Source organism: Pipra filicauda, unplaced genomic scaffold (genome assembly GCF_003945595.2).
Source record: "Pipra filicauda isolate LSUMZ 115617 unplaced genomic scaffold, ASM394559v2 scaffold395_size657635_pilon, whole genome shotgun sequence".
Lineage (NCBI taxonomy): Eukaryota > Metazoa > Chordata > Aves > Passeriformes > Pipridae > Pipra > Pipra filicauda.
Window position 1 is genome coordinate 76,154 of NW_024104526.1, and position 214,472 is coordinate 290,625.

Below are 214,472 nucleotides of genomic sequence, written 5' to 3' on the forward strand. Positions count from 1 at the left end.
TTGCATTGTTCTGTGGTTTGCAGAGGGCTAGACAGGAATATTAAAAATATACGACTTCATAATTTTTAGTCTGAGTTGAATACTGTCCTCTTGTGAGACATGTAAAAAATTGTGGGCTTTTTTTCTTTCTTTTGTTTCAGGGACACAGTGAAATTTGAGGCAACAGATCAAAGAGCTCATTCTCAATGTCTAGTCTGAAGGAAAAAAACCCCACTTATTTAGTGGGTTATTTGTTGGATTTAAAGGGATTTTAGCACAGAACACCTTCCTGACATGTTTTCAGGAATGTCCTGTCTGACAGAAGGATCCTGCTGGAGAATCATCACTTCTCAGTATTGAAATTAGTAGGAAAGCTTAAAATGTTGTTTCTTCCACCATGGAGGTTTAGGGCTGTGCAGACATGACATAGAAGGTTGTTTGTTTGTTTATTTATTTATTATGTATGAAGGTATTTGGTCATGTTACTAAAACATAAGCAAGTTTAGCTACTGTGGTTTTTAACTCTTCCTGGAGGAAGCCTGGAAGAGAAAAATGTTGATGTCTAATTTGGTGTGGGGTAAAACTGGGAATTACAGAATCATGGAATATCCTGAGTTGGAAGGGACCCACAAGGATCATTGAGTCCAACCCTTAGCCCTGCACAGGACCATCCCCAAGAGTCACACCCTGTGCCTGAGAGCATCATCCTTGAGCTCTGTCAGCCTTGGTGCTGTGCCCACTGCCCTGGGGAGCCTGTTCAGTGCCCAACCACCCTCTGGGGGAAGAACCTATTCCTAAAATCCAACCTAACCCTTTCCTGACGCAGCTCCAGCCGCTCCCTCAGGTCCTGTCACTGGTCACAGAGAGCAGAAATCAGTGCCTGCCCCTCCACTGCCCCTCATAAAGATTTTGAAGACTTGAATGAGGTCTCCCCTCAGTCTCCCCTTCTCCAGGCTGAACAAACCAAGTGCCCTCAGGTGCTCCTCATATGGCCCCTCCAAAACCTTCCCCACCTTCATGGCTCTCCTTTGGGCACTCTGACAGCTTTATATCCTGAGCCCCACATTCCCTGGGATATTGAGGCTGTGGGTCAGGGGGTCCTGGGGGCTGCAGGGGGTTCTCCAAGGTGGATTGGGTGTCCCCAGGAAGGCTCAGCTGTGGAGTGAGGGCACAGGAGACTCAGCTGTGAGTCGTGTGTGTGCTCAGGGAGAGCTGGGTTTTTGCATGTCCGAGGGTTTATGCTACAGGAAAAGAATGGAACTGGGGAGACCTTGTGAGGTTTGGGCTTTTGTGTTTTAACTGCTGATGAACTTAGGGGGTTGCTGTTGTTGTTGTTAAGGTCCTGTATCCTTGAAGTGGTGGGTTTCTTTGTTTGCTCATGCCTGAGCTCCTCTTGGCTTTTTCACCCTTGGCTCTGTTACAGCAGCCTGCAACGGGCTCTGTGTAGTTTCCCTGTAAAGGAGTATATAGAGCTTAATCAGCATTGAAGCAGAGCTTACTCCCCTGCTTTGCTACAGAAAAAGGGGCTGTTTTCCAAAATTATGTTGCCCGTGGAGCAGCAGGATGAACTGGGCAGAGAAAACAGGGGTAGTGGAACGTGATGAGCAAGTACCACTCCCCATCAGCCCTGCTGTCCTTCTTCCAGGTAGAAGTGGTGTTAGCAGAGAGTGTTCTTCTAATGGAAGGAACTTGCTCCCTCTCATTATGTTTTATCCCTGAGACAGACTAAAAATCCTGCATCTCATTTTTTAAATTTGTAAAGAAATTCAAGATGGCTTTGTTAATTTTACCTGTGCTTGAATTTAATGTTATAGCACTTTATCATTCAAACCAGGTAAGAATTGGTTTAGTTTTTTTTCTCTATTAAAAAAAAGTTATCTAGAAACATGTCAGTTTTGGGGTTGTGCAACCCATGATAAAATTAATTCAGTATTATATCCTGTCAATCAGTCATAGTAATTCAAGGTTCTCTACAAGTACAAAGGACCATGTTACTTGGAATAGCTCAAAAAAACCCCAATATCCTAAGTGTGCCTCTTGCATTTGTGCAACGAGGGAGAAACTTTAATAAATCATTGGTTCTCTAAGTCTGAGAATTGTAGAATGATAGAATGGTTTGGGATCTTTGTAAGAGACCTTAAAGCTCATCTCATTCCACCCCCTGCCACGGGCAGGGACACCTTCCACTAGCCCAGGTTGCTCCAAGCCCTGTCTAGCCTGGTCCTGAACATTTCCAGGGATGGGGCAGCCACAGAAATCTATCCCTGTCATTGAACTGAGCTCTGTTGAATCTCGTGGGGCACCAGCTGGGCACTGGGAGCCCCTTGACAAGGATGAGCAGATGGATCATGGTCAGTGGAGGGGAAACACAAGCTCTGACTGGAGCCTGGCCCTGCCTGCTTTGTCCTCTACTTGCAGTTCCCAACTGCACTGGCTGAGTCAAAGCTTTGGGATAGAAATTCCAGACGAATTCAATATTAAGGGACTTCTAGGACAAGAAGGAAAAATCATAACCAAAGCAGGGAGTTACAAGAGGAGTGGAGAGGAAGGGATGAATATATTTATTGGTAACAGAACACTGAGATTGCTGACCTTGCACTGCATCTCATGGGCTTAACAGCTTGGTCCAGACTCACTGTGATGCTCAGGACAGCACTCCAGCTCCTCAAGGAATGCTGGAGTGCACAGAGGGTGGAAACCTGCTCTCTTAGGCTTGGAAATCTATAGAATGCAACTTCTCTCAAGTATGTGCAGCAAGCAGAATTTCTAGGCAGTATTTCATTTCAGTGCACAGCCCTGATGGATGCTATTCTGGGGAGCTGCTATTTTGTGTGTGAATGCTGGGACAGAGGTCTGTAGCAGAGCTCTGTGGCTAAAGGTCAGGCTGTATGATGCTGCATCTATGCCTGGTAATTATAGAGGACTGTAATCTGCCACTGCAGTCACAAGTCAGCGGCATCTTGATTGTGCAGAGAGTTAATGAAGTGAGGGAGGACTGGAGACACAAAGTCTCAGCAGCTGGCTGGGGGACACACAGATTTCAAAGGGAAAAGCTTTTTTGTTTTGTTTTGTTTACTCTAAGAAGGAAAAACTTCAGCCTGGAGGCCCCCAAACTGTAGATCCCTGTAGCTAAGCCCAGACAAGTCTTCCTGCATTTTGGCACATAGGGGAATAAAAAAAAAAATTCTGGATAATAGTCAATGCTGTGATTACAGTGAGGTTTCCTGGATATCCAGAAGGAGATCACAGCTGATCTGGGAAGATGTGAGAGCAGTGTTACAGAGGTGCTTTCTGCCCATTAGCACCTCTTATCTTGAAATTGTTCAGCTCTCTGAGGTGGCTTAGCCTCCTCATTTAACTCAGACTGTAACACAGGGATGCAAATCCTGCTCTAGCAGAGAAGGGTAGCAGACGGTTTTCCTTTTCCTCCTTTTCCTTTCCCTTTTCTCATACTCCACCCCCCATAGCATACCATAACCCATCTCACAAATTCCATATTTATTTGTCACGTTGCTTTCCAGTTAATGTCACAAAAGCACATGAAATCAGAGTCTGGAGGTTTTACACTTAATATATTTTCTCTTGGCTCCTTATTTTTTTCCCTGTTATCTCCATCAGTCACTGATTCCTTCTCAAAACTCCTTCTTCTTTAGCCAAGGGGAAACTAATGGGAATTGATGTTTCCCTCAGTACATCCTCCTCCTCGCTGGTTTCTGTACTAACCCGTCTGCTAAGCTTGTTTCCAGGTAAGTTGTTCCACACTGCTCTCTTCCTTATTGCTCTCTTCTGGATTGACCTTTTCAGTGCCATGCGAGCTAAAGCTCCTGCATGAATTAGTAATTTGATAACCAGAGTCCAAGCCAACTGCCTGTGTTGTCCTACAGTCAAAGATTAACCCTTCAAAGTCGCGAGTGCCCTTTACATCAAATCGTTTTCACATGTAAATGCAAACTGAGTTGAGCTACTTCAATCTGACCTATTCCAGTGACACAGCGACAAGTCAGAGGCAGGGAGGAGAGCTGGAGAGAGGAGGATTCTGGCTGCAGCCCCGCCTCGGGAATGACAATGGGTAACGATTAATGCGGGACACATTCCTGAGCACCCTGTAAGCGCTACCAATTCTCGTATTCTCCAGCTGAAAAACGCTTGTTAAACGTTTCCAAACCACTCCCAAGGGGAAGTAGGGGCCAAGCAGCTGAGAGACACGCCTGAAGTGCGGTCCTGATAGGATCTCAGAGATCCTTGTCACTTCATTCCTGGGCATTCCCCCAGCCACAGGTGACCCAGAGCCGCAGGGGGAGATATTTCATCCACATATCTCAAAGCACAGAGGTGCCACAGCAATGGGATCTGTTCTCTTCAGCTTGTCACTTGTGCCTGGCTTGCTTTTCCTGCAGAGGCTTAAAGCTCGGTACAAACGGGGCAACCAGTATGTGCCAGCCCCTGTCTGTGGTAACAGAGGAGGAAGAGTGGTGTGCTCAGTTCCCCTTTCACAAGGAGACAAAAATTAAGATAAAAAAAGACTATTTAGGTGTTCATGTGCTGTTGCTATTGCAGGATGGCACAGAGTGCAGTTCATGACTTGGAAAGAAAAGCTACTTGGGGGTGAAGTGAAAAAAAACTAAATACATGAATTAAGGAGCTAAGGAAGAGAAAAATGGAGGAGAAAAAAAAAAGACCATAAAGAAGAAGTAGCAAAAGACGCAAAGGTGAAAATGACCCCAGAAGCACTGAGACACCTCCACACACCACCTTCCCCCCTCCCTCCATTCCTCTTCTCCTGACAGTGCTAAAGAACAAAGCTGGGAAGGATGGATGGAGAGCCATCGCCCGCGGGAATAACCTGGAAAATCGGGATTGTGGCCCCCTTTGAAGCAGTCACACAACCTGGATGCAATTTTCATTTCCTGCAGGGAAATGCAGCCTTGTTCTTCTGAAGTGGATAAACCAGGACTCGTAAAACTAATTGTGGGATGTGGTTTGACATGAAAAATTAAAAATCAAGGCTTGGCCTCTCTTGTGCACGTTGCAGTGAGTCAGGAGCACATCACATTACCTACCTTTTGCCTGGTTTTGGGTTTTTTTTCAAGAGAATTTTGAAACAGCTGTGAAATTGTTCTGTTGTTCTCCAGAGCCAGAGGTACCTGTGATTCAGTAGCACTCCTACACGGATATTGTTAATGAAATATTTGGGGCTCTTTTGTGATAAACTACTAATTTGTCAACTTCAAGCCCATAAAATTAGTGTGCTAAAATGCAATAATTCCTTTCTGGTTACATTTTTGGGGAGGAGAAGGAACTCTGATAATATCTACTTCATTCATGCTAATGAATGACCAAGATATAATTGGCTCCACATTCTCTGTTATCAAATATTGTTACTCAAATGAAAGTACTACCATTGAAGTGAAAAGCCTTGTGGGATTACTAAAACCCTACTTGGAAGTCTTTAGTTCCCTTTGACTGATTTTTTTTCTTTCTAATGGGGAAAATAGCTCTAAAAGATAAAGATGTCCACATGGCTTTTATGGTGGCCTTCCACAAAGGAGTTTTCTGTTTTAATTTTAATGTTTTTAACCAATGTTCTGTGAGGAGCACATATGTTCTTAATGAGATACTTGATAGAGTTCATTAGTTTATATTTAGGGGATGAAAAGTTACTGAGTGTAGCTGCTAAATTGTAATTGATAATGGGTGAGTAGGGAAAATTTAGCATTTGGGTATTTAGAGTTATATATAGGATAATTTCTGACTGCTCACCTGATGAGGGTTTCTGGGAAGGCACATGATGAGGAAAATGTGAGACTTGAGGGGTAAATGTAGGTATAATTCAAATTTCAGAGCACCTAGATGTTTAGTTTGGGGCAGAGGGGTAAGGGGTGGGAGATACTTTTTAACTGGGCAAAACAACAGTTGATAAGAGCCCTTCCTGCAAATGCTTCACCATCTCAGCTCTTTTCCAGGTTTACTTGCGCTATGACCTGGCATTACCATTTATCCTAGGATGTGACTGTCCCTAGGATGGCTCAGTGATGTTTCCAGGGGTAGGAAGATGGCACAGTGCAGGGCTCCAGTTTGGGAACCACAGCACTTTGTCCCCATGGAGTTTCTGCTGCCTCATTTATCTTTGGAACTGTCCAAAGGCATAGTCTGGATCACTGAGAATAATCACCAGCCTCTGCTCCAGGGCAAACCCAAATCTGTGGTTCCAAGCACCATTTTTTAAGTGGAATTCCATGACTATTTTGCATGGTGGCCTACAGACACATATTGGGCCAGCTTTGTCAACTGTTTCATGCGCAAGGAACATGGAACCAATCTGCAGAATTAAGTGTCAATATCCATCAATATCCAAATGTTGAGATTTAGGAAGAATCTTAATGAATTAAAACTAAAAACTGCACAATAAAAGTCTGTGAGGATCTTCAGGATAAGTTTCTTTTTTTTTTATTTTTTTTTGGTTTGTTTTTTTTTTTTTGGTTTTTTTGTGTTTTTTTTTTTGTTGTTGCTTTTTTTTTTTTATTGCTCTACAGCAACATGTGGGTATTACATGTGTTTTGGTGGTATGTTAAGGAATAGATAATCTGCATTTGGTTATTCTCCCAGACAGTCAGTAATAATAATTCGAATGAGGAAGATTTTAAAAAATGCATCTGGCAACTCTGTGGGTGTGTTTTGTTGTTTGGTTTGTTGTTGGTTGTTTTTGTTTTTTTTCTTTCTTTTTAAACCCCCACAATATAAAATAAGAAACAACACCAGAAACAACTCCAAAATAATTATGAAGCCAATAAATAACCGTGAGCTGTAACGTACACAGATGACTTTCCAGAGGAGGCAGCCAGGGTTGAGTGTGTGTAGAAAAAGTGGGGAAACCTTGGGAGCCGGAATGGGGGGGGGGACACGACCCGGAGCCCCCCAGCGCTGGCTGCAGGGCTCAGCTGTTCCAGGGTGAGGAGCCTTGGGCAACGGGGTTCTCCGTGCCAAAATAACAAAAAAAATCACAATAACCGCCCCAAACCTCTTCATAAATAAGGAGGGGGGGGGGGGGGGAGGGTAAAGAAATCAACTCCTCTTTTTTTTTTTTCCTTTTCTTTTTTTCCTTTTTTTTCCTCTCCCCCCTAAGAAGCCGAGCCCCGCTCATCAGCAGCTGAGGCAGGAGCAGGAGGGGTTTTGGAGTTAACTGCATGCAGGAAATCTCTCACATCCTGAGTCCCGGCTCGCTCCTCTCTGTAACTGTATATTATGGGGCTGCTCTCCAGCCCCAGCTGATGAAAGTTTGTCTCCCTCAGTCTGGGCTGAGATGTCAGAGCGCCTCCAGGCCGAGCAGTCGCGCTCCCCCCGTGCGCTGCCCCCGGCCCGGCTCCCCGCGCTGCTGCCGCTGCTGCTGCTCAGCCTGCCCTGCCTGCCCTGCCTGCCCTGCCTGCCCTCGGCATCGCCCCGCGCCCGCGGTAAGTCAGCCCGGCACACGCGAGGCTTCTTCTGACGGCATTCCCAGCCCTGCGCTCCATTTTAACGGGATAAGGAGAGCGGGGATGGCTTTGGCGCGGGGATCCCCCCGCCGCGCTGCGGGACGCGCTGCGGGACTGGAGGGAGGGAGGGAGGGAGGTCCCGGCCGGGGACACGCGGAATTCCCGCTCCTCTACTCGGCTTCCCAGCTCTTCCCGGGAAGAGTCCCCGGCACTCCCAGCCCCGCCGGGTCCCTGGCCCCTGCACCCGCAACCCCCGCGTGGTCACATCCCCCGGTACCCCCCACCCCACCGGCTCCCATCTCCTGCGCCCCCAGCCCCGCGGGGTCCCATCCCTGGCACCCCCATACCCCAGCTGTGTATCCCAAACCTCCCGTGGTCCCATCCCTGGCACCCCCATACCCCAGCTGCGTATCGCAAACCCCGCGGGGCCCCAGCCCTGCACCCCCAGCCCCACTGGTCTCTGTCCCTGGGATGGAGGGGTGGTCCCGGGGACCCCCCGGTGTGTTTTGAGGGTGCCCTGTGGGATCTCCCAGGTGGAAATTCTGCCCCCTCCATCTCCCGCCCGACCCCCCCCCCGCCCCCCGACGGGTCCTCCTTCAGCCCCCGGGACTGAATTCAGGGTCTGGAAGTATTGTCAGAGTTTGGACTCTGCTTCCAGCTGGGAAAAATTGCATGGAAAAGCCAAATAGTGATGGCAAAAGCGTCCTGGCTGGGGAAAAGTTTTCTCGCCGCTGTGTCCATTCAAAGGGAGCGCACGGCAGGGATCGGGGAGGATGTTTTGGGGCGTGGGCTCTGTGCTATCCGTGTTAGAGAAGCCTAGGAAAGCGACTTGTCTCTTCACTCTGCAAGTCTGGGGCTTATTCCGGAATCCCTGGAGGGCCCAGCCCTCTCCTGTTCCTTAAGCAGCAGCTGACAATGCATATTTTATGCGAGAGGAGGGGAGATTCTCCTGTGTAAATACATGTAACAGCGCTGAGGGGTGTGTGTGTCCCTGTGTGTTACTACAAACTCATCCTGGATCTTTTTTTTTTTTTTCATTGTAACTTTAAACTCTGTAAATGTTTGCTTGCCTCCAAATGTCTTGACAGTGACTTTCACTGGGATTTTGGCTCTGGACTTGCTAAGAGAAAGAACGGGAAGACATTTTAGCACATTGAAATCCCAGGGTGGGAAGGACAAGGTGTTGAGTTTTATCAGGCACCTGGGATTTATGTTAATGAGTTAACAGGAGTTGCAGCTTTGCTTTGCCTTTGTGAGGGGTCTTAATTTCTCCTTGTCAATGCTTCCATTTACACCAAATCAGTGTGTTTGGGATAAAGGCTGCAGAAAATCTTAGGTAGATGAGGAGAAATAGGTCCCTTATGGCTGTTCCTTTTTTGTGGATCGAGAGTGGGTTGGTTTGGGTGGAGGCAGCACATACCCCTTCTCTGAGTGTGGGAGCCACTGTGGCTGGACAGGCCCCTCCATGCTTTGGAGGTGCACTGGGACAGAGGATAAACAACTATACATGCAGGAAAATTTGAGATAAGATGCTTCAAAGCAGTTGTCCTACAATAATTAGAAGGCAAACTTCAGGGGACTTGGCTCTAGCACACAGATAAGTGAAAAGACTCAGATAAGTGAAAAGACTCGTAAGAGAGGGTGGAAATCCTGTTAAGTTGTGGCTTGGGACTCCTTGGGAATCAAGCTGGAGCTCTAAGATTACATTTTCACAGATGATTAAGCCCTGTATAACGTTTGTGCCAGCTGTTTACGTCTATGGTGCCCATCTTTGGATGTCCAAGCTTGGGCACAGTGGTGCTTGATGCCCCTTGCAGCTCAGCTGCACTTTGGGTTTGCTTTGCTACATCTTCCCTACTCCTCTTCTTCCTGTAACATATCTATAACTTGCCCTTTTCCATCTGCAGCCAGCGTGCTCAGCTAGCATCCCCTCCTTAATTCCACTTTTTCCTGTGGAAGTAGAGAACAGCTTTAGCTTTGCCAGAGCATGTGCTGCTTTCTTGGTCGGGGAGGTGCTGAAAGTTGCAGCCGCGTGTTTCCGCGCCGGCCAAGCTGCCCGGTGACGAAAAGTCCTCTTAGCTGTGCTGGCACGAGTCTCACCAGGCGTTCTACAGCTCTGCAACTTCTACCTCAGCTGGCTTCACTCCTCTGGGCATGGTGGGAGCGAGCTGAGGTGCTGCCAGGACATCCTAATTTTGACATAAACACGCGCTTAGTGATTAAGACAAATTTGAGTTACGATATGCCTTGAAAGCGGGGTTTGAAATGTGGCAAGAGATGTGCACAGTGTGGGTCTGCCCGAGTAACAGCTCTAATATTAAACAGAAATTGTCAGCTTATGAGCTAGACAGCTTAAAAGGAGCCTTGCTGCTCGCTTTTAGTATATTTTCTTTTCAGTTTTTATGGGTTTACAAGTGCCCTTCTAGTTTTCAGTGTTATTCTTGGTTGCTGGCTGAAGGACCTCATGGACAAAAAGGAAAACCAAGTGGAGTACTGGCCCCAAAAAGGCAAAATTAGCTTTGTCATCCTTCTGAAGGGGGATATATAGTAGGATAAGATCTAAGCTTTCATACTCAGTCAAATGACTTAAAATCTATACCTGTACAAGCTTTTTGTGGTCAAGGCCTTCCTGGATCTGCAGGGCAGACAAAGTGATGATGTGTAAATATAAATTCAAAATTTTCTTTGTGTGTGTCAACTTTTAGATCTCTTTTAAATATTGGGTGCTAGCTGGGAAAACAGCAGGAAAATGAATCATAGAATGACAGAATCACAGAATGGTTTGGGTTGGAAGGGACCATAAATTATGATCTTGTTCCACCCCTCTGCCATGGGCAGGGACACCTTCCACTAGCCCAGGTTGCTCTAAGGTCCATCCAGCCTGGCCTTGGACACTTCCAAGGATGGGGCAGCCACAGCTTCTCTGGGCATGAAAAAATGAAAATCCTAAAACTGAAGCCCAAAATTCTTTACCTTCAACTAAAATAAGTTTTGTGAAAGATTTTATTTTTGTTACTGATTGCCACTGCATTGGGTATCATGAAAATCAACTGCAGGGGAAGAAATCTTGCCTTGTCTCTCACTCTAAACCCGATTTCTACAGCTCACTGTGTGTTTTAGAGCTCACTTACAAACACTGTCTTCTTTCAAACTGTTCCAGTGCTCCTGGCAGGTATTTCTGGTCTGTGTATAATCACCTCCTTGTCTGATGATTACCCCTATCAGGTCCCCTGCAGACAGCCTGGCATGAGCTGTCACTGTCCATGGGGCTCCACAGCTCCATGCCAAAATCCACCAGCAGAGGATATTATGCCCACTCTTAAAATCACATTTGCATCATTAACCTCCTGCTCGTTGGGGAGCTTACAGGTTGTTCACTGGGGTTTTGTCAAGTGTCTCACCTCTTGCTTTTGTTGGAGTTTTCGGAAAACTCTCCATCTCATGATTGACAGGCTGTGTTTTGGGTGGCTTTTAATCCTGCTTGCAGCACAGAGGCTGCCCCAGTGGAACTTCTCTATCAGGGCTGTGTATCTGTTACTTCCACCAAGGTTGTCACTTGCTGCTGCTGATCATGGAATTCTGTTTTAAAAAGGCTTATTTGTTTCCCCACCAGCCTTGTTCAGACTTCACATATCCTCATCCTGACAGATTTACCCCTAGTGTTTCTAACAGATCTCACATTGCCTGTGCAAACTGTCCAAAGAGTCCAGCTGAGCTTTGTTTTATTTTGTTAGTGTTCATGTACATCCTTTTGGGCAGCAGATTTGTGCTCCAGGGCTGTGGTGTTGCATGTGAATGATGCTCCACGAGCTGCATTGTCTGAATAACTGGACCAGTTGGGTGGGTTTTCTCTTGACTTTTGCTGTGAGAGTTGTTATAAACCAGGAACTGACATTTTTAGGGTGTTTGGAAATAGGTCTGAAGCACTGTTAGGTTGTACAACCAGGCTCTGCCAAAGCAGGCTCTCCCCAGCTCTGTGTCTCACACAGCATCCCAACCTGCTTAGGATGCCAAACTCTTCATGCTGTTCATGTTGGAGATATTTTTTATGTAATCCCTTTTTCCCATGGCTTTTCTTCCTCTACAACTTCTTGTGTTTTACTCTACACAGCCTCAGATCTCGCTCTCCCTGTTGCATGCAGATTCTACTTGCATTTCAAGTAGCTTAGTAGCTTTTCAAATTTCTCCCAGGACAAAAGCACTTCACCTCCACAATTCTGTAGGACTAAAACCCTAAATCACACCTGCAGAGGCTTCTCTGAGGTTCTGCTGTCTTCCCAGGGCAAATCTACTACAAATTAAATTAAAAACAGGTTGAAGGGGGCTTGGAGCAACCTGGTCTAGTGGAAGGTGTCCCTGCCTGTTGCAGAGGGGGTGGAACTGGGTGGTCTTTGAGGTCCCTTTTAACTCATGAAGAGCCCATAGTTTGAGTAGATCTGTTAGAGGCTTGCAGTTGATTCTTGACAGGACAGTGCAGCCCAAAAGGTCAGTCCCTTTTGTTTCTGGCTAGCACAGAGCTAAGGGTTTAAATTGTCTTCATTTTGTATCTTTTTGATAAAAGGATCCCACTAACTGAGAAAAGGGATTGTTTCTTAGTAGACTCCTGCTCCAGAATGTCGACCCATCTCTTTTTAGTGCCCTGCAAGAGTTTGAGGCCACGTGGGTATTGAGTGTGATGTTGGCACTGGTGCTTCAGAGAGTGACTTGAACTGCATCATCTAATCAGAAATGTTGATCCTCTGTTAAATCACTTCAGGTTGTGTCACTGATGGTTTTTTTTACACCCCATATAAATGAGTTTGCTGCTTTCCATGACTTGGAGTCAGGATGAGAAATATTTGGTTAGTTTGGGGGCAGGAGATTGTCCATTCACGAGGTCAACATGCTAAAACCATTCATTAGGAGAACAAACTCCTTCTTGTCCAAAATATATGATGTAATAAGGCAAGAAGTGAAATGTTTCATGGTGTGTTAGCTATACTGGATAATACACATACAGGCATAAAAAGCTGGATGCAGAATTTGGCACAAAAGAATCTTTAATTAATTTTGAAATATTTGTTAAGAGGAACTGTGTTAGTCCCTGGAAGTTTAGTCTAATAGTATATGTCATATGCATTAAGTGAAAAACCTTCCTCTGACAATGATGGAAGTTTACTGTTTTCTTGCTTTTTTTTTTTAAATGTGTTCTAATTCTGAAAGTAGCTGGAAGATAAATAAACCTCATGTGTGACTGTTTACTTTTGTAAGAATATATTAGGATATGAACTTCATTGAATCCAAGTATTTATGGGATTGTTTTGATACAGTCATGTAAAAAACCCATTAAAAAATAAAAGATCTGGACTTTATCATAATGCTACATTTAAGAAAGTAAACATATGGGCCTGATCATGTGTGGGGCTGAGCATGACCAGGATTTCCATCCAGCAGCACTGTCTGTGTGCAGCAATGGTTCCTCACTGAAGGTCCTCTATTAATTCAACAATTAGAACACTTGAGGAGGACTATTCAGCCCTGATTATTTAAATTTGTATTGCATTCCTTTTCTACCATTGAGGGCACTGTGGTGACAGAGAGCTGAGAATAAAATGTGACCTCTGCAGTGCACAGGGACAGAAATAGCATCTCACTTCTGATCCATGTTCCTCTCTGAAGATCATACTCCTGTCTCCAGGTTCCAATCCACTCTTGCATTTTGACACAGGTTTCAAAGTGTGAGGTAAGCATTCCAAAAGAAGTAGGATTTATTTCTTCATCTATTGCGTCTTAAGTGAGGAACATGCATTCCATTGGAGAGAAATTTTGGGTAAATGCTTGTGGCTGAGGGGAAATGCAGGGTCATTGCAGAAGAAACCACAGAATCACAGAGTGGTTTAGGTTGAAAGGGACCTTGAAGATCATCTTGTTCCACTCCCTGCCATGGGCAGGGACACCTCCCATTATCCCAGGTTGCTCCAAGCTCTGTCCAACCTGGGATGGGGCAGCCACAGCTTCTCTGGGCAACCTGTGCCAGGGCCTCACTACCACTCTCATAGGGAAGAATTTCTTCCAAATATCTTGTCTAAATCTATTCTCTTTTAGTTTAAATCTTCAGTCATCAGAAAGAAGGAGCTTACCTTTTGTGGTCTACATTCCTTGTCTGTGTGTGTGATCCTCAGTTGGAATTAATTGTCTCAGCTCCATGGATCCTTTGTACAACCTGATGCTGATGTTCTGTGCTATCATTTAAGGTCTGTTTTGCACCGTCAGAGGATGTGTAGGCAAGATGAACAAAGCTGTGTTGGTGACCTGGGAAGACATCCTGCCCTGAGGAAACCGTAAAAGCAAATTTTCATTACTCCTGTAGCTCATCTCCTGAAGGAATGTGGGAAAATCAGGAGTTATGGACTGATCCAGTGCTTGTGCTGACACTTGCTGTAAGGGCACACACATAAACCTGAGCAGGATAGGTGGCTTCAAGAACATTAAGTAACTCTAAGTTTTCTTTTCATTCATGTTTTAAAGACCAGAAGAGAGACTTCAGTGACAGTTTATGTTAGTACAAGTGCAGTTAATTTTTCTCTTTCTGCTGCTGTGTAATGTGAGCAGCAGGTATTCCCATGCAAACAAAAACTCGTGATGGATGTAAACTCCCCAGCCCAGTAGCTCATTTTCTAGGCTTGGGAAAGAACTACAAATCACTTCCCATGCATTCTTACCTAAATTAATACAGAAATTCACTTCAGCTGGATTTGCTGTGTTTTCAGTGTGATTTCCCAGAGAAATCTGAATGAATGATTTGTGTGCCTGTGACGAGCACAACTCCAACTCCCACTCAGTGGTGCATTTCACTGATGATTGTATCCAGGAAGGAACATCCCTCAATTCAGCTATGCTGAGGGTTCCTTGTACTCGGTGAGGGAGGCCAGTAAATCACTGGAGAGAAGGATTGTACTGTACCTTTTGAAAGACCATGAGGAAATTGTGTTTTGGAGAGTGATTTGAACTTCATTCAGTGAAAGTAGCCTTTCATGAGGGTTTGGAGGGGAGGAGCTGGGGAGGAACACTGGATCTGGATTTTCACGTAATTATCTGGACTCACTGCTGAAAAGTGAATATATATTTAGTGCCTTTTTCTTTGCCATTGGAGCTCTAGGGATTAGTTGTGCCTGTGCTTGTAAAGCAGAGGTTATTATTTCTCCCCTTGAGTAAATGCTTTAGGTAGGTGCTGCCTCGTTGGAACTGAGGGCTGAGTCCATAATCAGAATAAGAATCTGTGGGACTGGGATCCTTTGGGGAAGGAGCAGCACTTTAGGAAAAAGCAGATGTGCCCCAGTAGCACCTATGTTGAGGTGATGCTAAGATGGGGCATCCTTCACTATGGCACGCTGGAAATAGCTGTGGGAAAGCATTGAACAACCTTTGATGATTTTTATCCATTGTTAGTCCTTTCCTACTTGTTTTTACAAGAAGGAATGGCTGGGAAAACGGGTATGGTGTGGATCAGGACTTGGAAAAGCAGCAGCTTAAAACAGGATTTTGCAGTAAGAGGACAGAAGTTGTCCTAAGCTGTTGTGTCACGTACTTTCCAAAGCTACTTTGGGTTTGAGTCTTGCATTTATAACTTGCTCTCTTTTGTGAACTCCAAGCACTGAGCTCTGCCTTGGAGGGAACCTGTCTATACCCCCCCATCACCCGGTGTGCTGAAATGCCCTTTGGTTCAGGGCTCTGCTGCTTTATTTCTCTCACATTTTGAAGTGTTCTCTTCTAGGAAAAAAAAGACAACTCCGTCTTTGGACTGGTTCTGAATAGTAATTCTTCAGTCAAACATAACAGCATCACAAATGAGGCTGGACAGCTGTTTCCCAAATATAGTCTCTGTATATATTCTATACACATAATAAAGCTGGGTTTGGGCTATTTGAAATGTTCTGCAGTCTCCCTGCCCCCTCCTGCAGTCAATGGCAAATGTTGTTCTCAAAACTCCACTTGTCACATTTTGTTCTTGAGAACAGGGAGGATATTGAGATATATACTGGCTTCTTTCCTTGAGTGCATTTCAATATGTATTTTGTATAATGAGAGCCCAAATCCTTCTCACATTACTTATGCTTTAATCACACTGTGCTCTCCCAAGATTGCTCTAATCGCATTTGCATCAGCAGGAGGAACTCTCTGTGATGAGCAATATTTCATCTGCAAACAGAGGAGACAGATCTCAGGCTCATGAGGAGGAAGGAACCGGCTGTCCTGGATTTGTAGCAGCACAGCTCTCCAGCAAGGGGTGGTGTAGCATCCTGATTTGAGAAATATTCAGGAATTAGAAGGAACAAAAACTGGTTTTCCTTTTTTTTTTCCTTTTTTTTTTCTTTTTTTTTTTCTTTTCTGGGGACCTGTCAAGTGTGATAGTTCCCTTTTAATTTTCTGGTAAATGGCTTTTTGGCATGTGTTAGCTGCTGAGAAGAGCTCTGGTGCCTGGTGCAGCAGACATCATTTTGTACTTCAGCCATGACATTACTCTATATGAGAACTGAAAAGTTATATAGATATTACACCAATATATAAACCATGTGTGTTAGAAAGACAAGTTCAGTTTTGAAATATTTGCCTTAGCTATGCTTTTCACTTTCAATCTGTGCCAAACATGTGCTTGAATGACTGATGGAGTCATATGGTTCCCTGAATAAAGCACTTTATTGTGCGCAGACTTAGAGCCTTCCAACAGTTGTATTACAGAAGCTTGAAGATTAAGATGATCCAACTGCTTAGGGGGTATGTTCCACAATGAGCATTTTAGTTTGTCTTTTTTTCCCCTCCCTCTCTATTTTTTGCCCTGATATGTGTCATTAGTTTGTTCAGCTGGGCGCACAGTGACACCGACCACGGAGTGTTTGGTGGAGAAGAACAGCAAGTTACCTTCAAACTGAAGCTTTCCCTCCCATGTCCCTGTTAAAATGTTGAACACATGACTTATTCCATGGAGTTTATGGGATTTCAAGGGGGAGGGGTGGGAGGGCTGTTCCCTGTCGCCGATTATTTCATCGGCAGAACTCGATTTAGGAAGGGAATAACTCAATGCAAGAACAAGTGATGACAGGAGATAGTTCTCAGAATTACGAACCTGAAATATTAAAAAGCGTGTTTTTAATGCTGTTCAGTTAATGGGGATCAGTGGGTCTCAAACTCCTGTTTCTCATCTGAGCAGTTGGTGCTCATGGAGCTGCTTGGAGCGGAAGATCCGTGGACGTGTCACGGAGCCGTACGTGGAGCACTTCAACATTGACAGACCTGTCAGGCTGGAGGGAGGATCTTTTTCCATTAGAAGCCAAAAGAACAGAAAATTAAATTCAGAAATGCATGGAATCATCCTGCTGCTGCCTCTCCTCAGGCTCAGCAGAGACCTTTTGCTGACTTCTCATGTTTTAAGAATTTTTGTACACGAGTAGTAATTTTGCCACGTGAAGGAAAAGAGGAGATTCAAGCTCAAGAAGGTCCATGGGATTAGTTGCTTTCCAAAAGTTACTTGTGCTTAAATGCTGGAGCTCTTAGGTTTGGGAATGTGGGGAGAAAGGAGAAAACAAGTAAAACTTTGTGTTTAGTTAGGTGGTTTGCCTTTATTCCGTTTTTTTTAAAAATAGTTATTTTGCAGGCAGGCCATGAAAGGACTAATTCTACCAGATTTTGTAAAGAGACTCAATGCACTGCTTAGGTGAGCAAAGTTCAGCTGGAAAAATAATTTAGGATTTTAAACTAATAAAAATTTTACTTCAAAAGATAAGATTTCTACTTTCTACATAAAAGCCCAGGCTTTTGTACCTATGTATGTAGAGGAGGGCAGAGCCTGGCATGTTATGTGCTGCCTTTTATAAAGCTACCTAAGTACTGTAAGTGGGATAATGGGAGCACCTTATCAATGTGGTGGAGTTTCTGATTTTGTCCTTTCTTTTGAGAGGGTGTCTGTTCTCAGCTGCTGATTAGTGTAAAATTCAAGCTATTGCTTAGTTGACCCTATGAAAGTTATTGGGCTTCCTTTCTTTAACCATTATGTACTAGAAATCTTGTAGAGTTTATTTTGCAGCATTTTCACATTTATTATCAGAGATAATTTTTTTTTTTTATATTTTTGTTATATTAATGCCTAGACAAGGTGTGGCTGCCCCATCCCTGGAAGTGTCCAAGGCCAGGTTGGACAGGGCTTGGAGCAACCTGGGCTAGTGGAAGGTGTCCCTGCCCATGGCAGGGGTTGGACTAGATGGTCTTTAAGGTCCCTTCCAACGCAAACCATTCTGTGATTCCATGATTTTATTAAGCACCAATTTATTTTTCCTGTCTCAGACAGAACGGGTACCATTCTAGGAGGTGGTTTCAGCAAGACCTGTGCCTGGATAATGTTTAACTTGGGTGATGTTTAGGCTTTTGCTGGAAGATGGAGTGAAATAGAGGACTGGAATCACACATCCCCACGCCTTGGCCACATAGTTGGATAGTTGACACTTTTTCTTTTTTTTTGGCATGATATAGTCCGAGCCTCAATGTTAACAATTTCCATTTAAAGCAAGTAGATTTTGAATTTTTTTTTTCTTTGATGCACAAGAGCTGGATGTGATCCTCTGTGCTCAGAAGTTCTATATTGGAATCCTATCTTGCTTTATGTGTAGCTACTTTATGCTCTTGTCACCTATAAATATATCAGTACTGGCAAGATAAATACCAAGCGGTATAGAAAGCTAAAGGACAATCATGGATCCTGTCATCTTTGGTTTTTTAGATTATATAAAGTAATTATTTTAGTTCCCTTCTTGTAATTCAGTCTTTCCACTTCCTTGCTTGCCCTGGCAGCCTTTCCAATCCACCAGCTCCAGGCTCAATTAATCTTCTGTGAATGCAGGTGAGGAGAAATGCCCACAACATTCCACATGTGCTGCTATTGCCAACTCCCAGGAGTAACTTGGATATCTGATATTCCCTGAAGTACCTCTTTTGATGCAGCGTTATCAATGTTTTGCTGAAGAGCATGTGTGGGTCATTCTGGTGTCACTTGCCTTTGAAGATTAATGGTAAGAGCAGAAAACTTTATGGTCCCTAAGGGTACAACCCTCCATCCTCTACTGCTTGGTTTCAACCCTTTGCTCCAGCCTGCAAGTTATTGGATTCTCTTGTAATATTCCTGTCCTTCTCTGTGCAGACATTATGTCCTAACTTGGAGCACTGGGTTTGAGGACACCTGTGCACACTGAATAAGGCTGCTGGTGAAAATACTGGAATTAATCCTAATATATTTTTTTACTGAACCTTGGTAGAAACTTTCCCTTGCCTGGTTGGTTAGTGATGTGCTGGTGGATAGACTGCTCTTCTTACCCTGTTTCACCTCCTTCTGAAATATCCTAAGTTCACCTCCATTTTGAAGAGCAATACTTGGTCCTCCTCTCTCAGGGTGTAAGCTTGATAATTTGAGATTAAAAAGCTCTATTTTGAGTCTGGAGGTGGTAGAAGAATCATCCCAAATGAGAGAAAAGTGACTGATGGGGGGATAAAGCTCTTTGCCAACTGATGGGCATCACTGTTGGCAGTGGTGGCTCTGTTGAGATTCCTGCATAGCTTTTTGGGGCTGGGGGCACAGAGCAGAGCCAAGATATCCCAAGTCCCAGGGGAAGCTGTCTGGGAGCAGAACCTGTGGGGATGGCTCAGTACCACAAAACCAATGGCCAATGGTTGAGGGAGCGCTGGGAGCAGCCATGTGTAAATCCCTTCCTCCATAGCCAGGAATGACCCATCCAGGTCATGGATCCCACTAACTAAACTGAGGAAGCTGAAGAAAATGAGGAAGGAAATGGATAAAGTACATCCTTCCTGACTTGCAGGGCATTGCCAAAGCCCTGCAGTACAGAGCACTGCCCTTGGCTGTTCTTGGTTTGCTGAAAACATTGCTCTGTGCTATTTTTGTTTTCTGTCCTGAGATCATTCTGATGCATTGGTGTTTTGTTGCACAGAAAAATGTTGATACACTGTGGCTTACAATTCTGAGCCCATTCATGATAGAAAAGTTAACACAAGGATAATTCAATTTTATTTAGCCTTTTTTATTCTCCCTCTTCTTTTACTTTCATAACTCAGCAGCAAGTGCAGTGGGTGACATGAGGGGTGTCTGGGCACAGTGTGGTGGGGAAAGGGTTCCAGGCTGGGATAGAGATGGGCACCTCCCAGCATCAATGGGGCCCTGGCTGGGCTTTCTTGGGGTTCTGGACTGTGAGAGTCCTTGAGTGCCTCATGACTGATGCTCCTACAAAGAAAGGCTGAGAGTAGGGATTGTTCAACCTGGAGAAGAGAGGCTCCAGGGAGACCAGAGAGCCCCTTCCAGTGCCTAAAGGAGCTCCAAGAGAGCTGGAGAAGGACTTTGGACAAGGAATGGAAGGACAGGACAAGGGGGAATGGCTTCCCACTGCCAGAGGGCAGGGTTAAGTGGGATATTGGGAAGAAATTGTTCCCTGTGAGGCCCTGGCACAGGTTGCCCAGAGAAGCTGTGGCTGCCCCATCCCTGGAAGTGTCCAAGGCCAGCTTGGATGGGACTTGGAGTGACCTGGGTTAGCGGAAGTTGTCCCTGCCCATGGCAGGGGGTGGGACTGGATGGGCTTTAATGTCCCTTCCATCTCAAACCATTCTGTGATTCTGTTAATCATGTTATTGTGTGTGGGCCAAGATGTGTGGATGGGACTCCCAGAACGTGCACATCCACAATAGGAAGGAAGAACAGCATCATAATTAACTTTACTGTAAATCTGTGTGGTAACAGATGGATGGTGTTTATAAACCACCCCAGGTCTGACTCTTCTCCTGCACTGTGCCAGGGGAGCACAGCCAGCACTGCCAGGATGGTTGGGACATGCATTTGGTGGGACACATTCTATTTTTTCTTCCGCTTAATCCCATTTTATCCAGAACCACTCAGCGTTGGCAGCATTCACCTCTCTGTTTATCATAAGGACAAATAAATTGCACTGCCTCACTAAAAGCTTATTAATTTTAAGTAAATGCAAATCTGGAGTGTGTCTGGGCTTCTTCAGGAGGCAGAGGCCGGTGAGCAGAGATGTCACGTCACGTGCTCAGAGTTTCTTTTGCACAGAGCTCAGAGGAACTGAAATACAAAGCAAAAAGATGAAAACTATTCTTTAACTTCTTTGCCAATAAGTCCTTGTATGATACTGTGCAAAGAAGAAAAGTTGTAGAAGTACATGGCAGATGAAAAATATTTAAGCCCCGCAAAAAGTCACTGACAGGTAACAACTTCTTATCTCACTATTTGTACAAAGTAGCTTTTATATTAGTGGGGAAAAAAAAAAGAATAAAGGACGCTGCATCAGCTTGTGGGCTGCTTGTGGATCAAAAGAGTTACCTTCAGTGCAGGCTGAAAATAGAAAACAGATAGACACAACTGTGAAGGTTTTCATGTGAAAAAGGGGGAGATGAGCCTGAGTCAGGGAGGACTGGACAGAATTTCACTGAAATGGAAAATAAGTAGGTGAGTAAGTAGGTGCATGTGACACAAAAGATAGGAAACCTGGGTCTAATAAAAGTTTCTGGTATTGCAGATGGCCTGATTTTCTTCTCCTCTCATGACACGTTACCGAAATTTCAATTCTCTGATTTCAATTATTGCACTATTTATGCTGCTGTAGTACCAAGAGTCCCTGTGGAGAAGAGGCCTCATTATTAATGTAACACAAACAACTCTAATGGTTCCAGCTTCAAAGAAATCCTAATGAAAATGGGGAAGGGAGATGGAAAGTGGCAGAGAGGAAATACCAGCATGTCTGTGTGCATGAGGAACTGCAGCCCTGGGAGTTCAGGGGATGTGATGGAGGTGATGGAAACCCTTCCTTAGCACAGGTGTCCTCTCCCATCCCATCGTGCTCCTCTCCTGATGCCCCTTGGATGCTCCTTTGGAGGGCTGGGCTTACATTCAGGGATGGGTGGCCCAAAATCAATAGGAGAGAACTGGGACTGAGTTTTGTTCAGCCATTGTGTGAGAGATTGGGTAAAACATCCCTCCCTGGGATAAATTCTTTGACGTTTCCGACCCTGTCTGAGGTGAGGGCTGTGCATGCTGAAGGTTCCCTGAGGTTGCCAGCAGCTATCCCATGTTTGTACCTACCCATTTTTGTCCCATTTTTTCGAAGTTTTCTGCACACCTCAGCTTCTATGTCTATTTTTTTTTTGGCCTGTCTTTCTTCTGTTTGTTTTTTTGTTTGTTTGTTTGTTTTGTTTTGTTTTGTTTTTATATTTTTTCCTCCTGATTTAGAATCTTCCTCTACCCATGTCTGTGCCCTGCTGTTTGGTCAGGCTCAGTGGCCTGTCAGACCTTTTCCACTCATGGATAAGTGTGGGTCGCTCTTTGTTGGCTGTGATCCCTTATTTTCTGGGCTGTGTTCATTGAAGCTTTGCAATCAGGCTGCAGAATCCTATTTAAAAATTTTACCTTTTTTACCTGCTCTGTACTTTTATATTTAAAGCCCGATCTAGAGTTTATTTATCAATTAAACAGTTCTCTTCATTTTGTGACCTTTCAGAAATACTCGTAGCCCATGAACGTAATCAACTTACCTTAGCAAAACACTGTTCTTTGATTGACAAAAGAAACCACCCTGTGCATATATCACACTGAGGGCAGCTGGGAGTTAAGCAAGTGCATAACTTTAAGCCTGTGCCCAACTGCTCTCCAGAATGAGGCCCAGGACTGGGCTGCAGTGCTTCCTCTGCCTTCCGCAGGAAGCTGTGATTTTTATCACACCCAATAATTTAAATAAAAACATTCAGATAAGCAGCCAAATATCTGGTTGAAGGAAAGCAACTAGACAGAAATTGATCTTGTGTTTTATAAACGCTGTGGCTTCAGAGGAGTTTGCGAGCCCTAAAGCTTGTCTGCTTTGTTTCCCCCAAATAAATTATCTTTTCCAATAAAGATATAACTGCTGCCCATAAACCTGTCTTGATGTCTGTCTCCAGACTATCAACACTTCTGCACAATGCATGTTTTCAGCATGCAGATAAATAACCATGTGTGTAAGATTAAATTTGCTCATTGTAACCTTCCTTTGTTATGCACCACAAGCATCCCTTTATCGGGATGGAAGGGAAGGAGGAGTGGCAAAATTGAACCACACTTTGTGTGGATTTTCTTCCCTTATCCCGTGATATTTTTATAGCTGTTGCACTTTTGGACTGTGCTGTCTATTTAGGGAATAACACATCTGTGCACAAATACTGACCCCTCCCCTTTTCTTCAGTTTTGGGTAATGCTGTGAAGTTAATGCTTTGCAGAATTAATAAAAGAGGCAACTTGCACATGTAGGAGTAGCAGAAAGACTTTGATGCTTCCTGGTATCTCACTGCAGCCTCATGGGCTCAGACTACGTGGAAGCCACGCAAACATGGGAGGGTAAGGACCTCTGTAGGGTTTCGTAAAATTTAGATCTCATGAAACTTTTAGAATGCAAATCCTACAAAATAATAGAAGGGCCTGAGTCATTTAATTCCTATAGTTGAGTCTGCTCTAGTGAGCCAAGAAAAAGGGAGATCGGGGCTAGAGCCAAACTTTTCTCATTTCACTGAGATATGCTTCATAAATTTCTGTTCTGTGCAGGGAACTTCGTGCCTGATAATGAGAATAAAGGGTTTGAGGTTCTGTCTAGACCCTCTTTGGCAGATGAGATGGTATCTCAAATGCCTCCACGGGGGTGAACCCAATCATGGGCCAGGTTTGGACCATCCCTTCCAAGGACCAGCACTGTGTCCTTCCTCCCAGACCCCTGTCAATTGGGCTTGGGCTGTTCTGAGGGGGTGTAAGAGCCATGTATGACAAGCAACTTTCCTCTCTCCAATATTCTTTATCTTTTTATCTTGGTAGTTGTTTTTTTTTTTTTTTTTTTTGGTTTTAGGCAAAGTGCCATATTTTTGAAAGCATATCAGGAAATACCCAACTTGCCTTCCTCTCACATTGGCTTCACTGTAAGGACTGCACAGATGTTTTTAAGCTAATTCTAGCAGTTATTTAGTTGAGGTAATTCTGCTCAAAATACAACTCTTGATCCTCAGAGTGTGTTAGGTGAGCACAGAGGGTGGGTCAGGTGGCTGGGATGGCAGCACTGAGCACTGGGCTGTGTGGGCAGGTCTGACCCTACAGCTCTTCTGTCTCTCCCATACCTGGTTCAGCCCTGGACATGATTTACCTGCCAAACCTCTGCCCTGTCACCTTCCCTCTGTACCTTGTAGCTCAAAGGGGGTGGGGGAAAGCAGGAGGAGAGGTAACACTGCCCTTTCTCCACCTTAGCGCAGGATGAACACATTTCTAGAGCAGCTGTGAAGACTCAGGTCTCATCCTCATCCAAGTGCACCAGAGGGACCAGTGTGATGGTCAGTCAAGAGTGTGGCAAACCCTGCCAGTGTTTGGACTGTCCCATGGCACCTGGAAGCCATCCCTATCTTCCCTTTAAGATTTATTCTCCATACCTTTTCCAGCTCTTGTACTGTGTTACTGGTTTTAAGGCTCTGCTTTGACAGGCACATTGACATTAGTGTGTTTAGGGAGGGGGAAAATCCTTGATAAATGTTGCATGTAAATAGCTTTTTGACCTGGTAGGATGAATTGAAGTCATCTGTCTGTGTACGAGTTTATATTCACTTCCAGGCTTTTTTTTTCCCCCACTAATGAGAATGTGCACCTTGATCTTTTTATCTTTGTGCCCTGGTATCTTTACTCCTTATGTACAGTCTTAGCCCTCTGCTACCACAGAAGGACATCATCTAATCAACCTCCAACTTCTCTCCCTGAAGCCCAGCTCTCTTCAAAATTTGTGTAGGTTTTGATGCTGACAGCATGACCCCACAGTGTTTTAATGTTTAATTCTTTCCTGAATTATTTCCTTTTCAAATGTGCTGCCAGGTCCCTTAAATAACAAGGTTCAGGTTGTCAGATGCTCTTTGTGACTAACCTGAAGTGCTTCTCTCTCTCCTTAGGTGAGAATGTGGACAGCAAGTTGGAGTCCTCGAGAGAGCAGATGTCAAAGGACCAGCCAAAAGATTATGAGATAACAATTCCCTTCCTTTTGAATGGAGAACAGTGGAGACCAGTAAATGACATTTATTCAAAGGTTAGTCTTCATTTTGCCTACTGTTTTATTCTAAGGTATGTAACAACTTAAAGGCTTTAGGGGGAATTAAAAGCACTTTCTTCATCATAGATTGATCTTATCATATAGGTTGATCATATAGGTTATAGAGTGGTTTTTATATTTTTGTTGTATATCTAAAATTGTTACTTATCTAATTTAAGAAATGGATAAGGTGTTTGGTTAAAATTAATAGCTTTTTCCTGCAGGGGACATTCTTTCTTATGTCAGAAGTGGAAGCTTAAAGTGAAATGATAATAATTTCATTGCTTGAGATTATATCATGGAAGAGCAAAACAGCCCCAAAATTGAGGGGCAAACACAACAAACACATTTGTTTGAGTAAATAGAGTCTGACAGCAAGAGCTTTAAGGAACAGTGTAAATAATATTGCTGTGCTGTCTGCAGCCTGAGGCATTACCTGGAGATAATTACCAGTTATGGGAGACAGCTCCCAAATTCCATCCCATGTGCTGGGTTGGGAATCAGGGGTGACTCTCCCTTCACACTCTGCTTTCCCCCTGCCTAACAAGGGATAATCTGCCTCTGGCTCTGACCAAACAGAGATTGTTTCCCCTTCTTGACAGGCCCTGATAAGCTTTCCCCCTTTTTTTCCCCTCAGACATTGGCAGATTGTATGTGTAGCTGCTTTTAGGAGAAAAGGGCTGGTTTTTGTCTCCTTGGTCTCCTCCTTGAATCATGAAGACAGTTTGTTGTTTATTATCACCAAAACTGTCATGGGAATCTCTTACCCAAACTTTTAACTCGGGTCCAGTTTGGGTACAGCTCACTTCTTATGTTCTTCTTTTAATTATCAGAATGAGGAGAAAAAAAAGTTAAATTTTTAAAGAGTTTAAAAAAAAAAAAAAAAAAAAAAAAAAAAAGGGAAAAAACCCAGGCAAAAACCATCACACAAAAAGAGTGCAAAGAGGCCAGAGAGCCCATTAGAAACAGCTTTCACTACTGGATTGGGAAAGTATTTCATGGAGAAATCCTGCTTTACTGCCACTGCTTGTAGGACAAGGCTTTGAGTCACATTGCTGATTGACAGAAGTAGGTGTGAAAAGATATTTCAGAACAGGGGCTCTGAGTTTCAAAAATCTTGTCTGGATTAAAATTTTGTTTTCTTTTTCCCTTCCTAAATAGGAAAGAAGGGCCAGTCCCAGCTTTGAATCTCCACAGTGGTGAAAGGGATATCATAGTGGGTGTAGAGGGGCTTATCTTGGAGAGATAACACAGATGGCTTGGTCCTGGATGTATGTGCAACTCTATTTTTAGATAATTTAATTAGAAACAGGCATTCTCCATAGATATAGAGGCCTTTTAGCTACTCACTGTAGCTTTCTGAGAGAGTTACAACAGAATATCTTTATGTGAGCAATGATAATGTGATTTATATTGTTAATTTGTTTCCCAGGATTACTTTCAGTTTAAGATGAACATTAGAAAAGATTTGTGGCTTGGTAGAAAGATCCACGTGCTGTCTCAGCACTTTTTATCCTCCTTTGAATGCTTCTTTTCCATGGAAACATAAATTAAATACACAAAAGTGCACATCAGGCTGTGGGAAGAACAACAGCTTTAAACTGGTAGAGAAGAGTAATGAATAGCTTGTCACATAAATATTGATCAAAAGCACAAAAGTTAAATACTGTTGTACTTGATGGTTAAATAGGATCTATTGTTCTCCAACTTGTTTCAAAGTGTTCCTCTGCTTTATATTAATTGTATATGAAGTTAAAAAAAGTATGTACTTGTAAGCAGGGGAATGGTATTGCAATAGAAGATATAGTAAAGTAAATAATGGAGTGGCTATAAAAATGCCAAAGTATTAAAGTTATTAGTGTATAGATAATTGCCTGGCAGTGATAGCCCCATTCTCCAATCCTCTATCCATAAATATTCCCGCTTAACAATTAGTCCCTGGGAAACCACGCTGTCATTTAGTGCAGTGTGCTCTTTCTCTCCCATCTTGGAGATAAAACTGTCCTTTTATTTACCCCAGGAGTCACTGCAGTATCTGTTGGAATCTCTCATTTGGAATCTGTCAGGAATGATTATTAAGCTAATGACTTTCTGGTTGAGGGCCGTACACTGTGCAGAGCAGGAGCAAAAAATCTGATACCAGTCACAGTTTCTCATGGCACAAACACACAAACCTGCTCAGCAGTAGCAACAAAATTCCATTTAATGAGGAAAAAAAAAGTTTCTTAGCTCTAACCTGGTTTTACTTTAGTACAGTTGGGATGTACTTTTTCAAGGACATCGAATGATTTAGGTGCTTCCTAAGAATGGCAGTTCAAATGAACGGTGGGCAAACCCCAATTTTAAATTTAGACATGTAACTAAATTATAATTAAAGAATTTGGGATTCCCCCAATATAAATATAGTGGTTGGTTTCGGGACAGACCTCATCATTTACTGGGCAGATCAATATTCTCTTTCCCCAGCTCGAGTCAGAGCTCTAAGAGACCAAGACCAGGATCTTGCGGTGGTGGAACCAGTTCAGAAATGCTGCTGCTTCTCTCTTGTTTAATAAGGTGGATATGCACATGTAAACACTTTATACAGAATCACAGAATCATTTGGGTTGGAAAGGACCTCCAAGATCACGCAGTCCAATCTGTGACCGATCCCCACCTTGTCCCCCAGCCCAGAGCACTGAGTGCCACGTCCAGTCATTCCTTGGACACCTCCAGGGATGGGGACTCCAACATTGCCCTGGGGGAACCTCATACAATGCTTAACCACTCTTTTAGTGAAGAAACTTTTCCTAATATCCAATGGGAACCTCCTCTTGGCCAACTTAGGGCCATTTCCCCTTGTCCTATCAGAGCCCTACAGAGTGAAGTTCATTTAAAAAATAAAATATGGATACTTAAGAGAAGTTACTACAGAAATGCCTGTATGTTTTTCCAACTATACAATGCTGTTCATCTAGTTAGGCGTTGTTAACATTTGTCCTGGCCTCTTTTGTTGAATTCATAAAATTTAGATCATTTTCAGTCAGAATATTTTAATAGTTCCCAGTTAAATTCTTTTATTAACTGGATATAATATTCGGTTGCTAATCCTGAACATGCTGCTAAAATTAGTGGCTACTATTTTGAGTATCCGGTTGTTGCCAGTCAGGGCTGCTGATGAGCAACTGCATTTGTGGGTGTGTGACAGTGGAATTGGGACCCTGAAGGGTTGTGCAACATCACCCTGTGCCTTTCTAACAATAGCTGCCCATATTCTGTGCAGATGTGATTTCCGTCCCCGCTGAAATCCTGTGCATTACAGAATGTGTTGATAGGTCTTCATACATTACAGCTCCAGTTGTCCTTCCACTTCTCTCTTTTTACATTTGCTCAGCACTTTGCATTCTGTGTTGATTTCCCCACTCTCTCAGTGCTTGGTTTAAACCCAAGAGGGTTGGGTTCTATTTTTCCTGAATTTTTCGAAATTGTTTCATTTTTCTATTATTCAAGTGCAGGGAAAAGACTCTTTCCCCCTGCATGTTTCCAGCTGAATTTTTTTCTTCAAACTTGGCTTGAGACTTGCAAATCAAGCCAAGTTTGATGAGAGTTGGGTAAGTGATGTTTTAGTACACAGAGCACTTTAGGGAAGATTTTTAGAAGACCATCTGTTTGGCTTCAGCTTGTATCCTCACACCCTGTAAGGGACACCCACTGGTTAATGTGTGCCAGATCCCTGCATCCCAGGAGCTGGAGGTCAGGTAATATCTGTGTTAGACCAGAGCCTGGAGCACATGGCTCCTCTTGGAGAGACAAGGAAGCATTTGACGTGGGCATTAAGGGATTTTTGGCTCCATTTCTACACTTAAAAGCTCGTAACTGTGGGGAAATGCTGCTGCCAAGAGCCCATCCAGGGCAGACATGGAATAGCTGCAGTGCTGGGGGGGATCCCAGTGTGGCATCGCCCTGAGCTGCCACTCATATTCCCAGAGTGGCACGCTGATTAATGGAGTTGGCTTTGCACCCAGGGTTTAGTCCAGATTTTAAAATACATGAAGTTCCTGGGAAATTGGAAGCATTTTGTGGGTATATGATGTGATCCCTTATGCAGGTAAACACAGAGAGCCCGGGTTGTGGCATCTGTCACTCAGGTGTGGGCTTTTTCTCTAATCTTGGCTGTGCAGGATCTGTAATTCCGTCACTGGCACCTGCAAGGGCTCAAATAGAATCATGAGGCTGACCAGGTGCTTTGAAAGATTCAGTCTTCTGAATTTTCTGAAAGCACATGAGCAGGTGAAGTGCAGCTTTCCTTACTGGGTGATACTTTGCACATTTTGATGCTTTTGGACCTACTTTTCTAATTCTGACCTCTGTATCCACCTCAGTACAATATTAAACTGCTCCATACGTAGGTGTGTGCTCCAGTCAGGATACAATTGCCACAAAGAAAGACAAATTTGAACACAGCTGAACCTGGGCAGGTATTGGAGGACCTGTAGCCAGGCAGCCTGGAGCTGAGTGTGGTTTCTGAAGAGCCATATGAGAAGCTGGAAAACTCTGAAATGCTTTAAATTGCTTTGAGTTTGGGGGTTGTCAGCCCAGGCAGCTTTCAAATGATGCAGCAAATTTGATTTTTCCCTTTAAATTTGGGTGATGTGTAGAGAATAACAAGCAAACTTTGCTGTGTAACTCCTGAAAAATAATTAACTATGAGAAAGTAGGAGCACACAATATACCTGTCAATGGGTTAGACCCTCAATCCACTTGGATCGCTGTGAGACTCACCGGCCTCTTTTAAAATACTGTCACTGACCTCAATATATAAAAAATAGATTGGAAAAGCAACCTCTCCTCCACCTTGCAGAGAGATAAACCTCTGGCTCAGTGGCTTTCCACACTCCAAGAGATTGGGGTTGCTACTGGGGTTAGAGACAAGCAAGGGAAAAGAAAGATGCCCATGGTGGGCAGAGAGGATGGCAAGAGCTGTAGAGTGTCCCCTGACAAAGAACAGCTATGATTCCAACACCAATGACTCTTAAATCCAAATAAATCAGAAATTCTTTCCCCCTTGAGGGAGGGGGCAATGGTTTCAGAGAACATTAGCACTGCTTTGCCAAGTCTAAGTTTTCAAGGCCAGATTCTGAGCTCGTGTGAATCCGTTTCCTTCCTTTGGCTGGGCTGGAATAAATCAGTGTTGCAAATTGAAATCTTAAAGAAGTGCTTTAAAAAAAGGGAAAAAGAAAGATGAGAAGGCAGAGTTCCTTTTCTTGTAGCAACACTCTTTTTTTTCTTTCTTGGTGTTATGTTATGCTTTGAATACAAACTCTAGCAATGAAATGTGAAGATAAAGATGAAAGCCAGCTATAAAATATATATTTAGACCATATTTCTTCTGGTTTTTAAGTGTACACTTGTCACAGCTCAAAAGATTCTGCATGTGAAGTGGCAGAGGATTACCATTTCTTACTGCTTAGCATGCATTGCATCTCCTTTTGCTCCTGAAGAAGCAGCTTTGGCACCCCTGCCTGCCTCATTCGTGAAGTATTGTGTTATGGATTGTGTTCAGAAGCAAACATCTGAATCTTGATTATTTGTATGGCATTCTAGACACTGATTACGTGAATCTCAGTGTGAAATTCTCCACTATCTATAAAAGTATCATGAGCTCTGGCAGTTGTTAGTTATCTCTACAGTTCTCCAGATTTATCGTATGTATTGGATATTACACTGATGCTTTTTACCTTTTGCCATTTTTTTCGTGCCTTCACCATAAGGCCCTGATTTAACACCTACTGAAACAAGTATTTTTGCCATTTAAACAAAAAGTCATTGGTGAGAACAGGAAATAACTTTAAATTTGTCAAAAAGTCAGGATAATAATGCTGGAGATTCAAGAATGTATTTGAAGCCAAGCAGGGATGGGCCTCACCTGTTTGATCCTCTCATTATGCTCTTGCATCAGTGCATTTCTCTTGCAAACTGGCAGGAGAGGCAAAGTCAACCATAATCCAGTCTCTCATCCAGAGTTTTGGGCTGCACAGTAGCTTCAGTGTGATTAGGAACTTATTGGTGCCCCTGGCAGAAAGACCCCAGTGAGATCATCACACAGTCACAGACTGGTTTGGGCGGAAAAGAACCTTAAAGATCATCTCGTTCATGGTTGGGGCACCTCCCACTATCCCAGGTTGCTCCAAGCCCTGTCCAACTTGGCCTTTGAACACTTCCAGGGATGAAGCAGCCACAGCTTCTCTGGGAAACCTGTCCTAGTGCCTCACCACCCTCACAGGGAAGATCTCTGTGCTGGTTCATTCCTCCTCTTTGCTGCACCTCTTGCGTGACTCTCCTATAGGGTTGGATGCACGGATACAGCTGAGAGGCTCCCTATGTCACATAATTAATTTAGTGCTCAGTGTTTTCAAGAGCAAACCCATTCAAGTTTATTTCATAACTGGCATAGCCTTCGTGCAAGTGATAATTGTTTATATTCCCTTCAACTGAGCCTCCTGCTGTTCCTTTTCATTTGAAATAATTACCAAAGTTTAGACTTGCAGACAATTGTATTAAGGGGAATCATACAGTGCTGCTTAAACAAGTTTTTGAAGACTGAGAGGACGGCTTTCAGAGCTCTCTTACATAGTAGTTTTACATATCTTAAGAGAGAGAGGCATAAACAGAATTTATAGTCCTCTCCATATTTTTTATGACTCACGAGCATCCAATATAAGAGGCAGAGCTGTGTCACCAGCTGGGAATGCAGCTTGGCACAGGCAGCCCCAGTGGTGTGAGGAACAGCACTAATCCTCGATAGCCTTCTCTGGGAGTTCCCCTCCTCGAGCCTTTAATTAATAACCTGGAACTCATTAATTTAATAGCCTGGTAAACAATCTGTTACTTCTTTTGCTTTTTTCTATACCTTTACTCCTGCCTCGTAGGGCCACTCTGAGGACTAATTAGTTCAAATACTCCCTATTATTTATTAACTCTTCTGTGTTTGTTTAATTTGGAAACAGCACAAGTTTTGCATGGACACTAGGAGGAAAGGGAGAGTGTCACCTCCTCTGGTAATCAGAGCAATTTCTGTGTCCATGCTGGGAGGGATGAATTGATCCACTGGGTGATCAAAAGCAGCTTAAAACCACCCCTCTCACCTTATCTTGTCCAAGGGGAGATTGTTGTGGAGAAAAACATGTTCTCTTCTTCTCATCCAGACCTGTACCAACCAATCAAACCCTGTTAAGCCAATTGATCAATCTGATAATTTAATTTATGACATCTTTTAGAAACGCTGGTGAACGTATCCTGGTTCCAGGGACTTGCTGGATCCTACACAACAGCCACAGGCTTGAGAAATTCCTGGAGCTGGGACCACCAATAAAAACTTTGTGTTGGTGATTGAGCAGGGAAAATTCTTTTCTCTGTCTGCACTGAATCAGTGCCCTGGTTTCAACTAGATATACTAGTATTAATTTCCTGCCTGAATCACTTGGGCATACTGGGAAGTGTTAAACAATTGGGATTCATCCCAGAAAAGAGTCCATTTCATTTTTAGCTTAAGTGATACAGTGTGTTAAGTTTGTAAAGCTTTGTGTGACAGTTTATGCCCAATATAAATCACAGGTATTATTGAAGGTGATGGCTCTTTTAATGAACAGAAAACGCAGAGTTTTATAGTAACAACCCACCAGACACCTCCTGCTCTCCTCAGTATTTTGTAGCCCTCCGTAGGGTGAAAGTCCCTTTCATGAGCTTGTATCACGCTGAGCTGCTGGAGGAATTTTGTCATACTTGGCCAGTGAGGATCAGCAGTGATATAATAGTGTTGGGAGAGCTCTGTCTCCCAGTACCACCCTGCTGTTCCCTGCCAGCACTTGGATTGATGGGGCTCTGCACAAGGGTTCGTTGGGACCCACCAGCTATGAGGTAGTGTCTCAGATCTGAGCTCGAGGAATCCACTCCTAAGGTGATGGTGCTGAAGCAATGCCCTTTAACACCATTTTTCAGACTGGTGTTTAAAAAAAAAACCACAAACAGATCGTGCTTTCTGTAATAAAATGGAAAAAAAATATTTTTATCTTAGTTAATGCTAGCAACCTTTTAAGGTGGGATTAAAATATAAACCTAACTTCTTGCCTTATGCTGGGTTTGTAAAGTCCTTGTACTAAGGCATTTTCATATTGAATTAATTTAGCTTATACTTGGCTATTTCGTGTCTCTTGCAACAGATCTTGCGAGCGTAAGGTATGAATTTCAGTGTTGGATTAAAATAATACTTTGGTTTCCAGCTCTGAACATGTGATCAGTTTTTATAGTCAAAAGGAGAATCTCCCTTGTTTTTAATTCCTATTGTGGCTGCCTTGAGTCAAACTGAGCACAGCTCAATTCCTAGAACAGACTCTTTCCCACCAAATGCTCCTGGTACCTGGAGTGTTCATCTCCTGCAAGGAATCCTTTGGGGACTTGCAGGTAACAGCAGGAGAACTTGGGGCCTTTCCAAGGACTGAGGCAGGGAAAACCATGGAAACTATTAGCTGCTGACATATTATGTGATGAAGACCCTTTTTTCAGAAAGCCATAGTAAATTGAATTGTACTCTGTGTATATTTTAGGGGTGAGGAAATAAATTTAGCTTGTCCAACCACTCAGTCCTATCGTTAACAAGTCCAATGCCTTCGTTCTTGAATTGTAATTCTATTTCAATATGATTCTCTCAAACCTCATTTGATTTTTCTCTTCTATAGGAATATTTCTCATTTTTCAGAGCTGTAATGAGAAGTCATAGAGGTTATATTCAATTTAAGCCTGATTAAAAAAAATAATTAGGATTGATAACAAGCCTCTTTTAAAATGCAGTAGGAATACCTCAACAATAAAAGGATTTCAAGGTGTTGCTATTTTTCTAGAAATAAAATGACTGCCCAAAAATCTGCCAGCTGTTTTTGAAAAGCTTGCATAGATGAGGTAAAAATTATCTGTATCATTTTGATATCATAGCAGAAAGTTTGTGTTTCATTTTCTGTGTTGTGGAAATCATGTGTCCCTTTTGTGCGCCGTCTTTCCTCAAGGACATAGTTCTAAAGTTGAGCTTTTGGAGCTTGGTTTAACAGGAAGATTGCAACTTAAAATTTAAATCTACAATTTACAGAATTGTAAGTGTGGTGGAGTGATGAAGTTTAGTGAGCCTGGGGATGAAATGCACTTGGGGATGATTTGTGTGATGCATTTCCATGTGCACAGTGAGTGTGTGCTGGGTGCTGCCAGAGTCTGTAGTGTTTTACTGGACTTGATCTCATCCCTGTCCTGATTGTGGTGTTTCTGGTCAGTGTAACCATAACTCTGCTGGTGATACTGGTTGCATTAAGTGTTTACCCATCCTGGCACAGCAGTTGGACACACGTGGTCCCTCTGACATGGCCACTGAAGCCAAGGAGGGGTCTTGTCCCTCTTGTCACACACCAGAACGTGCTAAGCTCCATTTAGATCTTGGCTCGGGCTCTGTCACTGCCCTTTCATCCTCTGCCCAGGTTCCAGGATGTGAATATGTTGTTTCCTCTGGAGTCTGAATCACGCTCAGGAAATGAAGTGCTCTTCAGTCCTGCCCTCATTCTTTTGCCTTTACTATGTCGTGCCTTAGGATCAACTTTATTTTGCTTCTGCTGCTTGACCTTGCTCCCCTTTCCTCTTCTGGCCTTCTCCTTCCACCAGGAGCTCCTGGGAGGTTTCTTGGCAGGGTTCACCTCCTGGTTCGTTCCTTCTCTCTCCACTGACCACATCCTTGGAGGAGCATTTCCTGCATAGAAACGGTCTTTTTGGGGTGAACCTGCCAAACCCTTTCCAGCCAATCCATCATTGTCTGGAGTGATTCATGGAATCACAAAACAGTTTGAGTTGGAAGGGACCTTCAAGACCATCTTGTTCCAACCCCCTGCCATGTGCAGGGACACCTTCCACTAGACCAGATTGCTCCTGGCTGGCCTTGGACACTTCCAGGGATGGGGCAGCCACAACTTTGCCTCCTTCTGAGGTGCCAGCATTTTACATTGTGTTTAAAGTGAAGCCTATAGACAACTTTAATATTCAGGCCACCTAAATGGGCACAAGAGCAAACATTTTTAACCAAAGCTGCTGCCTGGTGAGGGGAGGATCAGATCTTCACTGAGATCCCTGAATTTTGCCCGCTGGTGGATGCTATTTTCTGGCACATCTCATTTATGTGAGTGTTGGAGATGGCAGGCTCTCCTTTGGGCAGCAAGCTTGGATAGAATCCTGCACCGGTGTCTTTCAGATGACATTATTTACTTTAGTTTCACCCATTCCATCATCCTTGCCTAGATGTTTTCACATTAAGTACATCTTGTCCCTGAAAAAGTAACGCTGCTGCTGAAGGAGCTCTGCTTTGCCTCCTGGCAAGGGGTGATGAGACAAAAGCTCTCCGATGTGTGAACTGGGACAGCCAATAGTCTCCCTGCCCCAAAAAGGGCCGTTTCCTTGGCAGATCCTGAACCTGCCTTTTTCAAAGCAGAGGGGAGTTTCTGGAAATGAATCCGTTGCAGGAAAAGTCAATAAGAGGAACTATGTGTAATTTTGTCCTCAAAGCAACTCGTGGAGTATTCCTGTGTTAATATTGCCCACTCCCTTCAGAGGGAAAAGTGGGATCCCTGAATCGAGGATATCCAACAGAAACTGCCTTTCCCTTGGTTTCAACAGACAGAAACATTGTTTAAACCAGACTTTTTTTGGCATTTACTGGCATTACTAAGAAAGAGTTGGCAAGGAAAGCTGGCAGAAAGAGATGAGTTGGATAAGCTTTAAAGATTTTTTTTTTCTCTATAAAATGAATATCCAGAAGCTGTGTAAATGTATTTTTTTCAATTTGAAAAGTGTATAGAAGGACAACACACACACGTTTTTTTGACTGAAATAACATCTAAGCTGGTTGTGCCCTCCAAATTCTTTTCCTTCAATTAAAAAAATGGAGGGGGGGGGGGGAAGAAAGAAGAAAAGACAAAACAAAACAACACCTCAGGAAATCCCTAGAATGTTTATTCAGGAACAGAACAGCCTGTTACAATCATTAGCTTGCAAAGGTATTTCTGTTATAGGCAGAGGGCAAAGTGAATTTTAACCTTTTACTGCCAAGAGGTGTCATGTTTGTCAGTGAAGCAGCTATTGAGGGACACACATAAATCCCTGTGAATGAGTGAGTGGCAAATGTAAAAACCCAAATCAAACCCCCAGTACACCCTGCAGAGAGAAACTAAAATCAATTGAGAGGCCCATAATTAAATATAAAGTACTATATTTCATGCTTTATTGAGTTTCTAGGTATTACTTAAGCATTTCTGGTTGTAAAAGGCTTCAATTGGAACAGAAAGATTTCAAAATATTTGACTCTCTTTATTCCTTGCAAGCTTAGTGCAGAATTGCTTCTGTGGGATGTTGATTAGAAAGGGAAAAAGGGCTGGACTGGTTTAAACTGTGATCTGTGGGAGCCCTCCAGACCAAAGCGATTGTTTCCCAGGATCCCCAGAGGAGGGAGAGAGGAAAGGAAATTGCTACTCCTGGGAGACCAAGTGTCAGGAGCCTGGGAACACTGGAAGTTGCAAGGGGCAAATTTAAGATATGGATAGAAACAGTTGGTGTTTTTCTAAGATGGAAACCTAAATTTTTTACTTTGTGCAGTCAAACACCTCCCCTTTTGTTGTCCTGTCCCTTCTCATCTATACAGTGGGAATAAAGTTTAACCCAAACATCAATTTGATTCTGGTAATGACCATTTCAGGTTGAAAGCGTTTGTATAAAAAAAGAGTTATTTGCATTTGTATTCTTGCTGTACAACTTTTAGGGAGCCAGGATTTGGTGTTCCAGGGAAAAGAGGGATGTCTTGCGTGTGTGGAAAAATCACATGTGTTGTCTGAACAAGGGAACAAATATTTTCAAGATTTTAGGTCTCAAAGAATAAGAGAGGAGTATTTGCATTCTGTGAACGAGGATTTTCATCGTTGCAACCTTGGAGGAAATTTAAAAACAGCTTGTAAATATCATGAAGAACATTAATTGAGGTTTTTATAGTGTATGATGAACCATTTAACTCAGTCCAAGTTTAGCACAATCACCTTTCTTTGAGATAGATCAACATTGACGTGAAAACAATTTATTTTAAGGAGCAGTTTGAGAAATAATATTTTGGTCTATTTGGTATTTTTCTTTTACAGGTACATTTTTACTTCTTTCAAATACGCAATTTAATCATCAAGCATCAATTTATTTTTAAAATGCAATTTATTAATCTTAACACACTTCCATACTTCTTTTATTAAATAATTTAAAAAGAAACCTTGATGTGTAGAATCAAAATCAACTCTAATTTCAGCCTTCACAGAACTGGTATTTAGCAATTTCTCCAAATCTTTGTGTTTGAGATGGAGAGAATCACAGCTGGCTTTGAGTCATTTATTTTAAAGAGGTTCCTGGGGCCTCCCCACCTCATTGCTGAATTCCCTTATATCTATATCAATGTAGATGTAGATATCTGTATTTATATGTCTATATCTATACACATACAGCTTCTCTGTTTCCAACCTTGTCTCAGGATTCAGCACTTAAACCAGGTTTTGAATTTTTTGGGCAACAATAAGTGAGGAAAAAACAGCTTACCAAGGTTAAAGCAAGATTTTGCATTGGAATCAAATCATAAAATCAAGTAGTTGAGAGGGAAGATACCATTGAGTGAAACTCTTATCAGTGTTTCTGCTTTGCTGGGACATGTTATTAGGGAGGAATTTCATTTAGAGTCAGAGCTTATCAGTGTGTCCTTGTAATGTGCTCCCAATGTCATAAACTTCATATATGGACATAGAGTTGTTCTAATTTTAGGAAGAGGCACTGAAAAAAAAGAAAATTTTAATGTAAAAGAAATAAAAACACTATTGGAAGTGTGGATATTATCTGTGTCATCATTATAGAGCTTAAAATTGCAAGAGGATCAGCTGCTACAGACATTTTGGCTGATGTTTATGAAATAAATGTCTTTGTGGAGCTCCCCATTATTGCGTGTTAGAGCTGTACAGTGTTTCCTATAATTCTATTACATTGGGGCAGGTAAAAAAGGGAGACTTTGATATTTCAGTGCAGGAAAAGAAGCATTTGAAAAGCCTTCACTGCCTTTATCAGTAAATGATTTAGACCAAGAATCCAATCTCTGCTTGAAGTTTTCAAAGGCCACATTCGTTTGTTTTCCCAGTAAAATCTTTATCTTTCCCAGTGAAAGAAAAATCAATACATCACTGGTAAACACAGAGCTGTGTCTTACCAGGGTGTATTCCTTAAGCTGAATGAGAATTCTGATATTGGCCATCACACTCAAGCCATATTATTTGGAAATACCATGTTGTGCTTTGTTTTTTTCTGCAGCCACCCTGCCGTTTTATATTTTTGCCTTCTATATTTTTGTATTATACACATGTATTTTCTTGTCCTAGCAAGGGGAGTTTCAAAAGTTCCTCAAGAAGAATAGGGAAGTTATTTTCAAGATCCGTTGCTTTGTTGTGCTGGCTGGTACCTGACAGTCTACAATGAGATAGCAGAGAAATTTATTCAGCATAAAATACAGTTGTAGCAATTTATTGCTGTCTTTACCTCTCCCACAAAACCATTCCTCTGCATCTCTTGGAATGCTCAAATTTGCTTCTTCGTTTTTAGGGAGCTGTATCTTTTCTACTGGTGCAATGTCACCATCACAGCCTTGCTGTATGGGAAAGAAATAACTTGTCCCGCATATTTAGCCTCAGGCATAGTTTGTGTGTGCAAAGTATTCTTTTTACCTGGAAATTTTGATTTGTAACTAAAATTTGGTTGGGTTGTTTGGGAGGCTGCAGCTGGTATTCCTTCTTTTATCAAATGCATCATGAAATTTAGGTTTCTGTAAAAACAGACTCTATGTAAAAGCAAATATGTGTTGTCTGAGGGGAATAATGCAGCATCCCTCAGCTCAGGAATCCCTCAGGGAATGAGCACACACGTGGCATTTTTGCTCTTCCTAATCCTTTCTCTAAGTCTGACCAATTTATTCACCCTCAGATGTTATTTTCTTGTTCCCCTTGATGAGTTGTCCGTCTGAGCTCCTCTCTGAAACTCTTCTGATGAGCAAGACTTCTTTAAGCTTCGTGATATGACCCTAAAATTCTCCTTCCCTCATCACCTCAGGAAATCAGCACAGCGAGGGGAACCCCCACAGAGCCCTTCTCTATTTATATGTTGATGAGCCTGGATGAAAACTTCCAAAAATACTATATATGCTTTTAAACCTGCCAGAAGACTCCTGTGCTGCACAGTCCTGCCCTAAACACACAATGTTGACTGGTACTTTGTGATATAACACAGTGGTACCTATATCTGGGAACCACTTGCTATTTGTAGGGACATTAATGAACCATTCCAGAGCCCTTCCTCCCTGCATTCTACCAACATACGTGGCTCAGGAGTGCAAAACCCAGAAGTCTGGGGTAATATGTCAACTATATGTCATAAGAGGCAAAGTTTCATACCCTCATGTAGTTGAATTTCATTTAAATATGCAACACGGTGCAGCATTAAGGTTACTTTTTTTTTTTTGAAGGGTTGTAAAGGAGTGGTAATTCGGTAGTTTAGGTGCAAACCTCAGTGAAATGTTGGACTTCTTGCTTTCTGGAAAAACAAAAAGGAGTGTTGAATGGCTCAAGAGCAATAGTGTGGTGCTGCCTGTTCATTTGCAGGGCAGGGGTGGAGTCCCCGTCCCTGGAGGGATTTAAAAGCCATGTGGATGTGGCAGCTGGGGACATGGCTAAGTGGTGGATTTGGAGGTGCTGGGAGAATGGTTGGACTTGGGTGTCTGAGAGGTCTTTTCCAACCTAAATGATTCTATGAGTCTATGATTAATAATCTGGTGGTTGGAGGACTCATGAGTGTAGGTGTGAGGCCAAGGATGAGGCACTGAGGCATTGAATCCCACTGGAGACTGTATGTGTTTCACTGAATAATTACTGGGAAGGAGAACAGTCATGAAAATAAATGGGACAGATAGTTCACTCTGAAAGGACGCAGGAAGGAGTGCAGGAAAGCTTGGAAGTCTGAAACCATGGCTGTGCTGAGGAGCAAAGAACCAGGACTGTCAGTCCGGAGAGGAGGAGGCTGAGCAGTGACATGATGAATCTTCCAGGGTGTAAATGGCTGCAGGAGAGAAAGAGGGAGTAATTAGTTTCTGTGTCACTGTTAGATATGCTCCTGTCTAGCAGGAACAAGAAGAATGGCCTTACAAGGCAGCAAGGAAGAGCTCAGTAATAAAGCTAATGAGAAAAGGATGTATTTACATGCATGTCATGGGGAAGGGAAGATTAGAAGTCTCTGAGTGCACTTGATTTTCAGAAAAGACAGAGAAACAGCTGCTAATGAGAGTAGTGTAGTTGATCCTGACATGGGCACAAACCTCTGAGGTCTCACAGGCCACATTTTCTATGATTTGATGTGAAGTGGAGGCCATTCTTTCTCCTTCATAAAGACCTGCTTTGTGAACTTTACCATCTCTGCATTTCAAAGGATAAGATTTGGATTTTTCTGAAATTTTAAATACTTGAAGTTTCACAGGGAACCCTTTCATGTCTGGGATGAAAAATTGGCACCCCACAACTTTTCCTTCTCTTCTAATTATTAGTTTTGTACGACTTAGAACCAGACCCCAAATAATACATAGACAACTAAAACATTAAATGTAATCCTTTCTCAACTGTGTGCAGAGAAAATGCTTTAGCCAAAGTTGAGCCTTTTGTTTGTTCTTTTAAATTTTATTATTATTTCAAGGATGGACACTGAAATCATAGGAGTGGATCAGGATGCCATGGAGGTTGGGATATTTATAGCTTGAAGAGGTTTGGTTTGGGGAGGAAGTAGTTCTGGCTGTGGGAGGACTTGTTAAATGTTGTGTCTCCACCCTCCTGTCAGGTGGTTGCAGAGAGTGAGAAGATCCCCTTCAAGCCTCCTTTTCTCCAGTCTAAGCAACCCCAGTTTCACAAGCAATGCTGGGAGGCAGCAGCAGACACACATCTGTGTCATCTGTTGCCCTGAGAAGCACCAAAGCTTCAGAAGATTTTCAGGAAGGGGGAAGAGACAGGAGAATTTAAGTGCAGAGCATCAGGAATAGACCAAGTCCTGAGATGACAATTCCAACTGTTTACAATAAGCATGAAGTAATTCAAAACACATTCTGGGATGTTGGGGTTGTAAAGTCCTCGTAGATCCCATGGGCTGTGTTGCAGAGATATCTAATTTTTAATTAGCAGTGAACAACAACACGGTAATGGGCTTGGGGTTGTTTTTTGAAGGATCATTCAGATGAAAACATGGTCTATCCAGAGCTGCTTGTGAGTCTTTTTTTTCATTTCCTTTCAGTACCTTTTCAACAGTTTTGTGTCAGTAGGCAGGGAGGAAGTAGAGTGCATGCAGAGCGTGGAGTGTTTGGGGCAGATAATTCTGTGGTTGGCTTATTGCTTGAAATGTTCAAGTGTTCAACAGATTTTTTCACTCAGTGCTCCTCACTAAGAGATCTCTTCTGTTATTACCAACTTTTCCCAATGCTAAGCTGGAAAGTATGATTTTTTCTGTTTCATTTTTTCTTTCCTTATTTGTGATGAAGGATAATTGGTTTGTAGTTCTAGGTCTAGAAGGGAGGCTCCCCTGTGTCTAAACATGTGAGTTTTGCTCCAGAAGACAATAAAAGCCCAAAGCTGATGGAAATCAACAGGATATGGCACATAATGCATGTAGTGCAAATACCTAAATATTCTGTGTATCATAGCCCATCCATGGGGAAACTTGTATTTAAATTTCCATTGGGGTTTAATCCTGGGAAGGGAATAAAAAAATCTCTGAAACTGAAATTAGAAACAGAGACTTTGAGGCTCTGACCAACATCTGAATGAGTGTGTTTTCAGAGTGTTGCATTTGCTCAGGCAAAACCACATAAAAAAGTCTGTCTCAGGTGATCTTTATTATCATCTCTTACCTGTGCTAATTCTGCTTCTGATTTTGGGAGTGGAAGCAAAAGCAGAACAGGACTTGTACAAATAATGGAGTGACAAGAAGAGCAGGAAACCCTGTGAATAGATCCTTGAATGAGATGTCAGCAACTGAGAGCTGTCCAGGAAGGCAGGTGGACAGACTTCTCTCCTAATGGGGTGCTCTGGTAGCCTGGGTTTTGCACAGAAGGAGCTTGGAGAAAGGTCTGGTTCCATAAAGAACAATTAAAATCTAGTTTGCAGCTTATAACTCTACTTATCCTCATCTCTTGGCCTCAGGAACCACTGCTGCTTTCTCCTGTTGTTCCCAAGCTACTGTCAAGCCCATTTTCCCCCAGTCCCCATGGGAACCTGGCTCCAGCATCCACTGCTTGAACTGCAAAGTGTTCTTGCTCCTTCTGTGTTGCTGCACTGGTCCATGGGGCTGAGAGTGGGTAATTAAAATGTTTTACAAGAATTCTGTAGGATTTTTTTCAGTTTTCTCACCCTGTGCAGTCAGTTCAGGAATATTTTTGCCCATTCACACTGTGGTGGAGCAGCTGAAGGTGACAGCAGACTTTTCTTTATACTTTTATCACATGTTGCAAATGCCTTTAAGATGTTTCTTTCTTTGTTATCTCAAAATACTGTGCTCTATTGATTTTTGGGTTTTCTCTAAAGGGCTGAAAATTTCAACACTAACCCTGAAGCCAACTGAAATAATTGATTATCTGTTTTTACCTCCTCTTCAGTTATTTACCTTGTGCCCTTCCATGGAGAAAGGGTGTGCTATTTCTAGATGATTTAGTGTAAAGCAGATCTTTGCTGAGCTTTAATATCAATTTATATAACCTTGATCCACGGGTTTTTTTTTTAGATCCACAGGTCTATCTAATATGTCATGAGAGAACTTGTTCTAGAAGTATTTTTTTATAGCTTATTCTTCTTGAACATATGGGTAATATGAAAAGAAACAGATTCTCTATAAGCTCAGATGGCAATTGAAAATACTTAAATTATCTACAAGAGTAATTACATGCCTATTGGCCTCTATGACATAGTTAGGTATCTTAAAAATGTATTTTATCCTTAATAGCTAGATTTGTGTACAGGTTTTTTGTGCATGTATTAATGGTAATGGCATTTTCATCTGCGTTTTGTCTTTGCCTTTGTGGCAAGAAATATACTGGTCATTAATACTTTGAATCTCTAGGTATCATTCAGAATAAAACATATGTTTTTGTTCCAGGGAGTGCTTTCTTAGACAAATTTACTGTGCTTTCTACAGTATTTTGTGTCATTTGTTTTCTACAAGAATGTAAATGTTGAGTTGGGGTATCTGTGAGTAAAGTCTCTTTCTAATTAAGCAGAAAAATGTGAGATGCTGCCCACAGGTTTCAGTATAATTTGCTTTACTAGGAAATCCTTGGATCCTTCTTTCTCTTAGGGCACATTCCAGGATATAGAAATGATTCATGTGTTTTGGAAGTACAGCTTTGGGAAGTTTGTCAAGTTATCTTGAGTAGCCCAAGACCGGGGTGAAATCGCCCTTTCCATTAGTTTTAAAAAAATTAACGTGTTATCTGTCTTCGTATAACTCATTTGTCATCTCCAAAAGATCATCAGAGACAAATTGTGGTTTGAAGGAGTGGAAATCAGACCTTGACTCCTCACTCCTGCTTTGCATTCCCGTCTCTGTGGTGCAAAGGGAACTAGAATCCAGAAGCGTATCTGCGATTGCAATAACAAATTAGCGAAGGAGATTTAATCTGAGCCGCAGAATATGAAAAGATGTTTAGAGAGAGCGAAGCCTGATCTCAGAGATCTTGGCACAGGCCTGGTGCAGCAGAGCCCCGGGATTGGAGGGATCTGAAAGTGAAGAACAGCATGTGAATTAAGCCAAATAAATTAAGTGATTTAAGCATTAATCTGGCCAACCCTCCGAGTTCATTCAGAGAAGCAAAACATCTATCATTGCTTCTCTGGAGATTATTGCATTGTGGAGAATTCAGTTTAGCCAGGACATTTAGACCTACCCTTGCATTGAGAAAAGTTCTTAATTTTCTCATTGTCTGAAGCTGATTGTATCTTTTTGCCTTTCAGTAAGTTTCATTTAGTTGCAATTACTCTGGCTTCAAAATCTTGAAATCAAATGAATTAATGAAAATGGAAAATCAGAACTCTTTCCTAATTAAGAACTGAGCTTTTCAAGGAATATGAAAGGATCTAATTTAGAGAAAGATGTTTGGAGAGCATGAAATGTGGCTTGAAGGAGATACATGTGCATTCAATATAACTTACTGAGCCCAACCAGATTTGTATTGACGGGAAACAAAAAGCATCTGAAATCCTCTTTCAGTGATAGAATAATTTATGGGCTTTCTTGAAGCATTCTGAGTTGACTTTCAGTTCAGGGAAATGGGTGGCCACCTCTGTTTGCTTCTCAGTGGACACAGTTACTACTGTATTTAGCATTATTTCTTCCCATGTCAGTTAATTGAACCACGGAAATTTTGGGAGGAGGCTGACTGTGGTTTTGTTTTTGTTCTTTTTATAGTTCTGTAACCCTTTTTTATGGATGTGAGGAAACCTCCATCCTGGCAGTGCTGCAGGAGGCTCTGAGGTGGCACTGAAGGGGTGTAAGGAGTGGTCAGGTGGCTCAGATAATGACTCTCACAGTTCAGAATGGACTTAATTTTCTACTGTTCCTGAAACCCGGGTCTCTTGATGTGCTGCCTCTCCAGCAGACACAAACATCTCGTGCTATAGTCCCTGTGCACAGTACATGGAGCTCATCTGCTGGTGCCCCCCTCAGCATGAGAGAAGCTCCCACTGAGGAGAACATTATCAGATACAGTCTGGAGGACGTGTTGTTTCTTATCACTGAGAACTTAGCAGTAATTATCATCACAATTCTCACCCCCCACAGAGCACACCCCACAAATGAGTGCTGCAGTAATTGCATTTGTACAAGGAGAGATGTTTCTACAGAGGGGCAGGTTGGCTGCTCAGCTCCAGCTCTGTTATAAAACAGTGGATGTGTGGGTGGGAAAATGTGGAGTTATTAGCTGGGAATACCCACAGGAAGTGTGGTGGGATAGAGGGAGTAAGGTGCAGAAAATATAATTACACTGGGTAACGAGTTAACACAGTCATTGACATGGTCTCTGCTTGACCTTGATTTTTTGAGCACATTGGACGTACATGACATTGCAATCAAACTTCTAGTAAAGGAGGTCACAGTCCCCAGCGTCCTTGCAAAGAGGAGGAATTTTACTTTTCAGGTTAGGCAGAGTAGAACCCAAATGAGATCCTCCAAATTTACCCTGCACAGCCCTCTAAGAAGTTCACGTACATTTTAAATTGGCAAATATCAACAGCTGTTCATTCACATGATAATTACCCAAATTGCAAAGGACCGTCTGCAACAAGTTCTGTTCCATAACTAAGGCTACTCAGACCCTCTGCAATTGCTTCCTCCCTGCCAACTCTATTTTTGCTTTGTAACAATTTACTACAGAACAGGCCCGTTTGTTTTCCTTGCACAGCCTTCCACCAAGCATTGTTTAAGCAGCACATCATGTATTCCAACAAAGAGGTGCTTTTTCTCCCATCTGTTTGATAGCAGAGCGAGCAGTTGTGACTCAGACGTGCAGTATAAATACTGGATAATGACTCTGGGTTTGCTTTGAGCAAATTCCAGGTTGTTTCATTCCTGTGCCAGGTTCTGGTCTGTTTTTGAGGCAGGGAAGAATGTCTGATGTTGGGCCTGAAGTTTTCAGGTGTTAGACATGCTTTTGACAGAGTGACCTATCATTGTGCACAGGTGATTGTTAAAAGCTTCAATGAGCAGACCTGACTGTGCAGCAGGTACCAGGAGCAGGAGCTTCTCAGTTCTCTAAGGCTCTGTGGTATCTGGTTGGTTTTTCCAAATATAAGGCCATGCAGACACGCCCCCAGAGACATACAGGGTACTTCTATTTTAACCTTTTGGGGCAACATCCCTGGAAATGTTCAAAGCCATGTTGGATGGGGCTTGGAACAGCCTGACCTAGTGGAAGGTGTCCCTGCTCATGGCAGGGGGTGGAATGAGATGGTCTCTAAGGCCCTTTCCAACCCAAACCAGTCTATGGTTCTATGAACACAGGAAGGAAAACAGAGGGAGGACTCATTTTTTAAGCCAATCTTTTAGTCACTCTTCAACAAGTCTTTTTTTTCCCCCCCCAGTATAAAGATCTTTATATTTGCAGGTCTCTCAAAAAGCTCAAAAGTGCATCGATGCAATGAACCTCCTGCCCAACCCCTTTGGAAAGGTCACAGGATGTCAGAGCACAGGCAGGGCCTGGTCTTTCCAGCCAGTTCAGGGAGTGGGTTGTGATAGCAAACAACACACCCTTCCATCAGGCTGTGATTAAAAAGCACTGCTGCTCTTGACCCTCTTCCAAGCTGAGGTCCTGCCACTCACACCGATGGGCTGAGTAGGAAGTCCTTCACTCAATGAAGTCACATCAGTACCTGGGTGACAAAATTTGGTGGTTTTATGGGAATAGCCCTTCTCAGAGCTGGCAGGCAGCACACTGGGGGCTGCTCTGTTTGGGATACACCACAACAGATGAGAGCTGGCTGAAATAACACATTTTATTATTATTTTTATTGGTTGTTCTTAATACAAAATCGAGCTCACGGTTCGGTGCAGTCATTTCCATTAGCCCAAACCATATGCTGTTGCCTTTTCCTTTCTTCTTTCCTTTGTGATCCTGGAGTGTGACGGATCACCAGCTCCCAGATGCGGAGCAGACTCCTTGCAGGTCAGCAGGGAAGTGTGAGAAACACACACCGAATGCTGCTCTGGGTTGCTTTGCATCCACCCTGCTGCAAAGATACAGGAAGGGCTTCCATACCTCCCTTTGGCTGGTTTGTGTTCCAGCACTCATCCTTCTCCCAGACCACATCCTGGACCAAAGGATACGGAGCTCACTTCCCATCAGCTCCTTCAAAGTGTTGCCAACACCTGTCCCCTTTTTCATAATTCACTCATGTTTGTTCTCCCAGCGTGTTTTTGGGAATCTTTGAAAGATTTTCTTGTTGCAAAGTTTGTCCTGCAAAGAGAGTATTGATTTCGACCTATTTTTAACTGTTATAGTTCAGAGGATAATTGGAGAGCTGCTGTAAAAACCAAGGCTGCCCTATTTGCACTGCTTAGTTTTAATTAAAAAGACAGAAAGAATGTCTTTTTTTTTTTTTTTTTTAAAGCATAAAGCTGAGAATTTTCTGTTAATCCCTTTTTAACTGGTCAAATACACCTAAGTATGTTTCAGTGCAACCTCAGTGCCTGATAATCAAAATAAGGTGAAAAGGTCAAAGTCACTTTTAATGCCTGACTTTTACTGACACCGAATTAATTCACAACATAACAACTCAGCCTCAGAAGGCACAGATTGCTTTCAAACATCACACTGGTTATTTTGGATTTGCTCCTGAAATAGTTGATCCTTCATGTTATGACATTTTGAACATGTTTTAGCTAGGTTATTCTTTGATTTTTTAAAAAAAAATGTAAATCAGGAATATCTGACAGAAAGGATGGAGCTCTCCCTTTCCCAGAGTAGTCATTAACTTTGTATTTCTGCATGGAAACCAGGAAACTGGGAGCTAGAACTGTGTAATTTTGTTGATTTTGGTCTGGCACAATTAACTTCTCTGTTTCCACTTTCTTGAGTGTTATTTGCTTGAATTTTTAAGGAAAAAAAATCCCTATCCCTCTGGATAGGGATCCTGGGACACCAACAGTGCTCAAGGAGCTGTTAATTTAAATAGCCTTTTATAGAGATTCACAGGACTTCCAGCTTGTTGCCAAATAACCTGATGGCCAGAGGTTCATGCCAGTGCTATAGAGGCAGCACACAAACATTTATATTTTTCATTTTAATTGAAAATCTTTTTAGCTTATGAAAAGAACTCTCCTAAATTAGGGTCATCCTCAAAGTTGTCTTGTTGCTCTATTTTGTGCACATCCCATAAGCTCCATGGTGTGGTTTTCTGTCATCTAGTGGAGGGTGTCTATTGCTCGTGGGGTGGGGGTTGGCCTAGATGATTTTAAAGGTCCCTTCCAACCCAAACCTTTCTGTGATTCCTGGAAGGAAGCCAGGGAAAGGGCAGAAAATCTGCTGATCCATTTAGGATCTCATGTGTAATGGGTTTGGCTGTGTCACGTGGTGGGCAGCAGGTTATATAAATATTTATTGAGAGATATAGAAATATATGTAATGATATATATAGTGAGAGATGTAGATATGGATATATAACTTGCCCCACATATATACATATGGCAGTGTAGGGAGCAGGAGAAGGAGAGGGTGTAAAAGCCTGACTACCTCCAAGCAGCAGATTGATTTGCTCTAGGAGTTAAGAAGAGGGATGAAAAAAGAAAAAGAAATTTAGCTATTGTGCCTTCCAGATAGAGGAATCTTACATCTATTTGTACAGTCAGCAAGAAAGCAAAAAGTATAATCATTCTGTTTTCAAAGAGTCTCTTTAAAATAAAGTTGGGAACAAACTTGGAAGTTCTTTGCTTTCCTGCATTATTGGACTGGCTCAGCCAATTTGTTAAAGGGCTGTGAGTCTTTGCTAAGGCATTAAGGAAAAAAAAACAACTGCAAAATACTCTGTTCTGTTAGTTGCTGCTCATTAGATGCAACCACAGGGATACAGGCTTGTCATCTGACAGTAAGGAAAGCACAGCTGAATTCCCTGCCCTCAGGAACTTGCAAAACAATCTGAATTAGCTGTTTATACTTTTCATGTCCACATGAAATATCACTTGGTTTTGGAGGTGTCTGCAGGAAACATTGCCCTTTGTGTTTACTTCTAAACTAAAACCAAAAGAAAAATAAGTATTTATTGATTTAAAACCATTACATGCAATTTATAGTATTTGTTGCAGGTTGTGATTTTCTTAAATGTATATACTTTGCAGACAGCTTGCATTTGTTGGATTGAATTCCGTTTTCCATGGTAAGGTTCCCTAAGTGACGTTATTTCTTATAGATTTCCCAGCTTTTCCCTCTTTGTGTATTATAGATAGTAGAGGAATATAATCAGCCCAAAGATCTGATACCTATAAATACACCTTTTAGCTTGTGAAGGCACCAACACAGAATGTCAATGTGTGATAAATAAGGGGAATAAAAGGCATTTTCATATAGATAACAGAAAACAGCACAGAATTTATCCCTCCTGGAAATTATGTACTCTTTCTTCGGTTATGCAATTTCTAATTCCTGCTGTTAACTCTTGTGATACAAGAAAAACATCTGTATTTGTGTGGAATGTAGCTATCTGACATATCTCAGAAGCCCTTGATTTCCAGAGCTCTGCTTAAGAGATAACATGAACTTATGACCCTTACATTTTTTATGTGTAATTTCTGTTTACAGGAGCATAGAGGAGAAAGTAAATCGAATCATAGAATCCTGGAGTGGCTTGATTTGGAAGGGACCTTACAGCTCATCCCGTTCTACCCCCTGCCATGGGCAGGGACACCTTCCACTAGCCCAGGTTACTCCAAGCCCCGTCCAACCTGGCCTTGGACACTTCCAGGGATGGGGCAGCCACAGCTTCTCTGGGCAACCTGTGCCAGGGCCTCACCACCCTAACACCCAACAATTCTTTCCCACTATCCCATCTCCCCCTGCCCTCTGGCAGTGGGAAGCCATTCTCCCTTGTCCTGTCACTCCATGTCTAGTCCAAAGTCCCTCTCCAGCTCTCCTGGAGCCCCTTTAGGCACTGGAAGGGGCTCTCAGGTCTTCCCAGAGCCTTCTCTTCTCCAGGTCAACACCCCCAGCTCTCCCAACCTGGCTCCAGAGCAGAGGGGCTCCATCTTCCTCATCATCTTCATGGCTTCCTCTGGACTTGCTTCAACAGCTCCATGTCCATCCTCCGTTGGGGTCCCCAGAGCTGGACACAGCTCCAGGTGGGGTCTCTCCAAAGTGGGTCTTATTCTTACAGTAAATGTCAGTGATTTTTTCACACTTTAAGGTTTTGGATTTAAAAATACTCCCAGTTATCCCATGGTGGAGGACTTTGGCTGTCAAATCATTAAGTCTTGTTTGACACGACGTGATTTCTCTGTTTCTCTTCAAACTAAAGCCCAGGCAACTGTTTATGAAATGTGCCAGTCTGTGAGGTTTTACTGCCTTTTCATTTTTGCTCTATGTTGAATGTCAGGGGCCTTGTTGCAGATAACTACTTACAATCCATAATTGTCCTCATAATTATATTTTTCCTTACTATCTTGCCAGTTTGGACCCATTTCAGCCCAGAACTGTCCCCCCAGTGACCTGTCAGGACAGTTCATGCAAACTGTGCCCTGGCAACTGGCAGAACTACATGGGTGTAGTTCAGCTTGGCCACACGGGCAAAGTTGCCCCTGTTACAAGGTTGGCTTTAGCAAAGTTAATAACAGCTCTGGAGGGACTGGAAACCACTTTGTTGGGTTAAACAAACCTGCCTATTTCAGTTTCCCCTGTTAGGATATAATTTAAAACTTTGAAACCGGAGAAGCAAAATCATCCCTTTTGGTTCTATGTCTTGTGCTGATCTCTATTCTCTGGACTGGGACATCAGATACAGCTGAAAGTGCATTTCTGTTTCCAAATGAATTAATGCTGCTGATTTGAGTTCATTTTCTCTCTTTCTCTTGTCTGTAGATTTTCCATTTATTTCTGTTATGTAATTGCTAGAATTTTTTTTTTACTCAAAGGTGTGTGTGCTGGTCTAACTGACATATCTTAATCTAATAAAATCCTTTATTGTTTATAGAGAGGAATTTGCAAAGATGTATGCGTTAGGACTCTCCATTTCATCAGTTTTCTGCCTCTTCAAACGTAATAAATGACCTGCAGTATTTTCTCCCAGTCTCAGCACTGAGTATCAGGGGAAAAACTCAGAGCACTACAGCACGATCACAGTGGGTCCCAACTGCGCAGCCCAAAGGAAGGGATGATCCAGCAATAATTAAGACTATTTCCTAGATTACTGTGCAGAAAAATATGCTCAGTGATTCCTTTGTATTCAGCTTCCAGAATGGGCATCCCACCAAGGTGAACAAATCGAAATGGATGATTACTAGTATTTCAGGAATAAAAACTGATTATTTTGAGGTTATCATATCATAATTCACAAACCCTAAATCCACAAACCATCCTTCTTTTTCTCTTCCTGGATGAAGACCTGGAGATCAATGTGATTTAAAATGGAAAAAAAACATAGTACTTAAAAAACCTGTTAAACTAGTTTTACTAGAGAACTGTTCTGACTCAGAAATAGGCTGCTGTCTCATCATCTTCTAGTTATTCAAGTAGTGATTTATTAATTTTTTCAATCTGCTTTATCAGTGAGAGTTCTTGCTTGACCTTGACTTGCTGTTTCACTGATTTCCTTCAGAATATTAAGTGTCACACCAATTTAAACTAAAAACCTTCAGCTAGAAAGCAAGCAAGGAGAAAATTAAGGAGGAGAATGCTTTTCCTGTTCTGCTGATACGATTTGATGTAAATTTTGGAAGTAAATCTTCTAACTAAGACGGGAAGTGGAGTCAAGTCCTACTTTAATTATCCTGAAGTCAGTTCTGCCTCTTAGGATGTGAGGGAACAGCTTGTGTGCATTGATGAAATCTTCTCTTATGCCACAGAAAAGATATTGCCAAAAATAAAAAGCAAACCGTAGTTTAAGAGTAGAAAGAACTAGAAAACATAAGTCTGTAGAAAAAGGAAGGTGGAACTGCACAAAATTCTTCTTTCTGGTTTAAATAATGCCGCTCTCGTCAGGTTCACTTTGCTTTCTCCTTGGATAATTTTAAAGGGAACAACGTGGGAATGAATTGATGTATCAGCATGGAAATTATTTTTTGTGGTACTTAAGAAAGACTCATAAGAAGTGGCTCTTTCTGAGATATTCTGAGCAGGAGACACTGTGCCATCACAATGTGCTTTTTTGATTATTCTAAAAGGAAAATATGAAGCAACCATCTAATGTCTGTATTTATAGTCCTTCCCATTTCATCTTGCAACTCAGTTTGGAAAATATTGATTGTAAGGGGAGAGTATCACAGAGCTTCCTGGGTTTCAAAATGAGCTTTTAAGGTTTTGTAGTAGAACTGTGCAAATAATTCAGAAGGGACTCTACCACCACTGCAAAAAAATAAAGTAAAATATGAGTTCGTTTCACAGGTGGATATGTTTAAAGAGAAGGGAGGAAAAAACCAAACCACAAACCTAAAATGCTATTTCCGACTGATGTTTATTTTTCTTTAACATTAGAAATTTATGATTTTAAGTGTTTGTGTGTTTTTAGTCGCCATCACACCTGAGAAGTGGGTAATTTTTACTGTATTTATGCTCATGAATTTCAGTCAGAATAAGAAAAAGCATAGTCTCATCTCTTCCCAGATGGAAGAGAAGGAAATGAGCCATCTGTGTGAAAGAGAAATCAATGGTAAAGCAAGAATCTGAACCTGGGTCTTGTGCAAAGCAATGCAGCATCCTGACTGGGGCCATTATTGTGCTCCATAATAAGAAGTTTCAGCTTTAGGAATTCTCTGAGAGATGATTTTGTCTTGTAACAGTCTGTTCTATTCTGCAGCTGCTTTTTTAACTTTGCAACTTACTGACATCAATTGACTGTCAAATAAGTACCACTGTGAACTCATGAATAAACATACTTGTCATTTACATACTAACTGAGGGCCTTCAGCTGAAAAGAATCCATTTGTGCCACTGCAATATCTTAATTATTTACTGTGTTATATTGTAATTAATTGTGGTTTACTCTCTCAAAACTCTATAGTCTGTATATCTTACGGAGTTTGGAAGCAATGCACTAATATTAAAGTCATAATCAACACTGCTTCTAAATATTCATGCTAATAAATGACTCCCATGTGTTTGCAGAGTGCCAGGGATAGTCTGAAGCATTTATTTAGCATTCTAGTGGGATCTGGTTTCTGCAAAGTTCACATAGAAGCAGAATTTCAATCTTGTTGCTGGGAAAGCACGTTAGAATTTGCACGAGCAGTGGGGCAGGACACTCAGGAGAAAGCAGTGGTATCTCAGTCACAGTCTGTGCCTAAGAATGTCTGAGAGCACTGGGGAGTTGTCAGCTATTTTTTATTCTAACAATTCTGTTTAGTCTATGACAGCCTCCCAATAACTTCTCTTTTTAATAAACAGCTCTAATTTTTCAAATCTTTTCAAACCCGTTGCGTTCCACGGAAGGGATGCTCTGCCTGTCACAGCTGGGGCTCCACTGAGGCACTGCTGCAGCAATCACAGAGTCAGACACATTCCCCAATAAATCAATTAAATCCTAGAACCCTAAAATTATCCTGCTGCAATTGGCTGACATAAATCTCCAGAAAAGCATATTGAGTGTAGGGAGGAACAACTGATTTATTGAGCTACTGTTGGAATTTCAAACAAGGAAATACTGTCTCTCAATCCAGTAAGTTTGTTTAATGAAATGTAAGTTAAGTGTAAACAGTCTTAAAATATATGTGAGTTGAGTCTTTTGGATTAAGAGTAACCAGCATATTGTAAACTGTTCTTTCCCCTTTGAAGTGCAGTTTCCAGAGCTTGTGTAGGTGCACTGCCCCTTTCTGCAAGTATTTAAGCCTCCACTGGTTCAGATCCTCTCCCAGAGCTTCCAAAAGAAATTAATGGATTTACCTTTGGATACTTGAGATAAAAAAGAATTTGTTTTATAGTCAGAGGAAGGGCAATGTGAAGATTGCACACTGTCATGATGGTGTTGAAAATGCAATCCAGATGTCCTGATTCCTGCTCCATGCTGGAGTGCAACTTGGATTTCAGTGTGCTCTGTTGATGCCTTGTTTAGAAGATTCTCTTAAATACTTGTATGTGTTTAAATACTTTGTCTATTGCTCTCACAGAGATGCTTGATAATACTGTTGGCCATATTTATATTGATATTTTATATTTTTTGGACTTAATGATCCTTGTGGGTGCCTTCCAACTCAGGATCTTCTATGATTCTAATTGCTCCAACACCACTTCTTTTTTCTTTTAAGCTAAAACTTAATTATTCCTTATGAAGAGTTTGAAATACATTTTAAAAACTTTGAAATGTGTGTTAAAAAGTTTGAAATGCATTTTAAAATATTTAGCTCTTTATTAAAAAAATAAATCAGCATGACAGTACTTTATATTTAGTTTCCATGATGCTCTTAGATCTGTGTGCGGTTCTATGTGGGAATATTTGGGACACTCAGCCTTAAGGGAAAATCATTTCTGCCAGAGTCACTCTGCTGACTGTGGTCACAGCACTCCAGGTCTGCCCTTAGTGCAGGAGGCTCTGGCTTTGAACAATGATGTGTTAAACTGAAAATGGTCATGCAAAGCCCCAATCTGATTAACTGGACCTCGCTTTAAAAAGTAGTACAGGAAGACTGAGTATTAAAAAGTGATTTTATTAGTGTTTAATATAGTAATGCCTTTATATGGAGAGGAAAGGACAAGGGCAAGCAGAGAAAGGACAAGGGAAATGGCTTTAAGCTGAAAGAGGGTAGATTTAGCTTGGATCTTAGGGAGAAATTGTTGGCTGTGAGAGTGGTGAGGCCCTGGCACAGGTTGCCCAGAGAAGCTGTGGCTGCCTCATCCCTGGAAGTGTCCAAGGCCAGGCTGGGTGGGGCCTGGAGCAACCTGGGCTAGTGGAAGGTGTCCCTGCCCATGGCAGGGGGTTGGAACGAGATTGTCTTTAAGGCCTCTTCCAACCCAAACCATTCTGTGATTCCATGATATGTCCGGCTCTCCGTCAGAGCCGGGTGCAGGATGATGGACTTGGAGTTTGGACTCAACCAACTCTGTTTTCCTTTTTCAGGATCACCCAGCACTGCTGCAGTTTGTAATTCAAGCTGAAGGCAAACATCTGGCCATCGATTTGGAGAGGAATGAGTGAGTACTGTACCCTTGCTGCGTGTTCGCTCTGTACTCGGATCTCTCAAGGAGGGTTATAATTTCAAAATTGATGGTTTTAAAATTAACCCGGGGCCAATTTTTCTACTGGTCCATTATAAATGGTCCCCCAACAAGAGGGTTTTGTTCCAGTTTGGAGTATGTGTGTTTGCACATTGCTGATAAAGCAAGAATCTCTATGGTTGTCTGCATTTATGTGGGGCTGGAAATGGACATGTTGCCTCTCAGTGTTTTCCTGTGTATTTGGTTTGGATTCGTCCTCCTTTCCTGTGGTTAGTCCTTTTATTTATAGCAATGTGGAAAATCCTACAGCCTTTGGAATTTTTTTTGGAGGACTCATCACTCCTAAGGCTGCCTGCAACCATGTTTTGCTCCATGCAGTACCCGTGGGCATCTGCTCAGGGAAGATGAGTCAAGACTTTGGGCTTAACCCTTGCTGGAATTTTAAACAGGAGCTCTCTGGGTTTGCTGGCAAGGGGCTGATGATGGGATGTTTGTGCTGTTCATGAGGCCTGTGACCAAAGCTGAGCTCGAGCCCTCGTTTGTGTGCATCTTGTTCCATGTGCTCTTGACAACTCCCCTCATGAGCAGACATTTTCAGAGAGGGATATCAGGGATGCTGTAGACTCCCAGCAGAGTTTTTAAAGGGGTATAGAACCATCCAGAAGTGAAGTCACTTCTCTGGAAGTCCATGACAAATGGAAAAAGTCATCAAAGTCTTAGTCTACCCCCCAACTGTTCAACTGCTTCTCCTCTAAGAGAATCTCCAGAGTATATTGTGGGAATCCAGAGCAAGACAGTGACGTGCTGTTTGTCAAAGGAAAACCAAAGATCACTCCCAACCTAGGGAAAGCTTTTTATAAAAGTTCCCAAGACTCTGTGTGTTCTGTAGGTTTCCCTGCTGGGGAATAAGAGCAACAAAGGTATTTTTTTAGTGCAATACAGAGACCATAGATGTAAGTGATGCAGTTTATGTGTTAAAGGGAAGGAATGTGCCTGTGAAAGCAAATGTCCAGGAGAGGCCAAGCCTGTGCTGCCTTGGGCTGGTGATGGACAACTTCAATGGAAAGCAATAGGGCACCTCTTCAGTCCTCTGTGGTAAAAAAAAAGTTTTTTATTTCCAGTAATTTGGGTGAACTCTAACATCGCCCTGCTGTGATAAATTCCAGTTCACTTTATTATCCGACATCAAGCCCAAATCTTGAGCTTTCTTTCTATTATTTTTAATGCTCCCTAGTTGTTTGGAACCTGTCCTTGAAGGGTGTGTGGATCCCCCCTACACAGGTTGCTCTATTCCAGTAACTAGAGGAGGATTTAATTCCTTTAGTAAACAGAGGTTTAACTTTATATTCTCTTAATCTTTGTCAAAGGGTGTGCCTTCCTTCAGGAATGGGAAGTATGCAGCAATTGAGGAAACTATTTACATTCCATGTCAGCGATTAAAAGAACATAAAACTGCCAATACAGGCCTTGCTGAACATACCAAACTCCCTTGTACCTGTAATAAAGTCAGATTTAGAAGATTGTAAGATGCAATCTCCACCTCTTTAATGTAGGATGTGAAAGTGCAGTAAATCACCTCTGTGGGTTCTGTCTGACTAACTGGAGTTGCAGATGTTGAGATCTGCTGCTTAAGAGATACAGTGTTCATCAGGGAATGTTTTTTAGTTTACCTGGGGTAAACTGAGATTATTTTTTTCAGTTTAAAAGGGTGTCCACCAAAAGATTTGCATTCTGGAAGAGTTGTGTATGGTGTTGACAACATGAGGTTTCTCATGTTTCTCATGTAGGTAGTGTTGTAGGATGGCACAATTAGTCTTGCCTGTGGTTGGCATTTGTAACACACGAGACAGTTCGTAGATGCCAAACCACAGAAGAGGTTGGTTTTGGTTTTACAAAACCATTTCTCCCTTTTCTCCAGCATTCCTGGCTTTGATTTTCAGGAGGAGTAACACCCTGAGTGTTGCAAGTCCCTGCAGAAGTTTTTTCAGGTTGTGTATGTAGGTCATTTTTTACCTGTTTCTGTAAATAACACCATTCATTGGCCTGCAGGACTGGTCTGTGCTCCTAAGGAAAACAGTTCCAAGGCCTCTGTGCTTGTTTGTGGAAATTGGTGGTTGTGTTTCTTCTGCCTGTAACGCTGGTGTTGGGCACGTTGTCACTGGCACGGAATGACAAGTGGTGGCAGAGGAGGTGAGGCCCTGGGGGCATGAAACAACCAGCACCGGCACACTGCTTATTCCAGAGGGTCTGCAGGGTGATGGAGTGAGAAATAATGCCCAGGAGAGAAATGAGAATGTATTTCTGCAGAGCAAACGTGGGGAATAACAACTGGTGGCAGCAGGTCAGACCGGACCTCGTAGGTTATGGACTCCGGGGGTGTGAGAAGGTCATCACGTACCTGGAGAAGGGAGAGGTGTTTCAAATCCTGCTTCCTGGGAATGCCCAAGGCTGCAGGTGTGCACACAGACCCTGTCTTCTCCAGCCTGCTCCATCTTGCTGGTGTTGGTGTGGAATATGCAGCTCAAAGCATTGCTGCTGAGCAGTGGAGTGGCCATTAAATCAGCAGCAGGTAGGAGTAGAGGCATAAACACAAACACCTTTCCTTGAGTAATAAGTAGCAACACATATAAAGCTCTGATACTTCTGCTGTTACTTTATAAAGCTTTCATGTAAAACATGTTATTCCTTGGAGAATGAATGGTGGGAGTGGAGGTGGATGGGACCCCTAAATTACCTAATTTCTGCATTGGGTCATGCAAAAAAAAAAAAACCTGGATGTGACTTTCCATGGTTAGGAGGAACAGCTGCTTTGAGTAGTCTTGACATTAAACTCCATTTATTGAAAACCTTAGAGATTTTCCAAGCCTTGAGTTATATTTCAAAACATGATTCAGATGCATTAGGCAACCCCAACTGGGGAGCAATGTGTTAAACCATCTGTTATCTATGGAAAAATTTAATGTCAGTTTGGTGTTTTCTGATATTTAGGCTCAGCAAGATGTGTTCATATGTACTGGGCAGGATGTTCTTAGTTCTGGAAGAGTTACTGGTACCTGACTTCACAGCTTGGGGGTTGAAATCTTCTGGATGGCTTGCAGCTGTTAAAATTACTTTTGTGTATATTCATTAAATACTTTAGTGATTAATTTCCAGGCACTGCCCATCCATAATTGCAAAACTAAAATTATTTGCAGTGAATTCAATTTGTCAAGGGCAGAGAAGCTGCGAGTTCACGTTGGAAGTACATTTCTTACTATGATTTAGTTGCAAAAGATGATTGCACTCTTGAGAACCTTAAGCTCTGTAGTACCTTAAATGTTTTAGAAACACTTGTCATATGGAGAGATTTCCAGAATCAGCAAATCATCGATCAGCTGCAAAATAAACCACTTTTCAGAGCAGCTGACTGTGCTGGTGTGCATTACATCAGTAATACTGATGCTCTGCTGTTGTGCAAGGGGCAGTATTTTATGCACATATAAATTCCTTTGAAGCTGATTGCAGCGTTTGGGTCTTGGAGGAGAGCAGGCTCATGATTGTGTCAATGAAACAGAACCCATGTAAGATTAGATCTGAGCTGGAGAGTGGAACAGCATGTGGCTACTGGCTGTTTTTCTGGGACTGGAAACATTTTACACTCTGTCAGGAATAGGTCTGTATACAGCAAAGTACTTAAGTGTTCTTTTAACTTTAAACATATGAGTAATCCAGGTAAAGTCAGTGGAATTACTGATTTTCAAAATTAATTTCATGCTTAAATGATTTGCTGACAAAGGTCATAATTATGAATGTCAAAGAAATATAACTCTGAACAGATGTTAGAGAGCTTTTTCAGTGCTGACTCCTGTATGCACCTGAGTCTGCAGCAGATGAAGATAAAAAGCTGAGATAAGTGGAGGGCATGTCAGGGTGAGTGTGGAGGTAGGATGGCTTTGCCCTGAAGACATCCACAGCATTCCAGGTGTGTCCTGGACAGTTCCCTCCTGGTGGGACTTGTGCAACTCTGCAGAGGGAGCAGTGAGGGTGACATCAGTGTGGTTGTGGCTCATGAGCCCCCGGCAGTGACCATGGGAACATGGAAATGGAAAGAAAAAGCTTGAATATTTTAGAGAAGCTGACTTCACTATTCATTTCCCCATAACTTTATGCTCCTTTTTGTCAGGTTTATAGCACACCCTTAACAAAGCAATATGAAAAAGGCAATATAGAAAGTTAGATTGCTGCCTTTTAGTCCCTCAGTAAAAATTCTTCTGTTTTATCAGGAGGCAAAATCCACCTCAGGCCATTGTATAAGCCTCCATCTTATCGTATAAATCCCTTTGAATGTCAGACATCTCCAGAGGTTTAGATCATCTCTGACTGTCCCCCTTGCACATTTACAACTTCTTCATGGAGACACAGTGCCCAGGATGTATTGGGATGGAATGGCCCAGTATTGGAGGTCACTTTGGAACCTCAGTTCCAGGACTGAGGAGGCTCCAGCAGCATTTCCTGGGCTGAAAAGCAGGCAATAGCCATCTTAATGCATGGTGCTGGTGTGACCTGTTCCAGTGAGGCTTTAGCATTCAGAAATATTTTATACTCTTTTTGTGGTTAGAAGAAAAGAAGTCGTTCTCTCTTCTTTTCTGCCTGATCTTTGTGAATAGGAGCCCTGATTGGTGTTCAAGTGACATTGGAGCTGGATTAATTTAACAGGGAAACAACCCATTTCCAGTGCCAAAGAAAATAGCTGACGAGATTTGTTAATGAATTGACTTGCTTATGTAGAATCAATGGCTTTGAAATAGTGATAGAGGAAACAAATCTAAACAAACAAATCCCAAATAGAGAGCTGGGACCTGTCAGAATATACTTACTATTATAATTCTGTGCTGTAGCTTTGCCAAAAAACTGTGACCTCAGCCTGTTTTATCTGCAAGTGCTGGAGCTGGCAGCTGTACTGCAGCGTTTCAGAGTGAGCTGACAGTTGGGATTTCACTGTAATTGAAGTAAAAGTTTCACTTTAATGGAAGTAAGGGTTTTTCCTTTCTGCAATGGCAACAGTCAAATGGTCTAAATGACAGTGAAATGTGAAAGTTCAGCTATCACTGCTTACAGGAATGATCAATCTGTGGCTCTGAGGGTACAGGTATTTCCCACATTTTTGTGGTCTAAGGATGGCATATTTAGGGTGGGCATTGAGACACCAAGATTTGTTCTATGATTGAACATTAGCAAATGTGTGGTTGAGGCTACCTTTGGCTGTGCCATTTTGGAACTGTGTGTGGAAGTGAAAGGGTTCAGCTCCATCAGGAGATAAACTGCTGCTTTCTTGGTCTGTTTTTTTCTCTCCTTAGAATCACAGAATCATAGAAAGGCTTGGGTTGAAAGGGACCTTAAAGATCATCGAGTTCCAAACCCCATAAACATAAAGAGTTCCAACTCCTTACATAAATACATCAAAAGAAAGGAACAATGAGAAAAGATATTTATATCCTGATATAAGATGCTGGAAGTGGAGTGGATAAAAAGACTGGAATTTGTATTTCCAAGACCTTCTTGTGGTTGAATGTCATAATCTCTAACATGGTCAAGTTCTTCTCTTCCCATGCCCCATAAAACAGTGGGACACTGGGACTGTGCCAAGTCCCCTGGAGAGAAGAGAGGATTGTGTCCTACTCACAGCCCAAACCTGGCTCTGGGGGCATTTGTGGGGTCAGGAGAGCCAGTGCTGCTCTGTAGCCTGGGTGTGTGTAAAGGACTGAGGGAATTATGCTCTTTCTTGATGAAGAAACTGAAATGTGAGAAGTTTAGAAATTTCTGTGTGTTCCACAGAACTACAGACCTTGTTCCATAGCAAAAAAATTAGTCCAATGGATAGGACAGGTCCTGTTTTCTCTGCACGATTGTTTTCCTGAGTTTCCAGAGCTTCATCAGTTGACAGCTTTGAAGCAAGTTAACACAAGGTTTTGCTTGTTCACTGTCTGTCAGTAGGAGCAATCCTAGAGCTGACCCTTCCAATTAAAGATATAACAATAATAGTGAGGCAGATACTTGCTGGTGGAATCAATTTAATAAAAAATTAGCGTGCTTTAGGTTTTGCTCTCTGAATATATTGCAGCAGTAGAATATGATATTTTTCGGAACTGTGTTTTAATCTCCCTTTGCACTGCAGAATGTGAGGTTTTCAGCATTTCAGTTTGACATGGCTCAGCAGAGAGGATGGGAGGAGAGCTGGCTATCAGGAAACAGGAATGTGTGCTCCCTCTGTGAGCAGGCTGAGGTCAGCCCATCTTGAACATAATGAGCACACAGACAGAATGCAATCATCTAGGAGCTTAAATTAATAACTAGGGGAGAGACAAGAGATAAAAACAACTTTCTGGAAACCTTGTAATCTGCTGATTGTCCAAGTCCAGCCCACGTGGTGCAGGAGCATCGCATGTCCGAGGTTGTCCTGCAGGTTGGCAGGCGAAGGACGGGTGGGTCCAGCTGGACCCAGCTTTGCTGACAAACCTCCCGAGGGTTCCTCATGTGTTCCTGATATCTGCTCCTTGGGCAAGTTTCAGAAGCCTTCTTCTTGTTGGTTTGTTATTTGGTTGGTTTTTTGTTTGGTTGGTTTTTTTTTAATTTGTTCTGACAGTAACAAGCAGCGTTTCAGTAGCAGCGTAGGGGAAATACTCAATTCTGCTCTGCACTGTTGGTACCCCGGCACTGCCCGGGTTGTTTGATCTCCTTTTCACAACACATGTAAAGATATCAGGCCAAAACCAAGAGAATTCTCCTGCTTTTCAGAAACATTTGTGAATATTGCTTCTCTGCCTGGGAAGTTGAGCAGCATCTCCACGAGGCACAGGGCTGGGCACAGCACGTGCATCACCAAGGCACAAATTACACATCTAAGAGGGAAAGAACACCTTATTGTTTCCTTTAAACATCTCTGTGATGGACTTTCTATAGGTCAGATTGCTGCAGCTCTTGGCACCTGTTTGTGTTATAGTTCATTCAGTGCTGCATCCAGTTCTGGGGTACTGAGAACAAGGACATGGTTCTGTTGGAGCAAGTCCAGAGAAGGCCATGAAGATGATTGGAGGGATAGAACACCTCTCCTATGAGGAAAGGCTGAGACAGTAGGGACTGTTCAGCATGGAGAAGAGGAGGCTCCAGGGAAAACTTAGAGCCCCTTCCAGTGCCTAAAGGGACTCTAGCTCCAGGAGAGCTAGAGAGTGACTTTGGACAAGGGTCTGGATGGACAAGACAAGGGGGAATGACTTCCCACTGCCAGAGGGCAGGGTTAGATGGGATATTGGGAAGGAATTCTTGGCTGTGAGGGTGGGGAGGCCCTGGCACAGGTTGCCCAGAGAAGCTGTGGCTGCCCCATCCCTGGAAGTGCCCAAGGCCAGGTTGGACAGGGCTTGGAGCAACCTGGGTTAGTGGAAGGTGTCCCTGCCCATGGCAAGGAGTTGGAATTGGATGAGCTTTAAGGTCCCTTCCAACCCAAACCTTGCCATGATTCTATGGTTCAAGTAATTGAACTTCCTGAGTTTGCCCCCCTAGGATTTTCTCTGTGTGGTGGATGGCAGAAGGGACATAACAGCAGCAGGAGGAGGAGAATCACCTGTGTCCTGGCAATATGTGTCCATATCAGAACAAACTGGGAAAAAAAGTCACAACAGTAGAAAAAAAAGAAAAAAAAAAAAGCAAGATGCAGGTATTTGAGGTCCTTATGTCCTTCTTTTTCCGGATACTGAAAATTCATGTCCTCAAGTTTTTTTCATAAGCTTAAAAAAACCCAAGAAACCAACCAAAACCAAACCAAATCAAAAGCAAACCCCTGATAATATTGTCACAGTTATGCTTAAATCCTAAGGTTTGGCAGCTTTGCCATGCTGCGGTCATGGAGTTTAGATGAATGAAAGTCAAGATTTTTTTCTTCCCCACACACTCTGTCCCACGTGATTTGTATTTTGAGGTCCTGAGGAGATGCTTTTACATTCCCAAAACCTTAAAAGAACAAAGATTTATGAAGAACTGAGTGTAGGAATTTTTTTAAGGAGCTAAGGAGAAACAAGTCATCCTGTTCTCATGAAGAGTTCATACCTTAGTTTCCTTTAAAGATCTCAGTCAAGTGAGTGCAGGAACTTCCACAAAAATTTCGGTCTAATCTGTCCCTCTTTCCCCCTTTTTCTTTTCCTTTCTTCCATCTTTATTTCTTCTTCTTTATTTTCTCTCTTTTTTTTTTTAAATCTTTTTCAGAACTCCTTTGGGAGGGACTTCCAGGTGTACATGAATTCCCACAGGCACAGCAGGGCAGCCGACAGCATTTGAAGTTTCTTTTCTGCTGGGGGTGCAGTTGAGGTGGTCACTGTGCACAGACCACCCCCCCTCCAAAAATATCGGGGTCCTCCTCTCTCACTAAGTCCCTGGAAGGAGGAGGGAAAGCAGGAGAAAGAAGTGTCAGCAAGGAGTGTGATTCCTGGATGTTTCTTTGGGCACGACAGGATTCAACACCACTGATGTAACGGTTTCTTTTCCATTTTTTGAGCGCGGCATGTGTGACTCAGGCAGCAGGCATGTCTGCAGAGCTGCCTGCTGCAACAGCTGTGCCTCTGCAGCCACTCAGGCAAGCTCTGCCTCTTGAAAAAATTAAAAAAGGGAAAGAAAAGGAGAGAATCACACTGAAAAAAAAAAAAAAAATTGAGATGTAAAGAGAGAAAAAGCCAGATGACAGGTACGTAAGGACAAGAATCTCCTGTGTAGGGCTGAATTTGGAGGAGAAGCAGATACTTTCCTGGATGTTAAATTTGAGAGTCTTTCCAGAAAGTGTCAGTTCCTTTCCAAGTGACAGAGCAGTTTCTCAAGGCTGCAGAGGGTGGCAGAAAGCTCTGCTGGACAAACCCATCCCCTCCTGCAGGGCACAGTGGGCCAGGAGGTGCTGAGCCGTGTCCAGGCCAGGTCACCTCCCACCACCCGCAGGGGAAGGAGGGATCACAGTATTTCTTTATTTCGTTGCCCTCCAGCAGAGCCTCGAGGATGAATTTGTTCACATTTAGAAGATGAAAAGCAGGGTATGAGCTCTGAGATATCAGCCAAGAGGGCTGATGCAAAAAGCAGAGTCTATATGAAGGGCCTGAGTGGGGAGGAAATACATATATGGAAACATAAGCTTGGCAATAGGGTGCTTTTTTTCCCCTTCTTTGATGTCTGGCCTCAGTAATCCAGACAGATTCCTTCAAGAAATTGGTCCAATTTATTCCTGGGCTTTTATCTTACTACCTGCTACTTGTTCATTTGAAGGAGCTGTGAAAAAAGTCGAGTACCTGGCTGGTGTGGAAATGTACTTTTTGTATGAATAAGGTAATTTGAGTAAGCTGCAATGTTCCCCTGAAATGGGACTGTTCTTGGCAATCTTTGTTTCCCCAGTCCTCCTGGGATGGGAGCAGAGCCTGCCTGTTCCTTCATCTGACCCACATATCTGCACTTTCTGTGCTGCTCAGTCCAGGAAAAGCACACTGTCCTCTTCCTATCTGATGCTCTTGCTTTCCCCAAGGAAAAAAAGAGTTATGTTCAGTCAGGGCTCAGTTTCAATGCAGTCTTTATCATGTTACATATTTTATCTGCCTAGCATATCCTGCTAGCGCTTAGGTATGAAAAGGTCATGTTTTATAACAGTTTTTCTGTGCTCTGATCAAAATAAGTAAAGTTTGGGCTTCAGAAAAGTTGTATATGACATTTAGAAATAAAGTAAAGCAAGATCCCTCACAAAATTAATCAGAAATACAGATACACAGCCCGCTCTGACTTCAGGGGAATGGTTCCTCATTTACATGAGAAATGAATTTGTTACATATAATTGTTAGTTTTATTCCGGGTATTACATAAATTAAAAAACACAAAAGAAAAAACAAAAACCCAAACAAAACCCAAACCCAAACCAAACAAACACAAAAACCAAAACAAGAAAACCACTGAAGGGAATTAGGAAATGGAAGTAGAGATATTTTCACAACTTAGCATTTACTCCATCTCTGAAAACCGTGGAAATAACAGTTTTCTTTACATTACTTACAGCCCCACGTATACAGCTTAGAATTTTTGCCTGCTATGACTTGTGGTTTACAGGCAGATTCTGCCTTTTCTCCTCAACACTGGTCTCTGCTTGCCCTTTGTGCTCTCCATCTCCCTTCCCCTCCCAAGTGACAGGTAAACCAAATTCCACATTACCCCAACCATCCCCCAAAATTGTTTCTCCTTGCTCTAATTGAACTCTAAGGCAGTAAATGCCTTATCAGTTTTGAAAAAGCAGGCTGGATAATTCCAAGCAGATGTCTCCCTTTCTTAAATCACAACATCAGTTATTTCTTGGTCAGTCTTGATTAGCTGATTCTTACATAATGAGAAACTCTAGTTAATGGCCACTTCTCTGTGGGTTGAACATGCTGAAAAGAACAACTTTGCCCCCAGAGAACAAGAGGCTGATGAGCCAGTAAAATCAAGCTAAATGGAATGAGTCTTCATTGTGAGTCATTAGAAGAGATGACGCTCTGGCTCGGAGATGAAATATCTTTGATGAAGACCAGTTGTAAAAGCACAACTTAACGCTTAATAAATGTATTGGGGTGACTCATAAATCCAATGTACACATTTGTTTCTCTCCAATATGTGTCAAGTCCAGTGCAGCACCATTTCCTGTGGGAGATGTGTCCCCTGGCTGGAAATGGGCTTTAAAGAGACGCTCTTACAGTCACTGCGTGAAAGATGACTGTGCCATAAGTTGGCAGAGGACTCAAAATGAAAATGAGAGTGTTCAGCCCCCTTGCATGTGGCTGAAAAATGGGCAAGTATCACATGGTGCCTGTAGGTGTATCATAATTTGATTAGATTTGAAACTAATCTAGTTGGAAATGGGGTAGGTAGAAGCTACAACAGTTTAACAAGTTCCACAGACCCCTTTAATAGCTTGGGCAGTTGTAGCTGGACAAATAGAAATCTGACCTACGAAACAGCAGGGATTTTGAATGCTACACAGGGAGTGAAATGTGGGATATATCTCTTACCTCTACATAAGCAGCAAAATCCCCAAATACAAAATAAAAAAAAAATCACAATATTAGTTCGGTTATAGTGCTGAGGTAGCATAAATCCCAGCAGTGATTGTAACATAAATGCTTCTGAAACAAAATATTTGGGTAGGAGAGGATGAAATGCACTAGAAAGATCTAATTGTTTTGTTACAGAAGTGGGGAGTTATTAGTGCCTTCTGAAAACAAAGCAATCAAAAGCAAGTAGCTGCTATTTTAACTTTTATTCGCCTTTGGGTTGGATTTTGTTCTTTGTTCGCAGAGGAGTTGCGTCATCTTTAAAAGTCTTCATCACTTTATTTTGGGGATGTAAACTGTGGCAAGTTACTGTCTTTCCAAACTATCATGTGGATAATCTTCAAGCAGGGCATGCATTTGACTTTCTTTGAACTCAGAGGCCTAGTGATTTGGTATAATGGTCTTTTTAAAGATAAAACAAAGCCGGCTCTTGTTAGGATGTTTGTATTTAGTAGCACCTGTTTGATCTTTTTTAATAATAAGTACTGTTATTTTCAGAAAATAATTATGCATTTTTGTACAAATTTAGAGGAATGTCCATCAAAATTGCAAACGAGAGTTCCTTGAGAGGAATCACAGATGCCTGAATGTAAAGATGGGTTTATATTGATGAAGTTTGCCCAACATGTTCTGCAAGAAACCAACATTGTCCCTTAGCAATTCCTGGAAGGAAAATGTTCATCATTGTCTGAGCAGCATCAGAGAAACTGCTTAATTTTTTATTTTCCAAGGGGTGAATTCATTTGTTTTGTTTCCACACCTCCTAATAATTTAATTCAGATCAAAGGTGCAGTCAAGAAGACTTTCTGTCCTTCTTCTACAGCAAAACTGGCATTGCCATGCACCCAAATCCTCTGAATAACAGGGAGACAAAATACTTGCACCTTCATTTGCCCCCAGTGCTGGTGGCACCAGCCCAGTGCCCCAGGGCAGCATCACTGTCCCCCCAGAGAGCCCCAAGGGGTTGGGGTCCAGCAGTGAGTCACCATCAGCATAAGAGCCAGCAGCAAACATATATTTTTTATAAGTAATGAATCCACTTAGTAGGAAAGGGCAGGGTAGAGAATGAATTGTTTAACAGATTAATGTGAATGTCTTTTATATTTTATAAACCTCTTAAGTCCCTGGTGTGCTGAACCAGGTTTTGTTTATGTACATGGAAACATGAAATCTTTTCCAGTCCCTGTGCAAATAACACAGAATTGGACTTCATTACATTGGCTAATTTAACGAGTCCTGAGAGGCTTTTTGTTACTGGGGAATAGAGGAGGAGCCACAGAGCCCAGAACTGCTGCACCAGCACAATCTCTTTGAATGAAATAATCTGCCTTTGCTTTCTGAGCAATCCAGGAAGGTTTTGCTTGAGCTCACAAGAACAAAAATTTGGGGCAAGACCTAGTTTTCCACTGGGGCCACCTGAGCAGACAAGAGCCTTGGTGACAAGCTCCAGCCCAGGATGCTGCTGCAGTACACTGTAATATCAGTTCCTCAACAAACAGTTGGAAGCATCCAATTTTGGTGACGCTCTGAGCTTTAATGAAGGATTTGGAGACCTTTTCTTTATAATGAAAAGCATTAAAATTCTAAGACTGGGAATTTATTTATCCCTCGTAACTAGTGGATAATCATGTGGTGCTGAGAAGCAAGGCGTTTAAAACTGCTGCTATTATTGCTGCTATGCCAGTTAAATAGAACTAATGCAAGCATTGCATAAATATTTTAATAGCTTTTTACTGTATTTCTTTAGAAAATGTTTAAAGAGCCACCTAATGTCAGGCAGAGATACTTCCTAAGTAAACCCTTGTTAATTCTCTTTTAATGGCTTTATTAACACTGGGTAATTGAATATTGATACATTTAGCAGCCCTTTGAGCATCCTGTTTTATTGAGGTGTTACACTCACATATTGATAAGTAGCACAATGTTAGAGCACTGACTAATTGCATCTTTGCTTAGCTCTGTTTGAACTGGTTCAACGTGAAAGATGAAAAGGTAAAGGAGAGCTCTCATTTTTGTCAACTTAATGTATTTTATATGCGTAGTTTGTACCACTTAATTTGGGTTCATTTTGATTCCCAGTATGCCCAGTTAGTACGAGTTTGATCACACTGTCAGAGCTGGGGGAGTCTAAATATTTTAGCCTGAGAAATGTTCTGTCTTTTATCTCTTCTCTTATGAATAATTTACTTGTTGGTTCAGCTTCAGAAGTGAATCCTGTTCTGCAAAAACATATATATTTTCCTGGGAAAAGTAATATTACAGTGATATTAGCTTTCTCCTTGGAAACTCTCCTTATAATATCACAAGTCTGAAGAGAAGTGGATACCTTGTCTTGTGTTCCTGGTCTTAATAGCCAGCTGTTTTTTTCTGTACTTCCCTGAGAAGCACTGGCATTACCATACACATTTAATCATGGCATGGTTGCTTTTCTCGTCTCCAATGTTCTTCTTTGCTGCTTTATGCATATTTTTTACAAAGTTCTAGAAGAGTGAAAATTATTTCAGGAGCAGAGGGACCACAGAAGATCATGCAATGTCTGGAAACCACATCTCCAGGGCTTTTGCTTCTGCTGAAATTTCTGAGCTGGGGGGAACTTTGGAGGTCTTACTGGTGTTTCCTCACCTACTGTTAAGACAATTAGAGGTGTATCAGAGCAGGATGTGACTTACCTGTTTTCAGTTCAGAAGGAAAACATTTCCGTTTTCAGCAGTAGAACTGAAAGGAGAAAATCCCTCTTTTGTTGGTTTTCCCAGAATTCTCCCAATAGAACATGTAGCCAGGTGGGGATCTGGCCCTTCTCCCAGGGAACAAGGGACAGGATGAGAGGAAATGGTCACAAATTGTGCCAGGGTAGGGTCAGGTTGGACATCAGGAGGAATTTCTTCACAGAAAGGGTGATTAGGCAGCGGAAGGGGCTGCCCAGGGAGGTGGTGGAGTCACCATCCCTGGAGGTGTTTAAGAAACAACTGGACGTGGCACTCGCTGACCTCACAGGTCTTTTCCAACCTAATTGATTCTGTGATTCTGTAAAGGCAGGGTATGGATTTTTCCATGCGGGTAAACTTTTCAACATACAGCATGAGACTGAGCTCTGATCTCAGCTCTGTGGATCTTGCCTCCGTTTCCTGAAGACCGTGCAAGGGCAGGTGTGTCTGGAAAATTCAGCAGATGATAACTGACATCTCCAAGAGCTGCAGATCCCACGAGATTCAAAAATTTTGCATTACTGTATATTTTTTAAAGAAATCAGCATGCATTGGTGATTGCAGTCTGAAACCTGAGCTCTTCCTTACCTTAAAAATGGAATTAATCTTGAACATCAGCCAGATGCAATTTCCTCCTCCTTACTTTATCTGAAGGCATCACCTCAGAGGCTGCTACTGCTTGTGACAGTTGCCTTGGGCAGTGCTGTGGCACTGTTGTGGGATTGTAAAACATGTGTAGCTCTTGTGCATTATTAGAATTGTTGGAAGAGGGATGTAGGAAGGGAGTTGTGTGTAGGTTACACATGAGTTTTTAAGCAAATGTACAAGGTGGGAATGTGGGATATAGGCAGGATCTTTATCTGTGATTACGACTTCATATCAACACCAACATGGAACAACTGCCACGGGCTGAGGCTTCTGACCAATGGTCACTTCTCAGGAATGCCACCCTTGGCTCACGTGTGACATGTTGGATTCAGAGTGTGGTGGCAAAACTGGCCTGATGGTGAAAGAAACAATGTAAAATTTAGCTTTTGGCTATTAAAAAGTTTGGATTTTTCAACTTTTGGCAGTGTAAAGCACCTCATGAGTAACTGAACACAAATGTGTCTCCATTTGGATATTAATCCATAACTCACTTTAGACATGGGCTGGATCAGAACCCAGTTAAGTCCTCTGGAGCTCTGCATTGTTAGCAGAAATGTGTTTGACAAAAGTTAACTAATGGGAATATCAGACACAGAGCACAAACTCCTTAAATGAGACTGTCATGGTCTTTAACAGTTCTGTGAGCAAAGGTGGAGATGATGGATTCTGAGGGAGAAACTCTGGGTGAGTCTTCTGCTGGAGAGAAGTTAGACTCTGACCATCATTGCTTATTCAGGGGAAAGGGGCATTTAGGGGAAATGGAGATCCCTTTGGTAAAAGTTTAGCACTGACATGTAAAGAGATCAGTAGGAAAAGAACTATTGACATGATAACAGAGGAAAAAAGAGTGTGTGAAATAGAGATGAAGGTCGCAGAGAAGTTGTGATTGATAGTCTGGAAGATCCAAGAGGCAGTGCTGATACTATGAGGGTAAGGAATCAGCGGGAATAGGATGCTGATAGGTTTACTGGCATCATGAGGTCACAAAGTTAACTCACCTAATTTGCACTCAGGTGTGAAATCAGGTGTTCCCCAAAAAGCGTGAGAGGAGGCTGTGACAGCCCCCTGGTTTACACACACAGCCTGTATCCCATATAGTGCTCCATCCTGGACACCACTTGTTCACAGCAGGCTGAGGAGTGGGGAGGGGCTGATGTGTGCTTTCTGTAGGTGATGGCAGAGAAAAGAGGCTCAGGTAGGATATATCCATAGGAATCTTCTATGGAAAACCCTTCTTGTCCAGCAAGGCTGCACAGGAACTGTCATTAATAAAACCAGAGTCGTTGTGGTCAGCCCTAGAAGTCAGGAAATGCACCCAGCTGGACTGCTGAAACTTGTTTTGGTTTTCACTCCAGGAGGGATTCTGAGATCAGAATTTATTAGGAAGGGATTACTGCAATCCAGAGATAAGGAAAAATTAAGATAATGCCTCGGTCCAAGCAAAGGATGAATGCCAAGGATGTGATTGACAGTGCAACTATTGACAGGACTAAAATATGCTCATTCCTTTAACCTTGGAAGTTGCACACCAGGTACAAGGTAGAGTGCCCAACTGGGACTGAAAGGGGATGTTGGGAAACTGTCTTTTCCTTTAGGAAATTATGTCAGGACTGTATAAGGAAACTAGTATGACATGATAATTCCTGACTAAAAATTGCCCAGGAAGAACAGGTTAGATCAGGGGATACGTTACTCATTTAAGGTTCCTGTGGATTCTTCATATCATTATTTTTCTGTTCCCTAATTAAAAAGATGTTTTTGAGGAAGAGAAGAGGTAGAGAGGAAGACAACAGGTAGCAAAGAGAGAATAAGTTGGATAGATCCTTTGCTTACAAAACTTGTGGTAAAGAAAAAATCATTTCAAAACACAGAAGTAAAATGAAACCTAATAACTTAAGGGTCTGGAAAATATGCTGATTCTATAATAATGTGCAATTTTAAATTTTCTCTGGGATCTTGAAGAAACAATTTTATTGATACCAGAATTGGCTGACTGATGTTGATTCTTGAAGTTTATGTCAAACAGGAGGCAGCTCTGTGTTCTATGGGAAAATAGAAAACCTTATATTTAGGAAGGATGAAAACAGGATTCAGAAACATAGGATTTTCTGAAATAGAGCACCGAGAGAAGTCTTAGCACCCACTAGCAAATTATGGAATCATAGAATGGTTTGGGTTGGAAGGGACCTTAAAGCCCATCCAGTTCCACCCCCTGCCATGGGCAGGGACACCTTCCACTAGCCCAGGTTGCTCCAAACCTCATCCAACCTGGCCTTGGACACTTCCAAGGATGGGGCAGCCACAGCTTCTCTGGGCAGCCTGTGCCAGGGCCTCCCCACCCTCACAGGGAAGAATTCCTTCCTCATATCTAATTTAAATCTCTTTCATTTCAAATGAGCAAAGACTTGACAATGGGGCTGAGCTGAGATCCAGTCAAGGAAAAATTAGGAAGCTTGAGTCTTAGAAAAGGGTTTAGGATGTGACTTTAGTACTAAAATAGCCCATTTTAGAGCTTGGTTGCCTTCATGCTTTTTATGAACTTTGTGTGTTTGATTCAGAGAAGAATGGGGACTCCACTCAGACATGCTTAGAATAGCACCAATGTGCTATTCAGATACTGTAGCAAAAGTTAATTCTAATTTATTTCCATGTATTACTAATGTCATTGCATGAATCATTGCAAAAGATATGGAGATGAGAATTAAAAAAAAAAGAGTTAAATTGGAAAGGCCTAGTATTTTTCATACATTGCCAGTTATGATATTTAATCTTAATTGTGTCTGAATTTGACTGATTTTCCAATTGCCTGAGTTTAGCAAGAGTTATGTTGTTGCTAGGACACAGAGGCTTCTTATGATGCATCTATCATCAAAGTAAAAAAAAAAAAGATTTTAAAGACTGATTCTTATATTTACACTCAGAAGTATATTTTGAGCAGTGATGTCCTAGTGCAGAAGGACCATAACACACTTATTCTGAAATAAAGGCTTTGACAAGTGGTTCAGGAATCATTTTTTAATCTCTCTGTGCATAAACTGGAAAGAGCATGATGCTCTACGCTAGCTCTCGTTTCTTGTGGTTCTTTAGTCGTGGTTTGTTTATCATCTTCATGTTCTCAGCAGTGAATTTGGTTTTTTCTGTTTCTATTATTTTGTGTGTGAGAGGTGTCCTGGTACCACTCATTTCTGCCATTGACTTTTTTCCCCCTTTTGAAAATTAATAATTGATTTTTAAGAGCAGTCACAGATATTCTGCTGGTTCTGCATTCCCTCAAAGGGTATCTGTTGTTGTCGTGACACAGGGAAATTCACTGCTTGTGTTTATATGGACCCTGAACCATCTATGTAGTAAGTCTATTCTGTATTACAAGTATTAATTACATAGTGGTGACCTCCCAGGCCAACTTCTGTAATGTTTTTATGGAAAGATTTGAGACTGTGATTTTTCTGTGGGGCCTGAATGAACTAAAGGCAACAGTTACCTTCCCTTCTGACTCTCTCACCCCTGAAAGGCCAGAGGGAAATTTCTGTAATGATGCAGAACAAGAACTGTGAGGTCCTTGTCATGTGTGATTCATGTCCCTGAAGCCACAGAAGCTCTGCAGGAGGCTTAGATGTAGAACTTTTAGTAAATGAACCTCTCTACTACTAATTGGTTTGAACTATTTATACCTATGACCTAACACTCCCGGCTCTGGTTGCATTTCAAGAACCAATACTTTGCCCTTGGTGACCTGGCAGGTTCTTTTTTAATCCTGAGAGAGAACTAGCATGGAAATGGACTCATTAGACTCATCTATTAGTTAGTAGTCTTCCAAGTTATGGCCATGTTTGGGTCCCAGTAAGTTCACATCACAGCCTGGCCACGGATCAACTCACTCAACCACATTTATTACCACTACAGGGTCAGTAAATATGTAGGATGGCAGAGCTGGGAAATCCTTTGGCTTCCTGCTTTTCTGTCCTGGAGAGAAGTATTTCTGGATAAAGTCTTAGAAACCACTTTTTTTTTTTTTTTTTTTCTCCTGAAGAAAGACTTTGAAGGAAAACATTTAGTAATTTTTTCAGGAAGGGTTGTAGAAAGTGTCATTATTGTAACAGAAATGGGAAAGCTGGACAAAACCCTCAAGGTAACAAATTATTCAAAGTACAGCGTAAGGGGCTCCAAAATAATCATGAATTTTAACTGAATATCAAATAATAGAACCATTAAGGTTGGAAAATTCCTCTTAGATCATTGAGTCCTACCATTAACCCAGCATTAACCCACCACTAAACCCCAGGTGCCACATCTATGTGCCTAGGAGTAAGAGGTCCATTTAGAGCATGTTAAAACATTTAATTTCCCAACTTTATAGGACATTTTATTTCAGAACTGCTCAAACTTTTCCTCGATATCAACTTTTTTGGTTGGAACTTGAATATTTCAGCAGAGGAGTATGGTGCAAGGCCAAGGCCATTGCAGTGTGTGATGAGAACAGTTAGAGTGTCATTCATCTTCTGAGTTCGTGAAAAGCCGAAAGAAGTTTGAAATTTATGACAGTAGAAGACAATGACTATTTTACTAGGGCCATTTAGGACTGTCATTTGCATGAAATTAAAGATGGGCCCTTATAAATTTATGTATGAAGTTCTGACAATCCACATCATTTTCGAGACAAAGATTTAGAATGTGATACTGGAATAACATTTGGTAGATATATTGCTAGATCAAAGTCTGTTGGTATTAATATGAAATTTCAGTTTTCTTTATCTTTTACAAGGAACTTTTTTTAGCCCTGGAGGAGTCTCCAGTAATCAGTGGTTCAGCAGGATTTTAGCAGACCCTGTGTGGGGAAGGGTAGATTTTTAGCACACTTTACTGCTTGATGTGCTTAAATATTTTCTCCAAATGGACATTTTTGAGGGGAGAATTCATTGCAGGGGAAAATAAAGCTCCTTTATCCAACATGAAAGCTGGATATGTCCAAAGAACAGATGATAGACATTTCATAGTGTACAGAGAAGCTCTCGTGCTTTTAGGGTGGAGTAGCATGTAGGTCCATAATACAAATTCAAATGCCATAAAAGAATGTAAGCAATAATGTTGTGTGCCAGAAAAAAGCAAAATAGATGATGTTCTACTAACAAAATATGCTCATGTTATTACCCTTGGCTAACATTACTGACTTAGTTTGGGGTTTGTATTAATTACTGAAAATTGTGGGGGGTTGGTCTCCCCAGAAGGATGGTTTATTATTACAAATACAGCTGACATCTTGCAGCTGCCAACACCTCTTTTTTAAATAAATTCCATCTTATTATGTGTTTTAATGTATGCATCAGCTTGCCAGAATGACACTATATGAGAATATTTTCTTCAAGTGTCCGTGGCTACTAACCTGCTCGGATTTGAAGACCTTTGAATCCTGATGTGATCAGTAAAATGTGTTCCAGACATTTAGTTCCACTCCTTATCTCTATAGTTACAGAATGTATCTATAATGAATCATTTCCAGAACATCTGGATGGATGTGGATAATGAAATCCAACTGTAATTCATCTGGTTGCCACTGTACTTAATTTATGCTCAATATTTTATCTATATGGTCATAGAATCACAGAATGATACGGGTTGGAAGAGACCTTGAAGCTCATCTCATTCCACCCCTTGCCAAGGGCAGGGACACCTTCCATTAGACCAGATTGTTCATCTGTAGAAATTTGTTTCAATTAAATACTTTTTGTTTTTAAAATGCCTATTTATTTTGAGAGCAACATAGGATTTCTCCCACAAAATACAAATAGATGTGTGAGTACAAATATCTCCAGATAATTTGGCTGCCTGGGTGTTCTCTTGGAAATCTGTTGCTGATGGAGGGATCTGAGACAGTGACAATATCTTTGATCTCTGCTGCTGCCCATCTGTGGCACAGCAGATTTCCTGGGTTTTAGGCTTCTTTTCTGAATGCTTCTGGTTTATTATGAGATTCTGGGAATCTCTCAACCTCAAATGAACAGAGCTGATGTTATGTGCACCCTTTCAAAGTGAATGTTTATTACCAGGTGATTCCTTCTACTCCTACATTCCTGTGATTCCTTTGCAAACTGTTATGTCATGGAATTTTATAAAGCAACACCATTTGAGTGTGCAAATATAAAGATCAGGGACACGGAATATTGGGTGAACTTTTGTGGCCTGTTGAATTTGAATGATATCTAAGCATAAAAATATTAGGCTCCCTGAAAGCAAAGCTACAATCCATTCTTAATACGTAATAAGGTGGTTTTATCTGCTGAATAGAAAATACTCCTTTCTCAGGCACAAATTATCTATAGATGGAGGTCTATCTATAATATTAACATTTTGGGGTTTTTAACTTGGCTTGAACTTTTCAGATTATCTTTTAAGACCTCATCTAGTATTAGAAGAAAACGCATACAAGATCTGATTGATATTCCGGTATGGACAAGTCCTAATGATGTTAACACAGGAAGATAAGTCAGAATAAACATCAAATTATTTTTCTGTTTGTGTTTGTGTCTGTGAAAGTCTTGTGTAGTGCAGTGACTGATTTCTTTGGGGAAAAAATATCTTTGACTGTAGTGCTGGATCAGTTCCCTGCAATCTGTCTAAGTCAAGCTTTCAATATAATTTTCAAGCGTGTTTCTTTGAAGAAAGTATTTGACCTCGTCCATCATCATATTTCACTGTCACAATTACGATTCCCTGGAGAATTAGCCATGTTTGTCCAATATCAGATGTTCTGTCGTGATGCTTCTCACTGGTAGGGAGCTAATGGTTTGGAAATGCAGTTCTGGAGGGGAATTTTGTGACCTTGAAGGACAGACCTGAAGTTTATGTCTACCTGGTTTGGAAATGTAGTTCTGGAGGGGAATTATGTGACCTTGAGGGTCACAGTTTAGATCCACCTGCTCTTTCTCCAGAGGCCCTTTCTGAGGTTGACCAAGTGAACCGATGAATCTTCCTCAGTGCTGGACCGTCCCCTTCCTGGGGACAGAGTGGGGAATTCAACCCTTAGACCTGTGTTGTGCAGTAAATCAGAGCCCTGCAGGGAGTGCTGGTCCTTCTCTGTGCTGGTGAAGTCTGTAACTGGAGCAGGGCTGGAGTGTTCAGCACTGAGAGGACGTGGGGATATCAGCGACGTGACAAGCTGAGCCAGAATGGAAAACTTCCATGAAGGCTTTGGGAACAGGGGTCTGATCTCAATGACAGTTTTGTTATGGCTTAGGGAGATTCAGCAATTGCATGAGGTTGCCAATCTAAAGTGGTTTGGATTCCAGTGTTTTAATTTGTTCCTTTAGCTGAGGAGTTTGTCTAACAGAGCTGGAGCTGAACTCCTGAAATGGGAAAAGGCAAAGCGTGGAAAAGGCTTGGAAGGGAACCCAGCTGTTTAACAACCAGCCCAGATCATCAGCTGTGAATCCTTTCGTTTGCCTGCAGAGGAAATAATATGAGATTAATAAATGAAGCATTCAGGGGCTGGGCTGGGAGGTATGTGGGATCAAATAACATTCTAGGCAAAGACAAACTCAGGCTGTAAATGGAGCTAAGAAACCGTCTGAGTCTGAACAGGACGGGCTGTGTTAGAACCTCATTTGGGCAGGGAATTAAGAATTGATCCTGTTAGTGTCTGACAGGGAATTGTTGACACTCTTGTGTGTCCTCCAGCAGCTTCTACATCTACGTGCAACTTGTTACATTGACTCTAAAATATCTTAATCTGAACTCCTTTAACTTTGGGCTCGTTTTATTTTTAAAGGAAACTTGTTGCAGCGAGATGGTCTGAAATACTGGGGCAACAGCAAAGATGTATTTGCCATTTATTTGCAAGTGTCACAGTTAAGCTCTTATGCTGTAAAGGACTTTTCTACAGATTGTACGAACCCTCAGTTTGGGCAGTAAAACTGCCTTCCCTGCTTTGCTAGGGGAGATTCAGAATTATTCCTCTTTCTCTGGGGATCACAAGGAATCAGTGACAGAATATAAAGGCTGTGCATGAGATTTTCCAGTACTGACCTACTTCTTCTCTCATTAAAATCACTGTGAGTTTTACCATTGACTTTTCAGGCAGTCAGGCCAATATTGTGTGCTAATGAAATTGCTTTCCAAAAAGCTTCTCCAGTAGTTGTGTCCAACTGTTCCAAGCCATGGGTCACAATATGATTTCAAAAGCACCGAGGAGACCATCAGCATTGTGAAACGTATTTCCTGGCCCTGGGTGGCTCAAATTTGCATCTCATAGGCTGTGGCAGGAAGGAGAAACCACACAGAGGGCCCTTTTTGGAGGAATCTGTTTGTGCATTTGCCTCTGTGGTCTCCTTCTCCAGGGCTCCCTCATCCTGTGGAGGAACCTGACAGGAATATGGAGGGCTGCAATTACCCCTCTAGGCTACACAGGGGTTGCATAAGACAGGTAGTCTCAGGGAATTCACTGCTTTGTTATTTCTACCCTGTGAGCTTTAAACATTTAGGATTTTTTTTTTCTTTTAATTCTTTTGCAATTTGTTCCATAGTTCAGTGTTTCACACTGTCTGGATGCTCAACAGCCCAGAGAGCTCTGCCAGAGGAGCCCAGACACAGTGAAAAAGGATTTTTTTTGGGTTCAATGCATATCCATAGGAAGGAGATTTACCTGGGTCAGGTTTTTCCTCAAGTACCTACAGGAAATGCTGAATAAGCATAACAGCCTACGTGGATGGAAGCCCGATTTTCCTAATATTAAGCATAGAATCAGAGCCAGGGATTTGGTTTGGGGCTAAATGAACTCCAGGATGTAAAGCCGAGACCAAAAGAAAAACAGAATTTTAAACTGTATGCTTTAAAGTTAATGAATAGTTACACTGTCTGGAATACTGCAGGAAATAAAAACTCTGGGTTTTCTTGACTTCTTACTTTTGGAGATTTTTTTTTTTCCTTGCACAATTTAGCAGTCAGAAATCTAGTAAAGGAAGATCCGTACGTTCAGATAATTTGGAGAGGTTTTGTTTTTTTTTTTTAAGGGGAAAAAAAAGATTATCTATCCCAAACTGGCTGAGCTGAGGCTGTGAGAGGCTGTGAAAGCAGCAGCAGCGTGCCCTCCAGTGACAGGAGCTGCTACAGCAGCGAGAGTGACAAGCTCCCCAGGGACTTCTCCACACAGAGATACTCAGAAAGTTAATATGAATTAATCAAAAATATGACTAAGAGAAAATATCTCCATTCCACTCTCACCACCTTCCCTTTAGCAGATGCCTACCTTCTTAGTTTGCTCTTAATTTGCTGTGATCTTCCTACCCTTGGAAAATGATAGAATTGTTTTTGGCTTCTAGACTAAAATACACCAGAAGAGAATGCAGGTTCTACATCTGTAAGTAGCTGCCAGTTTTAATAATTTTATGTACTCTAGTCCAGGAACAAAATAGCTGCCAGTTTTAATAATTTTATGTACTTTGATGGACAGTCCAGGAACAAGGAGCTTTGTGGTACACAGGACCTTGATTTTGCAATGGGATTGCAGAGGGAAACCCACTGGCTTGGGGTAGGGACAGAGGGCACTCAGCATCCTGCCCTTCCTTGCACTGGAATGACTCCAAGGGCTGGTCCCTGAGGGGAAAATAGGTTGGATTATGAGAGAGGAGAGAGAACCTGGAGGTGTTCGAGGCTGGATGAAGCTTGGAGCAACCTGTTCTAGTGGAAGGTGTCCCTGGCCATGGCAGGGGGTTGGACTAGATGACTTTTAAATGTGCCTTTCAACCCAAACTATTCTGTAATTCTATTCTATAATTGTGTCTTCATTTAGGTTTCCAGCACTTCTATGCCCTAGGGGCATCCCAAAAAGGTGGGCAATCCAAAGGTCAACAGAGGTGTATTTCTGTAAAAATGTAATGATTTATAAACTGAACCTTGTTCTTCTGCATGGAGAGGATAAAACCACTGAGGTGATAGGTCAGAGCTGGTAATTTTTTCTGAATTCTCTTTTATTGTTTGAAGTGTGGGTATTGATGCAAGACTGTCCTGCCCTCCCTTGCTTTTTTCTTGTACACATACAACTGCATGAAGAGAGAGAGAGAGAAATCCTCTGAGCCGGAGGGGGTTCAGGTTGGACAACAGTAGGAATTTCTCCATGGAAAAGGTGGTCAGGCATCAGAAGGGGCTGCCCAGGGAGGTGCTGGATTCACTATCCCTGGAGATGTCCAAGGAATGACTGGACACGGCCCTCAGTGCTCTGGGCTGGGTGACAAGGTGGGGATCAGGCATGGGGTGGACTCGGTGGGCCGGGAGGGCTTTTCCAACCTCAGTGATTCTGGGATTCTGTAATCCCAAAACCTGAGACCAAGAAAGGAGAATGAAATCAAGAAAGCTTAACAAAAAGCAGCATTTTTTTAAGAGTTGTGTTTTGATCTGGGCGATGTCAGCAGAGATTTATGGGGTTGCTTGAGCAAGAGTTGAATTGCCTGTCATCTCCCACTGCTGAATAATCACATTGCACACAAAGTCTGCCTTAAACGTGTGAAGAGGGAAATCCTTCCTCTCCAGTGAAGGGAACTGATCATATGGAGAGCAGCTGTAATTGAATTAGATCCTGATTTAATAAAATACTATTAGGAGTGACACTGCCTTACACTGTAGTGGCAGCCCTTTGGAGTAGCACTCAAAGCAGTTGCCAGGTGGGAATCTCCAGCTTTTTAACTATAATTTCCTGGCTTTTTTTTTTTTTTTTTTTTTTTTCTGAACTACTTTTTCATAAGGGGAAAACTACAAAGAGACCACAGCTTACACAGACCTGAGCAGTTATCCTTAGCACAAAAAGGGTTTAGTTGATAAAATAGGTATTTTGATCAGATCACTGTATTACCTCAGATTTTCAACTATTATTTTCAGTTTGTACATTTTTTCCATACCTTCATGAAGTTTCGAAGAAAAATAGTTGGTTTACAGAGTGGAAGAAATTGCTGGCTTGCAATAACTGTGTCATTGAAGAGAAGAAGCAGGTACACAAAACCACCTTGAGATCCCAAGGTGTATTCTGTGGTGGGAATAACAGGGTTCCCATCACTTGAACACTTCATAAAGAATGAAATAATTTGATTTTTAAAATATATCAGACAGTATGCAAGTCCTCTTTGATGTCATAATTTGTCTCTTATTTAAAGGGAGTCTTTCATGATAAAGCAATAAAACTCAGAGATATTGACTGAAAGCTCTTTAGGATTCTTTGGTTTAGTTGTTTAACACCAAGGAGAAATCATTTTACATGTAGCCCTGATTTTTTGACTTAATTTTCATTGTAATAATTAGTAATAATAGTGTAACATAATCAAATTTCTGTAAAGCAGGAAAAGTCAATATTTTGCTGTTTTCTAGTACCTGGTACCATGTCCTGGTCCAATCTTGAAACTTGTGCACACCCAAAATATGTGAATAATGTTGATTTCAGTGGTACTTTTCCCACACTCATAGTGATGTGTACAATTATCCAGTAGGAAAAAGCAGGCCTAACGTATAAAAAAATATATGTTCACTCTTCCCCAGCCCCATTGGTCGATGTCATGGGCAGGTAGGACCTGCAAAGCTCAGACAAGGTCAGCTTGGGAATATCTGTGAGGTTAATACATCTTATACTGTTTAATTCCTAAAATAATTAATTCCCTAATTACTGCAGTCTGAATCACCCAGGCAGATCTTTCTTCTTTGTAATCCCACCATGTTGACCAAACTTTGAGTTGCTCTCAAGGTGTGTGGGTGAGGACGTGGAGTTGGAAGCATTGGGTGCACCCAGAATTGAGTTGGATCTAAAATCTTAAAACTTGGTGAACATGTGGAAAAGAAGAAGGAATTTCATTGCAGTGGCAATATTAATTTTTGTATTTGCTTTAAACTGATTTGAACCACAGTACAGTTTTCTCATTTTAGTTAAAAAAAAAACCAAAACAAACCAAAACAACTCTGTTTAAATAGATACTAAAAGAAAAACGGAAAACTATGAATAAAAAATGTAGCAGACATGATGGGGCTGGTAATTCCTGATTAGAAATCACTGCTGTGGCTGTTAGTGCTGTAGATCAAATTTACAGCTGTCTGAAGGTGTTACATTTAGAATAGTCTCATTTGGAAATCATTATAAAACTTTGAATACACTTTAGGGGGTTTGATTTTAGTTTTTAAATTATTTTTTAACCTTATTTACAATCAGCTTGTCGAAACAGTTCCTCTTTCTGTTCTTCATGTTTCCTTCCCATTCAGTTATTAGGGCTGCAGACTTTAAAAGGTAAATTTATTCATTACAGAGGAGGACCATGCATAATATAGAATTCATGCTGTTTATCAAAGCCTGAAAAAATAATTATGGAATTTGTGCATGAAGGAATAGAATTTACACATGTTAGTAGGATGATATTGTTGTTTATCCACCAGAAAAAAATTGTTTGCCTGAGGCCATGAAGGTGTAGTATTTCTCAGGACTTACTTATCAGAAGCCTCCTGACTTTATGTGAGTTAATACATGGATTTGACTGACAGTTATCCTCTTTCCTGAAGTAAAAGAAAATGAAAGTAAAACAGGAGTCTTCAGTCACTTTTATTTCAATTGTTTTGAGATATTTGGTCTCGTTCTGACCTTTCAAATAAATAGAGATCTGCTCAAATTAGTTCGTCCAAGTGAAGGTGCAGCTCAGGAAGTCTGGGATGTGCTGAGCAGTTATTTTTTGGGGCCTGTTGTCTGTCCTGAAGAGAAATTACTCTGTTTTAGGTACATAAAAAATTAAAATTCATATTAGACTTCACTTAGATTTCTTTGGAGGTTTCTGTTTATGAAGGCTTAAGTACAGCTTTAATTTCATTGTCTCCATGAATCTACCCACTGGAAGTTGTTGTTTGAAGGCAAGTTGTTTTCACTTGGTTGTTTTATTTATATTTGTAAATATTTCAGAAACCAAGAGCATTTCTAATTACTGAAATCACAAATTACACAGCAGAAGGCTTTAGACTGAATCCTCCTCTCCCTCCAAGAAGACTAAGCATAGAAAACAATAAAGACAACAAATAATAAAGACAATATTATAAAGAACAGTAAAGACAACAGCAGAACCTTAACCCATGGTTAGCCTTTAAATACGTGTTGTAGATATTGTTTTTCCTTTGTAAATCAGAATTTCAGTGGTGTTTATTCAGTAGGAAAAGTGGAAAGAGAGAAGAGAGTCAGGTATCCAAATGAAGCTCCTTCCACTGCAAAACCCTACCTGAATAATTTCCATTTGAATTAAATCTCAGTAGGCTTTGGTCAGGATAGACATCATCCCATATCTATCCCTAAAGGCATAAAAACCAATCACCAAAACCTTTCCCTACAAGTGCTGTCACCAGCAAGGGACCTCCAAACTTCAATCCACATTGTTTGCATTTGAGACAAAACAAACACACACAATGTTGTAGCTGCACAACAGCTAAATTAAAATGGATGCAAAAATGGTGGTTTAGGACTTGCATAACCTCCAACAGTTTCACTGAGAAATATATGCTATTTTATGCAACAGCAATTTGGAATGCTACAAAAATAATTACTTTTAAAATCCATGCTGCACATATGCAGATGGTTAACAAACTCTGGCTCACTCAGCAGATGAAAATGATATTGGGAAAATCCATGCTCTAGAGATAGTGCCATTCCATTATGAATGTTCAAAGTATGCAAAAACATTACAGCTATATTGTTTTCCAGAACGGACTGGATCTCAATGCCAGATGTTTTATTCTTTGCATATCTTGTTGTAGCTTAACAATTACTGCTCTTTGAGTTTGTCCAGGCTGGGAAAGGAAATGTGAGTTTTACATGTCTGTCTAATGCTTGTCTGGTACACACAGAAGGTTCTAGTGAGTTAATCTATCTCCCAGCTCTCTCCTGGTCATTCCTGTTGCCTAAATACCACAGAACTTCTTTTGGTTTAACTAGTTTGGCTTTAAACCCAACTCCACGCTTAGGTTTAAAGCATGGATTAGTAACACTGCAAAAACAGAGCTCTTGCACCACTCAGGACATGGGAGTCCACTGGAATAAATGGGATTTTGTGCCACCTGGAAGGAGCATTTCTGAGGCAGGAATGGGATAGGTGAGCACTGCTGCCCTCACTGCTCCCACTGACAAGGCTCCCAAAATCTTGTCACCTTTGTCTTTATGAAGGTTCAGTGGTGATAGGAAAGACCACTTGAAAATATCCATTATTTTATAGGTCTGACCTTAGATTTTACTGTACTGAAATTTATAAGATTTTTTATTAGATATTCAGTTGCATTTTTAGAGATTGGTATGTGCGTATCCCAAAAAACTACCCTTTATGTGCTTCCACAAAACCTTCCCTCTTTATGGGATCATTGCCAAGGGGAGCAACACCTTTGCCCTTAGGAGTAGCATCACCTGCATCAGACGTTTACAGTTATCCCCAAAATAACATTTTTCAGTGAAAGCAAGATTTAAAAGTAATTTCTTCAGTTAAGGCTGAATGATAAACTGTAAATTTTCCTTTTTTTTTCCTCAGAAGATGGCATTTCTCAAAATCTTTAAAGCACAAGTGCATTCTGTATCATACAGAGGGATTTTTATCATGAATTAAAACTGTTTCAGTTGTCATCCTTTATCCTTATTGCTGATTTACTTAATTAGTAATTTCTGAGAACAGCCATAATAACTGTCACAGATACTGTGGGAGAGTCATCAACACTCTGCATGTTAATATAATTGTAGAGTTTTGTTACTTTTCCAAGTGTTCTTGTTATCACCAAGTGCTACTTCCAGTGTTTGCCCACAGTATTCCATAATTGAAGGAAATCTTTCTTTAAATCAGTGTGGACTGCAATTGTAGGAGCCTTCTAAACCACAATCCATGTTCTGGAGGAGTTTGCATTAGGGGAAGAATCTAAAATATGGTTTAACAAGCATGTGACAATAAATTAAGGAAATACATTTTGATATGTGAGAAAAATTGGTTTCCACAAAAATACTCATCTCCTCCTAGTCACAGCTGTGACTTTTGAATATGTATTAAGCTCTGCAAGGATAGCTAAGCTAGGAATTTGGCAGTAATAGTCTATTCATAAATATACATGAAATGTGAAAAAATAGTTTACAGAGTTGAAAGTGAACATTGGTCAGAGTAAGCAGATATACCTTGGGATAAAAATTGCAATTCGTTGTCAGCATATGAAGCCTTTGCTTTTACCTTCTAAATGTTACAGTGTCATTAGATTTTCTCATCTATGCTGCATTACTTATAATTGAATAGTGTATTAACAAGTGAATGGTTGTTTAAGGGGAGAGAAGGAACCTTCTACCCGGGCAGTTTAATATCTACTCTCCAACAGAAACAACTCATTTAACATTCAAAGAGAGATCTTGGCTTTTTCTCTCAACTCACTTTACCTCAACAAACCAGATGGCAAATGTCTCACTGAGAGTGCCAGTGAAAACAGTGTCTGCATCTGCCCACCCTCATGTTTTCCTTGCCAGCACGGGGGAAACAATATTAAATTTAGGGTCTCGTATTAAGCACTTGCAGCTACATTTCTAGTTTTTCTCATTTCGCATTCTCACACTTCATTGAGCCAAACTACTGACAGTTTTTACTTATTCTGATGTATGGCAGGGGGTGAAATATATTTGTTGACATCGTATTTCATGTGGCATCTTCCAACAACGAACAAGTGTGCCTTTGAGTGGTGTTTAGTATTTTCTTTTGGCTGGTGTTTGCCAGTTTTTTCACACACGTGTGTAGTAATCTCTTAATTTACAAGGTGATCATATGTGATTTGAAGGCAGAATTATTGTGTAAATAGGTAGTTTTTACATATATATACCTCCAGAAGCCTTGGTGGTGAAGGGGAGATCTTTGGAAAGGAAGGATATTGGAACACCGAGAAAGCAAATTAAATATTGAATTGGATTGTGATTAATAAGAGCCAGTGGTTCCACCTTACTTATTTTGTATTGACCACATTCTAGTTTGATTTACCAACCTTACAACATTTAAACTTTCATATTAAGGGTAGCTAGAAAACAAATGAGATTATTTCTTAGCTTTTTTGTTGCTTGCAACACCACTGAGGACTTTCAAAAAGAGCATCACCATTGCCTTCAGATTTCTGGTTTTTTCTGTGCCCTGTCAGGTAGTGAGAGTCAAGAAACAGGAAGAATGGACCATATGGAAAACGTTTCCATATTTCTTCCTGTGAAATCCATTTGGTATTAAAATTATCACATTAAGGATTTGATTAGAGGCTGATGAAATGAAAAGCGAGGTAATAAATCATGTGTGCAATGAGTTCATGTAGGAAGAGCAGGTGTGCCTTAAAGGACACATTAAATTATGACAAAATTTACAGTGGTACAAGAGTTCTGGTAAAGAGGAGCCCTTTAGAAAAGAAGGATGTTGGGAGAGGGAGGGTAACATACCAAGAAAGTAAATTGATTATCGAGTTGGATTGTGTTTAGTAAGAGCCAGTGCTTTCACCTTCCTTATTTTGTATCACACGCAAAGATATTTTCTTTAAGTCTTTTCCATTTAACTTTTTCCTCTGTATTGTTAAAATAGGCACATTTGTAAATCACAAGTGAACTCTGAGCAACCTTCCTGGACCTTTCCCTGAAAGTACCACCATTATTTTCAGTGCACGGTGAAGAGAAGAGGGAAATCAGATGGTTTTGATGGTTTTAGATTACACTTAAGATAGAAAATAGATGTGATCAGTTCAAAGAATCAGGGCAGATTTTGTTTGCATAAATTGTGGCTGCTCTACATACTTAACCTTGAAAGCCTTCTGTCAAAGAAATGTTGTTTTGTTAAAGAAGTATCAAGTCTCTGCTCTGCAATATCTCATTATCCAGGAATACCTTGCATTCCCAGGCAGCCAGCAGGCACTCTATTATCTGCTACTTGTCCATTTGAAAAGCAACGTCCAATTTGTTTATCCGAAGGAAAATATGGTGTTTGTGGAGACTTCACATTAATTCTGAGCAAAAGCCCTCATTGGAAAATAATACATGAACTGACTAGACTCATGGTGTTTTCAGGCAACAGTGTAATTTAAAGAAATACATATGTATTTTTAAAAAAATCAACTTTGCCTGCTGCATTTTTTAGCTTGCATCACAATAACCTGATGGATGTGTAGTAATTACAGGCAACAAGTACAACAGCAGTTGAGGAGGATTTCATTAAATTCAGAGGGGAAGGAGGACTCTGAGTAGGAGCAATCACCAGATTTATTGGCAGCAATGCTCCTCAGCTTTGTATTCTCTGCATAAGAAATGCATAACCTTAAAAATATGCTAAAAATTGGTGTTCAGTAGCATCACAAGCACATTGGTGTTCTCCAAGCCACTTCACATCCTGCTGTCTGTGCCCTCCATGGGTACAATTAAACAGGCCAGAGCATCCTATGCCCACAATTCCTAATCATGCTGTGTTTCCCTGACAAATGCATTCCCAACAGTGTCTTTCTCCTTGAAATATTTTTGTATCTAATCTCTTTGTTCTCAATTTCAAGTTACACCAATAACATTCCCTTCTGCTCCATGGTGGGTATTTCCACCCAGTTATGTACAGAACACAAAGTCCAACTTCTGCATTCTCTACTCTGACTTTTTCTTTCTTCCAGGCCACTGGATTGGTTCAGTTGTGCCTGTACTGGAGTGTTTCCAGTTCCCCCATGGCAAGGGACTGGAACAAGATGGTCTTTAAGGTCCCTTCCAGTCCAAACCAGTCTATGATTCTATGAGTATTTTTCTCTATTTTTTCCCTTCACAAAGCCCTCAGAGGTGTTAAGTTCCCCTCTCTCTCTCTCTCTTTTCTTTGCTGTATTCTTAAACGATCTGTAATTATAGTTCGAACCACTCACCAGATTCTCTCGTTTTTTGCTGCTTGGGGGCACTTTTCCTAATTCTCTCAATTTTGGGTCATTTTTTCACTTGACCACTTTTTCTCCTGACCAGAGACTTGGGACAACAGATGTTATGTACAACCTTGTATTGTTCTACAGTCACTGTTTTCCAAGAGAAAACTCCCCTCTTCTTTCTCACTACTCCGTGGGTTTATTTTGCATTTGTACCCGTTTAAGAAAATCCAAAACCACCACCAGGGAAAAAAACATCCCTGTGGGATGGTGGCCCACCTGTGGGACAGTTCCACAAATCCATAACACCATAGTCCTTTCTCTCTCATCACATGAAATTCCTTCCAAGTTTGAGGATACTACATACCATTTGTTTACTTCAAAATTGTTGATTGCAGTGCAGAATAACACAATACCTGCCAAAAAAAGCCTGTGGAATCCCACCAGGAGCTGAATAAGAACATTCTTTGCTGACACTCATTTTTTTGGAATTTTCCTGCTTCACTAATCCCTGTTTCATTTAGGTTCTCCCATACATGGATCTGTATTCAGTACAATACTAGGTCAAATGCCTTACAACAGTTTAAACCATGTAATCATCTTTATAAATCAAACATGTAATCATATCAACGAAGGAAATCAGGTTTGCTCGACATGACCTATTTTCCTGCAGCAATGCTGACAAAGATTAAGTTCCAAAACTTCCTTTTGCTTATAATTGTTTTATAGATCTCAGCCTTTTTAAAATGCATGTACAGGGGCTTTTGTCCAGACTCCAGGTTAAGCTCTTACATTCTTGATAGGGAGAGCAGCTCATAGTGAAAACCCTGCAGGATAAATGTTATTATATTGCTCCATAGAGTGGGGTGGGTGAGCAGGGAGTAGCTTGGTTTGGTGTCTTCTGCAACCTTCTGATAATGGGGAAAGGAGAGAAAGGGGGATTAGAGGTATGAAATGTGCCCTGATATAAAAATAAAGCACATGGTAACCTCTGTGATGCTGATTTAAGAAATATTCTTAAGTTAATGAAGGCTGAGATATTAAACATCCTGGATTTAATACAACCCCATCTCAATTTCTCTTATTTTTTGGATTAGCCTCTTTAACATGTCTTGATTTGAAATGCAATTGTATTTTTATCATTATTCCTTACCTGTAACTTTTTGCTTGCTGGGCAGGGCATCACCAGCTCAGTTGATCAGCAGCTGGTCAAACTGAGCCTTTTGGTATCGGTGACAGAACTTCCATCACTTATTCCCTTTTAAAATCCCAGTTCCTATGTGAGGCAAATGGGTGCCATTCAGGTATAATGGTGAATATGGGAGTGAAAGAAAGGCTGGGGAGAGCAGAATGCTGGAGTTAGGAGACAGCAAGTACAATGGACAGCTGGAAAGGCCTCTTCAGTAAAATGCAGTCAAGACAGTGAGATCAGAGTTGGTAAGTGCAGGAACAGGCAGAGTCACTTTCTGTAGAATCATTGCAAAATCTAGAGCTGGAGAAATAGCCATTAAAAATGTCACAGGATCCAGGTGTGGTGGCTTTGTACTGCCTTTTTCTGCACCTTCCAAACCACGGGAAAGCCTTGTCCTCCTGAAGAATGGGGTAGGATTTTACATGTGTATTAAAAGTACATGAGATGGGAAAGCTGAGTTACATTTTTCAGGTATTTTAGCTGGTAATACTGAGTTCTCACTGGGTTCTCCCTCACCCAACTAACTGATGTTAAAACTAACAGTTTGGGGATTATTTAATTGAAAAATAAATGATTTTGCAAGACTTTTTTATTTTTTTTTGTAACATACCTTGTGTATGAACAGTTTTTTCACTAGACAGAAGTCAAAGTTGTTATTTATCCATAGCTCATCACATGACTTTGAGCTTTTCCTTTTGATGAAATGGAACAAGTCTGATGGGTAAGAGTGGAGATGTAATTACTACACTTTCAGATGAGTACTTGGAATCTCACTGTGACTGAGAACAAACCAGAGGCCTTTTGCTGCCAGCTCTTCACCTGTGCTTACACTGTTCCTTATTCATTATTACTGGTTAAATTGCTTTTTAAAAGGTAATTTAATACTCTTTAAATAGAATATCATAGCAGTTGGAAATAGTCTAAAACTGCTAAGACATGAATAGCTGACAGCAGAACACCATAAGTTACGCACATAACATACATGTCTGACAAGTTTACAGTAGACTTTTATTGAAAAAGTAAAAATGGAAATTCTGATTAAATTCTAAAATGAATTAACAATAGAATGTTATATATTTTTATACAGACAGCAGTAAATGTATTTTTAGTTCATTACTTCAATAATTCTTAATTCCATACATTAAGGTGGCTTATTATTTAGGGGTAGTTTTGGCTTTCCCATTTCCCTTCTTCTAGATCTGCTCTCTCACCTGACGATATAATTTTGTCCTCTCGCTGAATTCTTAGGAGCAGAACACATCACAATCATAAAGTCTCTCTCTCCTGATGATGTGGTGATGTGTTTTGTGTCGATAATAGTAATTAGGCTAACAACTTGGCTAGAATTTCCCATCATGAGAATATTATGGGATGTTGTGTAGTCAGCTTTAATTTGCCTATAGCTGTAGCCAGATAGAAGTATAAATACAAATAACTGGAGCTCTGCATCATCATATCCATGTGGCTACTGCCTGCACCTCCCACTGCCCCATGCTCCTCTTTGACCATCTTTGTGCCCTCAACTGAGCCTGAAAGTTCCTCACTCCCATGTTTGCCCCCCAGCACTGCTAAATTTGTAGTATATATTCATTATTCCTCCCTTGGTGTGCCTGAATTATGCTTCAGTTTCAATTAGGAGCTTTATTTAAGACCTTGTATTAGAAGTCTGATAAAACTAGATATTGAAGACTTCACACTGGGTATTCCTGGAACTATATACATCTTCTAGCACCAGTCTGCACAGGGCTGGGTGAGATAAATGATGATCTCCAGGTACCACTGTCTCCTCTGCAGTACTGGGGCGTGAGGCCATGACTGCATTTCACAGATGAGGAAACTGAGGAGTTGGACAAATGAAGAGAATTCCTGCAGGTGTTTCAGTATAGAGGAGTTAGGAGTAGATCCAAGGGGTACTTGTTGCTTATTTTTCTCTTTTGTCTCCCTTATCACTGCTTGCTCTCCAGTGTTATTTCACGTTTCTCTTTATTCAACCTTTAAGTATCAGATTTGCTTTTTTTGCCTTCTTCCTCATATTAAGGAAGCTGCAGTGTGTGTTTCAGGGGTGCTGGGTAGTTATTCTTGTTGGGGTTAAGTCTATTCTAGGCCTTCCCAGTGCAACCAAACCCCAGGAGAGACTGAGAGTTAGGCCAGAAGACAAACCTTCCACGTCCTTAGCAATCTTCCCCTAAAACAGCCAAACTCATTCACCTTCACACTGTGAGGTACAATCACAGTGCAAGTCCATAAATGAAAGTCTGTCAGTACCTCTTTATCCTCCAAGCCTTGGACTTACTGCATCTTATAATGATGGATCAATACCTTTACTGGAGCCTTTACCCAGCCTGAACTCCCTCCCCAGCCTGTAGCCCTCAGACTGATGCCCTTTCGTGCCACTTTCAGTCCTTTCCTTTCCTTTTTCATGTTTGCATTGAAAATCCCATTCTGTTATCAGATGATATTTTAAATCCATTTATAGTGACTCAGCACTTCACAAACCCACACAGTGTGTCACAGTGTTATTGAAGCCTGAGATATTAGCTTTAGAGTGCAAAGTGATAAGAAATAGTGAACTATTTAATCCACTGTGTTTAAGCCATAATGGTTGGCTTGAACTGTATATGAACACTTTGGAAACCACATGGAAAAGATGCTTTTACTCTGGCAATTGTGTAACCACTGACACCTCAGGGTGCAATTTGGACCACTTATGTAGGATAATGATCCTCCCTTGTACTCTACCACAGTTTTTGTTGCTATTCTGCACTGCTTGGCTTAAGATGCTGCAGAGTCTGAATATTATGAGGATCACTGTTGCTGGGTTGGGAGCAACTGGGGTTGACCTGGAGGAGACAGACAGGTGAGGAGTTATAAAAACATCCCCCCACTTTCCTGGTGCAATCTCCAGACAATTTTAAATTGCTATAAGTAAACTGAGGAGGTTGCAAGTTGTGCTTTACCTCTAAGGCTTCTGCAGTCTTCTGGTTTTTCAGAGCCATAGTCCTTGTCTTTTCCACTTTCTCTCCATATACGAAAATTTCTCCAATTAATTTTATTGTATTTCATTCTGCCCAGAGTGCAGAATTTGCTGATATTGAAACTGTAATTACCATGAATGTTTCAAAGGGACTCTTTCCTGTAGTTATCCCTTCTTTCATTTTAATGAAGATTTTTGTAGTGTTTTCCAAACTGATATGGGAGTTAATCAGATACAAGACAGAAAAATGTTGATGGTTATGGATGACCAGGAATACCTGAGGGAACCAGGAGCTGGCCCTGCTTGTGAGCTGCAGAGATTATTTTTTTAATGATTTTTTTTTTAATGAAAGCACTATTTTTTTCTTGCCTGTACCTGCTGAATGATTTTTCTCACTCGTCTGTCTTCCTTCATGATAGCACAGGATGGCAATTGCCATACCCTCTTTTCTTGATGTTTGATTTGCCTTCATGCTCAGAGAAGCCAGGATTTTCCTCTCTATTCCTGATATAAGAGCCACTGCAGTCCAAACTGTACATTTTATAGGTACTCTGAGCACTGTTGTTGCTCTTCGTGTCTTACAGCTGATTTCTTTGCTTGGTAAATGGGCCACAGTGAAGAGTCCTCCTTCTGTCTGGGCGTTTTCAACATTTCCTGTGCACAAGGGAGATGAAGGACAATTCAGTTTTTTCTTCCTGTTTGTTGCCTTCTGCCTTTCTAGATACAGAAACATCTTAGCAGAAAGTGCCCTGAGCAAACTTCATGTTACGCTCTGTACAAGTCCCAGTTCAGACCTGCACACTTGAGTGCTGCTTCTCTCCTCAAGCACTTGGTTAGTCAACATTTACTCTCATCAAACAATTAAAAAAAAAAAACACACAAACAAAAAAAAAATCAAAAAAACAACCCACAACAAAGCACTTAAAAAAGCTTCAGCTGTGAGCTTCCAGATTTTTCAGAAGAGAGCTGGAACTAAGCATGTGTTTTTACTTAAATGGGTGCTGAAATCTCGGCTGGATCCTGGCCCTGATTCTGCAGTTTCCTGTTTAGGTTTGGTAGGCTTTGCCCATTGGGAAGAGAAGGAGATGTTTGGCAAAATAGGAAAATGAAATTTTACCCCCCCCCCCCCATGCCATTGGCAGGGAAAAGAGAGAACATGCAAAGAGGCTTCAGTGTGATTTCAACTGACTGGACTTCATTTTCTTGTCTGCAGTTCTCTGTTGGGGTGCTCGATGCGTGTCTACCTCTGTACAGGCACAATTTACCTCTCCTGTGTATTATCTGATATGTTTCTGTCTTAGATTGAATGCTGTCTGCTGGATTACTCCTTTCTTCCCCTACCTACAGATAAACCATATTTACTGTAATGATTTGAGTGAAATACTGGCTCTGATGAAGACAGCTTGGGGTCTGACTCCAGCAGACAGGTTTTTATCTTGCATGGCAGAAAGCCACTGTGTGACCTGTAGCATCATCTCCACCAACCAAGTGTGAAATCAGCTGTGCTGAGCAGCCAGGACGTTATCATGAGGAATAATTTCTCTCTGGAAATAAAATATTCATGCTGTGGCACACCTGCTTTCTGAACATTAAGACATGCAGCGAGAAAGAGGATTTGTCAGCCTTTCTCCTTCGCTGCCAGTCACAGCTGACACCTTACAATAAATCCATGGTAGGTTCAAGGCTCTGCTACAGCAAGAGCTGTGTCTTCATGAAAGAACAGGATTTCAAAATACAGATGTTTCCAGAGGGATAAAAGGACTGAACAGCCCACTGAGTGCTGCAGCAGGGAATGCAGCTGACCTGGAACGTGTTTGGTACCTGTGGCAGCTCTTTCAGAGAATCACAGAATGGTTTGGGTTGGAAGGGACCTCAAATCTCATCTATTTCCAACCCTCTGCCATGGGCAGGGACATCTTCCACTAGACCAGCTTTTTCTGGATTTTCAGCCCTTGGAATGACAGTTTCCCTTCCTCCTCATCGTGGATGCTTTGGGGATTTTTTTTTACACCCATATTTAAATCTATACCACTCAAAAGGTGTTTTCTTGAGGATTCCTCTGTAAGCTGTTATGTCCTTCAAGCTGTGATTCCAGGAGCAGATAATTCTTAGGAAGCAACAAAGCTTAAAAGGAGTATTGCACACTCCTAATCTTCCTGGTGGATGAAAGGCTGTGGGCAGTGGGTCGGTCTGGGCTGCAGAACGTGCCTTTCCATGGCATTGGTGCCACAAGCAAAAGGGTTTCTCCCTCAAGCTGGGAAGTTTTCCATAGCAACTCAGAACATAAGTGCTGTGATTTAGCAATTTTACATGAATTTGCCTTTCGGATTAATCTTTGACATCTTGAATTTGGTATTTTATGGAAAAGACACACTGATATGGAGTGAATTAATTCTACTCTTGCACTGACTGCAATTGAGAAAATAGACTCGTGCCTTTGAGAGGCCAGGAGAGGAATATTCTGGGAATAACTAGAGCTGATATTGTTGGGAGGGTAATATTGCTTGACATATCTGTTGTGACAGCTGAAGAGATGCTGAGGCACAAAATAGAAAAGGAAAAGACGGTTGTTAGGCCAACGACAAGATGAAACCGTACTGCTTGTGACAGCTGTTGGCAGCATGATATCACTGTCCTCAAGCTTTCCGCAGATCTGGAGCATTAGAAACTTCAAGCTCATGTTCGTTGTGTGTTTCTAGAGATCTTGTTAGGGGTAATGCTCTCTGACAGCAGCCAACTGTAATTGGCAACGGGGATTCTTCGAATACAAACAAAGAAACAAGACGTCAACGTTTTCTTGCTGATCCTTTCTCAGGGTCACCGGTCATTTCTTTCCTACTGGAGCCGTTTGCAACTCAAAAAGTTGCAAGGTTTCCTGCTTCTAGACCATCCAAAAAAAAAAGAAAAAAAAGTGAAGAAATATAAATAAAAAAAAGCTCAGGGAGATGCAGAGAGAATTTTGGGAAGCGGGGAAAACTTTGCCTTCTGTTTGTTGAGGTGCAGAGTCACAAGCTAAGCTGATGTGTTTTGAAAAGCTGTCAAGTAAACAATACCTTTAAAGCTTTGTAGATACCAGGAAACTTTCCAGCAGTAAAAACTGATGTCCCTGTGTCTCCCTCCTCCAGACACGCTCCTGGCTCTTTTCTCCCCACCTAAGCTTTCCAGGTATTTCTGCTGAGGTTCTGCTACCTTTCCAGCTTTTAACCATCAGGAAGCTGAGACAAGCCAAATAGTCTCTGGTCAGGTCTTGTTAAAGTCTAAAATGCCTTTCTGGCACCACTCTCTGTATTTTGGCAGGTTTGGGGCTCTGTAGCTGCAGTTACTTTTCTGTTTCAGTGACACTGTACTTTGAGCCTCTCATCCATCAGAAAGGCTAAGAAGTATTTCCTCTTAGGAGAGCAGATTTCTGGAATTCCAGGGCTGTGATGGGTTTTTTCTTCTTTCACGATCTACAATTACTGTCTTGCATTGGGTTCAAAACTCAGCTTCATTTGTTTGCTGCCTGATTTTAATTCAAGGAACTCTTTTGCCTTCTATTTTTTATTGTCATATCTCTTTCAGCTCCTACAAATCACCATAGCCCAGTAGGAGATGATGAGACTCTGCTGATTTGCACTAATATTTATGAAATATTGCTTCTTGTGCACTGTCTAGGTGTGTCCAAAATATGCTCATGAAGCTTCGTACATTCATCACTTGGTGAAGTCTTTATAAAGTTTTCTATCAGATCAAGGTAAAGAAATTCACTGCTGCACTGAGGACCATCTTCCAAGGAAAACTCCCCCACAGCTCTTGATGCTGAAAAACCCCAGTATTTTGGGCTGCAGAGCAAAGCTCATCTCTCTTGGTGTGTTATGATCTGGAGAACAACATGTCTCAGAAGGTCATGCACATTGCAAGGCATTGCAATTCCCAAGGTACAGCTGGAATATTCATCCTGGTTGGAGTCTGACAAACTGGAGCAGACCAAGGGGACATCCAGGACCAAGCAGTTTGGCCTGAAAGGGCAGAATCAAGAGGTATTTCATTAATGGCATCTAAAAATGATAGAGCTGTGACAACAGTGGTTACCATAATAACTTCTACCCCCCCTAAAAACCATGGCAGGGGACATGTGGTTTATTGCTAAAAGGAAGCACCTATTTGGAAAACTAGGCCAAAATGTGAGCTCAATGAAGATGGGGGGTTTTTTTAAGAAAAACAATCACATCCCATAAAAACTAGTCAATAATTGGAGAAGAAAAGCATTGTCTTGGTTTTGGTTAGGATAGGGTTAACTTTCTTCTTAACATTCAAATCAGTGGAAGGATGTTCTATAGCAGTACTGACACCTGGAAAATGCCCATAAATATTGACCAAAAAATCCTCCATATTTCTCTGGTGGTCGATGATTTTCCTTATTCCTGGTTTTCTTTTGTTCTTTTTATTAGTTAGCTGTCTGAGATGCTGGAATCACATCTCTGGGATTGATGAGCTTTGCATGCAGAATATGTCAGCCAGTTTTACTGCACCCCTTTATACTCTACCCACTGCATGTACCTCAGCTGTGCTCTGCCTCCTGTCTCCAAATAGAGACAGAATAGTTGGGAATTTATAAGGCATCTCCTTCCTGCTCAGACTGATAACAAAACAGACAGTTGGCAGAATTGAGAGGGGAAAGGGGAATGTGGCTGGATTGAGTCTATTGTACTATGATATCACTGTCTAATCTCAGACCAGCTCATTTTTTGCAATCTACACATCAGCCATCAGTTGCTAAAAACCTTTCCATTATTTTGGACAAGGATCTAATTAAACCCAGAAGTCTGGAGGGGGAAAGCTCAGTATCCCATTACATGTTTCCCAAATTGTTGAATTCCCTGCTATTTTGTGAGTAGCTCTGATTGTATCTTCTGTCCCCTCACCTGCCTGAGCTGAGTAAGAGCTTTTTTGTTCAGTATTATCTGGATCTCCCTGACAACCTGGCATCTCTTCTGTAATGTGTGCTTTCTCTTTAACCTTTGTAGACAGTGCTGTTGTAGGATTGTCTGGCTTTGGGAGCAGACAGACAGGAGTGGTAGAAAGCCTGGTGCACACCTTCAGCGTGTGCTGCCTTGTCTGAGTGATGAAATTTTATCTCCTACTTTTTTAGCCAATTCCTACAGTGCAGCACAGTGTAACATCTCTCATCAAGTAAAACAGCCTTGTTTCCCTGGTCGTATTGGTTCAGCCTAAGTAAAATAAACACCCTTTATTTTAAGTATGACAATCATCAATAAAATATTGTATGGACAGAAATAAATCTGGACATAGATAAATTTAAAGAGTAAAAATTCAACATTGTGCAAGAAAGCAAAGAGAGGTTTTTTTATGCTTACCATGCACCGGAGAATTATATATTCATTACCTCGAGCCTAAAACAAGGGGAAATGATTTTAAACTAAAAGAGAAGAGATTTAGATTAGTTGTTAGGAAGAAATTCTTCCCTGTGAGAGTGGTGAGGCCCTGGCACAGGTTACCCAGAGAAGCTGTGGCTGCCTCATCCCTGGAAGTGTCCAAGGCCAGGTTGGACGGGGCTTGGAGCAACCTGGGCTAGTGGAAGGTGTCCCTGCCCATGGCAAGAGGTGTAGTGGGATGAACTTTAAGGTCCCCTCCAGCCCAAACCAGCCTGTGATTGGAGGATTCTCTTGTATATTCTCAACAGTTCTCTTTTGGAGACCTCTTTTGGAGGGACTTACATGAAGGGTTTTATCGTTTCAGTTTTCTGTTGTTAAAAGCAACCTCTTTCCTTACCCAATACTGTCAACACTAAAACATGGAGAAACTTGTCCTGGCTTGAGTGCACCTGAAATGAAAGAAAGGTAATTTTGAATGGTTTGGTAATGACCAGGAGATAAAGCCAAAAATTCCTACCCTTTCATTTAATTAACCTTTCTTCCGAGATTCCCCTTGTAAATGTTTTCCTCTTGGATATTATGGCATCAACATACACCTCCATGTTCTCCAGGTTTGGGTTTCTCCTGTTTGCAGTGTGCTGTTCTGGGCACAGCCCGATCCAAGGCACTGCCTTCTCCTCCTGTCATCAGGAGGAGACAAATTTGAGGGATAGCATAGCAGAGTTTCATCTTTTCCATGCTGCAGTCTAGTCCGAAGCCTGTTGGCAAAACTTTTCCCCTGATGAATTCCTTGGTGATGAGTGCTATTTCTTTGACTGATATGCATAGGCAGGGGAACATTTCTACATCACTGCCCAAACTCCCTAAAACATACTTAAATAATTTACATAAAATCCAAATCTGCATGAGAAATACTCTCCTGAGTCAAGGGTTTATTCACTGTGAATTCATTCCGGGAGTGGGAGGAAACCTAAACTGTCTTCGATAAAATGGCCTTTATAAAATATAGATCTATTTCCTAATATTTATGTCAGATTCTCCTCATTATGGGTTTTTTTTCTTCTTTCTCACTTCAGTCTGAAGCTGCCTCACCAGCCCCTTGCTAGCACTGCTTCGCAAGGATGTGAACACTAAATCATTGGAGTTTCTTCTGTGTCTGTGTCATTAAATATTATCTCTCTGATTTGCCAGAGTGTTGATTATAATAGAGGCATTAAAAAGGCATGTATCTGGAATTGCTTTTTAATGCCATTGCTATTTATAGGTAATTTCAGTTTCAAGGTAACATAGAAAGTCATGTAAAAACATAAAGCATTTGGTGATACAGGTGTGCCAAGGAAAATTGATCATGTATGAAGTCAATTAATTTAAGTACTGTTAACAATCCTAGAATAAAACAGTTTTCTAGGTGCAATGTATTATACTTAACCTGTCAAACTCACTGTTGTACTAACTGTTGCAAACTGATAAGCTTTAAAAAACATAATTTTTACAGTTTTATATGAGCAGTATTAAAAAATATCATAGCAGTTCTAGGTAAGACAGACGTAACCCGATCCTTGAATAGCAGAAAAAATATTGAAGCTGTTGTTAATTCAGTGCTGTGTGGAAACGTAGCCCTATATTTATCCAGCAATCCTGTTTTTCATTTGTGCAGTACACAGTTCCCAATGCACAGCAAGCTGACTTAGCTCACAACTCCCCTAACAGGTTTTACATCACTAAAAAGCTTTCAGTGTATCACTTGAACTTTAGCTGGGGAAGGAGCACTCTCCAGAATCCTGGGGAACAGCTTCTCCAAAGATTTGTTTCTTCACTCTGAGCATCTTCTAAGTTAGTAACAGCTCCAAAAAATAAAGCAATAGTCTGCCAGGGTTTCTCATGTCAGCATTAGTAGCACATACATGCTTTATTTCAGTGTGAATAAGTCTGTGTGATGTAAAATGATGGGGCACCAGATGAATACATTTCATATAGTAATAGATAAATATAACATTTTCTTGAGGGATTTTGTGTGTCCAGCTTGACCAAGTGTCTTAGGCAAGACTGATTTGTAGGGATTGGTTACCCAAGTGTCTGAAGCTGTCTCTGAAATAACAATTCATTTTTAAGACTATTTAATGTACATGAAAATGCATATAATACTCCAAAGTATATATATGTGTGTATGTTTGTGTTCTGCATGTTTCACATATTAATAGTTTGCCTATAATCCTGTGGAACTTCATTTTCTGGCAGATGGATCTACATTAATTGCTAAAACCCTAAGCAACAACAGAATTACTTTGCAGTGTTAGGGGGGGAAACATTACAATAAAAATGAAGCATATTTTTAATTATCTGTAGTCATTTGGATGAAATCTATAATGAGCTTGATAAATGCTGATGCTCTAGGCATCAATTTTTCAAATGACAGTAGAACCAAAAATATCTGGAAAGGCATTGTTAGCTCAGACTACACAATATTTTTGAGGTCTTGGTTAGTAGGAATAATTAAAATGACTTATGTAAGATAAGTGTCATATCTCTGTCAGCAACTAAATGTTAAATGTTATTATAAACTAATTACTTCCTTGAATTGAACAGAAAATTATGATTTTGTGTCTTAACTGCTAAAAGATGGTGTCTGATCCTTCTCTCACCCTAAGTCTTTACCAGCATGTCTTCAGTGACTTCAATGCCAAGGGGTGCCCTCAAAATGGGTGAGAGACAACTTTGGACCCCTGGGCCACCAAAAACCTTTTGTTGTGAGAAGTCAGAGTCTGTTTCTGACATTAATCAAGGCCTAAAAAAGTAAAAGAAGAAGCAGCTGATGCTGTGGGGAGTTTCTTAGTGTTTCTGGCTGCAGGCTCACTGCTGGGGTGAGGAGGAGGGATGCTGATCCCTCTGCCCTCCCTTCCCACATCCATCTGCTGCAGCTCTGCCCTGCTCACAGGCTCATAGCTCACCCGACTAAAACCACAGGTGTTGCTCTGATGTTCTCCTGCACTCATTTGCTGTTGAATTTTTGTGTTTAATTCATTCATAAAGGGTTCTGACATGTGGCAGAGTCAAGGAATTAAATTCAGGGGAAGTGCACAGCAGTGAGAAGGGTGAAAAAGGAAAGAAAGAAGTTAAAATTCTAGTTTACCCTCGTCCCAGTGTCCTGGTTTCGCTGGCTATTCTTCCTTTGCTGCCTGAAAAACATGAACATGGAGCCTGACCTGACAAATAGGGATGATGGCCTGTGCTATCTCCTTTGAGATGAAACCATTGGTCTCGGTGCCCTGAGAACTGCCAACCTCATACAGCATGTTGTGGCACCCACAGTTTTGAGGCTCATTTAAGAAAAGCACCAGTGTGGTTGTGTTGCTTTTTTGGTGTCTTCTGTTTAACAATGTAATAATAAACCTCGACATGTAAGAGGTGGTGAAAGAAGGACTATGGAGCAATAATGTAGGGAAAAGGAGAGGCAGTGGAAAGATGATGAATAGTTAAGGCAAAATGCAGGGAATGTAGGACAGTAATTAACGGATAAGAAAGAGGAAAGGAAGGAGAAATATTTCAACCCCCATCCTTTCTCTCAGATGCCTCCACCCCATAAACTCACTCGTTGCTTGGTACCTCAGACCTGTGGTTTTGTTCTGAATCACCTCATCCCAATTTTAAGTCCGTATCTTGAAGTAGAATTAGTTGGAAATGAGCCATCATATTATGAAAGTCTAATGTCACTTGAAAAATCACTCCAGGCTTTCCCAGGTCACCTGAAGTGCCACATGCCAGCAGTTTGGGATGCCCTTCCTGCTGAGAGGCTGAGACAGTTGGTGCAGGGTGGGAGCAACCCACTGTCTTTGATGATGTGCTTGTTTCAGAAGTGCTTCAGAAAACGTGCAGTTACACCTTCCTGCAGGAAATGGTGCTGCCAGCAATGCCAGAGAGGTTGTATTTTATTGGATTGGAATAATGCTAAGAGGTGTCTGTGAGCTCATGCAGTTTTGCTTGCTTAGGTAAGAATAATCCTTACAGGCTTGAAAACCACATGAGCATTCACAGTCAGCCTCCAAACACAACCATACAGGTTACTGAGACAGTGGGAATCTTCCTGGTTGTTTTTCTGTCCTGGTGAACTTGTGCTGGGCGCTGGAATCAAAGTCTTCTCTGCGGGAGGAGCCTTCAGAGCACAGCACGCTGTGATTGCTGCTGGGAGCCTCAGCACGGGGCCTGAGATCTGCAGCTGCACTCTGGCTGTGCTGCCAAATTAATTTGATCTTCTTGGAAGGCACTGCTTTAAATGGGAAGGAAGAGTGTCAGAAGAGAGTGGGAACACCCTTGTGAGCTCTTGTTTAATCTCAGTTTCCGCTCCGTATTGATCCCGGGCACATAAAGGATTTGGAGGCATTGGGAGCAGTATTTTGGGGAGATATAGCATGATTTTCCTCTCCATGAGTTTGTTCCCTAGTATTGGCCACTGTTGGACCCAGAATAGAGGACTAGGTGGACCTTTGGTCTGACAACCTTCAGTCCATCTTATGGCTTTTCCACCTACTCAGTTTTATACCAGCATGCAAAGCAGATTTGTGGGCTTGAGATTTAAATGCAAAAATATCCTTACACATCTCTGCCCTCTTCATCCAGAGGGTTTTAAAGGGTTAGTGAGAGGGACACTGAGGCACAGGGTAAAATGAAGGCATGTCTCTTAAAGTCCAGGGTGCTCTGCAAGTGAAATATGAGTACAGCCTGCTTAGAGCAAAAGCTTCATGCTTGTGGCAAGGAGAAAATTGTGGGATTGGTAAAAAGAAAATATTATTTTATGTTTTAACAAATGAGCAGAAATGGCAAGACAACTTCACTTGAATTAAAAATGCAAATGCAAGCCTACAGGCACACACTCAAAAGAAGGAAAAAGGTACAGAGAGGATGTAATTGTTGGTTGGAGTCTAAGAATAAACCTAGGCTCAGTGACTTTTCATTACTGTAAAAGCCTGGCTTCCTAAAAGTATTGCAGATGCTTGCAATAACCTTTTGTAGTACCACAGCACTATTTGCATTTTGTTTGTTATGTTTTAATAAGTTCTGATTTTTCCTTGGAATTACTTAAGTTTCTGTCTTTATAAATTTTCCATGTTAAGACTGGCTTTCTTGGATGTTTTGAATAGAACTCCGTACTAGTCTGAAAATGTTCAGATGAAAGTACAGTCAGACAATTTACCCAATGACATCTGTTCAGCAGCATAATTTTACACAGCCACAAATGACATAATTAATTGAATGGAACATTTCAAATAGAATTTGACAGCTTTCCAGCCCAGTATCTCCCAACTTACTATTTAGTGAAAATATGCCATCCTAGAAACGTTACAGGGCCTACAAAGAATTCGTTTTATGAAAGGCAGTGCTGTGATGTTGGAAAATAATGCATTAAAATATCATGTCTGCCACTCGTGATATATATGTGCTTCTCAGCTTCTGAAACATCTCAGTGTTTTCTAGTGAATCTTTTGAGCTGTGGTTCGATGGGGCTGTGTTGCCTACATCTGTAACTATATTAGGCACGTGAGATCAGAATGGTATGAAAAGCTCTTAGATTGTCTTGTACAAGTTTTAGTGGAAGCATAATAATGGGAAGTGTGCTTTTCATCAGAAACCACAGTATTGTCATCTGAGGAACAGATCCATGGATGGGGAGCCTTCCAGAGCCGTGTTAGTCTTTAGTCTAACCAAAGCCAAATCAGAATACTCAGTTTTTGTCTGGGTCCAGCCTGCAGAGCAGCAGTGCACATTATTTCTGATCTTTGCCGTAGATAGTTCAGAGGTGGAGTAGTTCAGTGGTTATTTCCAGCAGAATGCTTTAACTTTTAGCATGTTGCTTCAGGGTTTTACAGCCACTTCCACTACCCTAAGTTAGAACTACTTCATGTAGATCACACAGTAAAGTATCTCCAAAGCAGGCAGCCTACAGAGTTTGCCTAAATGTACAGAATTGTGTTTTCCCATCACTGATCTCTGCTCTGTGGGGACCAGGGACAGGACCCCAGGGAATGGCCTGAAGTTGTGTCAGGGCAGGTTTATGTTGGATCTCAGGAAAAGGTTCTTCCCCCAGAGGGTGGTTGGGCACTGAGCAGGCTCCCCAGGGCAGTGGGCACAGCACCAAGGCTGACAGAGCTCAAGGGGCTCATGATCTTCTGGGGCACATGGTGTGACTCTTGGGGATGGTCCTGTGCAGGGATAAGGGTTGGACTTGATGGTCCTTTTGGGTCCCTTCTAACACAGCACATTCTGTGACGCTGTGGTGCCATTTCCTCTATTGCTGTGTCTCTGGGCTCTCTTGTGAAGACAGAGTGAACCTTGCTGGTCTTCCTTTCATTCCCCCACATGTGCCAGATTGGTCTCTTCTTCCCTTAATGACCATCTGAGGTACAGGCTACCTAACACCATCCCATTATGACTAACCCGGGGATCTAGGCCAAGTTTAAGCCATTTTAGGGAGAAAACTCATTTTTACCCATCCACTTTGTTGGAAAACATGTTGTTTTTCTTCTTCCTGCTCTCACCGCAACACTGGTTAGCAGTAGTCTCTTCATTAACATTTTGGAGTCAGAATGATAAAATAAATGCTACAGTTTTGGCAAGTAAATGATGTGGTAAACACGACAAAGAGTGATGGAAGCAGGGTGTGCAGTGAGAGCCCAGAACAGCATGGGAGGCCGCCAACGTGCTTCATTTCATTTCAGTCTTTTCCTATTGAAGTTTGGGGAGGTGAAGCTTATGGATTATTTTCCCAGCAGTCAGGAAACAAGAAAGCTCTCAATCACTCAGTGATTGCCAGCCAGGGAGCTGGTTTTCTCCCTCAGCTGCTCGGATTTGTTTGCTTACACCATTCTTCGGTTTTCTGCGCGCTGCGACCGCACGTGGTGAGGAGTTATGAAGGCAGGACTTTTGTAGGCTTTAAAAGGTGTGTTTGTCCCTCTTCTTTCCCTGTTCCCAGCACATCAGAGAGCAGCTATGGATGAGAGTGTTTCAACACAGTGTCCAGAGATAAGTCAGAGCGTGGCTCTCACTTTGGATGTTGTAGGATGTGTTTCTCAACATTTTCTCCTGCTGTGACCAGCACTATTCCACCCATGCAAGGGGATAGGAGAGGGATTTTAACATGGACTCCAGTAGACACAGGTTTATATGACTTTCTACCTCCAAAGAACTGGGCAGAAGTACAGAGGAATATTTTGCAAATGTAATGTATGATCTCCTCAAATTGTCTATCCATAGACCATGTGAAATAGGCCAGAGGCTACAGCCACAGAGTTAGTATTGAAACTTTGGATGCTTGGCTGATTTCCCAGCTATTACAGTTTTATTTTGCTCCCATCTTTTCCTCCGAATTGTTGTGCTAATTAAGCTCTGCAAATTTCAATCTCTCAGGTTCTTCAATTATGACATTGCAGTCCCTCTATGGCAGCACACTGGAGTGTAGCAGATAGGATATTATGAAGTGGAGACATTCAATGGGAAAATGTCCAAAAGCATTTCAAATCACTTAAGATAATTAAACAAGGGGAAAGAATGTGGCGTGTTTAAAGAATATGAGGTGGTTTTGTGAATAGGATGATGTTGGTGCCTGTGCACGGGAAACTCATTACCCTGGCTGCTCTCATTCCTTATGTTGTAATGAGAAGGAAGAATTGAAAAACACCTCTGTGAATATCACCTTTGTGAGAGCAGGAGCCCTGAGACCACCACTGCAGAGGCAGCAGGTTTAACAGACTTGTTTATTCCTCTGTACCTGTGAAGAAACACGGTAATTGAAGAAATAACAACTAATTTCAGTGTAAAGGTCAAAATGACCTGAATTGAGATGCTTAAGAATTAATGGAGTAGGCTGGTGTCAGTAGGCAGCAGTTTCAATGACATTTTTTATAACTGCCTCTATGCCATCCTGTTTCACTCTCCTCTCCTCCCCCACACAGGCAGGGTTTAAAATGCATTGCCAGAGGGGTTTTAATAAGAATTTGTACAACTGAGTGAGGCAGCACTCGGATGGGGGAGAAAACAGGCATTTCATCATTTGGAAGGACAAAGAAGAGGAAGAAGTCCCAGTAAAGGTCAGATGTCTGTGTGAGTTGCAGGAGCACACCTGAGGAGAGGGGAGGCACCACACTCACATCTGAGTCAGCCAGGCACTACTGGTTCCTCATTGTGATCAGTGCTCCCACGGAGCAGACGGAGCAGTTGACTGTCATTGTTTAAAAAGTCATAAGAATATTCAGTGTTCTTCTGAAAACACCAGTTCTTAAAGTAGTGTCACCATGCTGAGCTGTTAATCAAAGCCAAAGGTAAGCAGAAAATCGAACTTCAGAGCATAGAAAGTATATGTTCCAAAGCACAAAAGGTTCAGAGCATCTTCTCTGTATCATTGAAAGCAACCCTGTGAAACCATGTACCCAAAGGGTGCATTGCTGTGATGTTGAACCCCAGAACAGGGATCAGGGAATCACAGACTGGTTTGGGTTGGAAGAGGCCTCAAAGATCATCTTGTTCCAACCCTTGCCATGGGCAGGGACAACTTCCACTTGACCAGGCTGCTCCAAGCCCCTTCCAACCTGGCCTTGGAGACTTCCAGGGACATGTCCACGTGTGACTGTATTTGAAACAAAATTTAAAATAGTGATTGGGGGCCGCATTTCCAAATCTTTCCATGGGATAAGGAGTTGCAAGAACAAAAATCAGGTCGTACACCTCCGTGCCCTAAGCCTTGCAGTATATATGCAGAGCCCTTCAGACTCATTCCAAGGCATGTCAGACCTCAGAATCAGAGTCAATAATGCTCCAGCTCAGACATGAGGCTGCTTTACACCTTGTAGATCCATTTTGATGGATAACAATGGTGGTACCTTCCCCTTATATCTGTATGGTAAGGGCATGGCCTGGAACAGGGAGGGCAACCAAAGGATTTTGATCCTGAAAGACAGACTGAAACCCAAGCCTGTGTGCTGTTAGAAACAGGTTTACTCCCTAAGTTTGTCTCACATTTTCTGCTGTATCACCAAGGGAAGCCCTGGTGTCTGCTCCTACTGGGATGATGCTTAGATTTTTCCTGAGTAGCTGACATGAAAAAGTGCACAGTTCTTGTCTTTTTTTTATAGCCTGATATTCTACACTTGGTACCTGGATGGTTAAAGGGGAATTTGATAACAATCTGCACCTCTCTGAATGATATATGTACCAAGAAGGAAAGCAATTGTTTCAACTAATGAAAGAAGCGGACTAGGAAAAACTAGAACAGGCTGAATATCGGAAAATGCATCCTGACAGGAACATCTGTTGGAATGCAAAGTAATCTCCTTTTCAAAGTGTGGGATCAGCATTACCCCTGACATTTGAAGCTCGATGAGACAGCACCTGATTTGATCTATAACATACTTGGCTTCCAGGGAGGCCCTCTGTATGATCCACTAGATTTTTTCCATCTCTAACTTCTGTGACTGTCTGTCTGACTCGCCCTGGGTGATGAAATATCATTATAACCTTTTGAAATAATAGATCGGTACCTGGAGAGCAGAGACTGATTTTCTCATTTGCAAGTGAGAAGCAGTGTGTTAAATTACCATTCCTGTCATTAAATGGATGGAGTAAAAAATCTGATGTGTTTAAATCAAGACATTTTCCCCCTCCCCAAAGAAACCACCTGAGATTTCACCTTGTTGGGGGCCAGGAAGGTGAGGATTAGAAGTTTAAATAACATTCATCATATTCCCTGAGGCTTAGGTTACTGGAAGCTTGTTTGACACTTGAAAATGTTTCAGCAAATGTGACATGTGAGCTTTCTACTGACTTACAGAGGATGAGGAAGCCTGTGCTGTGTCTGTCATAGATCAGGAGGAATAAAACTTATCCTTCTGGGCCATCAAAGCTTTTACTCATTAATTTGGCTCTGGAAAGTTTGGCCCTGAGCAACCTGGTCTAGTGGAAGGTGTCCCTGCCCATGGCAGGGGGTTGGAACAAGACGAGCTTTAAGGTCCCTCCCAACCCAAACCTTTCTCTGATTCTATGAAATGTGAAAAAATTCACAGTGCTGACAAGCATAGTGATTAAGTCCGTAAGTAGTTTTACTCAAGAATTGAACTTTTGCATTTTTGGAGCATAAACAAACAGTTTATTTATTTATTGTGGTGTTAATTCATCTAATTTTTATTTTCAGTCATATCCAGCAGCTGATGCAGTTCTCTGTGGCATTTGTTTCTGTCTCTTCAAGCAGGGCAAAATATTGATAATCATCTGGTACTGCTGAGCATTGTAGCTGGCAACATTTGAAACTCTAGACATGGTGATGAATTGCACTATGATATATTAATGTTATTTTGATCCCTCCTCTTTAGAATTACATTGATCCAATTAGGTTAAGTAGCTTGCCATCTAAATTAATTTACTTTCGTCTATTAATCTCCTTCACTCTGGGCCAGAACCAGAAATGTAAATCAATCTATTATATTGCATATCTTTGGGGGGTGGGAAGGTAATTAAATTACCTAATAGATACATATACTGGATTCATTGTTTAGTATGTTAAACATTATTGCCATAATTGGAAAGTGAAGTGGTGCACACTCAGTAGTGGAATTTGAGTGCTTGTTACACTTAATTTTCATAACCTTTCAAGACAAGCCTTGCTGTCCCTGGGTACTAACACTGCGTATGTGGCTGTAGAGCTTTTAGATATTGGACATTTTAAAAGTGGGGATAACAGCTCCTTTCTCTGCCAGAAACCATTGGGCTCCCTGGCAACATGTCTCACAGAGGTCTCCAGCCTCTGCAGCGTGGAGAAAACCTTCCCTCTGGCTTGCTGTCAGACTGGCACCAGCACGGCGTGTGGCAGGAAAACAGATGTCTCAGCAGTGATGTCTTAGTTACCGAACCGGAGCGGTGTCAGTGCAGACTCCTGAAGAGCTCTCTCATTTTCCCAGTGGTAGATGAAATTTCCATGATTTGAAATCATAAAATCACAGAACAGTTTGGATTGGAAGGGACCCTAAAACCCATCCAGTTCCACCCCCTGCCATGGGCAGGGACACCTTAAACTAGCCCAGGTTGCTCCAAGCCCCGTCCAACCTGGCCTTGGACACTTCCAGGGATGAGGCAGACACAACTTTCCCTTTGACACTGGGGGATATTTTTTCTTTTCTTAGGTGAGTCCAACAGTGGAACTCCATCATCTTGGTGCTCTTACCAGTCTTTTACTGATCCTACTGGGAATTCTTACATTCAGCCAGTATTTTCCGGGTCGATAGCAAACTTTCCTCCTGATGGGGAGATTGATGGCAGCTGCACTAGGAGTTTGTTTACCTGTTGTGTTTCCTCACTTTAGTAAATAGAATTGTCCATGAAAGACTCAAACCAGAATGAAGCACTGATGTGAGGGAATGAGATCCAGTGGCTGGAAACTGAACGTTGGCACAGTTAAAATAGATACAAAGTGCTGTGGTTTTAGGTTGGGTTTAGTTAAATATTAAAAACCTGCCAGGCTTATGACAGTTTCTTTACCACGAGAGATCTAGGCAAGGGCTCTTTACAGTAAGAAAATGTCTCTGGTTCCTTAACTGTCATTGTAGCAGAAGATAAATTCGAGTCTGGTGACCCCTGTAATGGGCCAGGTCGTGTTGTTGATCACAGCGCTCCCTTCTGGTGTTAAAACCTATGGATCTCTGAAGTATTTTCTAAATCTGTGCCTGAGGGTAGAATGAACAGCAGCAGAAAGGTCACCTTTATCATCATTGCTGTCAAACACTTTGGAAATAGCAGAGCACAAAGCAAGTATATTGCTCAATCACTTTGCCCTTATGCTACATCTGTTACCCTTGCCTGTGTTTTGTCCCATTAAATAAAAATCACTCCCCCATCTGTATGAAATCCCACTTCCAAAAAGTGCACAGCAAAACTCTTTTGGCTTTAACGATGGGATCTTGCCTTTACAAAGGTAATTAATGCCTGCTAAGTGCAGAACTTAGCAGTTTTGTTATATAAATATTAATGGTAATTAAGAAAGCAGCTGCTCTTTGTGATAATGAGACAGTAGGAAACATAGAGGGACTTTTTACAAGAGCATGAAAAATTTAAAATTTAAAGTGAGGATCTGTTCTTGAATACTCAGTGTATTATTGTGTTGGGGCTTCATCTTTTGCTTTACCACTTTCTTCTTATTTTCTTTTTAGTTTTTGGTCTTGTTACATTCATATTTTTTTTTTACTACCTTAACATAGAGGTTTTTAAAGACAGCTTTTCTCTCCAGTAAGTGTTTGTACAGTTCCTTGCACAACCAGATCCTGACCAAGCCATTGGATACTGATGTGTTGCAAATTAAGGAGGAATGAAAACTGAATGTTTGTTTGCATTCTAGTTTCATTGTTTATACAAAGCACAAGAAATGTGTACAGGGACTGTATAATGGTTTGCAACAGTATATTTTCAAGAGTGTAGCATTAAACAGCTTTAAATAAAAGAAAGGGCCTGGTTTGTTCAGATGAACAACCCAGGGGAGAAACACATCTTTGAAAGGGAACAGAGAGAACATGGTGAAATGCAATGCCAAAGATTTTCAGTACCCCCCACTCTCCACTTTTCAGAAGGTGATGGTGCCATTTATCTTTTGTTTCTTCTATATTGTGCTTCTGCATTTCACCAGCATGTTTGTCAAAACTCAGACACGTTTTTGTGGAAGAGCACAGCTCAAGACCTATGTTAGGAGTAAACGTGAATGAGGATTCTTCCTTCTGGCTTTGTTAGAAATGCTCTTTAGATAAGGAGTTGAAAAACAGATCAATAGCAAGCCTTTTTTTAAAAAAAAATAAAAGGTAGATGCAACTTTCCCTGTTCCATGAGTTTACTACAAAAAGAGAAATTTTCATAGTTGTCACAAACATGCCTCTCTCTGGAGATTTCTGGGAAATGACAATTGCAAGTAAAAATTTTTTATCTCATTGCCAAAGGCAGGAGGGGAAGTGTGGAAAGAATGGGAACAAAATACCTCATCACAGACATGGGCTCACCGTCTCCTGGTACATCACTTTGTGAGATTTCCATTCATGAATATCCTTTTCAGATGATCAGAATAAATCCAGTGCTCTGACTCCTGTGATGTTCATGAAGTGTTTTCCCTTGAGTGTCAATGGAAGAAGTTTTTTTGTTCACCAAGAGCTGAATTAGTCTTTGGGTGGTCACTTGCTGATGAATACAACAGATTATATTATAAAATAAGGAACACAGGCAAAACATTTTCCTTTTCAGCAAACCACCATCACTTAACAACAGTCCAAATGCCCACATTTCCCATTTACTGTAAAATGTGTTGAAAATTTCATGGAAGATTCAATACTGAAATGTACTGGCACACAGCCCTCATTTGGAAGAGAAAACTCTGGAAACTTGTAGCCCTTTCACAATTACCACGGGAAGTGCTCGTGTCCTGCAGCTTCAGTATTTGACGTTCTATTTTCCCTTATTCTGGCACTCATCGTGTCCTTGATGCCTGGCTTTGATCTCTGTCTCAAACAGAACCTCTAAAGGACAGAGTCGAGGGGATGTGGCCTTAATATTCCGTGTGCTCTGTTTTTTTTCCAGGGGCCTGTTGAGCAGCAGCTTCACAGAGACCCATTATTTGCAGGACGGCACTGACGTGGTTCTCGCGCGCAATCACACGGTAAGGTTGGTGTTCCACGGGCAGACGAGGCCTCATCATTAAATCCAAAGTGCTCCCTGTCAGGATCCGAGCCCTGGCATGAAACAGCTCCATTTGTCATCTCTTTTTTATTGTTGCCTTCAGTATCTTTTTACCTGCTGTGATCCTACAATGAATTTTTAGAGAGGCTTCGAAAGAAAGATGTGGGGTTTTCACCCGTTGACTTTTAAAATTTGTAAGATTTGTCCAGCTTCCTGGAAATATACCTATATTTGGTAGTTATTGCAGCCATTGTTGATAAGTTATGGATGAAAGACCTGGTTCTGTTGGGAAAATAACCCTGAATATCTGATTTCTGTAGTGTCTCAGGTCAGAGGTTTGAAGGCTTGAGTGTCTCTCCTCGCTGGGGAAGCCACGGCTGGGATTTGGGAAAGGGGTTGTTTGGTCGGGTTTATTTTCTTAAACCACACCATGATTTATACACACATATGTATGTATGTGTATAATTATGTACATATATGTGTGTGTGTATAAATAATATATAAGAATATAAATATATGTGTATATTTACGTACATACATAAAAAAGATATAATCATGGCCTTTTAAAATAAGTAGTTCAAACCTCCTTTACATAAATCATAAACCCTTTAAGGCAGTAATGTTTTTGTCCTCTGACAGCATGAACAACTTAATAAGAAATAATGCAACAAGCTATTTTAATTACAAAGCTAATCTTTTATCTGCCTAAGTCCTCTAAAATATTTTTTATGTTATAGTATTTATTTATTGACTCTGTCAGCAGAGCCACTGTGCTTTGTATTCCCATCCATAATGGGCTTTGCTGGTATCAGTGAAAGGAATTATTTCTATGCATAACATCTTACTTCTGAAAAAGCATCTTCATTATAGCTCCAGACCTCCCAAGTAAAGCAATCATTTTGAAAGCTTTCAGTACTTTCATTCTGCTGGATGCTCGTATCTTCTTCAAAATCAGCTTGGTAGAAAATAGTCATTTGTTTCAGAAACAGGAAGGCTGTAGAGACTCCTGAAGGAAGTAAAAGGAAATAAATGAAGCACACAAGTCTTTTAGAGATTTACCAGCATTAACAGGAATATGTGTACAGCTCATGACAGGTTTACCTTACTAAAAAAATATCTGTTTGCATAATGGCAGTTAGTCCTGATTAATAATGACAGAGCATTTTGCTGCCTGAAAGATATTTTTTTGAGAAAGATGACTGAATTCATTTTTCATTAAATGCTGCAATATGGTTTAGAAAAGATAAGTCTCTATGATTTTATTTTTATATCTTTTCTTCACTGAGGACATCAATACAGCCTGGAGTTGAAACCAAATCCAATTTTCCATTGAAAAGTTGCTTAGTCAAATTCTGCTTGGAGGTCAAAGCAGGTCAGGTCTGTGGGGCTGTCATTTGGGGAGGTTCTCTAGCACACAAGTCATTGTTTGGGTTGTTTTTATGATTTATAACCCTTGAAAATTCATCAAAAGTTGGTATTTATTAAATGATCTCAAGCAAGAGCAAGGCACTATTTCAAGTTTGACAAATCAGCCTTGGTAATTATTTTTAGAGGGTCATCCATTTCATATACTAGTTTACAGGAATAAAAAGATTTGATAGGAAGAAAAAAATAATCCTGCAATTCAGTGGAGTTACTGAGCTAGAAATCAATTTTCTACCAGTCCCACTGCAGGCCATGGTCTGATAAGTTTACATTTTCGATATTGAACTTTGGTATCACATAGCTTGTGGATCTCAGAGAGACTGTGAAATGGGCCACAACAAGGAGCTCAGAGTTAATAAAATGACAAGTTGTATGTGGAGGGGAAAAGAAATCAGGACCTTTGCCATAACTGACTCTTTGATAAAGATGCTGGGCTGCAGCAGCAGCTGTGAGGGGAGAGATATCAGCTCACCCTCCCCATCTCACTGGGGACTGTGCTCAGCCCTGGTGATGCTAAACCCGAAGATTGCTTCCTTAGGAGCTCTGAACTGCACCTCTGCCTTGTGCTTACTTTAAACAACAGAATAAACCTATTTATTTTGGGGTTTAGCCTGTTTCAGGGTGACCATAGGAGTCAGTGCTGAGACGAAGGGCGTTGATTTTTTTCTGTCTTACCAACTGGATGCCTGTAACTGATAATATTGAAAGAAAGTGAAATAGTGCACTCACACTGAAAACTTTAACCTTCATAGCAATTGTGACTGAAGTGATTCTCCCCAAAAAACTCAGTCTATGACTCCCTTCCCTTCCATTGTGGCTTTATCCTTGCTAATATGTTACTGACTCTTTATGAGGACTGATGATAAAAACACCCAAGAGTAAAACACTATTATCCTGTTTCTGCCGTTTCTTTCACTGAGAAAACTATTGAGATTTGTATTTAGCAAGTCCAATGTGGCTGTGCCGTGTTCAGTTGCTCATGCTGGAAATAAAGATGCTCTAAGCAAACATTTTTCCTGGTATAACCTTATTTGCAGAAAATTCGTATCCGAGTCATTACATCTTGCCCAGCATTTTTATGGCTTTTGCTTTCTTTACCAAAATCAAGGTGGTCTTTAGAAGGCTTTGTAAGTGAAAACCACGGCCCCAGACTGAAAAGGTTAATTAATGCAGCTGGATGGATGTGAATGGACCAAGTAATAAAAAGGCACAGTGAGATGGCTGTCAGGTTGAAGCAGGACTGATAACTTTCCTTTGCACTAATAAGAGAGGAACCTTTTAAACAGTGTTTTCGGTTTCCAGGTGGCATTCAAAGGAGCCATGAGAAAAGAAACGCTGGACGGGGCACAGTCATTGCTTTCCAGCCAGTCACATAATTGGGAATGTAATATAACCTTTAGTCAACAATAAAATTAGCCTTGATTCCAGACAGATATGTGTGTATGCTCAGAAACTATCTCTGTTGTGGGTGCCTTTTGCAAGCAGTGAATTATTAAAGAAATACAATAACCGAGCCACAAAATTAAATTGGACAGTTGCCTCTCAAAATAGAAGACCCTCTTATTCTTGGTTGTTCTTAATAACATGCAGCTATTTGGTTGGGTAATTCAATAAAAGATTTCCTTTCCAGCCTGTTTCCCTTCCCTTTCATTTGCTCTGTGATTTTTTTCAAATAATGGGGTTGGGATTGTCTTTTTATACTTTTCTTTATACATATTTATCCCTTATGTAGGTACAAGGGTAAATGCTTTTAAATAAAAATAAAGGTCTATAGAAAGAAGTGAAATGTGGCAGCTGATTTTTTCATCTGATTAATTTTGTAAAATATTCCAAATTGTAGCTTTAAATAAAATAACGCAGAAAAAGATGGTCAGTCACATAAATTAAACACCATTGACCCTCTTAAAAAAAACCCAAACTCAAGCAAAACAAAAAACCTCTAGGTTTTTAGGATTTACAAAGAACCCAAGGTTTCCATTTAGGAACCATTTGGCCTGTTAAGCACAGTGAATATTTTGTGAGACATGGAAGGCGCTGTCAGTGTGATCCTGAATGCTGTAACCTGAAACTGATAATCCCTTTGAAATAAAAGGGATGGAAACACATAAAAAAAATAGAGGGCAAAGAGCATTTATGACTATTGAAATGTTTTCTGTTTTTTGCCATCAGGGTCACTGCTATTACCATGGCACTGTGCAAGGGGACCCCGACTCCTCCGTCAGCCTCAGCACCTGCTCTGGACTCAGGTGAGCCAATATTTCACTAATTCTGCTTAAGAAACCACCCTATAACATGCTGAGGGGTTTTTTTGGTTTGTTTTTTTTTTTTCCCTTTAATTAATGTATCAGTATTGGTGAAGGGTCTGGAGCACCAGGAGTGGCTGAGGGAGCTGTGGGGGCTCAACCTGGAGGAAAAGAGACTCAGGAGGGACCTTCATGCTCTCTGCAACTCCCTGACAGGAGGGTGGGGGTCAATCAGTCTGTTTTCTCTGGTAACAAGTCAGAAGACAAGAGGAAATAGCCTCAAGTTGTGTTGAGAGGTTTAGATTGGACATCAGGGAAAATTTCTTTACTGAAAATGTTGTCAAGCACTGGAACAGGCTGCCCAGGGCAGGGATTTACTCATTCTGGAGGGATTTCAAGGACATGTGGATGTGGCACTTGGAGACATGGGTTAGTGGTGGCCTTGGCAGTGCTGGGGGAATGGTAGGACTTGGTGGTCTTAGGGGGCTTTTCCAACATAAATGATTCCATGATTCTACTCATTTTCAAATGTTAGCCCAATCTCTACAAATCATTTTCCCCATAGTTGCTCTGAAGAGGAAAAAAAAAAGAAATAGATGGGGGGTTTTCCAAGAGCCATCCCTACTCTCCTGCTGCACATGCCTCTCTGTGCCCTTTGTAGCAATGTGGTGCTTGGCACATTTTTGGGCTGGCAGTGCCTGGTGGCCTTCCAGTCCTCCTTGTCCCCAAAAACTGCCTCACCATTGATGTCAGGGCTGCTTTGCAGCTGTGCACTCATGCATGTCCAGCAGCCTCATCATTAGGAGAGGTGGCTCAATAAATTGGCCTCATGATGATGATGCTCAGCATTAGGATTTTAGCTGCTTGTTGTCAGAAGAGTAGCAGATCCCCATCTCCAAAAACCAAACCTCTTCCGAGTTTGAGAAAGGAATAGGCTGACAACGTTTTAAGTACACAATGGACACAGTTCAGGAAACAATTATCTTCCTTACTTGGACAATCAGAGACTGGTATTTACTCACAGAGCTGTTCCAAATCACAGTAATTAACTGTAAATTGGCTCTAGTGTTCTCCCTGGAAAACCCAGTTTTCCTGTCAGATTTCCAGCTGTCTCAGCCTTTTCTATGTTTAATTTATCTACAAACAGCATGAGTAGCTGGAATCTTTTTCCCTTGATTTTGCATTTTGTGCAATAGTGGTATTGTCAAGGCTTTTATAAGGGAGCTCTGGGACTGACAGCAGCAGAGAGAGCAAACAATTGGTTACCAGGACCCATCTCCCTGTGGGAATGACCCACTTGCTGTAGTGGATGGGATTCCTTTGACTCATTCCCACACAGAGAGGGGGTTTATGGGTGCTTCACTATATATCTGGCACCTTCCACAAGTTTATCTAATTAACCCCTTGCATGGATCGTGGCAGTCAACATTCACCTGTCATTCTCATTGTAAAAATATATGCAAAATTTAAAATTATATGTAAAAATATAATACAGTGCTCTCAGTATTTTAGTGAAAGGGATCAGAGTGCTGTAAGGTCCACAGGGAAAAACTTGTACCATGGGGGAGAGGGTCTGCAATGATGTCTTTGTTTCAGAGCTACCTGAAAAATTCATAAATCTCGAGAGAAAATACTCTCCTCCACATTAGAAGTATTTTCTTTCTTCTCTAATGTGCTCTTTTTACAATTGTCGAGCTCACAGAGTTGTTTCCCAGTTTTAGGCAGTCAGATATGTCAAGGCAGCATATGCTGGCAGTGACACTTTTCTCTCATCTGGCACTACTGCAGACAAATCCCCAGAGTGCAAGCTGACAGTATTAGGCTTCTTCTCCGCGGGAAAAAAATGGAACAGCATCTTTTTCAAGACAAAGTTTCAGAAGTTTCCTTTGCAATGCATGTTTTGTTCTAGCAGGAGATCAGCTGAGGATACACCTCAGTGTCTGTGCCCATTTAGCTGCTGCATTTGCTGCTGAGGTTGGTAAATGAGGTGTCCCTTCCACTATCCCAGGTTGCTCCAAGCCCTGTCCAACCTGGCCTTGAACACTTCCAGGGATGGGGCAGCCACAGCTTCTCTGGGCAACCTGTGCCAGGGCCTCACCTCCCTTAAAACAAAGAATTTCTTCCTAAAATCTCAGCTAAATCTTCCCTCCTTCAGCTTAAGGCCATTCTCCTTGTCCTCTCACTACATTTGTCCTTTGATCTATCACTACATGCCCTTGATGTCTGTTAAAAGGCTTCATAATGCACTGTCAGCTCCATGAACCATCCAGGCCTTCTCATTAAAACCAGTCAGGAATAAAAGCCCAAGTGATGTGAGATCCCGAAGTAGCTTCGTTGAGGTCCTGAGAGCACTAAGCACCTTCCAGAATCAGGCTCACGGTTCACCTGTGCCACCAAAAAACTGTTGTGGCAATGCATCCCTTGAGAATTTAGGTGGAAAAATGTAGTGGAAGATGTCCCTGTCCACAGCAGGGAGGTTGCAACTAAATGGTTTTTGTAGGTCCCTTCCAACCCAAACCATTCTTTGATTCTCTGATTTATTGCACGTGATCCAGTCTGAAATAATACAAGGAGAAATAGGACAGTTCAAAAGTACATTGTGGCTTACTTGGCTGGCAACTTTGCTAGCTTGAAAGAATAGTTATGGATGGGACGGGATGGGACAGGACAGGACAGGACAGGACAGGACAGGACAGGATGATGTACTGGAGCAGGGACTCTTGTTTTTGCATGGCATGCTAAAGACTGCAAGGTGCAGGAGTAGGGACATAAGACACTGTGTGGCCGTGGAGCCCCAAGTGAGGACCGTCCCTGGAGCAGCCGGTGGAAGAAAAGGCTGGTCTCACTTTCAGGCTCTGTTCCTGGCTTTGTGACAGTTTCTAAGTGAATCAGACAAATCTCTCCGTCTCAGTTTCTCCATCTGTGAAATTCATTTAATGATTTTACCCACAGCTGTCACGTGGAGCTGGAGTTTAGGTGCCTGAAAAACATCTATTGAAAGGAAGTGCAGGCTGTTATCTCCATGAAATCTCAGAGCACTAATATCCCCCCACTCCCTAGACAGGCACCTTGGGCACTGTTCCAGGTGTGAATAGGTAGGAACTGTGTCTTTTTCCTCTGGATTAGGAGAGTTCATTAAAAGACATGAAACAAGTCATAAAGAAAAGGTTCCCCACTTTAGTGTGCTCTGACGCCTCAGTGCTCAGCAGTAGGCAAAAAAGCAAAAAGGATCATAGGAATTACTGAGACAGAAATAGAAGATAAAACAAGACCCCTCATTACCACTTTATAAATCCATAGGGTACTCATGTCTTGAATTCTGCAGGCTGTTCTTGTTTTCCCCTCCCCATCCCCACCTCAGAAAATGAAGAGGCATTATATCCAGAAGAGGTACAGAGAAGGGCAAAAATTATGATCAAAGGTAGGGAACAGCTTTTATCCAAGGACAGAAAATAGACTAGGATTTGTCACTTCTGAAAAGAGATGACGGAGAAAAGGGGCAGGATGAATGTCATGCTGAAGAGGGGACAATTACTGAATATTTTTCATAACCTCAAAATTAGGAGACATCAAATGGAACTTTAGAGCAAAGGAAAGTACTTTTTTTTATTCTCCACGTAATGAAGCTCTGGATCTCACTGTCACAGGTGGGTGTCAATGAAAAAAGTATCAGTATATTTGAAAAAGATGAGGCAATTTGGGAAGGGGAGCTCTGCTATGTTCTTATATCTCACCTCTGAATATCTGCTGTTGGCCAAGGCCAGAGATGGGGTGCTGAGCTGTAGGAACTCAGCTCTGACCTACTGCAACCATCAAGGTCTCCCTTACAGTGCAACCACATGGTTGAGCATTTGAGATGTGTTATTAGGTTGTAAACATGGCATGATTATTCTGTGATGAGGAAGAATCAAGTGCAAAATCTGAAAACTAAGACAGTTTTGAGTAGTTTACATTTATCAGGCAGATAGAGGGGTGAGAGATAAAGATGAGTGAGGAGGCTTGGCTCTCTCACACACAGACACACAGGTATTCCAGCTGTTACATCCTCACAGACACAACATTCAAGCTCCTCGTTTCACACAGGAGTACAATGGCATAAATACTTGGATTGACACTGATAGCTGCCTAAAATGCAGGTTAGAAGAGAATATAATCATGCCATAATCTGTATCCTGCTGGCTCCTCGGGAGAAGGAAGGGCTGAATGGCAGAGAGGAGACAGCAAATGCTGAATGCAGGGAACGGGAACAATAGGTAATCAGGATTTCTGCTGCCTCCATCTGGATAAGAAAGCCAATTAGACTGTCAAGTCTTGTGGGAAGTTGAAGGTATCACAAAGTCAAGTCATTTCCTTCCTGTCCCCAGGAAATACCCTCCTGTTTATCTAGCCTGGAGGCCCTTCAAGTTTTTAGCAAATAATTCTGGCCTGTGGCCACCACTCACATCTTCTGCGATAAATTTGTTTAGACTTGAATGATTTTTCCCTTATTACTTTCTCTCTGAGTGCAGAATGCAGCAAACACACAGAAAACTGCAGCAGAAATCTCCGTGGTCCAGGGGCTGGCACAGGACCCTGGCACGGGAATGTGCAGCCACAAAGGCATCTGCAGTGACCTCTTGTGGGGGGGGGGAGAGCTTGAGGTATGCTCTCAGAAATGCCTCAGTAGTTTAAAACCATAAATCCTACAGGAAGCCTTTTCCTTCTGAAATATCAAAAACATGTTCAAATAGCCTAAGAATCCCTCACAGTTACCCAATTCCTAGATAATAAACCCATTCACACACTCAAAAAGTACTCAGTCGTTGTCCAGCCTCATCAGCAGCTGCAAGAGTCTGTGTGCACAGTGGCAGGGGTGGGATAAGGCCCCAGAAGGGAATAGATGCTCATTTTCACTGGGATTACACAGTGATGGTACATGAGGCTGCCAATACCAGAGCCATCCATTTTTCAAATGGTCTGGCTGAATTCACTGTATCCCAGACACAGTCAGCTGAACAAGGGATTTAAATGTGACACTCCAGACATCAACTATTCAAAAAAGGAATGGAAGTAGGAAACCAGTGAGGAAAGAAAAAAGTATAAATTCCTCATGACTTCTCAAGCATGATTTCCCCATGGAAGGGGAGATTTCATCCAAAAGTTAAGTTAGGAGGAAATCACAGTTGAGAAAAGCACTGGTTTGGATGTGTGCTTTTCCTCCATAATTTCTGAAGAGCTTTTAGCTCACATAAACATCCCATGTGGTTTGTAATTTATCTGACCATGAGACTACTGGAGGATTTTGAGCTTAGCATTAAAATCCATTCACTTTCTGGAGTTTCATAGCTTCTGAGTGCTGTCTGCTGGAGGGGTGAACAGCTCCTGGATCACAATCACCTCTGGGATCTGACATGAACAGTATGTCCATCCTGTGACCACTGTGTGCAGTCTGTCCCCATGTGCATAGGGATCACTGCTCCTGCCAGGACAGGCATGAGGGATGATATTACCTGGCTGTTTGAGCCTCTCCCTTCTCCACCCAGTCTGGTTCTGGCACTTAATGTGATGTGCAAGTTCGAATCAACCCTTTATTGCCACGCTGTTTCCTGCACAGTGCTATAAAACCTGCTCACTAAATTGACACTGATGCCAGCATTTCGTTCCTCCTCCATTTTTCTCTACTTCCCTTGGTCTGGTTTGTCACCCTCCCAGCTGAACCCACACGTGACACTTTCTGTGACAACAAAACTATTGTTTCTTGCAACACAAATGCTGGACATGAGATTGCATTTATTACCTTCCATTCAAGTAGCTCCTTGCTTAAATTCCAGGCATCAGAGTTGCAGACCAACCTGCATTCACTCTGCACAGATCTGTCTTGCACTGAGAAAGGATTAAGTGTCTGCTACAGTAGTCTCTGGCCATGACCATGTTTCAGACACTGTGCTAGAAAATATATTTTCAGGTTAATGAAAGACATTGGCTGGAAAAAAACCTCCCATGTGAGTAATGATGTGTCTGTGTGAGAACACCACCACCACTCCTGCAATATGTAAAAACAAGAATGCTACTGCTTTCACCTGCCTTTGAGATGTTGCCCTTTGTTGCTTTGGGTCAGGTTGGTTATTTTAATGGAATCTGGCTGTGTAGTATAGTAGGGTAACGGGGTTTTTTTGTCTGTTGTGTTGTGTTCTTCATCAATAGATAATTATTGTCTGTGGTTACTAAAATTTACCCCTTTTTAAAGGTGAGGAACTGATGCAGAAGAGGTGACTTGCCTGTCCAGGGCAGTGATGGAGACAGGAGTATTTCTGCCTCTAGACTCTGTATTTCCCAGTCCTTTAAAGTTAAAGAATAACCAAACCATTTGGAAAATATCTAAATATCAGCTATACTATTAGAAAAACAGTCAATAGATCATCTTGCTCATTTATCCCACTCGTATTCATCTGCAACTTATTAAAACAGCCTAAAAGTGAAGTTTTCGTTCGGCACTTCATTTTTCTTCCTCTTTTGTTTGTTTGCCTGCTTACTTGCCTGGGAATTTGTTAGACAAAGTCCTGAGAATGAAGAATGTAGAAGAAAAATAAACAAAAATGCCCTCTCACTGTGTGGATCCTCTCTTGATATGCTGCCTGCAGAGAAACCCTGCAGGGAGGGATTGCTGCACCATGAGCATCGTGAGAACAGCACTCCAGGGCCACAAGGCTTCAATTTTGGTACCTCTCCACCTAAAACTCATTGAAATCCGTGGCACAGCTGTGGGATCAGCCCTTTTCCTTTTGAAGCTGTGGCATTGATTGTGGAATGAAGATCCTGCAGGTTTTTAGGTGGCACATGAGCACCGCAAGGTTTCATTGTGTCTGTGAGTGTGTGGTGTGTGAGCATGAGAGCCCTCTAATTAATTCCTTGCAAACTGAGAACATTCCTCTTCCAGTCGTAATAGAGGGTTTTATTATTATTGTTTAGAAATGAGTATAACTGTGAGCTTCATTAAAACCAAATGTTTAATTGCATTTGTGGCTCTCAGGTTTATCGATTGACTTAACTTCTCCTGGATAGTGCAGCAGAATAATATATAATAGTCTCATATAATGCTGTTTTAGCCAAGTTTTACTTCAGCATCACAATTTCTCAGACAAGTATGTGTTGATGGTTTATGTTGGCAGGGCCTTTGCTTCTGCTGACAAGTTGGAAAAGAAAAATCCCATTTATATTTTTGAGATTTCCTAAAGCCTGTTGATTTATGAAATATGACTGGTCTTGCTGTAGCTTTTGTTTTGGTTTTCCTCTTTTAAGAGAAAAAAAAAGGTATCACATTTGACTTTATTGACAGTTTAATTAGTGGAATTATTCCATTAAAATTACATTCACCCTGATTGAGAGACTCCTGGCAAGTTAAATAGCAATTAATAGCAAATTAATTATATAAGTTATGTTTTAATTTCTTTTTCTTTGAGATGGAGAGAGTTCTCCCATCTCATAGACACGTTCCCCATGTGTCCATATAAGGGAGTACAGTAGGCAAAGACCAGTGAGTTGTCCACATCCAGAGCTGACCATCAGCAATGTGGGTGAGGTTGGTTTGGTGCTGACCCCCAGGCATGAGCAGGAATCAAAAAATTAGCTCAGGCTCAAGACTACGCTGGAGCTGCTTCCAGCTGGCTTGGAGCCTGTGAACCACTGTCTGGACATGCTGTATGGTATAGAGATTTTTTCCTCCCTCTCTGCTACCAGTGATGAAAAAGGCAGAGTGATAGGGTTAGATAGGGTTTGGATTGTCTCCTTTCTTTCCTGCTCAGCTCATTTGCAAGGTCTTTCTGACTTCCCAGCATTAGTTTGATTTGGGATTGGGGAAAACTCAGATGGCATGAATTAGACACCTGGAGACCAAAAATTGAACACTTTATGTTGCAATTTTTTTCCCCCAAATATTCATTAGCTTGAGAAATCTGGTAGGTTTTTTTGCCTGGTAGAAGTACCAGTAGAAATCCCACATATTTCAGTAGAAGTTGGTCTTATGGACCATCCACTTCTTGAGCCCTCACTGAGTGAGGTTGATGAAGTCTCTTTGGGCTTCCTTGTGTGATTTTCGGTTGGAGATCTGTAATTTAACATACTGACTATTTGTCACATTGGAAAACCTTATATTATTTAACAATAATACTTCCTGAAAAATAGAAAAGTTGTACCATCTTGTACTTTGGGGTCTATAGGATGACTCAGACGTGAGAGAACTCTGTTCAAGAGGGAGACACAGAACTGGAGAAGGAGTAACAGAGGCTTCTTTGAAACATCTGACAAGAGTGGAGGGAAACAGTAGTTATGGATTTATTTTATTTGCATCAAATTCTTAGTACTGAATGACCGGTAGATTTTTTTGGTTCAGACCAAAGAAAGAAAGAAACCATAGCTTTTGACTGGTTACATTCTTAAGGTGCTGTGCTTGGCACTGGTCAGTGGGGGGAAAATGCAACTGTAGGAAAAGAAAATTAGTCAAAACCAGAGAGCTGGCCAAGAAAATTCATATTTGATATTCATTATCTTATTACAGATGGTCACAAGCCAAGTGCTGATATCCTGTAGGCAGCACTCAAGGGATAAGTGTGCCTTAAATGAAAAGTATGTTTGCCTTTATGCCTAATCTGCAGATTTTCTTTACCATGGGAGTGCTCCACATGCAAAGGTGGAACTGTCCTTAAAGGCTCATGCTTGGGGTGGAAGTCAGACAGCCCTGAGTCTGATATGCTCAGTAAAAAACAAAATTAATCACTGGTATATGGTCAATTGTCCATATCTTCTTCAACTAAAGAAAATGAGGGGTAAATAAATAGTTATTTAGTTATTTTAGACAGTAGTTGGGTATTCAAGGGATACTTTGGAGACTTGGCACTGATGTGGCATGTTTTGGATATGAACTCCTGAAAACAAAATGCTGGCTTTAAAATAGGGAAAAAAAAGATGGAAAGATTTCTACCCAGTAAAAGAATACTTCTAAGTCTCTCCCTTCCTAGAGTGTTTATAACTAAAGAAAATTATTTAAGTCTCTAATTTTTAAAGGGAACGTTCTGAGAAGTATAAGTTTAATGTCAAAAATAAAACTCTTCGTGGTTTTATATTGGTTTTGAGTTGCCAGTACAGGGCTGGCCCATTTCAAACAGTGACTAATGGACTCCTGCCTCCAATGCTCATTCCAGCTGCCTCCAAAATTAAATGATTAATTGCACAAGGCAAAGACAGCAATCCTTATTTGATTGTGCTGATTACAGAGTTGCTGGTTATTGGAGTAAAGGGAATACGCTGTCCTAGTTTCCTAAATTCTCCAAGGAGCAAGGCAGGTCTGATAATAATTTAGAAGTGTGGGGTGTAAGGTTACTCAAATCGGGGGTGACCTGCTCAGAGGTCTCTCGTATGTCACGGACGCTCTTTGTATCCTGGCTGGAGCTGCAAAGGCCCTGTGATAAATCAGTCCTGCTTTTCCAGCTGTGATCCATCACCCACAGCCTGCTGTGTGATGGCTGAGGAATATATCTTACCTGATCTGCCACGGGTGCTAAGGAAGCTAGAAATGAATTATCGGCCCCTGAGCCTCGGTTCACATCAGTAAATGCTGTTGTACAGGCTTTAATATCATGGCTTTCCAGTCTTCTTTTTTCTCTTGGACTTTTAGCTGCTCTAGGAACAGTGGAATGCTTGTCTGTTGGCTTGGTTGAACCGGTGTCAATGATGTTCTGTAGCGAGACTGTGCAACTTGGAATGAATATTGCTGTTAGCTGGTTAGGAGACCAAAGACTTTGAGTTTCTTCATCATATCTTAGAATAGCTAAGGCAACTTTTTCCCAATAATATTGCTTTTTGTATTTAAATGAGTCTTTGCGGTGTCATTAGCCTGCTTTTGGGTCCTTCTTCTTTCTCTTTTTTTGCCTTTTTTTTTTTCAATTTTCTGCAGAAGAATTGTACAGTGACATGTATTGGTCTCAAAATGGTTGTAGTATCTTACCTTTGTTGCTACACAGACAGAAATAAAAAGGGCAGACACTGCTAAAAAGACACACTAATAAAATGCAACCAGTTTTGTGCTGAAAAAGGTTGCTGTTTAATAGCATATAGATGGTATAGAGCAGTTTAGAGCAGGAACTGAGGAAGAATGCCTTGGCCAATTGAAAGTTTCATGGAGTTCCAGATAGGTACATTGTAATTACTGGTTCAAATTAAGGGTTCAAAACCTTCATAATTTAAAGACAGGAAGAAATTAATAATGAAGTGTAGTGTCCAATGTAGTGTCTAATTGATGAATTTTTACACTACCTCACAAACAAATGTTTATCCATAGTTTAGTAAAGAGAAGTGGGTTTTAAAGAGTGTTTTTGCATAGTCACACAGGTGCCCAACAAAACCTGATGTCCAGCTCCATGTAGGAATTATGTAGGACCCTCCTGTGTGGTTGGTAGAATGTGGTCAGGCACAGAATGTTAAATTCCTTCCTTACTTAGTAATTTCTACCTGAGCCCTGTCTGCAAGCCTACTGCATGCCTTCTAATGTTGTGCCAGTCCTGATGTACAAGAGTTTTCTTACTTTGGGGTCTACAATTGCAGTTACAATTAGTTATTCCAGAGGTCTTGCTGGAGATAATCTTATTTTGTGTCATATGATACCAGAAATCCTATTCCAGCATGTGCAGACCATGGACTCCCACACCACACTGTCTGTGTTTGCTGTGCTGGGCTGAACGAGCAGCTTCCTTAGAATTGGAAAGATCATGGAATCACAGAATGGTTTGGGTTGGAAGAAACCTTAAATATCATCTGGTTTCACCTCCCCTGCCATGGGCAGGGACACCTTCCACTAGCCCAGGTTGCTCCAAACCCTGTCCAACCTGGCCTTGGACACTTCCAGGGATGGGGCAGCCACAGCTTCTCTGGGCAACCTGTGCCAGGGCCTCCCCACCCTCACAGCCAACAATTCCTTCCCAATATCCCATCTAACCCTGCCCTCTGGCAGTGGGAAACCATTCCCCCTTGTCCTGTCCTTCCAGGCCCTTGTCCCAAGTCCCTCTCCAGCTCTCCTGGAGACCCTTTAGGCACTCTAAGTTCTCCCTGGAACCTTCTCTTCTCCAGACTGAACAGCCCCACCTCTCTCAGACTGTCACATATCCAATCTTTTGTCAACTTTGTTTTGCTGTAGCATCTTAGAATAACAGGCGAGGATCCAGCACAAGAACCAAAGAAGTTTTTTTTAATTTGATGAGTTGTCTGGAGCATACAGGGGGAGAGGCTTTTGGTTAGGAGGCAGCACATGCAACCCAGAATTGCTACATGTCCTAAGTTCTTCCACATCTTTCTTGGATCACCGTGTTGTTTCTCTTCCTAACCCCTCTTTCCTCTTTTCTGCTGAAAGTAGTGCAGCAAGAGCTGTTTCATTGATGGAAAATCTGAGATCCTCAGAGAGCAGGTGCTATTGCTGTCAAAATTATTATTTTGGGCAGTAAAATGAATTAAACAGGGATCCACTGTTAATACATCTGAGCTTCCCTCTGCTGCCCCACTGTGCAATATTTAATAACCGTTCTGACACCGCAATGCCTCTTTCATCTGGCAGAGCCAATGCTCCCATCAGTGTTTGGTCTAAAGGTGTAATGCTCACTGTAGACCACAATGGATGGCTTCAGGCTGTACTTTTCCTTACAAAGGCATTTCTCCAGGCTTTTGTTCATTCCCATTTGCCACGGGGCCTCAGAAGCACGGGCTCCGTGGCTCCCTCAGTGATGGCAGTGCATCACCGGGAGAATGGAAAACAAATAAAACACAAACATAATTTTACTCTGCAGTGCAGCACTTCAGAAGAGACAAATTTTCTGTGAGCCATTGCTTTTTTTAAAGTATAGTGTGCTGCAATGACAAATACACAGCTTTGATGTTTCCTGCTCCACTCGACCATGACATTGTAAATCAGCGTTTTGCTTTCTCATACTCCATCATTATTAAATCTGTTGTAACTTTGTTGTAGTTCCAAACCGTGCATCTTACTCTGCTCTCCTCTGTCCCAGGGGAATTATTGTGTTTGGAAACAAAAGCTACATTCTGGAGCCATTAGAAGGTGCTACAAGTGAACACAGGATCTACCGAGCAGAGAATCTGAAAATAGCCCCAGGATCCTGTGGCCACCAGCTGGACATCTCTGCCACGAGAACTGATGGCAATGACACATCACACCATTCTCAAGCTGGCAGGGTAGGTGGATGATGCACTTTTATATGTCTGGTTGGTTGAGTACATCTCTGGCATCATTTCCATATTGCTGCCTGTCAAAACTCTGTTACAAAGAGTCTCTGCTGAGCAAATCATGAACCCACATCATCAAGTGTCATCTGCTTAAGTGCAGGCTTGAAATTACTTGTTAAAGCTTTATTACTTTTTCTCGTTCTACATGCATAACTTGCTTTTTACTTTCTTTTCAACGTGTTATTTTCACCATATTATGGTAATATATTTTGCTTCTTGCATGATTACAACCAGAATTTAAGACCCCCCAAGAATACTGAGCAATGTCTGGAAAAGCTCTTGCCCACCCAAGGTGGAGGAGAACCTGATAGCTGTGATGCTTTGCTAATATCAGGTTTTGAAACATTACATTCTGGTAGGAAAGTCTTTTATGCAGACAAAACAGATTCTCACCATATTATTTTACAGATGTATTACTGTAGTTGCTTTTATGTAGGCAGAAGTGCACTTCATGTGAAATGCTAATAGAAACTGTAGGAAATTAAATGAGCTAAAAATCAGGAAGAGGAAATACTGCAATGAGTTTGTCTATGTATTGGATGAGGATTGTAGAAAAGGTTGCTTTAGGTGCTCAGGAATTATGTAATAATATAAATCTGCCCTCAGCATTTATTAAATGTCACATATGGGGATTTGTACTTGCATGTAGGACTAAGTCTCTTCATCTGGTCAATTGTTAAGGAAAACAACCTAAATTACATCCCTAGATATTATTTGTGTGGTAGAATTATTTTATATTTTAGGAATATTAAATATTACATCTAAAGTATTAGCCTTTGCATATACCATTTTAAGAATTAAATGCATTTCTGAAAATACCTATAGGTTGAAAGCATTGGAAAAGTACTTTTCTAACTTTATTATAACTTTATTAAAGTTTCCACAAATTCTTCGTGGCTTCTGACTGAATTTTACTGAAGTAATCAAAGCAACACTGAAATAAAATGTGTGCACGTAACAAACTGATACAGTCAAAGCAATTTATTATTACCCTTATGGTTCTCACATTTTGTTGATGGCTTCAACCACATCCCAGAATTCACTTTAAATATCTGAAAACTATTTTTGCTGTGGTTCAGTGGACATAATTATAAAACCTGTCAACAGTCACATCATATGGATAGGTACAATATACATAATGAGTGTCTTGGATACGCTTCTAATGTAGGAATTTTGGAAGTTGTCAAATGTAATGTGTGGAGTGAGTTTTCATATTTCAGTGTTGTCATAAGCTAAGCAAGCTGTCAGGACACACTGAATAAAGGTTACCTGCAAAGTAGGGAGACACAAGGCTGCTCCAAATTCCACCGGGTGACAGACTTAAGCAGAAATCAAGTCTTAAGTTCAGGGGGAGATTTTTGTTCACTGCTTTCTCCCGACTCTTCACTTAACTACCTACACTGAATCCTTGTTGAGCAGAGCTGAAATGTGAGATCAGTGTATCACAGAGTTAGTCTAACCTTTGGGTTAGATGTAAGTACAGATAAATGATGGGACACGCAGCAGACTCAGCTTCCCAGATCCAAACATGAGCCTCAACAGAGTGATTCAGGTGATGCACAGATGTCTGCAGACACGTTTTGCCCCACTGGAGCCAGGGCACTATAAATACTGGGTCATTTCATGACTCAGTGGACCCTCAGATTACAGCAGGGAATGTGTTTTCCAGCTGAGCTCCATTGAGATCGGATCCTGCAGAAAGCAAGGCCAATGTGTAGGACAGCACATTGGACAGTATGGAATTTTCTCTGTAGCCACAAAAAGCCTTGTGGTGGTGGACACAGATCAGGCAGGTGAGTTGTTTGGGGCAAGTGGGTCACAGAGAAAGAGAGAGGCTCACCACTGCAGTGTGAATCCAAGCCATGCTAATTCCCAGGCAGGGAGGCATGAGGAATGGCTACAGCTGCATGGGATAGCAGTTTTGTGGTAGAATCGGGTGTGGTAGAAGCAGGGGAGAAAGATGACAGCCAGTGGAACAAAGCACATTGCCCCCCATCTGTACATCTGTCATGGCTTTATTATTGACTCTTCATTTTAGTCCTGAAGGATTAACTCAGGCAGTGGGCTGTGCATTGATGCAGCTGGCTGCAGAGAGCAAGCTGAAAAAGGTCATAATTGGGTATATTTTATAAATAAATATTGTATCCTAGGAATGCACATAGCCTTTGGGTAAATCTCAGGAACAGACTTGTTATGCAAGGCAGTTACCAGAGGCTTATGTGATGATACACTGCCAGCCAATTTCTCTGCAGCAAACTCTCTCCATTCCAAACAATTTTACTCTTGGTAAGAAGTAAAAGTTTTAAACTGACTCATGTAACAGAGCTCTTCCTATATCTTCGTACTTGGATTTTCCTGGGTCATCTTTTCTTCTGCATTTGGAAGAGGGTGGGAGGCACCTTGTGGGTACATTTCTTTTCAGGATCTTGTAATAAATTTCGGGACAATGTTAGACTTTAGTGTCTGAGAGATCAATTCCAGCACAAACCAAACCCACGTGGTCATTTGCCTTATGTGGCATCTCATGTCTGATGTATTTTGTAGGGAACAGGTTGCCCAGAGAAGCTGTGGCTGCCCCATCCCTGGAAGTGTCCAAGGCCAGGTTGGATGGGGCTTGGAGCAACCTGGGCTAGTGGAAGGTGTCCCTGCCCACGTCAGGGGGTGGAAACAATATGGTCTTTAGGGCCCCTTCCAACCCAAATAATTCTGTGATTCTATGAAATCAAGCTCTTCCAGAGCACTGTAGGTTCTGCTGGAGTCTTCTGAGACATCACAGGCCCTTTGTACTGCACCTGTTGCTGTTCCAGGAGCAACAGGAGGGGACAGACTGACTTCTTGGTGTCCTGGCTTCCAGCCAGCTCATCACCAGGCACTGCTGCTGCCCTTTGTGGCAGACAAGGCAGGGCCATGTGCACCAAGGCAGTGCACACACCATGGCCCCATGGAGGTGACAGTGGGCTCCAGCAGAACTCAAGAAAGGGACAGAGAACCCAAATACCAGAAGCTGTGAGAACATCTACCTCAGCTCATTTGACAGACCCCCTGATAAGTGTAATCCTATGAAGGGTTTGTATCCTTGATGTTTAGTTCGTTAACAATAGATTTTACTCCTCTCTCTGTTCATAAACACGGTCCAAATAGAATTTAACACTTTCTCAGTTATTGCAGTTAGAAGGCTGTGTAATGCTATTAAATATGAGTTTAAAAATCAGTTACCAGAGATTACATTGTTCACTTTCCTCTAAACACAAGGTTTCTTGCCAAACATCCAAAATGATTAATCTGCAGATAGCAAAGATAATGTGAAGAAAACTTTGTGAAATTTGGCTGGAAGGCAATGTCCAGCACTGGCTGAGCTTAGGAGATCACACAGTTTGCCTTGGAACAGTTTTCTTTGGAAAGCTTTAGTCATGTTTTAGGTTACAGAGCATTGGTTTAGTTCAAGACATCATGGTCAGTAGTAGGTCAGACATCTGCTTAAGCCCCTTAAGTTCTGGCACGAAGATCAGATATTCTGCTGAGACCTCTTTTCCCTAACTGTCTTATTCCAGACACATGACAGAATAGATGCTCAGCTGCTGTAAATCAAAACTTTTACAGGCATTAATAGGTCACTTAAACTCAGGGTAGCAGAGGATTTGTACTATGATTTGTACTATTGCAAAATCATTTCACTTTCTTCACTGCTTTTTTTTTTTAAGCTAAACATTGTGATTCTTTTAGACCTGCATTTAAAACTGCAAGTATCATGACCAGCTCTTTTATATGAATATGCAGATACAAAATTCAATGTATGCCTTCCATTTTTAGATTATTAATTTGCTTCCCCAGACACTGACAGTTGGTTCTGCTTTTTTTCTGCAGTTTTTATTCCTGGGTTTTTCTTCCTACATAATTTATCAGTTGACCTCTTGACCTCTTCTCTGCTTCACTCAATATCCCTTTATCTCTCATTTTTCTTAGTAGCCAGTTTGTCTATTGTATGAAATGTTTGTTAGAAGTTATCTCATCACTTCTTTAAATGTGCCTTGGAAACAGCAAAGGTCTTTCTGCTAGAGGTGATATTCTCCTGCGAGGAAAGATAACTCAAACATTTCAACTGCAGAAAGCTGAAAGACTGAGAGAGATTTTGCACCACTCTCCTGCTTTCTGTGATCAAATCCTGGGGGGTTTTTGTAAGTAAGGAAAACTTCCATGAGGAGGGGGAATACAACACAAATTCATATGTAGGGAAGTCTTTGGAAATCTGAGATGTTGTGTATCTCCTCTTGCAAGCACTTTGTTGTACTGAGGCTGAAAACAAAATACAATTTTCATGATTTTTTGACAGTACAAGAGGGAGACTCTGAAGACAACGAAGTATGTGGAGCTTGTTATTGTGGCAGATAATCGGGAGGTAAGGAACTTAAATAGTTATGGGAAGCATGGGTAGGAAATGGTTAACTCAGATCAGTTACCATCGTGCTGCACGTAATACGATGCCAATAATATGATGGTTTTCAGAAGTAAATAATTTTCCCTAATTAGGGCTAGGCAATGGAAGGAATTATTAAGACAGGACAACATCGAGTCAATTGTAAAATGTCTTGCAATACTTCATGGAATTTGACTCTCAAATAACAGGGATATCTGTCAGTATTGAACAAGAGCCAAATATTAATTCACTGCCCAGGGTCTCCTTGAGCAAGTTAAGTCCTCACTGCCATTCCTTCTGCCCTCGGTGGGGCTGTCAGTTCTTTTGAAGCAGCACTTTACAATCACAGTTCACGGAACACGACTGACTTCCTGATGGTTTGCACACAGAGCTTCAAAGCCAGGAAAAGGCATTGGCTGTAGAAATGTTCCCATGAGCTGAATGGCAGGCAAAGATCTAAATCTTGGTTTGAATTATTTTGCTCCTTAATTATTTTTTTTTGTGTGTCCTTGAACACTGCCAGTCAGGGAATTGCAACCACTCTACTGCGAGACCCACTAAGAGAAGAGTGTTTTTCCCAAAACCTCAGTCCCTAAAAGATCTCTGTGTAAGACTTAGAGGTTTTAAAATCTTTTCATGAGATCCAAAGTCCTATCTCATAGCTTGTGCTTTTTCTGAGGCAGACTGTGTTCCCATTAATCCAGCATGTCTGCTGACAGCTTTTGGCTGCACCCTGTAATTCCCAAACACCCCTGATGTACTGGCAGAGTAAGGTGGGTGTTGGGGGAAACTGTGGTATTTGTGCTGCTGGTACACTAATTCTTTACATTCCAAGTTTCAGAGACAAGGCAAAGATGTGGAAAAAATCAAGCAGAGGCTGATAGAAATTGCAAACTACGTTGATAAGGTAGGAATATGAGGATTGTCTCACTTTTTGCAACCTTACTACACTTTCTGAGGGATGTTGCTGTGAAATTTGTGTTTCTTCTAGTATTAAATTAAGAAAAACACTGTGCTCAGATCAGCACCTTTTACAACCTTGTCCACTCACCCTTTCAAGAAGCTAACCCTGCAGCTTTCCTAACACTCCAGTGTTTCAGAGCAATGTTTCTCTCCAACCAGTCAAATCAAAAGAGTAAATTCAAACCTTTTGTATGCCCTTGAATATACTAAGCCATGAGCTCTGCTCTGCTGTAGTGGAATGCATGGGTCTGTGGAAGCACTGTTCCTAAAGAGAGGCACAATTTAGAGCTAGGACTTTTTCACCTGGGAGGAGAGTGGAGATAATCGCCTCTGTAACAGCTTATAGAACATAAAAGGATTATTTTAAGGAGGAAATGGAGAAGAAAGTCCTTTGCAGCAACAAGGGAAGGTCCAACTGTAAGGCCAGCAAAGGACCTGTGAAGACACAGTTAATAAGATGTAGAATCCAAGGAAAATGGCAGAATTAGAAATATACAGTGTTTAAGGAAGCAGAAGTTGATGGCTCGTATTGAGAGCAATAAGAGAGACATACCCTAGATTCTTTTTTGTTCTGAAGTCATTTCTTAACAATAAAGGCTAAGAGTCCTGTATGGTGATTTTTGAGCAAATTGGAGTTTGTTTTTGTTGGGTCATACAGCCAGAAAACATTAGGAGTCCAATAGTGAAATTATAACTGAGAGAGTCTTAATTTATCTGAGAACTTATCAAGTGATACTTCAAGGGCAATAGCTCAAGGAAAAGCATTCCTGATTAAAAACAAGCTGCTGAAGACACCTCTACCTCATCCATAATTGTCTGTCTGACTTATTACTGGAGGGCAGGTGTTTATACGTTACCTGCTCAGAACTAATTTTGCATGTTGCAATATATTCTTTGTTTCATGCTTAATTTCTGCTCGACAAATGGCTCTGTTGTCCAAATGGCTGTAGTGCATAGAAACAAGACAAAGATCTACTGTGTGTTTTCCTCAGACTGTCAGCCAGATCTGGACTTGATCGATTCTGGAATCCTTCTCCACATTAGTCTCACATTAGGATTGTTATCTCAGCTCTGGTTCCCCTCTGCAAGATGGGGAAATACTTTGTTTAAGTCCTGTCAGGTGTTTGCTTTTGCCCTGGAGAAGGCATTGTTTTAACCTCTACGAGAAAGGTTCATTATGTTTCTGTTGAAATATTCTAGTCCAGTGTGGTTTAAAACGGTTTTTAGAAACATGTTTCTGTTTCTCTTTCCTCGTTAGTTCTACAGGCCACTGAATATCCGGGTAGCCCTGGTCGGAGTGGAAGTGTGGAATGACATGGATAAGTGCTCTATTTCTCAAGACCCTTTCACCAGCCTCCATGAGTTTCTGGACTGGAGAAAGCTAAAACTGCTACCTCGTAAACCCCACGACAACGCCCAGCTCATAAGGTAGACTTGGCACCATGCTTGATATCAGGATTTTGGGGATTAGGGAATAGATGTGATCAATCCTTCCCCGCTGGCTACACTGTTGGAAGGAACATCTGTGATCCTGAGGGTTTGTCTTTCCCCTCTGCAGACATAAAAACACAGTGCAGGGCCCTTCAGCAGATGAATTTCCTTGCCCAGCTCTGCAATACCCTGTCACTCAAAGCCTGTCCTGAACACAACTCCTGAACAGTAGATGTGTAATAAGCTGCTAAATACTTAGGAATTTACAAGGAGTTTAAACTGGGCTCAGTCTACATTTTTACTGAAAAAATTGCCCTCACCCAAATGTAGGGTTAAAAGGCCTTTGTGTGAAACCTGTTTCTCAGTGGAAAGACCTCAGTTAACATTAAAATGCAGCCTGAATTGGACATTTCATTTGAATTCGTGACTTAGAAATTAAATCATACGCATATTTTATCCTACGGCTAGTTCTTGAATTAAAGTAATGGAAAAAGATCCCTTCCAACCCAAACCAGTCTACAATTCTATGAAAGTAAAAGCACTCCTGAAAAAAAAAAAATAAGGGGAAACCCTCTTTCTTCAGTCAGGTATTATTTTGATCAATTAACTATTCTTTGTATTAAACAGATAAACATATCTGATGTCTTAGTAATTAAAAGGGATTCCTTACTTCTTACATTAGCTGTATAAGGATAAATTGAGCTCTTCCAAACTGTCTCTCCTGAGATATTTGATTGCTCTCTATGTATAAAAATACTTTGTTTGGAATTATTACACTCTAGGCTGTGTATCAAACCAAGTAGCATATAAACTTCCCACTGCATTACAATAACCCTTCTTTGAGCTGGAGACGTTATTTTTATGTTTGTATTTCTATTCCCAACTTCAGAAAGGGCAAAAAAAGAAAGGCAAGAAGGGTCCTGTTAGAGCAGTAAACCCAAAGGACAGTGATCAAATGGATGTTCCTCATAGCAGGGGTGCTGTTGTTGTCAGTTCAGGGAGCTTTTATTATTTTAAACCTGCAAATGTGAGGAGCTGACACATTGGAAATGGGATCTTTGTTTGAGATTGGCAGAAACACAAGACTGGAAATAATAGGGAGGTATCTTGGCATTGAGTAGTGATTCTGTGTTTCTTCCTCTTCTCTCCCACCCTCCTGCAGCGGGGTGTATTTCCAAGGGACCACCATTGGCATGGCACCCATCATGAGCATGTGCACTGCAGAGCAGTCTGGAGGAGTTGTCATGGTAAGTGGGAAAAGCACAGCACTCCAAACTGGCCCAACTGGTGTGACACCATATCAGGTTTTATGGTACTGCATCCTGAACCCAAATGTCAGCCCCCTCAGTGTGATTTCAGTCTCAGTATTGTTTATATCTCCATTCAGATTGCTTGTAAATGATAGTTTCCACAGTGAAAAAAATCAAAATATTGCATTAAAATACAGCATGCCCTCTTTGCAAGGAGTTTATACTCCCAATTGTCATTGAATCAGGTGCTGAGGTGCTGGGAAGGATGAGAATCAGAAGATGTATTTGATGTACACTTGGGTATACTTGTGTTACAGACAACAACAGTCTGTCCTGAATCTTTTATTATATTGATTTTACTCTATATTTATAGAGTTTCCTGTGTTAGGTCTTATTTTCCATTTCTGCAGCAGTGGTTTTATTGCATTGCCAGACAGCAAGAACAAACCATGGCAGTATTTATTCCACCTGAGTCTCTCACAGGCTATTACTGGTAATGCTGTTGTCAGGTGATTAGACATGATGAACATACTATTATACACCTTAGCCAATATTTGGAAATAGTTCTGGAGTATTTTCTTTCAGAATTTTAATTTTTTCTTTCATTTCAAACAGGTTTTTGTGCTAAGTCGGGCAGGAAGAAGTTTTAATTAACTAACCTTTAAAATAGAAGTACTTTAAATAAAATGGAATGGGGACTCCCTAAACCCCTCTTAGATACTGTCTGAGCTCAGCTTGCACCTGATGAAAACCTCTGTGTTTTCTACAGCTCTGTGGGGACTTCCAGCACCTCAGGTGATGTAGTGATGGGTCTTTCCAGCTCTGCTGGACACCTGAGCTGCAGATCCTCCATAAATTAGGTGGTAGCTCAGGAACATACAACATTTGGCATCTGCATAGTCCCAAAGCTCCCAGTTCTTCAAAGCTTCATGGGTTGACCTGGAGCCCAGGACACTGAGGCTTTTGCCTCAAGACAATCCACATGGCAGGGTAATCCCAGAGATACCATCCCTTGAAGCTCCTGCATTTCCTTCCTTCTTAACTAGCACCCAGGGAGATGATAGGGAGAATTTACAAGGTCAGCAGGGAGGCTGAGGTGTAGGAGAGTTGGAAACAAATCATGTAATTCAAAAAGTCATATCAAAATTGTAGAAGAGCCAAAGGTTTCAGGCTCTTGGTGGCTTTGAAAGCTGAGTCTCTGGTGTTTGTAGCAGTTATTCACTGAGTACCTGGGTGAAAGGTACAAAAGGAAAAAGAAGAAAAGAGGAATTAAAAAGAAAGGTCTCCCAGTGCACTTCCAAATCTTGGTAAAGTCATATAAGAGGCAGACAGCCCCATTTTATCCATTTCACTCTCATGGCTGCAGTCACTGCTTTGGCTTTGTCTGCATTCAGAGATGCCCTTAATGATGATTTTTTTTTCTCCTTTTAATTTTTAGCAAAACTTTAAAATACTCTACAGTTTAATTTATTGCCGGGTCAGTCCTCTTCACTCTGGAAACAGAAAAAAATTACAGATAGTTCAGTTACAAGAAAACAAGAATCAGCATTTCTTTAGAGTGCTCTCAAGTCTCTGACAGAAGGGGTTGATTTATATGTCTAGGAGAAACCCAGTGTCTGTGTGTGAATCTTGCAGATTTGGTCATGAAGGGGAGCATGATGTTACCTAGAGACTCCCACCTCAGTGAATTTAAGCTTTTGAGGTGCTAATTAACTTCATCTTTGTACAGAATAACTAGAAATGCTTCCCAGTTCTTCAAGCAAATCTTCAAAGCTCAGCCAAACCCAAACCAAGCAAACACTCACCCCCAAAACCCAAATGTGCAACTGTCCAACCTTCCCCCTGAGTTCACAAAGGCTGATGAAGCTGTATACAAGAAGTGTTTATATACACTGGTACCTACAGAAGGGAGCTTGGCATTTGGAAGATACACAAATGAAGAGGAAACAGCCTTAAGTTGCTCCAGGATGGATATTAGGGAAGAATTATTCACCAAAAGGGTTGTCCAGCCCTGGCACAGCTGCCCAGGGCAGAGGTGGAGTCCCCATCCCTGGAGGGATTTAAAAGCCATGTGGATGTGACACTTGGGGACATGGGTTAGTGGTGGCCTTGGCAGTGCTGGGGGAATGGTTGGACTCATTGGCCTTAAAGGTCTTTTCCAACCTAAAAGATTCTGTGATTCTATGAAAAAAATTAACAACTGTTAACCTGGGAAACTGAGGTGCTCAAATGTCTCAATACTGGACAACAGAACATTTGGCCAACCTTATAATTCAGCCAACCTCTTACCTATCCCACCCCAAACACTCAACACCAACAGCTCCCACACTCTAAAAACTGTGCTGAAACAAGAGACGAGAGATTGCATCAGAAATGATATTTGAATGCAAAATCTGGAGTCACTGTTGCCTGATCTGATTTTCCCAACTCTTTTTGCAGTCAGTCAGCTCCACTGTATGATCTGAATTCCTCTGTCGTGCCTCCCCGAGAGCCTGCCCATCTCTACTTTTCTGTGGGGCTGAATTCTCTCAGTAGGTGACACCTGGTCTCCCACTAATTTTAAGAGAAACTCAAAGTGGGGAGAGCAATCATCAAAGTGGGAGAAGCTTTAACAAGACCATTATAATTTTAATTTACTGTGATGGTTCTGTAGTGTCATAGAAAGACCAAAGAGAAGCTGATATTACAGCAAGTCTTTGACACGTGAGTCAGTTATCATTCTTCTGTTTCAAAAGATTGCCTACTGAATTCATGGATTTAAAAGTAAAATATTTCTGAGTTGCTGTATAAAACAAAGGTAGAGTGACTTTTCACGTGGGCAGTGAGTGATAGGACAAAGGGGGATGGTTTTAAATTAATAGAGGAGAGATTTAGATCAAATATTAGGAAGAAATTCTTCCCTGTGAGGGTGGTAAGGCCCTGGCACAGGTTGCCCAGAGAAGCTGTGACTGCCCCATCCCTGGAAGTGTCCAAGGCCAGGTTGGACGGGGCTTGGAGCAACCTGGGCTAGTGGAAGGTGTCCCTGCCCATGGCAGGGGGTGGAACAAGAGGATCTTTAAAAATTCCCTTCCAACACAAACCATTCTGTGATTCTTTGTCTCTATGATCTGAGTGAGCATGGAAAGTGCCAGGACCAAAGTATTTGCCTGTTGTAGCTGTAGGTGACAGTGTTTTATTATCAGGATTTGATGTGAATCTCAGTGGGATGAAGCAGAGTTCAGCTGAAAGCAGCTGCATGTTTTGTGCAACAGCTTATAATGTCTTAGCAGTAGATGGTTGCATATTCAGTGGTTGTGAAACTGTTTGGTAATGACTTTTACTGCTCAAGTTAACTTTAAAAGACCCTGGTGGAATAAATCAAAGTCACATTGCTATTCATTTCTTTAGTCCTCGTGATACTTAAACGGTCTCAGTATCAAATGGGACATGTCACTGTTTGTTTTGATAATCTTCATTTATGCTGTCTTCAAATAACCTCTTTTGCTGAGGCATCACATTCCTTCTTTTAAACACCCCCTCTAGAAGCTGATAAAATTGCATTCCAAGTGGATCTGAGCAAGTAATAAGAACCTCATGGCTGTAATCATTGTTTGCCTCTTCAAGCCCCAAATTACATTTCACATCATTTATTGCTCTACTTCTGGAGTGGACTGTGTGAATTCTTGTTTTTATTTTTAATTGCCAGCTTTATACTATTCAGATAAATATAATCACTGTTCAGTAAGTAGAGAAGATACTGGAAAAATAAAATCTGAGCTCAGTTTGCTGTCTCTCTGGGTAGCTCAATGTTTAGAGGAGTTTCTGTCTTGACCAGAGAGCCTTAATTTCAAGGCATCATCTAATGTAATTTACTGTCACCAGTAAATTATATGGAATTATTTCATTGTTTTCTTAATCTTTCTTCATGCACTTTTTTTCCAGTTGAATGAGAGGCTGTTCTCTTTTTATGACATCAGGTTCAATGACATTGAATTCTCTAGATATTCCACAAATTACTGTGTACAAAGATAAATCCATTTGTGTCTGAGCAGTACCTAGATAAGACATCTCCATATGTAGGTATGTGCAGGACAAACTGCCCGCAGCCTGACTGTCACAAGATTTTACATTAAGATTTTAAAACTCAGGAAGAAACTAAAAAGAGAAACTTTGAGTTTACTACAAATGCAGCAAAAAGAGTTTCTTGTATTCTCTTTTTTATTTTGTTTAGTGTTTGAGAAATGATTTACTAAAAAAAAATTTAACCCAGACAGATGAAAGAAGAAACTCTTAAATCTACCCCAACTCATGTATTAAGGCCTTCATTAATACATAGATAATGTTTCAGACAGTTTTACCTGTCTTTTTAGTCTGGAGTTTTGCTTAGATGATACTAAAAGAGTTATTTAAAGTGAGTATATTCAAACAAGCTTCTAGAGCAAGCAGCTGCACATAGCAATTCCATTTACAGACTGATAAATAGTGGATCACGCATTTGTATTACATGTTTATGCCTTTAGGGAAAGCTTTCATACAAGTACGGTGGATTTTTTTCCCTCAAGGAAAATGATCAATGTGGAAAGGTCTCCTAGTGGTTAAGACAAAACATCAGTTTGATCAGCAGCCTGTAATCAGATCATGAGGTGAATATCTCAGAAATAATTGTCCCAAAAATCAGCATTTCAACAGGGATTAACACTGATATTTCAAACTGACACTTGCAACATTTAGAATATTTATTCATAATTCTTAATAAAAGGCCATGGAAGATTTTAACCTGCTTTGGCCTTTCATTTTAATAAGGAGGTTTCCAAAGGTGCTTGGTTTTTCTTTCAAAGCTTGTGAAATCTTGGACATTCTGATATTAAAAGAAATTTATTGATATATTTATTAATATTGAAGAATATTAAATTGACTGAGTGAAATCTCTTGCTGCATTTGTAATTTACCTCCTGACATGAAGGATCTTCTCACTCATCACGCTCATCCTCACCCACAAATGATTATCCTTTAGAACACTCCATATCTTGGGAGTTTGGGGGATTTATTGAACAGGGAATTTTAAGCTCTAAGAAAGAGGCAACCCAGATGTTCAGAGCTGCTCAATGGTCTCAAATGTCCATTGTGCTGGGGAAACTGGGGGGCCAGAGAGGTTGTCCTGAAATTCCCAGTTTGCACTTGGTATATGTGGATGAATTTAAAATTGAGTTGATTTAACAGCAGAGTAACTGCAGCTAAGCTTATAAATCAGTTTAAAGGACAAGCAGTAGGACCTTAGAGGAGGAATGTGTATTTTGAATTGGTTTTATATGTTAACTTGACTAGTTCTCTTGTGTTTTTCTTTTTTAAGGATCACTCTGAAAACCCTCTGGGTGCAGCAGTCACACTGGCTCATGAACTGGGGCACAATTTTGGGATGAATCATGATACGTTGGAGAGGGGCTGCAACTGCAAAGCATCTACTGATAAAGGGGGTTGCATCATGAACCCCTCAACTGGGTAAGTGCAAGGGTAGGACTGGCAAGCTACAGTTACAGTGGGACATTTGTGGTTTCATTTTGTGTCTCAGGAACATTGAAAGGTAAAAAAAGGAAAGACTTTCAGCACCTGCCAAATCTTCTCACAGTTACCCCCCTTAAGCTGAAAAATTAAATATGTTATCAGAGCATAACAAAGGTCCCACTGTACCTTTCCATTTGCAGGTCACCAGTGTGAGAGACAAAAATGCTGTCAGCAAAGTGGTTAATTAAAAAAACTAACCACAGCCAAATAAAATCAGAATTTCACCTTTTCTCATCTTGCCAACTGAGTATCAGTCACAGTAGGAAATGAGCAACATCCCAAGGCCAAGATTATGATGAGTGTGTAGGAAATATAGTAATGCAGGAAATACACTATTAGACTCTCTGCAAAACCTTTGTCTCATGCAGGGAAGGTTTTTGGTTTTGCACAAGATTTTGCATTTCACTGTGCAGCAGTTTTAGCATGTGAGCAAATTAAACCTGTGAAGTTGGTGGGATTAGGGCTGTTCCATGGCTGGCAGGAGATCTTCCAAGGAAAGAGATAAGACATTGTGGGAAATAAAGCCAGTGAACCTGTGGTCATCTCTCTGAGTGCAGGGCCAGGAGCTGGACTCTGTGATCTTTGTGGGTCCCTTCCAACCCAGGATATTCCACAATTCTCTGTGTCAGTACTGGAGGGTTGCTCTGCTGATGGTAAAGGCACTGTGTCAAGGGAGAAGGGCAGAGTTTTGCAGACACTAAAAGTCCAGACACCCTGGTCAGAATGACCAGTGACAGTTTGCTTTGCTGTATTTTAAACTCCAGTTATAAGTGAAGGGTATGATGGATGAGTTGTCCACGCCTATATTCAGACTAGAACTGATAGATTAAATTGAAGTAAGAGAGAATAGATTTACCAAAGCTGTCTGATGGTGAGTGATGTGCTAGACTGGACTGCCTGCAGAAATGGTACTGCCTGTGACTGGAAACCAGTAAGAACCAGTCAGGCAAATACCTGCCAGCAGTGCAGGTACAGCTGGATGTGCCTGAGGGCGAGAGAATGGTCCAGATGATCGTCTGATGTCTCTTCCAGCTTCAGTGTTCTCTGTGTGTGATTAAAGTTCATCTGTTGCTTAAAAACCTCTTCTGGGAAATGTGATGGGCTCAACCTCTGCCTTTTCCGAGACTGCATTTCTGGGAAAGAAGGGGAGCAATCTGGGAGAGGCCAGGGAGGGTTGGGCTGGATTGCTCCCTGCTGGTCAGCCCAACAGCAGCCTTGGCCTTCCTTCAAAGGCAAGCTGTCACTCTCCATCAGGACAGAGAGAGGAACTCTGGCCAGAGGCCAAGCACAGCAAGTTAAGAGACAAACAGAAGAGAGTTGTGTGCGTGGAGGAGAATGAGAGTGATTTCCACAGTTTGGAAAAGAAAAATAGCTTGGCTCTTCTGAAACAATAGGTAGTAATTATCCATGTGGAATTGTGTTCTGCAGCATGTCAGGGCTCATGAACACACTATGAGAACAAACTGAGGTTGGAAACAGGGCTCTGAGGTGAGGTGAGGTGATAGCTGGTAAGCAGTGGGCAGGCAGGGCCGGGCTCTGAGCTCCTGGAAGGTACATCCCAGCTTTAGTCATCTCAGCTGAGTCACTGGTTCAGCATCCAGCTACTCCACTTTGGAACAAACACAGGGATGCTCTCAGGACAGAAAGTTCTGGCTGCTCTCTGAACTCACCTGCTGAAGGTGACATCAGAGAGCTCCTCCCTCGTTCCACCCTCCCCACTTGAGTCCTTTGGGTGAATCTGAACTGTCCTCGGTGCTGGATGTGCCAGTGCAGACACCTGGCTCGGGGGGTTGGCTCGGGGCAAGGGCAGAGCGAGGTTGTACCCACTCTGTGTATTCCTCAGAATCTGAGGATTTGGATATTTCAGTCCTCATTCCTCCAAGCAGCTCAGCTCACCCGTTGGGGTTTCTGCAGGCTGTGCTTCCCTGTGCCCACCCCCAGCACCCCAGAGCTTTGGGGAGGGCGTGTCAGTCACACTTTGTAAGCATCTCTTGGGATTTTTACCAAACTTGTGCCCAAGGAAGAGTTGTGGCCTTCACAGACCTGAGCAGGCTGTTTTGTTTGCAGTGATTATTGATTTATAAATGGTAACTTAAACACCAGGTTTATAGCCTTAGGCTCTACCTTCATATCATGCTGTCGATCTGTAACAAACATTGCAGGAGAATACTTTGTGCCTTAAGCCAAAATACATTTTACCCATTTAAAATTAACACTTTGAATGTTTATTCATCCAGCACCTGACCAACAGTAGTATTCCTCTGAGCACCATTACTTAACGAACACTGGAGATTTTCCTCTCTGGAAGCACATGTTTGTTAAGGGAAGTCCAAATGAATGCTCCCTACCTGAAATACACTCTTAGAATAGCAAAAAATCAAAACAAAGAGCATCCCAGGAAGTTATAGCAGAAAGGCCTCTGTGAACTTAACTTTGGAGTCATTGGTGTGGTAGTGCAGCAAAAGGGAATTTGAGACTTTTTACTTAAACGGGATTTCATAGATTTTTGTAATTTCTTTCAGTTCTAATGTTTCAGTCTTTGAAGAGGTCTTGGAAATTACTTCATGGTGGAAAAAAAATCTCCAGGGATCACTGTGGTATTTAAACTCTGTTGGATCTCTCTTTTAATGAGCTTCCTATAGTTTTTACTCTTGAAAGATACCACCAAGATGTGTATCATTTGTGTCTGAGCTACAAATGCCTCAAGAACTACTACTTTAGCAAAATATATTTTTATGACATGAAATGAGGTACAAAACTCCCTAAGTTTATGTCAATCCAGGACTTCTAGAGATTCAAATATCTGCTATGAAAATCACATTAATCCCTCTGCAGAAATGTGGGAGGTTACTGTAAAAATAGTATCAATATGGAAATATTTAATACTAACACATTGTTCTCTTTTTCATGCATATGTTTTAGAGACATGCCTCCATTTTTTTAAATTGTTTTGACCACAGATTGCTCCCAGTGAAAAAGAAGGATATAGGGAGTACTAGAGATTTGTGAGTCTTTATACTGAGATCAAAGTATCTGAAAACTAAGGGACAAGGCTGAGCCAGTGAGGCCATTTCAGTATTCCACTTGTTTTCCAAATATCTCCCTAAAGTGTCCACTCTTAGGAGTGAAAATTTTCTTCCTGACAACTAGATAAATATATTAGAGCTCTGATGCAACCCAAGGCATTGGTCTAGATTTATACCATTACAACTATCAGCAGAATTTAGCAAAGCAGAGCAAAATGCTGCCAATTAGCAGTGCTAGTGTATTTAATAATTTTGGAAATGCACTTTTTATATGTCCTCCTTCATCAAAATTTAGCACAGGTACCTCCGTGGGAGTTGAAATTAGGTGAGTTCCCCCAAAGTAGTTGAAAGCTTAAGAGTTCAGATATGCTTGATATTTTTTGCCAGCCATAAGGGAAACACAATTTTCATAGTTAGTCTTCTCCCCTCCTGTAAATCCAAGGGTTGATACTTCCCCTCACCCACATCCCTGTGTCCTTGCCACTCCTGTGCTCTGCTGGTTCATACATAGATGATTCTTCAGCCAACTTGTTATCTGGGAAGTGGAACACACTGGAAACTTGTTCTTCCTTCCCTCTCACAGAAAGTTCTCCTTGATATCTTTCCATTTCCTCCTTCCTAGTTTAGGTGTTAATGAAAGACCAGGAATCCACTTCACACTGACCTGGAAGTTTCTCCTCAATGACTGTGACGGAGAAAAGATTAAATGAATTCAAAATAACTTAAAATGACAAATTCTTAGGAAAAGAAAATACTGTAAGGGCTGTTGTTTCAAGACATGAAACAAGTGGTGGATATTTAAGAAGTGCAAAACTTGACATGTGAGAGAGGGCTTGGCCATTGCTATTTGTTTAACGGAGTTCTAAAAGAAAGAATATCTCTTAGGAAAATTTTATTATAATCTAGATCCATAGTAGACCATTTTTTCCTCTGTTCCAGGAGTTCCAAGGCATATTCTGGTTTGCATCCCAGTGATGGCACGAAGCGTTAGGGACAGAAAGTCATTCAGTGCCACACAGGAAGGGCTGGGCCAGTCACATAAACAAAGAAGCAGATTCTCTATGAGAATTTCTCAACATAGCAGCTCCCCTTTGTCATGTTTCTTTAGTGTGATGTTCTTTTTGAAAAGTCAAGAATGAATTGAGCTCCTCTACATCTGCCTTTTTTCCCCTCTTATCTTGGATCTTGTGTTACCATTTCCATTCTCACAGCCAGAATTTAAAGTCACCCTGTCCCTCTGATTCAGTCATATTTTAAATTGAATTTACTAGGATAAACATAACTGTGTTACAGGGAAGTGGAGCTTGGGCTGTGCCACTGCTGGTGGAAAGGCCTGTGTTTTGTGTAGTTGATGATCACAAGTGAAGGGAAAGGAGAAATGAGATCAATTCAACCTCTCGGATATAGATTATTATTTTGGAGGATTTTTATGGAACTTTGTCTTATGGTAGAAAAGAACAGCTAGTTTTGAGTAACTGCCTTTTAGAACACAATCTCCCTTTAATTATTGAGTTTTTGGAGACCAGATTTGGAGGAGGAGAACGATTAGGAACACAGAAAGAGCACAGAGTAGAAATCATACATAGAAAAACCCTGGTTCATTTACTGTTGTAATTTGGAGAGGACATTTTTTAATGACTCCAAAAAACCCATACTGTTATCAGTAGTGGGGTTTTTTTGTTAGAATTAAAGCAGACAGCCAATGGGAAGCAACATATTTGTGAAAGACAAAGAGAGCAAAATGTGATCTGTTAAGAATCAGCTGAGTGACAGCCCCAAATTGAACTAATTGACTCCATTTAAGAACTGCTGAGGAGAAATGGGGACAAATTAAAGATGGGAAGGACCATCAGGTGGGCTACTTCCAGATACCACTGAAAAAGAGCATTGGTATTCAGTAGATTTTAATTCCCTCCAGGAGTAATTAGATATTCTGCACTGAACACTGACTACGTCAGTTGTAATTAAGGGTAAATAAAATATTTAAGTGGAAACAGAGTGTTTTTTTCCAGAGTAATGTTACCAGATGCCTGTGAGTAGCTAAAATGTGACACTAAGCAAGTTGCACAGAAGACAGCGTAAATGTGAACATTCCTTTTTGCCTCATTGGTGATGAACTGATCCATGGGTTCATTGTAGAAGTGGTCCTGACATCCAAGGATTATCTTAGGAAACATTTGTTCTTTTGTTGCACATCACAGGCCAATTCCCAGCTGTTTTGAAGTGCAGTGCTGTATGATCTGGAAGAGAAACAGTTACATTTGATGCTTTCCTTTCGTGTGTTAACTTCAGTGGCCAAGGAGAGGTGCATTACACTTTATTTTGTCTTATAAATAAACATCCATTTCTGTTGGCAAAGAAACCCTGGTTTTATTGGCTCCCCTCTACTGACAGCCCCTCTGGTAGCAAGTACAGTACCAGAGACATCTAAAATAGCCACTTATTTGCTTTCTCTTCCTCTCCCATCCCCATTTCATGCTTGTTTCACGTTGTTGAAGGTCTGACTGATTTTGCCAGTGTAAATGCTCTGATCCAACTTCTGCAGTGCTGAGGGTTTGGAGAGTTCTCTGGAGTTCATGCTCAGTGTAGGGGCAGGATTGGCAGAAGGTTTAACATTCACGTGTAGTTGTTATTTCGGGAGTCCAGCAGCTCTTACATTCCCTTTTCCCCAAACTGCTGGCATCTAAGGATGCATCTGGAAATGCTCCCCAGAGCCACTGAGGGGTCACAACTTGGATTGGGTCTGTGTTCTCTCTATTAAAGTAAAGTTAAATGGTAGGTCACGGGTGTGTGAACTGTAGGATCTGTGTACAGGCTCTCTACCCAAAAGTCATTGGATATTTCTGGCTAACAACATGAAATACGGGTTTGGGCAGAGAAACTGGCCTGTGGATCTAAACTTGGCTTGCTTCTGTGCTGCACTTTGCTCCATCTCTGCTGAACTGGAACGGCATTTTGTAGGGCTACGTGATAATCATGATGGAAGTCATCCAAATTAACAGCAAGGCTTGTGGAGGCAGAAGAATGTATATTAATGAGGATTTCTTAGTGGTCTGTCTGGCTGTCCAGTTATCCTGGTGCAACTGGGGTAACTGAACAGCAGGGCTGGGTCAGGGTGAGGGGATGCTCAGCAGCTTCTCTGTTGCCTTCACCCCCGAGGGCAGTGTCTGGGGGAACAGCAAAGTGTGTTACACAACTGATGTCCTTTGATGGTGCTGAAGGTCTGTTCTTCCCTGGTGTATCACCCATTACCATTAATGAGCTTTAGGACTGCACATCAAAAGAAGGCCAGTAGCAGTAATGCTGATTTTATCCTCCACAAGTGTATATTTGCGTGTTAGATGGGGGGGGGCTGATTCCTCCTGGAGAACTGTTTTGCTCAGTAGGTTTGGTTCTCCAAGGGTTTTGTGGGGAGCCTTGTTATTTTGTCATGTGCTCTGGTATGATTTCTGAACTGCCATACAAGAAAATATTTATTTAACTACATTATAAACATGCAGTTAAATAAATAAAACATAGTTAAAATCTATTAAGGACATGTTAGGAAAATACTAATAATTCTTGGCATTTGTTGTATAAAGTATTAGTTTCAATCACTTTCTTTTGTTTGAAAAATGACCTCAAGGAAGCAGGATATAAGGTCACCATCATTTTGGTCATTCAAACCCTGAAATGGAGCCTACAGATCTGGGCTATGAAAATATAGATCCTCCAGAGATTTCCAACTCACTGTCTTCAGGAGACAGTCAGGTATGTCATGGAAAAACAGCATCTTGGCTTTGCTACCAAGTCAACTTCAAGGGAAAAACACTTATTCCAACACTTCACAAGATTTAAAAATAAATAAATATATAAAGCTTAAAAAATGCAAAAGGTCATGGTGGGAATGGGACAGAAATCAGAAACAGAGTGTGGGAAAGGACACTTTAGTTTGCTGACTCTTTTTGGTACTCTTTTTTCCTTCTAGACATCTCACAGCATCTTGTAGCTGCAGAGCTGTTAAATGTTGGATAATCAAACCATTAGTGCTTAGCCCAGAATTTCCTGACCCCTCTCAGTCAGTTCTCAGCTGTTCAGACCTCACTTTGCATTTTTCAGTCTGGCAGCTCAGAGACATTAAACTATGGAGCCAGTAGAACTATCTGGAATTACCTCTGTTACAATTTGAGGAAAATGAAATTATCTTTCAGATGTAAACAGTTTCTAATTAAACTCTGAAGCTGTTTATGTTTCCAAACCAGTCTGAGCTGAGCTCGGCACAAAGACAGGCTTCTTTGTTGTCTTTTTCTTTTTTTAATAAAGTTGATATACTGATGTAATAAATTACTTGTGACAGAGTTAGGTCTGTTGTGCCAGCAGTGTAACTGCTTTTTCTTAAAAAAAACCCTTAAACAACATATCCCTCTGCCCCAGTAATTCAGCACATTGCATTCTGGTCCTTCCTTTAGTAGGAAGCAGCCACGAGATTACAGGATAGATTTATGTCAGTCTTTTCCTTCACTCCAAGTAGCCCCATATCTGCAGTGCATTTGCCCTTCTTTTTTTGTTAATAACTTCCATACCTTACAGATATTTTTAGTTTTTGTGATAAATAAGATCTGTGGTGAAGAATTAGTAGCATTGGTTGAAATAGATTTAATTTTTTCCCGTCCTTTACAGGACTGGGTCACTGGTAACAATTAACATTCAGAGCTGTGGGGCAGGTCTTTTAAAAAAAATTGCTTTTTGTTTAGTTTAGTCTTTCCCATTTCAGTAGATGTGCTGTTAGAAGTGAAAATATTTGGCTTTCCTGGTGTATTCTCAAGGAGAATTCGTGCAGATTGACAGCGTGACTTTTCTGTAAGTGAGGCTGACAAGGACAGAGGTGACTTCTCAAATGAAAACACATTTTACTTCTGGTGGGATTATTTATAGCTGATACTTAAGGACAAGCCGTGGTTTCTACTCTGAGGTGTATCCAGAATGGGAACAGTTTTACTGGATGCTGGTATGGGGGAGCTCAGCTGCGTTTCATCTTGTTGCTATAATATCCATAGAAAATATAGCTCTGTGAGGGACATTTTTCTCCTGCAGTGCTGTTATTGCCATGACCCATGAGAACAAATCATATAAGGACATTTCCCTTTATCTCAGCTTTCTGTTTCATCAAAAAAAAACCCCAAACTTTTCAACCTGCAGGGATAAATCTGTAGTGCAGTGCATGGAGAATGAAGCACACAGTGTCCAGTTTTAATTGGTGTTAATGAATTCCAAATTCCCAGCATAATGATGGAAACATACTTTAAAGGGCATATTCTTAAGGCCACATGAATACTCCTTTTTGAACATGTGTTGTATGGCCAGGAGCACTTGAAGGAACTGATGTTGACTTGGAAGGCTGAATCACTGTAATTAAGTGATGCCTTCAGCTGCATTTGCCACAGTTGTCATGGGAATCACAGAGGCTTTTGTGCCTGGGATAGATGTGCAAAATGTTTCAAAATCAGAGAGGGAAGATGTCCATTTTACCTCAACAATTCCTCCCTGCAAAGTCATTCTTTTTCTTTTCTGATGTCAAAGCCAATTACAAAGCCCTGGACACATTTGCTGTGGGGTTCTGGGGGCAGAATTGCAGGGAGGCTCCATTTCAGCTTTTTGAAATGAATGACACAGCCCCAGTGGTGAATGAGGATAAGAAACCACCTATTTTAGTGTAAAGTCACTGAAAATGAAGAGGTGAAATAACTTTGGTGTCCTACAGAGCCTTTCTGGCTGCTGCTTGTAGCATGGAATTGTGTCCATCTCCTGGCAGCTGACCACCACCAGGTGTGAAAACCAGGCTCCCTCAAAGTTGACAGGAAAGCTCCTAAGGACTTTAATAAGGCCAGGATTTCACCAGGATATGTATGGGGGGGGGTTAGATTTATCAGAAGTCTTTCATTTCTGTGAGTGAAAGTTTTAATTTGCTAACTTAATGATCCCTTAAGTCCTAGACCAGTGCTGGATCCATTCTTTCTCATGGTTTGAAATAATGATTACATACAGTGTGGCTACTAATTAGTGTATTTGCTTTATCTGTAAGCTCTGTGAAAAAAAAAGAAAAGTGAAGCTATGGGGGGAAAAAGTGTTTTCTTGTTATTATATATTTATGATTTTTTTTTTTAAATAATTCCACCTCCATTTGTCAAGGTGATTTAGGTGATATGGGAGAAACTGCATTTTTCTTTTAACAGAAGAAGGAAAGGTGGAAATGCAGTGGAAATGCAGTTTGATTTCTGGCACTGTTATGCCTCACTTATCTTTCCTCTGGATCTTCTCAAAGGAAAAAAATTGAGCCATGCTGCTTGCAAGTCAGGCAGTCCTGCCTTTAGCCCTGATTTATTAAGAGACTAGGCAGTACAGATGTTAAGTGAAATCAATAGGAGCCTGTGCCCCAAGTATGTGTTATTTTCAGCTCTCTGCAGGGCTCAGATGTTTTTCTCTAGCACCCACATCTCACCAACTGGCATTTCCATGCACTCCATTTTCTCAGTGATTCTGGTCCTGCTCTTCCCAGGGGAACAGCTTCTTCATGTGCCCCGTCCAGGGGCTGATCCTTGGGGTTGGCCCGGGCCAGGAGTTGGACTTAATGATCCTTGTGAGTCCCTTCGAAGTCAGGATGTTCTATGATTGTATGAAATGTCTTCTCCCTGCCTTGGGTTCCTTCTGGTGGGGTTTGGCCCCCCTTGGAGTCCCCTTCTTAGTGACATTTGCTTTACTCACCTGACGTCCAGGCTCATCCTCACCCAAAGCCATTTCCTGAGGCCAAGAACACACAGGATGGCAAGTCTTTAAATCAAGCTGGTTCCCAAAGTCAGATTTTTTTTTTTCCCTCCTGATCTGCTCCTGACCCATTTAAAAAAACAATTCCAAGATTTTGCAAGGGAGACAATCAGAACGTAACTGCTTAAAACAAAAGCGGATTGTCAATCATGTTTGGAACTAAATGAAGTGCCTTTTCCCTAACCAAGAATCAGCAGGAAGCTGATCTTCAGTGAGGTATTTTGAGCAAGGGGATGGACAATTTGTCTTTATTTGCTGGTCACGTGCTGAGGATGTTGTGTTTTATGTGACAAATTTAAACTCAGAGCGTTCTGGTTGTTCTCTTTATCTACAGTTTCCTTCTCTGCCAGCAGCTTTTCCTTAGCCTGGGACCAGACCTGACCTGGCCTTTTCATCCCTCCCTCTGCTCTGTCTTGCCTTTTCACTTTTACTGGAGTCAGCATTGGATTAGCCTCAAATTCTAAGTAGTAGATTGTGAAACCTGAACTCTCAGCAATCCAGCGAATTTTTATTAATGAGGTAGTGGTCTAAAAGGAAACAGAGCAAAAGATGAGCCAGAGGCAAATTTGAAGTGATTACAGCTACTTTCCTTGGCTGTCTGGTTTCCAACAGGAAGAACAGTTGTCTGAGTTCAATTCCCATGGAGTTTTGCAATGCAGATAACTCCAGTATAGAGTCAGAATCCTGTCAGGGTTGATAAATTGGTTTAGTCTTGCTTCACCCCCAGAAAGTCACAACAGGCCTCTCAACAAGAAAAAACTTCTCTGACTGTCCATTTGTCAAAGGGAAAGTAACTGCTAATAATGTTTTATTTGGCAGTTTTGTGAGTGCCATGTCAGTCTATACTGTATAAAGCCATTAAGTGTTGTTCCTTTGCAGAATATATTTTTGGGAATCATCCAGCCATTTGTTCTGTCACTGCTTTCTACCCTGAAGTCCCACATCCAGTAATATTAATCTGCCTTTTTGAATATTTCAGGTAGTTAAATTTTCACCTTCCATGTAACAGGAGAGGTCAAACCTCAGCTGGGGCTGTGACAATCCAACCTGGGAACCTGAAGGGAGATTACTGGAAAGCACTCTGGGAATGTGCACCATCCCCAGGGCCAAATTAACACAAATATAAAACATTTGTGTGTGAAATTTAAACGCTTACTTGGAAAGACTTTCTTTTCAATAACCCCAGAAATTTCATTGTAGCACAACAAGCCAGCCAACTATACATCAATTAAATTAACCACCAGTGTGATATAATCACAGGTATTTATTGGAAGTGTAAAAACCACCATATAGTGAACGTGACAAAAGCTGTAGGAGAGACCTAGGCTTGTTTTTAAGTCACTGACCATGAACTCAGACAGCAAGAGCTTTGATATCACATGTAACTCCATGGCCCAATTCCGTGCTCTACTTTATTGATGCTCTAGGGATTAAAACTATAAAGGAGGAGCAAGAGAGTGAAAAATAGGCTAGAAAAATAAGTATGAGTTGTCAGACATCTACTGCCTTTTGAAGCAAACTTCCCATTTAAATACTTTATATATATATATATATATATAAACCATTCTACGTTTTTAGCTAAATCCTTCCAATGCTGCTGAAAAAGATACACCCCATCGTTTGTGGGACTGTGTCTTGGACAAAGCTCTATCATGTGATGCTTACACATCTTCCAGGAGCCCAAAAGGTCCTCCAGTTTACCCTCTCCTCCCAATTTTCCTGTGTATTTGTCATTTGAAAAACTTTGGGTGTGAGACAACCCGCAGACACCTTTGAGGTCACCATTTATTGTGCTTGTGGGATCTACTTTAAAACTGCATTTGTGTCTTTCTCCCTCAAAAGTACTTAGAAATTAAGACATTGTTTTAATAATAGATTAAAAAGTCCTTCCATATTATGGCACTTGTCTAATTTTAAACAATTGCTACTGAAACGTGAGGTGTATGAAATAACCTGTGATGACAGAACTTGATACATGAAGGGACCTGTAGTATTTGAACACCTATTTCAATATCAAAGAAAAATGGATTTTATCTCTTGCTTGATACCTAATTCTGTGAAGTTCTTTATGCTTACTAATTCATTAACACACATGCTGTACAGAAGAGCTGGAGTGTCAAAAAATGTCATCTAATAGCAAATTCACTTTTATTCTGGTAGGCTCATCTCTCTTAGGAGACCGTAAAAAGTTGTTTTCAGAAGATGGAGAGCAGTAATAATGTCTAGAAGGTTAAAACCAAGGGGGATGCTTTTTAGTGGGAAGGAATTACATCAATTAGATCAGGAGTTAGAGGAGGCTGGAAAGTTGTCACAGTCCCTTGAAATCAACACTTCACTGAGTCTAGAAATATAAATGTTGCTTGATTTTTTTTTACCTTCTAGAGGTTTATTCTTATGTTACTCCCTCTAGTGCTGCCAATTTTTCCCATGGAAAAATTACTTATATTAAAAAAAACCCTTATCTCTATTCTTTAAGTTAAACCCCCCTATTTTTGGGTACCTACGTAAAACTGGGATATGCAAAAGAAAACACACGTATTTGTGTGCAAGATATTCTGTGGAGTCTGAACAAGAGGGAGCCCAAACTCACATCTTCCATCCTCCAGTAAAAGTCTCTGCATTGCTCTCCTCCTCTCCAGTTGTAAGAGAGCCACTGCACAGCCAAAAATCAAGTATTTTGGAGGCTAAAGAGGTAAATATTCATATTTGTGACTCTCAAAGGGTCCCAGGGTTGAGACAGACACAGAGTCACTGTGATGTTCAGTTCAGACAAGGTGTTGTCATGGAAGGTGTTGGAAATTCAGGTGATTGACTGGTGAAATTGTGACTCTGAGCACTGGGACCCAGCACCCCTCTTGTCTGTGAGCACCTTCATGCTCCTAAAAAGCACAGCTGATGCCTGAGTTATTTCCAGATATGGCTCCTTAGGTTTGATTTTTCGAAAGCTCTGGACAAAGCCCAGTCCCAGTTTTCTGCCTCTTTGGAAATTAGCTGGCCAACAGTTCTTTTGGTAAGTATGCTCCAGAAAATCAAAATGTCCCTTTTAAAATTAATATAATCTCCAATTATCATATTACCTCAGGGAGGGAGGCCTGGTGGTACTTAATAGAGCTCTTTGGGGCTCTTGTGCATTTTAATTGAGTGAATAATTGTAAAACACTTCAGGGTCTTTTGGTAAAAGGCTCTGTATAAACATTGCCATAATGCTGAATAATCAGGTTGTGAGATGAACTGGAATAAATTAACCCTATAAATAGATATGTAAATACGCATAGTGTATGTGTGTATATGTACATCAACATTTTTGAGAGAACAAGGCAGTTACTTTAGAAAAATCCTACAGCTCTTGAATAAGAAACAAAATATGAGATTAGATAGTGATAATCATAATAATCAAAATGTTAGTTTTCAAGGTATGGTGAACCTGTGGTTTATCCTCCTGTGCCACACACAGAGAATTACCAAAGCAGTGATGGTGTTACCTTTTCAGTGATGTTTTTTGAGAAACAGCAAAATAAGTTGTGTTTTATGGGGGAGGAACATGGAGGAGGTGGATCCAAGGTACTAAATGTTTATACACCTAAGGGTGTAGATAGATGATGTTTGCAGGAACCAAGGGAGTTTCACTTCAGATGACTTTCCTGAGGTGTTGCTGCAATGCAGGGGTAGGGTTTGGAATGGAGAACACATCTCCTGCAGTCCAAGTCAGTGTCCCTCCAGGCATTTCCCAGATGGAGCAATGGGAAGGACAGTGATGGGAACATGTCCCGTCAGCCTCAGCAGTGGTGGATCTGCAGCTGATCTGCTGGGATACCTTGCATGGATCAGTAGCTCCTCCATTTCTCCTGAATGCTTTGGTTGTCTCATCTCTCCAGACTATAATTTTCTGGGGCAGTGACTCTGTTCCTGTGCTTGTACTCTCTGGTTACTCAGCCCCTTAGGAAGGGGAATTCCTCTGAAATGGAGCTGATGGAGGTGAGCTTTTATACTTCATGCCAAAAAAAGCCTGTGCTGGGCAATGAGGTGCTGGTACAAAGAATCCTCTAGTCTTAAATGGGACTTGACACAGTGATGATGCCATTTCACTTGGTTAATGAAAGGAACCATCTACCACAGGCTAAATGCAAAACTACATAAAGGAACCTGGCATTTGGATGGCTTGAGTGCTTGAAGTATAGATGAAGAGGAAAAGACCAGGCTCTGTTTCCAAAGGAATCAATTACCAGGGGTCCTCTTCCTACTGAGAAGGTCTCATTTGCAGGAGCAGACAAAGCTACTTTTGTTGGGAAATTGGATATTTGTTGCTGGGGATGACATACATCTTTTAAGCACCAAGGAGACACCGAGGAGTGATGTGGATTCAAGAGGGGTGGAAAGACTGAAATGATTTTCCTTGCTATGAAAACACTGAAGAGACTGATGGTAGTGCTGGGCACAATTGGAGTTCTGTAGAGTTGTACCCACAGCCAGAACAGTTTGACAAAATGATCCATAGTGTGTTAAATCTACAGATTCAAATAGTGTAAAAAATGTGTGGGATACTCAGCATTTTAGAATAGGAATGAGGTTGGGCTAAAATTTGCTTTCTCTTTCCAACTGCAGAAAAAAATTATGATCTGTAAAAGAAAATGTCTTGAGTGAAGAATAAAGGAGTATAAAGATAGCTAATGAATTTTTTACCTCTGGAAGGTTCCCCGGTGGTGTTTATGAGCTGGTAGCTGAGGGGTTTTCCAATAAGACAAATGTCTGAGCTACCACAGAAAGCACAAACATCCCTGTTTAGCATGTTACTGAAATCTTGGAGACATGTCAAGGACTGACTTTACTGTGGAGTCCCCATTCCCTTTTCCTGCCCAAAGGTGGTTCTTTCCAGGTGAGGTCTGAAGCCTCTTGACAGGGTAGTGTGAGGAAACTTGTTGCATTTGTTCAGAGGATGAGTTTCTTTCACATCACCATTCCTTTGCCATTTTTCACAAGTCCCAGACTCACTCAAACATTGTGCCTAATGCTCCTGATGTCTGATGTCTATGGCTTCCCTTCCCATCTGTCAGGGATTTCACGCTTCTGATGAAACAACTTTAAAATTGCAAAGACAGCCAAAATGTAGCCTAAAATCATGACAACCAAATGCCATGGCTGTTATATGGGATTTTTTTTTTTAATCAAAAAAACCGAAGAGTGGTTATGTATCAGAATATCACAGAACCAAAGATCAATCGAGTTTCCAATGAAATATCAATTGGCATCAATTGATGTGGGATCTCCTCTTACATGGCGTGGTTACCCTTCAGTTGCTCTGTTTCCATGTTGGGTTCATGTCTGGGTTTGTATCCCTTTATTTTGAGCTTCCTTGATACAGACAAAGTATTTTCAGAAAGTGTCATCACATAACATGTGCTGCACTGATGTCAGCTGAGGAAATCAGTGTCAAGAGCAGGAAAAGCCAGAAGATGAATGAGTGTCTGAGTTCAAAATAGGAAACAGCCTGAAGTTCCTTTGGAGGAAAACATAAACCTCCTTCATTAGCAGTGACACTATTTCACCTCTGGTACAGAATGAAGATTCTGTCCTCCTGCTGATGGACAGACACATCTCACATCCGTGCAAATGACTCTGAGCATTCATGGATGCACAGGAACAGCCCTAAAATGTTGACAGTTTTGACTGGTGAGCTGTTCTCATGATCCTTGTGTGGCTGAGAGACGTCACATGGAAAACTGCATTATTTGTGTTCCTGCATGGATTTCAGCCCATGTAAGTTGTGTATGTGTCACCTCAGTGGATATCAAAGTAACTCTGTGTCACTGAAGGGAAGCATCTTGCCTGGATGCTTCAACACTCATTTATTCGTACTTTGATATGAGGATTGTGTCTGATCAAGGTCTCAGCAGGATTTGTCACTCAGATCTGTCTGGGTTTCTTCATTTTTCTTTGGTGCTTTCAGGACTGTGCATCCATTTACTTGTTCACACAGAATTTTGTGAGCTTTCTTTCCAGTCAAACTAAGGGTAGGACAGAAGTTTGAGGTGTCCTGTTAAGAACATCCCCTATTGCTCAATATGAAATGGTCAGTAAGAGGTTTTCCAAAAGCCTTTATTTTCTATTCCATTACTCTGAGTACCTTCCCTGTTCTCCCTCAGGGCCCAGAGCTCACAGCCTGGCTCCTACCTCGTGCTCTTCTGAAATTTCTTTATTTATCTTAGACTCTGACATTTTACTGAATCATTGATATTTTCCAGAAATCAGCTTTTTAAGTGGAGATGCCTATTAACTTTCTGAAGTCATATTTCAGTGAAACTCCAAACTGTTTAGTTTAACTTGACACGCCCTATAGTTATACAGGAAAATTATTTTCTTCTTCAGAGTCATGTTTATATTCTTTTCCAATGAGCTGGCTGTTTTATTGCAAAAGGAACTGTAAAAGAGGTAATTTTAAATAGTCACAAAATAAATTCTGTTCTGTAAGGTACCAATAACCTTCTAGAAGATCCTAATTAACATCCTTATGCCAGCATAGGAAGCTCTATTGCATTTGGAGTTGTCAAACATTTCTTTCTTTGTAATAGAAATGATCCCTTTCTGATACCTACAGGCATCATCATCCCCAAAACAAGCTTTTCATTTCAGGATATTAGAAACACCAGGAGATTAATCGAAGTCTGAAGTTCAGCAGTGCAGAATTTCCATCTGTTACCTTGCTTGTCTGTAAAGATAATAGTCCTAATAACACATGGGTGACACAAAGCATTTAGTGAGTACAGTGAGTAAAATAAAATTACCCAACTGGCTCCTGTGCTGCCAAAATGTTGAATTACTGCTGGACCGGGGATTGGCAATGATGAAGGTGCCCAGTCTTAGGGGAGGTGTTGTTTTACAATGTGGTTGTGATACAGATTCCATGTAACCATGTGGCCACTGGATATTAGGAAGGAATTCTTGGCTGTGAGGGTGGGGAGGCCCTGGCACAGGTTGCCCAGAGAAGCTGTGGCTGCCCCATCCCTGGAAGTGTCCAAGGCCAGGTTGGACGGGGCTTGGAGCAACCTGGGCTAGTGGAAGGTGTCCCTGCCCATGGCAGGGGGTGGAATGGGATGATCTTTAATAAACCAAAGCATTCTATGATTCCATGCCATGCCAGTGCAGAGAGGGCACAGCAGCCTCTAGGACACCACACTGGTGGGCAGACTCAGGTGCCACTTTGCCTCATATCTGCGAGTCAAACCGCAAACATTCATCAGTAGAGATGGAATTAAGTTCTCCAAGAGAAAAACAAAAACAAAAACAAAACAATTATCTAGTGTACCACAGAGGATCATTTTGCTACCATGGTCTGTGTGTTTTGCAGAGGAAATCAAAGCCATCGTGTGCCTGCACAGCAGGACCCAATCCTGCACCCAGCAGTGGGAATTCAAAATGTGGGTGTTTTCAGTAGTGCTTTTACAGTCATGCTGATTTAGAATGAGAATTGTCTTTGCTTTAATCATGCAGATCCCAAGCTCAGCTTTTATGAATTGAAGAAGCAGGTTCTTTTTAAGTAACGGTAGCTTTTTTCTTTCGTTCGTTTTTTTTTTTTCCTGAAAAAGCAGGAACTTTGTTATTCTGCAGAGCAAGATGAATGAATTTGCCATTTGAGGATGAATTTTCCAAGGATTAGGAGGTTGTGCAGTCTTGGAAATGCAGGAATACTACTTGCAAGCCCAGCATTTCTTTATGTTCGTAATCAAAATTTGCATTATAACTCCATATGCAAAAGAGGGATAAGGAATTTCAAATGTGAAAACTTCCAGTGCTTAACAGCAGCTACAAATTGAAGTGATGAAGATGGAAATTCCCTTACTCATAGTCAGAAATCATTATAAATGGGTTTGGCTCAGTTTACAGTGTATTGCTATATCTCAGTCTTGTGTTAAAGGGTGATAAAAAGTGAACACAATCTTCTGGTTAGTGCACAGATGTGCAAAAGGTCACCAGTGTGAGAAGAGAGAGGGGTTTTCATCTGATAATACCTTTTGTCTCCATGTATTTTTCTTCCAGCTACCCATTTCCCATGGTATTCAGTAGCTGTAGCAGAAAGGACCTGGAAAACAGCCTGGAAAAAGGAGTGGGAATGTGCCTCTTTAACCTACCTGAGGTCAAGGAGTCCTTTGGTGGCCAGAAGTGTGGGAATGGCTATGTGGAAGATGGAGAGGAGTGTGACTGTGGGGAGCCTGAGGTGAGACACTACCTGAGAGTTCTAACCTCCCACCTGTGGGTTCTAACAGTGGAGGATTGGCCTGGCATGTTTAAATCTGGTAAAACAGAACTCTCCCTTCTCTGCTTCTATTTCATCAGCTTAAACTTCAGAGTCCTCAGAAGTGCAGGGAGTGCCTCTTGACTGGCATTTGAGTTGCTGAAGTTCAGGCAGGGCTTGAGTTAAGAACGTGTTTGGATCATCCTTAGAGAACAAACCCTCTCATGGCTTGTCCAGCAGACTGGCCATGGCAATCATGTTCCTAATAAGAGAAATCCCTTTAGGTGTTAGCTAATCATCTAAACTCAAATTTGTGAATAGAATTCCTGCCCAAATTGTGCCCAAATTTCTCACTATACCATGAGTTAATTGAAGGTTTGTTTCCATCCATGAAAAGCCACTAATATATCTATATTAATATCAATATAACCATAGAAATTGTGGAATCATACAATAGTTTGTGTTGGAAGAGACCTTAAAGATCATCTAGTTCTAACCCCTCTGCCATGGGCAGGGACACCTTCTACTAGCCCAGGTTGCTCCAATCACCATCCAATCTGGCCTTGGACACTTCCAAGGGTGGGGCAGCCACAGCTTCTCTGGGCAACCTATGCCAGGGCCTCATTGCCCTTCTATATAATGCTATATAAATATAAACATTAACACTAGCTATTTATTTTTTCATTGAAGCTTCAGCTTTTAGGCACCAGACCTTTTTCTCCTTCACTATAAGATTTTTCTTTCCCACTGGCCATTTACCTTACTAACAGAAATAGCCTTCTCTTCCTCCCAAACAGATTGCTGCTGCTTCAAAGATCATTCCATTTAGTTTAGTGAATGTGTCAGAGGCCTCCTCAGATCAGGAGGAGAGAGGCAAAACCTGGGGGTCAAATAATATCCGAGCTGCCATCCTTATCCCTTTCACATCCCTTCCTCATTGGCCGTATCGATTATCTGAATTAAATGCATCAGCACATGAGGGATTTGTTTCCTGTGACAAATACAGGTCTGCAGACAAAAGAGATGAGGGCACTTAAAACAGCAAGATATTGCTGCATCCTGTCTATAGAGTGCATTGGATTTATCCGAGCCGTAAGGATTTCCTGGCAGTTCACTCATTCTGGAGGGTAACAAGGTTGGAGGAAGCAGGCTTATCTTCTTGTTTAAAGTCAATAGAGTACAAGCAGCTTGCAAATGTCTTTCTAACCCGGTTATCTTTCTTGTTTTCATTTTTGAATGTTAGTGATACCTTTTCAAGTCAAAGCCACTTAATGTCAGCAATCCCTGAGTTGGTTTGCCTCCTCTTTCTATCTTTTTTTCCTTTTTAATTATATTGGAAAACTGCAGCTTGGGTGCAATTAAATTTATTTGGGATTTACTGCTATAATGAGTGGTTCCAGAAAACCTGTGTGATTAGTTAATAATTCACTGCCCAGTCATTTATACCAGCTGAGTTTTGTCAATAGTGTTGCAGTATTCTATTGCATGGAAAGCTGTACAATAACACTGGCTGTATTTTATCAGGAATCTGAATTATATATCATTCTGGATAGCTGATGGAAGTTGTTCCTACCCATGGCAGGGAGGCTGGAACTAGATGGTTCCTTCTCTTGCAACCCAAACCATTCTATGATTTAGATTAAATATTAGGAAGAAATTGTTCCCTGTGAGGGTGGTGAGGCCCTGGCACAGGTTGCCCAGAGAAGTTGTAGCTGCCCCATCCCTGGAAGTGTCCAAGGCCAGGTTGGATGGGGCTTGGAGCAACCTGGGCTAGTGGAAGGTGTCCCTGCCCATGGCAGAGGGGTGGAACTGGATGATTTCTTGGTCTCTTCAGACTCAAGCATTCTATGATTTTATGATTCTAACTTAATTTTGGATTAGATGACCAAAAATGTCTGATGTGCTACAGTGTCTTTGGAAGGAGAGTTAGTGTAGATTACAGGTGGAAACATGAAAGAAAGAAGAGAATTAAAAATCCTTGGTCCTTGAAAGGTGAAAATGTTCTTTTATAACCAGCTGCAAAGGGGGATCAGAGAACTATGAACTGGTAACTCAGAAGTCAGACAAATTACTTCCAAATTTAATAAAGAGCTAGTGCCCAAACAGCTGTGACATGCCAGGGGTGAGTCAACGTGGCTTTTGTGCCAGGAAATCTTGTCTTAGGAAATCTTGTCTGACAAAATCTTGTCTTATAAACCTTTCACAGTGCTCTGAAGGGCTTAGCAAGTGGATGGAAAGGATGGTGCTGTCACTGCAACACTGTTAGGAGTCCAGAGAGGCTTTAGACCAAAGCTTTCACCAAAGCCTCTCTAGGAGACTAAGCAGCTGTAGGATGAGAGAAAATTCCATAGGCAAAAACTGGTTTAAAAGATAGAAAATGCAGCCAGGTATAAATCATCCATTTTATACAGTGGAAGGAGATCTGCTGTGATGTAACCACGAGATGTGCCCTGGGGACTACACAATTCAGCATTTTCATAAACAGCTTGGAAAGAAGAATAGTCTGAATTTGCTGATATTAGTTAGGCTGGTAGAAGATGAAATCTGGCTGTGAAGGACTGCAGAGAAACCTTCTGAGACAGCTGGACCAGGCATTAAGATGAGAAATGGGACTCGGTGAGGAGTGATACACATTCCAAAAATCACAAAGAAGATGATGGACTCAGAGCTGACTCTGACCACAGAGGAACAAGACTTCATATTGCAATAAATAGTGTCATGAAAATGTCAACTCAGTGCTCCAGAGTGGTCTAAAAGGTAAATAGGCTGTTAGAAAGTACTAGGGGAGAAATAGGAAAACAAAACAAAGCACCAGCAGAGCTCTATAAATCTGCTGCGCTTGAAGCTGCATGAGCAGGTTTTCCCTACCCCTCCCTGATCTCAGGGAGGATAAAGCAGAATGAGAAAGATTGAAAGAAAAGCAGTAGGGTGGTTCAAAATTTCGAAGGGGCTCCGGCTGGAAAAGAAGAAAATTAAGGAAAATGTGACAGAAGCTGATAAAATCATGAGCAAAAGTGGAAAAGGTGAGCGAGGAGCAATTTCCCCTGACAAGAACTGTGGCAAAGGAAGGTAGAAAATGGCAGGTTTCAAACAAACAGAAGGAGCTGCTCCCATGACTGTGACTGTGTGCAAATTCCTTTTCACTGGCTGTTACAGGTGATAAAAATGCCCATGGAGCCAAGGGAAAGCCAGGAGATTGTAACTGTGTCTCATGTGTTTGTTCACCTTCTTGTCCTTAAGCATTTTCTGCTGGCTGCTGCCAGGGGAAAACGAGGAGAGAAGGGCTATAGGTTGTCCCAGTGGGAAAACAAGGAGAGAAGGGCTATAGGTTGTCCCAGTGGGTTCTCTCTTGTGTTCCTAGAAAAGAGAAGATGAAAACAAGGTGTCCTGTCTACAGGATAGTCTCTGGCATCACGTAAGTGATGCTACAATTGCTTTGGCATTAGTCTGTTTGAGTTACCCTGATGAGCCAGGAGACTTAGAAATCTCCTCCCATCATTGCTGGTTTTTTCAATAAGAATAAACAATAATAACTACAGCATAACAGTCATCTCTTTAAAAAATCATTTTCCTCCAGAAGCCTTGTGAGCCTTTCCTGGTTTTTTGCCTGTTTATGTTAAAACCATTCCTGACAATTTGACAGCCCAGGCACAAAAACTATTTACCAAGCTCATTCCCTCCAATGAGTAATAAGTGAGTTAGCAATTGGAAATTTCAGTGGCTGCTGCAACATCACTCAGAGAGCTGTGTCTTTATCCCAGTCTGCCTCTGGAATGCTGATTGCTTTCCATGGCTGGGGTAGGGGCAAAGGATGGGGTATTGGAGCTGACTGTTTCAGAAGGACCTAAATGAGACTGCCACTGCTTTCCTCTGCTCTGCTTTTCTCAGATTGCTTTGAAGGAGAATTTATAAAATGTGCTTAAATGCAGCAGCTGCACAGCAATATTTCCATAGCCTGCTGCCTTCTAACATGAGCAAAAAATAGGGGCAGGATGTTGTCCCACTGCTTTGGAGCAGCACAGTTAGCTTTGTATATCCAGGCAGATATTATCTAAGGAAGATATTATCTAAGAAAACAGTGAAACTCTGAGAACCATTTTGCTCTTTACTCCTGAGTGCAGTGCTAGCCCTGCCTTACCTTGGAAAGCTTTACAGAAGCCAATGAAGTGACAAGAGGCTGTGAACATCATTCTAACCCTCTTGTTTTCCCTGTGTTCTCTAAATTGTTAGTGATCCCTTGCTAAGTCAAACTGACTTAACAGAGTTGAAGAGCAATTTTATCTGCTGCTATTTCTGTTAGAGAGATGAGATTCCAGCTCAGCTGATGTAACTTGCAGCTTGTGAGAATAACCTTGGAAAAACAAATCCATTATTTTCTGAAACTCCTTATTACCTCGTTCTACTGAGACTAAAGTTTGCAAAATCCCACACATGGCACCATCTAATCCATAAGTGTGAAATTGGGATGTATCAGGTAGTGAGACTGCAATTCATACTCATTCCATTTCTCCAAGCTCTATTACTGATGTATCCTGATAAGAGATTACATGGAATAGTGTCACCATCTTTCTCTGTGGCAGCCCCAGAGAGCAGCTATCACAAAATAGAGCTGTAGTCGTGATGCTCAAGAACTGCAACACGGGCCCTGGATCCTCTCTGGAGGCAATGGAATCATTCCACTGCCTTCTGTGGAAATAAAACACCACAGTACTGAATCAGGATTGGTGTCAGAGCTCTTGAGTCGTTTGTGACATGTGGGATTAGAGCCATAGCTGGAATAAACCAGCCTCCCTCAACAGCTTCTCTGGGTTTACTACACTTATTGGGCTTGTTGAATCGAAGGGCAGACAAGGCTGTTTGGATCAAGTTGTCAAATTTCATGCATAATTCATGATTTCATGCCTGGCTTTTCTTGGCAGAGCTATAGGCAGCCTCTTGATTTAGGGCTCATTGTGACTGAAGGTTGTCTGCTCTAAATTTATTCTCTAAATTTATCCAGGAATGTACAAACCGGTGCTGTAACGCAACTACCTGCACCCTGAAACCAGGAGCAGTGTGTGCACATGGACTCTGCTGTGAAGACTGCCAGGTAAACCTTGGGAAATGTTTCTTTCCTGTGGGGGGTGGGCAGAATTCCATGATTTTCCTACTGCAGAGCAGTGAACACGGATGGAGAACAAGTAAATTGGTATCAATAAGTGTTACAACGCTTGTGTATCATGTAAGAAATTTTTTAAAAAAAGGAGCAGATCACCAGACTTTTTAAATGTCTGTGCTATTTATGGCCACTTCATTTGCTCATGCAAAAGCTCTTTTTTTTTTAATGAACTTTTGCATGCTTTGATTTTTTTCATGCTTACATGGCAAGCAGTCATTAAATGCTGAACCATCTTTTTGGAGAAGGCTCTTAAAATATTAATTCTATCAACAGTGTATGTATTTTTAATAGCAGATCATCAGCTCTTGTGGTCTCTTAACATACTATAAAAGCCAACTTGCCACAGGCATTTACCTGCTTGAATTCTCATACCACGCCTTGCATATGGGCTAATAAAGCATTCAGCAAGTTCCCATCGTGTCTGTGGCAACCATCTGCCTCAGAGCAGCAAGTGCTCACCACAGTGAGCAAATGTTTTTTAGCAAAATCAATCTTCATTTCTCTTTGCTTTTTACCAAAGGGAAAGTGATTAAAATACAGGGCTGTTCCGAGAGCACACCTATCATTTGTGGCTGGTGTTGAGAAGTGAATGTTCAGGCTGGAACATTCCACTGTTGCCTAGTGGATGCCTTCAGCTCCTAAAAGAATTTAGTTACTCAGGGAAATGGGGACAGGATAGGAACAGTTACATGGACTTGTTGTGTAATTAAGTTCACAGAATCATAGAATATGCCGAATTGGAAGGGACTCACAAGGATCATCAAGTCCAACCCTTAGCCCTGCACAGGACCATCCCCAAGAGTCACATCATGTGCCTGAGAGCATCATCTAAACAGTCCTTGAGCTCTGTCAGCCTTGATGCTGTGACCACTGCCCTGGGGAGCCTGTTCAGTGCCCAACTACCCTCTGGGGGAAGAACCTTTCCCTGATATCCAAGATAAATCTGCCCTCACACAACTCCAGTCTCCTGTGGTCCTGTCCCTGGTCCCCACAGAGCAGAGCTCAGTGCCTGCCCCTCCTCTGCCCCTCCCAAGGAAGTTGTAACTGCAGTGAGGTCTCCCCTCAGTCTCCTCTGTTGAAGAGGGAGTCTCTGTTGAAGTTGAAGAAGACCTTGGTGTCCGTGACGGCAACATTTCCTTGAGGAAACATAGCTCATTAAGGTTGAAATGACCTTCAAGATCATCCAACCCAACTTTCATCCCAGGAAATCATCATGCATCTGAATATGTAGTCAACTGGGCTGGTGACTTCACAAGCCCTAACACACACAGTGTTCTGTGATCAGTGGGCTGCCCTGGTCACTGCAGTGCTGTTACAGCCACATGGATGGAGAGGGCTCTGATCTGACTTTTGGCCAGTGCTACGGATCATCGCAGTGTTTCTGTGCCCGTGTGTTCAGGCACGATGGAGGAGCCACACTGAAAACACCAGGGCTGGGTTCACCTTCTGCCCTGACCCACGTGAGCCAAGTTTGCAGCTGCAGCTCCAGCGTGACCCTCCTTCCTGCCAAACCCTACCCAAGACGTGTCAAACAAATGCCTTTAAGGAGCTGTGTAACCCTTAACACTGTCCTCTGCAGTCAGCTGGTGCGGGGCCAGTGGAAAGAGCTGCTCGTGTGCTGCGTGTGCAGCAGTTAAAGTTGTCTTTTGTTTTGCAGTTAAAACCAGCGGGGATTTCTTGCAGAGAGTCCAGTAATTCCTGTGATCTGCCAGAGTTTTGCACGGGAGCCAGCCCTCAGTGCCCAGCCAACGTGTACCTGCACGACGGGCACACGTGCCATGGGGTGGATGGGTACTGCTACAATGGCATCTGCCAGACCCACGAGCAGCAGTGCATCACCCTCTGGGGCCAAGGTGAGTGTGAGAACAGAGCTGAGTGTCAGACAGGCTTGGGGGAGGAAAAAAATAAACCACGTGATTTGGAGGGATTTTATACAGCGCCAATCTGTATCTATTCTCTTCTGAAATGGAGAACTGAATAATGAGGGAATCACTTTGTGATTCATTTTAGCCTTGATTTGCTGTCGTGTTCATCTCTTGCAGCAGGAGGTAGAGAGCAACAGTAACTAGGCTCATTCTGCAACATGCTGCAAATGCATAGGTGAGCTTAGACAAATTATTTTATACTGACTTTGATATGGCCTCATGTCACCCTACAAAGTGCTGAATTGCTCTTGGCAGGTTGAAATCACATCCCTTTTCAGATGGTGTGTGAGCTTCCTCCTGTGCTCTAAATAGCTCATCTGCAAAACATATGTGTCTGCCTACATCCCAAACCAGGGCTCAGGATTTGACATTAACAGCACTTTTAGCAGGGTATGCACTGAGGCAGAAAGGGATTTTATTCTCCCATGGGAATTTAACTCCTTTGTGTAGAAATCTAATAACACAAGTTCTTGAATTATCCTGAACATATATCCCAGGAAAACTGCTCACCTTTCAGTAAAGCCCTGTGGCCCTTCCACTGAAATGCAAGTATTAACTCAGTATCTTGCTATTGCCTCCTGCATTTCTGTGGACAGCTCATGTCTCCTCTGGCATCTCACTGAACCCCTCTCTCAAATTTGAAAACCACTTTTACATCTCCTGAGGAGAAACATTATTTAGAGATAGATGTAATTACTTCTTTTAAACTAACTTTTCCACCTCCTTTAGCCTCTTTCAATTCGGGATCTCTCTGCCTTTAACTCTGTTCCAAAACTTATCAATATAATGACACACAGATGTTTTCCTTGGTCAAAACCCTCCTCAGAAGTCTAGTGAAGAACTTATCTCTTACCTTCCCAGGGACATGGACCATTCACAATTTCTCTTTAAAAGAGCATTAAAGCATCTCAAGAACTAGTATCAATGATAGAGGCAGCAGGTCAGCTGGACAATGTGGGCATAAGAACATGCTCAGGAGGAGTTCCAGCTCAAAATAAAACTCCTCACGTGGAACATGAGGAGCATCTGATCCCCTCCTCTGTGTCCCACGTGCACCACAGAGTTAATGTGAGCTCATACAGGCATGGGCAGTTACAGCCTCCAGCCTCAGTCACACTGGGATATTTCATTCCCTGGATACAGAGACATTTTCTCTTGTATAAAGCAAAATCTGCTCCCGATCCAGTTTCCCAGGCCATGGAAAGTTACTCGGTCAGGCTGTGAATAATTTCAGTGGCTGAGAAAAACTCCTCTAAAGGTCAGGGAGCTGAGTTGCTGCAGTTGCCTTGCCAGGGCTGTTTCCTAACACAGCAAGTCCTCCAAACCCCCTGGGCTCTCCTAATTCTTTCCTGTCTTCCTTCTTGGGACTGTTCAATATGGGTAATGCTGTGCCTGGAGTCTCCAGTGGTCAAGGCTATGGGGGGCTGCTTATGAGAAAGATGTTTTGTTAAGAACAAAGTTCAAACAGACTTTTACTGGAATAACCTTTTTTTTGTGTGTCTTGGGAATGTCCAAGGATAAGGATTTTGAAGAGGGGGAATGGGGCATGACCAAACCTGAAGAGAAAGTCTTAATTCTTGTCATGTTCTTGGAAATATAAATTAGAAATAATCGTAGAATCAGAGAGTGGTTTGGATTGGAAGGGACCTTAAAGACTATCAGGTTCCAACCCCCTGCTATGGGCATGGATGCCTTCTACTAGATCAGGTTGATCCAAGCTGGCCTTGAAGACTTATAATGATGCCTATATTCTGGATTTAAAGCCTACAGATGTGAATATCCATTGCTTTATCACACACCTGGTTGAAGTATGAAGTGGCAGATGTGGGGTTGAATAGGAAGAGGGGGTAGGTGGGTCATGCAGTCAAAAAATATCATGGTACAGATTAAAAAAAAAAAAAACACAAAAAAAGTCCTTCCATCCTTGCTTGCAGCACAAAGAGAGACTTGACATTCTAAGGTGTTCTGTCTGGACTTTGTATCAAAAAGATACACTGGAATTTTTTACCAGATTGTTGTATTTGATTAGAATTTTTTTTAACAACTGTGTAAGAGTGAAATAATTTTGTGCTTTTTAAAACAAAATTCTATCCCATAAAATTAAAGCAGATCGCAGTTCATTTTTATTATATTCTTATTTTCTTCTTCCCAGTAGGAAAAAACCATGGAGAACAAAATGCGATAACTTTTCCTAAAATAATATTCAGTATATTGAATTCCTTGTTAATGTCTTCCTTTGTATATCTTTCTTTATTCATCAGGTTACAAATGTCCAGAAGCCCAGTGATAAATGTCAATCTTAATATTTTTAGGTCTAGTTAAAGAAAAATGATGAACACTGTCAGAGCTTGTTTACATCAGGTTGGGCAGTAGGAAACCTGTTTCCAGAAAGAAGTACTTGCATTTCCTTGGGGTTGTTTTTGTTGCTTTCAACAGATAAATTCAAATCAAATAGAGGAATATCTTTTGCTATTTCCTATCTGCATGGAAAGCTTGGTGGGAAAGAGAGGAGGAGTCTCCAAAAATAGCCATAAATTCCTCTTAGAGACCAAAGAGATTCCAGTCTGCTCCCAGGATACTCATCTTTCTCTATTCTCTCTCACCATAATTCATGTCATTTTTATCCTTAAGGAGCAACTTTCAGGAATTGCCTGTGACCTTTTTTGTTTCATATTCAAAAATATCAAATTGCACTGATGTGACCTGTTGATAGGAGTGTGACTGAGAAATACATCAATAGTGATGCCTCCAATAGCATTTTCCAGAGAAACAGATACACAGGTAAAGCTACTTAAGTCAAAGAAATTATTGATTCTCAACTTTAGACCTGTGGCTTTTTTCTCTCCATTGACAAGAAAATGATTTTTAGGGAAAGGAAGAAGTTTGTCAGTGTGTTTTCCTATATTTCCCCAAGAGGAAAAAAAGCAATGATTCTGGGGGGCCAGTGGTAGGCATCAACTTAATAATTAGAACACACTTCAGTGTTTTGCATAGACATGGCCATTTGTTTAGGCAGGAACATTCTTAATTTTGATGTCAATATTTGTTACAAAGACCTGACACTTGTAAGAACTTTGTGAGGTTTGCCACAAACCAGGTACAACCCTATATAGTCAAAATACATGGGCTGCCCTTCTCAGTTATCTGACCAAACCATTGCTAAGTGGGTTTGGCAAAAATGCTAATTATCCAAACACTGTAAAGATCTGAATACAGTAAAATCAAATTATTTTGGTCATCACAGTTTTATAGCCAGGCCTTTTCTTTTGGAGAGGTAAATGATATTAAGATATTCTCAGAGGTGGGGACATCATACTCCTTAATTACAAAAGAAATGCTCGACCCCATCTTGCTCTTGCACAGACATTAACAGGGATCACCAAGATGGAGACAGAGGCCAAGGGGAGCTTGTGGAAAGTTTGCTTTGCATCATCAGCACAGTAAAACAAGCTTAATGGCATGAAATTCAGGTCCCATGGCAGAGAACTGCATTTTTATGCTTGCATTTATTTGCGCAGTAGCTTGTGGTGCTGGTTGGCACAGCCTGGGCAGCAGAATTCCAGCCTGTTACTCAGAGGTTGGTTTTTTTCCCCTCCACACCCACAGACATCTGGGAACTGACTTGAACTGTCTTCCTTTGCTGCTGTCAGCCTGAGAGTGGGTGTCTCTCGGAATCAGCACCATGGTCAGAACTTTCTCTCTTTCCTTTTGGGAGCCCCTGCCGGTGTTTTCTCATCACAGCAGGTCTGAAATGACACAGCATTTCTGTCCCACTCCCAAGATGTACAACATCTCTTTTTTTTTTTTTTCTTTGCAAGTCCGTAGGGAAAGAAGTGAACTCATCAATATACACATTTGGAGAAAAAAGAGTCTCCAGCCTGACAACTGCAGTGCTGAGCTTTGACCTTCTGCAGCTTCAAATGGCTGATTTAATGCCTTGAATAAGGCTTGGCGTGGAAAGGCTGACAGGACCTTAATTACAGGGTCATGATACTATAATTACCAGTAGCAGAGTGAAATAAACTCTGCTCATCCAGCTCAAAGCACTTAATGACCACTAGAAATCTTTCACAAATCGTTCTGCCTCTGTCTGCAGAGGCAGCAAAATAGAGAGAGACAGGACTTTCTGCTTCAGCTTCTGTGGTGCAATCGTGATAAATGAGTTTCCTCCAGAAACACAACATTACAATTCCCTTCCTTAAGCACCCTCTGAAAACCTCCTTTTAACTTGGTAGCTCCATCTGTTCAGTATCTTACACTCTGATATGTTTTCATCTATAAAAAGTCCAAATATTATGAGAAGCCAGCCGGGAGAGGGAACAGCCATCTGAATCCCAACCACCAGCATGTGTTAGTTTGAAACCAGATAAAAATTGAGGCTGGATTTTGGTTTCCAAGTCACAGATCATCATTGGGTACCAGGTGTTTTCACACACACACTGCTCTGAGCCTGGCAGGGGAGAGTTTTTTTGTACTCCATGAGATCTTTTTTCTTGTCTAGTGTTATTGGTTGGAGTTAAAACTCGCTGTCTGAGCCCTGCAAGGATGCTGCAGATGTGCTTCTATTCCTGCAGGAAGGGAGTAGGCTGCTCTCCATCATCTGTAGAACACTTGACTTCTACATTAAAAAAAAATCAACCATGCAAAAAAGTTTAACCGGGTGAAAGAGGAAGATAAATACCTGAAACTCTCTCAGTATTTCAGTGAGCCCTTTCTCCTTTTAACAGCATTTTTAAAATAAGCCTTTATGTCCCTTGCAGTCAAAGCACGGAACATGAGCGTTCATTTTGATTTTCATTTCATTTTGATTTTTCGGTTTTAGAAAAAGGAGTTTTACTTGGCCTCTAGCTCACAGCATGTTTTTTCCCTTTCCTCCCAAAGCCAGCATAGTATATGCACATGTTAATGTTTATCTCAAGCTGAATAGTTGATGTGCCCGCCCTGGAAAGATGAGGAGGAATCTACATGCCGAAAATGGAAATTTGACTTTTGCTTTTTGCACAGTGCCTTGTCTGGAGGCTTTTGTTGATTTTTTGATTATTGCTTGTAGTTTTATGAAAAGAATTGAAAGAATCCTGCGTGAGTCCCTTTTAATAGTTCCAGATTTGAAAAAATATTCTGAACTCAGCAAGCTTGATCGTAATCTTGCAAAGAATTTCAAGCTCTTGTCCTTCTCTCCAGGGAACCAACAGCTCATATTCTGTTCCTTCTGTGCCTTTCTTTCTGAGTTTTCCAGTTAAAGTATGTAAAAAAGAGAGTGCTGTCTTAAGCCTCTCCAACTTTTAATATTTTGTTCTTAATAGCATTAAATTGCTGTTCAGCAGTATATAGTATTAGTCAAGCTTCTGACTGTGAAATGCAGATAGTTAATTAAGTTTTAATCTCTGAGTTATTAGTGAAAAGATCCACACTGACTGGAAGTTTTACAATCATATATGTATTTTCTTCTCTAGGAATCTGACCCCTTTTTTTAAAAAAAAGAGGATTGGGTTTTTTTAAGGCTTTCTAATGAAATCCTCGGGATGGCTTAAATAAATGCTATGTTTTACCCACAGTTAGAAGCATACACACTTGGAAGTGGCTCAAAACATTTGACAAAAAGTAAGATTCTACCAGATGTTCTGTCTCTGTTAAAGACTAGGAACACTGTAGAAATGGTGTATTCTCAGCCTTTAGGCCATCACACTATTTGCTGCCAAGTTCTTTTTGTTTTAGTTTGGCTGATCTGTCAGAAGTACAAAAATGCAGCTAGCAGATCTCTGGTCAGAGTTTTAGCCAGTGTATCTCCTTAACACCTTGTCTCCTCAGAGCCAGTCTCCCTCTTGGAGCAGTTGAAATGTTGGGAATGACCTGATTGTGCTGTTAATTGTCTTCACGGAAAGAAAATATGGAGTAGTAAAGAGCCCTAAAAAAAGGGCCTCTTAATCTTGCAAAGAGCAGCAATTATTGACTGGAAATAAACCCCACACTTCAGAGCAGAACAAAGGGATTAAATACTCATGCATGGACTAATTAATTGTTGCAGCAGGGGAGCAGATCCTCCACCTCTTTGACATTCCAGATGAAGGCATCCATCTTCCCCTACGAGATATTCCATAGTTGCTCATAATCTGGGGGAAAATGGTCAGCAGATTGTCTGTAAAAAACATTAGAAGAGATGTAACCTTTAACTTCTAAAATGTAGAGATGAGTAATCTGCCTGCACAGACATTTCCAGCCCTACTCCCACCAGGGAAGTTCCTTTGCCATTAGGATATGTCTCCATCACAAAAGGCCACAGTAGATAAGAACCAGATGCTGCCTGTCTTCCCAGATGCCTACTTGTACCACCATGGTAGAAATGGCCCGTCAGTCTTTCCTCTTAGGAGTGGATGTCCTGAGGATTAAGGTGGGGATGGGTTCCCTTCCCCTCCTCAATCCACTACCCTCAGTTAGCAGCAGAGTATTTCCCTTTCTCATGTCACCAGATGTTTACAGACACACAGCACTCTAGTTTACAACTGGATTTTTTTCTAGTTTTCTTATTCTGAACTGCACTTAAACAGGCCTTTCTTGAAAAGAATTTTCTTTGGGGTCTCACTAGAACCATATGGACTCCTGTAAAAAGAAGGGAGTTAACTCACCAGCTGTCCTTTGTCTGTCTTCACCAAGCAAGATTTGGCATCTCCTAAAGGTTTTTGTGTCCTAGGAGGATTCACAAGAGAGATATCACCTTAAGAAATCCTGAAAGAGTTCTGCATTGTGTGTTGCTCTCAGCATTGCCAAGAGAGACAAATCACAGTGGAAATCCCACACATCCAAGCTCTTCCATTAGCATGCTGATCCAGCACAACTGTTTTGTTGGGCTTCATCAGCATGCAGCTCACATCCCACCTTCCCCTAAAGCATCAGAGGAGCTCAAAGGAAATTATTAAGAACACCTTGTATGAGATGAAAGTTCTGATTAGGTTTTGTTTCAGGTGCGAAACCTGCTCCTGGGATCTGCTTCGAGAGAGTCAATTCTGCCGGCGATCCTTACGGCAACTGCGGGAAAGACTCCAAGAGCTCCTTTGCTAAATGTGAACCCAGGTAGGGCCCCTCCCTACAACCACAGGAACAGATGGTGCTGGGAGAGGGCTTGTGCCGTTTAAAATTATCTACCTGATCTTTGGTTTTGTTTAATTCCCGTCAGGGATGCCAAATGTGGAAAAATCCAGTGTCAAGGAGGAGCAAACTGACCTGTGATCGGTACCAACGCTGTTTCCATAGAAACCAATATCCCGCTTCAGGAAGGTGGCAAGATCCTCTGTCGTGGTACCCACGTGTATTTGGGTGATGACATGCCTGATCCTGGTCTTGTACTGGCAGGAACCAAGTGTGAAGATGGAAAAGTAAGATTCTGAAATACTCCCAGACGAGGAGAACATCACCCTCATACCGTCAAGTATTTTGTACTAAACTGACCTCTTTTTTTCTTTGGGATTTTTTTTTTTTCCCCACAAAATAATTGTTTCTCAAACTTAGACTGAGTCAGATTCTTAATCTCTTCTTTTGGACACTGTTCTGGATTATAGATTTGCAGATGTAACTCTGAGCAACCTGAGCAACCTAGTACAAAGTGGTTGGAATTAGATGATCTTCAAGGTCTCTTCCAACCCAAACCATTCTGTGATTCCGTTTGAGGACATTCTCAAGTATCTGTCCATATAGACTTGAGGTTTTCTGCAAAATAAGTACAACAAAATACATTACAGGCTTACTAATGAATCTGTGAGTTCAATGTATTCACCTTCCCAGTGTCCCTGGCATTGCAAAATTGTCATTAACTTCACTTTAGGTTTCAAAGTACATTTTGTGTGCTGATTATGGCTCCCCATTACTTTTATTTTAATGCAGGAAAAATTATCTCTGTCATAGAAAAACATAAAGCCATTGATACTCAAGGCACCAAAACTGATTTTTGCAATCTTATTTTGCAAACTTTGTGAATTATCCACTATGAATATAGTCCAGATTTCATATGGTTGAGTTTTGCTTTTGTGAGAAAAGGAACTGAGAAAGATGGGAGACAGCCATGAGTTTACAGCGGGGGAGGAATGGAAAGAAGTCCAAGAACTATTGAAATGAAGGAAGTTTCCATACCCTCAGTGGACTGCTTGCAAAAAGGAAAAAAAAAAAAACAAATGCTTTGATAATTTGTGGTAAATTCAAGTAAGCCTCTGAATTTCTGAATGCTTTTGAATTACTTTGGATTATCACCCTGCACTGGGAACTGGTTTGAAATACATCCCTCGTTAAACTACATTTCTGTTACAGAAAACAACCCTTACAATATTTCTAAGTCAATCTGTTACAAAATGCCTTTTTGAAGAAAACTCTGCACTGGGAAAGCACCCCATTATGTTTTGATAATGAGTATTTAATCTTTCTAATCTATCTAATCATACACATACACACTATAGAACACACAGGCTAATAGTTATGAAATTGTATGTTTTACTTTGAGGACATTAGTGCATTTGTATTATGGATTAAGAATATGAATTCAAATATTCTTGGGTTTTCTAAGCTGGGGATACACAATTTGAAATGCAGCCATTTTAATGTGATCAGAATTCTGTGAGCTGCTGCACTGTGAATATTTGAATTGTGAATGCTGCTGTAATCAGACCATATTCTCTCCGTGCGTGCATGTTGATGCCAATTCACTCTAATTTCCTTTCCATTTTTCATTCTCCCCAGGGGATAAGTGCCCTGATTAAGCATCCCTGTCGCCTCCTTCGACACTATTCCCTGCTTAATGCTAATTATTGTGACTGACTTCTAGTACTACTGAACTGCACTGCAGTAAAACAGTAGCAAAATTGTGCAGTGGCGGGGGTTTGACTTTTTTTGTTGTTGTTGTTGTAGTTGTTGTTGACATAGAATAGGAACAGTTATTCCAGTCCTAATGTCTTCCTTTTCCAGTTTTGATTAGGATAACTTCTCACTGCTAACATCCTCATCAGTTGTTTGGTTGTTTGATGGCATTATTGGATGGCACTCATCTTGCTGTACTTCAATTTTCAGCTCTATTAGCAGAGTAAAGTTTACCTGTAATGTCTGGAAAACAAAAAATATTGAGTTTTATTCCTTTGCATATGCTATTTGTTTACTTCTTTACTTTACTTTGCATATGCTATTTGTTTGCTTCCATTTCCATTTAGGTCATTAGCCTTTGAATATGGTTGGCTCACATTTGACACCAAAAAAATTGTTTAGCTTGGAAAAACTTTTCGAAAGGTCTCAGTTTTGCTGAAGAACAATGATGAGCCCATGTATATGTCAATGAACTCACTGAAATATTCAGGCTGCCCTGGGTCCAGGTTCTGTACTAGCACGAAAAACATTTTGCTGTAAACAGAACTATGATAATTTACACCATGAGGAGACCTGAAGCTTTCCTTGAGGAATTACCTGCTGCTGTGAAGACACAAATTCAGACAGATCAGGTACCTGGAAGAATCCTGCTCAGTGCATTCCTAGTCCCGAAAACATGCAAATTACTGGTTTTTAAATTGGCTTTAAAACCTCCCAGACCCCAGGGGCTCAGCACTAGTTCCACTCCAGTGAAGTTATGAGGGTTTACTTGCACAAACTCAGCATACCAACCAAACAGGAGCTGTGTGGGAAAGTCAGGCTTGGCCAGCATGCTGGTGAGAGCAAAATTCAGCTTTCACAGATTTGGATTTAAAAGGGCTGAGAAGAAGAAGACACCTAATCTTGGTGTCCTTATCTTTGTATCAATGTAATTATATATATATATATATATATATGTATGAGTACTGGGAAATCTTTGACTGCTAAAGAAGCCCTGAAGGGTGAGCAGAGAGGGACAGGAAGCCTTGGGAGCAGCAGCCCTGTTAAAACTCTTTTCCCTTATTTTGCAGATTTGCCTCAATCGCCGGTGCCAGAACACGAGTGTTTTTGGGGTCCACAAATGTGCGACAAAGTGCCATGGACGTGGAGTAAGCATTATAAAAACACTGTTTTTATAATCAGTCAATTAATATTGGACAAGAATTCACTTTATGTTATAGCTTTGGGATCTATGATTGTTTGTAATCGATAAGTCAGAGTCGGTGCAGTAATTTTTTATTATGTATTTCTGTTTTTACTGTCCCTTATCTGAAATTATTTTTATTTGACAAAGAAATATTTATCAGGCAGCAATTATCTTGTCCTTAATTAAGAGTCTGTGGTACAAAGGAATGTTGTCATCTTCAAAGCAATTTTAAGTCTAACCTTTCATCATGAAGAATTCCCATTAATAGTTAAAAAAAAAACAGTTTCTCCATAGATACAAAGAAATTAAAATTTTCGAATTGAGCATTTGAAGCATTTGAATTGAGAGGCAAATGAAAAAGCATTTTCAAATGTATTAAAAGCATTCCAAAAGTATTAAAATAAAGGGAAACCTTATTGATGAGTTTCATGGCATGAAAGTGGTGCAGGATAAAAAATCTGATGATATCCTTTAATAATATTAGTGTTTTGAAACCCAGTTTATATTATGATAATGTTAATTATGTCAAGTTATGCCTTATTAACCTTGATTTGCTGATGAGCTGTTTGTTTCTGTGAAAAGCTGTGGCAACCACATTGGAAGAACCACAGAAATTCACTGTCCTCTCCTGAGAAAGAATCTGAATTTGCTTTAACCTGTTTTATCCCTCTGAATTTGACAAACTGAGCCGTGCTGATGGTGCTGCCTGTTATCATTGAGCTCAAATGAGCAGCAGCTTGGATTGGCATCTTTAAATCTGTACAGTGGAAACTCTCTGGTGCCTCCTGAGTGGCAAAAAATGACCTTGTGGAATTTTAAATGAGAACTCCTGTAGTGCTTTAATTTTAAAAAAAAAAAAAAAAGCTTAACAAAGTATAATTTTAATTATCTTCTTGTCTTTGAAAAGTAAATCATTTATTTTTTAATTTTACATGACCACAGCCAGTCTGGGCTCTGCGAATGATATTTCATTACTCTGCAGACACAGCCAGAATAGTGTTTCTGAGAGCCTGCCAGCTGACCTGGTCAGAAAAGTGCATATTCAGAATAACCCAAACTCCTTTGAACTGATTTGTGTCTTACTGAGAAACCCATTTATGAATCTGTTCTATGGGTTCTCCATGGTAGTTGTAGATCAGAGATGATCAGGGTTAGCACAGAATAAAGGGCCATATTAACAACGAGCCTTAAGCCAAAAAACTTCATTTTAAAAACAATTTGATCATCTACAGGTGACTGTGACATCTCAGTGTTCAGTTTTAGGCCCCTCACTGCAAGAAAGACTCCGAGGGGCTGGAGCGTGTCCAGAGGTGGGAACGGAGCTGGGGAAGGGTCTGGAGCACCAGGAGCAGCTGAGGGAGCTGGGAGGGTCAGCCTGGAGAAAAGGAGGCTCAGGGGGGACCTTCTGGCTCTGCAACTCCCTGACAGGAGGGGGGAGCCGGGAGGGAAGTTGGGCTTCGCTCCCAGGGAACAAGGGACAGGACAGGGGGAAACAGCCTGAAGCTGTGCCAGTGAGGTTTAGATTGGATATTGGGGAAAATTTCTTCACCCAAAGGGCTGTCCAGCCCTGGCACAGCTGCCCAGGGCAGTGGTGGAGTCCCAATCCCTGGAGGGATTTAAAAACTGTGAGGATGTGGCACTTGAGGACGGGGGTTAGTGGTTAATGATTGGACTCAGTGATCTTAGAGGGCTTTTCCAACCTAAACAATTCTGTGATTCTATGTGTTCTGACAATTCAGCACAGAACTTTACCCTCTGTATTAACCACACAGCCACTCCTTGGGTGGTAGCAAAAGGAAATAAGAAGCATTTGGACTGTGGGACCTCCTGAGGAAAAATCCATGACTCTACTGGCTCTGTCTGCTCCATGCACAGGGAACAGGTTGATGTTAGTGATGGGCTCCAGTCTTCTGGAGCTCTCTTATTCTGCAGGGGGCATTTGATAGATCAGGTCTTGCAAACTGTTTCTTAACTCAGATTAAAACCACCAGAGCAGGGAGGACAGTATCTTTAGAGACAGTGCAGGTGTGATATCTAAAGCTCCCTGAGGGTTTCCTCAGCTCTGATCCCAGTTTCACAACTAGTTCATCTTGGAGCAGTGGAAAAATCAGTACACAGGCTAGTTGCAAGCCCTAGGATAGGATAGGAGTGGGCTGACACAGCTTTACAGCCTCAACACCCTGGGGAGACTCCTGCTCCTGTGGAGGCAGAAGAAATTTAGTTTAACAGAAGTTAGAAGGTAGATAATGCTGCTGGAAGCAAAGAAAGAATAAAATTTCAGAGGTGTCTGATTATCCTGATATTATTGATGTTGTCAGCTGGGGCAACTCCAACGATTACCTGCCAAATAAATAACATTGTTTAGGATCCCTGTTGCTCCGTGCTGAGTTGCTCTGTCCCACCTTAGTCATGCCAGCAGCCAGACACCAGCACAGTTCTGCAAGTTTTATTCCTGTCACTGTCTGATTAGAAGCCCTTTTCATCCAGGGCTGCTCTCAGATGTTAATGGTAATCCTTTTGATGTTCAGCCGTTTGTCTTGTTTTGCAGGTCTGCAACAACAAGAAGAACTGTCACTGCGAGGCCGACTGGGCCCCCCCGTTCTGTGACAGGCCAGGCTTTGGTGGCAGCGTGGACAGTGGACCCATCAGACAGGCAGGTCAGTGCTAATCCAGGTTTTACCCGTTGTTTCCATGAGAAAGAATGGAAATACAAAGTGTCACCTTGTAAGCAACGAACTTGCAAGATCGGGAAATAAGTCAGTAAATCAAATGGCTTCGTCCAAGTGCTTTGCCATCAGCTTGGGAATTTAGGGAGCAAAGCGAAGGCAGGCTGAGAGCATCCATTTTCTTGCATAACTAAAGGCAGAATAGTCCTGGAAGAATAGTTTCTTTGCATTTCTTTTTATTTTTTTTTCAAGATTCATGGTCAAGTTTAGTAGCTGACTGCAGTAAGTAGGAAGTGGTATTGATTGAAACTGAGGATGAGGAGCTGACTCCCACACTTGAGCTGATCCTGTTGCCATGGTAGATGAACATTGCAGTACTCCTGGATTCACCTTGGGACATGCCAAGCTCTGGTGTTCTCCACTGAGTGTATCAGGATGGGAATCCCTTAGCTATGTGCCTAATGAAGAGTGGGTATTGCAAAGACTGTAAATGCAAAATTATTATTTTCTATAATTTGTATTTCAATTTCCCCTTGTTGGGTCTGCAGAACGTTGGTTATAGTATCTTACTTCTCTTTGGCCAACCTCAGAAAGCATTATTTCTACACATTGCTAAGTTTTTGGGATTTGATCATCACATGCCAGTTTTTCCCCAGAGTGCTGTAACTTTGGTGATTTCCATAGGGATGTTTCTGATTTATTACTGAGTACGTGACAGGACAAGCAATCTATTCACATATACTTATATAAACTAAAACTTGATGGAAAATAAGGTCTGTTTTCATATGAATAATAGTATTCTAAACCAAAATGGATTCTCTTTTCTACATACCAGCTGCTGCAGTGAGTTGTAATACTGGATTTATGACACCATGGTCATTTCCATGACAAAGCTTCACATTATGATTTCACTATTGAAACATTCTTTTTTTTAAATGATAGCAAAGAAACCATGGTCAGGCACCGAATAAATGTCATTATTTGTGTTGAATGTTTCCTTTTAAGGTATTCTTTAAAGCATTATAGTCCTTTTTCAGCTTACCTGAAACCTAAGTCACTGGAGAAGACAAATATATATCTTTGATACTTCTAACATTTTATGCTTTGATAATTCTTGAATTTTGTGTTTTGGAAGCCAACACTTGAGTTTAACAGAAAATTGTTTTAACATTGGTTTAATATAGTGTTTTAGTTTCACCATTTTTCTCCAAAGAGAGTGCTATATTTAATAATACAGTGAATAAAAAAAATGGAAATTTCCAGAGGAATTTTCTGCAGTTGGCACTTGGATTTTACCCAGATGACTTGAAATAAACCAATGTATTTGACACTGCATTTTTCTTACGAAGAAGCCTTAAATATTTAACTGTTAGGTAGAGAAGGGAATTAATTTAAATTACATCCTCTTAGCTTAGTGAGGTGTTTATTATTCAGGATTTATTATTTTTATCATTAGATGATTGGATCTGATGATATTAGAGGTGTTTTCCATCCTTAAAGATTCTAGAATTCTGCAGTTTTGTAAGGTCCCCATCAAGCCCCACATCTCAGTCAGTGCTGACTGTTTCCCAGCATCCCAGTGGGTTCAGGCCAGTGGATGGGAGCCAGCTGGCTGGGAATCAGTTGGGATAAGCCAGAGCCAGTGATGATAGGTTACCAGAGCAAAGATTAAAGAAGTTTCCCCTACTGTGGGAGTGTGCATTTTTCAGGTCAGCAGTCCTGAAGAATCACAACATCCTCTCCTCCAGGCAATGATTATATCACATCAGAGCTGCCGCTCACCTCTTCCTAAAAGTAAGGCTTCCTTCCAGCTGCAAGTCATCTAGGCAGGGTTCATCTCACTGTTGTGCCTCATTTAGGTCCCAGCAAGGTACTTAAAGCAGCTTAAAGCACTCTGCAAACTGGAGCAAGTCCAGTGGGCTGCAGCCCCTCACTAGGCAGAGCATCCCTCTGAGAGCCGAAGGCTTTCCTTCAGCTCCTCGCTTGCCTCCACATTTGATTCAACAGCATCTGGGCTGAGCCCCAGCTGTGCAGATTTCAGACTGTTTGCCTGGTGTTAAAGCACAATGAAACCCCTAAAATCTCTTAATAAAGGAGCTGGATCGCTGCTTGTGTCTGAGGGATGGAATACATGAAAGTCTGAACGTTACCAAACCGTGATCTCAACATTTCTGATCCTTTTCCCTCTCTCCCAGCCTCTATCCCCCTCTCACCCTGGCAGCAGGAAGAAAATTCCAATTGGCATTGCATATCCACAATCATCTGATGGGTGCCAGGATCTGAACACAGGTGCAGAGAGAGAGAATACAATGAGGTATTCATGTTTAGACCTAGAGAGAAGAGGAAGAGAAAGAGGAAGAGAAAGAGAAGAGAGAAGAATAGTGGGAAGGGACCTACAAAGTCATATTTTAACCCATTTTCCCCCAATATTAAAGAAACAATTTTAAAACAGGCCATAATTCAAGCATCAGACTAGAAGAAATGAGTTGATTAGTCCTTAATTTACAATTTATTTACCCCACCTGGGGTGAGAAAGAAAACCAGGCCAGGCCAGGCCAGACAGGGCTGTCCTGCTCCACATCCACAACATATTTTGGTAAAGATGGATCTTGAAGGAAGTTTTTTCCGTGTGCTTTGTTGCAGATAATAAGAGTTTGACCATAGGAGTGTTGATAACCATCCTGTGCCTTATCTTTGCTGGATCAATCATGTACCTGAAAAGGAAGACTTTCATGAGATGGTTGTTTACAAGTAAGAAGACAACAATAGAGAAATTAAGGTATGATCATTTTCCCTAATTATACTTTAATAGATCTTAGGGAAAAGAACAAATAAACACAGCAGTGTGAATATGTTAGAGAGAGCCAGCCTTGACAAAAACATTCAGCAAGGATTAACAGCAACATTTTCCCTGGGTTAGTTTAATTTCATTTGTAGCCAGTAAATAATGTAGGTATTGGTTTGAATATATCCCTTTCCTTTTGGGATAAAAAATTCAGCAGTGATGGAAGTATTGCCTTTATTCTCATTTGCTTGAAATAGTTTCATTACATTGTGTGGCCTTTTATCTAAACTCATTGGAATGAGCTGAAACTTTTATATTTGAGGTCATTACTGTTTAAATGTTAGATTCATTAGAATAGTCTCGTGGGTGTTACGAAGCTGCATTTCCACAGATTGCAGAAGCTAATTTAACAGACTACTGGTTTCCAAAAAATCAATATTTATTTTTATTCTTGCAGGAGCACTAGACAATTTTTACTTTCCTTGTTTACTATAACAAGTCAGAAAGTCCTTGCAAAATCTCATTCTGAAAAGAAGCTACTGTTTAAAAAAATATAGGTGTTATAAAACAGAATGTTGGGTTCAACAAATAAATGTTTGCATTGCAGGTCTGTGAGTCCAGCAAGACCTTCCAGTTCATCTGAGCCTAATCATGTACATACCACAGCTATTAGTAAAAATCTCACCACGAAGCCACAAAATACAACCATACAAAAAGTGAGTCCCTAAATAGTTTAAAAAAAGCCGAGGAGGGAAGGGGGCAGGGCAGGAATATATATTTTGTATCTCATTTAACTTCTTTAATATAATAAAATTATTACATGGACTTAATATCATGTAGAACTAACAGTAATAAAATGGAAGAAGATGTAGGCTTCAAAATTCATTTATGGCTTCCAAGTTTAAGACCAGTGCAAGTGCAGGCAAGGAACAGCTTTGTGTCCAGGACAGAGCCAGTTCTTACACCAGAACATCTGGATGGGGGAGGGTTAGTGGTTGAATAGGACTCTGGAAGCTGTTCATTGCTTCTCTGGTTGCAGAGATATTAAAGATGGATAAAAACAGGCTAGAAGAGAAAAGCTAGGGAATAACATGAATTTTAAAGTAGCAATAGGCCAGGCTGGACGGGGCTTGGAGCAACCTGGTCTGGTGGAAGGTGTCCCTGTCCGTGGCAGGGGGTGGAATGAGATGAGCTTTAAGGTCGCTTCCAACCCAAACCGTTCCATGATTCTATGTCAGCTCTTGAAGTTTACAACTTTTGTTTGGATGTTTTTCCACAGAGAGATGGCCCCAGACGGCCTCTGCCCTATCAGATCATCGACATCAGCAACCCCGTGAAGACACACGATTTGCCACAACTGAAAACACCACAGCGAGTCCTACCACCCCTTCCCCAGCTGCCAGGCCACCAAGCTGGGCCTGAAAGACCCTTGCCAGCCAACCCTTCACTGAGGTTCTCCCAGGTAAGCACTGATTTTCTTCTGTTTAATACTTACTGTGTGACTATCTGCATGTGGTGAGGAGAAGTGAAGTGTTTACTCATCTTTCATGCTGCCCTTTTCCCACAGTATTTCCTTTATGCTTTGTAGGAGTTTAGAAATGAGGTGTAGATATGTTTCTTTATGGCTGGGGTTATGAGCTTAAAATGTAGAATCCTGAACTCTCTTTTCACCACTCCAAAGACACAACAATGCAAGCAATCTCCATATTACAGGGAAATGCAGGCTCATCTCCCCAGCTGCCCAACCAGAGGGGAAACTGTACAGTTTGTTAGCAAGGTGCCAAATACAGTTGACAGAGTTTAGGAAGGCAGGTTGCAGATGTGATGTGCAAGAGCAAGAGGTGTAGTAGCTTGGTGTGCTTCTGCTCTGCCAAGGGGTGCATGAACTGCATTCTGTTTTCCCAGAGCACAGATCTGAAGAGAAGGCTGATAATTACCCTCACTACTTCATGCAGACACACCTTTCATTGCAGTGTTTAAATAGACATGGGAAACCTTTTTTTTTTTTTATTGAGTAACATGCATCTGAGGGTGGTAGTCAGGGGACATGAAATTGTCTGTGCAGTTGTCTACATTAAATAGTCCCTTTTCTTGTCAATGGCTTCTCTCTTTTGGGCACATTTGTAGCGTGACTGTTTCCTAGCAAAGGAACCAGGCACCCAGCAATTTCTGTTTTGTAGACATTGTGCTATTCTGGATATGGTACAAGGTTAAAATGAAGTGAATGTTGTTAACACCAGGCTATCTCCTGTGAGCTGCTCTGAGACACTTTCCCAGTGATTGATGGGAGGATTTGGCTGTGAGATTCAGTGCTGAAGTGATTTGAAAATTGGTTAGAAAAATAACAGAGAAACAAACAGGGGTAAGACAGGTTGCCCAGAGAAGCTGTGGCTGCCCCATCCCTGGAAGGCGTGGTTGGATGGGGCTTGGAGCAACCTGGGCTAGTGGAAGGTGTCCCTGCCTATGGCAGGGAGTTGGAATCAGATGGGCTTTAAGATCCCTCCCAATTCAAACCACTCTGTGATTCTATGAGGCAGCACTGAGCTCCATGGCAGGCTGCTTACATATTGAGACAGCAAATAAAATGTATCTAGTTTTGATTTTCTCTAAATCTGGATATTTAATCACTCAACTTAGACCAAGTTTTACAACTGTGGCCAGTTTATTAATTCCTTTCAAAGTATTTAAACTTTTTTCTTTCTCTTGTCCATCCTGCTAACCCTTTCCCTTTTCAGGGGAATGGGAAATACTGATTCTTTCTAAAATCAATTTTATAGGAAATCTGAAATAGTATTGGTTTCTCTTACTCGTCTTTAGCTCCAATGGTTCATGTTCTTACCTCTTTAACATTCTCCATAATCTCAACATTGTCAGAAACAGCTACTTTTTATATCAGAGGGGACTGTAGGAGGAGAAAATCTTTTATTCTGAGGTGAACTATTTTACTCCTTCGAATCCTGGAAGAAGTAAATTAGCTTAAGAATAGCTTTGGATAATATCTATAGATACTAATGAATGTATTGCTTCAGCACTCTCTTGGAAGCATATCCACCAGGTCATCAAGAGGAAGCACTTTAAAAATCATTGCTATATTCATAATGTCCTCCAGATGCTCAGTTCTGCAGGATGGTGCTGAAGAGGAGCATCCAAAAACCCATTCACAACTTCTATGGCTCCACAGCTGCCTCCTCCTGCTTCTCTCTTCCGAGAGGTGCATTTAAACATGAGCTGCTTCCTTGTGCCTCTGGGCTTGGAGCAGTGGAGAGCTGAGGCACCACATCCTCAGTAGACTCCGAGACAACTCTTTTCCCCTCTAATGGTTGAGACAGAAATTAGTGAATTTTAAAATTACTATTTTGATATAACATTTCTTTTCAGATGTAATTAAAATAGTTAAAAGACGCCACGAAAACCCCCAAACAAACAAAACCCCAAAAATTCTTTAGCAAATGAGTTGTTGCCAAGTTTCATGTTTAACAAACTTTGGACTGATAAACAGCTTTTTCTTCTTTTTTTTTTAGATGCTCTTGCAAGGCAGATATACTTCATTTACAGGCTAGATTCACAGTCAATATAAATCAACACAGCACCACTGAAGGTGCAGGTTTATCCTAACTATAGGTTCAGTCCAGGCCTTGGATTTGATCTCTTCCTCTTGGTTTTATTACTCTTAGCATTCAGTTGCTGCCTCTGATACCGTCATCATCTCCTTACCAAAATGTATCTCATATTTTACAGCTCATCCCTAATTGCAGGAAATACAGCTTTGTGTTTTTACTTTTCCTTCAGTAAAACTGAGCTGGGCTCAGCTTCTGCTGCTTCTGCCACAGTCACCCCTGGGAATAGCTCTCCTGTGACACCTCAGCCTGGCTTTAGGCACTGAGGGCTTACATAAATTAAGTTCCCATCTAAACAGATTGAGGAATACCCCCCTTCTCACCCACTGCATGTCAGGCAAGAACATTCTTCCAGTTGCTTATTTAAAAATCAGTGAAAAGAAGAATAGAAATTTCATGCACCTGACGTCTTTGTAGCTGCTCAATATGAAAATTAACTTTTTCATGGTAATATTTAAAACAGCACTTCCCCAAAACCAGAGACTGAGTGCATGACATGTCAAGTTCTCAGTATTAGACTGGACAAAGAAATCCATCCCAAAACTCTTTGTATTGAAGGGCTGAAGCTCTGTAGGGGGGGAAATGGGCTTGGAGAAAGGAGAGAGGTGGAGCAGGGAAGCACAGCCATGGTCTTGGAAAGGCTCCAGCAGGTTCCCACACATGTTAACATACAAAGCTGTATGAGTTTGGATTCTCCTGTGGCACACAAAGAATATAAAAGACCCTCCTGTACTCACTCAAGTATTAGTAACAGTTATGCAGAGAGTTAAAAAGAGGATGGACATTACACGCAATTTAAAATGTACTTTGTAGCAAATTTGAAATTACTGTATATGAGATTTATTGAGCTCACGTATTTTCTTCCTTATGAAAATGCCTATGGATAGTCAACCTGCATTTCCTTCTTGAAACAGCAAACATTTGCCAAGAAAAGTAAGAAAAAAAAAGGGGTGCTCAAAACAAATAATGAAGAGTACTTTATTCATGAGCCATTGGTGCTCTGATCGCTTGTTTTGATTACATTTTGCAGGGGATCTTTAACTAGATTATGCTTGTAAGCTCTGCCTATTTCCTTTTGGTTAATTTTACTAATGATAATTATGGCAAACTAAAAATAAAGAATAAAATTCCTTGGAAAAAGCGCAGCTATGCAGCTCAAATAGTAGAAAGATCTGAAGAGAGTTTGGGGATATACTGGAGAGTTTTTGTGTGCCCTGAGTGAGCCACTTAATCTGTCCCAGCTCTTCATAATGAACACCACAAATAGACATGTTACCATGTTTGCAGGGCTTCAAGGACCACCCAGAAGAGTCATCTGACAGCAGATGACTTCTGTTCTTTATTAATGAAGCCTTTAATTCCACAGAATGAAAGCACAGCAGCATCTATAAAAAAAAAAATTCCACAGATGCTACCAATCCAAACCAGACTGGAGTAGTTTGTTTTTCTGGTCATCTGAATTTCCATTTTAAAGTGATTTCTGATATTTCCATCATTCTATATAACTACTTTTACAAAGTTATATATTTAATTTTCGTTGTTTCCTTTTACCACCAATTAATCATTGACCCCAGGAGAGTGGCACCCCGTATTTCTACAGTAAAGAATCAAAATAAACAAAATCATTAAAATATATTAATAAACATTTGTTTTAAAATATAAGTGCCCACTTATTAAAAATAAGTCATGGTTTACTCATTTAAAGATATATAGTCACAGCTGCCTCAAAATAATCTTCAGTTGAGGTTCATTTGGACAGTGGGGGTGAGGCACTGTGAGGGTGGGGAGGCCCTGGCACAGGTTGCCCAGAGAAGCTGTGGCTGCCCCATCCCTGGAAGTGTCCAAGGCCAGGTTGGACGGGGCTTGGAGCGACCTGGGATGGTGGAAGGTGTCCTTGATGATGATCTTTAAGGTCGCTTCCAACCCAAACCAGTCTGTTACTCTATGAGTTTGTCTCAGTTGTTGCTGTGTGAAGGGTGTTCTGTCAGTTCTGAGAACTAACTCGACCTTGTTTTATAACAGGACCTCCCCAAGCCCAGCCCTCCTCGGAAGCCTCTCCCAGCAGACCCTCTGACCAGAGCACGCAGCTCCTGCACAGCCGTGCCTGGACACACAAAGGCTCTGCCTCAAGTCACTCCTGCAAGGTCAGTCCTCCTCATGAACACCTTGATTTACAACACTTCATTCAAAGACATGTCTAAAATGTCCCGAGTAATTATTGCTCAGAGCCACACAGCAACCATTTTCTGTTTGCTTATACAAAAGCATGTTGTTCCCACTGGGAGTGCGGCAGCACAGTTGCTCTGACCTCCATAAATATGAGAATTTATACCACCTGTGAGGGTTTAACCGTAAGAACCCAACTGTATGTTAACAAAAACTCACCAATAAATACAATAACTCCCAAAAAAAAGTCCTCTTCCACTGAGAACTGAACGTTGCTAAGATCAACCACCAACAGAAGCAATTTCCTGTTCACACATTTCCAATCTCTATCATCTGAAAATAATATCCAAAATGTTCAGAAAGCACACAAATTGTACACTTAAAAAATATAAACTGTGGTGAAAAAAAAAATCAGGAAGTAGAATAACTATAAGCATGTTCGATGGTGTTTTCTTCCCCAATATTCTTCACTTTCATTTGAATAAAGTGAGCTCCAAGGAAGACAAAAGAGGTGTTTTAAGCTACAGGAATTCTACTTAATTAGAAACATTAAAAATAGAATCAATACAGTTTCCTAATATTTCTAGCAAAAAGACTGCAAGAAGGGACTTTGATTCCAAACTCCTGGCTGTCCATTCCAGTAAGATATTCTGAAAGTAATAACATTTTAAGCTGACTACTACAACTTTTGGAAACCAACTGGTATTCTACAACATTAAGTAGCATTTTTGAACAGGTATAAAATTGATGAGCACCCAAAGAAACAAAGAGTTTAAGTAACATAATTTGCTATTTTCTTTCTTTCCAACAGACCTGCTCCCAGACATCCACCACAGGTATCCAGGTCCAGCAACGCTGTGGATGTGAAGTGACTGGAAAACCTGACACCTTTGTTTTAAAAAGTGAAGACAGACGTTTGCACTATCTTTCAACTCCAGCTGGAGTTCATTTCTATGACAATACTTAGAATTTTTAATGTTTAAAACAGCATTATTTTTAAGAATTCTGAGCTACTGCCTTTGGTGCTGTGCTGTGCTATGGTGCTCTGTATACTTGCTCAGGTACTTGTAAATTATTAATTTATGTTGAATATTTATTACAGTGCAGTGCACTGTAATAGATATTTTTACCATAGCTGAGTTTTCCTAAGAAGGAAGCCTTTTTTTTGTAATATTTCACTGAACTTGAATAATTCTGCTCTATTGGTCCTATGTAGGTTTTTTAGTTTTGGTCTATTCTTTGAGGACTGTTGATACTCACAGATAAATCAAACGTGTAACCAACTCAATCTCAGTGATTCAGAACAAACTTTGGAATAAATACATCAGGGTACAAAGGAAAAATCTGTCCTGGAACACAGTGAAACGCCTGATATCTGCACAAAGAAGTGTAACATGTACTTAGCCAAAGGATCACTCTGTACTGTAATTTCATGTTACTGTTTGAAATCGTGAAGAAATCTGTGCTGAAAGAGAATGTGTTCACAAGTTCTCTCACTGAAGAAGTACTGTATATCAGAAAACTGTATTTTTTTAACCTCATTTTCCTCAAACACCACATGGTTAGTACATATTAATGCAGATATCAGGCCTCCCACTGTCGTCTCCTTTCTGATGCTTTGCTGATTCAATTCAACCATCTCTGTTGCATCACTGTCCTGTTCAGACCGACAGCACATTACAGGCATGGGGGGAAGCCAAGCATTACAAAGAATTACATTTTAAGACTCAACTATTATACTTATTTCTTTTGCCTCACCGCTCTGCTTATCAACTGTATTTTGCATATTTACTACTGTTTTGTATTTAACTTCTACAGTGTTGCTCTGGGTTTCTTAATTCTTGAATCAAAATGTGTATTTTGGTTATCCTAAGACATGGAAGAAAATAATTCATCTCTACTTTGTTGGCAGCATTACAGCTGATCTCTTCTGTACCTTCTCAGTAGCACTGCTGAACACAGTTGTTTCACCTATGTTGGGACAACAACAATTTTCAAATATCAGTTGAAACAGAGGGAGAAGGAATTATTACCTTATATAGGTTGGTTTCCTCATTGCTTGTAGTTTTTGTTTCTTTAAGCAAAAATAAAAGCATTGACAGAAACTTGTATCTCCATTCAGTAAGTGTAATTGTATTTCATTTTCCCAGTTATTCCCCACTGCAGCAACATAACCCTCATGTTTATTGAGAAACTAAACAAGCCAAAATAAACCCCAGCTTAGTTTGTTGCTGAATAACAAAGGAAATGCTTCACAAAAGTGTTTCAATTCTTAAAGCAACTCTTAACAGCAACAAGGAGGCTTTATGCATAGAGAATCACCAGGACAGGAGGATGCAAACATCCCAGGACCAGCAATGCAGATGAAACCAAAAGGATGCTTTTTATATACTTTTTTTTGATTTAAAACACTAATTTCTTCTTTATATCTAAAGTGGGGGAGTGAGGGGATGTCTCCATTTGAAGCAGCCACATGATCTCAGTTTGCCCAGTTGAATACTCCCATTTTTAGAAGGACAAGTCACGGTGCTGTATCAGAAAACTTTTGCTACCTGCTGAAAACCATAATATGAAACTGTGAGGAGTGAAAGGAGGTGGTGAAATTAAAACTAAAAGTTTGTACTATCAGCATCAGAAGTTCTAACACTTGAATTTGATGGCAGCCACTTAAGTAAGACTTAGCACGTGCATAAACTTCAACACGTCTCACCTGGGCAATCTTACAAGTTTAGAAAATAAAAATATCCATGCAAGGCACCCTGTCCCTGTCATGCAAGCAGCCATCCCATCAACACTGAGTCATGTGTTAAATTTACTAACTATTAACACTTCTCTAAAACAAGCAGCTGAAACACAGGTATCCAGTGAAGAGGAATTTCATCTTCCAGTTAAAAGCACATGACTATAAGAATGTATTATCTACCAGAGTTCTTATCTAATCTTAGACACGGCTAAACCTAAAGATTTCTAGTGGTTGGAAAAAAAAAAATCCTAATTCCTTATCTGAAACAAGGGTAGCAAAATTCAAACATCCTGTGAAAATGAGCATTACTTGACACCAACAAAAAGTACTTACTGGCCTACTACAGTCTGATTTATTTCCTGGCAAAACAGACATGCAGGTGCAACGTGTAGGACAGCCAGATAACCTGGAATCCTTCCAATTAGCACCATGTGCATATATATTTGTACATATTAGGATGAAAACCACTACCAGCAGAAAAGGATGTGCAGCTTGGGGTGGGGGGGACGATGAAGGATACATAACACAGGTTGGCTGACACCAAAAAAACCATCAAGTGCCTCTTCTGTTTTGGAGAGTTTTACGAGTAGCAGTATGAGTAGGTGATGGGGTTTGCACCAAATTATTGTCTTTATGATTAGACATGCAGATGTCATGTAAAATTCTGCTGACGAATGGTTTTACGTTCTTAAGGGCAGTTTAAGCAAACAAATTAGGGTGGGATACACCAGGATGTGAAATTCTACCTGTGCTACTCATTGTGTGGATCTGTAGTGTCTGTGTCAGCACAGGCTTTCAGTCCTGTCATAATAAATTCCTCTACTCCATGCTCAGCAAACTTCTAAAATCACATTTAATAATTAAGATACATCAACCTTTAAACCCTCAGTATTTTATAGTGCTCAATTTACCTTCATGGGAGAGACATTTTATGCTGATTCTTCCTTTCTTTCTTCTTCCACACACATATTCCAGTCTCCTACCTTGGGAACTGCTACAACCAAGCTCCTTTTCCAGAGGCAAGGCAGGAACAGAGTGTGCTCTCCCTAAAGCACTGCTGCCATTATGCTAGTCAATAGAACAGGAAGTACAAAACACCAAAGAAAAGGAATAAATAAGCAGCAAACAAAAAGAAAATTGCATGTTTACCATCTTTCTCCTCATCAAATCGCTTGGGTTTAGCATTCCTAGATTGTTTTTAAAAGCTAACAATTATGACAGTAACAAGATTTTTTTTTTAATTTCATGGAATATTTTAAAAGCCTCTTCAAAAGCTCAGAGAAGAAAGAGATACAGAGCTTTTTCCCTTCATTTCAATTCTGATTTTTCTGATCATTTGAGTACACAATATTCTCTTGTGTTAACTTCCGATCAAATAACAGCCTTTTTTAATTTAACTATAAATTACCATGTAGCAGCAAGCAAGTTCATTCTTTATCTGTCTTCCAAGCATTCCACAAAATACAATTTTCTAAACTCAGCAATGCTAAAACTCACCATGCACAGAGACCATCCTTCCATATAACCGTACCATATGTTGCCAAAACTTAAAAGATGCCCAATAAATTACAGGCATAACTGTAATTATATTGTCATATAATATTTATAAGAGAGAGAAATTAAAAGCCTGACAGGAGGGTGCAGCCAGGTGGGGGTCAGGCTCTTCTCCCAGGGAACGAGTGACAGGACAAGAGGAAACGGCCTCAAGTTGGGCCAGGAGAGATTTAGGTTGGATATTGGGAAAGAATTCTGCCCTGAAAGAAGGAATTAGAGGTGGTTTTTTTGCCAACACAGAAGGTTTTAAGTTACATGTGCACTTCTAGTAGGATCTTCCAGCAAATAGAGTCTGGTAAATCCAACACCAAATCTGCTCAAGTTCTATGTCTCAATAAATGTATTACTAATTATATTTGGTGTTTAGCCTATGTAATTACCCAAATGGTTACTTACCCAAATTTCTAACTCTGCCAAAGTTGCCTAACAAGAAATACAACTTGCAAAGAGGGAAGGGCATCTTTCTGCATGTACATCCTCCCTGCTCCAAGAACATGTAGCAAAGCCTAAAAATTCCGTCCCATAGATTGCCTTTTTATGTGCCTTTCATTGGCATGTCACTGATGGTTCTATCTGTAGGTATTTCCAGGATATTTTCCTTCTATTAAACAGAATTGGAAAAGGAGAAGCTTGATAAATCAAAGGAGTATAATTAAACCAGGAAAAGCATCTCACTGAGGAAAAAAGCCATTAGCTGCACTGGCTCTCCTGCAAACTGAAGGCACCAAAAGCTGAGCACAGAGAGGGTGTAGTAAACCCAGAGTATGAAGTGAGTGCCATTAAGCAGAAAGTCTCACACAGCAGCTCTGTGGGAGGGATTACAGAGCAGAAATTCAGCACTACAGAAGTCTCTCCCCTGCCTCTCCATGGGCCAGAAGTGACTTTGGGCAAGTGCACTCCACAGGTCACTTCAAGATTTTAAGTGACTGGCACTGAACGGCCTTGCATTAGCTACAGTCCCACATGCCAGCAAATTTATAAAGCTCCCACTTCTCTGCCCTGCAGGTTTGGGCAAATTTGCAAGAGTAGGGGAGTCATTACCTGCAGACCCTTTGCACTGTAGAAAATGTAAGCAATATATACTTACTACTACCTTTATTTTACATTCTTTATGTGTGAATGACCCTGTGGGGAGAAAATAAATGCCTGGTTATGCAGTATATTAGATTATGCTTGATTTGGAGGACAGGACTGATTTGGGGTGTTGTTGGTTTTTGTTTGGTTTTTTGTTTGTTTTTAAAGCAGCTTTAATTTTGCATTTCTCAATGCTTGACTTTGCAATCTTGATGTTAGTGGATATAAGACATCTAAGACTACTTTTTTAAACACCTAAACCACAGAAATTATACCTTATGGCATAGAATCACAGAATGGTTTGGGTTGGAAGGGACCTAAAAGATCACCTAGTTCCACCTCCCTGCCACTACTCCAGATTGCTCCAAGTCTCATCTAACCTGGCCTGCCATCTCAGACTCTTTTCCACCTTTTTTTTTTGTAATCCCCAGCAGCAATAATGGGCTTCCAGAAGCAGCAGTGGGTAGAAGAGAAAGCATGTATTTGATGATCAGAGTCCCAGAGGATTGCTGCAAACAGACCACTAAATCCTGATTTTTGTCCCCATCACAGCCAGACTGACTTTTTCATCTCCCTCCTGACCTCCAGGCCCCAGTCCCAGCCTCTTTGCCTGCCTTTCCCAGTTTTCAGGCAGGAGTCTCTCAGTTCCTGGTCTCACTCCCATCCTCCTGACTTGTTTCCTCCCATTTCCTACCCTAGTGAAATCACCCCCCTTTGTCCACCTCCAGGTTTCTCTGAACACTTCCTAAACTGCTCCAGTTTGAAGTCTGCATCACATAAAGAAGAATTAAAACTGGGCTCCACAACTCGTTGTGCTTCTTTGGAAGGTTTTGGTTGCTGTTTCTAAAATGCTGAGTTAACAGCCTTCCTTGCAGAGGCTACCCCAAAGTAGAGGGAATGTGAGAAATATTTTCTGCTTTAAAAATTACTCAAACAAAAGGAACAGATGAAAGCATAGCCTAGAAAAATGGTCCTTCTTCTGTTTGCTAAAGCCATCTATACATAAGAGATAGATAGTAAAGTGATATCACAAGGAGATTGCAGCACATTCCCCAGTAAAGTAAAATGTGTCTGAGACAATTTTAGAGGTTTTCTTCTTGCAAAGTGCTCAAGTAAGCTGTAGAATCATAGAATGGTTTGAGTTGAAAGGGACCTTTAAAGTCCATCTCGTTCCAACCCCTGCCATGGGCAGGGACACCTTTCACTTTATATTTTGACATACAGGTGGCCCTGTAGGTCTGGTCCTTGGGTGCCACGTTTGATGGCCATTGCAAAGCAAAGCAAGTACTATGGCAGCACTATAACATTTCATTCTCCAAAGTGGAAAGAATTACAATGCATTTTAAAAAAAATTAAAATTCAATCCCAGTCTGTACATATTTCATGCTGTAACGTGCAGGCAACCATCAAACACAAGCTGCTGTTAAGATGAGGTAACATATAATTCCTACACCCTGTTCCCAAACTTCACAGTTTTCAATTACCTTCTAAATAGTCCTCCCATTGTGAAAATTTTATGCAATTTGTGTTAAAATACAAATATTCCTCACCAGTGCATAGGAATTACCCACCATTTCTCTCTTCCTGTGTTATCAGCATGGCCTCCTACTAAAAATGAGTTGACATAAAAGTACCATTTCCAGAAATAGGTCTGAAAATATCTCAGATCATTTGTATCAGATTACTTTACTATTAAAGTTGTAAATTACTTTTTAATTCTGAAAACCAGAAACTAATATACATACATATATATTTACAAAAATACATCCATTTTAGCCTAATTTTCTGTAAGAATGTTGGATGCCTTAACACCTTGAACATATTCTTCACTTCTAGAGCTGAAACTAAATTTGCTGCACAAGCAGCCTGTGATTGGAAATAAAGAAGCATCTCCTTGGAAAATTTAAAGACGAGTATTAACAAGGTTGGGTAAGAAATGCTAATTTTCTGTTTACCAAAAAGGCAGTCACGAAAGCAAAAGAGGTCTTGAAGAAGAGAGGGAAGCAGTAGAGAAGCAAAAAAATAATTCAGTGTTTAATTTTCAGCAGCTTAAATACGGTTAGTAATATCCTCAGGGGAATGCCAAAAAGTGTGTGTGTTAATTTGAATTTTTTACATCTAACTCTGTCTGCAAGAGGGTTTTGATATAAGAAAACAGAGTCTGTAAACCCCATAGATGCACTAAAATACAGGAGAACCCACTGAGGAGGAGGCTCAGTTCCATAATTTAGAGTGCCAAGGACCCAGAAATCTGAATAATAGAGGTAAAACAGGCAAGTTACAGCATCTAACTGAGATCCAGTATTCATATTTTCACTCTCTTAGTAGGAAAAACCATCTGAGGCACCCACCTCTGAGATGGGAAATAGCAGTTTTTCTCATAGTTTTTTCTTCTTGACTCCAAAAAATTGACCAATCTCCAAACAAACCAAAATCATAACAAATGGAGAAGGAAATGCATTCAAAAAAGTAAACCCAGAATCAGAAAATCTCTAGAGAGAGATTATTCATGTGAAAGCTTCCAGTCTTCCAGGAGCCCATTATGATACTGGTAAAAAGGACAGAATAATCCTTTTCTCTATAATAAGGGAGTGATAGTTACATTTAAGCTTAGCTGTCTGATTTTTAACAGCAGTTTATCCTCAGCTATTCCAGCAGCTAGAAATATCCTAGTATTATTATGCTACTAATAATAATTAATTACTTAGGAACTAATCTGATATCGATGATCTTTTCAGACTTCTGTCTGAAAATTATATTTTTATATCAACTCATTTTTAATAGGAGGCCACGCTGATAACACAGGAAGAGAGAAATGATGGGTAAGTCCTATAGACTGGTGAGGAATATTTATATTTTAATACAAATTGCACTACATTTTCACTGTGGGAGGACTGTGCAGAAGGCAATTGCACACTGTAAAGTTTGGGAACACGGCGTAGGAATTATATGTTACCTCACCTTAACCACAGCTTGTGTTTGATGGTTGCCTGCACATTACAGCATGAAATATGCATAGATTAGCATTTAATTAATTATTACTCTAGAATTATTAATACCAGAGAACAAATTCTCTTGTTAGTAACACTGACACCTTTAATTTTGATGAAAAGCACTTTAAAAGAGCTTTTGATCCCCAGCACATGCCAACACAAACAGTGCACAGCCCCGGTCCTGACTACAGACTTAAAGGAAAACCATAATAGTCAAAACTGTCTCAAATCATCAACATTAGAAATAAAATCCTAAAAAATACCTGAGCAAAAGTCTCTCCAGCTGGATGTTGCACCTGCAGGTCTGGGTACTTTGGCCTGGAGGAGCACATCCTGAAAAATAACCTTTAATGCTGTTTGAAAGGTATAATCTCCGTCCTACACCAAAGTAATCCAGGGTGCTGCTGACTGGAATTAAACTATCAACTAAGGTTTTAACAAAACCTAAAGCACCAAAGTGCTTTAATACCCCTGTTGCTACTCAGAGCCCACACAATGATGCAAAATAGAGTCATTAGGCTGGTGCAGAAACCACTAACATGAGTCTGGCTGTAAGCAAAGCCCAGTAGCTTGGAAATTGCAACAAATAGATGGTTTAAGAGGATTCTTAGGTAGTCTGAATGAGACACATATTTATATAAAAGCACAGGTCAGGAAAGGCTGCAGAAATTAATCAAATTCCTTATTTATCACAAATATTTTGAAGTGCATTAGGAATGTATGAAAAACATATTCACTCAATTAATACATCTAGTGCTTACAATTCTTTTCCCTAAAATTGTGGTTTGGATACACTTTGGGCTATTCCTTCCTTTCTAATTGCCTTCAACCTATTACCGTAAATTAGTGACCTAAATTAGACAAAAATCACAGTTCTGGAGGCAGAAAATCCTCTAGATTTACTACAGTAGAGAATTACATAAAATTCCAATATCCTCCAGCATTCAATAAGACATAACAAACTACAGGACCATTGCTTTGATGTGATTTCTATGTTTCTAACCTTCTGAAGTTTGAATTTCCAGTGCCAAGTTTGGGTGTCCTTCCCCGTGGCCCAAGAGAGTGCCCAGAGTGCAACACTCATGTATCTGCCCCTCAGCAGCCCTAAAACAAGCAAATTCACATTTTGCTATTCAATTCCCCGAAGAAGAAAGTCTGCACAACCTTGGCCCTTCCACATCCAGCAAAGCCTTTCCTCACACATTCCCTCTTTATCACTTTTGGGCTGTTTTCCTGTCCTTCATTCTCTCTTTTTGCTGCATCTGCTTTGTGCTCCCGTGTCTTTTTGACAGACTTACAGCTCACCTGGCTAATTTTATATAAATCCTCTAGATGAATGAGCTTCTTTCCCCCTTCTTATTCCAGCCAGGCCTGTCTTCTGAGCATTATCTTTGTTTTTCCAAGGCATGCAGACTCCAGACTTTCCCAGGGCAGCACCATGCCTGGCTCAGAGGGGCACACTTGGCACTTCTGCAGGCAAGGAGAGGCCCAGGTCCCCAGAAGCATACTGGGTACAGCCCATTTGCTGTGCCAGGCCAGAGGAAAAAGCCAAATTCCAGATTTCCTACTTCAGTAATTCCCAGTGTCAGCTTTCAACCCCAGAGTAGAGCAGCACAAATTTTTCTGGGGCAAAATTCTCTTGGCAGACCAATTTTTATTTTTTTTTTTTAGCCCTTCAAGCCAACCCCAAACCTAAAGGTGTTTACAGAGGAGGATTTTGTAAAACCCTCTCTAAGGAATCTTTTCTTTCTTTATCTTGTCCCCCACTTTGTGTCTAGCGTCTACCACGAAGCTTTGCAACCTCAGATGCACACTATAAATCTCCAGAAGCAATGCCATAAATAACAGGGAAGATAGTCAAATGGATTGATTGGAATAGATGAATTACACTCTCGATATGCTTCCAGTTCAGATTTCTCTTCTCCTACAGCTTTGACTTCTCTCCACTACTGACATTCTCTGAGATCTTGTTTCTTCACTCTGTGAAGCCACACCTGAGCACCATCTCAGGTCTGACTGTTCACATTCCCCCCACCTGGAATGTTCTGAAGTTTCGGAGGGCTGTAACAAAGTCTGTTTTTTCCAACAAGGTTTGGTTACTCCTGGAACTTTAACTTAACCTTATTCACTTCTTATTTCACCTCTTCAGCCAATGAAGACAATTTCCTAAAAACTACTATTGCAAAGCCAGTTCTTCTCCCAGCACCAAATTCTAATCACAGATTCTTTAAATTGTTTTTTGAGTGAGTAAAGTCTCCTTGGCAGCCCAGTTAGTGCCATCAGAAACTCATCCAAGTAAAGATAATCATCATCTCACTCCATTAGAACGGGTACAGCTACAAGAACTTAACACCAAAAAATAAGGCACAACTTTTCAGTAGAAGCTTGTGACACAGAATGGAAATCAAAGTCATAGAAATCTCTATCCTGAGTGACTGTATAGACCATAGAGCCTCAGAATGCTTTAAGTACAGATAAAAAAAAAAATCATTTTGCAATTTTTTTCATGGTGGACAGAGCTCATCTCATCAGATACCACACAACTTCCGTGCCTTTCTTACAGAACGTGCCTATTCCAAGTACTGAGGACGTTGACTTAAGAACAATAAAAACATTATGGTTGCAAGAGAATGTGTTGAATTTGGTAGTTTTCCCACTGATATTCATCTCCAATAGCAGCCTGAGGTCAACCACAGAACAACAAGAAAATGGGCAAAAGTTTAAACAAGAAAGGTTATTTCGTGATTCTTGGAGAGGCTCTGTCCTGCTTTGTGCCCTTTCTCTTCAAAGTCTCTTGTCTTTTGAGGAAAAAAAAACATCACTGCCCCTTACACTCTGGAAACAGCATGAAAATGGTCTAGAGAAATGTCTCTGAGCAACAACTGGTGAACAGGAATTTTTCCAAACTTCACCTCTTGGGACACGTTTCCCCCCGGCAGAACCTGTCCAGGGGCAATGTCTCACGGAGAACAGCAGTTCCCAGTGAATGTCATAAAAATTAAATAATTGTAAGCACCTTGACCATGAAATTCCTAGAGAAACAAATATCCAGCAGCATTAAAGCTGCTAAGACAGAAGCTCTCGTACCTACTTATGCCTGGGACAGCAATACCTGTTAAATAATGAGGGTATTCTTCTCCATCCTGCTCTCCAGAGCTGTCATTGCTACAGGCACCAAATTCCATAGTTTACATTCTCCTTCTCTCTTCCAAAGACACCCAAGCAACATTTCTCCCTCACCCCAAAGAAGTGCCAGAACTAAGGCACCACCATATGCTTAGTTAATGTTGGGAGCAAAGAGATGGGAGCTGAGGGACAGAGAATTTCACCACATCTCACAGCTCCCAAACAAGGCAGCCCTGGGAAGAGAGGGGATTTGTAAGGGGAAAGAAAAACCACCCACACACTCAGTTCCATAAAAGACTAAACTCTATTCCACAATACACAAGTTTTAATGACACCCATTATCACACATTTATTACACACCCATTATTACACACCCTACTTATTACACATTATCCTGACCATCTTTGAGAAAAACATCAGGAAAACTTCAGCTTATCCAACACATGCCCAGTCCTCTCCGGTCCCTCTCTCTGCCCTCCTGTAGGAACCTCTATCAATCTGATGGATTTTATTTTTTAATCTAAGATTGTTTTACAGGTCACAAATTTAATTTCTCAGTGCTTTAGGTTCTCCCTCAGTCTCAATTAAAATAACATTATATCCATCAATTCTTCTCTCTGAATCTTCAGCTCCTCATTTAGCCACCAGCAGGCTTGATCAGAGCTCCTCAGCACCTTATCAACTGCAACCACGTTGATTAAATTACACCATCCATTTGCTAATATTTACTGAGCCATTACTAAATATGTCCAATTTTGTTTGCTAACACACATTTGTGTCTATGTTGTGAATCCAGAACCAGGCAACCCTACCTCTTTTTTCATAGAAACCTGCAAATAAAAGTAAATATTGTACCTTCGTTAAAACTAAAAGTGCTCATTATAAGCAAGGAAGGTTCCCTATTTTATCCTCTATCAAATGCTAATGAGAACATTTCCTTATACCCTCTTACCTACTAAGGAACTGCTATTTTGCCATTACTTCAATATAACTAAAGAGAATAAATCTAATTACAGACCCACTACAGTGGAAGCTTCACTGCCCTAAAGACTTGGAGGTTATTCTATTTATTGCCATGATATTAGCAGGGATTTAGCCACTCTTTCATTTTTCAGTCATTTACACCATTGTTTGCTTTTCTGAACCCACACCATTGCCAGCATCCATTTGGGCAAATAAGTTTCCATTAAGCAGCAGCACCCCTTTGCCCAAAGGATTCTGGAATGTATCAGTGCAGGACTAACACGAGCATAAAAATTAACCTGTTCACATCTGGAACAATGCTGCCTTTGCTGCAAAATGTAGAGATGAAACACCTCTGATGATCATCGACCATCCATCCAATAACAGATCCACATCCTCTGCCTGTAGCTCAATGAAGAGTGGTGTGACCTCCCTGATCTCTGCCTTCCCAGGAGGCACCTGGTGATCTCAGGTACTTAATCATGCCCAGGTGACCAGAAAAAAGTAGCTAACATCACTAGGAAAAATACAGAAGAAAAGGAAATTACCCTGCTGCAAAACCAGGACATCATTATCAATGTTTAAAAAGAAAAAAATTAAATGTGTTCAATACCCTGTAAATTCTGATAAATAATAGTAAAAATGTCCCAGTTGTAACTTAACTCTAACATGTGAAAGATCTGAAAATACTTGACCTTGTGAAGATAAGAAATAACACCATAAATATATTTTTAAAGGCTGATGCACTTCTAGGAACTTTCTAAAACCCCATGAACAGCTGCCTCTGAACAGAGGAGGGTGAGAGACAGACAAGGACAGCAACACACACTGAGAAATCCACATTTAAATTTCAACTCTCCTACTGCCTTTACCATCCATTAGTTCAGAAAAGGGATGTCATTACCTTTCACACCAAATGTCTTGCTTCTTCTTACTGACTTCGCAATTCCCACTCTGGTACAAGGGTGTGACCTTTATATTTCCAGACATCAGCTGGAAATTATTAAAACCTAAAGGACCTGGACTTATGCCTCTATTCCAAAAGAGGCAATGTGTGGCTCTGAAAATAGACTTCTTTCTCCTTGGGTAAATTCTTAAAACACCCCTTTCATACTTAAAATGCAAAGGTAGTTGAGACAATTTTATTCCTCAGAGGTTTGCCACCTATTGCTGAAGGCCAGTGGCACTAAACATTAAAATAAAACCAGCAGATAGGTCTTTCTGATAGATCTTCATGTGTTTTAACACTCAAGTGTGTGCCTGGAACAGCTTCCAGCAGCTGTTTAATGTCCCCATCAGCTCTCGAGTTAACCATTATCTCCAGCATAAATGTTAAGATCTTCATCTCTGCACCTTTCCTTCACTGAATGTCTGTGACTGCCTTAATCACAGGATCATAAAAGCTGGTAGGGACCTTGGGAGAGCTCTAGTCTGACTCCTGCTCAAAGCAAGGGCAGCTCTGAAGCCAGATCAAGTTGCTCAGGGATTTATCTAGTTTGGATTTGAAAATGTCTGGGGATGAAGAGGAGGCACAACCTCTCTGTGCTCCCTGTTCCCTGTTTGGCATCCCCACGGTGAGGGGCTTCACCTCATGCCCAGCCAGAAACCTCTCCTGCTTGAGTTCATGCCTGTTGGCAAGTTGTCAGTGGACTTTCAGCACCTATAGGATTGGACAGACCGAAGTATAAAACATTAGCCTAACTAGTGTGTGTCTTGCATTCTCATCCTTTCTCCCTTTTTATTGGGTGCTGTGCTTCAGATGCTCCATCCCACACCCATGGTTTCATTTAGTTTGAAATCCCTCTGGTTCTCAAACCCTTAACCTTAATGGGAAACAAAAATAAATACAAGAATTTGGTAGCATATTAATAGAATAAAAATACTGGAAAAGAACCCTATAATGTTTTAGCACTCCAGCTAAAGAAATAGTTCACCAGGGATTATTCTTTTATTTATTTTCTTAAATGAATAAAATACCAGATGATTTTCAGCTGACATCCTCTGCTACTATGACTCTCCTGTCCCTCAGCATGGTACCACAGCACCTCTCATGTTATACTACATTTTTGCATATAGTAATTATATATATATATGTATGTATATATATATATATCTCACAGAATGGCTTGGGTTGGAAGGGACCTTAAAATTTTTGTCGTTTCAACCCCCCTGTCACAGGCAGGGACACCTTCCACTACTATCCTAAAATTTATTAGTACAGGACTTAAAGAGATCGTTCAGGTCATCAAGTCCAGCCTCCTGCTGTTCAAACCAACTATATTATTTTATGCCTTTCACAAATTTAGCACATATAGTCCTCAGTGGAATGAGAATTTTGCCCTGCTAGCTGGACAGCTATTCCAAAAGTCTCACTGTGCTGATGTAGAAAACTTACCTGTACCAAGAATGTTCTCTTTTTTCGGCTCTTTGCATTATAGTCAGACCCAACTCTGAGAGGTGATTAATTATCTGCATTCATCTCTCAGAGATTACAATTAACAAAACTGTAAGAGTCTCTCAATTAATGAGTCTTCAATGTAATGCTTGGCCAAATAACATTCCTGTGTCAATCTCTTCAAAACCAAGTTCCAGCAACGGATAAATAAAATTTTATGGGTTTGTTGTTGGGTTTTGTTTTTTTTTTCACTTCTAAATGACAAATCATTTGTATTTATCACAGTGTTTTCCCCAGTACTAGGATGTATTTATCCCACCAGCAAGCAGACCAACCACCATGGAAAAGTGTCAGTGACACCATGGTTAAACTCCCATTAAAAGGCTTGTTGTCTTGGACATAGCAAAGTATAATGTGATTCAAAATACAATATTATACTGGCTTGCCCAGTCACTGATGTAATAATTCTATACCACATCGATACATTTGCTAAATGTGTAGTAAAACTGTAAATGAAGCAAGTTAAGCAGAAAGCAGGGTTTCAAACCCTCAGTCTTTGGTTGCAGATTTGTACTTTGTCAGAGATGAAAACACGGCACAAAGCAGGTTTTTTTCAAGCAAAGACAGTAAATCATAACATCCACTTCTTCAAAGAATGCAGAAGAAACCTCACAAACTTGGGGACAATATGTGTAAGAAAATGTTTACAAAAAAGTGATCCCAACAATTCTTGAAATACATTCAGCAGTCCAGGAATGATGGACAGGTCATGAAAGAATCCAAGAAACACCTTTCCCTCCTGCACAATTTATCAAATTTCCATGCAGAACAGCACAGCTGCCTTTGGGGCATAAAGCTGCCTAGGAGAACCAGCACTAGTTACCAAAATACTGGGAAAAATCAGCAGAAGGCAGTTGGAAAACACATGGATGCTCCAAGGGAAAGAGCTACCAAAGTTCTGTGGCTGCCCCACCAAATATGACGACATTTACTAAAATATCAATTTACAGTTGGGAGAAATAACTTCTAAGGATGACCAGAGCCCAGGGAATTAAAATCCAAGAGAGTTCACAAAACTCCTCTCCAGGAATACAGGTGTTGAGCACAGGATTGCTGAAGGCCAACAACACTTTTATCAGCCTCCCCACCCTCATCAGCTCGGTGATTGCCAACCCTCGGGGCTGAATGGGTGTCAAACAATGCAGCAATCAGCACACAGGGATCTTTATGGATTTACAGCTGAAGGAAGAAACACCTGCTGAATCCCAAAAGAAGTCGTTGTGCTGAGGATCTGTTATTTCTGAGCTGCCCTGGCTCAGCCCCTTCAACCCACAGGATGGAGGCGAAGTTTGGTAACAGCCTAAAAGTCATAATTACCCACTACAGAACCTTAGGCCTAAAGTGACATTATTTGGATGGTCTACTGAAAATTCCTTACATTCTGCAGAGGAAAAGCAATGCCTAATGCAGATTAATTTCATTCAGAGTGCTCTCCCTCTTTCCTCAGCGTTCTGTTTTTGATCATTGTTGCTGCACACCCAGCACAGTGAACTCACCTGCCTGAGCTTCTTTGCTGTAGCTTTTCAATCCTTCAGTAAAAGGGACTTAAAAAACTGACCTACAACAAACAGAATCTGGCATTTGACTACACACTGGATTTTCAGTGAAAATCACATTATTCTCCTTCCAGGCTACAGGGGAAGATAATCAGGACGACACATAGCACAGTGATTCTTTGCTTTTGAATACAGAGAAATAGGTTTTCTTCACAAAATGTACATGAAAAGGGGAGGTCTGACACAGGAAAGGTGCCTGCTGATTACCTGGAAGTGCTCCTGTGTTATGGGAAGTCTGTTAGAGTCTAGCTCAGGACTGTCATTTTCAAATTTTTAAATAAAGAGATTCTGTTTGATTTCTTTCTTTTCAAATCTACAAATACACACATGGATTAGTGAAGGGGAAAAATCACTACTGGTTAGAGCCAAGTCCCTACAGACCTTCAGAAACACATAAAGAATTAATAGTGCAGAAGTTTCCTCTCTTTGGGTCCCACCTAAAAGACATCACTTCTGCCCTACAATGCTCAGTGCTCAGAGAGGAGGTAAAAGCAGGTTATTGTACTGGATTGTTTTGACCTTCCAACACCTACAGCAAAATCTGGGAAATATCAGGCAACCCAAGACAAAAGTTAACAAGGTGGTTTTTAACTGTGTTCTAAAATAGATTATAAATCATAATCTCCAGGTATGAAAAAGCAATGACATAAAAAGTACTCCACCTATTTTAATATAGATATTAATATGACAGAAATATATACAGAAATGTTTGTATATCACGTGGTCTCCCTGTATCATATACAAAATAGATTCTCACTGTTCTCACTGAGTCTTTTAAACTTCCATTCTTCTGCCCCTTTTTGCTTCAATATGGACGCTTGCAGAGTAAGGTTTAGATAAAATTTGCCAGTACAATAGCTAAGCTTGATATAATAGAAGATACACTGATAATTGAATTTTGGAAGTACAATAGCATCTCATTTATGGTATTTTAACATTATAATAGCAATTATAATGTAAATAACATTCACAGAACATTGTGTAACACCATTATTAAAACATTTAAATAACATAATAATGCTATTTAACACTTCTAAATCTGTTCTTTTAGCCCAGAACATTTTCTTACTCTCCTTGAAGAATGTCAGAAAATGCCTTTACATTGCAACAACCAATGGACTTGTCCTCCATTCATTGCTTCTCCTATAGAAAGAAAGACACAAAGCATTTTTTTCCAAAAAATAGTTGAACATATTCCTTTTAGTCATACAGGATTACGCCACTGCTGCAGATAATTAATCTTCACTTTTCATAATACAGTGCTCTGATATCACTTCATTTCCAATTTATTTACTCCAAAAACAGAGCTCCTTCCACACCTCTCAGTTAGATGTGTTTCCTGTGATAGATTGTTCAAAGTTGAGATAAGATCTGATATCATTATTATGGCAAAATATTTCAGATCTTGCCTCTTTCAGAGACTTAGAAATGGATTCAGAGCCTGCCTTTAAAATATCTTTTAAAGGAAACAAAATAGGACCAAGTGAAGTGTTTGTATCCTTTTAGTTGTCAATTAATTTTAACTTTTTTTTTTTTTTTTTACTAAGAAAAACCCAGAGATTATTTTTAGGTTTTGCATTTTATAACTCTTTGCGTTTATCAGCCGGGTAACCCAAAGCAAATATTTTCCAGGTAAATAACTAACACTGGAATAGTCCCAGGATCATGTGGAGAGGCCCCAAACAGCCACACCATGGATGAAGAGGGGAAACAAGGACAAGGAAGGCTCAAAGAAATAAGCTGCAAAACTAAAATACGAAGAACAAACCCAGAGGCAAGGGCAAAAGAAAAGATAAGCACAGAACAACTGAGCACAGTGGCTGCAAAAACGACTTGAAAAGAAAAGGGGATCCAGAAGGGAACAAGACCAGAGAGAAAAGGAAGGAAAGAAGAATAAAACACTCAAACTTTTGTCAAGTTGAATTGAAGGCTTGTATTTCACTGTGATATTTCCCTGGAAAAGTTTGCAAGCCTGCAAAGGAGCACTCAGAAAGAGGGAGAAGACAAAATCCCAACCCTGAAGTGGAGCTATAAGCTAAAGTAACAGAGAGGTTGTGGAAAACAAATACAAATAAATGAAGAGCTATGGAGAAGAGGAAGGAAGGAGATGATGAAGAGACTCTTCCCCCAGGTGCACAGGGGAAGGATGGGTGGTGATCACCTTGCAGGATGCAAAATTCTGACTTGATGTAAGGAAAAGAATTTATTTTACAATGAAGTGGTCAGGCACTGGAACTGGAGCACAGAGGAGCTGTGGGATCCCCACCCTTGGAAAACTTCAAAACCCAGCTGAGCAAGGCCTGGAGTGACCTGCTGTGGTTGGATCTGACCTGAGCCAAAGGCTGGACCAGGCGACCTCTCTGGGTCCCTTCCAACCCACAGGAGTCTGTGGTTCTACCCCAGAACCCTTTCCCAGAGTGGGGAAACCTTCACAGTTTGGTATCATTTCTAAGAAGAAATGAATCTTGTAGCTGGAGAAATTAAATATGTTTTTCCCTTGGCTTCACACAAGAGATCTGACCTTTCACAGGAAATGTGGTGATTAGATGAAAACAATGACTCTGGGAGGGTGAAGGTCACATATTTGTCTTGTGAAATAAATTCTCCATGTATTATCTGAGCTGTTCAGTTGCAAATGTGCAGGCAGTGCTGTTGCATGGTGAGAACACCTTTATTTTCAGGATATAAGGCAGTGAATAAATGATGAGTCCATTGGTGGAGACATTCACCAATTAACCAGCAGCAGCTGTTTGTCTTCTTTTTTAGGGTACAATTGATTAAAATTGCATGCTTCATTTAAGCAGAATTCTCTTGTACTTCACCAAAGGGGGAGAGAAGACTTCTCTTTTGATTTATAGAACATTTTTCCAACTGAATACAAATTAGAAACTTATTCTGCTTTGTTGTATAGAATATGCAGACATGATTTGAAAAATCAGAGTTAAAATATTTGGACTGTTAATCAGAAATAAACTGGAAAAAAACCCCAGTTGGTGAAGAATTTATTTCAGATTTAAACCATCCTTCCTTTTCTATTTAGTCCACATGTGTATATATACACATACACACATATATATGTTATACATATGTTTGTGAGATACCTACAGCAAAACTACTCAAAGAGATTTCTGCTTTGTGCTGGTGTAAAATATAAAAGCTAAAAAACAGTTAGAAAATGTGTCCAAACAGGGAGCAAAAACTGCTGCTGACACCTCAGCTCCTCAGTGTGGTTGGAAAACCAGAGTAAGATGCATTGAGTGAAGACTGAAACTAATGAAGTATTCACCAGAAACAAGGTGTACCTTTTTAACAGGGGTGATTAATCTCTGGAACAATTTACCTACTACTGTAGTGGATTCTCCACGGTTGTTCCAGTTCAGCCATGAGCAAGAATTTCAAATGAAAATCCTGTTGCTCAGGTTATGGCAGAGATGAGATGCTGCCTGGAATGATCTGGGCAACATGTCCAGTGATACTTTTCAACTAAAAAAATAATTTCAAGCGAGCTCTGATTCCTTGAAAAGCTGAGTGTTTGTAACAAATGCCTGAAGAAATAAATCTCAGCTCTACAAGGTCTGCTTCAAAACAAGGGAATCTACTTAAGCTTACTTTGCTTGCATCTAAGTCTCCAATATTCCACACAATTCTTAAATACTATCAGTTTTAAGCATCGAAAGCGTCTATAAAAACATGCTCACCTTTTAGGAGAGCGTTCCTTCACTCTGGAAAAAACAACTGCAATGTCAACTTGGAGATTTAATGAAAAATGCTTCTGGTAAAAAAACTAATTCCTGAAGTGATTTCAGGTGGCATCTAAAAAATACGCAAAACTAGAACCCCTGAAAACCTTGAAAATGAGTTGGCTGGTTCCAAGCAGATGTTATGCAAGACTGAGAATGTTCATTAGGAAAAAAAGTATTTATTATTTCATTGTTAATGATTTTCATATTATTTTCCTCATAGCTGAGCATCTCCCACTTACAGAAGTTACTCTTGCTGCTAAGAAAACCCTTCCTGTAATTGGTCTCATCCTATTGGGTACCTCCAAAAACCATTTTTAACAACTTCAGTTGTTCAGACACCTGAAAAGAAATGTAAATATATTCTCAATAAAAAATTCTGTCTAAGTAAGAGCATGCATCTCTACATTTTCCTTGACAGAAACATTTCTGGGATCATAATCACATTCTTGCAAAATCCAGAAGGCATGAGGCAGTCTACATAAAAAGTACACAGATGCTTCTCCACCTGCTTACCTTGAACAACCAGTACTTGGCTAAAAAAAAGAGAGTTTAAAAAATAGTTTAAAAAACCCAGAAGAAAATCAAGTAACATTTTAATCATAATTTTTTAAATTATGTTAGAGAGCACTCTAGAGACCTCCTGTAACATTAATTTAATGTACAGAATAACTTTAGTCCATATTAGTTAGCCTGAGGATTGAAGTAAAATTCTGTGATTCCTCTCGTGCTTGCTCAGAAAACACATTTTTTAAGCTTTTTTCTTTTTTTTTTTTTTAAATCTAACTAAGGAGGCCTTGAATTAGTCATTTTATTAAAATTTAAAATCCGTACTGTTTTCTGTTGGTGAACACAGGGATAACTGAACTATAAGTAAAAGCTCCTTTAGGGCTGGTGACCTTTAATCTACACCTGTAGGACATTCTTGGCTCACAGCCACCCACCACGTGCTGTGTGGCACATCCCTAAAAAGACAAGGAAGTCTCATATGTCCCTTCAAATATTCCAAACATTTCAGCACATAACCAGTGATCAGAGATGTTTCTACAGTGTTTTCAAGCATATGTTTTATCCCTCAGAAGAAAATGTCCTGGGGTCGTGCATCGCTGCTCCTGCTGATGCATCTGGGCAGCAGGATATTCCAACCAGGATTTTTTTGGATATAATAAATGAAGACCAGAATACCAATGCTATAACAACTGGTTTTCCAATTAGAGCTTTTTCAGTTTGCTCATGTCCCAAAATAAAGAGATTTAAAATTGGCCCTCGCAGGAAAAACTTGATTTCTAAGTATCCTCAATTGTGGCTGTGAATTACTGGTTCTCATGTGAAAAATTTAGAGACAAGAAAAGACATTTTCACATATAAATATCTCAATCTGCACATGTAGTTAAAGCAACATCTGAATATTAGACATCTTCGGAAAACACCAAAGGGGAACAGCATGGTTTTATTTACATCTAAAGATTTGAATACTGAAATACTTCTAAGACTCTTCAGAAAATGAGCAGGTTTTATGTCAAACCCAAAGCCAATATTAATCAAACACTTAAAACAATTCTGAAGTCCAGCAGACAAAACCTACTATTTAAAAAAAAAAAAAAAGCCACCAAACACCAAACTGATTCAAAACCGTTGCATTTATTAGAATTTATTGTAACGTTTAGATATTTTTGAATGCTGGGTGTAATCGAAGGGGTATTTAGAGAACAGAAAGAAGCCAACTGGACAAATCATAAGAAATGTCGGTACTAATACAGTCTAATTGTGCCACCTAGTGACAAACTTTCCAAGGTAAATTTTGGAAGGACGTTACTATGTGTCCCTAGAAAATACATTTATATGCTGGAAAACAACGGAAGTGTTGAGCCTTTATAACCAAACCAGCCAACTCTGGATTTAACCACCACCATCATTCCATATTTAGTTCCAAGGAAAGGGAAACAAATCCTTGGGACTCATTTGGGGTAGTACCTAAAAAGTAAGCACACGGAAAGTATTGGTTTGGTAAAAGTGACTCCAGAGTTTGGGAGAAGGAGCTGGACACAGAACTCCAGGTGGGGTCTGTAACTTGAAGAAAAGCCTGTGCTTCCTGCTCCGTTAATCTTTTACACTTTGTCAACTACAATTTGTGTGGTTTCCAGAAGCACACAAAGAACAACGGCGTTTTAGCAAACACAAGCCTTCAAGACTTACCACCAACCTTCAGAAATCCTAAAAACCAGAAAAGGAGCTACTCAGTAGTAGAGGAACCGAGGTCTCAATCCAGCTGAGTTCTTTGGCCAAAGAAACCTTCAGAAATGGTTGGGATCACATAATCCAGCTGCTGTTTTAGACAATCACAGAGCAGTTTGGTGGGAAGGGACCTTAAAGCTCATCCTTAAAGCTCACCCCCTGCCACGGGCAGGGACACCTTCCACTGATCCAGGTTGCTCCAAGCCCCGTCCAACCTGGCCTTGGACACTTCCATTTCTACTGCCAACCTGCCCAGGTAACAAAATCCTACTTAAAGGAACTTAAAAATTCAAACATTTCCTGAATGATTTTCAAATACATATTTGCAGGACGTGATCTGATGACCGGATTCCCCACCCAAGAAACCAAAGCTTATCTACACACAGATTTCTGTAAGTATGATTTTATTGCTTTGTCTATTATTTCTTGAGAGCTTTTCCCCATCTCCCCTTACCTTGAGTCACATTTTTCTCCCTTCACTGATGTTTCATTGTTGCTCTTCATTAAGCAGCAAAGCATAAACAACAGAGTGCTTATTAATTGATGTATTTTACCTGCGGGAGAGAGAAACAAACAAAACCTGCTCCTTTATAACTTGCTAGAACCAAACTGTGATGTATGGTCCCATTTGTATAAGATTGTTCTTAATGATTTATTCAATAAAGGTCATGACTGAAAGTTACTAAAAGGAAAGAGTGTAGAAATAATGAGCAGGTGAATTTGAATATTCAGCTGTTCATTCAAAGCTCAAGAAAACCTGTGTAGTCCTTAAAAATAAACAATACCATTTAGTCCATCCCATAATGGTCTGATGTGTAAAATGAAATGCACCTACAAAATTCAAAGTTATTATATTTCCCTCCCCTTTCAGAGACTGTAAAATTTTTTAAATCACAGTATTTATTATTATAAGAGATATCAATTTTCATTCCCATGTCCATATAGCCCTTCCTAACACATTCCAAAAATGTTCTAGTGCTGCAGTTTGCTTCAGCACCATCAAAGGAAAAAGTCAAAGTTATCTTTCTGGAAGCTTTCAAAGTTAAGGTGACACAAAGGTGAAATTCTCTCAGAAGAAGCAGCACAATTACTGGGAATGAAGAAAAAAATAATAAAGCAGGTATTTTTCTTAATCAACATGCACAATTACGTGTTCTTTCTTCTATAGAGTTGAACAGAAATTCAAGGTCAAGAGATCACTCATTATCTAACATTTACTTTTTTGAAAACTATAATAAGGTTTGACCCCACATAGGGGGTTACTCTACCTTGAGAAAATCAGCTGCATTTTCATAATCCTTTTAATCATACACATGTCACAGACACGTTAACAACATTTCCTGGAAGACAAATTTGGCTTGATTTCTACAAATGGAAAAATTCCCATTTAAATCAAAGGCCAAACATTTAGTTCTGCATTTGTATTGAAGCAGACATTCATATTAAATATCATCTGCACATCCAACACCAGCGAGGACCTGATTTGGCAGAGCAGAGCCATGCCAGGCACAGCGGCTTCCCTAGGATTTTGGCTGGAATAATGAAGAGTGACTCCATTTATGTCTTTGACAAAACTCCCACTGACCTGGTTAGGGTTGGAATATTTTGACAAGAAGAGGTGTCCAAAGCCACAGCGTGGGATTTTCTGTGTCTCAGTTGGTGACCAGGGCGTGACAACAGCTCTGTGACGGAACCCAGCGGTGACAGGGTGACAGTGACAGGGCCCAGTGCTCTGAGCCAGGGCGGTGTCACATGAAAACAGCCTCCTAATGGCAAAACAAACCAAACTTTTATTTCAGAGCACATTGATCCTTGCCAGCTCCCAGTGACAGTGACTGTGTGACCAGAGAACAGCCATGACAACATCAGCTCAGTTCAAACAGTAATGGCAAAAAAATGTCCAGCCCCAACACGCACGGTCAATCCTTCCCAAAGGCAAAGTTCTCACCCTTTTGCCTCTGTTTTGTGTGTGTTGTGCAGGAGTGCTGAATTTCTTCATCAGGAGACATCCATAATGTGCAACATTTTCACATCTCATGCTTCATTAAATAAGTTATTAAGTTCCTTAAAAACTAGTAAGGATAAACAAGCACAAATAAATGAAAATCTTTGCAATGTGAGATAAATCAATAGAATTTGTACTTACAACAAAGTAGACACAAAATACTTTTTTTATACATATAATAAAAAGAAAGTTAACTTTATGTATGCACTGTGTTGTGCAGGATTTAAAGCATTAGAAATCCATACCCACAGAGAAAGGAATAAACCTCAGTGTAGAGAAAGGCAAACACCTGTGACATAAAAACACTTGGGGGTGTGTGTGTAATATATTTTATTGGGCAAATATAAAAACCAGCCACATCAATCAAATCATAAAGAGGCATTTGGAATATCTTAGAATTCAGAAAACTAATTCTAGAGTGCAGAGGCTTCTCTATCATCCATCAGAGCAGCAGTGACCACTCAAAATTTCACTGCTGCCAAAAGTCATAAAGAAAACTGAAGCCATGAATTCCCAAAACAACTGCTGAGCCTCACGCTGCTGACACAGCAGGGCTGTTCATCTCTGCAAAACCTCTTCTGCTGCTGGAAACATCTTCTGATTCAGAGGGAGATCATCTGAATAACCCCAGAACTGATCCTCAAATTCTTTGGGTTGAATCATGGCTCCTTTTCACCCACTGCCACCAGGTGACTGAAGCTTTGCCTTCCACTTCATCCCTTGTCAACCGCCCATAAATCCATCAGCACCTCTGTTTACCAGTCTGTAATAGCTTCACCTTGCTCATTTTCCACTACATTGCACACCTTCCTCTTTTGTTGTTCCCCATTCCTTCCATACACCCCTCTTTATCCCCCCAAAATCCACAAATTCCTATTCCAGGCCACAAAAAAATATTTCTGCCTTTTCATTAAAAGAAAAACATCACCACATCATTGGTATTTTCACACAGTTCCTGACATGTTCCAAGAAACTTCCAGGGAATACTTCTCATCAGTTTTTGAAGCAGCATCTCTCTGACAAACAGCCTGATGTGTCTCTATTCCCTGCACTGCTACAGCACCAGTTTTTGTTGCTGCCCCATCAGACATTTTGGCCCCCACCCAAACTTCTTGTCTCTCGTTCCTGTCATCTGGAACAAACTGTACTAACACTGTCTAGCTGACTCTTCATCTTGTTGCAAATCCAAGTCCAAAATATCTTTTATTCTCTTCCCTGTGAGTTATCTCTATTTTTTCCTCCTCCTCTGGCTCTCTAAAGCATTAACTCTACAGCACACACGAATATTATACTAATGAACTGAAAACACAATGCTGGTCTTGTTTTTTCTAAACAAGAGAAAGAGAAGAGAAAACAGATTAAGACATCCCATTACATTAAAAAAAACCCCAAACCACTAATAAATTAGAATAAAATTCCATTTAGGCCTCCTATCATCTGTCTTCTTAAGATGTCTTAGTGTTTAAATTATGCTTAAAGCCATTCTCTAAAACAGCTCAGGAAAAAACATACTTGCAAAAGACACACAGAGCTACTGGTTTGCTTTTCATGTCATCATTCAAATGGAGAGTAAACCCAGACGTGATGTCAGGCTGGCAGTTCTGTGGACAATGTCCTAGTACAGCTATGCTGCAGATAATGAGATAGCCAATGGTTTTATTAAGCAAATGGTGGGGATGAACATGGTAACACACAAAAAACCCCCTTGGTTTGAGTAGTTTTTTATTTCTAAATATGAAAATTAAGGGTATTCTTTCAGATTGTGCTCCACACTCATCCAGTCCATCCCTCAGCCCTTTCCTGGAGGTGACCTGGGGGTGGAGGGTTCTGGCAGTGACAACCCAACCTCTTTCTTCACCACCATCTCCTCTTCCAACCACCCAGCACAGAAATTAATGTGTTCAGCAGACCCAGCAAACCCCCAGCAGCTCCAAATTGGCTCAGAAGGTGTGATGACCACAATGCTAGTGGGAACCCAACACCTCCTATGCCCCATGGACAAAGCACCAGGTCTTTCCAGAAGTACTGGTTAGGTTTAAATGGTACAAAAATTAATCTTATCTATCCTTATCTACAAAAGGATACCAGATATCTATAATAAAAATCATTACAATTGCTCAAGCTACCTCTTTGGGATATTGAACAACTAACAAATTACTGAAATATATGTGTAGTTTACTTTTCATCCATTTAAAAATAAAACTTACGTAAACTTCATGTCAGTCTATGACAAACGTGGTAGAAACAATACTTGTGTATTTTACATCTACTGCCACTACTAAATGGAGTAAAGGCACTGCCTTGTGCCCAGAACCTGCTGGAATGACAAAACAGCTTCTGACCACCAAAGTCTCCATAAGAAAAGAGAATATTTTCTTAATTTAAATCTTGTAGGATTACACTGATCTAAAAAATCCAGTCACGTTACATTTTCCATTAGGCCATTAGGCCACACTTCCTTTTCTTTAATAAATCTGTTTGGGATTTTTAAATATTATGTTTTTAAATTTCAATATTAGTGAATATGTTAAAAAACTACACTGTAATTTTAAGTTAATATTAATTTAAATCCACAATTAGCAAACAAGACAAAGAACCATGGAGTGTCTTATGTACTTTTCCCTCGCTTTCACATAAATGTGAACATGAAGAATCTCAAACACAAGCAAGTGTGCTTCATATACATGCACAATTTCAGCTCAATTCCTGTAACATTCTCATCCAATGCTGGGCAACCAGTGAGTAAAAATTAGACATTTTTTAATGTCCTGATTTGAAACACTTTGTTTTAAATCAATCTGTCACTGGCTGTCAGTACTTTAAAAAAGCAGTAATGAAAAACTAGTATTTTATCAGACAACAGATCCTTAAGTGGAAATTAAAATACAATAGAAGTGTGAATGGTTTGTGCTGCTGCAGCCTCTTTCATGTGATGGAAATTCTCTATTCTACCTTTACAGTTTGCTCAATAAACTATAATTAAATTACAGTATAAGCAAGGTTAAATGTTGCTGTCCATAGGCCAAGGGAGAAGTTTAACAGTCTTCAGATGAGATGGGTATTTTTCACATTTATTTGCTGACTCTTGGCCTGGCACCAAGCTTTCATATTCACAGCAGCATAAAAAGCAACGAAAACAACAACAAAAAAATCCTGCTGAGACTATGAAAGTGTCATTTTTAGCAGCAGGACTCCATAAATCATGGTGATGTTCTCACCTCCAGGTTCTACTGGCACTGGGCACTGCTCGCCCCTGCAGTGGGCTCCAGCTGGTGTGTGCATACAGCTCACGGGGTCAGCTTTGTTATACACAGTGCCCTGGTCTGCTTTTTCACAGAAAACATCTCCAGTGAGGGTTTCACATGCCAAAATTCAGCTATCCCCCAACCCAGCCACTTGCACCCCTCTCCTTGGCTGCCCCTGGGGACCAGTGACTCCGCAGTGGATGTGGACGAGGAGCTGCATGTCCAGGAAAAACCTGGGCTTCTCCTTGTCCTGGACACCTTCAAGGCCCTCGAGTCCACCAGGCTCAGGCCATGGGAAAACAGAGGTGGCTCAGCAAGGTAACCCAGTCCCGAGGAATAAACTAAGTTTTCTGGCAGGTAAAACATAGCCCTTGTTTGGCTCATTAGGACAAACAGAGCTCAAAGTGGTGGCAGCTCCTGGGTTAAAGTGCAGGGCAGCCACCAGGTGTTGTACCAGGCAAACAAACAAAAATATGAAATACAGAAATACCCCAGAACACATATTTTTTACTATTATTATGTTAAAAGGGAAAATTAGCAAAGCCTTCAGGACTAACCTAATTCAAGGTTAGGAACAGCCCCTCCACTTCCAGCTGCAAAGATGCTGTTCCACATCCTAATGCTGGAGGGATTTGGCATCAAGAGTTTGTGCTGGAAAACAGGATGGAAAGAGGAACTGCTCTTGACAGCATCTGCTGGTTCTCATCTAACAGTAAACTATAATTCTGCTTTTTAAAATACAATATGTTTCACCTTCATATTTCACAAGCT

The 214,472-nt window shown here is 41.1% G+C and overlaps 1 protein-coding gene across 1 annotated transcript; it reads left to right on the forward strand.

The window, feature by feature from the left end:
• The first annotated feature begins 7,213 nt into the window (after nucleotides 1–7,213).
• On the forward strand, nucleotides 7,214–188,133 carry ADAM12 (ADAM metallopeptidase domain 12). Its single transcript, XM_027726454.2, is given in 23 exon segments — nucleotides 7,214–7,427; nucleotides 24,441–24,574; nucleotides 54,472–54,545; nucleotides 109,991–110,069; nucleotides 113,684–113,760; nucleotides 125,784–125,967; nucleotides 130,349–130,414; nucleotides 131,268–131,339; nucleotides 132,654–132,823; nucleotides 133,989–134,073; nucleotides 139,406–139,554; nucleotides 157,476–157,653; nucleotides 162,671–162,760; nucleotides 164,487–164,682; nucleotides 171,714–171,822; nucleotides 171,926–172,124; nucleotides 174,663–174,740; nucleotides 177,327–177,435; nucleotides 180,088–180,223; nucleotides 180,837–180,945; nucleotides 181,509–181,691; nucleotides 185,869–185,990; nucleotides 186,824–188,133. Coding segments are annotated over 23 exon segments (2,808 nt in total). The 5' UTR covers nucleotides 7,214–7,279; the 3' UTR covers nucleotides 186,885–188,133.
• Nucleotides 188,134–214,472: the final 26,339 nt, after the last annotated feature.